The following is a 285,278-nucleotide window of genomic DNA, read 5'->3' on the forward strand; positions in this document are numbered from 1 at the left end:
GCTGAGGGAGAGGGGAGCTGCCCAAGGTGACTGGGGTGTGGGCAGCTCTTGTTGCCTGTACCCCTTTCTCTTTCCTCTCCCTCTCCCTGGGACCACTGGGGACAAGACATAGGATGCTCTGACAGCATGTCCAATTATGAAACTAATCTTAACCCTGTGCTGTCAGATCCCCTATTTCTGGAGTCACATCGGTGGGGAGGGATGTGGGCAAGTGGAGTTGAAGGGGTGGCGCTGTGGACCTGTGGGTGGGGAGGGAGGGGAGCAGGAAAGGAGGACATGTCTGTGGTGGATGAGCTAGGGAGCGAACAAGAAGCAGGCCAATAGATTGCAGTGGGGGTTGGTCAGGGCCTCTCTCTGCCTGAAATGTTACATATTAAACAGGATTTTACAGTAAATGAAGAGGTGGCTTGTGTGTTTGTCAAGTTCTTTCTCCTGCAACCTCTGACATCGCCCTGGCTGAGCTGGCCTTGGCTTTTTGCTGATCAAGAAAAGAATGGGTGAAAGAAATAGCCATTTGAGGAGCTGAGGCTGGAAATGAGGAACCGCTGCCCTCTGAGCTGTTCTCTCCTGCTTTGCTGTTGTTTTGGGTTTGTTTGCTTGGTTGGTGTTTTTTATTGGGGGGGGTTGTTTTTTCATTTTTTAATAACAGCTTTATTGGGATCTAATTCACTTACTCCCTTCCTCTGATTTTATGTATTTTTTAAATCCATTTTAAGTATACAGTTTATTGAGTTTTGGTAATTGTGTGCAGTTTTGTAAACGTGACCACAATAGATTATAAAACATTACCTCCAAAAGTTTCCTTGGGCCCCTTCCTCTGATTTAAAAAAGATTAAAATGACAACTCCCTCTGGAGAAACAGGAAATGATAGGGAAATTTCTCAAGTCCTAGGGAGTAGCACACATCCCCGCCCTACCTCTGTGAGGCCCCTCCCCGTGCACGTGCACGGTTCTTCTTCCCTTGAAATCCAGTGTTCGATGCAAACTAATGGTCTGCAAGCCACCCATCGGACCGCACGGCGACTCTCACCCCTTTCCTTCTGGGCCTAGCCCTGATTCTCCCTCCTCTCCAGTTTCCTCAGGACTCACTGCCACCCACTCCAGGGATGTATCCACCATAGGACACACAAAGCTGTGTTCCGGTCCTGGTTCTGTCACTTATTAGCAAGGCACTCCCTTCCCCAAGCCTCAGTTTCCTTGTGAGCCATCAGGCCTGGCCTCACACATCTCTAAGTGAAGCTCCCTTTAACACTCTGTGTCTCTGGGATTCTGAAAAGACTTCCCCATCTCAGAGTCACTGCCCTCACCAATGGCTCCCCAGAGGAAAAAGTTTCCCCCACAGCAAATTTCTCTCCTCAGCTTCCCTACCTCCTAAAAAGAAAAAAAAAAGATTTGACACTCCCTCTCAGAGTGTGCTGACTCCATGTGGGAAGCGTATCAGAAAGGAAGATAAAATCAGGCGTCTTCTCAGAATCGTTCTTCTCTAGAAACAGTCTTTCTCTTCCAGACAGAAGGCATGGAAGGTTCCCTCATTCAGCAATTGCTGACAGAGAGATTTCCCCTGTCTTAAAAGAGAGACATTCCTTTTCTTCAAGAAATTTCCTTTTTCCTTAGAAACCGACATCATCCCCTGTCAGAAGAGAGTTCCCCACCCCTCATAGTGGGGGAGATTCCTTTTCTTCTTGAAATCCATCCCCTCCCACCCACAACACAACACACACACACAGAGCATCTCCTCTCTGTTCAAAAGGCCATCAAGAGAAAGATTTTCTTTTGAAAATCCCATCCTGATTCCACAAAGGAACCTCATGCCTGCCCCACACTCAGAAATGCTAAATCCATCATCACCTCAGAAATCTAGTTTCTCTTCAAAAGATTCTACAAATCCCTCTTGGAAGAGGCTCCAACTCCAGATCAAGGCTTTCCTCTCCAGGGGGCAGTGGTGGGACAATAAAGCTACCCGGCTGGGTGTTACAGCCAAAGGGAGGACACTAACTCATGTGTCCTGAGAACCAGGTGGGAGCAGGCCAAAGGAAGCTCGAGGGGGTGGGGTGGCTATACACTGTCACAAGGATGGAGGAGGGTGATTCGGGCTCACCCACGACTGACTTTTTTGTTTGGGGATCTGTCACAAGAGTGTAAGGGAGAAATAGGAGTCAGGCAGGGCTTAGTAACTGCCAGCCCATAGACACTCAGTGTACTAAAGGGATCGGGGTAGTGAGGAGGGCATTGCACTCGGGAGACTGAGGTCTCCATTTGTTAGCTCTGTCCTCTTGGACACATTATACTTACGCGCTCTGAGTGGCAGTTTCCTCGTGTGCATATAGGGTTTATAATGACCTCACTACCTCTTTCACACAGCTTGTGAGAACAAGATGTGTGCAAAAGCTGGTTCCAAACTGTAAAGTCGGGTAAGATGGTAGCAGAAGCTCTAACACCACAACCTTAAGGCATGCTGGGACCTACAGCAAGCCAGGAAGGAGTGAGGCCGCTTAAGCTAGGCTGGAGCCAGTGGGAAGAACTTGCTTCCCCCAGGACAGATGGCAGTGCAAGCAATGTCCAAGAGATGTTGCAAACTTCTACGGGTCACTCCTCAAGGGATCTGATCTGGGGGCAGAAAAGGCCTAATGACAGGAGCTTTTTACATCTGTGTCGCATGGTATTGGTGCTTTCGGGGACATTTATGGTCGTTCAGAGGCATCTGTCTGCAGAGCTACCAGGAGCTGGGGGCAAAGGGACAGAGTGAACTACTGCATGAAGGGACTGGCTGAACTAGGAGAACAGTCAGGGCCCCAGCCGGTTGAGTTGGGATTTCAAAGCAGGCTGCAGTAGCCATAGAGAATTGGCATGGCAACCACGAACTGAATGAGATGCCCAATCAGATAAGCATCTGATTCCACAATACTTAGATGCCAGAGCAAAGCTATGGTAGAGAAGGGGCTACAAATACCCACCAAGCTGGGCTCCCTTTGATTCTAGGGCAGGCTGAACCTGTCAGGTGGGGAGGGGGGGTGTCATTGTAGTCAAGGAGAATCACGCAGGCCAAAAACACGCAGCTGCGTGAAAGGGCACATGTTGTCTTCACACTGCTATGGAGGATTGAAGGAGGGAAGGTGGGAAACATAAACTAGGACACTTTAGGATGGGCCTTAGAAGTCACTATCAGGGTAAGAGTGTCCTACAGGTGGTGGCTTTGAGTGGGGGGGACACTTTCACATTTGTGCTTTGGGAGCTGTATGGACAGTCGATGGGGGCACAATGACCAGTTACGGAGCTAGCTGTTCCCATAGCCGTAGTGGGGCCTGTGGGACTAGGACAGTGGCAGAAGGAACAAGAGGAGACAAATGTGAGACACTTTGGATGTGGAATCTACAACAGGACTTGATGTCTGAGTGTGGCGACATTTCCTTCCCCTGCCTTGACTGGCAGACACCTAAGCATTCGAGGCTCAGCTCCAAGGTCATGTCCTGTGTGAGGGTTTCGAGTCCATTCTCGTCACCACCACTCTCCCGAATGAGTCCCCCCTTCTGAATTCCTGCAGTGCATGTGGATTACTTCTCCTGTTTGACTCAAGGCAGGAGCGATAGGAGATACGAGCGCTGCAAAGCTGCTACATCTTGGAAGAGTAGAGTGTGATCTGCGTGACTAGAGCAGACGATGCATGAGGTTGGAGGTAGGTTGTAGTAGGAGGTGAGACTGGCAAGGTTTGTTGGGGCCACTTCATGAAGGTGTCGCATACTGAGCCCAGAAGTTGGTACAGGAGTTCCAACTCTCAGTGCTCACTCGTAGGGACCCTTGTAACTTCACAGTCAGGCCCCTAAAACACCTGGAGGCAATTCTGTTCTCATCAGGATAGCCAGACTATGGCGGTCTTGAGGAGATCCAGGTCAGGGCAGACCTTTGCACAAACAGATACGTTAAGGTTGATGGTGAACTATGGAAGGAAGGAAGGGCAGAGGGACTTGACAGCAGACTTCGGAGACAGAGGGCAGTTTACACACAATGGTGACCGACTGCTCTGCAGACTGAAGCCTCTTTGAAAACTCAGTACAACATAGTGACTAAGAGCATGCTTTGCTTCCTACCTGTGTGACTTTAGCCAAGTTACTTGGCCACTCTGTTCCTCAGTGTCCTCATCTGTCAAAGGTGATGATAGTACCCCTGTCACAGGGCTGTATTGAGCATTCCGTGCATTAATTATATGTAATGCACTGGGGGCAGTTCTATATACTATCTTTGCCATCCTCCAGCTGTTCACCAACGCTCTCAAATACTAAGCTAATCTCTTTGTCGCACCTACTTAACATGCTCTCCTGACTAATTGTCAGTCGCCGTGTGTGCACTTAAGTATGCAAGTCTGTATGTTTGCATACATATGTCGTGATATACATATGACCACATCTGTGTATATATGTCACAGGATGGCTGTGAATGGCGTCTCAATTCTTAATGTAGTTTTGACAGAAAGGATGTGTCTCAATCATGATATGGTCTGAAACTTCATTAGCAGACTTAGAAATCACTTAGGTGGATGAAAGGAAAGGACACCGGCTATGGAACATGTGGTATGGACCAGATTTGGTGCTACGTTAAGCACTTACATCCATAATCTCAGTAATGGCAAGATAGCTATTACTGTAGCCATACTTGTAGATGAGGAAATGGAGGTTCAGAGAGGGTAAGTAATATGCCCAAAGGTTGCACAGCTTAAAGCTGCAGAGCCAGAATTTAAACATAGACCTACGCTAATGCAAAATCGGTGCTGTCTCCTGTATACCAAAATAACAAGTGCATGTTGCCTTTGGAAGGGTTTCAAGACACGGGGTGGTCGGGGGGAGAAGCTCGGTATGACATAATATCCCTAAACACTAACCTGCTGGAAAACGAAGTGTGTGTCCCAAAGGTTAAGAGCGAGAAATGGTGAAAAGATGAGGAAGCATCTGCCCTGTGCTCAGACAGGGAATGGCAGTGTGGAGAGAGAGGGCTTTGCCTGGAGCAAGATCCAGAAATTGGCCATGCCCACGAAGCTAGGCAATTTGGGAAGTGTTGGGAAGATGGGGAAAGACAGTTATTCAGAACCCCTACCCTCCAAACCCCTAAATCACGGTAAGCTTTTGAAATAGGCACCATTTCTCTCCTTTCACCTTAGGGATCTCAAAGGCATGCTTGCTTTTTCCAGCCATCTCCCCTTGCCACTTGCCCTTTCTGCTCCACCTTCCCTTCAAGGGACAAAGCCTTTCATTTCACAATTAGAGATAAAAGTCTTGAAATGCAGATGCCTTGGGGAATTTATGTCTGCCAGGCACGGAACCATTTCTGTACCACTGCCTCCCTGTTCTCCTCCCCCTCCCCACAGAAAGGCTGGAATCACCTGAAAACATGAAGCATAGCCTGCCAATTCTTTGTGAAGATCCTTTAATGGCTTCCACTGCTTCGAGGATAAAGCATGTCTGTTCCGGTTTGCAGGACTGAGGGCTTTCCCAGGACTTTCACTGCTAAAACTGGGAAGGTCCTGAGCAAACCGAGATGGTTGGTTCCCCTAGCAGGGCTTGCTATGGCATTCAATGCCTTTCACAACATGACCCCTATTTTCCCAGCAACACTTCCCAGCTCTGCTCACCCTTTCTCTTCTACCCTCTCCACCTCCTCTGCAGCCCAGACACCGTTCCCTGAAGGCACTCCCTCTGTGGTCTTGATTTCCTGGGAGAGAATGAGTAACAATTACATCCTGCCCTGGTCATTCTATTGACATGTGAGTGTACCCCCGCCCAAGTCAGGACTAGGGTGAGGCAATCGAGGTACAGTGAGTACCTCCTTGTATCTTGCACCCTAGGTGCCTTCATTGCCCCACCTTAGTCTGAACCCGTGTTTTCCCTATCAGATTGGGACTTCTCAAGGACAGACCCCAAGTTCTTACTCATCTTTATATCCCTAATGACTAGCGCAAGGCTGGCCGCGGAGTAGCAATCTAGTTGAACAAATACCATTAGTCCCTTCTCTGTTCCAGCAGGGGAAGAAAAGGAGAGCCAGGTGGCTTTGGGCCCTATTGTCCATGGGAGAAGGGGAAGGCAAACTGAATAGACTTGTCTTGGCCTGGGATATGAAGACAGCTTTTCATCGGGGGTTCTACCTTTGGCATTGGGCTGATTTGGGGCTCCTCCCACTTCTCTGTTCTTCCCCTCAGCTCTCCAAGGTACCATTTTTCTGTCCTCTTCTCTCGCCATTCTACTTCCCCGAGTGATCTTGTCTACCCCCAGAGCTTCAGCTAGGAACTCTTTGCAATGAGTTCTAAATCGACACCTCATACATTATTATACATAGTGAAATAAGTCAGACAGAGAAAGACAAATACTGTGTGATCTCACTTACGTGTGGAATCTAAAGAAACTGAACTCATAGAAACAGAGTAATATGGTGGTTACCAGGAGCTGGGGGGGGTGTAGGTTAAATGGGGAGTTATTGGTCAAAGGGTACAAACTTTCAGGTACTGGATGAGTCAGTTCTGAGGACCTAACGTACAGTATGGTGACTACACTTAACGATACTGTATTAAATACTTGAAAGTTGCTACAAGAGTAGATCTTAAATGTTCTCACCATACACACAAAGAACATGGTAATTATATGAGAGCATGAAGGTGTTAGCTAACATTACGGTGGTGATCATTTTGCAACATGTTTGTATCAAATCATCATGTTGTACACTTTAAACTTAGGCAATGTTGTATTCCAATTATATCTCAATAAAGCTGGGGGAAAAATAAGATACCCATATTTCCACCTGCCTAATAGATATGGTAACATCTAGTGTCAATAGTACTCTTTCATACCCATTTTCTCATCTGACCTTCGCAAAAATTCTGTGAGAAAATCAGGGCAAAATATAAGTGCATTTTTGTAGGTGAGGCTCAGAAAGGTAGGCTTGCCCAAGTTTCAGTGGCAGGGCTATGATTAAAAACTCAAGTTGGAGTGTTCTTTCTGCGATGCCATGTCGCACAGCTCACCAAATGGATGTTTCAATGGAGTCTCGAACCCAATGTGATCAAAACCTCAACTTGTTGCCAACCTCTTCCTAGCCCCCGCCGCTCAACACCCCCCCTTTTCCAACTTTGTTAAAGGCATCTCTCCCAATCAACCTGCGATTGATGCTTCATGCCCAATTCTCCCCCCCCCCAGCCTGCAGACTTGACCTTCAAAATGTCTGAAACTCATTTGAATCCATTCCCTTTTCCTTCTCTATCCGCACCGCCCCCCCTTGAGGCCCACAGACTCTCTTAGCCACCCTCCTTCCACTGATCTCCGGATCTTTAGAGCTGCCCCTGCCCCTCCTTCACATTGTTCTAGGGACCTCCTCCCTAAAGCAACAGATCTGATCCTGTCACTCCCTGGTTGGAAAATTGCTGCCTTTGATTATGCTGATCCCCAGCCCCTCCCACTTACTCTCGGAGGCCCAGGTCAAATGCCACCTCCCTCAGAAGACTCGCACATGACCTTCCTGTAAACCTGAAATGAGTTCCTTATTCCTCTGCTCTGCCTGCTGGGGTTATGATCCTGGTCGAATTAATCTTTTTCTTCTCTGAAGTGTCTAATCTAGGTCCTTAAACATAGTAGGTCCTTAAAAGATAGCTATGGAGTTATTTTTTTCCCTTAAGTGTTTGGAAACTTGTTATAAAAAGGACCATATTCCTAGTGGATTCATTCAGTGAGGTGGCTACAAATGATTCTCAAACTGGGGTGGGACACCTCCCTTCTTCACATCTTGAGAGACCTGCCAGTTGTCCTCTATGTCCCTCCCCCCTCCAAACACTGCTCTCCCTCCCCCATAGAAGGCAAAAAACAATTTTAACTCTTTATTGAAACAAACAATTTCAGAGACAGAAGGTTAGTTGTGACAACAGCTTCTCACTACAACACAAGGGCGGGCATGGCTCACTGAAGGGACAGGCCAGGCACCTCAGAACAATATATACAATTTAAACAGTGGCTAAACTGGTGACAGTTATAAAAACACAAAAAGGCTGGGGAACAGCAAAGCCAACAGGGAAAGAACTGGGTACCCCCTTTGCCGGACGCTAACAGTTTTCTGGAACTACAAAGGCAAGATGGGGAAGAGAAAAAATGTAGGCATTAGGGGCAGGACCCATGCCCACGGCTCCTCACCTATCCTGACCACAGAGCCCATCCTGCATGACCCAGGGCCCCCACAGGCTTGGCCTGGCTCTTATGATGGGGGAAGAACAAGAGTGGGGAACCCAGCCCCAACCCAAGTCAGAAGGTAGTTTTTGCCTTGGGAACTGTGTCCATTGAACTAAAGGGAGGCAGTTACAGAAGGGGGCTAAGCATGTTGACACATGGCTCATGCCAAGATGGCAGAGAGCGACAAACACATAAACCAAGGGGGCAGGACTCTGCTCCCCAAACTTATAGTCATTCTCTGCCTTTGAGGAAATGAAAGCATTTGGAAGCTTTTTAAATTGCAGCACCCAGGGTTGGTGCTTGCAGGGGTGGGGAGGGGGAACGAGGTGGTGAGGGGATTCCAACAACCAGTTATCTTATGGGAGAGGAAGTGTGTGTAAGCTCTGTGTTTTAGGTAAATGGTCCCCTCGTTACTTTCAGATTGTTTCATACCTTCCATACAAGACCCTTGAGAGTGGTACTGGGAGACAGTAGAGAGGGGAATGGGCACAGGGCAGAGAAGGCAGCTGGGTTCTTCCCTTGGCCAAACCTAGGAACAAGGGGCTTTGCCTATGTGGGATGGGACCATCAGAGCTAGCAACACTTCACCCAGAGTGTGGCCCCAGGAGAAGGGCTTTACTCTGAAGCACAAAGAGAATGGCCTAGATGGTTTCTGCCCATCTCTGGGAGACCAGCCCCCAAGCACAGAGGACTGGGGCCCCATTGTTGTCAAGTGGTATGGAAGTTGGTAAAAGCCAGGGGTTCCTAGGGAAGGCAGGGAATGGATGAGTAGAAAAGGGCAGCCAGGGCCCTTCAGAAGGAGTAGCATTGGTTCCTGGGCCAGTCACCCTGTGGGGCGTGGCCACCGGCCACACACTGGTGCGAGAGATGGATGCGAAGAGCACGCAGGCTCAGTCCAGGTCCTCCTCTCCAGGACGACCCAGCTCCTCATAGATCTCGCGTACAGCCAGAATGCGGTTGAGCATACTCTCCAACATGCTCCGGTCCATGGGGATCACAGAGTACCAGAGAGGCGACTCAGCGATGCAAGAGCGCTCGGGTTGCAGGTAGAACACATCGTTGCGAGTCCGGAGGCTTTCAGGACTGCAATGGCAGGGGTGGGACATGTCAGTACTGAGGCAAAGTGGATCCCTGGGGCACCCACGCTAATGCCATTCCTGTCACTTCCCAACTCACCATTTTGACAGATAGAATTCATAGAACTTGACAGGGCAGCGCAGTGGGTTCATGCGGTTCTCACGCTGCTCTAAGATAGGAGCTTCGTCTTCTCTCTTCCGTTTCCCTGGACCCATGTCTGCAGAAGAGGCAAATGACGCAGACTTGGTAAAGGCACAGTCTCAACGAGCCACCTCCAAGTGCACCATGCAGGGCACAGGGGGGTGGCCTCGGGACACAGTACAGTCAGATAAAGAAATAAAGGCAGAAGAGTGGCTCAGTGTCCCCCCACCAGCCAACGTCCTGTCAGGGTGTCGCTCTGCAGCCCTCCTGGGTTTGCACGGCTAACATCTTACTTTATGACCTCCCCCAGGATGATTTCCTGAAGAGGTGATCTCAGAAGTTGTATATACAAACTGACAAAACAGACCCCACTGTGAGCTTATCCTTGCCTTCTCGGGTAGAGAAACTGTGATGGCCCAGTCCCCAGGACCCCAGTCCAGGTAGGAGCTCAGGTCCAGAGAACGGACCATGGGGACTGCACTCGGGTGTGTCCGGTTCCTGTTCTGCCCAACAGCAAAGAACCATGGGAAGCCAGTCCATCAGCCTGGCAACTGTCCCCACAGCCAAGACACCCAGCAGCTTCCCACATGTCTGCTCTTCCCCAAAGAAAGCAGGCAAGCAAGGAAACTGCCTTGAAATGAGGAAAGGCGGGAAGCCCGGTGACCATACTTGGGACTTGCTTATGCAGCAGCCACTGCCCATTGGATGGAAGGGCTGGCTGCTTTCACCTTTTGTGCAAACGCAGGAGTGGCAGGATGGGGAAGCCAGTGGCAAAGGATCGGGCCAAGCTGGCAGTTCAGGGGAGGCAGCGGAGGGGGCAGCGTCGTACCTCGCCCTTTTCTCTGGCGGACCGGGGCATAGTAGCGGATGCTGACCACCTTGGTGGTGCCCCGAGGGGTGGTGCATTTGCGGGACTGCCGCACCACGTTGGTGAAGGAGAGCTGCATGTGCTCCTCGGCCGTCTGCAGCCCAAAAAACTTAGTGTTGAAGAACATGAGGGTGTTGAGAAGGACAAAGGGCGAGTAGACCCCCAGCTGCTTACACTCCCACAGGTGTTCTTCCTCCACTCGGGAGAAAACTGTATCTGCAACGATCAAGGGGAGAGGCCGGTCAGGAGCCAGCACCCACCCAGGCCTGACCACATTTGCTCCCACATGCCCTGCTGACAGGCATCTCCATTCGGCAAGTGAGCGCTGTCCAGAAAACCCTGGCACCCCGCTACGTGACTCAGGACTGGATGGGGCATTTGGTGCTTCTCTCTCCGGCCTCACATTATCGGCAGGGAGATGTGAACCTCCAGTCCCACAAATTCTTCCTCCTTTGCAATGGCCACCGAAACCCAGCCCACCGTTTGTGGTCCCAGATAGTTCTTCAGACCTGAGTCTGGAGCCCTCCTCATGCTCAAGGACACGGGCCCTCAGCCCCGAGCCACCCAGCTCCACACTCCTGCCGCAGACCCCTCGTGATGAGTGGCAGAGCAAGGAAGCCAGGGCTTTTGGGGAACTGTAACTGCAGACTGGGAAATGGCACAGGGCTGCTAAGTCCTTGTCCCTTACTGTTGGGGAGGAGTGTGGGCTGCCAGGTACTGAGAGACTTGTTGAGTTCTTGAACGAAAGTCAGGTAGTAAAGGTCCGTGAAAATGTTCACCATTCGGTTATTTTCCAGCAAGTACTGGAGAAAGAAAAAGATACACAGGAAGCTAGACTCGAGGTCCTAGCGGAAAAGACAGCGACGATAAAGGCCCCAGGCATGACAACTGTGATAATTAGGAAATGGAGGAAAACTGCTGCCTGACTGGGTGACCCAGAGTGCTTTTCCCCAGGCATACCTCCAACTGGGGGACTGAGGCCACACTGGGGAGGAGGCAGCTTGGAGACGTCACAGGTGGTCCTTCATAAACCCAGACCTGTCCCAGTGGGAACTACACAGTACCCTAGCATCTAAGGGGCCCAGCCCTACCCATCCCCTGAGAGACACAATGGGGACGCAGGGAGCAACGATGACTGCAATGCAGCTTAGCTTTAGGAGGGGTATTCACATATGTTGTCCTGCTTGGAATAGGACAGAAAGGCTGTCTGCTCAGGGAAGCAGACAGGTGTGGAGCGGGGAGTGGGACCGAATCATTTCCAGTGGAACCCTGCCTGCTGTGTTGACAGTGACGGCAAGTCAGGTGGTGTGCAAGGGGTACCTGTTGGATGCCAAGACACAGATAGTAGATACTGTCAGGTTCGTATCGTTCACCGTTGGGTCGAGTGATTTCTCTCACAAACTGGGCCAGACCGTAGTTGAGCTCAGCAGCTGAGCAGGCCAGAATATCCTCTTTGATACGCATAGGTTTGGCTGCAGTGATGTGTAGTGGAGGTGGATGGCATTAAGAAAATGTCACATGGAGAATTTCAGTTCATCCCACCATTAACCCCTTCATCCCTTAGTCACATCCTGCTCCAGAACAGAGCACCAATGAGCACAAGAGCCCTAAGCCTTGAAACCCAGACAGCATCTCCCCATATTCCGTTACTCCTCCCCACCTCACGGAACCCCCGTAAGCGCTCACAGCCTTATGACAGCCCTGCCGCTTCTCCTCAAGCCTGTCCCCAGCCCACACTTACGGCCGAAGCGCAGTTCATCGCCCTTGCTGGTTTCTCCATTGGCATACTTCGACTGCACCCAGCACTTCCAAGCATTGACACCGTATGAATAGTTCAGCCCAGTGCAGCTGGGCTGGCTGCTCATGGAGTCCCGGGAACAGCTCTCCGAAAGCACCAGCCGCTTTTGACCCTACAGGGGAAGAGAGAGGATGGGAGTGATGGAGGTAAAGCCGAGGGCAGCATGGAAGCTAGTCAGGACAGTGTTTACCGCCAGGGGCCTGGGGGACTGATGGAAGAAGACAGCAAGCTTCCTTAGCACAGAGCCCGAGGACCAGCTCCGATGATCTTGTGAACTGGGGACAGAGCCAAGTTTGGCTGCACCTCAGTACTGCTCGGTGCTGGAGAAAGGAGGTCAGGGAAGGGCAAACTAAAGCCACTGACTTGGCTACGAAAGCACAACCCCCCCCCCACTCTCTCTCTCTCTCACACACACACACACACACACACACACACAGACACAGACACAGACACACACAGACACACACACACACACTCTTCTGTGGCTAGAGCACCCGCAGCCCTCACCTTCCTCATGGTGCGGGGAAGGTCTTGTTCAGTAGACACGTCCTCGGGCCCTACGAGGCCACAATCAAAGAGGAAGTCTACGCTGGGGTTAATGTCCAAAGGATCTGTTGGAGGGGAAAGGAAGGGAATCAATTTGTAAGATCTCAGCCATGTACCCCCCACCCGCTACTTGCCCACCTGAGTGGAGATGAGCCTCCCAGACAGCTCCCACTGTACTCGCAGGAGCCAGCACAGCTGGACCAAGAATGTGCTCAGAGGCACCAGACGCAGACTCTTAAGGAGGGAACGCTTGTAACACCACTGACCTGCACACGCGAACGTGCTTAAGATGTAAGTTTCAACTTATGTGTTTTACCACGATTAACAAAAGCAAGACTCAAGTGGAAAACTGGGCACTTGCCCCAGTATCTGTGTTCTTGCTCCCCGTCACTGGGTCACGAGCAGCACTGCTAGGGTCATGCTCAGGGTCACAGGGAACCCTCCTTTCCTGATGGCACAAATGCCACTGTACTTAGTGGGCACGCCTCGAATCCCACTCACTCTTGGGGAAGTCTGCCTCCAAATCTTGCCCAGGCTCATCCAACACGTTGGCCATCTTGACAGCCATGGCCAGGACATCATCTCGAGCCGGCCCAAACAGGTCACAGTCTTCCAGAAGTCCCTCTGCACTCTGGTTGCTCACAAGATCTGGGAGGCAGAGAAGTCAGCTGTCACTGCAACTCCTGCCTAGCGGCCTCACAGGCTTTCGGGGACTCACCTCCACTATCCCCCCATCCCGCTGGGTACCAAGGCCGCCACTGTCCACCCCCTTAGGCAGACAGACTGGTAGCACCCTGGCTCCCTCATCACCGCCGTCCCTGGCATACCACAAAGGTCAGACGAGGCTTTGTCTAACTCCTCCGCCTCTGCAATCATTTCTGCCATAGCCAGGATGTCGGCCTCCAAGGGGTTTGAAGGGATCTTCACCTTCAGCTCCTCAATGGTCTCCACGATCTTGTCTGTGCTCTCCAAGGTAGTAGGCAGGAACATGGGCACAGGCACCTGGGGACACGAATCCCAAATGAACGCCAAGGAGCACGCGAGCCCGAGAAGGCCAGCTGCTGAGAGGAAGGGCTGCCAGGGTGGTCGCCATGCTGGAAGGAAGGGAAACTCACCGGGATGGGCATTGAGAAAGGCACCGGGACTTTCTGGCAGTACAGATGCATAGGCACTGGTACAAAGATGGGCACTGGGATGGGCAGCACGATGACCTGCGGCTTCCACTCTTCTGTTGACAGGAAAGGGGTCTTCTCAGAGCCCATCAGGTAGGTCACGTCCCACCCAGGGCCTGATCTTGCCTGTTGCCCCAAAAGTGCTAACACTCGCTCATCATCGCAAAATGGCCCTTGCCTCAGAGGCTGAGCTGCCACTCTGTGATCCCAGGACGGCCATATCCAGGACACGGCCCAGGGCTGGAGGCCCAGGACTGCCGAGCACAGCCGGTGGTGTCCCGCTACCCTGGCTCACCTGTCTGACTCCCTTTGGACTTCATCTCCACCTTGCAGGAGACCCCTCGGTTCTGCATCAGTGGCTTGCACATGGCCGCTTTGTTTTTGCGGGGTGTTGCTGGGGGTGGTGGGGGTGGAGGAGGGGTGCAAGCTGTGGGAGCCGAGCGGGTCTTTGCAGGGATCTGCAGGGACAAGGGAACATCGGTGCCACCAACTGCTCGACCCTCCTCTGAGACCATCCTCCCCCACCCCCAGCTTTTGCGCTGACCTTGCCCAGATTCCCAGTTTCCTCTGGGGTCTTCACTGTATTGCTGTTCTCCACTTTGGTTTGCGAGGGTGTCTGGGACTTCGACTCAGAAGAGTGACCTACAGATGAAAACAAAGGAATGCTCCCTCTGCAGAACTTGCTGTCCGTTTTCCTCGCCCGCTCCCAGCAGCGCTTCGTTACAGGTACATCAAATGCGAATGGGAAGTCTAGAATTTCTCCTCCCCTTCACTCCAGGTGTAGTCTTCTCTAGGCCCCAGCAACAGTGGCCAAGAAGATTCTTTGCTCCTACCTGGATAGGTACTCATTCCCTAGAAATACATCCTTTCTAGAAAATCAGTGGACTCTAACTCTGGAAACCTTTCAACAAGATGCCCCCTAGTACCTGCACATTCCAGAAGCTACAAGACAGCATGGTACCAGGAGCGCTAACTAGGGCTGACAGGAAAGCAAGAGAGGAAGCAGAGAGAGGTGGGGCTTGGGTTAGCAAAGTGTGCCCCCGCCTGACTCACTGTTCAGGAGGCTCTCGGGCCCGCTCTGAGTGTCCAGGTTGGGTTGGTTCTGCTGGCTGTAGAAGCGCAGCAGACACTGTTGGTTGCAGAAATGGCGGATCTGCCCACGCCAGTGGATGGTCTCCAGCAGCTTCCCCTGGCGCTTACAAGCATGGCACCGGGCAGCCTGAGGGTGCGGACAGGAAGGTCAGACCTGAGTCCCCAAAGCATGCTGCGCCCCTCGGAGGCCCCGAGATCCGAGATCGGCCCACACCTGGTCACCACACAACAACCCGTGTTCCGTGCCGCGCTCACTTTCCCCCGTGTGCCCCCTTACCTTGCAGTACCACAGCAGGTACTTGCTTTTACAGTCCTCACTGCAGAAGTCCCAGGTGCTGCCATCCAGTTGCTCGGTGACACCGCGCTGGCAGGTCTGGGAGCAGTAAGTACAAGTGATACAGCAAAGTCCCAGCTTCTTAGTGAAGTCCTGTTTGTATAGCAGCACGCAGCCTGGAAAGAATGCAGACACACAGAGATGTCCACGCTGTGAGACCTGACCCCTTCAAGGTGCTACCCCTGCAGCCTTTCCCAAACAGCCTCTCGGGCTGCAGCCCTAGCCCCACTGACTGCCCGCTTCCAAGCCTCCTCCTTTCTGTGCCACTGGCCCGTACCCCTTTCCCTTACCTTCACTGCAGAAGCTCTTCTCCACCCCGCTGAATCGGAGCTTCTCATGCAGGAGTTTCTCCTGCCGGCAGTGCTCACACTGGGACACCACGCCCCGAAGTCGCTTGAAGTCCTCACAGCAATCACGGCAGCAGAACTGGAACACCTGGTCCTGGGATGGGGGCACAGGGCAGGGAGAGAGCTGTGCCATCTGCACCCGGCGAGAGCCAAGCGGAAGGACCCCTTCAGACAGATGTCTGGTCATGTGGCAACATATGGGCAGGGTGGGGGTCTTACCTGCCAGTCCAAGACCTCAGGCTTGCCACTGAAGAGGCTGTGGCAGTAGTGACAGCTCAGGTGAATGCCCCCCTCAGGGCTTGTGCGCTGGAGGGAAGGAAGACAAGTAAGGGAGGGGCACGGGCTGTGTGCTGTTGTGGGGAGAGGAAGTCCGGCTTGTTCCTTGCTCTGCCCAGGCCTCCCGACCCCCGTCTCACACCCTGCTCGGGTGCCACACCCCTGTCCCTGGTCCAGGGCCTGAAGTACCTGGAACTTGGTCCAGCAGCTGAGGCTGCAGAACTGGTAGACTGTGCGATCGACCTTGTTGTAGTAACAGGGCTCAGAGAGGCTGCGGCGGCAGAAGCTGCAGGGTCGGGAAGGGCCTGGGGCATAGAAAGAAAGGGGAGAGCGAGGGAAGGAGGAAGAAAGAGAGACAGAGAGAGAGAGACAGAGAGAGAGAGACAGAGCACACAGAGGTGTGAGGCGCTGCGGCGAAGGAACAGGAAGTCCGGGAAGATGTGCCTGGCTGGGCAGCAGGGATTACTTTAGAAGAGGGGAGTATGGGGTAGAAGGAAGACCAGCAGGGTCTCAGAGAAGAGGGCTTGGCACCTACCAGTGAGCCCTGCCTGCTTCACTTTGTAAGAGGTGGTACAGCAGAGGGAACAGAACAAGCTCGTCTTGCCATTACGGTCCACATGTGAGAGCATCTCAAAGTTCTTACACAGGGTCTTGCACCAGACACATGGGTACACACGTGTGTTTTTCTGTGAGGATGGGGAAGGAGAGGCTGAGGCTGGATTTGTCCCTTCACTTTTATTTTTAAAATTTTTAAAACATGAGATATTTCAAGCATACAAAAAAGTATAGATGATGATATAACAAAGACCTGTGTATCCACCAGCCAGCTTCAAAAATAAAACATAACAGATACAATTGAAACCCCCTTTATTTGCTTTATTCCTCCCAACTCTCGACCTGTCAGGCACCTTTATTTATGGCCCAAGAACCACACCCCCTTCCAAGGCCCTCTAGCACTACTCCCTCGGCCCCACCTTCTTGTACGCCCCCAAGCACGTTGTGTTGCAGAACCGCTTCTGTTGGCCCTCATGGAAGAGGAGCTCGGGGCCAGGGCTCCCAGTCTTGGTGTAGATGTAAGCGCCGCACTGGTCACAGCAGTTGGTTTTCAGTCCCTTGTTGGCCCGGAATTTGGAGAAGCACGAATCGCTGCAGAGCCGGTGGACCACGCTGCCATTGCTGACCTCGTGCAGGACCTGCCACACACACAAGCCCTGAGCTGGGGCCTGACCACCGCCACCCACCCACTGCAAGGACAGCCTGCCCCCCTCACCCTAGACCTTCACAGCAGACCGTGCGCCCAGGGACCCCCCAACCTGCGCATCAGGCTGCCGACGTGATGCTGAGGTCCCGGGAGGGAAGGAAGTCGAGCTGCACACATCCTGGAGAAGCTCTATCCTTGAATACACTCCCGCGATGGCTGCCTTTCCTCCCCAACCCCTCCTCCACAGGGCCTGGCCCCTGCAGCCCCAGGATTGCAGGGGCGGGTCAGGGCTGGCCAGGCTCTGTCACCAGCCCCTGGAGCTTCCTCACCTCTCCGGTCTTCTGGCATATGCTGCAGCGAGTGGCATCGGCGGGGTCCCCAGCCTGGGGGATGGGGCGCTGCTGCTGGGCCTCATACAGGGAGAGGCAGACGGAAGTGCAGAACTCATGGAAGGAGCCTCCTGAACCTGTCTGTGCCACAACCAAGTCCTTGGTGTTCCAGATCTCCCTGCAGGTGGGGACGGGTGTGAACATTCACTCGGTACCACCACCGCCATCTCATGCCATCAGCTTCCACCCCTCCCTGGGATTCACGGCCAAAGTGTGCTCAGACCTCCTTCCCAAACCGCCTCCCTCCCAATCCCACTCTGCTGGTTTCCTCTGCCCCATGCCTCACAGTACCACGCCCCTGGGGCCCAGGCAGGCCAGGCCAGACCAGAACGTACTTCTTGCAGAAGGTACAGGTCTTTTTGCCTGAGGGCTTCTTTGAGAAGGTGGTGAGGCAGGATGAGGAGCAGAAGAGCTGAGGCAGCCCCTTGCGCTGGTAGGCTGTTTGCCCCTTCTGCAGAGGGGTCCGGCAGTGAGCACAGGTCATCTTGGTGCCCACCGAGGAGCGGCCGGCCCTTTGCGCCACGCTGGAGCGCAGGGACATGCGTGGAGAGCGCCGGGGCCGGAATGGCACAAAGTCCTCATCGTTCGGATCATCTACCATGGCGTCAGAATCCTCGTCTGACACTGGAACTGACGGGGTGGGGGTGGGGGGTATCAGAAAAGGCTACCAGGCCAACTCTCCAGCCACCCCCCCCACCAACAGGTAGCCGGCTGCTCGTGGCATCCCCTTGGTTCTTGCCTTTACCTCCCACCCCAGCACATGGCACTGGCATTGTGGGCCAGTGGTGTCACTGTCCCTTAGTGACTCTGTCATCTCCCAGAGAGGGGGAGGGAGGGCTTCTTCAGGGACAGAGATGGCACAGCTGAAAGAGGAAACTCCATTCTCACTGCTCTTGTTTTCAGTCTCCCCCACTGCCCCTGGTTCCCATGCCAACCCAGAGCAGAGAGAGGCACTTCACACTCCGCATGGAGCCAGGAGGTCCGTGGCGCCACATCCCACTCGGTCACACTTCCTCAAGTCCTACTCACTGCTCTCAGTGGAATCCACAACCTCAGGTTTTGGAGGCTCCGCTCTCCGAACGCGCTCGCTTCTCTTCTGCACCTTGGGAACACGGGAGGGAAGGAAAGCTGACACCAAGCCAGGCTGAAGGGCCAGCGGCACTAGTGCAGGCTTGGGGGGGTGCAGAGATGGGGGGGAGGGAGAGCAGGGACCCTCGTCCCAGCCCTTCGCTGGAGGGGAGAAAAGGAAGCTGGACTTTCTCCCTAAGAAGCAGGAGATACAAGAGCTCCCTCCCTCCTCCTAACTGCTCACGCAGCCCTCCACAGAACATCTGGGAGGCAAAATGAAGGGTCTGTCCTCCCCAGAGCTATAGGGGGAACCAGACTCCTTCCAATCCCCTCCCCCTCACCCTCTCAGGCGGCTTCTCACTCGCCTTCCCAGTCAGGCCATCTCCTGCAAAGGAAGCAGAAAGCAGCCTAAATCTTGAGCCTGCCCTCACACCCCCTCCTGGCCCAACCTCCGCCTCCATTCCTGGGGAAGAACTTACTCAAAACTGAAAGGGAAAACTCGAGTGCCTGTGGCTTCTTGGGGCCCCTCTCAGGGTTACCTCGAGCTCTGCACTGAGGGGAGGGTGGTGGTGCAGCTATTGTCCGTGAAAACCCCCACCCTTCCCACCAGCTGTCGGTCCCAATCATTGGGACTTGAGGAAACACAGGTAACACACCTTTCATGGAGAATTTACAGTTTACCAACAAAAACCAATGAAATCCCCCAAAGCTAGATAGGAAGGGGAGAAGGAAGCAGTAAGGTATGGGTAGGTCCCCTGGACTCAGGTGGTTACATAACTGCTGGGACCCTGGTCACAGCCTGGAAGGGCACAGCGCTAGGCAGATCAGGGAGAAAGCAGAGCGGCTCCAAGTCTAGGCTTCCCCTCCCCTCCCAGGCACTGACTGGTAAGCCCTGCGTTTATTTCTACCATCCCCTGAACTCATGACCCTATTTATCATTCATCAAACCCAGAAACCCCACTCTCATCTAGAACAAAACAGCTGGAAAGATCGGAGAACCAACAAGCCCGGGGTCCTCCCCAAATCCTGAAGGAAGGACCCTGGCACCAAAAACCCACTGGGGTAAGAAAATGGGCATCTTTCCCACCAAATCCACTCCTCCAACCCAGCCCCTGAAACCTCAGCCCTGTGCCTCCCCCACAGCAGCTGAGCTTCTCCCACCCTCACCTTCCTTCCTCTTCCTCACCACCACCTCCATCCCTCCCTTCCAAACCCCAACTCCTCCTCCTCCTCTCCCCACCCTCTTCCTTCTCCCCTTGCTTCCTACCTTACCACACAGCTGCCCCTCCTTCCCCCCACCCCTCTCCCCAGCCTCAATTCTCCAGCTGAGTAGGCAACCTACCTGGCAAGGAGGGGTGTGCAGGGGGGCTAGGGCCCCCAGGTTTGCTCTGAGAACTGTTGATTCCATCCCCCAGAGTCTCTCCCACTGAAGGGCTGGGGGGGCCATTTGGGCTCTGTGGCCGCCCTTGGGGAAGCTCCTCCTCCTGCCCAGGGGAGCCCCTTCTCCCTGTAGCTATGGAGGTGGTCTCCTCTTCAATATGTGGGGACTGCAGGGTTATTGGAGAATCTGGAGCCAAAGGTTCTAGCAGCCCCTCGGGTGAAGAGGGGTTTGCCCCAGCCTCTGGGTCAGGTGGCACCACCTCAGGGGTCTGACCCCCTGGTCCAGGCTCTAGGGTCTGATCTCCTGCATCCCATGAAAGGGTCCCCTCAGGACCATGGTCCACCTCTGGGGGGGAGGGGGCTTTATAGAGCAGCCCCCCCAGCCCCAGCAACTCAGTGGCTCCATCCAGGACTCCGGGGTCTTTTTCCAGGCCAGCAGGGGTATCAAGCAGGTCCAGGGCTCCTGAGGATGGAGAAGGGCCAGGGGGAGCCCATCCTCGAGTTGGGGCAGTCTGGGATTCCAGTAGGTCCTCTCCAAATTCCATGTCTACTGGAAGGTCTCCAGCCAGGGGCTTCTCTGGCAGGGTCAATGGGTCAAACGGACTGGGGAAATCCCTGGGGTCCATGAGGATGACTGGATATGGGCTGTAGATCAGGGGTAGAAGAGGGGGCAGAAGAGGTGGTCTTCACCACAATTCCTTCTTATATAGGCTCTGGGACACACCCCATCATCCACTTGGACTTCTCCTGGACAGCCCCCACCGCAAACGAGAAGCATTTCCACAGGCTCTAGTCCAGTGACCACTCCCCCCACCACATACAGCGCCCCCTGTGGGGAGAGGCGTTCCCCGTCCTGGCCCTGTGCCCACACTCGCCGGGCAGTCCGTGGTTCCACCCGTCCTCCTGCCCCCTCCACCCCACTGCAATTCTCAGTTCCCCTCCCCCCTTACCTTTCGCCCCCCCCCCACTCGGGCTGAACGCCCCCTTAGAGTCTCCTAGGGCCGTTGCCACCAGGAGCCTTTCCCGCCCCCGCGATCTCAGTTTCTATCCCCCCCTCTCCTAGAGCCCCCCAGCTCCCCAGTCGTTACCCACCCTGTCTGACCCCACCCCCCCGCCCCGCGCTGCATGGTCCTCCCTCAGCCCTTCCCTCGCCCCCACAAACTGCCCTTCCTAACCCCTCCCCCCCAGTTATCTTTCAGGGTCGCCCACTTCCTCGGCCCCGTCCCCCTTTCCTATTGCTCCCCCAGTCCTCCTTCTCCTGTTGCCCACCCCCCACCTCAGGCATTTACAGGAAGACATTTTGGAGCTACGATCTCTCCTTAGACCCCCCTCCCAGCTACTGCGAGATCCCGCCAGCAGGTTCGGTTCGGCTTGATCAGGCCCGACCCCTACCTGCGGCAGGGTTAGTGTAACGGCTACAAGCCTAGAACTGCAGACAGCGACGGCCCCGCGCTCCTTCTCCACCTCCCTCCCTAGCAGCCGGGACAGGGGTCGCGGCCCCTTTAAATGGCAGCGCCGCTCACAGAGCCCAGCGCTCTGCACCAGGCGGGCGGGCGGCTCCAGTAACCAACCCCATTGGCTGGCTCCGGGAGGGGGCTCGCGAGACAGCGCCGGCCCCCGGCGCGAGACTCCCAGCCCAGCGGCCACCTGGAAATTGCGGAGTGGAGCTTAGTCGGTGGAGATGGAGCTTGAGCCCCCGCCCGGGGCCCCGTTAGTTGAGGAGGAAAAGATAGGCTCTGGAGCTTTGTAGCCCGACCCCGGGAAAGGCGGCACCCCCTTTCCACCTAAGGGCCGAGTACACTAACCCACAAAAAACAGATCTGCGCACCTGCTTCCCTCACCTGGCTCAAGAGTCTGCCCCCGCCCCGCCGTCACACCCGTGCCCGCCCTACCTCCTGGAGCCCACTCTACCCGTGATCCCCTCCTCTCATTCAAATGGTTCCCGGTCCCCTCCCCCTCCCCGTGTCTCTCTTCGCTTCCCACTCGTGTTTAACCACCCCCCTCAACAGTCCCTACCTACGCCATGCAGCAAGCGCCTGCCAAGATTACCCTCCCCCCAACCCCACCTCTCTGGGGCCCGCCCCCTGGGTGACTGTTAGGGTAGTGAGTGACAGCGGAGGGTGGGGGGAGTCAGGGACTCAGCCCTCACGTGCCCCTCCTCCCCTTGTCTGAAGCCTCGGGCCCCTCTAACCATTCTGAGAGTCATAGTTGTAGGGTGTCTTAAGCTTGGTCTCTAACCGCCCAGGGCGGGTTAAATGGCTCTGGCTCAGTGACAACGCCAATGCAGTAACCGTTACTACCTGATGACCCCAAAACCAGGTCCTGCAAAGACACCCCCCACTCCCTCAACGGTCTTTGGGTAAGTTCTGGGATCTTCTCCCCAGCTATTCCTGCAGGAGCTCCCTGCGTTATCTCTTAAGTAGTTTTCCTCACCAAGGCCGGTAGCTCTCCCTCTCTCTCTCCCCCCCTTCCCTCCCCGTCTGTCTGTCCGTCTCCCACTCCCTCCCTCCTTCTTTCTGTCCTTGCCCATCTCTTTCCTCCCCCTCCCTCTCTCTCCCTCTCTCTGGCGCGCACTCTCTCTCCCCCGGTCTCTTTTTGTCTCGGTCTCTGTCTCTGCCTCTCCAATGCAAGAGCACGCACGCGCGCGCGCACACGGCCCCCCTCCTGGATGGTCCTTAGCTTGTGGGTGTGGCTGAGGTTTGGGCTAGAGAAGTGGGGTAGGGGGAAGGGGCACTAGCATTAGGCCTACTGGCTTTAAAAAATGTGTGCCAGGACCTATTCTCAGTCCCCGTTATAGTTAGAGCATTTCACAATCCCCGCTCCCCACTTTCCCCCTCCGACCCCTAAGGGCTGGAGAGCATTTAGTATGTGAGGTACTAGAGGAGGCCCAGGCTAGAAAGGAGTCCTGCCACTGACTTAGGAACACACAGGTTTGGTGTACAGTGCCTGCTCTAGCCTGCCTCTTTGCTCTGGGCCTTTCTTCCTTCCCATACGAAGCCTCTCCTAGCCTTACAGTCCTCTGCAGTTTTGTGCTCATTTATGCTCATTATGCTTGTCTCATTCACTTTCCCAGAAACCTTATCCTTCCTGACTCCCCGCATGGCCTTGAGGTTATCTTTGCTCTCTCCTATACACAGAGATAAAACCAAGAGTTTTTCCCTTTGGATTTCCCAGACCCAGCTTTCTCTTTATCTGAGCCAGTATTCTGTGTACCCCCATCTCCCACTTTCTCCTTATTTCTCTGTACCTCCCTCCCTCTGCATTTTCAGTTTGTTTCATCTCAATTGGGACACCTGGTTCTTTTGTATTGTCTGTGCTTCTCAACACATGCTTGGATCCTTGGCCACTCTGATTGTGGAGAATGCCTTGTTTCAAGTTGCGAGGAGACAATCTAAGGGGGGTTAATGGTGTATAATTAACTCAGAGGCAGTGCTGTGGCATACAGGTGTGTGGGTTCTAGAGGCAGATAAACCAGGATTGGAATTTCAACTCTGCCCACTTTTTAGCCAATTGACTTTGGACAAGTCACTGGATCCTAGTTTTCTCACCTTTAAAACAGAGATAAGAAAACAATCTAAATGTCCAATAATAGGGAATTGGTTAAATCAATTCTGGTTATACTCACACAATGGATATAGTCATTAACAACCACTTAAAAAATACAAGCAAAAGAATGATGCAGAGCACAGATTTTTAGGGTGGTGAAAATATTCTGTATGCTACTATAATGGTGGCTACATTATATATACATTTATCGAAACTCATAGAATGTACACCACCAAAGTGAACTCTTATGTAACCAATGGGCTTTGAACAATGTAGCAATGTAGGTTCCTCAATTATAACAGTATCACTCTGTGAAGGATGTTGATAGTCAAGGCTGTGCACCTTGGGGGGATGGGCAGCATGTGGGAACTGTACTTTCAGCTCATTTTTGCTATAAACATAAAACTGCTTTTAATATAAAGTCTATTAAAAAAATTAATGACACACAAAAATGCTCCGGACATAATGTTACATTTTTACAAAGGACTTAAAACATGATATTAATTTTGTAAAGGAATCCTATATGCGTGTACACATAGAAAAAGACTGGGCAGAAATAATGGCGATAATACCTGAAAGGGATGCTATTAAGATTGTGATGTACACCTGTCTGATATATAGCAGATGTTTAATACCGTGGGGGTGCCAAAGAATGTAAACAAGTGGACACTTTGGTCAACGTTACTCAAGCAGTAGTTCACCATAATCAGAAGTATCTGAACGCTAATGGTAACCACGTTGAGCACCTCTTGTCATTGCAGATGTCAAACATGACGTATTCATCTTTTGTTATCAATATATATTGAGTATTATACTTTTAATAGTTTTTTCCTTTCTTAAAATGTGTATACATTTTTTGGCACCCTCTGTAGATACTGGTCACTATTATTATAAGAGAAATATATATGACTTCATGCAGGGTCTGGGACTTCACACCCTGGAGGCTTCATATTCTCTTTTTTTTTTAAAGGGACAGCTCCACATGATTTTATTTATTTATTTATTTATTTGTTTATTTATTTATTTATTTAATTTTTAAGGAGGGCACAGCTCACAGTGGCCCATGCAGGGATTGAACCGACAACCTTGGTGTTATTAGCACTGCGCTCTAACAAACTGAGCTAACTGGCTACCCCGATATTCTTAAAATAAATAATATTTTTGGCTTTGACTGAGCCAAGAGTGCCTACAGTTAATAGGTTTGAGTATGTATCAGCCACAGATGAAAGGCTCTAACGTAGAATGGGCTGATGGGGATGGTGATGTGGGGTAAGAGTGTGGCCTGCAATTCGACACTGTCATTTTCAGCCTTGATTGTTATTTACCACACAGTACTCAGTCCTACTGTTACTTGCTAGTTACCGCATAGTACCCTGATTCTTACTTGTTATTCACCACTTTATAAAGCACTCCTTTAAGTGCTGTAAGCACTATATAACAGGTAAAAACTCAGTCCCTGTCCTCATGAGAGCCCTTTCATTTTAGTGATACATATATATTTTTTCTGATTACAAAAATGTAAATGTTCACTGTAAAAATTCTGGAAAGCACAGGAAGTCTGAAGAAGAAAGCAATAATCACTTATATCCTACCTACTGTACTTGGAGATAACCACTGCTCTTTTTGATGTATATATTTCCAGTCCTTTTTTTTCTCTTTTTTTTGCATACATACTTTTTACAAAATTGGAATCATCTTGTACAATATGTTCTACAACATAACTGTACTGGTTGTATATCATTCCATCATTTGGATGTACCATGCTTTAACTAATTACTGCCGGATGGCAAACCTTTATTTTTTCACAACAGGCAAGGCTATATATAACTTGGTCAAACAAATGGAGGTACTATTTGGCAGTTATTGATTAGACGGAGGTTCACTCTTTAAAACTAACTCAGGAAACACGTGGATTCTTATTTAATGTTTTATACCATTCTAAAGTACCCTGGAAGGAAGAAAACGAACTCTGCATTTAGGGGGACACTGGGAAAATGCTAGCCTGTGAGCTCAACAGGAGAGACCAGTTCTACTCATCTCTATCTCCGGCATCTAGCACAGTTCGTGATAGATACTTGATGTTTATTGCATGAAATGATGGATGAATTAATAAAGGAGAAATACGCCAAAATGTTAATTTAACAGTTATTTCTGCATAGTGGGGTTATGTGTATTTTCAAATTTTTCCCTCAATAAGTATATATTACTTTTATAATCAGAAAAGACAACATAAGTTATCTTTGAAAAACCCTTCAGTGTCTCTCTGTCACCTACCATGTACAAACTTCTAAGCATGGCACAGGCCCTTAATTATTGGGCCTATGCCTATCTCTCTAGCCTAATTTCCTATCACTCAGCCTTCCCACTTCTCTTCAACCACGACAGATTACCTAAATAAAACACAGGTCATTCTGCCTCGGACCATTTGCACACTGGTCTCTGACTTCAACCTCTTGGTTAAGACCCAATTCAAAGGTACTCTTTCCTGTGAAGCCATTCCTGATCCACTCAACCAGAGCCCTGCTTCCTTTGAGTTTACACTTTACCTCAAATACGCTACTTTTATTTTGTCTCCAGTACTGCAACCGTTTATTTACATTAACATTTCTCTGCTTACCAAGCGGGTTATGACTGCCTTGAGGAGATACACAAATGTACACTTTCTCTTTTAATTTGCTCCTTTAGTTTTCTATGTAGACAGCTGTTATGATTAACAAAGTATACATTCAATAAAATGTTACTGAATCCATAGTAGCCTTTTTGTAATTTTCCCCCTCAACAGATACTAAGAACCATCATGTGGGAGTCTATAAAATACTTGATATTAAAAAGTCGTTATAGATATTTATCCATTTATGTGTAAAAAAGTATAAACATTTGTTTGACCAGGACAGTACACAGAAAATAGAAATGCAAGAAAATGGTCACAATAGCAACCATCGGAATGAGTAGAGGGAGAGACTTTTCTCCTTATATTGTTGAGTATTGCGTGTTTTCATGAGCAGGAAAAAAACACACCTGTTTTAGAACAGAGGTAAAATTTCTTTTTTTCACGATAGAGGTGTTATTTATTCTCAAAAAAGCTTGGGAACTACTGGTTTAGATGTCCAACATGGTAGTCACTAGCTACATGTGGCTATTTAAATTTTCGCTAATTAAGATGAAATAGAATTAATTCAGTTCCTCAGTTGCGCTAGTCATACTTCAAACCCTCAATGATCACATATGGCCAGTAGCTACTGTGTTGAACATGCCAGATGCAGAACATTCCTATCATCGCAGAAGGTGCTATTGGGTAGTGCAGGTCTAGTTCCCTGTGTCCCCACATAAGGTGGAGCCAGTTGGGACACCCTGAAATCCCAAATTTGAATTAATTAGTGGGAATTAACTACAAAGACCTATTAGTTGAGCCTTGTAGCCCTTGATTAACCACAGGACCAGTTAGGCACTATCGAAAACTGAAGGTGATTACCTGATTGGTGTCCTCCAGAATATAGAAAATCAGTCTGATTTGGAGGCCTACAATGTACCCATGGCAATGATGACACCTGTTGAATCTCTGTAAATCATAGGAACAATAGTGGTGTTTGCACTGCTGGGTTCCCTGGTTACCATGGAAATGAGGGTGCTGGCTACAATTCTTTCTATAATCATAACCACAACCATAACCATAAGCACAGTGGTAACGATTTCAGTTGGGCTTCACGAGCAGAGCTGGCAGCAGGAAAAGCAACTAGAAATGTGATTAAGCATGGAGTGTCAGAGTGCAAGCCCTAATGAGGAAGTGTGAAAAAAAGAAACATGGCGGGGCATTTTTTTCAGTAGGAAAAGGCTAGATCTACTTCACTGAATACAATGACATTGTTACTCTTGCTTCTTGCACAGGCGCAGTGCACGAATCCTCAGAGCACGCCTACGTGCTCTCTCTCTCTCTCCCTCTCCCTCCCCGTCTCTCGCTCTCTTTTTCCCTTTTCCTCTCTTTTCCTTTTCCCTCTCCTTTCCCCCTCCCATCACTTGAGCTTTCAGTCTTCCCGTTAGTCCGTTCGCGTCTCTCCCTCTGAGCCTCCATCCCCCCCTCTCCTCCTCCCCTTTCGGTCTAGAGCCGACAGCTAGTAGCGCGTGCGCATTAGGTACAAAGCCTCGCTCTTTGTCCCCATCTGTCTTTCACACGAACTCAGGCTTTCGCACTCGGTAGCCAATAGGGCCGTAGAAATGGCGGAAAACAGACTCCGCCTTTGGAGAGAACCTTGATTAGCAGGTCAGGTAACCAATCGAGAATGGCACTTTGTACCCCTGGGGAGGCACCGAGCTCCGTCGTCTCGTTTCCGGCCATCGCGCGCTCTTTTCTTGGGACGGTAGAGGCCGTGTGGCGTCGCCGTTACTCCGAGGAGAGAGAACAGTCGGTAGAGGGTGAGTTTGGGGACGACTTTGGTTGTCGTCTGAGAGGGGAGTAGGCTTTCTGGCGACCATCGGCGAAGGAAGAGGCTAGAGCGAGGCTAGCTTTGGAGGGAGGCTGGTCGTTCGTCCCGAGGCCTCCCGAGGCCTTGTCCCCGCTGCCCCCGGCCTCAGCCCACCCGCGGGGGCCCCGCGCTCTCGGCTGGCCTCCCGCGGGAACCGGCCTCCCGCTTCCTCTCCTGCCGCGTCTCTTTGTGCGACCTGGCCTTGCATCTTAGTCTTGTCTGGAAGCGTCCGGCCCCGGAGCCGCGCTGGGCCTGAGGGTGTGGGGTCCATCGTCCCGGAGCCCTGGAGCTGCTTTGTCGGGCCTCCTGCCCTCGGCCTGACGAGGCCGCGAGTTCCAAATGTGAAACGGCGACATTTCTTTGTCAGAACTCTTAGCTGGGAAGTTCCTGTGCTCCTCCAGACCCCGCCACTTCACTCGTCAGCTTCCTGTGTGCCCCTTTTTTAGTCTTTTTGCCTAGTTCCTCGCCCCATGTGTAGCATCACTTCTAAAAATGAAACTTCATTGGATGGATTTTCTACCGAGTGTTTTCAAACACTTGGAGAATCGATTGTCGTAAGGTGACACCTTTCTTTGTGTTCTTAACAGAAGTCAGGGTAGAGAAGGCTGGAAGGCACTTGGTATCTTCGATCAGGGTGTAGGTGTAGGGGGTAGGGTAGCCAGATCAAATCCAGGACACCCCATGAAATTTGAATTTCACATAGCGATTTTTTAAAAAAGTATACGTTGCATGGCATTTACACCAAAAAAAGATTTTTTGGGGGTTCGGAAACTTAATTTTACTATGTTGGGCATTATTTGCTAAATCTGGCAACTCCAGTGGGGAGGGGGGGCACTGGCTAGATTTGTACTGTATCTTGGTCCAACTTCCTTGTTATTAAATAAAAGGTCCTAAGAAAGTCTTAGAAAATAGAAAAGGACCTTACCGTGTCAGTGCACTCTACAGCTTTCAGGGTCGTTCAGATTCAGGCGGCCATCTCAGTCCGGGAGATTCGTACCAGATTTCCCCCACAGTTTCCACTTAAAAATTTGATCCTTATCCTGAAAAATAAAGGGACATTTGTTTATATTTCAGATATGGGTGACATACTAGTCTGTCCTGTACGTAAACATTTCTGCAGCTATCTCATGCCCAATAGCCCAGTCTTTCTAAACCAGCAATACATCCTTTCTCTCGAGCAAGCCCATCATCAGAGTTAGTCTTTAGGACAGAAATTCTTCTGCTGATCTTTGTGCTTTGTTCTCAGAGGCCCCATGGTTATGGGGCAGTGAATTTATTACTCAGATTTCTGCACATATTTCCAAATTATACTGGTGGTTATCAGAAGTGGTGATGGGGACAGTACTTGCTGAGTACATACTGAGTACTCTGGGCACTTTGGGGGTGGTTTATACAAGATTACTCAGTCTTCACCATTGAACACCTGCTTGGGAAAGAACAAAGTGAAGGGAAAGATGATAAAGATAAGCATTATGGAGACATTTATTTAAAAACACAAAGGTAGGGAATTCAGTTATAAAAAAAATGGTTTTTGCTAGAATCCAGAAGAATGGAGAAGAATGTAATTGATGACATTCGTCTAACTGCAGCACCCACCACGTGCAGAAACAAGGGTAGTGGCTGCCAGCAGGAACAAGTGTCTGCTATGGACATGGTCTCCTTTAGTCCTTAAGATAACCAGCCCTGTGAGGTACATATTGTTATCCCCATCTTAGGTGAGGAAACTGAGGCTCAGGAGTTAGGTGACGTAGCTAGTAAGTTCGTTGGATTCTATAAACTCTGAAACTGAGCTGAGTTTGATTAGAAAGCTTGTTAGTATAGTGATAAGTATGAGATTCTCTACTCCGTGCTCCATCCCATTTGTGACCTTGGATGGGCATCGTTTTTCTATCCAGAAGAATGTGAGTACTAAATGAGATAATGCAGACTTAGCACAGTGCCTGGCATATAATGGCCCATAAATCTCTTGTATTATCACCTTAACTACCAGGCTATACTTTTGTAAAATCAAATATAACCTCCCTTGAAGTAATCTTAAATTGTTTAGAATATCCCAGCGCTTATTCTCAAGGAGGTAGGTCATTTCTGGCCTTTTTGAAATGGGATGGTGAGGTGTGGTTAAGATGTAAAATAAATACAGTTTTTAATATTTCAGTTTGAATGGATCTCTATAAAGATTTCTATTAACATGTAAATATAAATTGTGGATTCCTGAATGGGAAGTAGGGTACTGAGGCTGGGGCAAAAAAGAGGTTCCTTGAATTCTAGCCAGAGGTAAGAAGACCTAGTTGAAGAAATGGCTGTGAAGATCATTCAAGTTTCTGCTATAGGCCACGTTGGGGTCAGGGTAAGGGAAGTGTTTAATACCTGGGACTCAAACAGGAGAAGATCTGATTCTAATGCCCACCTTACCCCACCCCCAACTGTTGCTGGGGTAGACTTGAAATTTTGTATGTTTTCATTTCCTACTTTTATGTATCTTATTTTAAAATCATGATTTCCTTTTTTTAAGTATCCCATTTGCTTTGAAACTGCTAGCTCTATTCATAGCATTTAAAGTTGTTACAACTTTTTGAGAAAACAATGCTGCACCATGTGGCAAGAGTCACAAAGATAGATTCAGTCATTCTATTTTTATCCTAAGGAAATAAGCAGAAAGCTATAAGCAAGAAGATACTTACTGCAGCATTGTACTAGGAAAACATTGAATGTGTCAAAGTAGGGAGTAGTTCAGTAAATTAGTGTAATCCAGATGGACTTTATGTAGCTGTTAAAAATTATAATTATGTTGACACCATATAAATGAGGAAAAGCTGAATTGTACAATGGTACATTATGATTACAATCATTGAACTGGTAATGTATCTTTTGGAAGGTAAAGCAGCAAAAATGGAAATTGTGGGAGGAATGTTTACTCAGGGCTGTGCCCCAAGATTTAGCTATGATAATTATTTATAATGGTGACAAATGAGAAACCCAGGTGTCCAATACAACAGGGCCTTGGTTGACAGCTGAATACTGTGTCCATTAACAATTAATGTAGAAGATTTAATGACATGAAAGCTGTTCGTCATGTGTCATAAAGTAGAAAAGGCAGGTTACAAAACAGTTTTTATAATATCCCATTTAGAGTACCTACAAATACATGAATCAGTGATTAGGAGAGTATACCAAAATGTTAACAGTAATTAGTTTTAAGTGGTGGGTTTTTGGATGTTTATTTTTGTTTCTATTTCTAGGAATTTTATAATAAAGATGTATTTTGTAATAGGTGCCTTATTAATGAGAAACAAAATTGATGAAGTGACATAAATGAGAAAATTCAAGTGTGGGTTTAAATGTCACCTTTCCCAGTGAGGCTTGGCTCAGCTCTATTTAAAATTGCTATCTTCCCACCTTCCACTCCCTATCCCCTTCTCCCCCCCCCCAGTCCTTTTTTTGTTTTCTTGTAACACTCAACCTCTTAAGTCTAAGTAACTGTTTTTATGTATATTGTTTTATCTCACTAGGTGGTAAGTTCCCGTAAAGGCAACAATGTTTGCTTTGTTCATTGATGCATCCTAAGCACCTAGAATAGCGTAATAGTAGGCATTCAGTGAGTATTTGTTGAATGAATTAGAACAAAACAAAAAAATTGTTAGTAACCTACAAGCAGGACAATCTTCATTTTTCCTACCTCTTGTTCCTTGTCTACCTTCATGCATTTAAAAACCCTTTCCCTCTTAGCACCTTTCATGTTTTTAGTCTTCGTAATTTATTAGTTTCAGATGTACAAAGAAACATAATAGTTAGACATTTACACCCCTCAATAACCCCTTTCCCCCAACCTACTACCCCTCTAGTCTTCATAATTTTTAACACTATATAGATGCACCATAATGTAAAAATCGTGCCCCTCATACTGGGTGCGTAAGTCATTTTTATTGTTACCATAAAGGCCACTGCAGTGAATATTTCATGGATATGATTTTTAAATGTTAAAGTTAAATTCTTAGGCTAAATTTCTAGGAATGGGATTCCTGAGTTAAAGAATATGAACATCTTGATAGCTTGTTACCTATTGTCTTATGAAACAATTTTTGGGTATAGTATATTTCATAATTGCGTAGTCGTTTCCAGTTTTGGTGGGATATGATATAAAATATATTAGTGAAGTTTTTATACACATAAAAGTATTCTCATCTGCCCATCATCCCAAATAAGTTACACCAAGCTTTTGTCAGATTGTATTCATCTAAGGAATGTAATTCGCTCTATCTTAAAGGATACATAGACTGTTAAGAATACAGTATTCATGAAAAGGTCCTTTTGACTAGAGGGGTTTGTGTTTAGGGGAATGGATTTAGAATTGACTCTGCCCTTTTATTTCATTTACTGAAGAACTGTCCTGGGATGAGGAAGGCTATCCTCAGTTTGTTAATCTGATCAGTTAGAAAATTTGCAGGTTAAAACCATCAACTTGAGTTTACTCTGGATTGTACCAGGAATTTTCATTTTGTTTTAATCTTACGTTGATTTTTAAATGACAGAATTTAACATTTTAATGTTTGTATAGTCATCTTTTTGCATTTGCTGCTGTTACCACTTTGGTAGTCATTTATCTTTCCATTGTGATCAGTAGCAGTATTCACTGAGTGCTTACTATATATGTGCCAGTACTGAACTAGTGTTTTCACATATTTATTAATCCTCATAGCCACCTTGAGAGGTAGGTATTCTTTATTATCCCCTTTACAACAGCTTGAAAAACTGATGCAGAAGTAATTTACTGAGTGGTACATAACTAGTAAGAATTAGGACCATGTACCTACAAACCTAAGTATGAAGAGCTCCACAGCCCCTACTTTTTCTGTTCATTCCACAGTGTCTACTGTAGGCCAGGACTGTGCAGGCTGCCAGAGAAGAACAAGGCTTAGTAGTTCAAAATGTGCCTTCTTACGATGGGGCCAAGTTTTAGGGGGTAGCTTCTTTTGGGAAAGTAACTTCGTATTAATGTTTAAAATTATTGAACTGGAGGATTCCTTAAGTCGAGTGCAGGCTCTTCTCGTCTGGTGCTTGTCTAGTTTCTATGTGCAACATGAGCGCTAATGCCAGGTCGTTCTGAGATTTTGGAATTGTACTCCTTTGCCATACTTGTTCAAAATAACCAATTGTTTGGATCTGGCAAAAGACAGGATGCCACAGGTGATTCATGGCATAGAAGTCATCAGGAAGGTGACTGACAGCCCGTGTTTTTTTTGTAGGGTGCAGCAATGCAGAGTAACAAAACCTTTAACTTGGAGAAGCAAAACCATGCTCCAAGGAAGCACCATCAGCATCACCACCAGCAGCACCAGCAGCAGCCACCGCCGCCACCAATACCTGCAAATGGGCAGCAAGCCAGCAGCCAAAGTGAGTGTGCGCTAGGGGAACGGGCAGAGCAACGTTTCCCTCTTGGGAATGCTTTCCTGCTTTTCAGATCAGGCTTTTGGGACTACAAAGGAATAGGTCTTTGTTCTTCTTTTCCCTAGTACCTCTTACTACTTAGGATAGAAAAAGGTTGATTCTCTGAAACCAAGGGGCGGACATGTTGTGGGAGCGCAGTTGACTACAGACAGGTTGTTTTGCTATGTTGGCACATTCTCCTGCTCAACAGATGTCTGCATGTTTTATCTCTGAGCTTGGTTTCTTAGAGGTAATCATCAGGTGACTGGTAGTCAGGAAAAATAAAGAACAAGTCTTTCAGACTTGATGGAGTAGCAGTCTGGTACTGATTATTGTCATTTTAGCCTGCGGCCTGTGCCAGCCCATGTTTAAGCGGAGTGAAAAGTCTTTAAAGGCAGGTTCCCATTCATTCAACAAACTTCGAATACCTATTGTGTACCTCTTAAGACTAGAACCTACCTCAACCCTCTTTATTTCCAGAGATTTCTACAAAGAATACTCTTTCCTAAGGCATTTCTTTTCATTCCATTACCCCAAGCCTGGAAGAATGGGAACTGTTAAGGTAATGAAGATTGGTGAGATTGGGAAAATGGCACAATTATGTTTCACATTTTAAAAAAAAATCCGATCCCTTCTCACAGAGTTCCTTGACTTGCTTAATTTTTTTCTTTGGCCAATAGTTCCTGTATTGTCTTTCTGTCTCTGACTCAGGCCAGGTTGGCTCGTGGCCCATGTAGAGCCGTGGAGAAGTGCCCCCAGATCTCGGCATAGTGCTTTCACATTCTAGGGTGCAATTGAACCATAAGTGGTTAGTGGATAGAGTGCACCGGGATGTGTGCATGGTTGGTGTGTGTCTTCCCTACAATTAGGCTTCCTAATCTAGCAGTGGTTGTAGCTCTTTGAGAATGGCTGTAAATCTCTTTCCCCAATCTACTGAATGACTCTGTGTCTTCTCTCAGATGAAGGCTTGACTATTGACCTGAAGAATTTTAGGAAACCAGGAGAGAAGACCTTCACCCAACGGAGCCGGCTCTTTGTGGGCAATCTTCCCCCTGACATCACTGAGGAGGAAATGAGGAAACTGTTTGAGAAATATGGGAAGGCAGGCGAAGTCTTCATTCATAAGGATAAGGGCTTTGGCTTTATCCGACTGGTAAGCAGCTGTAGGCGGGGAAGCTGGGGAATGATGGGTGGGGAAAATTAGGCAGTAAATAATTTTGATGGTCCGTTTGTTAAAAGCTTGTTGTAGTTGGTGGAACAGGACAAAAAAAATGCAAGTTTTATTTTGATTTCTCCTCATAGGTTTTTGTTTTGTTTCAAGGACAACATAGGTGTTTTTTTTGTTGTTGTTGGTTTTTTTTGTTTGTTTGTTTTTGTTTTGCCTAAGATACTAGGGCTAAAGTATTCCCTTTAGAACTGTGTTGTTTTAATTGGGAAATTTCAAACATAGAAGCAGACAGAATAGTATAACGAACCTGCACATACTGCCCAGCTTCAGTGATTATCAACTCATAGTTAATCCTGTTTTATCGATACTCTTCCTCTATTTACTGGCATCCATAGATATTTTAGTATGTTAGATTTTTGTCAGAAAAAAATGAAAAAAGGGTTTTATTTTAGTAATGGTCAAAGTTTATAATGTAATTTATTTCCAGAGCCCTTCCTTCCACATAAGTATTGTCTCACTTAAGACTCTTTAAAACCATGAGGGGACAGTTTTATTTGTATCTGTTTTTTAACTTAATTGTGCTAAAATGCACGTGACATAGCATTTATCATCTTAACCATTTTTAAGTGTAGATGTTTTTTAATCTGATTTGATTTAGGAAACGTATTCTAGCGTATGGAGGAAAACTTTCTAGGCATTGTCTATCTCCATAAATGAGGAACAAGATGTGGTGGTCAGAAGTAGTTTCCATTCCAGATCTACTGCCACTCACTCGAGATTGCATAGGCAAGTCACTTTCTCTGGGGCTCAGATTCCTGTCTAGTAATATGAATGGAGTCCCATCAAGGTCTGTGGTTCTAAAGAGACCTCTTAGAGGGCATAAGTGACTCTGGTTAAACATGTATGTAGCTAGCCAAAATTAAAATACTCTGCCTACTGCATTGTAAGGGTAGCTTTTAGGCCGGTCATTGTTGTCCAGATGATCTGTTAACCACTTGGGATAACGATGTATGATACTGATGACCGTGGGAGTCGTATTAATTTTGAGTATTTCCAGCTGGTTAATTGCAAGGTCACTAGAGCAACTGGGCTAACCAGAGAGTTATCTGAAATACATAATTCCATTCTTCCAGTTCTATCCATGTTTCTTTGTATGCTTCTTGGCAATGTTACTTTAGACTCGATGGCTGTGCAAGTTGGTCTGTCAAACTGAGCTAATTCTGACTTTCCTCTGCTTGTAGGAAACACGAACTCTAGCAGAGATTGCCAAAGTGGAGCTGGACAACATGCCACTCCGTGGAAAGCAGCTGCGTGTGCGCTTTGCCTGCCATAGCGCATCCCTTACGGTCCGAAACCTTCCTCAGTATGTGTCCAACGAGCTGCTGGAGGAAGCCTTTTCTGTGTTCGGCCAGGTGGAGAGGGCTGTGGTCATTGTGGACGACCGAGGAAGGCCCTCAGGAAAAGGCATTGTTGAGTTCTCAGGGAAGCCAGCTGCTCGGAAAGCTCTGGACAGATGCAGTGAAGGCTCTTTCCTGCTAACCACGTGAGTGAGGGGTCGTTTTCAGAAATAGAACTTAGATTGCTCCTTCCTGTTGTGGAAGCCTTTAGGAACCACGTTCCTGTGTTCATTTAAGGACTATCGCTACTAATTCAGCTTTCTAGTAGGGTTTTCCGTGCAATCTTCAATTGATGCAAATGGTATAAGGATTGAGAAATCAACCCTTTTCAGTCCTTCAGTAGGTCGTCATTTAATCAGAGTTAAATTGCGCCTTTGAAGTTTCGTAAGTCTGAAAAGATGTTTTGTACATGTAGCATCTTAGCATTTACCTCAAGTTGATGTCTGGAGTCCTGTAGATGCCAGATATTGAGGCTGCACTTAAGTACTATATCTACTCGTTCTGAACTTTTTTAAAAAAAATTTTTTGGGAAATATTGGGGAACAGTGTGTTTTTCCGGATCCCATCAGCTCGAAGTCAAGTTGTCCTTCAGTCTAGTTGTGGAGGGCGCAGCTCAGCTCCAAGTCCAGTCACTGTTTTCAATCTTAGTTGCAGGGGGCGCAGCCCACCATCCCATGCGGGAATTGGACCGGCAGCCTTGTTGTTACGAGCTCACTCTCTAACCAACTGAGCCATCCGGCCGCCCCTCCGGAAGCTCAGCGGCAGCACAGTCTTCAATCTAGTTCTGGAGGGCGCAGCTCACTGGCCCATGTGGGAATCGAACGGGCAACTCTGTTGTTCAGAACTCGCGCCTTAACCAACTGAGCCATCCGGCCGCCCTCGTTTTGAACATTTTTGAAAGGCTGCATTCAGACATCTGAAGCCTGGGCTTGATCCCGAGAGCCCTACATAATGCCATTAAAAGGAGTTGGTTACTTGGGACTGGGCATCAAAACCCCTTTGGAAGGTTGTTTCTTTGACCAGTTCTAACCCCTACCCAGTCCACTCTGTCGGTGGCATGTGTAGAGAGGAAGCCTGGTGTAGTGTGTAAGCAATAACACTGAGCTTCCTTTCCCAGATTTCCTCGCCCTGTGACTGTGGAGCCCATGGACCAGTTAGATGATGAAGAGGGACTCCCAGAGAAGCTGGTTATAAAGAACCAGCAATTTCACAAGTATGTATGCGTTCCTGAAAGGCTCCCTGTTAGGGGTTTGCCTGTTGTTAGGAAAGCGGTGTGGAGAAGAGGCAGGTCTGCTCTGTGCGTTCACTGGTAGCCATCGTCTTGGCCCTCGGGAGGAGTGCAGTGCTCAGTTGGGGGAATCTTGGACAGGTTTAGTAAGCCAGGAACTTGTCTTTAGGGAGCGTGAGCAGCCACCTAGATTCGCACAGCCTGGCTCCTTTGAGTACGAGTATGCCATGCGCTGGAAGGCACTCATTGAGATGGAGAAGCAGCAGCAGGACCAGGTGGACCGCAACATCAAGGAGGCCCGTGAGAAGCTGGAGATGGAGATGGAGGCCGCCCGCCATGAGCACCAGGTCATGTTAATGAGGCAGGGTGAGTAGAGGACTGTGAGCGCAAAACGAGAGGGACACAGTCAGTGTTTCCAGGACAGTCTTTGTGTCGATCAGTAGAGAAAGGCCTAAACCTCTCCTTTTATTCTCTGAAATATTTTGTTGATCTTGGTAGGCAAATGAGCTTGGAGATGTGGCAGAGAATACTGGATTCTGTGGAGAAGGAAATAATAGGTTTGGCTTCATTTTTGGAATCTGGATACCTCGGATGGCCACTCAGGGATTATATATCCCCTTTGTGTTCTGGATCTTTAATTATGGAAAACTATTGGGCCCGTATGAGGAGAATGAAGAGGACTCTCAATTGGTTGGTTCTTTTTCTAGATCTGATGCGGCGTCAAGAAGAACTTCGGAGAATGGAAGAGCTGCACAACCAAGAAGTGCAAAAACGAAAGCAGCTGGAGCTCAGGTACTCTTCCTCGAACCTTCTCTCTCCAACAGCTCTAAGATGTGCTCTCACTCCTGCTTCCTACCTCAAGCTCCGTGGCTGCTCCTCAAGTTCCCCTTTGGATGGGAGATGTTTGAGCTGCGCGCAGTTCTACGCATCACCCAGGGCCACACTAAAGAGAAAGCTGCTGGGTGCCTGTCTCATGAGGCCCCTTTGGGGAAGGAGAACCTTTTTCCCTGAAGGACACATCTAGGTTGCTTTGGGGCCCATTTCCCAGTGACTTCCGTGGCGTACTGTGAGAGATCTCTGTGGCTGAGTCCAGTATTAAACTCTTCAAGTTCTGGAATGCCTCTGCTTAAATACCTTGGTCACTCTCTGTAGGCAGGAGGAGGAGCGCAGGCGCCGTGAGGAAGAGATGCGGCGACAACAGGAAGAAATGATGCGGCGACAGCAGGAAGGATTCAAGGGAGGCTTCCCTGATGCGGTATACCTCCTTTGTGCCCATGACATAGCAGGCCAGGCCTGATAGGACAAAGCCACCATGAATTGCCCACTAGCACTATGAAACAGCAGGGTAGGATCAGTTTTTCCATCCTAAGAAACCGTTAAGAATTCATGGGAAGGAAAGTTAAGGTTGCTGGGGAGCTCTTGTTGCCCCACAGGCAGTGTAGGATGGAGAGCTGGGGCTAGTATATGCTGCTTAGACTCTGACTACAGGATGACATAGACCCGGTCCTGTAGCAGCCTTGACTGGTCCCTGGCTGTCCTCCCACTTGTACAGGTTGGAGCCCTAGAAGACATCAACTACCTTCCCCCTTTCCTTTCACCTCCTGTTCCTAATAGACTCTGACTTGTGTCCTAGTGGTTCTGACCTTGAATCACTGCACAGCTAGCGAGGAGCTGCTGCTGGTCCTCAGCTGTGGCTCAGTGCACTTGGGACGTGCCATCACTCTACCTACGGCCCCTAGTGTGTAGTTCTCAGTGGATTGCAGTAGAATGCAGTGCTGTCTTGGACTGTCTTTAGTGTTTTCTGTTTTTCAGAGAGAGCAGGAGATTCGGATGGGCCAGATGGCTATGGGAGGTAAGGACTCGGGAGGTTAATGGCTCTGATTTCCCTCTTTTGTCTCATGTCTGGTGAACTGTGGAGCTTGTCTTACCTAGTCCAGATTAAGGGACTGACAGTTCTAAGAGCTTCAGGGTTTTTCAGTGTGTGGGGGGAACATAGCTTAGCCCAGAATTCTTGTTGAAGTGTTTCCTTTGGAACAGAGAGAGACTGACAGTCTCTGTCTCCTGTACTGATCACACCTGTCTGCTTTAGGTGCTATGGGCATAAACAACAGAGGCGCCATGCCCCCTGCTCCTGTGCCAACTGGTACCCCAGCTCCTCCAGGACCTGCCACTATGATGCCAGATGGAACCTTGGGACTGGTAATACAGTGCAGGGCCTTACCGTAGCTCTAAATGCTGACAGGAGGATAAAGGACTCTGCCTTCAGTCTCCTGGGCCTGCCACAATTTTGCTACAGACACCAGTCTTTAGGACCACTGTTACCCATGAAATGTAACCTCACAATCTTTAGTTTTGAATCTTGAGCAAACACATTCTCAAAGTATATTGGGGAGTTCAGCAGATGCCTCTGATGGGCCAATCTGATTGATTGTTTAGTTGCTACACTGGGTGAAGAGGCTCTTTTTTGGAGGGAAGGCAATGAAGGCTGGACATTATCATATAAAATAGGTATGAATCCAAAAGGCTATAAAGGCTCATGCAGTCCTGGGCGGGGTCGGGGGGCGGTTCTGGTGTCACAGTGTTCAAACTGGATCAGCTTCAGGTTGTTTGAAGAGTGATGGTCTGCCCTTGTCTATTCCATGTACCTACCTAGTTCAGGAGGAAGGACGTGGCTAGAGAGCTTAGCCATCCTAGGAATTGAGTATGTAATACTGCTTAGCTAGTAAGAGGAAGGATGACGAGTTAAGGGTTGGATGGGTGGGTGGGATATCTGCTCGAGTTCTCAAGAGGCTTAGACCCCCTAGCATCAGGAATCTTGACTAACTGGGTGGGGATGGCCTCTGAGGGAGGGACTACACATGGGTGGGCAGCTTAGGACTTAGTTTCTACTGTAATGTTGCTCTCTTTCTCTTTAAGACCCCACCAACAACTGAACGCTTTGGCCAAGCTGCTGCAATGGAAGGAATTGGAGCAATTGGTGGAACCCCTCCTGCATTCAACCGTGCAGCTCCTGGAGCTGAATTCGCTCCAAACAAACGTCGCCGATACTAATAAAGTTGCAGTGTCTAGTTTCCCAACACCTTTAAAAGATGGACCCTTTTTGGACTAGCCAGAATTCTACCCTGGAAAAGTGTTAGGGATTCCTCCAATAGTTAGGTCTTCCCTGCCTGTACTACTCTAGGGAGTATGCTGAAGGCAGAGGGCAAGGGAGGGGCCGTATTTAACAAGTCAATTATGTGGTATGTTGATTAACTAATCTAAACTGTGGTGCATTCCTGAAGTCTCGTGATTATTGGGGGGTGGGGGGATCGTGGCAAAATGGATCCAGTTACAGCCCCCATTAATCTTGATCATTCCATTCTTCGTCCATCCTGTTTCTACATGGGTTCTCATTCTTTATAATCCCCCAACCTCAGAGACACTGCCACATCCACCACAAAAAACGCAACATCCCCCAATGACCTTAGTCTCATTCTCCATTCACTCCCAGGGGGGAATTCAGGCAAATGTCCGCAGAGGTCGCAGATAACACATGTACGGTTCTGTTATACCCCATATATTACCCCTCCATGTCCTAAGGAAGACATTTTCTCTTAGAGATTTTCATTTTAGTATATCTTTAAAAAATCTTGTGTTAACTTGCCTCCATCTTTTTCTTGGGTAAGGACAACCCAGGAGTGGCCCTTTTGTGTCTGCTGTTGCTGTTCATAGCTTTTCTTGATAGGCCTAGTACAATCTTGGAACAGGGTTGCTGTATTCAGAAGGTCTGACAGTAGCTCTTAGCCTTGCCTATCTTAGTAGTTATGCTGTGCATTTTTTATCGGTGTACCATGTTTGATTTGTCCCTGATGCCGTTTGGAATTTTTCTGGGAAATGAAGCGGTCATGCAGCATCAACTTATTAAAATACATTTTAAGCCTTTTAATTTTCTGTGCTATTTTTGAAGGGGAAGGGGAGGGCCCTCTGAGGACAACCTTTACAGCCTTTTGTTAAAAGAATCACGGGGAGGCTGGATGCTTACTGTGACTGAAGTGGTTGACAATGGGTGCTATTGGCCGTGCACAGGAGGAAAGCTGCTGCTTTGAAAGAAAAATGGGCTGGAGGGATTGGCGTACCCTCATTAAGCTGGGAGGGGTCTCAAAACTGGTATTTGTGAGCAGCTGCTGGTATGTCAGGCTTGGAAAGGACACTGTAAACCTAAAACTGTCGCAGCAGTGCTTCGCTGACCTCACCCAAGTTCCAAGCCCTACTCTGCCGCACGCTTTTTTCTTGAGCCTCAGAGCTAAGTTCTTTCCTATTGGCTGGGAAGGCCAACTGAAGTTCCCTTGCCCATGTTAGGAGGTGTACGCCTCCTGAACTAAAGATAGACACAGCTGGCCCTCCCAGGCAGCTAAAAGCCTTCAGATTGAGAGGTGTTCCACCACTCGCAGCCAGACTCCTTGAAATACCCTTTCAGTAATTCTACTAACACCTCCATGTCTCTACTCTGCCGTAACAAAGGCTGTGGGCAGCACTTTGACCCCAACACCAACCTTCCTGGTGAGTAATCCTGACCTTGCCAGGGGGCTCTGTGGGCGCTAGGGAGGGCTCAGTTGTGGGCAGTCTTATTAGAGAGGAGGAGAGAATGAAATTTAGTCTGCCTGCCCTCATTTAACTCGTCTGGGTGATCTACTCATTTTTGTTTGCATTACACGGAAAAACTGTAAGCATCTAAACGTGGGGAAGAGGTAAGAAGTGATACTTGGTATAGTTATCTTTCCTTCCTTGATCCTTCTACCGGTATCCACAGATTCCTGTTGCTACCACCCTGGGGTCCCAATCTTCCATGATGCACTTAAGGTGAGGTATAGGTGAGGGGGGACAGCAAGAGCATTTTCCAAGGAAATAACACCCAGGACTCTAAGCTGGGCTGGGTCTCTTGTTACCAGGGTTGGTCCTGCTGCCGGAAGCGAACTGTAGATTTCTCTGAGTTCTTAAACATCAAGGTAAATTCTTAACTTCCTTAGATTCTGCACCTAAAGGGATTCTATGTCTAATGCTTCTCTCCTTATCTGTACTAGGGCTGTTCCTTTGGACCACACTGTGCTGAGAAGCTCCCTGAGGTCCCTCAACCTGAGGGCCCCGCTACAAGCACGTCGCTACAGGAGCAGAAACCTCTGACGACCATTCCGAAGTCAGCAGAGACTTTGCGCCGGGAGAGGCCCAAGTAAAGAGCAGGAGGTCCCTGGGTTTTCCTACATTCATGGAGCTTCGTAGGGGCGACGCAAGGGTCACGGGGGCGGGAGCTAGGGAGTAGAGATGTGAGGAGGGCCAGGTGTCAGGGCCTGGCGTAGTTTGTGCCATAGGAGAGCGGTGTCCGGAGAGAATGTTCCTCGCTGTACGGTGCTAGGGGGTGATGGCGTCGCCATTTTGAGGTAATAGACCAGATGGCCCCTCATGAGGGGGATTGTTGGGAATGACTTGATTTTTTTTTTTTTTTTTTTGGAAAAGAGCTTTAAAATAAGTATGACATCAAGAGAACGATGTACATAGTAGTCTTGACAGCCAGGAGGATGCAGAGGGGAGAAATTTTGTGGAAATAGTGGGAGCAACAGAAGAAAATCCTATTAGGTTCACAATTAGAGGAAGAGGTCGTGATGCAGTTCTGCAGACAAATACAGTTAGGTTTAGAGCGGCTGAGTAGATGGGCAAGAGAAGCCCTGGGGATTTGCCCAGGCCCGGGGACTTGGGATGTCCACAGAGAAGAAAACTGGCAACGGGGTTGCTACCCAACCTCTGCAATCCCGCCCGACCTTCATCAGACTTCTTCGACTCCATTAGAACTGGCAGGGCTACTGGTTAAGGAGTCAGAACTAAATCACCCCACCCGCACCCCAGGTCAGAGCTGCCTCCAAAGCTGCTTCCGCTAAATATATCCCAAGCCCTGGAAATGGCACTGGAACAGAAGGAATTAGACCAGGGACCGGGCGCAGGTAAGTACGTCCCTAGTAGGAGAAGCTTCGCGGACTGCAATTCAGTCCAAGTGGCAATTGCGTGGAAGCAATAAATCGGTTCCTGACTGTTTCCTTTGCCCAGGACTTGACAGTAGTCTGATCCGGACTGGTTCCAGCTGCCAGAACCCAGGATGTGACGCTGTGAGTTTGTGGAGGCTCAAGCCTGTGGCTGAGGCATGACTGGGTAGGACATGAGGCTGCATGGGGGACACTTGAGAATGACCTGACTCTCCCTATCTCTTTGATCTGTTTTAGGTTTACCAAGGCCCCGAGAGCGATGCTACTCCCTGTACTTATCACCCAGGAGCACCTCGATTCCATGAGGGGTGAGGGAGGGGCCGGGGTGGGCTATGCGACAGTGTTGATTGGTCACAAGAGGGCAAGGGAAAGGCGGTCCCTGAATTACCCTCCTACTGCAGGATGAAGTCTTGGAGCTGTTGCGGCATCCAGACCCTGGATTTTGGGGCATTCCTGGCACAGCCAGGGTGCAGAGTTGGAAGACATGACTGGGGGAAGCAGGTAAGCCCCAACTTCCCTGAACTCTTGATTAGAACCCCATTCCAGAAGTCATTCTCCTCCCTGCACCCCATGGCCAGGCTCTCTATCGGGTCCATTTCGCGCTCCTTATCCCTCAACAGCCCAGAAGCTTAGCAATATGAGGTAGTGTTCATCTCTTTGAGCCTGTCTGTCTGTCTGTTCTACACCCACCGTGAGGCCTCGCCCTGGGTTGAGTTCCTTTTTACCACCCACATTTCACATCTTCTCTAGCTAGCAGCGTCCTGCCGTCACGACTGGCACCAGACCGATTCCTTAGTAGTGGTGACTGTGTATGGCCAGATTCCACTTCCTGCGTTCAACTGGGTGAAGGCTAGCCAGACCGAGGTGAGGGGTGTCTGATGCGGGACGGGAGGCTAGCGAATTGGGTGATGTTACAATGTCACATCTAACAGGCACAGCTGCTGTATGCACCTAACATGTAGGCCCCGTAGTCCCGAGGAAGGCAGGCAGAGCTCTCAGGTCACGGTTCTGTGTCGGGCTGACCTGCGGATGCAGGGGCGCGCCTATGGCCCGGCTGTGCCATGACGCATCCTGACTGCTGGGATAGTTACTCTCCCTGCGATTCTTCTCTCTCAGCTTCATGTCCACCTTGTCTTTGACGGTAACCGTGTGTTCCAAGCACAGATGAAGCTCTGGGGGGTAAGTGAAGATAAGGGGGCATGGGAGGGGGAGGCAGGTGAGGTGAAAAGGGCCAGATTGGAATGAGGAGAGGGTGTCTTGAGGGAAGGAGTTGTAGTGGGAAGACGTGGAGGTTTTCTCTTCATTTGCTTTGATAGTCTCTATCTCCCTCTCCCTCTCCCTCCCTTTTCTTCCCTCTCCCCTTTCTTTCCTCTCTCTCCTCCTTACTGTACTGTCTTTTCCTCCATCTTTTCCCCCACATTGCATTTTTTGATTTTCCTCCCTGTCATTCATCGCCTCCCCACCCTGACCCCAATCCCTTCGGTTTCCTCATTTTCTCTTTCTTCTGTGTTCCTCTGTCTTTCCCCCTTCCTCAGGTCATAAACGTGGAACAGAGCTCTGTCTCCCTGATGCCATGTCGGGTTGAAATCTCCCTGGTGAAGGCTGACCCAGGATCCTGGGCCCAGCTGGAGCACCCCAGTGCACTAGCTGAGAAGGCTAAGGCAGGGGTTGGGTTAGAGATGGATGAGGAAGAGTCTGACGATTCAGACGATGATCTGAGCTGGACAGAGGAGGAGGAAGAGGAGGAGGAAACCATGGGGGAATAGTGACGCCAGACAGGCGTGTCTAGACAGGACCCCAGTGACTCTTAGGACCTCAGAGCCCAGGATACGGTTGAGCAGCAGGAAGCTGAAGGAAGGGAGAACAAGTGTCCAAACCCTGCTGTTTTTCCCCTAATAAATCTTGTATTCTGCAGTTTCACATAGTGTCGTTCTCTCACCTCACGAAGACTATATTCACTCCCCCATCTTGTGTGTGTGTGTGTGTGTGTGTGTGTGTGTGTGTGTGTGTGTGTGAGAGAGAGAGAGAGAGAGAGAGAGAGAGAGAGAGACATGGTGTGAAAACAAGCATAGTTAATCTATCCTTCATAACCAGCAGGTATGTACTGAGGCCTCACTGTATGCCCAGTTGCGTGTTAGGCGCTTTAGAGAACCCTTCCAGTCTGCTGACAAGTCAAGGTTAATCCACAGGAAATAATCATAAATATAATATAGTTTAACTGAGGACTACATTGAGAAGTCCAGTTTTTAAGGGCTGCAGGAGTTGAGAGAATGGAGAAATCAGTGTGGACTAAAGTAGAAAGGGAAGCTCCATAGAGGAAGTACATTTTTGTACAGCTTTATTGAGATGCGATTTAGCCATTTAAAGTGTAAAATTCTGGGTTTTTTTGTGTTTTTTTTAAGTATACTCAGGGTTATGCAACCACAATCCATTTTAGAACATTTTCATCTCTCCAGAAAGAAAGCTTGGACCCATTAGCAGGCACCCCCCCATTTCCCTCCAAACGCATAGCCCCGGGCAACCACTAATCTACTTTCTGCCTCTGCATTTACCTACTCTGCACATATCCTGTGTGGTCTTTTGTGACAGGCTTCTTTCACTTAGCATGATGCTTTCAAAGTTCACGCATGTTCTAACATGTATCAGTACTTCACTCCACTTTGTGAGGGGGTGCATTGTGTTGATCCATTCATCAGCTGAGGGACATTTGGGTTGTTTCTACTTTTTGGCTATTACGAATGAACATTCATTTACAAGTTTTTATGCGGACATATGTTTTCATTTATCTTGGATATATACGTACCGTGTTTCCCCGAAAACAAGACCTAGCCAGACAATCAGCTCTAATGCGTCTTTTGGAGCAAAAATTAATGTAAGACCAGGTCTTCCAGTAATTTTTGCTCCAAAAGACGCATTAGAGCTGATTGTCTGGCTAGGTCTTATTTTCAGGGAAACCAGGTAGGAGTGGAATGGCTGGTTCAGGTACTAACTTTAACCTTTTGAGGAACTGCCAGACTGTTTCCCAAAGAGGCCGCACCAAGTTCCATACCCACCAGCTGTTCCAGTGTCTCTACAGCCGCAGTAACGCGTGTCCTTTTCCCTGTAGCCCTCTTAGGGTGTGAAGTAGGATCTCGCTGGGCTTTGATCTGTGTTTCCCTCAGGGCTAAGGACACTGGGCATGTCTGCATGTGCTTATTGGCCATTTGTGTCTATTATTTGGAAAAATGTCTATTCATCACCTTTGCCCATTTGTTTATTAGGGTATTTGTCTTTTTATTGAGTTGTGACTTTTTAAAACATTTTGGAGACAGTCTCTTGTCGGATACATGATTTGCAAATATTTCTTCCCATTGTGTGTGTTGTCGTTCCATTTCCTTGATGGTGTCTTTTGATACACAAAAGTTTTTCATTTTTATACAGTTCAGTTTGTCTATTTTTCCTTCAGTTTCTGGTGCTTTTGAGGTTGTATCCAAGAAACCATTGCCTCTTGCAAGGTTATGAAGATTTGCTCCTATGTATTCTTCCAAGAGTTTTATTTAGGTTGGTGCAAAAGTAATTGCCGTTTTTGCAATTATTTTTAACCTTTTAAGCCGCAATTTCTTTTGCACCAACCTAATAGTTTTAGCTCTTACATTTAGGACTTTGATCCATCTTGAATTAATTTTTGTATGTGACATGGTGGGGGGGGCGGTCCAACTTTACGTTTATGTATATGAATATCCAGTTGTCCCAGCACCATTTTTTGAAAAGACTCTTCTGTCCCCATTGAATGGTCTTGGCACCCTAGTTGAAAATCAATTGACCATAAATGTGAAGGGTAAGAAATACATTTTGAATGGAAATTTGAAGAATGAGAAATTTGGTATGGATGGGTATGGAAGACATGGAGAACCATGGGTTGTTTTACTTTACTTTTTGTGTTTGAATTCTAAAAATAATACATTGTCACTGTAGAAGACTCAGTGCAGAAGTATTGAGAGTGAAAATTAAGTGTTCCTCTTCAGATGCTCTCCAAGTTTAGTCCCTCTGCTGTTTGTGACCACTACTAACGTATAGGAGGGTGTGTTCAAGGGAGGGGACAAAAAAGTGCAGTGCAGATAGATTGGGAGTAGCCCGAAATTCTAGATCAACGATTTTTAACATGATTTAAAAGAGAGTTAAAAGGGCACTATAGGTCTTTTCTTTTTTTAATGTGGATTCTTAATCAGAGGAGACTCTTTTTTGAGTCTCCCTAGAGTCAAATACTCAACAGCATGGCCCAGAATCTGGGCAATTCAAACTCCAAGAAACACGGAACCAGGAAGTTCACCAAACCTCAGATGATCTCAAGTTATTTTCTAGCCCCTGTTCCTATTAGTTCAGACTCAAGGAACAGAAAGTTGCATTGGGAGGTAGGGGGAGATGGGGGTGGGAGAAGGGGCAGCGAAGGTGAGGATCATAGCATAGTGTGCCTGAGAATCTGGAGGTGGAGGTAAGATTAGGGGGTCCTAGGGGATGAGTCCAGGGATCCTTCCCAGATCAAAGGTAAAGGGACCTCCTGGACCTCCAGGAAAGTGAACAATTCTCACTCGGATCTCTGCTCTCATTCTGTGGATTTGAAGTACAAAGAAACTTTCGCCCTTGAATGGAACCCTTTCGGATGCTTTCGATGTCATTTTTCTGTGGGTGAGTTGACATCCATAGGGGCTCTGGTGGACACTGAAAGTTATGGGGACGCATAAAATGCATATAGATAAGTGCATCAAGTGCACTAATCTTAAATGTACAACTTTTTTCTGTCTTATCAAAATCAGCGGACCAGCAACTACCCAGAAATCCTGGAGAGGATGGAGGTGAGGAATCAAAAAGTTCAAGTAACCCTTGATGTATATGAACTTGATCTATACAATTTCAAATGTACAGCATTAATAGTAGTATACCGGCTCATTTTAAATAGCCCAAAGCCTAAAATGTAAGAAAGTTTCAAGCAGGGGTATAACAATAACAATAACCATAGCTACCATTTCTGATACAAACTAACCTGCCAGGCAATATGCTAAATGCTTTGCGCAAATTATATAATTTATCCCAATTTCCCACCATGAAATCTACATATTTGTTCACATGAGCACAAATCCTCTCCCTACCTCCTTTTCCACTTCTCATTTTTTCCTACTGGGCTTTGTATCCTATCCCCTCACACCTTCCCAGAAACCTTACACTATTAATTGTCCTTCCTCTTTCCTATTATTCAGTCTTTCCCTCTCAGATTTTTTTCATTGGCATTTAAATATACGCAAGTATCTTTTTCCAAAAACAGTTTCCCCCGAGTTCACATCCCTCTCTAGCTACTACTTAATTTAACTCCCTTCTCTCCTTTATAACTAAACTTCTTGAAATAACTACTCCTTTCCATTTCCTTCTTTCTCATCCCTTGACAACACACTTCAATCTGACTTCCAACCCCTCACTCTGTGGTGATAAGGTCATCACTGGCCACCGAGTCACTGAGTCCAATGGATACTTTTAGTCCTCATCTTGCTTGATCACTCAAGCCACAGTGGACACCCACGATGCTTTCTTCCTTGAACTACATTTCGTACTTCGGCTTCTATGATCCATCGCTCCTCTTGGTTGTCCTCTGACATCTCTGGTCATTCCTTTCAGTCTCCTTTCCAGGCTCCTCCTTTTCTCCCCAGCCATTCAATGATGAAATTCCTCAGGACTCAGCCCTAGGCTTGCTCTCCTTGGACATGTAACTCTCTTCTAGACACTGTCATTTATGCCCATGACTTCCAATACCACCCACATGCAGATGAAACTTAAAAACAATCTCAGAAAACTTACCACTCACACATTTTTGTCTCTAGGCCCTCTCTTTCCTTTGAGGTCCATATCTGTGTACTAGAGTAGTGACAGGTAACATGTATTTGGAACAGTGTCTGGCATAGAGTAAGTACTATGTAAGTGTTTGCTGTTGTCAGTACTCCTACTATATCTCTTCACCAAAAGCTTTCACCTCAGCCTATTAGGAAAGTTTTGTTTTTCTTTCTTAGGAGGGACACATCTCCAATATCCAATTCTATAATGCTTGAGTAAGAAATGAGGATTTTCTTGACAGTCACATTGTGCTCGTCTATAAAGTGAGCACATATTTATCCTAACATTGCATCAGCTTCGGGGATATTCACCTGCTGAGGGCAAACAGTACCATGTACCACTGGGCTAGGTGCTTTCACCCACATTATTTGACTTCATCTGCACATCTGCTCTGTGAAGTTGGTAGTTCTCCATTTTTATAGATGAGGAAACCAAGGCTCAAAGAAGGAAATAGCTTGCTGAAGGTCACATGGCTACTGATTAAAATCTTGGTCACTGCCAAGAGCCGTCCTAGAGCCATTTGAGAACATCCCAAACCTAAGGACCCCACTGGGATCTGAGAAGAGGAACTTGACACCACACCCCTCTAGCCTCGCAGAGTCCTGGTGACAAGCCTGTCTGGAAACCAGCGAGGCCCTTGGCTGATCACAATACCTCGCAGTGACAGAACGCTTTGCACACAACATGTGCCTGATCACGTCCTCTCTAACCTCAGTGAGCCTCCTGGTTACTTTACCTTTCTCTTCATCCGGATCAGTAGTTCTCCCAGTCACCAGATTCAGTGTTCCTGTCTCTGGGACCCCTGCCTCCACATCCTCTTTCTTCCTGTCTGCTCCCAGAATCCCAGAAGGAGAACCCAGCAGACCAGTATGAATTCATGCTGTCTAATTTCAACTTGGCCCTCGCAGCTGCTCAGCAACCCTTCCACTTGTCTCGTACATTCCCTGGCACTGGCCCCACGGAGGCTGTTCCACACCTTCCTCTTTCTCCTCCAACTACAAATTCCAATCTCCCTGCTTTTATTTCTACAGATGTTGGATTACGTACTTTCATCAGATTAACTGTCCCTCCTGCAACAAATCAATACTATCTTTCTCCCTTCCAGCTCTGTCCTCTGGCCATCCAGTTCCATTCCCTTCCTGGGAAAGCGATCAATGATCTCTTATTTATCCTTTCAGAAAAATTTTATGACTCTACAAGCAAAAATATGGAACAGAGGGAACTTGCACTGGTTGTGAACGATAAGTGGGACTTAGATGGGGGAGTGAAAGGAGATGACATTCCAAGAGGAGGAAATACCCTGGGCCAAAGCACAGAGGTGGGAATGAACAAGATATATTTAGAAAAGAGGGTAGAGCAAGTAAGAGTAATCCCCTGGGAAATAATCCCAGATGCTGCTCAAGTGCCACCTCTCCTTGTCCAGTTCTGACTTCGGCCCGACCGCTCCTCCCCCGCCCATCCCGCGCCACACCAGCAGAGGGGAAATCTGACACTGCATGGCCCCTCACCCGTCCTATCTCGCCTGGCCTTCTGTTACTATTTATTGAGCTTTGACCCCAACCATCTGTTTCAGTCCTGATAAAGAGGTCCTAGTTCCCTCCTGACTGACTCTCCAAGCCAGAATCCTTCCACTTCTTTGGTCCCATGGACAATTTCCTCACACCACTGAAAACAGGACAATGAAATCGAAGATGCATTGTATAGATATTATTGATTTTACCAATATATACCACAAACAGAGGTCAAGGAGACATGTAAACTATACAACGGAAATGTAATCAGCAAAACCCAGACTGTGTGAAACTACTGAAAAACAATCTGATTTCCTCAACAAAAAATTGTAAGGAAAGGAAGAGATGAAGGGGAACCTTTAGTTTTAAAGTGACATATAATACATATCCACCAATCACAATGTGTGGACTTTGGAGGCTGATTGAAACTAAAAAGCTATAAAAAAATTCTTTGGACATTTATGAAACGATGGCAAATTTAAACACTCAGACTTGGTATTTGATGATATTAAGGGATTATTGCTTGTTTATTTTATATATGCTAATGGTATTACAGCAGGCATTTTTTAATACAAAGATGCTTTTAAAGATACATACTGAAATATTAGTATGTATATTAAACCACAATACATATGTATATTAAACCAATATATTAAACCACAATTACTTTTGCACCAACCTAATATTTAGGTATGGAATGATGTCACATCTGGGATTTGCTCCAAAACAATATGGGAGGGAGAAACAGATGAAACAAGAGTACCCAAGAGATGATGCCAGTTGAAGCTGAGTGGTAAATGGGGATCCATTATACTATCCTGTCTACTTTTGTACATTTTAAGTTCCCCATAAAACAGTTTTAAAACAGTGTTACTCAGTTGCCATGCATCTGATGAAAGTATGTGTATTGGTCTGAAGGAGTGGAACAGGAGCTGGAATCTGAGAAGAGGAAGGTGTGGAACAGCCTCCGTGGGGCCAGTGCCAGGGAATGTACGAGACAAGTGGAAGGGTTGCTGAGCAGCTGCGAGGGCCAAGTTGAAATTAGACAGCATGAATTCATACTGGTCTGCTGGGTTCTCCTTCTAGCAGTGTTCTTGGGACTCTGGGAGCAGACAGGAAGAAAGAGGATGTGGAGGCAGGGGTCCCAGAGACAGGAACACTGAATCTGGTGACTGGGAGAACTACTGATCCGGATGAAGAGAAAGGTACAGTAACCAGGAGGCTCACTGAGGTTAGAGAGGACGTGATCAGGCACATGTTGTGTGCAAAGCGTTCTGTCACTGCGAGGTATTGTGATCAGCCAAGGGCCTCGCTGGTTTCCAGACAGGCTTGTCACCAGGACTCTGCGAGGCTAGAGGGGTGTGGTGTCAAGTTCCTCTTCTCAGATCCCAGTGGGGTCCTTAGGTTTGGGATGTTCTCAAATGGCTCTAGGACGGCTCTTGGCAGTGACCAAGGTTTTAGGCAGGTGGAATGCACCACTGAAACTGGAGCTTCTGCAAGAGGCATGGTGTAAGGAGTCATTAAAACATTAACAAAACTGCTCTTTATTGAGCCTTTACTATGATCCAAGCACTGTAATATATGCGCGCATATATATATAATCTGTTCTCTCAGTCTCTATTATATATATACTGGGGGTGCCAAAAAAATGTATACAAGTGGACACTGGTCAACGTTACTCAAGCTGTAGTTTGCTGTAATCAGAAGTGTCTGGATGCTGATGGGAACCACTTTGAGCACGTCTTGTAGTTGCAGAAGTCACATGTGACTTGTATTCATCTTTTGTTACTGGTATATATTATTACAATCTTAATACAGTTTTCCTTCTTAAAATGTGTATACATTTTTTTGGCGCTCTCCACACACACACGGTGCCAAAAAAACGAATACACAATGGAAAAAACTATTAATTATAATAATAGATACTGATAAGAAAAGATGGATACAAGTCACGTTTGACTTCTGCAATTACAAGAGGTGCTCAAAGTGGTTACCATCAGCGTAATTTTAATACAGTTTTTTCCTTTCTTAAAATGTTTTTAGATTTTTTTTTTGGCACCCTCTATATATCTCAAATGAGAATACATATCCTCATTTAATTTTCACAACAATATTAAAAGCATCATTATTTTTTTTAATAGATGAGGAAACTGAAGCTCAGGGAGGTCACATAATTTTCTGTAGGTCACATAGCTATCAAGTGTCAGAGCTGGGACTCAAAATCAGGGTTGACTACAAAGCCTGTGCTCTTTGATGTTCAGCAAACACTCCCCTCCATTAAATAAATCTTATTTTGCAATGACATCGGTTATAAAATTATAGATGCATTTCCACCAGAAAGAATTATCCACTGAATTGTAAGCTTTTGGTGAGTAAGGAGTTCACTGACCTGGGTGGAAGTGCTGTTTGGAGGCAGTGAGAGCAGCTGGACAACTGCAGTGGTTCAGGGGAGAAGATGAGACCCCAGACTAATTTGGGGTGGTAGTAAGAATGGAGGAGACAGTAATGGACTTCAGAGATATGTCTTAGTTCAGTCTGCTAGAACAAAGTACCATGGACTGGGTGGTTTATACACAACAGAAATTGACTTCTTACAGTTTTTGGAAGCTAAAATTCCAAGAGCTAGGCGCCAGCATGGTTGAGATCTGGTGAGGGCCCTCTGCCAGGTGGAGAGCAGAAGCAGTACACTCTGTCATGACTTATAAGGGCACTAATCCCCTTCGTGACCTCGTCTAGTCCTAATGGCCCACCAAAGGCTACACCTCCTAATACCATCACGTTGGGGGATAGGGTTTCAACATATGCATTTTAGGGGGCTACATTTAGTCTCTAACAAGACAGTTCCACAGGCAGGAGTGAAAGTAACATGGCTGTGCTGGTCTTCTGTGTTCCCTGAACTAAATGCAGCTTGCTCCTTCCTCAGTGACTCTATATTTGTTGTTTTTATTTATTTATTTTTAAGAAGGATGCAGCTCATAGTGGCCCATGCAGGGATCGAACCAGCAACCTTGGTGTTATTAGCACCACGCTCTAACCAACTGAGCTAACTGGCCGCCTCTAGTGCCTCTGTATCGATCCCCGCCTGAAATAGTCTTCCTGCAGGTCTCTGAATACCTGGCTCCTTCTTGTCATTTATTTCTCAGCTCAAACATCACCTCTCATGATAGGGAACCAAATTATTACCTTGAAAATTCAGCAAAAAGGGGAGAGAACCAAGCAAATTCCTGCCTTTTCGAGATGAACGGGGAAACAGAAGAGTAGGATGAGGGGACATGACTTTTTACAAAACTATTTCAATGAATGAAAAGATATAATAAAGTTAGAATATCACCACTTTGCAACTCTCGGTAAATAGATATAGACACTAAAGCATCAATAGCTTCTAAGATTATATAGAGAGACATCAAACATTATGTCCATCCTATGGTCATACCAAAGGGATGGAGCCCGAGTTTGATTTAGTCTTTGGATCCAGCTGCCAGTTTGCAGGAAATAACTGAGAAACCAACTGCATGACGTCTGTGCAATTAGCAAAACCCAGGGTGAGAAAATGCTTGAGTTCTTCCACAAAAAAAAAAAAAAATCACCTCTCAGAGAGGCCTTTCTTGACCATCCTTTAAATTAGTGCCTACTGCCCACGTTACTAACACAGCACCCTGTTTGGTTCTCCCAGAGCCCTTACCCTTATGTGAGGCTCTTACATAAGAAGCAACGTAGCGTGACAGTTAAGAGGACAAACTATTATAACATTGGCTGCCCAGGTTCAAATCTTGACTCCTCCACTTACTAGCTATAGATATGACCTTAAACTACTCAAGGGCTATGAGCCTCAGTTTCCCCAACTATAAAATGGGATTAAAGACAGTGCCTATATCCTAGGGTCATTCATATTAAGTGAGTTCACGTATCTGAAGAGCTTAGTATGCACCTGGTATAGGATAAACATTATGAAAGTGTTACCAATATTATTGCATAATGATTTTGACCTGTACATTATTTCTCCCTTTCACTACAATGTAAGTCCGTCTTTCTGCCCTGTTCCCAGCACCTAACACTGCCCAGCGCATTCATAATATGGGCTCAAGAAATACTTGTTGAGTGAAGGGTCTGAATTAGGGTGGCAAAGAATAGAGAGGAAACAGCCGTGTATGGTATTACTTAACAAGAAGGGAAAAACCCTTGGGCTTGCTGATTTTCCCCCACCCCGATACGGGAGGGAAGGGTGTAAGACGACTACTCCAAGGCTTCAAGCTTAAGGGACAGTACTATCTGAACATTCTGATAATGACTTTTATTTTAGATATAAGCTTGAAATGGTGGCAAAACATATGGAAATGCTACCGGGGAGTTAACTAAATGCAGAATCGAAGTTCAGGAGAAAAGTCAGCACTAAAGATAGATTTGAGTATCATCTGCATCAATATGACACTTATTCAACTCTCTGATTGAGCATCTGTCCTCTTTAAAAACCAGACACTTGTAGAAGTGAATAGAATGGAAAACAAAATATTTGAACCCTTAAATTTATTCTTCAGAGGAAGTCACTGTAAGCAGTTTGGTGTGTATCGTACACATTTTCTATGCATTTGCAAACATATTGGCATATGACATGTAGAGATATAGTAAAAGTCTGAGCGGATACCTACATACGCTCGTACACATGGAAAAGTCTGTTTTCTTTTTGGCCAATTGGAATCATTCTGTAATATTTTTTTTCTGTAACTTAATCGTTAAGCATATCACCTTATCGTCCTTGAAGACATTTCCATGTTAGTATGTATAGATCTCAAAAAAAAATGTACAGCTCTGACATTCTTTGTGCTGTACAGTACTTTATCATATGGATATGCCATAACTGATTTAATTGTTCCCCTACTGATGAACACTTAGGTTTCCAATTTTTATTACAAATTATGCAGAAATGAAAATCGCTGTATCTTTGAATATTTGTGCTAATATTTCTTGATAGAGTCAATAGAAGGGGGGGTTGCTGGAAAGAAAGGATGCATTCTTACCTATCTAAAATGTTAACAGATATTGCTCAATTTTCCTCCACAAAGGCCACTGCAATTTACATGGCAACCCAACAGTGTATGAGGTACCAGTTTACCCAATACCCTCATCAATACTTTATCAATTTAAAAACTTTTTTACCACCTACATGTGCAAATAATGGTATTTCATTTTTATTTTGCATTTCCTGATTACAGGAAAGGGTAAGATTTTTTTTTTACCAAATATTCATGTACAAACTTTCAATTAAACTCTTCTTTTCAGTCTCGTGTGTCATGCCAATCCTCTGCTGTACCTGGTATCTTGGGTCCTGGAGCTTTCCACAGTTTTAGTGGTAAAATGGCCCCTTCTCATCTGTATCCTTCTCTGCACTAGAGCAACGTTTCTCCCCAGCTACTATTTCAGCTACCATTTTCTAAGTGGCTTTCCTGCATCTAGAGAACCCCTGCAACTTTTTGTCTTTTGGGATTTATACATAATTTATGTATTATTTTCAGTGTATTTTTCATGATGTCTCAGAAGAGATTTGAAATGCTGTATTTAAATTCCCATATGTAACTGCCTCTCTATTCAATTCCATTGATCTATTTGTGTATTCTTGAACCATATCACAGCTTTACAGAATAATTTTATATCTGGTAGGCAGATCTTCCCTCATGTCTCTCTTTTAGAAGTTTCTTGGCTCTTTCTGTATATTCTTCCAGATGAAATTCAGAACCAGCTTGTCGAGTACTCCCACCCTATCCCCCAAATCCCAATGAGATTGTTACAGGAATTTATAGTTATTTGAAATTCTTTTCAATTATGAAACTTCTCATTCAGGAATATTGTACATCTATCCATTTCTCCTATCTTCATACTTGTAGCCTTTGGTAATATTTTGTATTTTAACGTAAATGCTTGTTAGGTTTATTCTAAATTGTTAGGTTTATTCCCATCTTTTTTTTTTCTTCACTACTGTGAATGGGATCTTTCTTCTCCATTTGGATAACTGGATCTTGTTTTTCTATAGAGAGTTATTGATTTAAAACCTAAACTCTTCTGTTTAATTTTCATACTCTTAGATTATCTATGTATCACATACAAACAAGGCCATTTTATGACTCTTCCCTTACAACATTTGTAACTTTTATCTTCTTTTGTCTTAATGTTTTGACTAGAACCTGCAGAGCACTGCTGAGTAAGTGCTTAAGTGTCCAATAGTTGTAAAAACAGGTGACCGTTTTTTACTTCTGACTTGAAGGTGAATGCCACTAGTAGGTCACTATTTGATGATCACAGCTGTTTTCTATATTCTCTTTAGCACGTTATAAAATTCTCTTATTCCTAGCCTACTGAGAAAATATTTTTAAGGTACTACAAACACAAGGTAAAAAATTCAAATAGTTCAAAAGGGTATGTGAAGAGTGGCCCATCTCTATTCCCCAGTTTCCAGGTTCCCTTACTGAGAGGCAATTCCTATCAACAATTTTTATGTGAACTACCATATAAGCAATGCAAATATAAGCATATATGTGAATACGTTATTTTTTATACAAATAGTATAAAATAGTATGAAGCCTGTAACCAGGCTTCAGTGATTATTAACTGATGGCCAATCTCATGTCATTTACTATACCCCTAAGCCCTGCTCCGTCACCCACACACCAAGATTATTCTGAAGCAAACATCAAACATCACAGTATTTCATTTCATTCATAAATATTTTGGTATATATCTAAAATATAAGGACTTTTTCTAAATATTACAAAACCACCACCTCTAGAAAATTATCCATTCTTTAATATCATCAAATGTACCAGTCACTGTTCAAATTTTCCTGATTGTCTCCTGTCTGTGTTTGTTTTAGTTTGCTTGAATCAGGATCCAAATAAGGACTATACACTGCAGTTGGCTGGTGTGGTTCTTAAATCTCTTACTCTAGGTGCTCCTTCCTTCCTTCCTTCCTTCCTATTGAAGAAACCTGGTTGTTTGTCCTATAGTGCTTCCCACAGAGTAGATTTTATTTAGTGCTTGCAGTCCTGTGGTGTTCCTGTACCTTGTGTTTCCCGAAGATTGATTAGATAGATCCAGAGGCCTGATTAGCTTTAGGTCCAGGTTCTATTTTTTTCCTCTTATGGGGGGCAAGGATAAATCATAGGTAGTATCTATACCAAAATATTTATGAATGAAATGAAATGCCGTGATGTTCGATATTTGCTTCTGAATAACCTTGGTGTGGGTGGGGGAGCAGGGGTAAGGGGGTACAGTACTGTTACTTCCATAAATAGACAATCTCTTGTTCCTTTTGAGATCTTCTCTTTGATGTTCTCAAGTTTCAGTACAGTGTGTCCGGATGGAGATTTCTTTGTTTTCTTTTTCCTGCTTGGGATTCCTGAATCTTGAAGACTGGCCTGTTTCATCAACTCTCAGCTGCTTTCTCTTCCAGTACCACTGCCCCACTGTTTTCTCTCTTCTTCCCCTGAACTCCAGTGAGACATCACCTGTAAGCATGAGGCCTGTACAACCAAGGCTGCAGGCCTCCAGGGATCAGATGCCGTGAGAGCACAAGTCGGCTCCAGCACTTGCCCAGTAGACTTATGGCTCTTTACTGTTTCTCTACTTTTCTGCCAGCGCATCGAGTGTGCGCGCGCGTGCACGCACACATGGATGGTGATAGGTAGATCTCCACACACACTTAAACATGTATCTTGCAGTTCATTCCATATCACTAAGTAATTGACCTTACGCCTTTTCATTTTTTAATTTATTGAGGAACAACTTACATTTATTAGGTTGGTGCAAAAGTAACTGCGGTTTAAAAGGTTAAAAGTAATTGCAAAAACTGCAATTACTATTGCACCAACCTAACAGTAAAATGCAGGACTCTTAAGTGTCCATTTTTACATATGTGTACATCTGTGACCTTCCCGTAGGTCAAAATACAGAACATTTCCGGCACCACAAAAGGCTCCTCGTGCCACCCCACTCCCAAAGATTTACCACATTCTGACTTCTAACATCATAGGTTTGTTTTGCCTGTATTTGAATTTCATATAAATGGAACTGTACAGAGTGTGTACTCTTCTGCCTCTGACTTCTTTCATTCAACACTGTCTGTGAGCTTCATCTGTGTTGTTGAAGATATCAATAGCTCTTTTACATTGCTGTATAGAATTCTAGCTTCTTAAATTTAACTTCTGTTTTATGTATATGTTATAATTTAGTTAACTAATCTGCTGTTGATGGATATTTAAATGGTTTTCAGTCTTTCGTTACTACAAACACTACTGCAGTACATATGTTTATTTTTTGTTTTAAATTACAATTGACATTCAAAATTATATTAGTTTCAGGTGTACGGCATAGTGGTTAGACATTTATATAATTTATACATTGATCCCAGGGCATATGTTTGTTTAGGCACCTTTGCCAATATACATAAGCGTACCAGTAGGATAAAAATCCTAGCTGTCTAAGTGCTACGTGCAAGATTAGATACTGCCAAATTGCCTCCCAAAGAGGGTGTATTAATTTATACACCACACACAATATATACGAAGGCCTGTTTCCCAACATTCTTGCTGACTATTAACAAATATTTTTATGTCTGACAATGTGATGTGTTAAAAATAGAAACCTATAATTAATAAATACTTTTGTTAACTAAAAATATATACACGGTAAAAAAAATTCAGGCAATATGAAAAGATATACAATGAAAGTTATATGCTACCCCTACTCCTATACCCTAGTTTCCTTGGCTCCCTTTCCAGAGACCACCACTATTGTGAGTATCTTCCAGATCTATTCTATACAAATCATGGATATGCAAGTATAAATGGGTGTGTATGTGTGTGTGCACATGTGTTTGATATCTCCATCTAGTCTGGTTTACTGATGAGAATGGAAGTTTACTTTCCTTTTTTTCATTTAAATATATTTATATCTATATATCTATCTTTTCTCCCTTTTTGTCACACATGGTAGCAGGTTGTTCACTCTGCTTTTTTCACTTACTGTATCTTTGCAACTGTGTCATGTCAATACATTTAGGAGCTGCCTTACTCTTTCTTGTGGCTACATCACAATTTATTGAACAGTCCCAGCCATTTCGGTTGTTTCCAATATCCTGTTATCACAGTCTCCTTGAACATACGTGATTGTATACACGTGCCATTGTATTTGTAGGATAAAGTATTAAAAGTACAGTTCTAGGTCGAAGTATACCATGGCTGACGGGATTCCCTGCCACCCATGCATTCCTGCCTTCCCCACTTGTAGCAGTCATAAAGTTTGAAAGGGTTGAATTGATCTCCCCCTCGGCTTTTGGCAGGATGCACCACCCGCATAACCCAATGGGGTACCCCATCCCCCATGCCTCAGTGATTGGTTTAGGCAGCCCAGGCCTCAGCCAATAATGGACACCATTGTCCTGTCAAGGGGATTGTTCAGGAATGGGCCAGTGCCCAAATTCAAGTTAATGAAACGTTAGAGGATGTGTGTTGAAGTATTTGGGGGAAGAGGGTTTTGTTTGTTTGTTTTTGTTCTTTGCTCTTTTGATAGAGACAACAGAAGCCAGCTTTGTCTCTTCTTTTGGCCAGTGTGGTGTGGCTGATGTAAAGCCCTCAAATGCTGTAGCCCTTTTGCTACCAAGAAGGGAGTCAAATTTACGATGAAGCTCATACTGGAAGGCTGAACTGACAGATGGGAGGAAATTAGGCCTTTGGTGATATTGTTGATCCATGGAATCAAACCAACTGCAAAGCCTGCTCATCCCCTGGGATTTGCAGCTGTATGAACCAATAAATCCTCTTTATTGTTTAAGCCTATTGGAGCTGGGTTTTCAGTTACTAATAAGAAAGGCATATGTACTTTTAAAAATTTTTGATAAGTTGCCTTCCAAAAGTTATACTAATTTACAATCCAACAAAAAAACATGAGACTGCCTATTTCTCCACAACCTGGCCAAAACAATGTATTATCAAAGTTTCTGATATTGCCATTTTTATAGGAAAAGAGTGGTATCTCATTATATTTTAACACAATCTTTTTATCATGTGTAAAGCTAAGCTTCTCTCTAATATGCTAAGTCCCATGTATTTCCTTGGTGTATGCGTGTGTGTACTTGTCCTTCGCCTAGTTTTCTATTTCTATTTATCTTTTTCTTATGACTTTGTAAAAGCTATTTTTAAAAAAGAATATATACATTTTATTTATTTATTTATTTATTTATTTATTTAATTTATTTATTTTGAAGGAGGGCACAGCTCACAGTGGCCCATGTGGGGATTGAACCAGCAACCTTGGTGCTACCAGCACCAAGCTCTAACCAACTGAGCCAACCGGCCACCCCTTTTAAAAGCTTTCGGTATACGAAGAAAATCAGGCCTTTATCCTATGTGTTGAGATATATTTTCTGAGTTTCTCCTTTAGCTTTTGATTTTCTTTTTGTGTTTTTAAAGGCAAAATACATATAACATAAAATTTGCCATTTTTAAGTGTAGAATTCAGTGGCATGAAATACATTCACAGTGTATAACCATCACCACTATTTATTTCCAGAACTTTTTCATCATTCCAAAGAGAAACTTTGTACCCATTAAAAATAATTCTCCATTATCCCTTCCCAACAGCCCCTGGTGACCTCTATTCTACATTCTGTCTCTGAATTTGAGTGTCCTAGATACCTTAAGAGTAGAATTACACAATATTTGAACTGTTGTGGCTGGTTTATTTTACCTAACATAGTGTTTTCGAGGTTCATATTTACTGTAGCATGGATCAGAATTTCCTTCCTTTTTAAGGCTGAGTAATACACCATATTTTATTTATCTATTCATCTGTTGATAGACACGAGTCACTTCTACCTTTTTGCTATTGTGAATACTACTGCTGTGAACATGGGTGTACAAGTATCTGTTTGAGTCCCTGCTTTCAGTTTCTTTGGATATATACCTAGGAGTGGAACTGTTGGGTCTTAGGGTAATTCTATGTTTAGCTTTCTCAGAAACAACGAAACTGTTTTCCACAGTAGATGCAAACGTTTTATATCTCTGTCAGCAATGCATAAGGGTTCTAATTACTTCACATCCTTACCAATACTTGTTATTTTCCACTTTAAAAAAACATTTTTTTAAAATTGGGGAATATTGAGGAACAGTGTGTTTTTTCCAGGACACATCAGCTCCAAGTCAAGTCGTCATCCTTCAATCTAGTTGTGGAGGGCGCAGCTCAGCTCCAAGTCCAGTTGCCATTTTGAATCTTTAGTTGCAGGGGGCGCAGCCCACCATCCCATGTGGGAATTGAACCAGCAACCTTGTTGTTAGGAGCTTGCGCTCTAACCAACTGAGCCATCCGGCTGCCCCCTCCACTTTTTTTTTTTATCATAGCTATCCTAATGAGTATGAAGTTGTAACTCATTGTGATTTTGATTTGCATTTCCCTGATGGCTAATGATGTTGAACATGTTTTTATGTGCTTCTTGGCTGTTTGTGTAGATATTTGAAGAAATACGAATTCTAGGATGGATTTTTCTATTTCTGAAAAAAAAAAGAGCAATCCATTGGGACCTTGATTGGGATTGCACTGAATCTGTAGATTACTTTGAGGAGTATTTTCCTCATAACAATATTAAATCTTTCAATCCATGAACATGGGCTGTCTTTCCATTTTTTTAAATGTCTTTTTTAGTTCAGCAATGTTTTGTGGTTTTCATTGCTAGTGTATAGAAATGCTACTGATTTTTTTGTGTTGATTTTGTATCTTACAACTTTGCTGAATTTGTTTATTAGTAAAGCAGTTTTTGTGGTATTTTTAAGGTTTTCTGCATATAAAGTCACGTCATCTGTGAACAGATACTTTTACTTCTTCCTTTCCAGCCTGGTAACCTTTTATTTTTTTCTTGTCTAATTTGCTGGCTAGAACTTCCACTATGGTGTCAAACAGAAGTGGCAAAGGTAGATATTTCTTTTTTTTTAATTTCTTTGATTGGGGAATATTGGGGAACAGTGTGTTTTTCCAGGACCCATCAGCTCCAAGTCAAGTCATTGTTTTCAATCTAGTTGTGGAGGGCACAGCTCACTGGCCGATGTGGGAATTGAACTGGCGACCTTGGTGTTATGAGCACTGTGCTCTAACCAACTGAGCCAACCAGCTGCCCTATAAAAGCAGGTATTTCTGATCTTAGGGGAAAAGCTTTAAGTCTTTCCCATTGTGTATGATGTTAGCCGTGGGTTTTTCATACATGACCTTTATCATGTTGAGAAAATGCCCTTCTATTCCTAGTTTTTAGTGTTTTTATCATAGACGAGTTTTAGATTATATCAAATGCTTTTTGTGTGCCTATTGAGATGATTGTGTGAGTTTTATCCTTTATAATGTTAATGTGGTGTATCACACTGATTGATTTGCATATGTTGAGCCACCCTTGCATCCCAGAGATAAATCCCACTTGCTCAGAGTATATGATCCTTTTAATGTGCTGTTGAAATAAGTTTGCTAGTATGTTGTTGAAGATTTTTGCATCCATGTTCATCAGGGATATTGGCCTGTAGTTTTCTTTTCTTGTGTTGTCTTTGTCTGGTATTGGTATTAGGGTGATGCTGGTTTCCTAGAATGAGTTAGGATTTCTTCCTCTTTAAATTTTTGGAAGAGTCTGAGAAGGATTGGTGTTAATTCTTTAAATTTTGGTAGAATTCACTAGTGAGGCCATCTGGTCCTGAGCTTTTCTTTACTGGGAAGTCTTTACTGATTCAATCTTGTTACTAGTTATAGGTCTTCTCAGATTTTCTATTTCTTAAAGGGTTGGTTTTGGTAGATTGTGCATGAAAGGGATATATACATGTTTCCTCTACCTACAGAACATTTCTGTATTTCCCACACCAAGCAATTCTCTAGGTCTTGGGCCACACCAACTGGGTGTTCTACAATTTAACTCAACTCTGACACTATCTACTTGGAGATAACATCAGATCCAACAAGTTAAGGGCTCAGTCCCACAAGTCTGTCCCCACTTTAGACAGCAATTGCAAGTCCAGGTTGTTATTTGTGCTTCTGACTGATCAGCTACATATTGGGGGTTCCCACAACCCATTCCTTGGGTTTGATAATTGGCTAGAATGGCTCACAGACCACAGAAAATGGTTTGCATACTAGTTTATTATAAAAGGATAAAACTCAAGACTAGCCAGATGGAAGAGACGCATGAAGGTATGGGGGCAGGAGTGCAGGGCTTCCATGCTTTCTCCAGATGTGCCACCCTCAGCACCTCTGTGTGTTCACTAACCTGGAAGCTCTCCGAACCCCTTTAATTATCATTTTTATGGAGGCTTCATTACATAGGCAGGATTGATTAAATCTCTGGCCAGTGGTGATTAAGTCCACCTCCAGCCCCTCTTTCTTCCCCAGAGGTCAAGGGATGGGGCTGAAGATTCTAGTCCTTTAATCACAAGATTAGTTCCTCTAGCTACCACCCCTTCCTGAGGCTATTCAGAAGCCCCGAGCTTCCAGGTTGGTGAACACGTGGAGGTGCTGAGGGTGGCACATCTGGAGAAAGCATGGAAGCCCCACACTTGCCCCCATACCTTCATGCGCCTTTTCCATCTGGCTATTCCTGTGTTTTATCCTTTTATAATAAACTACTGATCTAGTAAGCAAAACGTTTTTCTGAGCAAACAGTAAACAAACTGTCACCTGGTTTACTGTCTTGTTCAGGTTTTCTGTTTCTGCAGTCATTGATAGTGCATAGCGACTGAAGGCTCCAACTTCCTGTAGAACTGTCTATTTCGCCCCTCGATTCTGTTAGCTTTTGCTTCCTATATTATAGGGCTCGGTTTTTAGGTGAATATACGTTTAAAGTTATTATATGTTTTTGCTGGATCAAACCTTTTATTAATATGCAGTGTCCTCTTTTTGTTTCTTGTAACCTTTTTTTATTTAAAGCCTATTTTGTCTTACAATAATATAATCACCCCAGCTCTACTTTGGTTACTATTTGCATGGAATACCTTTTTCAACCCTTTTACTTTCAACCTCTTTGTGTCCTTATATTTAAAGTGAGATTGTTAAAGACAGCATTTTTATTTTCTTATAGACAGCATTTTAAAACTTTTTATTGTGTAAGATGTCAAACATATATAAAAGAGAGAGAACAGTATAATGAACGCCCATGTACCCATCACTCGGTTCAATAATAAATAACACTGTGTTACTATTGTTTTATCTTGCCCTCTCGCTTATTAAGATTTTGCTGGAGTATTTTAAAACATATCCTAGGCATCATGTCATTTCACTTTTAAATATTTTGGCTCTTATCTTTAAAAGATAAACACTAAAAAAATACAATCACAATATCCTTAGGACACCCAATCAAATGTGTAATTTCTTAATATCATCTAATACATAGCTAGTCTGTGTTTAGTTTTCTCTTAGTATTTCAACAAAGATTTATTTTGCAGCTGCCAACCTATGGATCTTTTTATTGACAATTTCTAAAACTCTGCTGCTCCCACTCCTTGTTTCCCTTAAGCTCTTTTTCCTTTTTGATGTTGCTGGCTATTCCCTCTAAATTTTGAAGCTATTCTAGATGTTCTTCTGTTCTAAATCCTTTTCTATTTCTTTCTTGGCTCCTCTCCTTCCTCCTACTTGCATCTTTGACAGCCAATGTTGAACTCATTTCTCTTTTTCTCTAACTTTCCTTCTTTCAGGTAACAAATACACATTATTGTTTCAACAATCGCCTTTGCTGATGACTCTAAAATCTTCATCTCCAGCCCAGGCCTCTCACCCAAATTCAAATTCTCTATTTCTAACTGCCTACAGGACATTGCTTCATGAAAACCCCATCATAAACTCAAACTGGAAATATTTAAGATTGAACTTATTATCTCCTCCCCCAAAATAACTCTTCGTTTCATCCTCTGGTAATGGCAACTTCATTCTCCCTGTTCTTAAACTTAACATCCTAGTTATTTCTAAACTGTAATTCTCTTTCATCCTCCTTATTCAGTTAGTTACCAAGTTCTACTGATTCTTCCTTTGTAGTGTCTCGAGCTTCTCTCCAGTCTCACTGTTATTCTCTGAAACCTAATCACAGACCTTCATAAGTAACTTAGCTACCATTTAGCATTAGGCTTGAAGTCTTAACCAACACAGTGAAATGAGAAATACTGGCAGGGTAAATATGGAACGGTCTGATTCGTAGTTGATAGGAAAATCTAAGAGAATGAACTTACAAGTTACTAAACACAAAAGAAAATATAAAATATACCAGAATTAGGAACTTACCTAAATATAAGCAATAACTAAGTAGAAAATGTTATAAAAAGAAATTCCATTCACAATACTAACAAAAGCTATAAAATACATAGGAATATCGACAATGACCTCGTACATAGGAAAGGACCGAAATAAGCACTAAGCATAGAAGAAAAATTTGATTGGACATCACCAAAATTAAATTTGCAATTTAAGAAAATTAAAGGCAAGCCACAGAGTGGGAGAAAATATTCACAATACAAAAGTCTAATAAAGGATTTGTATCCCTAACCTATAAAGAACTGTCACAACTCAAAATAAAACAAAAAACTGGGCTAAAGATTTGAACAGGTACTTCTCAAAGAAAGGCGTACGAATAGCCATTAAGTAAATGAAAAGCTGCTCAAATCACTAAGCATCAGGGAAATGCAAATAAAAACCACCCTGAAATACCAGTATGTACTCACTCGAGTTACTAAAATTAAAAAGATTGACAATACTAAATGGTGGTGAAGATGTAGAGCCACTGGGACTCTCATGCATTAGAGTGAAAAATGGTACAACCACTTTGGTGTACTATTTGGTATTTTCTTATTATGTTAAATATACAAAATTAAAACATACACCCACCCAAAGACACCTACACACTCCCAGGTATTCCACAAGAGACATGAAAATGTACGTCTGCAAAAAGATTTATGTACAAATATTCATAGCACCTGTATCCATTATGGCCCCAGACTGGAAACAAACTGCTATATATCCTTGCAACTGAATACTACTAAGCAATAAAAAGGAACGAACTACTGTTATGCCCAATAACATGAATAAATCTCAGAAACGTTATATTGAGCAAAAGGAATGCACACAAAAGAGTATATGATGTATGATTCTATTTGTATGAAATTCTAAAAAGACATAATTAATCTTTAGCAACACAAAGCAGAACAGTGACCCTCTGGAGCTAGGGGTGGTGGGGATTGACTGCAAAGGGGTACAAGGTAACTATTTAGGGTGATGGAAATGTTATGTCTTGATTGTGGCAGTAGTTACATAAGTGCATACATTTGTCAAAAGTCATCAAACTAAACTTAAGGTGAGTTTTTTTCATGTCATAAATTATACCTCTATAAATTGGTCTAAAGAGAAAAAATACAATTCTGTAATAAAAAGGGATGAAATACTGGTCCATGCTACAACGTGGATGTGGACGAAACTCAAAAACATTATGCTAAGTGAAAGAAGCCAGATACATTGTGGGATACCATTTATGTGAAATGGTCAGGAAAGACAGCTTTATACAGACAGTAAGTAATAAGTGGTCGCCTGGGGGTTAGGAACAGGGAGTGACTGCAGCTGGGCATGAGGGATCTTTTGGAGGTGATGCAAATTGTTCTAAAATTGGATTGTGGTAATAGTAGCACAACATTGTAAATTTACTAAATGTCATTTCACTGTATAGTTAAAATGAGTGAATTTATGGTATGTAAATGATATCTCAAGAAAACCTGTTTGAAAAAGATAATTGGCCTTATGGTTCAACAGTCATGCGCCAGGGTATTTATCCAAATGAGCTAAAAACTCATGTCCACACAAAAGCCTGTACTTGGATGTTTATGGCACTTTATTCATAATTGCCCAAACTTGTAAACAAGCAAGATGTCCTTCAGCAGGTGATGGATAAATAAACTGTAGTCCATGCAGACCATGGAATATTAGCACTAAAAAGAAACGCACTGTCAAGCCATGAAAAGACATGGAGGAACCTCAAATGCATATGACTAAGTGAAAGAAGCCACCTGAAAAGGCCACACACTGTATGGTGCCAACTATGGGACGTTCTGGAAAAGGCAAAACTGTGGAGACAGTAAAAAGATCAGTGGTTGCCAGGGGTCAGAGGGGAGGGGGAAGAATGGGTAGAGCACAGAGGAGTTTTAGGGCAGTGAAACTACTCTGTATGATACTCTAATGATGGATACCTGTCATGATGCATTTGTCCAAACCCACAGAAGGTACAACACCAAGAGTGAGCCTCATGTAAACTGTAGGCTTTGGACAATAATGATGCATTGCTGTAGGTTCATCACTTGTAACATGTGCCACTCTGGTGGTGGGACATTGAGATAGAGGGGAGGCTGTGCCTGTGTGGGGGCAGGGAGTTTACAGGAAGTCTCTGTACTTTCCGCTCAATTTTGCTGGGAACCTAAAAGTGCTTTTAAAAATAAGGTCTAGTTAAAAATGAACTGTTTAAACATAAATGGTAAGAAGATAGTGTGGGGTAAAAGTGAAATGTGTAACAATAGCACAGAGTCCAGGAAGAGAGAAATGGAAATATATTAACATAAGGTTCTTACACTCTCTGTGAAGTGGTCATTGGAAACATTTGTGCACCTACGTAATATAAGAGCTTCAAAATACATGAATGAAAAACTGATAAACTGCAAGGAGAAATAGACAAATCCACAATTCTAGTCAATTTCGGTACCCTTCTCTGAGTAACTGCTAGAAGAACTAGGGTTCCAATCAGCCAAGCTATAGTAGATGTGAACAGCGCTATCAACCAAATTGGCCTGGCTTACATTTATAGAACATTCCACCCAGTAACAGCAAAATACACGTTCTTTTCAAGTACACATGAGGTATTTACCAGGACAGACCACATTCTAGGCCACAAACAAGTCTCAATGAATTCAAAGGATTCAAGCCATACAACATATATCCTCTGAAAACAATGGAATGAAATTACGTATCAGTAACAGTAAGATCTCTGGAAAATCCTCAAATACTGGAAAACTGAATAATCCACTTCTAGATAACCCATGGGTCAAAGAAGAAATCAAAAGGGTAATTAGAAAATATTTTGAACTGAGTGAAAATAAAAGCACAACATATAATGTATGGCATTCTGCTAAAGCAGTACTTAGGGGGCAATTTTAAAGCACTAAACACCTATATTAGAACAGAAGAAAGGTCTCAAAACAATGACTTCAGCTTTCACTTCAGTAAAAAGTAGAGCAAATAAAACTTACAGTATAAAGAAATATAATGCAGATCAAAGTGGAAATTAGTAAACTAGAAAACAAAAACAACAGAGAAAATCAATAAAACCAGATTCTTGTAACCAAATGGTTACTGCGTTATTCACGCTAGTCAAAAGTTGGAAACAAACCAAATGTCCAACGCTCAATTAAATGGTAGCTAGAAAAGTCAAATTCATGGAAGCAGAAAGCAGATTAAAGATTCGTTTCAAGGGGCTGTGGGAAGGAGGCAATGAGGGGTTACTGCTTAATGGGTACAGAATTTCTGTTTGGGGTGACGACAAGGTTTTAGAAATAGACAGTGCTGATGGTTGCACAGCACTGTGGATGTCCTTAATGCCACTGAATTGTACACGTAAAAACAGTTAAAATGGCAAATTTTGTTATATATACATTTACCACAAAAAATAGTTAATATACCCAAACCCATGAATTGTACGGATTAAATGGGTGAAATTCTATGGTATGTGAATTTATGTCAATAAGGCTGTTTTAGAAAGTACATACTGAATGATTCAATTTACATAAAACTCGAGAAAATGCAAACTAGTATTTGGTGAAAGAGAGCAACCCCAATTTGCTCCTTACCTCATTTTCTTTGATCGCCTCCATTTTTCCTAACACTTTATGGGGGCTGGGAGGAGGGGTGCCTAACCTGCAGTGCAAAGGTGAGGCTTGGGATTCCCCGCCCACAGAACCAGTACTGGCGTCAGGCCCTAAGCAATCCTGTTAACGGAGGTAGGAGGTGTCCTTTAGGAGCCTGTGACATGCCGCTGGCGAGGCGGGGCCCCAGAACTCCACTTCCCAGGAGGTCTTGGGCGCCGAGCGGAGACTGCGTCGACCACGGGGTGGGACTTGGTGGCTGCCGGATGTGGCACTCAGCCCGCCAACCCTGCCCAGCCCAGTGAGACGCCGGGAGGCTGTGCCAGCGGTGGCTGAACGGCGGCGGTGGAGCACGATCGCTTTGCCCGGTAATCTATTGAGACACCCCCACCCCCACCCCCACCCCGCCCCGGCGGTACCCACCTCTGCCCTCTTCCCCGGGAAGGGCTGAGGCGTGTGCAATGGGAGGGGGAGCCAGCTCTTCCTATTGGGGCACCTCTGTGTCCCAGAATCACTCACCTTGGCTGGAGGAGGATGAGGGATGTGCCCAGCGGGCTCGTGCTGTCTACTGATGGGCCTCTCGAGTTGCCTCTGCTTAAGTTGCTGGGCACAGGGGAGCCCCCGTAGCTCCGGGCTGTCCCTGTCCACTCGGCTGCCTTTGGCCCCAGAGGGCCGAAGTCTTCTTTGCACCTGAACCAAAGAATTCAATTTTCAATGTGGAAATGTCCCTGAATTGGTGGACAACTCAGTTGCAGAAAGCACTAAATAAAAATGGGGACTTCTGCTGAATTGTTTTGCTTTCAGAAAGTTAGATTTCAAGTGGATTAGACTGAGAGCTGTGGAAAGGGTAAGCCTTGGAGAATGTGCTAGAAGACAGTAGTACTCTGAGCTGCATTCTTGTCTTGACTGTTATTGGATTTTTCATATTGTATGTCCAACCTAGGCCAAAAGGGACTGCTGTGCAGACTGGCCATGTGAAGAAGGATGCTTTGTCAGATGAGATTGGAAGATTTACAAGAAACTGTAATTCCAAGGTTAACAGTGAATGACTGACGCGGAAGGGAGCCTTCTAGGGAGCTGGTCTATGGGCTCCAGGTCTGTCCCAATTTCCAATCCTAGAGGCCTAAAGATCTCTGAGAGGCTCTGATGCCACCTGACGGCTATTGTGAGGTTTAAGTAACAAGATGGGTGGAAGTGCTTCACAGCCTGTGACAAGGCTCTCAATTTTTACTTTCCCTTTGCTTCCCCACAGCAACTTTTCCCCTCTGAGCCATGCATTACTGTGTATTAGTTTGCCGTTTCATCTAAGTCCTGCCTTTACCACAAGGTTGGAAGCTTCTAGCATTCTTTTGCTCTGTTTGTTTCTTTGAAGCCCATCTTGAGTCCCTCCTAGCAGTGCACTGCGCACAGTCGTACGCGGGAGATTGCTAGATCTCGGAGCTGTGGCGAACACAGTATTTGCCTGTCTCCTCTAACCCCCAGCCTTCTCTCAGAGCTCCCAACCCTTCAAAAAAGTATGATTTTTATTTGTAGTATTTTTAACCATTTTAAGTATACAGTATAGCAGTATTAACTATATCCACTTTGCAATGGAGAGCTAGAATTTTTTTCAAAAATATTGCAAAACTGAAACTCTATACCCATTAGAGAGCTCCCCATTCTCCCCACCTCCAGCCCCTGGCAACCACCATTCTACTTTGTTTCTGAGTTTGACTGGTCTAGATACCTTGAATAAAGGGAATCACATAGTATTTGACTTTTTGTGACTGGCTTATTTCACTTAGCATAATGTCCTCAAGGTTCATCCATGGTGTAGCATACGAAAACATTTCCTTCTTTTTAAGGCTGAGATATCTGTATCTATATCTATACATCTCACATTTTCTTTATCCATTTACCTATCGATGGACATTTAGGTTGCTTCCACCTCTTGGCTATTATGAATAGTGCTGCAGTGAACATGGGGGTGCAGAGATCTCTTTGAGACCCTGTTTTCAGTTGTTTTGGACATATTTTTTAGTATTATTTTAAAACTTTTTAACTCTGGTGAATTTCAAACATACACACAAGTAGAGAAGATAGTATAATGAACTGACTCTGAATGAGTCAGTTGTGCAAAGCAGCCCCCCCCCCCAAATACCTGGGACTTTTGCTGACCCCTCCCTTTTGTAGAGCTGACTGTGGGTGAGGATGTTTTGAGTTTTCAGACCTGAGATGTGCCAGCTGCACTCTGTCATCTGGACCCTCAGTCCTCAGTGTGACCTGAGTACCCGTCTGCAGACCATATATACCAGGAGTGCTGGTAGACAGATAGAAACAAGTATTAACAGAAATGAGTGTCGATGCCTTCTCCTAGTTATGGACACGAGGGGCTGAGTTTGGGGTGCAAAGTGGTCTTTGTGCCTACGAGTTTCGCTCTGGTTCAGCAGCCCTCACATGTACTGTTGGTGTGTCTGAAAGCAGTCACTTTGAGCAGAGATGCTGCACACTGGATGATACCTAGAGGAGGCTGGGAAGGTGAGCTGTACAGTGATGCTGTAGGAATTCAGACAAAGAAACTAATCCCGACTGAGAAAGTCAAGGAAGGAAGGCTATTCTCAGGAATGTGGTTGTGACTTTGCCCTGTTTCCACTGACCTTGTGCATTTGATCCTTATGCCTGTTCCCGGATGGGAAAAAAGCAAAGCTGATGGTCAGTGAATACGCTGGGATGGTTGCCTGCTTGTCCTGAATTAAGCTCTGGACTTTGGCTGTGGGGCCTGTGCTCACGAAGGCTGCTGGGGGAATGCCTCGTAGGTCAGAACTGGTTGTGTGGGTGGAGAGTTACCCCTAGTGGGCCTGTGTGAAGCATGCTTGGACGGCCACCTTTTCTTTACCCTGACCCAAAATGAGTTGTATTGTTTTTGTCTATATGATATGATACGGGCTTAATGTAGACCTACGCTAATAAGACAACAGGATGGAGGATGAGACTATTCCCCCAAATTCCCGAGGTGAGAAACTTAATTCAGTCTGAATTCTTTTTCTGTAATCAAATCCACATGACAATTTAGCCCCTTTCCTCCTCGTTCTGACACCTGAAGAAGTTGATGCTGTAAGGATCGGCTCTGAAATGAGAGCAGTAGTTAAGAAGCTAAAGAAATTGGGAGTGCGATGGGGCACTGCCAGGGCATTCATAGGGGCAGAAACATGGGAGCTCACAGTAAACATGCTGGGTGGGGGATCATCTGTGCTGCGCCTCTCACTCCCAAACACTTGATTCATGAAGAAATGGATGGGAGTGTGGTGCTCTTTGATCCGTAGTTTTACTCAGATATTGTGGGAAGGGATGAGACCCCTGGTCTAACGTTGTCACATCATGAACTTTTGCCTTCCCCAGCAGAATAGAAGTTATGAAGTCACAGTAGCTTCTGACACTTAAGCACTTCCTGTGTGGCAGGCACTACTAACTACTGAACATGCGATCCTTCACTTAAGCCTCAGGTTAAAAATCTGCCCAAATTCACAAAGCTTAGGAATAGAGGGGACTGGTTTTGATTCCAGGCGGTCTGACTTCGGAGCCTAGACTCTTAACCAGCTCTCTCTCGGGCTCAGTCCAACTGGCCTGCCTTTCTCTCCAATATTACGGTATTGCTGTTTTTCAGGAGCAGAGTTCCTGTGCTGAGTCTATAGCCACAGACCCAAAATGAGAGCCCCTTTCTTTTGTTTCTGCTTTGGGAACCTTTCTATACCAATTTTTTAAATTAATGACCATTTATTGAGCACCTGCTATATTTGAACACCTTTGATGCCCATCTCCAGACCTCGACAACAATAGAACATAAATACCTGTCTACATATGGTGTTTAATCTTTTTGGGCTCACAGCCCTTTTTGAGAATCTGATAATAGCTTTGGATCTTCTTTCCAGAAAAATTCACTTATGCACATACATATACGATTGTATACAACTTCAGAGGTGGCTTTTGGGACCTACTGAAGCCTGTCCTCTAGCAGTCCACGGTAAGAACTCACCCTGTACCGCCCTTCCCAGCTGACTCTTCTGTGGTGTTAAGGGGCCGGGCAGTGTGTGGGGGGGTGTCTCACCTCCTCTTTCTCCTTCAAGAGAAATGTTTATAAAGCGTAGGCTGCCTACATGAACCGAGCCTCTGTGAACATTCGTTATTTCTCTCTTGTGCACAGGACTCCGAGGGAAGAATGCAGACAATCAAATGTGTGGTCGTAGGAGATGGGGCTGTAGGTAAGACCTGTCTCCTCATCAGTTACACAACTAATGCCTTTCCTGAAGAGTATATCCCCACTGTCTTTGACAACTATAGCGCCCAGACATCTGTGGATGGTCAGCTCGTCAGCCTGAACCTGTGGGACACAGCTGGCCAAGAGGAGTATGACCGACTGCGAACACTCTCCTATCCGCTGACCAATATCTTTGTCATTTGTTTTTCCATTGGCAACCCATCCTCTTATGCCAACGTGAGGCATAAGTGGCACCCAGAGGTCTCCCATCATTGCCCCAATGTACCTGTCCTACTGGTAGGCACCAAGAGGGATTTGCGGAGTGACCTGGAGACAGTGAAGAAGCTGAAGGAACAGAGCCTAGTGCCTACAACTCCTCAGCAAGGCACTTCCTTGGCTAAGCAAGTGGGGGCTGTGAAGTATCTAGAATGTTCTGCCCTGATGCAGGATGGGGTACACGAGGTATTTTTGGAAGCTGTCCGGGCTGTCCTTTACCCTGCCACAAAGAAGAACACCAAGAAGTGTGTCCTTTTGTAGCTTTCAGGGTGCTACTTGGGGACTGAACCTGAGAATAAGGGGGGATTCCTTTGGCAGCATTCGGCAATGCCAGCATGAGCCATTTGTGTCTTCTCCTGGAAACCCTAGGCTCCAGGGTACTTGGCTTTTGGAGGAACAAAGACAGGCTAGTGTGTACATGGCTGCTTTGAAGTTTGGTCTAAACCTTTTGGAGGAAGTTCGAGTGTGTGAGTGTGGGTGTGTGTGTGGTCAGAGCGCTTAGAGGAGACACCACGAGCGCTGTTCTTTCCTGTCCTGACTGGGCAACAACTAAGCACAGCAGCCTCGTACTATTCTTTGTAGGCATTTGTCTGCTTTAAAACCGACTCTCAGCTGCCCTGGCTGAAGTTATCACTGAGCAAGTGCCTCGCAGAAGGACAGGGCTCTTCACTTTGCAAATCATTGCCTTCAACTTTCTGATATACTGATGTGCAAAAACCAGCTTAGGTGTGATTCCTGGCTGTTACCAATGTTCACATGTTCTTGTCTCATTCTTGAGGCACTTCTGTTAAATTGCCTAAGCAGCATTTCCCAAAGTTCTGAGATGGTAACAGGTGTTCCTTAAAAGGGCTCTGTGGTCAAATAAGTCAGGAAGCAGCCATTTAAATAGAACCGAACAGGTTCCTCCACTGCAGGAATTTGTAACTTTTAGTAAGTACGCAACATTTCCCAAACTTATTTCACTGAATTTTTGGGGTCCTATGCAACACCTATTAACGCCTTTGGGAACAGTGTCAGAGATGCTGGTGAACAGGGACTATAATTCCCGTGGAGGCGGCTATGGAGAAGAGCGCAGTGTGGCCCTATTCTTTCTGATGTTTCCCTCTTTGTGCCTTTGAAAGGAATGTTTGCCCGCCATGGACTTGTTACTATTCCTCTTCCATCAAAGGAGGTGGATGTGGGATGTGATGGTCAGATCCGCTATGTCTCTGAGGCTCGTCTGTGGCCCTTTTTGCCCCGTCACCTCCCATTTTAGGGAAATACCACTGAGGGTTAACCCCCTAAATAAAACCAAGCAAAATGTCCTGCCAGTCAGTCAGGGAGTTCTGTGATTCCTTGAGACGTCTCTTCTGCCGTCATTCCTGAGTCACTCTAATGGCTACCTTGCTCTCTCCCTGTTCTTCCATCCTGTGTGTGCACGTGTTCAGCCCCGTGTGCCTTTGAGGTCTTTGAGCTGCTCCAAGCAAGTGGGAGTCTGTTGGGTCTCTAGACCCCGGTGGGGAGTTTGCTGGAGCTGCTCAGCCTGCCTGGGCCCGTGGGAGTCAGGTTTCATATCCCAGTGGGCCTGCTTCTCTGCCACCCTCATATTTCTGACCTTTATTTGATATGGAAGAAAAACTTACTTGGCCACCGGGCAGATAGCGGGTGACAACTCCACCGCGCACATACACTCGTCCTGCCAAACTAGCACTGGATTTCTGAGTGTGGGCAACGGAGCTGAAGGATCACATACTTACCCCGTGATTTGTGAAGTGTGTATTTTGCTCTGTGACAATCTTGCTGTGGCTCTTTGACAAGATGTGATCAGAGTGGCCTCCCTCAGACTAACTGAACCTCCCAGATAGGGCTGTCACATAAACCAGAAATATACATGACAGAGGAGACTAGACTTGGTGGGGAGCACACAATGGGATAGACAGTATGGAATATGTAATTTGGGGGACATACTTACAAATCATTGGCAAAAGTAAATATTATTTGCTATTTATCTGAAATTCAAATTTAGTGGGGCAGCCTGTGTTTTTTATTTGCTAAGTCTGGCAGCCCTACTCTTGGAGAATCTGGAACCTGGAGGTCAAGCAGAAATCAAGTAGTGACAGAAGAGAAAAAGGTTATGTCAACTCTCCACTCTTCCTGCTTTGCTTCCCGTTTCCTTTTCCCTCACAAGGGACTCAAGTGTTTTGTTTTGCCTTCATCACCACACTCCCCCACTTCATAGAGTCCTTTGTTGTTGTTTCTACACCAGTTGCGTGTCTAAAGCCGTGGAGGACCCAGGATGGACAGCACTGCCTGGCATGTGCCTTCTGCCTCACTTGCAATGTACTGTATCTATTTTCCTGTGTGACCCAGGGCCTCCTGTGGTGGGTGGCAGGGATTCTGTAGGAGCAGTGTTAGCTGGGAGAGGGAGTGAGGGTGGCCCTCCTCAGCTCAGGCCCAGGAGCACTCTGGAAAGTGGGGCTGCTGCTGTCGTGGTGTGGTGACTAGGAGTCGGCTGTCCTTGTGGAGAGTCCCTGCGTTTCCCCACAGGCATCCAGTGTCTTCCAGTCTCAGAATAGTCTGTGGATGCTGCTGGGGTGCTCACAGGACTTCATGGTTCAATGGGGCTACAAACATGGCTGTCCCCCGTGTCTCTGGGAACTCTGTTTAGCTACTAAAAACTTTTTAAGTTGGCTTCGAATAGTGCCTCCTGCTCCCCTTTGCCTGGCCAATCCCCAAATGTAAGCCTAGGTTTGGTGTGGGCAAACTCGTGTCTTTTAGGAAATGGAGGTGTGATACACAAGTCTGAGAGGTTTTGTACTGCACTGATTTGATGGTCCCAAGCATACACTGACATCTTGATGTTTACACTTGAAAGGAATTTGTATGAAGACTAACATGCTAGTGTCCCTTTTAAATTATTCATGACGAATGGTAATAAACTTTTCTGACTTTATTGGGTCTGCTGCTTTCTAAAAATCAAAGCAATTCCTCTCTCCCCGCCCTTTGCTTTGAGTGGTTTCTAAGTGCTTCTCAACTTGCAAAGGCTAGAATTACTGTAATTGTCATACTGAACACTGCACCTACCTGTAACTACGTATTTTTCTAATCAATCAGCGTAGGGAACCATCTGCCCTGCTAACAGGGATCCTCTAGCCACCAACACCCCCCCACCTATTCATTTCCAGGATTTAGCTTCATTTCCTGGTTTTCACTAATGACAGACTACTTAGTTCCCTGTCGGGGATTTTCCTCATATATTACACTGCATTCAACAAAAAATTACCAAGCTCCTACTGTGTCACAGGCGTTACTGTATAGGGGCTGGGGTTGTAAAAATGAGACATTTACTGTCTTCTGCCTCCCCAGTTATCTCAGGAAAATTCCCTTCCTGTTTGCTATAAAAATGAATTAAACCATGGCTGGTAAGTATGCCGAGCTGCACTAGTAAGTGCACTAGCAAGGAAGAGCAAAACCACAATGTGTGTTTGCGTGTGTAAATAGCTTTATTGAGGTATCATTTACATACCATACAATCCACCGATTTCAGGATTTGTACTAAAATACTAAATTTATGGAGTCAGGTAACCATCACCCCAGGAGGGTCTTGGGTTAGTTAATTCCTGTCCCCAGCCCTAGGCAACCATTTATCTACTATGTCTTTCCTGAACTTTACATATAAAGGGAATCAAACGATAGGTGGCCTTTTGAAATGTGCTTCCTTCATTTAGCATAATGTGTTGTCAAGCTTTATCCATTTTAAAGCATACATGGGTACTTTAATTCCTTTTGTTGCTGAATACTACTCCACTGTATGGATAGACCAAACTTTATCTACTCAGAGATGAGGGGCATGGCTTGTTTCTACTTTCTAGCTCTTAGGAATGGTGCTGCTGTGAACCTTTGTGTACAAGGTTTTGTATGGACCATTTCAATTCTCTTGGGTGGACACCTAGGAGTGGAGTTGCTGGGTCATATGGGAAATCTATGCACTTTGAGTCAAGAATGGCATCTTTAATATTTGTAGTATCTTAAGTCCCTTTCCACATTCTACAAGCCTCCATCTACCTCTCATTGCATCTGCTTTTCCTCAAGCACAAGCACCCAAGAGGCAGGGTAAGGCACATTAAAACACATACTCTAGCTTACGTTTTTGCCTTAAGTATTAGTACAGCAATAGTATTCTAACTTTCATTACCAGAGTGCAGCATTTCAGCTACTATGCAGGTTTTGGCAGTCTCTTATCATCTGGCCTAGAAATACAGCTGTTAAAATGGTCCGTTAAACATCCATGTAATGAAGTACTAAGCAGCCATTAAAAAGAATGAGGGAGAGCCCTGTGAAGCAATACAGTGTGATTTCCAGGCTATACTAGTAAGTGAAAACAAGCAAAGTGAAATGAAAAGAGTATATATAGTATGTTACCTTTTGTGTAATGAAAAAGGGAAAATAAGACTATATAGACTCCTTTGCTTAATTTTGCAAAACTAAATACAGGAAGTACAGATAGTGAATCATGTTGTACACCTGAAACTAATGTTATATATGTCAATTATGCTTCAATAAAAAATAATAAACACAGGAAGGATAAACCAGAAATTAATGCAAATGGTTACTTACAGGGAGTGGGTGGGAATGGGGTAGAGGGTACAGGCATGGGAGCAAGACTTCTCTGGGAATAGCTTTTTATATAGTTTTCATCGTGTAAAGGTTTGCATATTTTAAAAATAAAATCATATAAAATAGGACAATAAAAACAAATCCTAAAGCTGAATACTAACACAAACACCTCCACGGAGGGGGAAAATAATGATTCAAGTAATTTTTAGTATGTCCCCAGTAGGATATATTCTAAGGACGAAAAACTGCAAAGAACTTCTGAGCTTTACTTTGGTTTATCATTAGTAGAGGCATCGGTCTTGTAACTTTGGAAAGGGTAAAATATATTATTGCTGTTGGGAACCAGGGTTCTCATTGTAAGAGAAGCAAGATACAAATATGAAACGGGGGGAAGTGAGGGAGAACCCTGCGGAATTGGATCTGAATTGAAGATATCTGTATAAACTCATTACAGGTATTTATTTTTATTACCGCTCTCCACTGAAAGGGCATATAAACAATAATGCCCTAGTTTCTAAACACCATCCCACTAAAAGGAACCAGGGATCCTGGAAAAACGGCTTATATCAGTGAGGTCCTGGACAGTGGATGTACGCAGTAAGCCTGGGACATCTTTCGCCAAAAAGCAAGGAAGTGCTCACAGACTAATGGATCCTGTCCAGAGGACACAGGAGCCAAAGTGAAGTGGTTCCCACTGGAAAAATCTGGGACCGTTTGAGCATCAAAAAGGATGATGATGATGCTAGATTATAACACATTAACAATGCGAGAAGGGAGGTAAGAAAAGGGGGAGTTCTTCTTTACTGAATAAGTCCAGTTAATAAATGTATAAAGAATTTAAGAATTAGAAAAATCACCCTTTTGCACTCCCCCAGTACAACTGATTCAGGCGAAGATCATCTACGGATGTTAAACCCATTGTGGGTAAAGGCGATGGGAAACAATATTCATTCACAGGATCTCTAAGCATCATCCCACAGATCATTTACTGATTACAAAAGGAAAAACGTGCCTTTGCGATGGACAGATGTGGTCGTCACTTTTTGAAGTGATCAAATTTAGCATCACCAATATTATGAGAACCTGACATTGTGCCTTCTGGCGGCCAGTAAAATATCTAACCTGAATCAATTTGAAGAAACAATCCTATGAATTCAGACTATAGAATATTTAAAGACCACTTGCCTGGATTCTTCTGAAAACGCAGTGCCACGCAATACAAAGAAAAAGGCCAATGGATTCTGGATTAAGAGACTAAAGGGAGATAACCAAATGCAACGCAAGAAACTTGAGTGGGTCCCGGATTGAAATGTAAAATGTCCAATTAGGATAATTGGGGAAATCTAAACAGGGACGGTGTATGTGATAATTGGGTTGTTAATTTTTAAATACGTGATAATGATATTGCGGTTATGGAGAAAATTGTCTTATTTTTAAGGGTGAAGAATCACGGTATCTGTAACACTTTCAAATTATTCAGGAAAAAACCCTGGCAAAATGTTTACAATCGTGAACCTAGGTGAAGGATCGGCTATTCATGTTACTTATGTTTTACTTTCACATTTCCCGAAATAAAACGGAGGGGACAATCTATTTGTTTGGGGGAAATGTCAATTCTAAACAAGTTACAAAGGTACCTCTGGCACAGGGCAATTAACGGCTGGTTTCTCTTTGGGACGCACCGGCGAATCGACGGACAGCACGGACGAGAAGGACGGGTTCGCAGCCGTCCGCGTATTGTAGCGTAGTGACCCGCACTTACGCGCTCGTGGGCCACGTGATCCAGGTCCCGCCTCCTGATTGGTGGAAGATCCGGTGCAATGGGATAGCTCGTGTGCAGATAAGCAGAAGGGGGCGGACCGAACATTTTTTTGACCAATCGCTTTCCAGACTTCCAGCCTCCTTGTCGCGTATGGTCGAATCAAATTCCGTTAGTAAAGTAGTAACACCAATTCTACTTTCTCGCAGGACGGGCGGTCCTTCCGGTTGTTTTCCTTATTCCGTTTCCGGTAGAGCCTGGTAAGGTCAAGGAGCGCTGTGAGTCACTTCTGGGCGACTGATGTTTTTATTTCCGGCCCATGGGACCCGGCCAGGATTTTATGCTACCCGCATCCGCTGTCAGTACCGCCGCCGCCATCATGTCAGACACGGACAGCGATGAAGATTCCGCTGGAGGCGGCCCATTTTCTTTAACCGGTTTTCTTTTCGGCAACATCAATGGAGCTGGACAGCTGGAGGGGGAAAGCGTCTTGGATGATGTGAGGGGGTGGGCATGGGGATAGGGCTGAGGGTGGTGTGACTAGGAGCAGGTGGAGTGAGGAGAGGAGAGGGTACTTGGGAACCGAGAGTAGAGGGCGATGTCGGCCGCCCTTTGTGAGAGGGCTCCGTGAGTCTAAGAGGGACCGACAAACGGATGCCATCCTCGGAGACCTCACGGCTCAGTTCTGGACGAAGGAGGGGAACAGAGAGGAGGCGAGCCCCCGTAGGTCAGGGGCGCTGGTGTGGGTGGCTTTAGGAAAAGCAGCAACTTAACCCGAGTGAGGTTGCTTTCAAACCGTTGCTATGAGAACCTTGGGGATTCTTGAAACTGCATTTCTGACATCGCTGCCCGGAGATGGCTCTAGAGCAGGAGGACTGGACAGAACCTGCAACAAAATCATGTGGTTCAGGCCCCAGTTCTTAGAACAGTGAATGATCCAACCATCTGGAGCAGACCCTTCTGGTCCCAGTGCACTTCTTAGGCAGTTTTCCCAGGGTTCACTGACATTCATGAAATCGTGCCCCGTACCTGACTGAAACCCACCTGCTTTCATTAAAGCTCATTTTCTGGAGAAAATATTGGCCAATATCCCTCCTCCCTGGCAACACACAACACACACACAAGGGAGCAAAGAAGTTCTCGCCTTTTTTAATCCAACGGTGACCTGTTGCCAAAGCCTTTATTCAGAGAACTACTGTTCCATTCATTTACTCTTGCTGATGGTTCTTTGAATAATCTTCTTACATTGCTTTTAAAGTATGGTGATAAAACTGGCCATGATATGTCAATAAAGATCTGATCAACTGGCAGTGGAAGATTGACAGTCTTGAATGTGATGCTCCTTTTAGCATGCTGCGGAGTCATTTTTTATATGTCCAGCTTTGTGGACCAGGGAAGTAAGCCTTGGGGTGTGGGAAGCTTAGGTTTAGTTGTTATCTGCAACTGTGGTGCTGTCCCTTTTTCCAGGAGTGTAAGAAACATTTGGCAGGCTTGGGGGCTTTGGGTCTGGGCAGCCTGATCACTGAACTGACGGCAAATGAAGAACTGACTGGGACTGATGGTGCTCTGGTAAATGATGAAGGTGAAGTCTGGGTCATGGGGAGCAGGGTGGGGGAGGAGGCTAGCCACTTACTGTACGTGTACTTCTCAATGGGAATTGCTTGTTCTTCATTGAGATCTGTTCCCCTCCCCTTTTATTTGTAGGATGGATCCGGAGTACAGAAGATGCTGTGGACTATTCAGACATCAATGAGGTAGCAGAAGATGAAAGTCGAAGATATCAGCAGACAATGGGGACTTTGCAGCCCCTTTGCCACTCAGGTGACTCTTTGGTGTCATTGACGGAACATTCTAGTGCATTTTCCTGCCGTGTAGTCCAGTTTGTTTCTGTGCATGCTTTCTGCCATTATTCCTGCTCTCTCCCTTTGTCAGCTCAGTTCTAAGAGCTGCTGTCCTCTTGTGTTCTGGGGAAATGTCACCATACGCAAGCTTTTATTCCTCATACTGGTTAGTCCCAAATTCTTGATGAATGCCAAGTAAGGATGATAATATTTTCCTCCTTGTCATCTGGTCAACTCAGTTAATTAGATGTTGATTGAGTACCCGTTATGTGCCCTAAACTGAGACAGATAGGATGGTACAAAGATAATAAAGTCCATTTTCCGATGTTGAGGAGCTCAGTCCATGTTGAGGAGCTCAGTTCCGTGGTCTAGAACCTGGAGTTTATTCCTTCCATTGCCCTACACTACCTCTAGTGGCTTGAAACTTTTACATGAAGTTCATTGTTTATTCGTTGTCCACTGCTTTGAACTAGATTTCAGGCTGCTGAGAAGTATACATAAAACCTCGATAAATATTTAAACTTGGTTTCTTCAGGGCCAGTTCATGGATTTGAGTGCTGCTTATGTAGAGAATGAACTGCATCTACATACACAAGAAGTAACCCAGAAAAATGGAAGATGTAGGCCTCACCCTCAGGGATATTAGCATTTGGGGGAGATGGGTAAACGAATGCAAAGTGTGATTATTTATCAGAAGAGCACAAACCAGCTACAAGCTCATGTTTCTGTGTAGAGTGTTGTGTTTACTTTTGAGGCGCTTGCAGAATAGCTAAGACAAATAGCATCACTGTGATTTTTGAGCACCCTGACTTAGGGTAAGGGGAAGGTGGTAAAAGCTCCGAGCTTTCTGGGATGTTGTAATTTTCAGGTTTGGGCTTACTGTCTTGGCTGGGGATGGTAAGAAGAGGATAGGTGGGGTTTCCCAGTTGGGTTTTATGAGCTGACCTGAAAGAGGAGGATGCTGCATTTGATAGAGTCTCAAGATTCTGGGATGTTCTTTTCTGAGTTCCTTATCCTCTGTGCCCTTCGCTTCCTGCTTCCCTGGCATTGGCCCCTTCACACAGCTTGATTTCCAAGGGTGCTTCTTTGGAGTAATTGGAAGTGGGTGGAGGTCATCAGAAAAGGCTTCATGGAGGTGAATTTTGAGTAAAATTTTGTAAGACAAGGTTTGATGAAGAAGGAACGGCATTTTGGTTTGGAAACATGGCTTGTCTAAAGGTTTGAAGGTAGAACTAAGTGAGTAGTGTGGGGAGAATTGATCAGCAGGTTTTCTTGAAAGGAGTGGAAAACGTATTGTCAAATAGCAAGAACCTAGGCTAGAGCGATTTGCCAGCACTTTTATGTATGTATTAGTTGAGGGGTGATGTCACAAAGGATTATAAACCAATACAAGGTTGTTAAGTAAGAGGCAGGGTGGTATAATGAAAAGAAAATGGACTTCGGAGTCAGAATGTCATAGGTTCAACTCCATATTTAGTTTGACCCTGGGAAAGTTGCTGAATCTGAGGTTTGGATTTCTCGTTTGTAACAATTCCGCAGTTTTCTTGTCTACAATAAAGGTGGTAATACCTACCTCATTCATAGGGCTTTTGTGGGAATTTAAGGTTCATTCTCACATGGTGTGAAAGGACCTGCATAATGCAGTGTCATGGTAGATCTCTGTCAGTGTTAATTGCCTTTCCTTCCCACATGAAATCAAAAGGAACACTTGTTGCTTTGGGATTTTGATTAGCAAAAGGGTAAGGGGGCAGAGTTACTTGGAGACTGTTCTTGCAGTCTAGTTGTAAAGTTACCAAGATCTACAGTAGGGTGACAATAGTGGAAAATGATAGGCGGTGTCAAACTTGAAGAGTTGCTGATAAAACATCAGTAGGATTTGGTGAGTGACGAAGTGTGTTGGAGAGAGTACAGGCTTTGTTGTTAAACCAGGCTTGAATTCTGACTTTGTCACTTAAAACTGTATGACCCTGGGTAAGTTGTCTCACTTCTATATCTCAGAATAATTCCTACGTTGCAGCATTATTGGGAGGATTATAGGTAAAATAGCTACAAATACCTGGCACATAATGGGAGCTCAATAAGTGGAAGTTGCTATGATGACTATCAGTGACTGATTGGCAAAGGTGTGTTGAGGGGTAAGAGATTGATGGAGACAGGAGACTAAAGTCAAGCTGGGAAAATGAGGATGGCGGTGGTATTGGTAGTAACAAGGGCATTGAAGAGGGGAAGGGCATTTCAGTGTACAGGGGAGGTGGCTGTTGAATGTTTGAGTGGGAAGGCTCTTCAGGCAGCAGAATGTGTTGCAGCTGTAGAGGGGGTAAGTCAGAGCAAGTCATACAGATTTGGGTTAAATCTGAAGAAAGGTGATTGTTGAGAAAAGGCAATGGAGAGTGTAGAGAGGAATCAAAGCAGAGCGTTCGGGACCAAGTACTGAGTAAGTGGTTAAAGGGCCGTGAAAACAGGCTGCAGAAGGTGGAAAAAAGATGTGTCAGGTGAGAAGAGAGAAAGCCCAGTCTTAAAGGAAACTGACAGAGAAAGAAGAATGTTAAGTCTAATTATGAGATTAGGCAGGGTGAAAATAAAAACTAAAACAGGATTTGATGGGGAGAGAGAGCAAAGCTTTTAAACCTTCTTGGGAGCTCCCGAAATCCCCGCGTGAGGTATACATAGCGTTACAGCATTTGGCAATATCATGATACCCTCTCTTTCTGAAGACAAGCTGCATCTCCTGTGTGTTCTTAAGGGGTCTGCATAGTGCTTCGTGTGGTGCTTTAAATTCTCAAGTGACCAGGGAGCTCCAGGCTGTTCTGTGACATTCTGGATATCGAGGAGATGCCCTGCTTGTTTTTGTCAGATTATGATGATGACGACTATGATGCTGATTGTGAAGACATCGACTGCAAGTTGATGCCTCCTCCACCTCCTCCCTCAGGACCATTAAAGAAGGATAAGGACCAGGATGCTATTACTGGTGGTAAGCAGAGACTGGTTACTTTTGTCTAAGGAGCAGGTTCCGTTCCCCAGCCCAGGCCTTTGGCATCTACACAGGGGGCTTTTAAAATGAAGCTACTGGCAAAGGATACAACTTCTGGAAGTGATTCATACAATTTTCAAATTTCTGTATTAAAGGGAAGTTTTACTTTTAGAACATTTGGCATCAGTATTTTAGCATGTGCTCAAGAAAAAATTGATGTCAGTGATTCTCAAATCTGGCTGCCCCTCAGAACACCACAAGTCTTTGAAAACATACAGATTTCTGCTTCTCAACCCCAGAAGGTCTGATTCAGAAGATCTGAGGTAGACCCCAGGGATTTCAAAGCGTTCCCCAAGGAATTTCTGAAGCAGCTGATCTGCATACTAGTATCTGGAAGCTCCCTGTTTAGATGACACTCTTGAAAAGAAGTGATTCAATAGTGAGGGCGCTCTAGAATGTGTATGGATCCTATCAAGCCAACTACCAGGTTCAGAGATTTCAAAGGCAGGGTGGTCAGTGATCATCTCATCCGTTCCTGTGTCTGCAACAGCAGCCAGCCTGTCCTAGGCTAGAAGATAGGGGGAGAGCAGTGTCTTTGATCCTCCTGTGTTTTGAGGCTTATGTTACCTTCAATTCCTCCTGTTAGAGTCATTTTCTTTTTAGTCTGCAGGCTAAATAGCATCAGTTAACTTTATGTCATAGAGCGTATTCATGCCAATAATTTCATTGTTTTCTTGTGGTCTTAAAAAAATTCTCCAGCTTATGGGTCCGTGAACTGGACATGATAGCCCCGACTGGTATAAAAGGGTTATAGAATTTTGCTATTGGTCACATTCCATTCACTTGACTTACCTACAGAAATCAGTAAAATGCAGTAAGTAATAGTGTCTGTTTTCTCTCATCATAACCCTAGGGTACCCGTTGCAAGGTGAGTTGGGGATGGTGGGAGATACTGAGTTTGAGTGAGTTTTCTGGGTTGTATATTACTGGTAATCTGGGTGCTTGGAACTGTATCCCCTGCCATTGGGCCCTGCATATTGCCTAGAGTGGGTGTTGGCTGAATTTGTGGAAATATGCTCACAGTTACATGCCAAAGGGGTTTCTCTTCCTTGTTGCAGTGTCTGAGGATGGAGAAGGCATCATCTTGCCCTCCATCATTGCCCCTTCCTCTTTGGCCTCAGAGAAAGTGGACTTCAGTAGTTCCTCTGACTCAGAATCTGAGATGGGACCTCAGGAAGCAACACAGGCAGAATCTGAGGATGGAAAGCTGACCCTACCATTGGCTGGGATTATGCAGCACGATGCCACCAAGCTGTTGCCGAGTGTCACAGAACTTTTCCCAGAATTTCGGCCTGGGAAGGTACTTTCTATGGAGAATATCCACATTGCAAAGCACTGACTTCTTCTAAATACTGAGTTCTGTTCAGAAGCTGAATATAGAATGGATAAGATCGAGCTTTCCTTATTCAATGACATTATATCAGGTCTTTTTTTAAAGTTGTATGTACGTTGCAGCACATGTGATTTATACAGTTCTCATTAGAAATTCTTTGTTGTCTTAAAAAAGAACCACTAAATTACTAAGGGACACTTCTTGACTTTTGGGGTAGATGTCATAAATGTGAGTTCAGCGCTCCTTGACCCCTCCTTGTCAGTTGAGTTAGACTCCTCCCTCGAGGGAGTTTCCAGACCCAGTTGCTGCTGTTTTCCTGACACTGAGTCTCTGACGGTAACGTGTTCTGTGTTCTAGGTGTTACGCTTCCTACGTCTTTTTGGACCAGGGAAGAATGTCCCATCCGTTTGGCGGAGTGCTCGGAGAAAGAGGAAAAAAAAGCACCGTGAGCTGCTACAGGAGGAGCAGATCCAGGAGGCGGAGTGCTCAGTAGAATCAGAAGTCAACCAGAAGTCTTTGTGGAACTACGACTACGCACCCCCACCTCCTCCAGAGCAGTGTCTCTCTGATGATGAAGTAGGCAAAACTGCGACCTGGGGTTAAGACCGACGAGGGGAGCAAATGCGTTCTGCCTAGCTTACGTCCAAATTGGAAATCACACCTTAGCAGGACGAGTCCTGTGCTCATTATCACTGAGTAGTCATGAGTTCAACCCCAGTGGTGGCCCTTCCCTGTTGTAAGAGAAAAGTTGGGGGCAGGCAGACGGTAATACACACACTGGTGAATAGGACAGTTTGAATGGTAGGCTCAGTGTGCCATGAGGTACCGCATTATGTATATACGACCTCCAATCCAGGCTTGTTCAGGAATCATCTTTATAGTTCCTCTGAGTTCCCTGCCTGCCTGTCGACTCCCTACAGCCTTAGGACGTGAGGGATCAGAAACTCCTTCTCCCCTTCTTTGTTCTGTTACAGATCACGATGATGGCTCCAGTGGAGTCCAAGTTTGCTCAATCAACTGGAGATACAGATAAAGTGACAGATACCAAACCGAGAGTGGCTGAGTGGCGTTACGGGCCTGCTCGACTGTGGTATGATATGCTAGGTGTTCCTGAAGATGGCAGTGGGTTTGACTATGGCTTCAAACTGAAAAAGATGGAACATGAACCTGTGATAAAATGTAGAATGATGGAGGTGAGCAACACGTCTGTCAGGATGGCGTCGGTGTGCCCGGGCCCTTTCGCTGCTACTTTACTCTTCTCAGTTGGGAAGGTAGTGGGCAGGGTTTCTCTGGTGGGAGACAGGTGGCTCGGCCTTTTGCTGGCTGTGGTGTTCACCCTGGCAATTTGGCCCATTGCTGTAGGACTGCGTTTGTGAACCGAGTGCTGTGCTAGACTAGGAGGAGGAGGAGGCAGATCTTCCTCCAGTATCAGGTTCTTCTGTCAAGTCAAGGAGCACATTTGATGTATCTGATGTGGGATTTGGGGTGCAAACTTTAACCGGTGACCCTTCGGGATTGTTGTCCCTTCCCTACACCTACAGGACTATAAGAAAGTCGAGGAAAGCAGCAGCACTGATCTTCTGGCTGATGAAAACTTCCTGATGGTGACACAGCTGCATTGGGAGGATGACATCATCTGGGATGGGGAGGATGTCAAACACAAAGGGACAAAACCTCAGCGTGCCAGCCTGGCAGGCTGGCTGCCTTCCAGCATGACTAGGAATGCCATGGCTTACAACGTTCAGCAAGGTGTGTCCGGCATGCCGTCCCCCACCTAGGGCACCCCGAGTGGGCGTGGCTGGAGTCTTGGCTGCTGCTGTGGGCCAGTGACGTGGTGTGGGTATGAACCCTGATTCTAGTCCATAATGACTTTTTTACAGTTAACAAGCTGGGATGGGACTCTGATTTCCCATTAGGAAAATGGGAAAACCGCTTTGAAGTTAAAGATCTTTCTGAACTATAACAGTGCTTTATCTGTATAGTCCACTTTTGTTTCCACAGTCCCTTTGTCTTTATCATTCTAGAACTTTTGTGTCTCCTTAAATATGAAAAAAAAAGGTATGCCAAGTGGAAAACTTTGAAAATGCAATATAGTGTCAAAAACTACTGGTAATCCTATCCAGAGGTTATCACCTATTAACTTTTTGGTGTATTTTGTTTTTGATTTTCTGTCTTCTGTGTGTGTGTATGTAGGGGAGCTCATTTCTGTAGGTATAGTTTTATATACTGTGATTTTCTCTTAATGTAAATGTTGTATGTCATTCACAGTTCTTCATAAATAATGTTTAATGACATGGGAAGCTCATTTTAAATGGAAAAAAGATATTAAGTGGCATATTTAATATCCTGCTTGTATAAATGAAAACACACTATACAAACATAGAAAGCTGGCCAAAAAGAAATATACTACAGGGGTCACAGTGGTTATTTCTGGTTTCTAAGATCACAAACTAGTTTAGTTTTCTTCTTTATACCTTACTCTATTTTCCAGTTTTTTCTCTTAACCTGGATGACTTTTATAATTTGGAGGAAAAACAAAAATGTCGTATTTTTTAACTCTAAGAAATAGTTTTTTTCTTTTCTCCCATTCTGTCCAAACACTTTATTGGTTGCATAGTATTATATGGATGTTCTTGTGATTTACCAATGATTAGTGTATTACCAATATATATTTTACCATCACGGTTAAGCATATTTTACCATGTTACTGATTACCATAATTTATTTAACCCCTAATTAAACAGTTGGTCATCCATATTTTGACTATTGCAAAAAATACTGCCATGAGCATTTTTGTGTGCAACATTTTATTAAAGTGAGAAATACACTATCTGTTAGGTTACTTTTCAGTAACGTGAGTAACTCTAATAATTTGTTCCTTGTCCCTTTGCTAGAATCATGATTGGAAGGAGCATAAATGTTTTGTCTGTTACCGAGTGTTTCTTCCTTGTGTTTTGACTAGGTTTTGCAGCCACCCTGGATGATGACAAGCCTTGGTACTCCATTTTCCCCATTGATAATGAGGAGCTGGTATATGGACGCTGGGAGGACAATATCATTTGGGATGCTCAGGCGATGCCCCGACTCTTGGAGCCTCCTGTTCTGACCCTTGATCCCAATGATGAGAACCTCATTTTAGGTATGGTACTGGCAGGGGCCAGTGTTCCTCCTCCATAATTGACAGTTAGCTTGCTGCTGATGTCAAGGGGCAGGAAGAAATCGGAAGGATTGGAAAGGTCAAGACTGGAAGCTTCTAGGTAGCAGTCTGAGAGTACATAGTTGTGGTGGTCTGTTTCTACAATTTGTGTTGTTTAGGAAAAACTCACCATGTGGGAATGTTGGAAAGTAGTACCTTTGAGATGTCAGGAGTGTAGTTTGTTGGTTCGAGTGAATCACGGAGTAGAAGTGGTCTGGCATTGGATGACAGATCTGGTTTGAACCTGCAACGGTATCAGCAGGAAAGGTGGCTCTTCAGGGATAGCAACTCCAGAGGGACTTTTGTTTCCTCCTCAGAAATTCCTGATGAGAAGGAAGAGGCCACCTCTAACTCCCCCTCCAAGGAGAGTAAAAAGGAATCATCTCTGAAGAAGAGTCGAATTCTCTTAGGGAAAACAGGGGTCATCAAGGAGGAACCACAACAGGTCTGTGAAGGGAAAGGGGACTTGGTGTTTAGAACAAAGAAAGGTACTGGAGGAGGGGAGTCTGACTAAGGTTTATTTGATGACCTGTCATTAGAACATGTCTCAGCCAGAAGTGAAAGACCCATGGAATCTCTCCAATGATGAATATTACTACCCCAAGCAGCAGGGTCTTCGAGGTACCTTTGGAGGCAATATCATCCAGGTAAAAGGAACCTTTGTTTCCTGTGGTGGATGGGAACCACCACATTGTTCTGATGGACGATGTGGGTAAGTCTTGCCGAGGCTGGAGGTGGTATTTAATTTGAACCCTTGTATTTCCTGTCTTAGCACTCAATTCCTGCTGTGGAATTACGGCAGCCTTTCTTTCCCACTCACATGGGGCCCATCAAACTGCGGCAGTTCCACCGCCCGCCTCTGAAGAAGTACTCCTTTGGGGCACTGTCTCAGCCGGGTCCGCACTCAGTCCAGCCCTTGCTAAAGCACATCAAAAAGAAGGCTAAGGTATGATGGAATCCCAGTTAGGAAAAAAAAATCTATAAAAGACATTAAAGTATAAATTGGGAAATGAACCAGATATTAGATGATACTAGGAATTACTATTTTCTCAGCTGTGGTAGAATGTTGTGGTTATTTAGGAGAATGTCCTTATTCTTAGATGCATGTGACAACACCTAAGGGCAAAGTGTCATGATGAGTGCAACTTTAGAAAATGGTTCAGCAAAATCTAGAGAGATAGTTATAGATAAAACAAATATGGCAAAAATATAAACAGTGAACTCTAGGCTATGGGACGATAAATGTTCATGTGTTTGAAAATTTTTGCAATGAAATTGAAAAACACAAGGCAAGGTTAAACTGTTCTTGGTGTCATTGTCTCAGAGTGAGCAACATCAGTGCGTACAGTTATTGTCCTGTCAGGTGCTGGACTGTATTCTCTTTGTTGTGAGCAGATGAGAGAACAAGAGAGACAAGCTTCAGGTGGTGGAGAGATGTTTTTTATGCGCACACCTCAGGACCTAACTGGCAAAGATGGAGATCTAATTCTAGCAGAATATAGTGAGGAAAATGGACCATTAATGATGCAGGTTGGCATGGCAACCAAGATAAAAAACTACTACAAGCGGGTGAGTCTCTGTTCCGAAAAATCTTTATTCATGTAGCTGTAGTGAGATCTCCAGTGATTATCTGTCACTATGTATTTTGTGTCTTTTATATGAATTTCTTGGGAGAAAGGAGTGGTATCTTTTTTTGTAGTTAGTAATATTAGTAAAATGCCATGCTCATGGAATCGCTAGTGTAGGTTTATTGATTGTATTCTGTGATAGTAACTAGTTCTGCTGTTTTCCTTGTAGAAACCTGGGAAAGACCCTGGAGCCCCAGATTGTAAATATGGGGAAACTGTTTACTGCCATACATCTCCTTTCCTGGGTTCTCTCCATCCTGGCCAATTACTGCAGGTGAGGAATTCTTCCCCAAGGAAATTGACAGATGAGGTGCAAGTCAGCCCAGCAAGAGCCAATTCTAGTTGATTGAGATACTATTCATACATCAGTTATGAGGAAGATCGATATAGTCCCCCAGTTTGTTTTGGTCTTTTTTATTCAAACTGGCTCCTAATTATTCATAAGCTAAATTTAAAATTATTTTTTCCAAGTACACATTGGCAGGAAGTCCAGAAACATGTGGGTGGCATAGGGAAGTCAACCTGGATTGATAATTTACTTCATTTTAATTTGTGTGTGTAAAATTGGTATGTTTGGTTATATCAGTTGTCATTTTGAGTATTGAACCACACCTGAACTGAGCAGTCCCCAGCTATAGTGAAATGGTTTGTTTCCCTCTTTGTTCTGATGGGTGGAGAGAGCCCCTCTGGTAACCTAGCTTTTACATATTTCATTAAGGGCAACTATGGAGGTCCACAGGTGATGTGAGGCAATCTCACTAGCACTTTCCTCCCTTTGGCCTCCACTTTATTTTTCTTAGCAATCCTAACCACTTTCCTGCTTTAATACCATTATTCCTATTATGCATTCTCCGAAAGCATCTGCGAAATCTTTTTTTCCCTTATCCTTTCCATCTATAGTCCTTTCCCACCGTATCTTGAGTATTGTTTTCATACTATTGGCATTCTTGCCCTGTAAGTTTTTTTCTACATTTCACATTTAGAAATTTCTTTTCACATCCCTATGTTGAAGTTCCTTCTTCTTTCCACTTTTCTGATTTTCTGAGAAGTCTTTTCTTAGAATCACAGGCTCCTTATGCAAGTTGATCCCTGTCTGGCTGCTACTTAAGCTGAAATGTCTCTGTCCTGTGTGTTTAATCTGTCTTCTCTAGCATGCTTTCTACTTCATGCGTTGTTTTTTGGTTTTTTATGAATTTATTTAACAAATGTTTTGATCTCACCTACATTACGTCAGGGTCTATGCTGGTGTGTAGGGTAGCTAGTGTAGTAGTTGTTAATTTTTAAAGTGATTTTCTTGTGTAATCTTCATAGCAATCCTGTGAGGTGTAGGCATTTTAAGTATGTTGATGAGGAAAATTAAGCTCAGAGATGCTATCTGATGTCATACGATGAATAACAGAGCTGCCAGTGTCAATTTGTGTCCAAATCCTTTAGCTTCCCCACTGCTGACTCTTAAAGATAGTCAGTAGGTAAAGAACTATCTGGGGCGGCCGGATGTCTCAGTTGGTTAGAGCAGGAGCTCTGAACAAGGTTGCCGGTTCAATTCCCGCATGGGATGGTGGGCTGCGCCCCCTGCAGCTAAAGATTGAAAACGGCCACTGGACTTGGAGTTGAGCTGCGCCCTCCACAACTAGACTGAAGGACAATGACTTAGAGCTGATGGGCCCTGGAAAGACACACTGTTCCTCAATATTCCCCAATAAAACTTATATTAAAAAAGGATCTAATCCCATTTGCTATTCCATATTGAAATTTGTTTATATTGCTGGGTAGATGTTAGATGGCTTAATGGGCATGAAGAGCACATAAGCTCAATTTTCCTTTGTCGTTAGTCAACTGATTTTCCTAGGGCTTCTCTGTATATAACGTCTGTGTTTTCACTTTTGCTAGGCATTTGAAAACAATCTTTTTCGTGCCCCAATTTACCTTCATAAGATGCCAGAAACTGATTTCCTCATCATTCGGACAAGACAAGGTTACTATATTCGGGAATTAGTGGATATCTTTGTGGTTGGCCAGCAGTGCCCCTTGTTCGAAGTTCCTGGGCCCAACTCCAAAAGGGCCAATACACATATTCGAGACTTTCTCCAGGTAAGAATGAGAGGATAGGGAGGGAATCAGGAAGCACCTGAAAGGCTATGTGTATTTGGTGGTACATCAGGAAAGAGCAAAACATATAAGGGCTTAGCAGGGGAAGGCGCCCTGGTGAGGGCTTGCATCCTTTACTTGCCACATGAAAGCACTTGGTTTGTCCGGCAGGTTTTTATTTACCGCCTCTTCTGGAAGAGTGCAGATCGGCCTCGGCGGATCCGAATGGAAGATATAAAAAAGGCCTTTCCTTCCCATTCAGAAAGCAGCATCCGGAAGAGACTAAAGCTCTGCGCTGACTTCAAACGCACAGGTCAGCAGCACTTGGCGGCTGATTACTCGTCCTCTCTGCCTCTTTCTAAGGAAGGAATTGGGGCTTTCAGTGAAAGGATAAGAATGCAGCTAATAAACTAGAAATAGCAATTGACAGTCATCAAAAGGAGGAGGTAGCAGATCATCTCCTGTTGGGAGCTCGGATTGCTTTTTGATTTTGCCTGCCAGGAAATTCAGCATGATTGCTGGATGTCTTATGTGGGACGCGGGAAACCTAGCAGCTGGGCTTTTCTTGGCCAGGCAAGCTAACTGTGGCTAGGCCTGGTACCTTCTAGGACATTGCCTGGTTCAGCCTTGGTTTGCTGTCCTTGTTGCTGTCAATAAAGGGCCTTTGGAATTCAGAGCGGGTCATTCTCTTTTCTAGGGATGGACTCCAATTGGTGGGTGCTGAAGTCTGATTTTCGTTTACCAACTGAAGAGGAGATCAGAGCCATGGTGTCTCCGGAGCAGTGCTGTGCGTACTACAGCATGATAGCTGCGGAGCAGCGACTGAAGGTGAGCACCTGTCTCCTAGGCATTGCCTGTACCTCTTGAGTTTTTCCAGAGAGACCAGATGAACACTGTTCTCACTGGTTGAGAAATGATGGTTACTAGATTAGTACCAGTGATTTGCAAACTCTACTCTGTGTGCACCGGTTCTGGGGGAACTACAGTGTAACTAAATACCAGTGGAAAGCTTCATGAGGGTCTTGGGGCATATTGTTTTGCCTTGAACATGGTTGCTCATCCATTTGGGTGGCAACTTTAATCTTTGCTTTATAAGACAGGTATGGAAGCAGGGAAAGTACTTCTCAGTGGTTCTCCACAGCTTGCCAGGTGGGCAAAGATGATGGCGGTGCTGCACATGTGGTTTAGAGAAGCACAGCTCCTTCTCAGGATACAATAGTCAAGGTCTGGTTATGGTGGGATAGTGCACCTCCGCCCCACTGGGTTCACGAACATCTCTATTGAGCTTCCTAGGGGACTTAACCGCCCATGTATCAGCTGGTAAAGTCCTTGAAATGTGGCGATGCATCTTCTGATACCTAAGGAAGTAGAATGGTGAGAGATACACCGAGGACTTGACAGAACCCATTCTGTATGCAACTGTGCTTTGATATTCTCTGCTTGCTGTTCAGTTAAACTTGTGCTTTGTGTTTTCCAATTCATTGCTTGACAAATGGATGGATTTGTCCTCTTCCAGGATGCTGGCTATGGCGAGAAGTCCTTTTTTGCCCCAGAAGAAGAAAATGAGGAAGATTTCCAGATGAAGATTGATGATGAGGTAAGGTTTTTTTCCAGTAACTTTTATTAATGCATCCCATTTTTCCTTTCAAAAACAGCTTATGTCGAGAGGTGACTGACATAGAATAAACAGCACATATTTAAAAGTGTATCATTTGGTATGTTTCATGTATGTTTATACCTGTAAAATTCTCATGATAAGATAAGGAGTGTATCTGTCACTCCCAAAAGTTTCTTAGTGCCCCTTTGAAATCCCTTTCTTCTCTCCACCATCCCTGTTCTTTGACAACCACTGGTCTGATTTCTGTCACTGTAGATGAGCCTGCATTCTATAGAATTTTATATAAATGGAATCATATGGTATATACTAGTTTCTTTTTTTCAATTGTGGCAAAATATGCATAATATAAAATTTACCATCTTAATCTTTCATACTTATACAGTTCAGTAGTGTTGAGTTCATTCACATTGTTATACAACCAATCTCCAAAACGCATCACCTTGTAAAACTGAAGCTTCATTAGCCATTAAACGATAATCACTAGTCCTCCTTTGCCCAGCCCCTGGCAGCCGCCCTTCTATTTTCTGTCTCAATGAATTTTACTATTCTAGGTAACTCACCTAATTGGAATCAGACAGTATTTGTTTTTATGTGACTGGTTTATTTCCTGTAGCATAATATTCTCAAGACTCATCCATGTTGTAACACGTCAGAATTTCCTTTTTCAGGCTGAATAATATTCTATTGTATGGCTAGACCACATTTTGCTTATTTATTCATCCGTTGCTGGCCATCTGGGTTGCTCCCACCTTTTAGCTACTGTGAATAGTGCTGCTGTGAACACAAGTGTGCAAATACCTGTTCAAGACCCTGCTTTCAATTCTTTTATATAACTACCCAAAAGTGGGATTACTGGATCATATGGTAGTTCTAATTTTAGGTGTTTGAGGGACATTCATACTGCTTTCCAAAGCAGCTGCACCATTTTACCCTCCTGTTCATGGTATATGAGAGTTTCAGTGATTCCACACTCTTGCAAACCCTTGTTATTTATTGGTTTTTTGATAGTAGCCATCCTAATGGGTGTGAGGCGATATCTCACTGGGGTTTTGATTTGCATTTCCCTGCTGATCAGTGACGTTGAGCATCGTTTCATGAGCTTGTTGGCCATTTGCATGTTGCCCATTTTTGAATCGGGTTATTTGTTTTTCGTTGTTGAGTTGCAGGAGTTTTTTTAATATATTCTGGATATTAACCTCTTATTAGATGTCTGATTTAGAAATATTTTCTCCCATTCCATAGGTTGCCTTTTCACTCAGTTGTGTCCTTTGAGGCAGAGACGTTTTTGATTTTGATATACTCCAATTTATCTAATTTTACTTTTGTTGCTTGTGCTTCTGGTTCTGTATCCAAGTAATCATTGCCAAATCCAGTGTCACGAAGCTTTCCCCTTATGTTTTCTTTTAAGAGTCTTATATTTTTAGTTCTTATGTTAACTTTTATATATGGTGTATGGCGAAGGTTCAACTTCGTTCTTTTAGGATATTCTGTTTCCCCAGTACCATCTGTTGAAAGTATGCATTCTTTCTTGTATTTTCTCTTTAAGTCTAGAATTATGTTGAGACTCATCCAGGTTGTGTATGTTAATAGTTTGTTACTTTTTGTTGCTGCATAGTGTCTCACAGTATGGATGTACCACAGTTTGTCTAACTAATAACCCATGGAAGGACATTTTGTTTGTTCTCGGTTAGGGGCTATTATGAATAAAGCTGTTGTGAATATTCTTGTGTAAATCTTTTTATGGACATCTGTTTTCTTTTTCTTGTGTAAATCCCTAAAAGTGGAATTGCTGTGTGCTGTGTCGTATTCTAATTCTGTGTTTAACTTTTGGAGGAACTGCCAGAGTGTTTTCTGCAGTGGCTGCACCACTTTCATTCCCACTAGAAGTAGATGAGGGTTGCAGTTGCTCCACGTCCTTGTCAATGCTTGTTATTTTCCAGTTTTTTTATGGCCCTCGTGGGTGTGAAGTGGTCTCACTGTGGTTTTCATTTGCATTTCCCTAATAGCTAAGGATGTTTAGCTTCTTTTCATGTGCTTATTGGTCATCCAGATACCTTCTTTGGTCAAGTGTTTGTTCATCCCTTTCATCCATTTTTATTTTTAATTAGTTGCTGTTTTCTTATTATTGAGTTTTGAGAGTTCTGTATGTATTCTAGGTCTGAGTCCTTTATCAGGTAAGTGATTTGCAAAGATTTTTCTCCCAGTCAGTGGCTTGTCTTTTAATTTTCTTAACAATGTCTTTTGAAGAGCAAAAGTCCAACTTATCAATCTTCTCTGCTGCTTGTGATTTTAGTGTTGTAGCTAAGAAATTTTTATCTAACTCAAGGTCACAAAGATTTTCTCTTAATGTTTTCTTCTAAAAGGTTTATTGTTTTAGATCTTATGTTTAGATCTATTTTGAGTTAATTTTTTATAGAGTGCACGCTATAGATTAAGGTTCTTTTTTTTTTTTTTTTGGCATATGAACGAATGTCCAGTTAGTCTAGCACCATTTGTTAAAAAGTTGAATGATCTTTTAAAACAAAAAGTTGATCATATCAGTCTCTTGTTGAAAGACATCCTTTGGGTCCTTATTTCTTTCAGAAAGAGGTACTTAACATGATTTACAAGGATCTATATGATTTGGGTCTTGTATATAACTCTAACCTCTCATCTCCTTTCATTGCCCATCTTGTACTCTAAGCTCCAAACACTAAAGTTCATTCAGTTCCTTAAATTTCTTTCTGTTGCCTTCCAGGATTTTGTAACTGCTATTCCCTCTGCCTAGAATATTTTCTCTCTATTTTTTTCTGACCTTCATCTGCAAGTTATATTCTCTTGGAAGCTTTCCCTGACTCTTGCCCTCACTTCTGCCCTTCATTCAGATAGGACCACCATCCTTCTCTTCTTTATGGACATGTAGCACTTCTTACTTTCCTACCATGGCAATGATCATGCAGTATTGAGTTTGGTTGGTTGGTTGTCTCTTCCTCATAACATGAGGTCCGTGAGAAAGTAGTGCTTATCTGTGGTAGATACTCAATGAATGAATGAGTGAGTGAGTGGAGTGAGTGAATGATTGTAAATGCGTTCAGGCAGAGCAAGTAAAGAAGCATCGTTGTACTATTCTTTTGAGGTTGGAGTGAAAAATGAGTGAATGTCTAAGAATTCTAGAAATTAAGTGTTCTGTTGAATGACCTTCAAGACTGAATCTTGAATAGAGAATTGGCCACTTTCTAGCTCATCGTGAATACTCTTGACTGATCCATGTGGACAAGCACATTCCCCTTGTCTTAATTCCCGGATTGTTTTGTGGGGTCAGTGAACACTGTTTAGGGTCCCTGGAGAAGACAGGCCCTTTGGACCAAACGAGTGGCGGAGGTAAATGGTCTTTGGTTCAGTGCTGTTGGGATTGAGGCCAGTGCTTTGTAAAGCATGTTTCCTGTCTACTTATGAGACTATATAAGGCATTCTAAAGAACCCATTTGAGCAATTGGACAATCAGATGCCGTCATCAGTGTAACTCACCTCTTTGAGCATCATGAGGATGGGGGCCACACTGCCTTTGACCACTCTCAGTTAAGCCCAAGGGATGGGGCGGGCTGAAGGGTGCCACTATGCACATATTTCTTCTTACACTGTCTGAGACCTTGACCTCTATTTAACAACGTGATTTAAGTAACACAGGAAAGAAGAATAGCAAGCTGAGTACTGGGCAACTCTATGTAACTGTTGATCATTGTAGACAGTTTAAGAAAGCATCAAATTGTACAGTATTGTAATTATTCCAACCTTCTGAGTATGGCTAGACATACAGCAAAGTTTCCCACAGCCCTTAGGATCTTTCTCTGTACCTCAGGTCCGCACTGCTCCTTGGAACACTACAAGGGCCTTCATTGCTGCCATGAAGGGCAAGTGTCTCTTGGAGGTGACTGGGGTGGCAGATCCCACTGGGTGTGGTGAAGGATTCTCTTATGTGAAGATTCCAAACAAACCAACACAGCAGAAGGTAAGACTGTCTGAATTTCTAGAAGGTGAAAATCAGTTCTAGAGGAAATGGAGGTTACGGAGTGGAGATGAATGGGGCGGAGGGTCTGGAAAGCAGTGACGTTGACAGGAAGAACTTAGATGCATACTCTAAGGAGTTGAACTTCATGGGATTCTCACCTGTTTTCTTTTGTTTCTGAGGTAGGATGATAAGGAGCCTCAGCCAGTGAAGAAGACAGTGACAGGAACAGATGCCGACCTCCGTCGCCTGTCTCTGAAAAACGCCAAGCAACTTCTCCGTAAATTTGGCGTGCCTGAGGAAGAGGTTGGTGTGGAAGAGGAAAACTTAGGGGCTCCTAAGGACTTTGTCTAAAGAGGGAAAAGCGGGGCGGCAGATGGAAGGAACTCGGAAGAATTTTGTGGTGTAGGTTTTACTAGACTGGACCTTGGGTACTTTTGCCGCAGTTAACTTTCCTAAAGCTTTCTGTGTAACCTGCTTTGGGTGATTTTTATTCTTGTCTACCTCTGTAACCGTGTACCTTGGTTTGTTCTTTGAGTTCCTTGAATGGTTTGTGTGTATGGGTGTTTGTCTCTCTTGTAGATTAAAAAGTTGTCGCGCTGGGAAGTGATCGATGTGGTCCGTACAATGTCAACAGAACAAGCCCGCTCCGGGGAAGGGCCCATGAGTAAATTTGCCCGTGGATCCAGGTTTTCTGTAGCTGAGCATCAAGAGCGTTACAAAGAGGAATGTCAGCGCATCTTTGATCTACAGAACAAGTATGTTTTGGTGCTACAGGAAATCCAAGCTGGAAAAGCAGGGGTGGGGGGAGTGCCAGACACTATTATAATGACTAGGAGGTCACCTAATAATGAGTAGGTGGTCAGGTATCTGAGATTCCAGGGTGGTATCTGTTCATAAGACTGCTAGACTACCTTCAAAGCAACTTGACAAAGGTTTTGAATGTCACGAGGTGCTAGGTTTGAGCTTTGGTTCTGTGACAACTTTTGTAGTCTCTTTGGGCCTGGCAGCCCAAAGAGAGTGGAGGTAGGAGATGGGTAGTGTTTTTTCTGAAGGCTTGCTGGTGAGAGGGTAGTAATGCCCTATTAAAAATGAGGAGTGTGCTGATTTGTTTCTCAGGCTTTCTCGAGGAACCCTGAATATGAAATGCTCTACTAATTACATATTTCAAACTTGCCTTGTTGACTAAATATCTAGGAGCACTTTTTACAGCTTTTCTGTTGAGGGCCGCATGTCTTAGTGGATTTTGAGTATTCCTTTTTAAGGTTGATTTCCCAATTTCCTACTCTTGCCTAAAACCATATTTCTTCAGCTCTTTCTGCACTTTAATATTTTCCCTCATCTTAATCTAACATTGCTTTATTTTTAGGGTTTTGTCATCAACTGAAGTCTTATCCACTGACACAGATAGCAGCTCAGCTGAAGACAGTGACTTTGAAGAAATGGGCAAGAATATCGAGAACATGTTGCAGAATAAGAAAACCAGCTCTCAGCTGTCACGCGAACGGGAGGAGCAGGAGCGGAAGGAACTACAGCGGATGCTACTGGGTGAGGGCAGTGGCTTCACAGACAGCCAGAGAAAAAAGAGGACCAAAAAAGTATAAATAACTTCAGACTAATAACTGAGGCAAAGCTGGAGGCAGACAAGTAGGGGATGAGTGTAGAAAAGCCTGGAGATGAGGTAGCGATGAGATTACTGAAAACTGGGCTCTGGGTTTGTCTGTGAGCACAAATTGAAGAGATGCTGCCAATCTCCTGCTGCCTCTGTCTGTGTCAGGCCTGGCCAAACCCGGGCTTATCAGTGCTGTATGTCAAGTGAACTTTCTGAGCATTCATCCGAGAGGGCAGCATTTTTAATACAGAATCTGTGGGTGAATTTGAGGGGTTGTGGTTGTTCTCCAACTTTCTGAAATCACATGTAAAATTCTGTGCAAATATTCCTTTTCTGAGGAGAAGATCCATGCTTTCAGAAGATTCTTCGAGGAGTCTTAGACCCTCAAAAGAGTTTCAAATAACCAACCAGAAATTGTAGAAGTTGAGGGTGGGGGTGATAAAGACCTGTACTAGTTTGGGATGTGGATATTGGGAAAGAAAAGAGAAAAACCCAGGCGGGCTTAATATTTATTTTACTCTGGGCTTGCTAAAAACATGGGGGTACCATTGATTAAAGTAGAAATTTCAAACAAAGAAGCGGGTTTAAGAAGGGAAGGTGTAATGTGTGGGGTTTGAGGTCCCCATGAGCCTTCCCAGAATGGGTGTCAAACAGGCCATGGAAAACTTAGATGTTGACACTGAGAGAGAGGATAAAGGCTGAAGACGAAGGTTTAAATGACTATTCTCACTCCTAATAGTCTTCGCTTTGTTTCCTTCTCTCTGAAACACTTTGTATAGTTTTTTTGTCCTGACTACTGTGTGGTCCTGGACCAGCAGTATTTACACCACATGGGCATTTGTTATAATAGACATGCAGGGTCTCACCCTCACCCCACACCTACCGAAGGAGAAGCTGTAGTTTCATGAGATCCTCAGGTGATGGCTATTTATTCAAATTAAAGTTTGAGATGCATACTCTAGGCCTTAGGACTCTGGACTTGTTTCTGTGGTGCCATTTTCCCCTTGGCTGCTTGGGTGCTTTTCTTTAATGTGCTCACCACTGCTCCCCGCTTGGATTTTCCTCTTGCACTGTTGCTCAGAGGAGTCCGTACAGCTTCTGCTCTTCTGTCCCTTGTAGCAAATACGCAGTTTTCTGAGATCCTTTCAGAACTTTTTGGACTTCTAAGAATAGGAACGTTGGCAGTGGTAAAATGAAAGCAGGAAAGGACAACTCGCTATATTTGGGGGGCTGGGGAAACTTTAATGCTTTCTGTAGAACCATAGTTTTGTGGCATGTTGAGCTTCGAGGTCTTCACTCAACCCCAAGAAAATGGCCATTGGGGTGGTAGGGCGAATGTGTGGAAATTTTTTTCTGCTTTGCAGCAGCAGGCTCAGCAGCATCAGGAAACAATCACAGAGATGATGACACAGCTTCTGTAACTAGCCTTAACTCCTCTGCCACTGGCCGTTGTCTCAAGATTTATCGCACATTTCGAGATGAAGAGGGGAAAGAGTATGTTCGCTGTGAGACGGTCCGAAAGCCAGCTGTCATAGACGCCTATGTGCGCATACGGACCACAAAAGATGAGGAGTTCATGTGAGTTTGGCTCCCCCCATCCGTGATAAGGATAAGAATGGTGGGGAGTGGGGTGAGGGTGGCTACTTGAGTTACAGTGACAGGATTCCGCACAGGTATCCCTGGAAGTCTGTTAATTGGGAACGATCGTGCCTTTTAGATCTTTGGGTTAGAACAGCACCAAATTACAAGGAGAATTCCAAATCTGATGCCAAACAAAGGCGGATTTTCAGTTCCATCTGAGTCCTCTGCATTTTGGCTGTTTGGTTGACAAAACTCTTCGGGATCACTGTCATTCTGAGAGAGGCGCCACTCTGCAAATGGAAGGCTCACGAGTGGGGGAAATGGGAGTGGCCGGTAGCATTTCATTTCAGTATGGGTGGATTACTTGAGTTGAGAGATGTTTAGCTCTTTGGACAGTGCTCTTGGTTTAGGTTTGCTTATGGTCCTGTGATATGTTTTTTCCCCTTGTTATCCAGTCGAAAATTTGCCCTTTTTGATGAACAGCATCGAGAAGAGATGCGAAAAGAACGGCGGAGGATTCAAGAGCAACTGAGGCGGCTTAAGCGGAACCAGGAAAAGGAGAAGCTTAAGGGTCCTCCTGAGAAAAAGCCAAAAAAAATGAAGGAGCGCCCTGACCTAAAAGTAAGTGTAGTGTGGCGTGATGGTAACTACCAACGCGAAGGTCCTCTTATCTTGTGGCATCCCCCCCTTACTTGAAGTGAGCACATTATCATGGAAAGCTAGTTCGAATTGATGGGACAGCTTGGGTGTCTTCAGCACTAGAGTGACTGGTACCAACAGCCCCAGACCTAACCTGAGGCCGCTGGGTGTCATTTCATACTTCATCCATTGGAAGTATTTTCTAGGAGTTGAGGTAGGGTTAGTGGATTTTTTTCCCATGTATGTTTGTGTACCTTGTACATATGTGTACATGCATATATACACATAAATGTCTTGTTTTAAAATTGTATTAAAAGAAGCAGCAGAAGCAAACATGAAATACAGGTTACTTTGCATAACTCAGGTAGGATTTCAGAGGTTACTGTGCAGCGTAGCTATAACGTGCGCCATAAAAGGAAGTACCTGTGATACAGTGGGAAGAGCCATGGACTTGCAGACAGAAGACTGGGATTCAGGGCTGGTTTGCCGTTTAATAGCTCTGTGACCTTAACTTCTCCAAACCTGTTTTATATAAAAGCATACCTGTCTCTGTGTTGTATAGTGCATAGGGAGCATTTTGTAAATTATATCCCAGCAGATACAAACTGTTGTTGACATGTACTGCGGTCATTACAGTATTTTAATGTCCCTTCTTGTATATGACCTTACCTTATATGTAAATATGTACAGTACTGACCCCATTTTGCAGGTGGAACTGGGGTCAGTTGTAAACTGAGATGGAGACTTGGTATTGAGCCTTTTCCTTGGGGCTGGGAATATGGCCGTGTTGCCGAATGCAACCATGGGCTTCAACATCCTTTCTCCTGCATATTTAATATTTTCATAGTTTGTTACTAAAACTGGGCATGGAAATCCTCTCCCTTTTCTTTCTTACTTGATTTTTTAAAAAAACATTCAGTGTCTGGATTTTCTTGAATGTGTCATTTTCACTTTTGTCCAGTGGCTTCTGGTTGAAAGGTGTATAACAGTTCTTTGAGAACAAAAGTTCTGAGCCTGCCTTTGTTTCTCTCCTGCCTTGTATGTATTTCTTCACACTACCATCGTGCAGCCTGCTTACTGATGACATATTGATACTTTTCCTTTTGCAGCTCAAATGTGGGGCTTGTGGTGCCATTGGACACATGAGGACAAACAAATTCTGCCCCCTGTATTATCAGACAAATGCCCCACCTTCCAATCCTGTTGCCATGACAGAGGAACAGGAGGAGGAGTTGGAAAAGACAGTCATTCATAATGATAATGAAGAACTTATCAAGGTTGAAGGGACCAAGATTGTGTTGGGCAAACAGCTCATTGAGAGGTAAGGGGTAGCAGGCAGGAAGTGCCGTGGGAGAGCTCTGTTGGCGGTTGGTGATACTGATGGCTGGCACAGTTGGATGTGATGTGTTCTCTGCCGTGGAACTGAGGGTAGAGGAACTTGGATGGATTGTCCTCGGTAATTGTTGCCAATAATGAAAATTACAGGCTTGCCCTTGGGCATGCTACTTGGCTTTTCTAAAGAAGTTTCCTTATTTGCCACATAAAACTGCCCTTACCAGGGTGGTTCTGAAGGTAAAACTGAGAGACTATATAAATCACAGTACCTGGTGTATAGTAGACGCTCTTCCTATTCTATGTCAGGCACCTGTAAGATTTGGAAGGTCCCTAATCTTAGAATGTTCTAGTAATGGACCATCCAGAAAGAGTAGGAGACATAAACTATGCCTCTGCCTACCTGTCTCTTGCCCTCACAGAATTTAATAGGTGATCAAATGGAGAGGTTTTTAAATTAAACAAAAATTTCCCCTAACTTTTTAGTTGGAAAATTGCAAACCTACAGAAAAGTTGAAAAAATAATACAGTATACTATTTCTCTCAATTTATCAGCTGTTAACATTTGTCACATTTGTTTCATCCTTATATATCTAAAACTTTTCTTTTGCTGAACTGTTTGGAGGTAAGTTGCAGGCATCATGACATTTCACTTATAAATCCTTTAGCACAAGGACATAGAAACACGGTACTGTTATTACACCTAAGAAAAGAAGCATTAACTCAGTAGTATCCAATATTCAGTCCTTATTCAGGTATCCTTAGTTGTCTCAGTGTCCTTTGTTGCCTCTCCCCAAATTTAGGCTCTAATCCCAGTTCAAACAGTAAGTGTTTTTGAGTCTCTCTCCAGCTAGACTGTCCTCCCGCCTTTTTTGTTTTCCATGACATTGAATTTTTTGAAGAGTCCGGGCCAATTGTCTCATAAAACATCCCACGTTCTGAATTTGTCTGGTGGTTTTCTCATTGATTGTATTCAGATTAAATGTCTTTGGCAGGATTACTACATAGGTGATACTGTGTACTTAATACACCACATCAGCAAGCACATAATGTCAGGTTTTCTTACTATTTTAATCATCTTGTTAAAGCGATGATCCCCAGATGCCTCTTTAATAAGGGTATGTTTTTCCCTTTGGAATTAATGTGTGGGTGAATATCTGTTCCCTCACAGTCATTCATTCTCTCAATAGTTTTAGCATCCCTTGATGATCATTGCCTAACTCAGTTATACACTGGGGGTTACGAACAATGTTTTCCCCCTAATTCTAGCGTTCTTTCTATGTTAACTGGCATTCTGTAAAGAAGAGCTTCCTTCCCTTTTTGAGTACTAGTATGGATTCTGCAATCTTTCCTCTATAAACTTAGTGTAATTCATTAACTTCATTATTAATCTTGACGCCCATATTGTCCCAGATTTGACCACTTCAGGCCAGATCTTGTATCCTTTTGCAGTGACTCTATAAATCCTTGAGAACCTCTTTGTTTTCTAGTCAAGATATTCTGGGCTCTTCGTAAAATTTCCCTGTCCCAGACCTAGAATCAGCCATTTCTCCAAAGGAGCCCTGGTTCCATTTACTGGGGCGTGGTAATTAGAAACCAAGATCTAGACGTTAGGCATGCTCGTTGCCACTGAAAGGTCATTGCTCTTAGGCTGTTAGTGCACAAAACTGGGAAATATACATGTATTGTAAATCACAACTTCATAGTGATACTTCCAATTCAGATTGTATCTACAGCTTCTCCCTTATCTACCCCCATTTCATATTAGCGTAGTGTCTCTGGTTTCCAGCATCAGTATATTGATTCATTTGTTCTGTCCTATGATACATACAAAAAAAGTTTGAGAATTACAATACCAATACCACTACCGACAACAAACCTATAGAGTCAGTGTGTTCGCTAGCTTGTTGTTCTTGGATTATATGCCACTGAAGTTGTACAATCGGTATTATATTCAAAATGCACTTGAATTCTTTTTTTGTGTATAATTTTTAATTTGATCCATACACAGTTCTGTTCATTTGTTTCTGTTTCTTTTAGGTTCTTGGTTCTTTTTCTGTCCTTGTTGATTTAATTTATCAATATCTGTAATAGTCATGTTTTGAAGCACATTAGAAAAGGAACATGTAATATCTCGATCCCATACAATGGAAGGGAAGAAAGTGGATGGGATTTTAATGATTGAGGGAAGCTCAAACTAGTTTTTCTTTTCAAACCAGTTTGATTTCTTCCTTGTTTCCATTCTGAAGAAGTTGTTTCCTAGCCCTTTATCCTTAGGAGAATGTTGGAGCTAGAAGGATTCTTGAAATTCCTTTAGCCTAGTTCCCTTATCTTCCAAATAGGAAACTGAGGTGAAGTTGTGGCTTGTCTAGCTTTTTATTAATTTGGAGATCCTATGAGGCCTTGCCTCATTTGAGCCTTAAAAGGTAGATGTCTGCCCTTTGGTTTGGCTTTTTCCTCCCCAGGCTCATGCTCAGGTACTTTGGACTTTTTCACTGTAGTTGCTTTTTTTCTGGGGACTAGAAATAGGAATTGCACGCTATGAAACTGTTATTGATTGCAGTGCAGATGAGGTTCGCAGAAAATCTCTGGTTCTCAAGTTCCCGAAACAGCAACTTCCTCCCAAGAAGAAACGGCGAGTTGGCACCACTGTTCACTGTGACTATTTGAATGTGAGTATTTGTGTTGCTCCTTTCTAACCAGATGGGCTTCACATTGATTCCCTTAGCCCTCTAAGCCCCGGATGCCTGTGACACAGCCTTAGATTCTCCCTTTGGCCTGGCCCCAAAAAGTATGTGTACTGTTCATTACAAGATTTCCAAAATAGGTTTGTCTAGCTTGAAAATACTGGGTTTTTTTGTTTTGTTTTGTGTGTGTGTGTGTGTGTGTGTGTGTGTGTGTGTGTTTTGAATCTATAAAGCATTCTGGTTTCCTTGTTTCTCCTTAAGAGACCTCATAAGTCCATCCACCGGCGCCGGACAGACCCCATGGTGACGTTGTCATCCATCTTGGAGTCTATCATCAATGACATGAGAGACCTTCCAAATGTGAGTTCATCACATTCATATCTACAGTAGGGGATGGGAAGGCTCTTTGTTCTGTCTGTGATTTCAGATAGAGGGCAGTATAGTTCTAGGTACCTGGCACTCCTACTTTCTTTGGGATGTAGTTTTTTGGTTGTTTTGTTTTTGTTTTTTTGTTTTTGTTTCTGTTTTTGTTTAGCAGTTTAGTAAAGGAAACAGACCTGCTCCATCTAGAAAGATTCCTTTGAGAGTTGATGGCCAGGTAGACCGGTAAGATGTGAGAGAGTCTTCAGGAACTGGCTCTTTCAAGTGTTCTTTGCTCATGGGTAGTGCTGACTCTTGTTTGCACAGACATACCCGTTCCACACTCCAGTCAATGCAAAGGTCGTAAAGGACTACTACAAAATCATCACTCGACCAATGGACTTACAAACGCTCCGTGAAAATGTGCGTAAACGCCTGTACCCATCTCGGGAAGAGTTCAGAGAGCATTTGGAGCTCATTGTGAAGAACAGTGCAACCTACAATGGTGAGAATTATCTGTTCTTTGACTGCAGAGGGCACGTTGCACATCCTTATTTATCCCTTACTCGTCATAAGCTCAGACTAGACTGGACTGAATGAAAGGACCCACAATGGATTAGTGTATTTTGGGGTTATGAAAATCAGGTGTGTACATTTTAGTCATTTAATACACATTTAACCCTTGAACTGCGGGGGTTCGTTTATGTGCAGAGTTGTCAGTTGACCCTCACAGCTCAAACCCATGTTGTTCAAGGTCAGCTGGTGGTTGGGAATCCAAGGGTGCAGAGGGCTGCGGTAAGTTATACACAGGTCTTCACCTGCAGGGGTAGTCAGCGCCCCTAAACTTGGCATTGTTCAAGGATCAACTATATATTGTTTCTTTTTTTTTTTTTTTATTAAAGGAACAGGACTTTATTGGGGAACAGTGTGTACTTCCAGGACTTTTCCAAGTCAAGTTGTTGTCCTTTCAATCTTAGTTGTGGAGGGCGCAGCTCAGCTCCAGGTCCAGTTGCCAGTTGTTAGTTGCAGGGGGCAGAGCCCACCATCCCTTGCGGGAGTCGAACTGGCAACCTTGTGGTTGAGAGCCCACTGGCCCATGTGGGAATCAAACCGGCAGCCTTCGGCGTTAGGAGCACAGAGCTCCAACCACCTGAGCCACCGGGCCTGCCCTATATTGCTTCTTTTTATTTCCACTTTTAATGTATCCTCTGGAAAATTGGGAGTCTGTTGAAATGAAACCGTTGTATGTAGAGTAGTGGGAGGAAGAAGTAGGCCTAGGAAAATAGACTGGAGAGACGTTCAGTGTGGATGTCTGTGCCTGTGACTGTATTTGCTGTGTGCGAATCTGATTTGGTCTATAAACCTATTATAGGGATGTCATATTTTGCTTAAAAAGCTGGAAAGGCAAGGAGGAAGAAATCTTTGTTAAGTCTTTAAAGGGGGAAAACAGTGCAGCTTCTGCATGTAGGGATCACATTTTCTATTTTCCACCTGTGTCCTTGAGCACACATTCATATGTAAGTGTAGGGATTTAGAGTACAGACAGGGTATGAGTCATGGCTCTGCCATTTATTAATTGAGTTGCCTTAGACAAGTTATTTAACCTCTCATAGCTTCCTCATCGTCTCATCTGTAAACATGGGACCACAGTAATACTTGGATTTGAAGACCTTTCACAAGCAGGCCTGACCCATTTATCTAGCCTCATCGCTAGTGACCGGCTCCCATACTCACTATAGACTTCTTCCATACTCAGCAGTATATCTCACGAAATATGCTACGCCATTTCTTCATTCCTTTGCATGGTCTTGGTCCTTTGTCTGGAATGCCCTTTCTCCCCTTTCAGTGGTGAATTTCCATTCATATTTCCAGACCAATCCATATCATCCCTTCATGAAGACTTATTCAGATTGCCCAAAATATCAATTATTTTATCTTCTGTGCCTTCCTCGCACAATCAAATCAAATTTTATAGCTCTTACTGTGTTATATATAATTATTTATATGTCTGATTCTCCCACCACTGTGACCTCCCAGAGACTGTATCTTACTCATCTTTGTATTCCCATGGCCTAGCAGAGTGCCACATACATACAAGGGAAGAATAAATTTGTTAGGCCCAACTGTCATTCAAGTTGCAAGGATCAAGAATTAAAACAAAAATCAGATTGGAAGGGGAATGGGAAGGTAAGAGTGGACTTTGAAAATACACACTTTGAAATACCTATGGTTCATGTAGGTGGAGATGTTAGTAGAAAAATAGAAATTTGAAAGTTCTAACTTTCTCACAACCTTACATATATGGGAGGTACCAAAAAAATACACATTTTAAGAGATGTTAACACTGTGGTCAACATTGCTCAAGCAGTTCGCCATAATCAGAAGTGTCTGGACGCTGATGGTAACCACTTGGAGCACCTCTTGTAATTGCAGAAATCAAATATGACTTGTATTCACCTTTTGTTAACGGTATATATTAATACAGTTTTTTCCTTTCTTAAAATGTGTATACATTTTTTTGGGCATCCTCTGTATATCGTGCATTGGTGTTAACTACAGTCATGTTGTACATTACATCCCTAATACTTAGTTATAACTGGAAGGTTGTAACTTGTGACCGCTTTCCTCCAATTCCCCTTCTCCCCACTCCCAACTCTGGTAACCACAAATCTGATTTTCTATGAGTTTGGGGTGTTTTCTTTTTGTTTTGGGGGTGTCTTAGTTTCCATATATAAATGAGATCCTACAGTATTTATCTTTGTTGTTGAATGTCTTTGCACGTGCTTAGAAACACCTTTCTTGAACTTTGGCGTATTTGGCACTATTGACCACTTTTTCCTTTGATACTCTCTTCTCTCTTTTTCAGGAATACTTTATTTAATCCCTTTTTAGCGTTTTCACTCTTGTGACTTAAGCTACCATAGATCTGCTGGTATTACTATCTCCGGCCAGTATCTCTGTACTCATGTTGCCCCTTACCTGCCACACATAACCCATTTTTCAGTGCCCTACCGGAAACTCTTACCTGATTGCCTTATTTAGATTGATGATACTCACATCCCTGTAGCTGTGCAGCCTAGAAATGGTAGTCATCTTTGATGCCACCCACTCTCCCCCACACTCGTAGATCAGTAAGTCCCATGATTGTACCTTCATTCTGCTGGAACACAGCCCTCCCTTTCAGTCTCCATTGCTACTGGCTTGTCATCTCTTGTTTGAGCTCTTGCAAGAGCTTCTAAACTTTTCCTCTGCTATTTGCCTTAATTCTTCACACACTGTTGACAGAGTATTTTCTTCTAAAACACAGACTTAAAAAATTATCCTCCAGCTTAAATCTTCAGTGGCTTTCTGTCACCTATGAGACCTTTGTAATGTGGCCCCTCCTGCTTTCCCAAGTTCCATTTCCTGCTTCTCCTCTACACATACCTGTATTCCAGTTGTATGAAACCACTTGCAGTTCCTCTTCTGAAAAGTGATGCTTCATGAATTTGCTTACCTCTGTGTCTTTGCACTTTTTCTTCCCTCTGGAATATCTTTCTCCTGTATCGTCTACCTGATGAACTTCTACTCTTCCTTAATGAAACTGCTCAAATGTCAGTCACAACAAGCATTTCCTATTCCTCCCCAGTATGCAGATTTAATTGTTGTAAAACAACTTACAACGTATTTCATACACAACCCCTCCATATTTTATAGCAAGTAGTATATTCCTTTATTCACACTGATACTCAGTTTTTTAAAACTTTCTTAAGGAAGTTGTCAGGCATGTTCAGAAGTGGGGAGGGGAGTAAATAAACCTCAGTGTACTTATTCATCCAGTTCAACAATTGCTAGCATATAGCTGATGTCGATTATTGTTTAGTCTGTTATTTCCAGGTATCGTACCATTTCATCCATAGATACTTCAAGCACTAATACTCGGTCTTACAGTGATTTAGTTTCGTGTCATTCTCTTGACTAAACCAAGAACTAAAGAAGGAACTGTGTCTTATTTTCCCGTTAGTCTCATCATTGAACACATGACAGTCAGTCATTCAAGACTGAATGACTAAACACATGAATGCTAAATTAGTAGAGAATAGAGCTGAGGTTTAAGCTCTGGGGAACACTTACACGAAAGAATCTACAGAAGAAGATAATCAAGCAACTAATATTAAAAGGAAGTAGTCTGAATTACTGTCTAGATGAAAAAGTTTTAACTATCCTGATGAGCTTAAATTAGAGCAGCCATAAGCAGGGAGTGTAGGAAATAGTTCGAGGATTTTCTGAAGCTCTTGTTATTGATTTAAGGCAAACTAAAGTAATAGTCTGAGGTGAGATAGAGATTCTTTTATGACAAAGGCTTTGAATTAGCCATGTATTGGGAGGACATCACAAATCATACAAACAAAAGTTGCAGTCATAAATTCTACATGCTAAGTATGGAAAGATTATAAGTAATGCATTGCTCTCCTTAAACAAATTGTCATTCCCCATCCATACTATCATTTGCAAAGTATTAAAGACAGAGTGTTAACAGTAGTACTATGTGTGGATACACACAAATAAGGGAGAGTTAAAATTAGTTTATTCATCCGTATTGTGTGTCTGCTATGTCTTAGGCACCAAAAGATGGAGATAAGACTGGTATATCTGTCCAACCCAGCAGCTGGGCTGGTGCCTGGCACATGTTCAGTGCTTAAGTAAATGTGTTAAAAGTCTCGAGAAGTGTTGGCAGCCTTGCTTCCCATTTGTAACAGTCCCATATCTTATTCTCTAATTTAGGGCCAAAGCACTCACTGACCCAGATCTCTCAATCCATGCTGGATCTCTGTGATGAGAAACTCAAAGAGGTAAGACATTGAAAATGAGCCAACAGTAGGGGAATTTGAAGGTGGAGGTAGCAGGGTTGAGAAAGTAGGGATCGTAACAGAAGGAAGAGTAGAGAAATGTGGGAGTAGCAGATCTTTAGTATGTAAGAGTCTGGAAGGGACCTTAGAAATCATGTAGTCCAATTCCTTCGTTTTGTAGATGGAAAAACTGAGGTCCATAGAAGAAAATGACTTGCCCTGGGCATCATGACTGTTAAATAGTAGAGCTGGGATTAAAGTCTAGAATCCACACAACTCTTTAGAAAAAAGGGCAAAGGAAACTGACTCCCCAGGGAGTCACCTGGAGCTCAGAGACTGTGTTTTGGCAGGGAGGAATTTTAATTTTTAAAAGATAATCTATATTCCATCTTTTTACCAAAGAAAATACGGTACCTTACAAGCTTACACAAATGCAAGTGCAATAACGATGTTAATGTTGAAGTGGACACTTCATAAAAGAGGATAGTCAAATGGCCAGAAAACATGGAAAGGTTCTCAACCTGATTGATCACTGGGGAAATGCAAATTGAAACCACAATTAGATACCACTACATACCCACCAAAAGGCTAAAATTTAAAAAGACTTAAGAAAAAGATTGACAATACTAAGTGAGTGTTGGTGAGGATATGGAGCAATTAGAATACAAACCTTTTCCTAGTATGGTCTGAAATGAGTTTATTGGGTTAGGTTTCCTTACACAAAGTCATTAATCAGCAGTGATATGTTCAGTGTTTCCAGCAATAGTTTTACAGCAAAAACAGTGTGATACTAAAACTAAACTTGGTGAAAGTGTTTTTGTTATGGAAGCTAAGGTTTGGATGCCCAGGGATGTATATTGTTGGTGATCTACAAGAATAAAATAGAGAACACCTACAGGAATGATTGGATAAAGAAGATGTGGCATATATACACAATGGAATACTATTCTGCCATAAGAAAAGATGAAATCGTGCCATTTGCAACAACATGGATAGATCTTGAGATTATTATGCTAAGCGAAATAAGTCAGACAGAAAAAGTCAAGAACCACATGACTTCACTGATATGTGGGATATAAAACTGCAAGCAACAAAGGAACAAGACAAACAAAGAATCAAAAACTCATAGACACAGACAATAGTTTCGTAGTTACCAAAGGGTAATGGGGGAGGAGGGAGAGAAGAAGGAAAAGGAGGTCAAATATATGGTGATGGAAGGAAAACTGACTAGGTGGTGAGCACACAATGGGATATAAATGATGTATTACAGAATTGTACGCTTGAAACCTATGTAATTTTACTAACCATTGTCATCCCAATAAATTTTAATTAAAAAACAAAAAAGGAATACCTAAAGGAGTGGTTGGTATATCCCCTTTACCGGAATGTCATTTATCTGGACTTTGTGCTTCGAACAAACTGAATAGTCGACAGTTCAGAATTAGACCTTTTGAGGCCAGGGCAGTAGACAACTGAACCTTAAATTATCCTTCATTTTCTATGGTGATCGCACCTCAGGGAAACCTCTGCCTTTCTTTTGTTTTGTTTCACATCAGAAAGAAGACAAACTGGCTCGTTTAGAGAAAGCTATCAACCCCTTGCTGGATGATGATGACCAAGTGGCATTTTCTTTCATTCTGGACAATATTGTCACCCAGAAAATGATGGCAGTTCCAGATGTAAGTGATCTCTGTGCTACATATTGTGAAGCTAGTAAAGGGAAAAGGAAAGAACTGTAGGGTGTGCATTTGTGTGTATGTCAGAGATTCTGGAGGGTGGTGGTTGTCAATTCAAACTGATACATAATTTTGAAAACTGAATTTTTTTAAATTAAAGTTGATAAAAACCAACTTTTTTGCTGTATGAGTGCATTATCATTGAAATCAAAGAGGCCCGGAATCTCTGGACATAGAGAGGTTCTTTCTTCCTGTTTGCATTCAGTGTTTGAACACTCCTGAACGACCCTGAAGAGAAATTAGTATGCCAGCTAATGGGGAGATTTTGGTCTAGTGGTGCTTCTTGGCAAATGACAGTTTGATAATTACTCAGTGTTTGTTGTCTTTTGTTTCTTTTTTTCTTTTCTTTTTTTTTGTCTTTGGTACTTTATGACAGGGCTACCATATTGATTCTATGTATGATTTTGTTGTACTGATTCTGCCTAGGAATTCTGAACTAAGTTTCCTGTTGTGTTGTAGGCATATGTTGTATATGTGTAATTTTATAAAACTTCTGGGTGGGACTAGGGAATAACACAATTTAATTGTGAGTGTGGAGCAGGGGTTCTTACTCTATCTGCATAGAAACCCTTAAAGGAGTCCACGAACTCCTTAAATTATATATACAGAAGTTTTGTGTGATTATGTGTGTTTCTGGCAAAAGGGTCTATCTGTAGCTTTTGTCAGAGTCTCTTAGTATTTGTGACCCATTGAAGGTTGAGAATCTCCAGTAGAAAAAATGGTTTCCATTTAATTTCTTATGCTTTCTTTCTACTAGTCTTGGCCATTTCATCACCCAGTTAATAAGAAGTTTGTTCCAGATTATTACAAAGTGATTGTCAATCCAATGGATTTAGAGACTATACGTAAGGTGAGTGATTTGATCTCAGGTGTGTTTTTGGAATCAAGTTACTTTGTACGTGTATCTGAGTTCCTGATTCTTTTAACCACAGAATATCTCCAAGCACAAGTATCAGAGCCGAGAGAGCTTTCTAGATGATGTCAACCTTATTCTGGCGAACAGTGTTAAGTACAATGGTGGGTATGCTTCCTTGTTTTTCTCTCCTTCCATTAACCCATCCATCTAACACTGGTGACCATTATTAAAATTTAAGTGCGTAACACAGCCTTGAGCAGTGATAGCAGAACCAGTCAGGCATCTTACGCTGCCTTTTTTTAAGCAGGCACATATATTAGTGTCTATGTTCTGTAACGTTTGTTAATAACTTTTAATAAAGAAAAAGAAATGTACGTTTATTTTTTAAGCTTTGGAAAGTATAGAAAATGAGATGAGAATAAAAGTCAAATGGATACTACTTTGGGCTCTGAGCCATCACTGCTTTCCATGAGATGTGAAAACTCACCTATGCCCAGGCTCTTGGATGGAGGTTAGGGAGCTGTGTAACTCGAGGCCACGGTGAGCTTCCTCAGAGGGTGGAGTTTTTGCTCGGTAAATGAGCTAATTGAATAATACATGCCAGATTCTCTGCTTGCTACTTAATCTACTGGTAGGAAGGACATAGTCACTGTCCTCGTGTAATTCACAATCCAGTTGATGGAGAACAACAGTTAAAATGCCACTTGACACAGGCTGTGTATTATTACAAGGATGTGCAGAGTGCACAGGCGAGGAAGTAGCATCTTCGCCTAGGGGCTGGGGAAGGCTTCGTAAACAAGCTAATAGACTTCACTTTTGAATGACTGACTTGTTAAGTAAACATTGATTGAACACCTACTATGTGCTGACACTGATAGATGCTACAAATATAAAATCAAATTAGATATGGTCCCTGCCCCCAAATTGATTGTAGTTTAGTTGGGGAAACAAAAAAAATTATGGAGCTTAAATATTACGCTAGATGAATGCCAGAGGAACACAGGAACAGGATAACTAAATCAGAGTGGGATTAAAGAGGCTCTCTGAAAAAGAGTTTTCTTAAGCTGAGTTCTGAAGGATCAGTGGAGTTCGCTAGGCAAAGAATGTGGAGGAGAAAACGTTCTAGGCAGAGAATAGTAATACGTAATGGCACAGAGGCCTGCAGTTGTATTATAGGCTGAAGAAGCAAGTTGTTGGGATTGCAGTTTCAGTGCCCCTGTTGCTGAATGGCTGGTTATACGTAGAGAGGTAGATCGGAGTCACTTCTCAGAGGGCTTGTGTGCATATGCCATACGTAATTAAGTGGGGAATAGACTCTACATGGACTCTGTTACTATTGATTAGAAACAGGCAGGTTCGTATCTGGCCAAACCAATAAAGTTTGAAGCAAAAGTGTTACTTTGTGTGTAGTACCTGATAGTAGGACACATCTCACGTGCACCATCAACGCCACGGCGGATGTTCTTTTAGTACAAAAGATGTCGTGTTTCATATCATATGACACTCAGCACCTAGCACTTGGGTGTCGGGTCATTAGGTAGCAAGTGGAAGATAGGGAGCACTCCATATAAAACTGCACCTGGAAGTACGCAGTACACACCAGAGGACCAGTCTTGCACTTCCATGGTGGTGATGGACTGCACCCTGTCAGTGTTCAAGCCTTTATGTCTTCCAGCTACAACATAGGTGCTGAAGCGATCCCAGAGCCTTGTTTACGTGCAAATAACATTGGAAAAGAACATTCCTCATCAGGGAACCCCCAAATTTGGGATTGGAGCTATATGTAATAGTCTCAAAAGGCACACAACATTCCATGTCAGTGAAAGAAGAGATACAGATAAAGAAATCCCTTCTGCAGAACACAGCCCAAACTTTTGCCAGCCTTAACAAAGCCATACAGTCCTAAGTAGTTGGCAGGGGCCTTGTACTTAAATGCTTGATTAAATTGGCAATAAACTGAATAGTCTGTACCAGTCGGTGATGCCGAGCTAGTCACCGTCAAATCCCTTTTCCCAAAGAAGTTCCTAGCAGGTTCCTCCTCTGGCGCTCTTCACACCGAAACCAGCTGATAAGAAGCCGTCTTCAGGGCGGATCTGGGACAGGTAGACCATGTGTCATGAGACCTGAGAGCCTAAGGCTTTAGAGTGCTCATTGGGACCCTACAATCTCAATTCCATGTGAAATACACGTACCCCCAAAGTGTCCTGGGAAGGATTTTTCTACTTTTGGTTCAGTAACTCCCAACTCTGTGAGCTCTGATCATTGTTCTGTTTATAGGACCCTTTGTGGAGTCTGGTCCTATACACATGGAACTCAGTATTCAGCCAGAGACTCAAGGGAGCCTCTGCAGATCTTGAGATATTTTCCTGTGGAACTCCCTCCTTTCCAGTTCTGCCCTGCAACTTCCAGCTGTCTGAGCCACCCCAGGCTCCAGACAGGCTCTGTAGCTGCCTTGCGTGGGTTCGGTAGAAAGCCATGAGCAGCTGGAGGGCTCACTTCCTTTATTTCCCTTCTCTGAGGGATCATAGTCCTGCACTTCTGTTGGACAATTGTTTCATGTTTTTATTTTTGTTTTGTTTCCATTTTTCTGGTTACGGTAGGAAGACTAGTCCAATAGCCGTTACTCCATCATGCCCAGAGGTCTTTTCATTTTGTTTATAGTGTTTTCTGACATGGAGAAACTTCATTTTTATGCAGTTATATTTATCAGTCTTTTCCTTTATGGTTTCTATCTTTGGTTTAGTTGTTTAAAAGACCTTCCCTACCCACAGGCTATCCAACCATATTTTCTTCTCATATATACAGTATTTTAAATACTAGAATGCTTATCAGTTTTTTAAAAATGGAATCTAATGTGTAAGGTAAATATCTAACTTCTCTTCCAAATGATTAACTGAAGTGTCCAAGTTCTATTTATGGAACAGGCTATCCTTTTGTACTAATCGAAATGTTGCCTTTATCATGTATGAAATTCTTACATATCCTTGAACCTATTTGGGGGTTTTCTATTCTGTTTTACTTACCGGTTTGTTTAATTTGTACTGTTATCACCAGATGGTATTACTGTGATCATCAGTCAGACTTTATATTTTAAATCTCTTGGCTGTCTTCATTCAATTACTCTAAATAAACTCTAGGAACATTTTTGTTAGATTCTTACCTGTCCCCAAATAAATAAATAGTATTGAAATCTATTTAACTCATGAATTAATTTGGAAAGAGTGTCTATCTTTATAATACTGCATTTCTTCATCTAGGAGCTTATGTTTCCTCATTTATTCATATTTTCTTTTATGTCCCAAGTACAGGCTTGTAGTTTTCTTTGCATAATTTCTAGGCATCTTTTTGTGTGTGTGTGTGTGTGTGTGTGTGTGTGTGTGTGTGTGTGTGTTGCCCTGTCTTTATATTCTTTCTTTTTTAATTTATTGGGGTGACAATTGTTAGTAAAACTACATAGATTTCAGGTGTACAATTCTGTATTACATCATCTATAAATCCCATTGTGTGTTCACCACCCAGAGTCAGTTCTCCTTCCATCACCATATATTTGATTCCCCTTACCCTCATCTCCCACTCCCCACCCCCCTTACCCTCTGGTAACCACTAAACTATTGTCTGTGTCTATGAGTTTTTGTTTCTCATTTGTTTGTCTTGTTCTTTTGCTGTTTTTGGTTTATATACCACATGTCAGTGAAATCATATGGTTCTCTGCTTTTTCTGTCTGACTTATTTCACTTAGCATCATACTCTCAAGATCCATCCATGTTGTCACAAATGTTCCTATATTATCTTTTCTTACCACCGAATAGTATTCCATTGTGTATATATACCACAACTTCTTTATTCATTCATCTATCGAAGGACATTTTGGTTGTTTCCACGTATTCGCCACCGTAAACAAAGCTGCGATGAACATTGGAGCACACGTGTCTTTGTGTATAAATGTTTTCAGAATTTTTGGGTAGATACCCAGGAGAGGGATTGCTGGATCATACGGTAATTCTATTCGTAAGTTTTTGAGGAACCTCCACACTGCCTTCCATAACGGCTGCACCAGTATGCATTCCCACCAACAGTGTATGAGGGTTCCTTTTTCTCCACAGCCTCTCCCACACTTGTTACTATTTGTCTTGTTGATGATAGCCATTCTGACTGGGGTGAGGTGATATCTTATCGTGGTTTTTATTTGCATTTCTCTGATGATTAGTGATGTTGAGCATTTTTTCATATGTCTATTTGCCATTTGTATGTCCGCTTTGGAGAAATGTCTCTTCAGGTCCTCTGCCCATTTTTCAATTGGGTTGTTTGTTTTTTTGTAGTTGAGTTTCATGAGCTCCTTGTATATTTTGGATATTAGCCCCTTATCGGAGGCACTGTTTGCAAAAGTCTTCTCCCATTCAGTTGGTTGCCTCTTTATTTTGTCGATGGTTTCTTTTGCTGTGCAGAAGCTTTTAAGTTTCATATAGTCCCATTCGTTTATTTTAGCTTTTACTTCCATTGCCTTTGGAGTGAAATTCATAAAATGCTCTTTGAACCCAAGATCCATAAGTTTAGTACCTATGTTTTCTTCTATGCAGTTTATTGTATCAGGTCTTATGCTTAAGTCTTTGATCCATTTTGAATTAACTTTGGTACATGGTGACAGATAGCAGTCCAGTTTCATTCTTTTGCACGTGGCTATCCAATTCTCCCAGCACCATTTATTGAAGAGGCTGTCTTTGCTCCATTGTATGTTTTTAGCTTCTTTGTCAAAAATTATCTGTCCATATTTATGTGGTTTTATTTCTGGGTTCTCAATTCTATTCCATTGGTCTATGTGTCTGTTTTTCTGCCAATACCATGCTGTTTTGATTATTGTAGCCCTGTAGTACAAGCTAAAGTCAGGGAGTGTGATACCTCCAGTATTGTGCTTTTTTCTTAAAGTTGCTCTGGCTATTCGGGGTCTTTTGTGGTTCCAAACAAATCTGATGATTCTTTGTTCTATTTCTTTAAAAAATGCCATTGGGATTTTGATGGGGATTGCATTGAATCTGTATATTGCTTTGGGTAATATGGCCATTTTAACTATGTTGATTCTTCCAATCCGTGAGCACAGAATGTCTTTCCATTTCTTTGTGTTTTCTTCAATTTCTTTCAAAAATGTCTTATAGTTTTCAGCATATAGGTCTTTCACATCCTTGGTTAAGTTTATTCCTAGGTATTTTATTCTTTTTGCTGCAATTGCAAAAGGAATTGTTTTTTGTATTTTTCTGAGATTTCATTGTTAGTATATAGGAATGCAATGGATTTTGTACGTTGATTTTTATAGCCAGCAACTTTACTGTATTCATTGATTGTTTCTAATAGCTTTTTGGTGGAGAGGGCATCTTTTGTTTAATTTATTCCTATATGTTTTATACTTTTTGTTGCTATTGAGCATCTACTTTTTTGTTGTTGAGTTTATTCCTAGGTAATTTAAAAGTGTTGCTGCTATTATACATGTGCTTTTTTCCCCTATGTGTTTATTAAATCTAAAGGTTTCAGTCAGTTTGAAGAATATGAATAGATGATTCAGTAGTGTTCATAAGTTAATATAATACTGACAGTATTTCCATATACAGTCATGCACCACTTAACAACGGCGATACGTTCTGAGAAGGGCATCATTAGGTGATCTCGTTGTGTGAACATCACATAGTACACGTATACAAACGTAGATGATGTTGCCCATTAACATAAATGTGTGTGCTGTACTCTTATAGGATGGGCAACACAGGAGGTTTGTTTACAGCAGCATCACCACAAACACATGAGTAATGCATTGCACTATGACGTCACTAGGCGATAGGAAGTTTTCAGCTCCATTATAATTTTCATGGGACCACCGTCATGTATTTGGTCCATCACTGACCAGAATGTTGTTGATGCAGCACCTGAATGTACTAGTTTCTAAGTCTGTCTTATGAGACTGTAAGTTTGGCTGTTAATAAATAATAAGATTCTTTTTTGCCGTCAGTGACTCTTGAGATTAGGGCCAAGACATAAATATTCTTATATAAAGGTTAAGTGTCTCATATCATTGAAGAGAACAAAATCTTCCTCAATCCTGCTGTAGCCTCTTGGCTGTCATCCTTTCTCTTTCTCTTCACAGCCAGACTTTTTTCTTATTGTGGCAAAATATACACAACATAAAAGTTTGCTCTTTTTACCATTTTTACATGTACAGTTCAGTGGCGTTAAGTACATTCACATTGGTGTGCAACCATCACCACTGTCCATTTTAAAAACTTTTTCATCATTCCTGACAAAAACTCTGTACCCATTAAGCAATTAAAAAAGAAAAAAAAAAAAAGCATTCTCCCAGCCCTTGGTAACCTCTGTTCTACTTTGTCTATGAATTTGCCTCTTCTAGGTACCTCATATAACTAGAATCATACAATACATAGAATATTTGTCCTTTTGTTTCTGGCTTATTTTACTTAAGATGTTTTCAAGGTTCTTTCTCTTATGAGTATGTAGCATCTCTTCCCCGCCTCTTCACCTGCCATTCATGTCTCACTTAGTTTTAATCTGGCTTCTACCCTGCCCACCATACCATGTGAACAGGATCACATAATTGCCAGATTTAGTGGACATTTTTCAGTCCTTATGTGGACCTCACCCCAGTGTTTGACATCACTGCCTATTCTTCCTTGAAACTGTAGTGTGATTGGCTTCATAACAACTTCCAGCTCTCATTTTCCTCCTACCTCTTAGGCCATTCCTTGTCAGTCTCCTTTGCGGAATGAAGTTCTGCCTGTTCCTATAACTGGAAGCACCACCCCTTTCCTGATGACTCTCAGCTCTGTCCTGGGCAAAGACCTACGTCCCAGTCACCTGCTGAACATGTCCTTTTGGGTGTCCCAGTTGGACTGCAAACGTGCCTTAAATTCACATCGTTCTTTCCTTCTCTATTCCAGTTTTCTCCCTCTGTCCTTCACTCAGCTTACTCCTTTACTATTTCCAATCTGGGTTTGCTAAGGCACTAGCGTCACCCAGTAGCTACATCTAGAAACCTCACTTATTTTTTATTCTTTCCCTTGAATGAATCCCCAACTCCCAAGACATCACTACCGCCCTCGTTGTATTTTGCCCAGATTATTATAATAGTCTCCTGGCCAATGTCCCAGCCTTCAGACTTACCTCTTCTAACCTATCATTCACATTCCTGTCAGACCTATTTTTAAGAAAATAAAAAAATTCATATTTCTTATAAGAAGGTCAAATAATATACAAACATATAAAATTAAAAACTAAAGCTTCTGCCTACCTTCCCATAGTTTCATTCCCCAGAGGGAACAGTTAGTGTATAGCCTTCCATACGTTTCTCTGCACTGATAAACATGTTTAAGAATTACAATTTTTTAAATTTATTTTTAATAAAAATTGCCATTTTTATGATTCTATAATTCTTTACTCATGAATATATCCTGATCTGCTTGTTTAAACTTGTATTTTAAAATAATTATAAAAGAAAATAATTATCATCAAAAATTATAAAATAATACAAAGATTTATTATCTTACACCTACCTTCCTCCAGTGATGACATCTTGCGTAACTGTAGTTCAAAATCAAAACCAGGGAATCAATATTGGTACATTACCATTAACTAGATTATAGACCTTATTCAGTTTGCACCTTTTAAAAAAAAATCTGCTTTCATTTGTGTGTGTGTGTGTGTGTGGTTTTATGCAGGTTATTCCATCGTGTAACCACCACCACAGTCAAGATTTAGAACTGTTTTATCACCACGAAAGAACTCCTGATGCTACTACCTCTTTGTATCTGCAGCCCCCACATGCACCCACCACTGTCTTTGTCCCCTGGCAACCACTTATCTGATTTCCATGTCTAGATTTTTATTATTTAAATATGTTAAAGAATAATACAATGTTTTTGAGATTGACTTTTCTCACTAAGCATAATTCTCTTGAGAGCCATCCAAATTGTTAACATGTATCAGTAGTTCATTTTTTAAAATTGTTGAGTACTGTTCCATTGTACCCGAGTTTGTTCAACTCCCTGAAGGACATTCAGGTTTCCAGTATTTTGCTATTACGAATAAAGCTGCTGTGAACATTCATATACAGGGTTTTGTGTGAATATAAATTTTCATTTCTCTGGAATGTATGCCCAAGAGTATGATGGTGAATGTATGTTTAGTTTTATAAGAAACTGCCGTACTTCTCTCCAGAGTGCTTGTACCATTGTACGTTCCCACCAGTAATGTATGCATGATCCGGTTTCTCTGTAGTAGGTACATCACCTCTATTTTTAAAAATTGTACCTCTTCTCTCTCACTGTGGTTTTACATTGCATCTCCCTAATAGCTGCTGACGTTAAACATCTTTTCCTGTCTTCATTTGCCATCTGTGTTTTCTTTGGTGAAGTGTCTGTTCATTTCTTGGTCCCAGTCTTGATTGTGTAGTTCTCTTATTAATAATGAGTTTTGAGGGTTCTTTTGTATATTTTAGGTACATGTCCTTTATTGGTGAAATGATTTATAAAGCTTTTTCTCTTGGTCTGTGTCTTGTCTTTTCAGTCTCTTGACGGTGTCTTTGGAATAGCAGAAATGTTTAATTTTGGTGAAGTCCAATTTATCAATTTTGTTTTATGGATTGTGCTTCTGGTGTATCTCTAAGAAGTCTTTGCTTAGGCCAAGGTCACAAAGGTTCTCATTTTCTTTTAAAACTTTATAGTTTTAGTGTTTTACGTTTAATTCCATGATCCATCTTGAATTTTTGTATACAGTATGAGGTTTAGGTTGAGGTTCTTTTTTTTTTTGTCTATGGATGTCTAGTTGTTCCATTATCATTTTTTGAGAAGAGTATTCTTACTCTATTGAATTGTTTTGAGCACCTTTGTCAAAAATCACTTGAGTGTGTGGGTCTATTTATGGGTTTATTTTGTTCCATTGATCCTACGTACCGTATCTACCCCTTTGCACATTGCCGTGATTACAATAGCTGTATAGTAAATCTCATCGTCAGGTAGAGTGAGTCCTCTCATTTTAGCCTTTTTCTAAATTGTTTTCTTATTCTTTTGCCTTTCTACATAAATTTTAGAAGAATCTTGTCTATCTAAAAAAAGTCTTGGGATGGTCGGTTAGCTCAGTTGGTTAGAGCGTGGTGCTAATAACACCAAGGTTGCCGGTTCGATCCCTGCATGGACTACTGTGAGCTGTGCCCTCCTTAAAAGTAAACATATATACGTACATACATACATAAATGCAACACTTAAAGCTGCACCCTCCACAACTAGATTGAAACAATTACTTGATTTGGAAATGATGGGTCCTGGAAAAAAACACTACAATAAATAAAAGTTTTAAAAAAATAAAATTAAGTCTTTGCCGGAATTTTGATAGGAATTAAACCTATAGATCAATTTGGGGAGAACTGACATCTTTACTAATTCTGTCTCATGTTAGTACATAGAGACACCTATCATTCTGTTTAATGTATTCCATGGTATAGATGTATGTATCATATTTAACCATTCCTCTTTTGGGCACTTAACGTATATAATGCTGGTTTGCAAGCAGCTTTTCACTAGTTTTCTGTTTCAATGATATCACTGCATGCTTGTAGGAATATTTCTATAGGAAACTTTGATAAATGTGCTGAAAGGTTTCCAAAAGGTTGTACCTGTTTATAGTAAAAATAATAGTGGAGCAGGCCTATTTTCCTAGAACCTCTCCAAACATTGGGAATTATCAGTGTTTAAAAATCTTTGCCAATCAAATTATTTCTGTAAAATTCAAGTGTATAACTTAAACCAAAATTTTCCATCATAAAAAAAATTAGTCATTTAAAATTGCTCATCATAAAAAATTGCTCATTAAAAAAAATCAAACCTTACAGAATTATATAAAGTGAAAAGGAAAAATCTCCTTGCCCTTTCCTTCTTTCCATCCCTTTCTCCAGAGTAGCCAATTTCAGGTTTGATTGTGAAGTACTTTGGACCTTTTTCTATATGTACCACATACTTTTTTAACAAAAGAAATCCTATATTTACATTCTGTTCTACATTTTTTTTTCATTTGACAGTATGTTATGGGCAATTTTTCATCCGTGTAAGTATGTGGTTTTAAGTAATACCTGTTTATATGTGACTCAAAAAAGCAAAGGAGTTAAGTGAATATCATTATGAATATTTCTGAAAAAATATCTAAATTGGATTTCTACTTTGTTTTTTAAAAAATACTGTGGCTGAAGTAGATTTTCCAAGGATTATTGTCATTTGACATTTCATTTCTATGAGAATACTGCTTTGTTGTTCAAGAATTCAGTTTCTGCTTAAATTTGATAGGGAATAGACATCTGCTGGCTCTAACTTCCCAGCCCTCTTCTCGTACGTCCTGTATTGAGCTGGTAGATAGTGACATAGCAATCGGGTGTAAGGCAGCAGCAGCTCAGTGGAAGTCCTGTACTTGTGCTGAGTGAGATAGTAGAATACGCCAGTAAACAAATACACTCCAGAAAAGACTAAGGCTACGGCAAAGTCCACATTTTAAAATTAGATTATTAGTTATTAAAAGAGAAAGGAGACACAGAAAAAATCTTTCTTTCAGCCCTGGAGTTTCTGTAATGTATTTTCAAGGCAACTGTGTGGTGCCAGGAAAAACAAAATAAAACGTGACCATGAGGGATATATATCAATGTTAACTTCCCCCGTGCTTACTCCATATAACCTATTGTAATTGGTATCATGTAGAGCTGGGCGAAGAGTACAGAAAGAAAAATAGGCACAGCTAGACTTAGTGGCCTAAATCGAGTGATTGCTGTCAGCCCACAAAGGCAGGAAGTGTGTCTGTCTGATTTCCCTAGTGCTTAGCATAATGCTTGCCACATAGTAGACGCTCAGTAAGTATCTGTTGAATGAAGTAACGACCAAAGATGGAGGTACCAGGAAAGAGTAGAGAGTGGTCTATAGGAGCCACGGGATTAGGGAGTTTCAAGGAAGAAGTAGTGAATGGCAGTTGTGAATATAACACAGGGCTTCTAAGATTGAGTCTGAAGTGTTTACTGGATTCAGCAGTTAGCTTATCACTGGGGACCTGATGAGAACAGTTTCCATGAACTGCTCTTCAACACTAGCTCATTCTCTGACACAGCTATCGCTTTCTGTGCAGTCCTGTAGGACTTTGTGCATTACTGAAATTAGGAGTCTGGGTACATATTTCTTCCATGGGACCATGAAAGGGCATCGAGGACAGGGACCTACCTGTCTCTTGGTTTTTCATTTGTTCGCTCTTGTTTTATTTTTTATTTTTGTATCACTAGAGCCTGGCACTAGACCTGGCTTATAGTAAGTGCTTAAAAATGAAGAGTCAGGCCCTATTATAAATTTTAGTCGACAGGAAAAGGTGCTTTGAAGTGTCTACATTGTTACTTTTCTGATTGTTGTAGAGGTGTGAGATGAGTGTGTTTAGCCAAGTCACTGTATATATGAGGTGTGATCAAAAGATACAGTGAATACTGCTGCCCAGTGCCATCCAGTGGAAAGGCAAGGATCTTCAGTACGGGAAGCGGCGGGTCAAACCTTAGTAACAGTGTGTGACAAGTTTCAACTTGGTGCAGTCACTCGGGTGTGAGCTACAGTTGAGAGAAGGTGTGTTTTAAAGTGTGCCGTAAATCATCCTCCATCAAGACAACACTCTGTGTCACACATCGCATCTGCTACGGCAGTGTCTTCTGTCAAATAAAAACATTACAGTGTGTCCTCATCCACCTTAATCACCAGATCTGGCACCATGCAACTTGTGGCTCTTCCCCAAAGTCAAAATGATTCAGGATATCGAGGCAGCCATGACAGCGCAACTAAAGACATTCACGAAAAAAGACTTCCAGAACTGCTAGAAAGTGGCAAGAACTAGGGGATAAGTGTGTTTGGCATGAGGGGGAGTATTCTGAGGGGGATTGGTGCCAATGTGTCTTTTACTGTAATAAATTTTTTTTCAACTTAAGCATTCACCATATTTTTTGGTCACACCACATAGTTTTCTTTCTGGTTTGTTGATATTTGGCACAGCCAGCTTGTGTGAGGATGCAGCTTTATTTTACATCTTTTGAAGAATAGATGGCCTATACTTGAGAGGTTTGAACTGAAAGAAACTTCTTTGTTCATGTAACAGCTTGTAACAATCAGTAGGCATGGCATGAAACTGTCACATGCACATGTGATATGTATTTTTTTATCTTTTACATCCTGATAAAACAGTGGGTTTAACTCAGGGAGCACCTCCTCTATGAAGCCTTTCCTGAGTCCTCTTTCCTTCTTACCTGCCAGAATTTGCCACTGCCTCTACTGAACCCTGTGTGGGTTTATTTGTTTTTACTGCATTGTATTGCCCTATCTGTTTATAGTCTGTCTCACTGTGCTAGACTATAAGCTTCTTGAGGACATAAATATGGTCTATATCTTACTCGTTTCTGTGTGTAATGCTTGGCACATAAAAGGTACTCAAAAATGTTTTAAAGAATATTAGAAAGCACTGAAGGCAGAGATGAAAAACTCAGATGCCTTCAGGAGCAGGCATCAGTGAGGTAAGCAGGCCTGGGAGGGACTCTGGTAACCTGGAGAACACAGGTCTTATCTAAAAGGGCCAGCTCCTACTCAGTTCCAGCCAGTCGGTGCCAGGTGGAAATGCTGACCCTGTGTTGCCACATCTTTAAAGTTTTTAAGAGAAGTTAGACATTTGGGTTTTTATATGAACTCTCTCGATTGTTGAATGTCAACTAATTCGGATTTTTAAAAAACTTTATTGAAGTATGATTTATACACAAAAAGTGTATATATTGTGAGTGTATAGCTCAAGCATTTTCAAAAAACTGGATTGATTTTTTTATATAGGTCCAACAAAACTGGATTGACCTGCAAGCAACCAGTTTTTACAACTTGTGTCAAAGGCCACATGGGGAACTCTATAGTTTACTTAAGAATCACCTAATAGGTAAAGTGTCTTAAAGAGACACAGCAGTCAAATGCAATGTGTGGACCTTATTTGGATTACGATTCAAAGAACTCAAACGTAAAAGAACGTTAATGAAATAATTAGGGAAATTTGAATGTTGACTGGCTGGTTTTTTTTTTCCTTTGGCTGTTTAATAATATTCAAGAATTATTGCTAACTATTTTGGATATGATATAGTTGGGGTTTTTTATAGACTTTATTTTTCAGAGCAGTTTAGAGCAAAATTGAGCTGAAGGTATAGAGAGTTCCATATACCCTGTGCCCCTCACTGCCACAGGCACAGCCTCCCCCACCATCAACATCCTGATCCGAGTGGCGTATTTGTTCCAATTAGTGAACTTACACTGACACATAGCTCTCATCCTGAGCCCATAGTTGACATGAGGGACACTCTTGGTGGTGTACATCCTATGGGTTTGGACCAATGTATAATGACACATATCTACTGTGTTACTATCATACATGCTTATTTTTTTTAAAGAGTCCTTAAAGATATTGAACAATTTGTGGTGAAGTGAAATGATACTGGAATTTGCTTCAAAGTAATTTGGGAGGAGTGTGAAACTTTAGGTTTAAATGAAACAAGATTGACCATACATTGCTAATCATTGAAGCTGGGTAGTGGATACAAGGGAGTTCATTATATTAGTATATTTTTTTTAATGTTTGAAATGTTCTCCTTCCAAAAGTAAAGCCAGAGTCCAAGTTACAGCTGAAGCGTGATTTTGGGGGTCTGGGATACTGGGGCAGCAGTGCTAGTGACAGAATGTACATCTCTGGAACTAAGTCTGCAAAGGTAGTAGCACTTTCTTTTTTCCCTAATAGGGCCTGAAAGTCAGTACACCAAGACTGCTCAGGAGATTGTGAACGTCTGTTACCAGACATTGACTGAGGTAGGTGGTAAACAGGTGGTTCCTTGGGAACTAGCTTTCTGGAATCCCTTTGTTCCCTTGGGTGAGGAGACCTTCCCTAATTATCCTATTTTAAAAATAACATCCTGTCCCCGTATCCTCGTCCTGGATTCCTTAATTCCTTCCTGGCTTTATTTTCCTACCTAGACCTGAATGTTTTTAATAAACTACATAGTATTTATTTGGATTATCACGTGTCCTGCTGCTTGAAAAGAAGCTCCATGAAGACAGGGGTTTTTGTCTGCATTGTTTACTTTTGTATCCCCAGTGCCTCAAGCACATGTTGAGTGAATTCCCTAATTTTCTTTATTTCTCAGTATGATGAGCATTTGACTCAACTTGAGAAGGATATTTGTACAGCCAAAGAAGCAGCTTTGGAGGAAGCAGAGTTAGAAAGCTTGGACCCAATGACCCCAGGGCCTTATACACCTCAGGTGAGTTTGAGGACTAGGAACCGCCTCTTAACAGTTTTCTTATTGGTTTGGGAGATGGGGAGCGTGTTAACAGATGTATTTACTGAGATACCCTTCTTCTCTGTCCTTCCTCTTCATATGCCTTTCGTGTGCTTTCTTGTCTTCTCAAAGGCTAAGGTGAGTGAGGGCCATGGGTCTTGGTGGCCTTGTTGAATCCAGAAGAGGCAGGTGCGGGATGAATGAGTGGGGTGGGGTCTCAGTTGCTTAAGCAGAATTTAGGGATACCAGATTCCTGACTAGGAGCAGAGGCATTCCGATTGAGTCTCCTGAGCTCCCTTGCCCATGAATTGGGGCTCTGGGACTTCCCTGGAGTATAGACTTCTCAGCTAGAGCCATGGCCACATTGTTCCTGTGCTTTAGTGATGCCTGATAACTCATTCCCGCAGTGGTACCTCAGTGTAGCTCAGATGTCGCCCATTTTCCCGGATCGTCTCTCTCTCCTCGTAAATGAAGACAGGTAATCTTTCTAATGTTAAATTTATATGCCAAAAGACTAGAGAGTAGGATTAATAAGACATTTGTAGTGTTTCTGTACTGACCCTTTGACATACTGAGTACATTACATCTGTACCGTACTCTTAGAGAGCTGGTGGCGTGTTTGAAGAATAGGACTTGGCAGAATAGCCGGTGCTGGGTTTCTGTATTGGAGGCACTATGGTGGAGTGGAAAGTCCATGACGCTTGGCATAAAACAAGCCTGTGTTGGGTTGGAGCTTAGCTCTGCTACTAACTAGCTCTTTGTGAACTTGGGAAGTTTTGAACCTCTCTAACTCAGTTTCCTTTACTCTAAAATGTACTTTTCAAGATTGTCATAAGCATTAAATGAGTTAATTTGCCTGGCATATAGTAGACATTCAATAAATCTTTGTTTCCTTAGCTGTATGAAAGCTGTCTACAGAGTTCGCAAAGGCCCTTTCAAATTGAACCAAATAGTTCAATGCAAAATTCTGCCTCTTCCCACTGGAAAACTTTCATTCTCCTCAGGTTTCACTCTGAACTGATAATGTAACCTATGTGACCTCTGTTGGGTTATTGCTGTCTATGTCTTATTCCTGCATTCTCCCTATCTATCTTGTACTCTTTCATCCCCAAACCTAGGTTACTGAGGGGCCAAGTATAAAGAATCCTAAAATACTTAATCCAGGCCAGAGCAAGGAAGGGCTCTTGGAGTGTGTGGGCAGATTGGGTTAACGGGGGCTTGGGTGATTGAGGCCTGTGTGTTAGCTGTCATTCCCCTGGAGAGTCTGGCCACGAGTGGTTTGCTGTAGTCTGTAACAGTGGAAGCCTAGGTGAGTCAGAGGTTCAGACCCAAAAGTCTTTCTGCCTTCGCTAGCCCTCCCACACTGTCTCAAATGGCTGAAGAACACCTGGTAATCGTTCTCCCTCGTGAGCAGGGGCTGTAGTTTGGTGCAGTTAGAAGGTCTTCTGGGGAGAGTAGGGTATAGATAGTGCCTGTTCATTACTCCACTGCATCCTCTCATCGCTGCCTTCGCTGCTATGTCCACATTTGAAACAGGAAGCCCAGTTCCTGATCTCTTAACCTGAGGAAGGTGCACGAGTGCTTGTCCTTCCTCATTGTTCCCGTCAAACCCAAATGTAATTAAGGAATGTGCGCGTACGTTTACCCTGTCATAGTACCGTTCTGGTTGTACAGAAACGTAAAAGTAACCATGCTTTGCTTCCAGCTGTAAGTGATGGTGTCCGTAATTTGTTGTCACTCAGCTCTTCCCAGCCAGCTTCTGTTGCAACATACATTCAGCTTCACACTTTCATTAAAACTGCTCACTTTGTGGTTTCCCATATAACCTTTCTTTCCTGATTTTCCCTTCTGTTCCACAATTAGTTTATCTGCTCTGGAATCCTTTGAATTCTGTTTTGCCTCTTTCTCCAAAACCCTCTTCTCAATCAGTCTCTTGCGTGTTTGATAAAAAAAAAACAACACCACAAAGTAACACATATGTTGGTTTTTTGTTGATAAAGGTAACATGTTCATTTGGCAAATATAAAGAAGAAATAAGTTAGCTAAAAATCAAGGCCACCTCTCAGAAAGAACCAACCACTGTGAACATTTGGTGTGTTTCTCTCAAATCTGTGGGGGGGGGGGCTGAGTGTGTGTTTATGGACACACTTAGAAAGTGAAACTGGTCAAGATGGTTTTGGGTCCTGTCGTTTTCACTTTATATTGTATTCTGAGCATTTTATTTCATTAAGTAGCCTTTGAAAACATGATTTTTAAATAGCTTCCTATACTATTCCTACCCTCAGCCAGCTCTTTGGAGAATGCTTTCCTATTTCTCCAGCCTGTGCTTTGGTGTGCCCTCCTGCCCTCCTGTCCCTGAATAGTCCCTGTTCTCTTCAGGAGAGGGAAGAGAAGAGGGAAGGGATCTATAAGTTACTGAATACCAGGCATTGGGTACGGAGCTAATGCATATCTCTTAAATGTCCCAACAACCTTGTGATCTAGACATTATCGTCCATGTTTTACAACTGAGGAAACCAAGGCTTAGAGAGATGAAGTAATTTCTTAAAGTTACTCAGCTAACAAGTGGTAGAGCCAGGCCTCAAACGCAGGGCAGTTTCCTCCAAAGCCCATGGTTTTTCACCACACCATTTTGCCTCGTAGCATCCTCTGATCTCATAAGCCGTTAACCCATTCCATGCTCTTGTTGGGGTTGGAATGCCTTAATCCCATTTCCTATTAGACGTCTCTACACCAGACAATCAAAATAGCAATGGTAGGAAGCCCTGGACCTAAACACAGTAAGATAAGGCTTAGAAGAAACTAGGTTATTGACCAGAAGAACTGTTAGGACGTAGAAGTGCCCCATAAGTTTGATGCTTTCCTGCTTCTGGCCTCTGATCATGTACATCAAATGCCTCTTTGCTAGGATGAGGAATATCTGTAAGATCCCCCAAAACCTTCCCCCAGAGTTGTTTCAACTTACACTTTCTCGAAATGGATTGGTCTGCATGACCTCTTTCTGCAGGGAACGCTCTAAGGGGCAGTTCTCTGTATCTCTTATTCTCTTGCCTAAATAGAAGCTAAGTTGTATGATTTGTGCCACAGCCTCCCGATTTGTATGATACCAACACATCCCTCAGTATGTCTCGAGATGCCTCTGTATTTCAAGATGAAAGCAATATGTCTGTCCTGGATATTCCCACTGCCACTCCAGAGAAGCAGGTGACACAGGTAGGATGTTCTTTTTCTCTTTGTGAGATTGGTGGTATGCTTTGGGGTGACGAGTGGAGGACTGCTGGGGTGATATATGACATGTGTTAAGCATAATTGAGCTCCTTGGCCCTGGGAAGGAAGGCTTAAGAATGTGACTTCAAGGTGGTATGGTGGCAGGTCGCATGACTGGCATTGTCTGCTGTCTGTCCCCATGGGCAGAGTCAGGCACAGCAGAATCAGGGAAGGCACGAGTATGAAAAGTGTATGAGGCATCAGAGTGACCTGACAGGTGACTGGAAAGACCAACTTCCTTCACAGACAAGAGTTGGAAATGTTTTCCCTGCTACTTTACTGTATGTATACTGTACTCTAAAGGAAAATTACATATAAACTGAGATGAAATTGGCCTTTTCTAGCGGTCGCAGAAGATACTCCTGACCTGAAGCCAGGAAGCCTGGCAGCTGATCTCAGTCAGGGTTCCCCTGGAGATGACAAAAGTCAGGAGGGCTTTTCTGTCCCAAAGAGTCCAACCCCAGCTAAGGAGAGTCTCCTTGTGATGCCACAGTAAGAATAGGCCAAGGGCCATCCTATTGTTGGGGTTTTACCCTACCTATGATTTTCAAAGAGGATATGCACATGCCCTGAGCTGTGTACACAGCCCCCACTAGCTGTGGGGTTGGCTGGGCTGTCAGGGAGGAGCCTCCGTCCTGGCTGAGAGCCCTGGTTCACTCCTGACACCCGCACGTTCCTCTATGATGTGCCGTTTGCGTTCCTCACTCAGATGCGCCAGAGCTGAGGTAGTCTGGGCAAGGAAGCCTCTGATGTGGATATTGAAGGTGGGGGAGGGGAAACCTAAGGCTCCAGCCCCAGTAAGGATGCTTACAGAAAGCTTACGGTTCCATTATACCCTGAGGTGATAGGAGCCCCCCTCCCCAGTGCAGGGCAGGCCACATCCCAGGACGTGACCAGGGTCTCCAGAGGGAGGTCCTATCTGACTTCAATCCTTGGAAGCAGATAAAACAAGTCTACCCACCAAAGTTACTAGTGTTCTTCGGAGGCAGCAAGGGGGCTGGAGGGACTTGTGGTCTTCCTTGGGCGGTTGGTAGGACTCTGACTGTCAGCTGGTCTTACTCAGGAAGGTGAAGATGCAGATGGTGACCTTGCAGATGAAGAGGAAGGAACCGTGCAGCAGCCTCAGGCCAGTGTGCTGTATGAGGATCTGCTTATGTCCGAAGGAGAAGACGATGAGGAAGATGCTGGGAGCGATGAAGAAGGAGACAATCCTTTCTCTGGTGGGTCTTGCTCCTTGCTTCTCTTCCTGTGTGGCTCACATAGCACCCTCAGGGCTGGCTAGGAAGCTCTTGGCCGCATGTGCTGTTATTGGAAACTGCTCTCTTAATGAAGTCCCATGAATCGAGCTCAGTCCTGAGCACGCACTCATAGGATGATCGAGTTCACTAGCCTTTGAGGAAGTGAAGAACTACAACACAGGAGGTGCAAAAGGTGGCGCTGGAACAGGCAGTGCCTAAGTGGCAGCTTTGATTTGAATACTTGATAAGAACCAAAAAGAAGTGATATGTGTCAGTAGGGCAGAAGAATTCAGAAAAAAGGTCCTGTTTTGAGGTATTTCCGGGATCGGTGGCAGTGACAGGAAAAGCAGAGGAGGAGATAATAGGAAAAACCCAGATAGAGTTTGGATTGAGATGGAAAAAGGCAGTGGTTATTTAGATTCAGTTTCCAAACAACAGATCTTGCCAGTGTTGACCCTAAGCCCTCCTGCGAGGTGAGGGGTCCAGGCAGGGCACCTGTGTAGATATGTGGGGTAACTAGTTTGGGAAGACCAAGCCAAAGATGTTGATTCTGTCCCGCTTATGTCAGGATCTGTCTCTTTTTTTTTCACAGCTATCCAGCTAAGTGAAAGTGGAAGTGATTCTGATGTGGGATCTGGTGGGATAAGACCCAAACAGCCCCGCATGCTTCAGGAGAACACGAGGATGGGCATGGAAAATGAAGAAAGCATGATGTCCTATGAGGGAGACGGTGGGGAGGCTTCTCGTGGTTTGGAAGATAGCAACATCAGGTAATCGGCAGCAACATGCTCCAGGGCTGTGGCATCAGTGCCCAGCAGTGATGTCAGAGGGCCCAGCATCAGATTACCTCCATCCATCAAACACCTCCTGAGCACCTCCTAGGGCCAGGCACTGTGCTAGGCCCTTGGGGATCCACAGAGGAGCAAGAAGTACCCTGGCCTTGAGGAGCTCACAGTCTAGTGGAAGAGACTGATCCAAACAAAATCACTACCAATGCAGTGTGCTAAGTGCTGTAGCGTAAGCTAAGTACCAAGTCTCAAGTCACCACTGACAAGGGAGTGTCTCCCTCTGCTTGGGAGTCATCAGGGAAAGTTTCACAGACAAGGGAACATTTGAACTGGTCCTTACAGGATGAATAGGAGTCTACTAAGCAGATAAGTGGCAGCAGGTGAGGAGATCCTTAGAGCTGGAACAATATGTTCACAGGCACAGAAATTAACCAAGTGTGTTCCACAGTGAAGGGAAATCCATTGGCAGTTGTGGCTCCAGAAGTAGCAACGGATTATATTGCAGAGGACTTTAAATGGCATGCTAAGACATTTGGATTTGGGGTAATGGGAATCATTATCTAAGGAAAAGGAAATAATGTCAAATCTGTGTATTAAATAACTAGGGCAGTGATAAGGATCTCAACTGGATCTGTTAGAAGGGGAGGGAGGGACGGACATATTCAAGAGCTATTTAGAGGGTAGATCGATTGGATGCGGGAGGTAAGGAGATCAGCTGTATAATGAATAAGAATGTCAGTGAGCTAGGAAAGAGGATGAACAGACATTAGATGGGATTGGAAAGAAGGAAAACATGAATTTGTCTTTGGACATGTTAGACTTAAGGTACAGATACATCTAGCCAGAGGTATCCAGGGAGTGGCGAGAGTCTATTTGTTCATTCAGCAAATACTTATCACAAGTACAAATGTAACTAAGATGTGGTCCCTTCCTTCAAGGAGTTCAGTCTAATGGGAAACCCAAACCAGGTAAACAGGTGATTGATTGATCATAGTGTAACATGAAAAGTGCTGTGATAAGCAACCACGGGATTTTTCTGGGACTTCGGTGGGAGTGGGTTGGGGGAGCTGGTTAAAGAAGGAAACTGAGCTGAATCAGAAATCAAAAATTTTAAAAATGTGTATTCCTTTTGGCCCCCAAATTTCAGGTCTCGGAAATTTTTCTACGGGAATAATAAAACACCTTAATCAAGATGTTTGTACAAGGATGTTTATCACAGCATTGTTTCTAATAGTGGGAAAATTGGAGACAGCTTAAATGTCTTAGTGAGTGACTGTTAAATAAATCTTGTCATGGCCATACGGTGGAATACCATGCAGCTATTGAAATGTTGCTATAGATGTATGCTTATAAAGATGTTCGTTATTAGTGAAAAAAGCAGATTCCTAAAGAGTATGTAGAGTATTCTAATTTTGTAAATTAAAAAATGTTTAAACATCTAAGTGAAGTACATAGGAAAAAAATTGGAAAGTCATATACCAAAAGATTACCTCTGGGTAGCGGAGTTATTGGTGATTTTTTTTCTTTTTTTCTGGTTGTATGTTCCAGTGTTTTGTTTTTTTAAACCAGTGAACGTGCATTACTTGTGTGATTTTTTTAAGTAAAATTAAGAATAAACAAACAAACAAAAAAATAAAGAGCACTCTGGCAGAAGTATGAAGAATTAATTGGAGGAGAGCAAGACTGGAAGCAGGGCTGATTTCAGTGGTGTAGGCCAGAGATAGGGAAGGACAAGCCAAGGGCCTGCAGGGTAGGGATGGAAGGAGGGGACTGAAAGGGCCTGTTGATTGACTAACTGAAGATGTAGATGCATGAAGCTGTGCTAGATGGAACCATGAGGCTGTCAGAGCATTTGTGGTCACGTGCCAGAAGCTGGCAGAGTGTTGTCCAGGTGTCAGGGAGTTTCTTCCAGGTTCTTGTGTATATGCAGTTGGCAAGTGGATGTTTTTGAACAGGATCATTTTTCTCTCCGGGGCCTGTAGAACAGTCGAGAAGCAGTCATTTTAGTGTCCAGGGGAGGTGAGATGGGCTGACCCCTTGGTGGCAGCAGGAATGGGACTGGTCAGCTAGCTGGTGCCCGAGCTTGAGAGATGACATGTTTCTCTTCTCAGTTATGGGAGCTATGAGGAGCCTGAGCCCAAGTCGAACACCCAAGACACAAGCTTCAGCAGCATCGGTGGGTATGAGGTTTCAGAGGAGGAAGAAGAGGAGGAGGAGGAGGAGCAGCGCTCTGGGCCGAGCGTGCTAAGCCAGGTCCACCTGTCAGAGGACGAGGAGGACAGTGAGGATTTCCACTCCATTGCTGGGGACAGTGACTTGGAGTCTGATGAATGAGGCCTCCTTTGGGCGTCCTTGGTCACCTTCCCTGGTCTGCAGCCTAGGTGATTCACCTTTCCCCAGTCTGTTATATTTGTGCGCTGTCTCATCCTGCAATCGCCACATTAACTCATACCTTAGCCTTGACAAATAGTAAGTAAATGATAACGAATTGCTTCTCTTGATCTTCCGGGGCAGTGTCACCCCTTGATTAAAACCAAGCAGACCCCCTTCCCCACTAACAAAAGTAGAGCAATCGCCTCCTTGTCCAGTGCCCTCCTCTAACTCCATTTACTGCTCTTGGTGTCATTTTCCCTGGGGAAGGAGGAGAACTTATGAAAGGACTAATCACTTTATGTCCTCTTGGTGGATTAGACATTTTCCAAGCACGATATCATGTCAGTTTTCTAATTTGCAGGCTGGAGCAGGTGCCAGCACCCCTGCTGGGACAGAGAATTGGGTTCTTTCTGGTGGACTGTGCGCCACACTGAAAACAAACCTATTGGACAAACTGCCCATTATTTTATTATTTGATTAGAAAATGCCTTGTTTCTAAGTGGATTTCAGGCAAACGGCTATATAAATCTTTGAAACAGGCTGTATGTCAGAAGTGGTATGTTGCCATGGAAATGTGTTCCGTCCCTCTACCCCCAGGGGAAATGATAGGAAAATGGTGAGTTCCTCAGGGCAAGGTTGTATCTTCTGTTCTTTTCATGCTTTAGAATACGGTTCTGTGCATAGTACATACTCAGTAAATGTTCCTAGGATCATAAAATTCTCAGCAGATGCTCCGTAATGAGCACTGTACCAGGTCCTTGAGGTGCAAAGGTCAGTAAGACACAGTCCTTTTCCCCCAAAGAGCTCACCGTTAAGCTGGGAGACGGGGAGTGGGATTCAGAACATGTCAACACATTATAGTACTGTGAGATAAGTGCAATTAATGAGCTATCAAGTACAGAGGAAAGCAGAGGAGTGGGATTATGTCTGAAAAAGTCAGGGAAGTCTTTCTAGAGATCATTTTTAAGCTGATGGATGAAGAATCAGTAGAAGCTTGCCAGCTAGGAAAGTCCAGGCAGTGTAAGAAGTGAAAAGGCCGAAGTCTAGAAATGACAGAGTGTGTTCCTAGTTTGTTTGTTTGTTTGTTTGTACCTGCCTTCTTCCACAAAGAATTGAAGATGATTTAGTTCCAGTCCTTTAATGCTGGAATGGCTAGAGATGAGACTGAAAGATGGGCAGGAAGCATATATCATGAAAAGCTTCGAATTTGATGCTAACGATCTTGTATTCTAGGAAATAAGGAGCTCTAGTGGAGTGATGTAATCGGATTTGTGTGTTAGAAATTTTCTATGTGAATGAAGGAAGAAATTGAACAATCATAGGTAACAGACAAGTGTGACCCCATTTTTGGAAAATGCAGAATTATGTATAAATTTCTATGTGTTTGTGTATACTTGTATATGCAAAGGGAAGGACCTGAAAGGATATACGCTGAACTATTCACAGTGATAGCCTCTGGGGGATGGCATTGGAGGGCAGGGGCCATGTGGGTATATGTATCCTGGCTGGTGTATTGTGCTTTTATTTCTGTATTGTTTGAATTTTTTTACAGGTATGTATTATTTTTGTAATAAAAAATGTTTTAAAAATTTAAGCAGTAGTGTGGAGAATCGTTTGGAGAGGAGCAAATCTAGATTCAAGTAAGGGGTGAAGGGACCCAAACTTGGGCTTGGCCTTAAGATGGTAGGGGAACGGTGAATATGAGAGATCTTTAGGGGGTACGGTCAAGAGGACTTGGTGACTGATTGGCATTTGGGGGTGAAGGAGGGGGTGTGGAAGGTGGCTTTTAGAATTTAGTTTGGGAGAGTGGATGGGTATGTGGTATTCATGTGTTCATTCAACATTTATCAAGCCACCTGTTTTTATCAAGCAGTCTGCTAGGTGCTGGTACAGAAGCAGGATGTAGTCTTTGATTGCAGGGAGCTTAAGGTCTAGGATAAGAGACATGTAAATAAATAAGTTTAATAAAATGTGATCATTGCAATGAATATTGACAAGGATCTGTGGTGAAAGGAAGGACTTTCTATCAACTCTGCCTGTGGAGTGAGTGGGAAGGCTTCAAGAGCAGCCCCTTGAGCTAGACCATGAAGAGTAGGCATGGAGGAGTTTGCCAGACAGTCACAGGGGAGGGGCGGGGAGCGTGCTTAGGGCCATGCAACTACATGGTTGTCAGGGAACTAGTGGTTTCGGAGGGGCAGCAGGAGTATCGGGAGCATAGGTCGTGGAGCGATTCCAAGGCTCATTTGAGAGAGACGGTTCTGGCAGCAGTGTGTCAACGGATGGACTCGGAGGGCTGATGCCAGGTGAAGGTGATGGGGTGCATTTGGTGACTGACTGGATAATGGAAAATAAAACAGGGGCACCTAAGTTTCGGACTTAGGTGACTGGGTAAATGACGGTGCCATTGGCAACAAGTTGAGTGGAAGGTAGGAGAAACAGCTGAGTTCGGTTGGAAGCATGTAAATGGAAGACTGAGGATTGGTGCACCCCTGGCAGTAGGTGAGGGCACCCAGCAGGCATGTGGGGTCAGAAGAGCACGGAGGACAGAACCCTGGTGAAGACCAGTATTTGTAAGTGGTCACAAATAGAAGGAAAACCTGAAGAGTGATGTTTTTTTCAAACCAAGGAAGGCGTTTTAAGGAGGGAAAAGACATATATACCACAGCGAGAAGTCACATGAGGCCCGAGAGACAGCCCTTGGGTTTGGCAGCGAGGAGGGCCATGGCGCCTTTAGCTAGCATAAGAATTTTAGAGTAGTGACGTTGGAAGTCGGCCAGCAGCAGGGTGAGGAGCAGATGGAAGAGGAGGAAGTGACAATAGAGATCACAGACTACTCTGTCAAGAAGCTAGGCTGCGAGGAGTAGAAGAGGGCGAGTCTTAAGATGGAAGATAAATCAGCATGCTTGCATAGGCTTAGGGGAGAAAGCAATGGAGTAGGAGAGGTTGGAGAAAAGCAAGAGAGAACAGTTATGGGAAAGACGTCTGTGAAAACAGGAGGGAATGTTACGGTAGCATAGCGAGGTAGCATAGCTAGCATTCCCTCCGTGGGGCCAGAGATCTTGCTCGAGATACAGGAAAGGATGGAGGGCACTTGCAGATCAGTGTGTAGATAAGGCAGATAGGAAGCTGAAGGAGATCACGCTTCATAGCTCCAGCTTCCTCTGGGAAATAGGGAAGATCATCCTCGCAAGAAAAGGGAAAATGGGGAGGGAGCTCAGGTACAAGTGTTGAACTACTGAGGGGGAGAAGGAAAAACTGGAAACCAGCTACGTGTCCATCAGTGGCAGAGATGTTGAATTATGGTACATCCACTCAGTGGGGAAACACGCAACTGTTAAAAACAATGAGGAAACTCTAGATGTGCTAATATGGAAAGATATTCCTTTTTTATTCAATGAGTTTCAGATGGACAACATTGTAATTCGACATCCGTATACACTACAACGTGATCACCCCAAAAAGTCTAGTTACTGTCCATCTCCATGCAGTTGGCCCCTTCACCCCTTTTGCACTCCCCCCACCCCGTCTCCTCTGGTAGCCACCGATCTGTTCTCTGTACCTGAGTTTGTTTAGTTTTGTTCATATTTTTAGATTCCTAATATGAGTGAGAAAAATCATCCTTGTTTCACTTAGTACTGTACGTTCAAAGACATTCTGGAAAAAATAAGCGATAGACTAGTAGGCAGTGTTTGGTTTCATTCATTTGGGGGACAAAGGATATCAATCCGTTTTCATATTCACAGAAAGTATTTTTGGCAAGACGCACTTGAAGCTGTTAACACCTGTGAAGCAGAGTAGGAAGAGGGTTCATTTTCACTGCAAACCCTTCTCTTAATGTTTAAGTGTTGCTTCTTTTTTTAATGGTCACTGAGGGAAATGGTGGCGGGAGCTGACTAGGGATCCGGAAAAGGATTGCTGGCTCTGGAATGCGCAAATGAGGTTAGAGAATTTTAAATGGTACCAGTTTACTTTATTGTGCGATTTTTCTCCAAAGGGTCTTAGCAACTGAGCTGTCAGGGTGTAGACGCAGAAAAGGTAAAGTGATTTGGGCTGGAGACCCGGATTTGAGAGGCAGATGGGTGGATTTCCTGTCGACCACTAGTTCCTGACCTAGCTGTACCGAGCGCTCTGCTGGTATTGTGAACGCAGTGCTGGAATGGATAAGTCCACACAAGAGCACGATAAATGACATGATAAGCGCAGTGTCCCGTAAAGGTGCTGAGGAGGACACGTATCCCCAAGTCTGGAACCAAGGGCCAGACCTTCTCAGACGTGACCAGTATGAGTTAGCCAGGCAAAGCAGGTACTGGGGGAGGGGCTGCACCATTCCAGACAGAGAAGAGAGCATGTGACTGAATGGTTCATTTGTTCGTTCCTCCGTTCCTTAGTTAGCCGGAGGGTAGAGCATGGTGCCCGTGGGAGGGGCCGGCAGGAGCTGAAACTCGTTAGCCGGGCCCAGGCCATGGAGAGCCTGGCGGGCTTTGCGAAAGAATGTGGACTCAATCCTAAAGGTTATAGGGATGCCTGGAAGGGCTTGGGTGGCTTCAGCTGCACTTTGCAGTATGGATTGTAGGAGAACAGCCCTGGAGATGGTGTGACAGTCAGTCACTTAGGCACGACATGAGTCAGCTGTAGACAGAGCCTGAGAACTTAGGAGGTGACGGATAACGCTGGGCTTTCAGTCAGCCAGCCACTATTGATGGAGCCTAGTTGGTGCCAGGCATTGTTCTAGGTCTCTGCCTGCAGCAGTGAGCACAACAGCCCCTTCCCTCACAGAGCTTAGAGTTTAGTTGGGGCAGTAGACAGTCACTAAGTAAGAGTGGGGAGTACTGTGAAGAACAGCAAAGTGAAGGGAGAGGGTGCTAATCCGATGGCCCAGGAAGCAGCCCCCCCCCCCCCCCCCCGCAGCCGTCATTGGCATGTAAAGACGCATGCATTACCTTGATACAGGTCAAATGTTTTCTAAACAATTTGAAAAGGTGAGCAATGAAAGAACCACAAAAAAATACTTTAAAAGACTGGCCAGACAAGTATGAGGAAACCAGGACACACTGTGTTAAGGAGAATTCCAAAGGAGGGAGGGAGCGGTGGGCAAAGGCGGGCACCTGCAGAAAAGTCAGCCACAAAGGGCTGAAATGGGCGTTTAGACTTGGCAGTTGGTGAGCCTCATGAGAAAACAGTGTCTTTGCAACCGGGGGTGCAGAAGCCAGATGATGAGTGTGTTGAAGAATTGAATTGAATGTGAGGAAGTAGAAACAGCTTGATTGGGTTAAATACTAGTGACCTTTCACTGTGCGAGCCTCTGTACAGAGCTCTTCCTGCCCGACCTCATTTACACCTGAGCCATTTGAGACAGGTGTTGTTGTTCCCATTTTACAGATGAGGAAGCTCGTTCAGGGGCGCACAGGGTAGAGAGATTAACCTTGGACTAGAGAAGGGCCACCTTTAAATTAAGACCAGAAAGATAGATAATGGAGGGCTCTGTGTGTGTGTGTGTGTGTGTGTGTGTGTGTGTGTGTGTGTGTGTGTGTGTGTAAGCAGCAGGAAGGGGGCAAACCCTGCTTCTGGGCATTGTAGACTCTAATAAGGAGTTTTGTCTTTATCCTAAAAATAGTGGGAAACTTCTCATTGGGAGTGGGGTGGACTTTGAGAAGGTAATCTGAGGTTTGTGTTTCCAAAATGTCGGTTCTGTACCAGTGTAAAAATAGCTAGTTTTTGTTCCTGTTGGTAGTTCGAGCTTCTTTTGCAATTCCAGGGTCTTAAGTATTATATAGTACAATATTTGCCTAAATATAGTAATCTAACTTATTTCCCCAACTTGGAAGAGAAACAGCAGGTGTGCTTGTTAAAAAATAGTGCTTCCTGGGCCCCAGTTCAGCCCCCTTGAGTGAGAATGTCTGGGGAAGAAGGCTGGTGGTCCATCTATGTTACGGAGGGCCCAAGCGATTCTTACCTGGGAAGTTTGGGAAACTGATCCAGCAACAGCCCCAAACTAATGTTACCCTCAGCTGTTCTTAAACTAGTATGTATCAAAATGGGACTAGGGCTTGCCTGTTGCAAATTTAAATTCTTGGACTTGGAACGTGCATTTTTAATATTCACACCTGTAATTCTGATGCAGATAGTCCTTAAAGTAATAAGAGCAGCCTTTGGTGAACATAAGTGCTTTAGAAGAAGTACAGAATTGTAATTTTTAAGTATCAGGTATATAATATTGCAAGGTTATCCTTTGCTTCTTGGTTCCTAATAACTTAATAGTCAAGGTTTTTTTTTTAAAAAAAATACTACCTTTAAGAATATATATCTCATCTGTTTATACATATCATACAAATTACAAATGCTGCAGGTTGCTTTAAATAGATGAAGACTTTCAAAATCATTTCTTTTAAATTTTGCCTATGTAGGTTTGGAGTGTCCACATTTTAGGAACTTGGAATCCAGTGTTTTCAGTCAACTCCCTATTACAACTTTTCAACTTTTAAAATACCCATTCATCCTGATTTACAATAAAATAAAAATGTGTATTTACATCCTGTGTTTCTCTCTCACTTATGTAGTCCAAGTAAGACTTTTTATTGACCAAAATTTGACTCAGTTATTTGTGATATATGTAACCAGGGGTCAAATCACAGAGTAAGCAAAATTAAATTACATTTTAGTAGGTATGTCATTATCAGTGTCGCAAAATTATTCACTCTTCCTGTGTGTCTTCTCATGAAATCAGGAATACTTTAAGGGGAGGAAAGGGCTACATTGGGAAACTGGGGGCAAATAAATGCTCGAAACTAGAGAAATAGTTAAATACCTGGGACGGAAAATGAATTTATAAATGAGAAATGAAAATTGCTAGGCACCAGATGTATTTTGCTTCACTTTACCAACTGTAAATATATCAGCAGAAAGTGCATCAGTAGTACGTGTATTAGATGCTGTTTATTTTAGACAAGTCACTTCCTAAATTGCTTTATCCTGAAATTGACATCCTGCCTATCTTTGAAATAATGTCAACATAGTGCTGAATACATTTTGTGGCCATGAAGGCAAGGGTTTAAATCTGCCTTTTTATTTGTTTCTTCCCCCAAGACAAAGGTTCTAGCTTCTCAAGGGCGGTACCTTTCAGATATGTGGTGGGGGGGTGGGAAGCTCACCAGAGTCCGGGAGGAGGAATTTTTTAAAGCCTCCCCAGTGATGGGAAGGCCTGCTCCCCTCTTCCCAAATCCCTGATTTAGACAATTTGGTGACGTTTTTCCAGTGTTACAATTTTTAAGTCTTGATACTTAAATTCAAAACCTGTGATTCCTTATCAGTAAGAAATGTTCAGCCTTTTTGTTCTGCTCTATCAGATAGCTCTCAAACTGTCAACAGTGGTTAACTAATGAATCTTAACCTGTGTTTTTTTTGGGGGGTGGAATTTTTTGAAAACATGGTAAAAGCTGTGAACTCTCCAGAAAAAAGATAAATACATAAAGGTTTTTTATATAATATCAGATGTTTCTTGGCCTCCTGGTTAAGAAATGAATTTAGAAAGAGGTGTAGTTTAAGGTTTAAAGTAACTTTCTCTCCAAAGGTGTCTAAATCAAACAACAGAGCATAATTTAAATATGCCTAAATCTTAAGGAAAAAATCATAAGCAAATTATAGGCTCGATTGCCAATTTACAACAGAAAGAGAAGTTCATCTTGTTCTTTTGTTGCTTTCAGTTTCATGTCCCACACATGAGTGAAGTCATTATGGTTCTCGACTCTCTGTCTGACTTATTTCACTTAGCATGCTCCTCTCAAGATCCATCCATGTTGTCGCAAATGGCAGTATTTCATCTTTTCTTATGCTCAACACACAGTGCAATAGACAGCTGATGTATTACAGAATTGTACACTTGAAACCTATATAATTTTATTAACCAGTGTCACCCTAATAAAAACAAAACAAGAAAGAGAAGTTGGGGGCAGCACATTTTCATTTTCTTGAGGTAAATTTACATTCATTTCAACCTTCTAAGTGCCAGCTGTAACCCCAGATTCTAGTAGAATCTCTCTGTGGACTATGAGGGGAAAACATTTCAACAAAACCCCACATTTCAGATTCAAATGTCTTAGAAAAGCGTAGGGGGGGGGTTCGAAATACAGGCGTGAGAGTCATATGGGGCCTACACAACTTACTAGCTGCGTGACCTTGAGCAGTTCACTAAGGTTCCAAGCTGACAGGTTTGTAGTGAGAATTAAAGGAGATAATGCACGTGGAGTGCTTAGCACAGTACCTGGCGCACAGTACACGCCCAGCAGACATTGGCTATTCTGAATGACCCTAGTGCTACCTGTAGACCAGTGCAAGGTACTCTGACTCCTGAAAGTGAAATCTAACGTGAAATTCCAAACACCGCTTAGTCTTCTTGTATCCCGACTAAGTAGAAGTTCTCAAGAGAGAAGGCTTTGTCAGAATTACCTGAGAGCCTTTTTCAAACTCCCATGGCCCCATTAATCTTCCACTATCACCCACAGTTGCGTTACCCCCTTGGCTGAAAGTCAGTGCCCTGGTGAGCTGCGTTACAGATGAAAATGGGGGGCGGGAGGGGGGCTTAAGAACCACATATCAACTTCATGTCCCATTCTGGCAGGGCCAGAAAACAGAACCTTTCCATTTACTTGACTCTCCTTTATTTAAAATAAACTCTTTATGACATAAATAAAAGTAAAACAAACACTTGAAGACTCTGGACAGCTCCATGCATGATTTACAGCTCCAAGTACTATCATACAGCCAAACTGTGTTGCAGATATGAAAAAGGCATAAGAATTTGTTCAACAGTAACTTTGTAATTTAAATATTATTTTAGCTTTTCTTCCAGGTTTCTTAATGTGTTACCAAAATTCGAGTTTAGAATACAAATTTTGGGTTTTGTAAGGTTTGCTTCTCATTTTTCTCTTCATATAATTTCATTTCATTTTACTTTAAAATCAAATTATAAACTATCACATTTACCTCTCAGATCACCAAGTATGGCTTTTCTTAACTTTGAGCAATAAATATCAGACTGGGCAGAATTTGTGACCAGAAAATGTAATGTAAATTCTTAAAAAGGTAAGATGAGGGGTAGCCGGTTAGCTCAGTTGGTTAAAGCATGGTACTAACACCAAGGTTGCCGGTTTGATCCCTGTGTGGGCCACTGTGAGCAGTGCCCTCTTTAAAAAAAAAAAGAAGAAGAAATTTCTTACAATTAAATCGGAAGTTCCCTTTAACTCCATCCTACTATGATGACTTTTTAAATCATTATTTAGAAGTAAGTTATAACATAGTAATACATCCATTCAATTAATACACATTTTACATCCCAGTTTAGTCAGCTGACTTCTAGTTTCAAAGGCTCCTCATTTTATAACATATAAATTCTGTATTTTTCCATGCAAACTTGTAATTATTAAAATTTCAAGGCCTCAAAATGCTTTGGGTGTCAGTTGGAGCTATGTAAAGAGGACTGCCTGGAGCCTTCCCTAGATGGCAGGTCTTCCCATAGATAGTACCCCAAGACTTAGAAGATAGTCTCTCAACATGTAGGTAAAAGGGCTTACGCCCCCCTGCTCCCCTGCCCCCAGTACTCATTACAAAAGTGGAACGGACTTTCCACGAACTCTTCTGTTCTCCAACATAGCTATCCTTGTTCATTTTACCTGGGACACGTTTACTTGTCCGGTCTGTAATAAGCTACTTCAGAGCCTAGAGACAGGTCAGAGATACTCATGTGCATGATTTACAAAATAATTAGACTTTTGGCATTGTTTGCAAATTAAGGTAATATGTCACAGGCCTGAGAACATGGCTTTGAAGTCAAACTCCTGTGCTCAAACTCTGGGGCTTTAGGCAAGTCCCTTGGGCCTTCATTTCCTCATCTGTAAATGTAAGATAGTAGGATCACTGTACAGATGAAATGAAATAATATATTGTGAAGTGCTCAGAATAATGTCTGCCAGATAGTAAGCACTCAGTATGTGTAAACTGGTTTATTATTACAAGTAACAATGAGTAGGAAAAGGGAGGTGGACCTCCCCTGGTTCTAATTCCACAGCTCTCCAATTCCTAAATCACATTCCACCAGTGTTGTAGTTCAAGTGCAACAGCAAGGCATTCTGGTAAACCAGTGAATGCAGAACCATTGGAAGCTAGTACATCCACTCAGGAAAGACCAGATGACCACCCAGTTAGCCAACCACAGGTAGCCTTCATCGAAGCTGTGTCCTGACCTTAAATGAAACTGATATGTAAACATTTACTAATTGATTAACCCGCAGTGAGAAGTGTAACTCGTATTTGCTCATTAGTGCGTGCCCTGCTAGTTGACAAATCTACATGAGAACACATGGTAATCAGAATGTTGCTTAGTGAGGAGAAAATCAGAATTCGGACAGTGAGTTGGACTTGACTTTGAACTTTGTACTGTGGAAAATTCCAAACGTGCTTAAAAGTAGAAGAGTATAATGAAGCCCTCATCTAACTTGAACAGTTATCAACAATTTGCCAGTCTTCTCTCATCTATCCTATCCTCTTTCTTGCAGGGGGTCTGTAGTATTTTAAAACAAATGCCAGACATCGTGTTTTGCCATTAAATTCTTCAATATGTACCTCTCATGGATAAAAAAACAAAAACAAAAAAACAACCCTCTACCTTTATCTTATACTTGACACCTAAGTGAAATCATATAAAAAGGCCTGAAGTTTTTCTTTAGGAGATTATCTCTGCTTATTTCTTCTAAGTATTGGGGCTTTCCATAAGGATGCCATTCGTTTCTATCATTCTGCTTCCATAATAATAATTTCAGTAGCTACCATTTAGTGACGTGATCTGCTAGATACTGTTTTATGTATTAGGTTGAACCCTATGAAAAACATTTTTGGAGGTCAAAAAGAGATTGAACGTTGGCAATTTCAGATGGTTCAATTTAACACATTCTCTTCTTTAATCCCCACAATGGCCCTGAGGGTAGGTGGTAGTATGCCCATTTTTACAGATGAGAAAACTGAAGCTCAGACTAACTAAGTGACTTTCCTAAAGTCCCATATTTATAAATGGTAGAGCCAGGATTTGGATGCAGGCCTATGTGTTTCTAAAAACCCATGTTTTTAAGCACAATACTGCTTTTTAAAATGTTATGATGAGGATGTGATAAAGCAGGCCCTGACACACTGTGTGTGGGAGTGTAACTCAGTACAACTTTGCCGGAAAGCTATTTGACACTGTGCATGAAGAGCCTTAAGAATTTTCATCTTAAGTAACTCCATTTCTAAAAAAATAAAGAGATGGCAAGATTTATCGTAAAGCAATCATTAAGAGAGTTTGGAATTGGCACAGGAATAGGCAGAGGTAACAAGGGAACAGAATAGAGAGCCTAGAAGACAGCGGTGACATTGCAGGTCAGTGGGGACAGTGTGGACTATCTGTGAACAGGGCAGGAACGGTTGATTATCCCTATAGGAAAACAAATGAAATGAGATCGCTGCCTCCTACTGCACACAAAAATCAGTTGTGGATGGATCAAGCTCAGATGTGCTGAGCAAAACATTTTAACTTTATAGAAGAAAATATGAGCGAATGTTTCTATAGCCTCAGTCTAGGGAAGGATTTCGTAGACAAAACATAAAAAGCACAAACCATAAAAGAAAGTTTGATATATTTGACGATGTTAAAAACAACTGCTGTTCATCAAAAGACATCATTTAAAAAGTCTTATCTGGCAAAAGATATTTGCAATTCACATAACTGATAAAAGGTAACTATCCTGTGTGTGTGTGTGTGTGTGTGTGTGTGTGTGTGTACACACATAAATACATATGCATGTATACATATATATTTTTTAAAAAACTAGTGTATGTCAATAAGAAAAACAGAAGCCACCCAATAGAAAATTGACCAAAAGACATGAACAGACATTTCACAGAAGAGGAAACAGGAGTGACCAATAAGCAATGAAAAGATGAACTACCTCATCAGTAATCAGGGAAATGCACAGTCCAACTACAATGTGCTTCATTTTATATCCATCAAACTGAAAAATACTAAAGAGTCTGCTAATACCAGTGTTGTCAGGAGGCTGTGCAATAGAAATCGTAATAGCAGAAGTGGACCATCACTTTGGATTCATTTTGACATTTAGTAAATGTGAACATGGTTACAGGCTCCTGGTTTTAGTGGGCTTCACAGATGTTGTGTCTTTTACAAATTGAAGGCCAGGGCCCGGCCCGGTGGCTCAGGTGGTTGGAGCTCCATGCTCCTAACTCCAAAGGCTGCTGGTTCGATTCCCACATGGGCCAGTGGGCTCTCAACCACAGGGATGGTGGGCTGCGCCTCCTGCAACTAGTAACGCAACTGGACCTGGTGCTGAGCTGCACCCTCCACAACTAAGACTGAAAGGGCAACAACTTGAAGCTGAACGGCACCCTCCACAACTAAGATTGAAAGGACAACAACTTGACTTGGAAAAAAGTCCTGGAAGTACACACTGTGCCCCAATAAAGTCCTATTCCCTTTCCCCAATAAAATCTTTAAAAGAAAAAAAAAGGCTTGTAAGATAAGAGCATGTTTACCGGTTTCATTCAACAAACATTTATTGAATACCAACTATATACCTGGTACTATGCCGGGCCCTGGGATACAGAGATATATTTATTCAATTAGGTAGTTACTGTTCTAAGAACCAGCAGTCATTAATTCATTCGTTCAGCAAATATTTATTGAAGGAGTGAATACCATGTGCCGGGCAGTGATCTAAGTGCTGGGAATACAGCATCAGACAATAAATAAATATATAGAAGGTGGTGATAAGTACCACGGAGAAAGCAGATGTATGGTATAGAGAGTGGGCGTGAGGGCAGGTTGCTATTTTAGATCAGGTGCTCGGGCAATAGATCATACAGCCACCTGAGGGAAGATCATTCTGGCCAGAGAGAACAGCCAGCACAAGGACTCCGGCACTGTGGGGGAGGCCATCTTGTCTGGTGCAGCGTCAGCAAGCGCAGAGTGGTAGGAGATGAGGTCATAGGGGTTTCCAGGACCAAATTCTGTAATTCCTTGTGGCAGCGGAAGCCATTCGAAGGTTTTAAGCATGGAGTGACATGATTTTATTTATGGTTTGAAAAGGATCACTTAGGCTTTGTGGTAAATACTGGGAGGTGATGATGACAGCAGGGAGACTGCTTAGTACACCATTGTAGTGATCAGGCAAGAGATGGTGGTGGCTTGGATGAGGCTGGTAGTAATGGAGCTGATGAGAATGAGTAGGGATGGATTCTGAAGGTAGAACCAACAGGAGTAGCTGATGGCTTGGATGTGAGGTATGAGGCAGAGTCAGGGATGTTGTGTAATGAAATGGAGACCATGGAGGGGAAAGAAGGTTGGGGGCAGGGGATAGAGAGTCCTGTCTTTAGGTGGAGGTGCCATTTAGACATCCATGTGGAGAATGTTGAATAAGCAATCGACTAATGAGTCTGGAGTTGAGGGGAGTGGTTGAGGCTAGGCCTAGAAATTTGGGAGTCGTCATCACGTAAGTGGTGTTTAAGACCACGGGATTAGGTGACAGCGCCGAAGACTTGAGTGCAAAGAGGAGCAGACGTTAAAGGATTGAGTCCTGGGGGTATCCGAACAAATACAGAGGCCAAGAAGATGCAGAGGACTCCTTGCAAAGGCTGAGTACAGTTCCCAGAATTCCAAAAAGGAAGTCACGATCAACAGAAAACGCTGCTGAGAGGTCCAGTACGATGATGCCTGAGAGCGGAGATCACGGTAGAAGATGCATCTGGAAAGGAGATAGGAGCCAAATCTTGATAGATACCGCATGCGCTTCCATGAAGAATGGGCTGTATCCTGAAATTGATGGGTTTGAAGTAGGAAAGTGACATGGTGATATTTGTGTGGCCGTAAGTTCCAGAGAACTTGACCTAAACGGATTTGTTATTCTCACATAAGAAATCCAGAGATAGGTGGTTGCCAGTATTGATTCAATGGCTTCGCAATGGCATCAAGAATTCAATCTCTGTCTTTATATTCAACTTTCATTAGCATGTTGGCTTTTTGCCCTCATGCTTGTTGCCTCATGGTCACAGAATGGATGCTATAGCTCCAGGAATCATATTCATGTATGGGGAAGGAAAAAGGGACAAAGTAGTGACACCAGCTCTGGCTGTCCTTTATGTCATGAAAGCAGGAGCTTTCTCCCACAATCAACACGCTGCCCTTTATCTCCTGGCCTAGGGCATATTTCTTCCCCGTGTACATCTGAGTTCTCTTAGCAAATAAGAAGTCAGGGAAACCAACGTGAAAGTTATTGTAATAATTCAGACAAGAAACAATGAGTGAGGATAAAGGACAAAGGAACGGATTAACTAGATCTTGAGGAATATTGATAACCAAATGAATAATGGGAATTAGGAGAAGGTAGAGAAAGACTCCCGTATTTATATCGTAGGAGGTGGTTATACCATTAACAAAGACAGGGAACTCCAAAAGCAAAATATATTTGGCGGGTGTGGTAGAGGGATATAATAAGATGTTTTCTTGTACTTATGAAATAAAAGTTTGTTTTACTTAGTTTTAATACATTTTATTATAAAATTTTTATAATAGGTAATACATATTTTATCAAAATGGAGGTCATACTATACATATTCTGCAACTTTCTTTTTACACTTAATATATTGTGAACGTCTCTCTCACACACACAAACACACACACACCTCATTCTTTTGTAATTGAAATTTTTACTGAGATAATTGTAAGAGATAATAAGAGGTCTCTTGTATACTTTGTCCAGTTTCTACCAATGGCAAAATTTTGCAAAACTATAGTATAATGTCACAGCCAGGATATTGATATTGATACAAGGTACCAATCTTTATTTAAATTTCCCCGTTTGCCTAATTTTTTTAAATATCTTATTAATGGACATTTAATTTTCCAATTTTTTTCTCTTAGCAATGCTTGCGTCTCCTGAACTCTATGCAGTTCTATTTAATCTTTTTGTTTATTTCTGGACCACTATAAAATTGTTTTAATTGCTATACATTTCATTATATCTGGTGGCTCAAATGACCTTATTACGCATCCTTTAAAGTATTTTCTTTGGCTACTGTGGTAGACAGGTCCCTCCAATGATGCCCACGTCCTGGTATTCTTGCCTTTGTATAATCCCTTCCTCTTGAGTGTGGACGGGACCTAGTGACCTTAAAATAGAAGACAGCACAGGGGATAGGATATTGCTTCCAAGACTAGCTTACGAAAGACCATGACTTCCACCTTGCTAGGACTTTCTTGCTCTCTCTTGCTTGCTCCTTCTGAGGAAACCAGCCACCATGTTTTGAGCTGCTCTGTGGAGAGGCCAAAATGGCAAGTACCTGAGACCCTCAGTCCAGCAGTCCACAAAAAACCAGATCCTGTTATCAAGCACAGAGTGAACGTGAAAGCACATCTTGCTCCGATTGAACCTTGAAAAGACCGCAGTCCTGGCTGATACTTCGCAGCCTTGTGAGATACTGAGCTGTAGAGCTTAGGTAAGCAGTGCCCAGTTTCCTGCCCCGTAGGAACAGTAAGATACTAAATGTATGGTTTTGCTTTAACTTTTTATTTTGAGACAGCTGTAGATTCACAGACAGTTGCAAAAAAGAAATATAAAAACCCCAATACCCAATACCCTTCACTCAGTTTCCTCCGGTGGTAACGCTGTACAACCAGGAAATTGACCTGGATGCAATTCACAGACCTTATTCCGATTTCACCAGCTTCACATACACTCTTTTGTGTGTATGTTTGTGTGTGTGTGTGTGTGTATTTAGTTATACGTGTAGATAGATTTGTGTGACCACTACCACAGTCAAAATACAGAGCACTTTCATCACTGGATGGTTCATTCTACCCTTGTATAGCTATTGAGCATAGAATCTAGGTTGGCAGTGTTTTTTCAGTATTTCAGAGATGTTGCTCCACTGACTTCTGGTTTGCATTTTTTCTGACAATAAATCGTAATCATTATCTTTATTTCTCTGTACATAATATTTCTTGTTTCCTCTGGCTGCTTTTAAGATTTTATCTTTATCACTGGTTGTAAGCAATGTAATTATGTGCTGCAGTACGTGGGTTTTCTAAAATAGTGTGTGTGTGTGTATATATATATATATATATATATATATATATATATATATATATAAAATATAAAGTTTGCCATTTTAACCAATTTTAAATGTACAGTTCACTGGCACAAATTACACAATCTTGTGCAACCATCACCACTATTTCCAATAATACCCTTTACCATTCAAAATAGAAAGTCTGTACCCATTAAGCAGTAACTCCCCGTTTTCCCCTGCCCCCAGTTCCTAGTAACCACCATTTTACCTTCTGTCTCTATGAATTTACCTGCTCTAAGTACCCCATATGAGTGGATTCTTACAGTATTTGTCCATTGGTGACTGGCTTGTTTCCCTTAGCATGATGTCCTCCAGATTTGAACGGGGATTCTTTAGGGGTTTTTTTCCCCTCTGTATAAAATCATGTCATCTTTGTGAATGGAGATGGTTTTATTTTTTTCCTGTCCACTTGAATGCCTTGTACTTCTTGCCTGATTGCTCTGTCTAGAACTCCCTGGGTTAAATAGATGTGGTGAGAGTGGACATCCTCGCCTTGTTCCAGATCTTACGGAAAAAGCTTTTAGTCTTTCACCACTGAGTGTGATGTTAGCGGTGGGTACTTCAAATACCGCATTTATCATGTTGACGAATTTCACTTCTATCCTAAGTCATTGAGTGTTGTTGTTGTTGTTTTTCGTGAAAAGGTGTTAAGAGTTTGCCAAATGCTCTTTTTGCATCAATTGACATGTGTCTTTTTCCTTCATTCCTTTAATGTGGTGTTCTACATTGATTGGTTTTCATGTGTTGAACTACTCTTGCATTCCTGGGATAAATCCCACCTAGCCAGGGTGTATACTCCTTTTCATATGCATCTGAATTTTGTTTTCAATTATTTTGTTGCAGTTTCTGCATTTATATTCATAAGGGATATTGATCTGTAGTTTTCTTGTAGTGTGTTTGTCTGGCTTTGGTGTCAGAGTGATGCTGGCTTCATAGAATGAGTTAGGAAGCATTCCCTTACTCTTCAATTTTTTCAGAGTCTGAGAAGGGTTGGTGTTAATTCTTTAAATGTTTGGTAGAATTCACTACTGAAGCATATGGCCCTGGGCTTTTCTGTGTTGAGACGTTTTGATTCCTGATTCAGTCTCCTTACTTGGGTAGTCAGGTTTTCTATTTTTTCTTGACTTAGTTTGGGTAGTTTGCGTGTTTCTAGGAATTTGTCTATTTCATCTAGGTTATCTAATTTGTTCGCATACAGTTTCATAGTAGTCTCTTATAATCCTTTTTATTTCTGGAAAGTCTGTAGTAAAGTACCCTCTTTCATTTCTGATTTTAGTAGTTTGAGTCTCCTCTCTCTCTTTTTTTTTCTTAGTCTAGCTAAAGGTTTGTCAATTTTGTTGATATTTTCAAAGAAGCAACTTTTGGTTATATGGAATCTGCATTGTTTTTCTGTTCTCTGTTTAGTTTACCTCCTCTGACCAACCTTCCTTTCTTCATTCATTCTTCCCTCTTTCCGTCCCTCCCTCCTTCCCTCCCTTCCTTCCTTCCCCAGCTTTGGGTTTGGTTTGCTTATCTTTGTGGAGTGCAATTCATTGGGATAACTTTCATCAAATTTGGAAGGATTTGTCTTTGTATTGATTGATTTTTGCTCCTCATTATGGGTCACACTTTCCTACTTCTTTACATGCCCTTTAATATTTTATTGGATGCCCGACATTGTGAATTTTACCTTCACAATGGGTGTTGGATATTTTTGTACTATTATAAATGTGCTTAAGCTTTGTTCTGGGAAGTTAAGTTACTTGGAAACAATTTGATCTTTTTGAGGCTTGTTTTTAAAGCTATTTTGAAAGCCAGAATCAAAGCAGCCTTTTAGTTTCCCCCCTAATTTTGCTCCACTAAGGAGGCAAAACCATTCTCAGTATTCTACCTAGTGTGTTGCGAATTACGAAGTTTTCTCCTGTGGCTGGTGGGAACACAAACTATCTGGTTCCTGTGTGAGCTCTGAGTATTTTTCCCTCTAATCCTTTCAGGTGGGTCTTTCCAGCTTTAGGTAGTTTCTTTACATGTATTCACTACCCAGTACTCAGCTGAAGTCTCAAGGGACATCCTCTGCATATCTCCAGAACTTTCTGTTTGTGCAGCTCTTTACTCTCCAGTGCTCTTCTGTGAACTTGAGCTACCTTGGCCTCCTTGGGCTGCCAACTCTCTCTTCTCAGCTCAGAGAGCCTGCTGGGCTCTGCCTGGATTTCACCACTCTGCACTGTGGCTTAGAATTTCTCCAGACATAGGCTAGGGCAATCGTAAGACTCATGTTGTTTGTTTCTCTTCTTTCTTACCATGTGCTGCCTGATGTTGAATACCCGAAAACTGTTGTTCCATATAGTCTGTCCATTTGTTGTTTTTTCAGGTAGGAGGATAAATTCTTCAATGCTGGCTGGCCACAAGTGGAAGTCCCCTCTGGTTTTTTCTGACACTGGGGTTTGAGATCTCAGACGTCATGTTTTTCTGGGTAATTTAGAAACCCAACATGTGGTTCTGAGAGTAGAGGCTAAAATGGAATGGAAAACAAGTTCCTGGAGTGAAGGCGGAACAGGAAATGGAAAGCTAGATGGTTAAATGAGTCACTCATATGGATGCTTAACAGGCACAGTAGGTGGGGGTGGGATGGGCACTACCTAGGAGGATGAGAACAGGCAGAGGGCCTGGAAGAATAAATTAGCAGTGGCTTTGGAGACCTGGAAAGTATTTTTCTGACATAGCCGAAGCCATGTCAGGAAATAGAGTAGACCAGTGATTATATTTGAAGGACACTGTCATGCTGAGGAATCGGGATATTTTCTTGAAGGCAATTGAGAAAGTGAAGAAATTGTGAAGCCAGGAGTCAAAGAGTCATCTAGTTACTTCTGGAGTCTTTTAGCAGATGACAGGACATGGGGTAGAAAGGAAAACTGAAAGCTAGATTCCAAAATTCTTACTGAATAAGAAGGCTGGGATGATAGTTTTAAGGTTGCAGAGACAGTTACAGAGCCAGATGTCATGAGCCTTAAAGGGACAGAAATTGTTTACCCGTAAGTGGTGGACTTGGCAACAGGGAGAAAGGAGAAAGCTTCGCTCATCCACAGTCCTCCCTGTGTGTGGTCGTCAGAGTGTGAGAGAAGAAGCCGTCTTCTCCTGGAGAGGGCTGCAGGAAAGCAGGTGTCTCAGGAGAGAGCCCCCATTCAGTTAAGGCAAGGGCTGGAAGGGCAAGTTCAGTGAAGAAAACCGGGGTGTGGGTAGTTGGTTTCTCATAGAGCATAGTGGAAAGGGCTCTGAGAAGAGCAAACAGCCGGAACAACCAGGCATTCTGTAGTAGGCCCCCTTATCTGCAGCTTTGCTTTGCGCCGTTGCAGTTCCCTGTAGTTTGAAAATATGAAATGGAAACTTACAGAAAGAAACAATTCATAAATTTGAAATTGGGCGCCATTCTGAGGAGCGTGATGAAATCTCAAGCCTGTCCCACCTGGGATATGAGTCGTCCCTTTGTCCAGCATCTCCATGCTGTATACGTTCCCTACCCATTAGTCATGTAGCCGTCTTAGTAGCCGTCTCCGTTATGTATGAGGTTGATCATCAGAGAGATCACATTCACACAACTTTTATTACAGTATATTGTTATAACTGTTCTATTTTATTGTTAGTTACTGTTGTTAATCTCTTGCCATGCCTAATTTATAAATTAAACTTTATTTTAGGTACGTATGTATAGGGAAAAAACAGTCTATATAGAGTTCGGTACTGTCCGCGGTTTCAGGCATCCACTGGGAGTCTTGGAACGTGACCCCTGGGATAAGGGGGGACTGCTGTATCGTCCTTCTTTCTTCAATGCCATTCTTCAGGTGCTCCATTACAATCAACTTTAGTTTCACTTGAACATATTTCTAACTCTTTGTTTTCTGTTTAAAATCCATAGAGTTGGGTTAGGATGTCTCCAAGTAAATAATCCCTATAGCCCTTATGAAATATGCTCTCTCTGTGGCAAAACGCTCTCATTCTAAAATCATAAGTCATGACCCAAAGGGCCGAAGTATTTTCTCTGACACTATCAAATGGCTCTGCATTCACCACTCCGTGCTTGGATAGTCCCTGCTCTTCCACAACCCCTGCTTTCAGTTGGGTGAAGAAATGGAAATGCCCCCTGTGCTCCCGAGGTCTTCAGCCCTGCCCAGGCATCGTCCCGAAGAAGTGCTTTCTTTGCAGGTTACTTGTAGAAGTGCCACTCAGCCCTGTATGAGGCACCCGGGGCAGATGGCGGTCAGCAAGCTTGGGAAGACAGCACCTCATCCCCTTTCAACACATACGGTATTTAACTTTGTATAGTGCGAACATTCAAATCTACAGAAAAGTATGTAGTAAAGAGTAAGTTTTCCTCTCTCCTCTGTCCCCCAGTTCACTTCTCACCTCCCCTCCCTAGAGGCAACCACAGCTATCAGTTTCTGGTCTCATCTTCCAGAAATACCTGATGTATTTATCAACATGTATCTATATTCCTTGGGAAATACCTCACCGATTGTAGCATGAGCTGCCCACTGCTTTGCACTTTGCTTTTTTCACGTAGCAGCGTATCCTGGAGATCTTCCCAAGTCAGGCCATATAAAGCTGCTCATTATTTTGGGGACCGTATGGCTGTACCATAGTTCATTTAATCCATTTCCTACCGCTAAACTTTTAGGTTACTCGCAAGTTTTCAATCTTGCAAGCAGTGTTTCAGGACCTGTGTTATTTCAGTATTTTTCAATTTTTTTGTACCTGTGTTATTTCAAATGTGTTTGTAGACTATATATAGAAGAAATGAATACAGAATACATCCTTTGAAGCAGAACTTCTAGGTCAAAGACTGTGGCGCTGATTTTTGATTGGCCACAAGGAGGATCTGCTGCTGCTGTCAGGGCAACTGTCCCCACTTCTTTTTGTTTCTACTTACAGAATCCCCCTCTTCTCCTGTGCATTTACGATAAAACGTCTTGTCTAGTCGCTCTGTATAAATCCTTCGCAGAGAGTGCTTTGTATGTGGTGTAAAGCATCTAGTTCATCTTGTTTTTCTTTTCACATCCTACTTCTCATCATAACCTCAGCTATGGAAACCCTCTGCCGACCTCCTGGCATCTTCCTTGTCCCGTTTCTCTTTTTCCTACACCTCTTTCTCCTTTTCCTCTTTCTCCTCTTATCCCCTCCTTATTTTCCTTTCCCTTCTCCGTTGTCTCCTCCTCCTCTCCCCTCTTTCTCCTCCTTTGTGCCAGTTGTCCGATGTGTCCCCTTGGCTAGGCTATAGTTCCATTATTAACTAACTGATCTTGGTGTTCCTGTGTAGGTATTTGTAGATGTCATTAAAGTCCATAACCAGTTGACTTTAAGTGAGGGAGATTATTCCAGATGATCTGGGTGGGCCTGACTCAGTCAGGTGAAAGCCCTTAAGAGCAGAGCTGAGGCTTCCCTGACAAAGAAGAAATTCCTCCTGTGAACAGAAGATTCATCCTGCCCTTCCTCACAGACTGCCCTATGGATTTTGGAGTTGCCTAGCCAGCCCCACAACTATGTAAGCCTATTTCTTGCAATAAATCCCTGTTATCTGTACCTTGGGGGAAAGATCATAAATACTTACAGAGAGCCATCATTGCCTCTGATAAGAAGGAAAACATTCTTAAGGTCCCAGGAAATAGTCCCCAGTGTCAGGCACCATGTGCTAGGTTGTCAAGTGAACCGCCTGATTATTATTGGTGAGTTGGTTGGTCGATGCAGGACTGCTGTTGATTGCATTAAAATAAAGGGTAAAAATGAGCATAAAAATGAGAGTGGGCAAAGTATAAAATAATGTCTGTGGCGCCATAAATAAGTGATTGATTGACTAAATAGATAAATAAATGCAAGAGACAAATCTCCCATGCAGAAGAATGCCAAATAATTTATTTAGCTACTCTTCCCTCCAGGAGGTGGAGCATTACTCTCAATTTCTTTTTTTTCTTTTTCTTTTTTAAGCAAGGAGGAAGGAAGCTCATTTGATTTTGATTTTTTTAGGAGTCAGTAGAGGCCAGGCGTGGGTCCTGGGGGCGAAGGTCAGCACAGGGTAAGGAGGCCCAGCCTGCCCTGCAACAGCCCTGGGACTCAGACCAGGTGGTGAGCCTGGCATGATTTGTTACTGGGCAGCAGGCTTGAGCCAGCGTGGGAATGTGCGAGTGAACCGGGCACGGGTTGGTGCCCTCAGCCGTCCCCACGTTGGGTGTGCACAGTGACTTCTTTCCAGAGAGGGCAGTGTGAAAGGGGGACAGAGAATGACTTCGTAGTGGAGAGGCACATGCCGCTCAGTCAGGTGATCACAGTTAGCATCAGCACTGAGATGGCATGTTGATAGTATGTATCGTACTAGGATGCAACGAAAATGGCACTTTACCTGTATGCTCTTCCTCCCTAAAATCCATAATCCCAGTCTAACCATGAGAAAAACATCAGACAAATCCCACTGATGCCCAGTCTACAAATACCTGACCAGCACTCCTCAGGACTGTCAAGGTCATCAAAAACAAGGAAAGTCTGCGAAAGCGTGACAGCCAAGAAGAGCCCAAGGAGGCATGATAACTACCTGTACTGTGGTGTCCTGGATGGGATCCTGGAACAGAAAAAGGACAGAGGTAAGAACCAAGGAAGTCAGGGGCAAGTATGGGCTTTGGCTAATAATGGTGCACAGTGTCGGTCCATTAGCTGGAATGCCTGTACCTTGGCCAACGTAAGGTATTAATAGTGGGGGAACTGGTGTGGGGTCTGTGGCAACTCTATTATCTTCTTAGTTGTCCTGCAAATATAAAACTGCTCTAAAAAGAAAGCTTACATATGGAGACAATAAAAAGACCATTGGCTCCCAGAGTTTCAGGGGGAGAAGGAGGGGAAGGTTGAAGAGGTGGAGCACAGGATTTGTAGGGCGGTGAAACTATTCCGTGATACTGTAATGGTGGGTACATGTCATTATACATTTGTCCATGCCCACAGAGTGTGCAACACAAACAGTGACCCCCTAATGTAAACCATAAGCTATTAGATTATAACTGTGTTAATAGTGGTTCATTAATTGTAACACACGTGCCACACTATTGCAAGATGTTCCTAACTGGGAAACTGTATGTGAAGGGGAAAGTGGGTGGGGTGGGTGCAGTATATAGACTTCTTTGTAATGTCTGCCCAATTCCGTAAGTCTCAAACTCTACTAAAACATTAAGTGTACTGAAACAAATGAACAAAGGACTCCAATAGACATTTCTCCCAAGAAGACATGCAAATGGCCAACAGACGTATGGAAAGGTGCTCAACATCAGGGAAATACAAATCAAAACCACCGTCAGCTACCACCTCACACCCACTAGTATGGCTATATATATGTATATATTTTTAAAGGACAATAAGTGTTGGTGAGGATATGGGGAAATGGGAACCCTCATGCATTGCTGGTGGGAACATAAAATTGAAACTGTGGAAAAGCAGTTTCATGATTCCACAAAAAGCTTTAAAAAGATAGAATTACTATATGATCTGGTAATTCCACTCCTACGGATAGGCCCAAAAGAATTGAAAACAGGTATTCGACCTAAAACTTCTGTATAAATGTTCACAGCACTGTTCCCAATAGCCAAAAAGTGGAAACAACTGAAATGTTCATGAATGGATGAACAGATAAACAAATGTGGTCTATCCATACAATGGAATTTTACTCAACCCTAAAAAGGAATGCAATACTGATACACACTCTAACATGGCTCAACCTTGAAAACAATATGCCATGTGAAAAAGACAAACACGAAAGGTCACATATTGTATGATTTCATTTTTATTAGATGTCCAGAATAGATAAATCCATAGAGACAGAAAGCAGATTAGTGGTTGCCGGATGCTAGGGGGAGGGGAGGAGTGGGAAGTGACTGCTTACTGTATGTGGAGTTTCCCACTGGAGTGATATAAATGTTAGGGAACTAGATAGAGGTGATGGTTACACAATATTGCGAATATACTATGTGCTGCCGAATTGTATATTTTAAAATGGGAAACTGTATGTTCCTAACTGGGAAACTGTATGTGAAGGGGAAAGTGGGTGGGGTGGGTGCCCCCACATAAATTTTATGTTATGTGAATTTTACCTCAGTTAGGAAAAGGAGTGTACAAAGCGTGTAGAGGATGGAACCACTAGCTGCTTTAGGAGATGTCCAGGAGATGGGAGGATGGGCAGGCTTAAAGAAATTTTCAGAGACGTGCTATTTGAATTGGTAGTGAGTTTATGAATCAGTGATCAAACATTGTGTGCATACTAAATGCCATTGAGGAGCTTTTATTTGCCCCTCAGAGAGCTCACGATTTAGGTGGGGGAGGCAGATAACATGAGTAGGCAATGGCAGCACCTTGTGACACGCACAGTGATAAATGTATGTGCAAGGTCTGATGAAACTAAGGCGATGAGGACAGGAGTCACCATCATAGCCTGGGGATGTTTGGAAAATATGCAGGAAGTGGCCAAGTGAAGGAGGAGAAAAGTCATGTTAGTCAGAGGGACCAGCACAAGCAGAGGCATGGAACCAAAGGATAGAAGTGTGTGTGTGTGTGTGTGTGTGTGCGTGCACTCGTGCGCATGCACGTGCGCGTGCACACGGAGTAATTACACGTGGTTCCATGTTGTAATAGCAAAATTTTTCAAAATAGGAAGTGGCAAGAAATGAGGTTTAAAGCAAATGAAAGACACAGTCAGCCTTGTATTTCAGAGAAGTCCCGCTAGTTAACAGCGTGGAGGCTAGGATTGGAAGGGGGCACGACTGGACGCAGGCAGACTAATAATTAGGAGGCTGTTGCAGCAGTCCGGATGAAAAATTCCAAGGGTCTGAAGCAGGGAAGTGGTAATTGGGATAAAGAGGAAGGGTCAGAATCAAGGAGTTGTCAGCGATATCGTTCATAGCACATGAGGAGGGCAGCCACAGGTCTGACTGAGGCTGATGCACTCGACTAACGCAGAGAAGGCAAGAGCCAGGAGAAGACTGAAGCTCGAGTCCACGTGTGGCAAATAAGCCTTCCCTGCCTGGGTTTCTCGGCACCGTGTGAAAAGCCCTAGCCGCCTGAGACCCAGGATGTACATATAGACAGGCAATGTTTGATTTCACTTCCCCCAGACGCATTTCACTTTTCACATACCATGACAGTGATATCTCTAGCCATTTGTCTGGTTAACTGCTGTGATCCAAGTGGATAACATAACTTATCTTCCCAAGCAATCCGAATGGTTACAGCCAGGACTAAGTCCCCAGGTGAAAGTCCCAAGGTGCCAGGAAGACTGCAGCTATATCCGTAGGTATTAGGACTTCAAAAGGGATGAGGCCCAGACCTTGGAGACTTCCCGGGGCTGTAAAAGCTGAAGATGCAGAGCTTATCTGGCCCCTGGAAAGACGTGTTAACATTACAAAGGCAGTGTAAAGACAAGGATCCTTTTCATTCTGTTCGAGGAGCTCAGGACTTTCTCTCTCCTTTCTGAAGGCAGCAGGATGGCTGTCCTGCCCTCAGAGAGAAATGCAGAAAATCCATTGTTCTCCATCCCTCAACCTGTGACTGAAACCTGCCACTCACATAGAAGATTTCCATAAGTTTTCATTTTGTCACCTGTGGGTCTGGGTGTGGGACCCAACGTGGGAGACTGCTCTGATCATTGATCTGGTTGAATTAATAAAAAACGTTTTTCCCTGATCCAGGGACCTTGTGTTTCTTTTTTTAAATTTAGCTTATATTTTAATTCACTTGTGTTTCTTTAGTATTCACGCGTATAAAGTACATAACTGTGCAAGTGGGGTAATATCTCAGTCCCTTCACAGTTTTTGACAAAAGATTGGGGAACATTGACATTTAAGTGATGGAAGGAGGAAGAGATTTAAAAAAGAGAGAGAACAAACAGGAATGGTCAGAGAAGTACAGAATAACCAAGAAACTGAATTAATTCAACGTGATAGAAACCTAGGAACAAGAACGTTTCGAGGGGGAGGCAATTATCAGCAGTGTCAAATACATAGAGAAGTCTTTTGGTGACTTTTGCCAAAAGAAACTTCAATGGAAACATTTTTCAGTAGGTTGAGGCATGAATGGATTTGAGGAAGTAGAGAGCAAATAGAGACTACTATTGGGAGAAGCTGAGAAGGTAAGGAGAGAAACTGGCACCTGATGAAGATCAGGGCAGGGGAGAGTTTTTTGTTTGTTTTGTTTTTTTTGTTGTTTGGTGGGTACAATGTTAGATTTTTTGTTTGTTTGTTTTGAAGTGAGCATTGATTATTTTTCAGTTACAATTGACATTCAGTATTATTAGTTTTCAGGTGAACAGCACGGTGGTTACATTGTATGATTAAGGAAGTGATCCCCCTAATAAATCTAGAACCTATTTCACTCGTAGTTACTACAGTGTGACTGACTGTATTCCCTGTGCTGTACTTTACATCCCTGGAACTATTTTGTAATTACCAATTTGTACTTCTTCGTAAGGGAGAGTTTTGTAAGGCTGAGGAAAAGGCACTGCAGATTGAAATCAGAGAGGAAGGATAATTGATGGATCAGGGTTCTGAAAGAGAATGAAATAGATGGCACTCAGGGCACAGGTGGATAGGTGGACCTTGAACAGGAAGACGGAATGGAGATAAGGATGGGTGTGAGTGTAATGTTCTTTGTAGAAGAGATTCAGCCGAGGCTGAAGACCATGGATTTATAGTGGCACTAATTTATGTGGTTTTGTGGATTTTCTGTAGCAAGTACAAATACCCAGGTGAAGGAGGGGAGAAGGGTGCTTCATAGTGCCAACCCAAGATGAGAGGTTTGTGTGGCTGGTTTGGCAGACAGGAATGCAAAGGGCAGAGTGGTTCAGGTGATTGAGCATGGGGTTAAGAAAGGTTGGGAAGGGAAGGAAAAGAGGCCAGGAGGGGCTGACAGACTGGGAGAAAATGGAGGGCTCAAAGGACTAAAGGGGTCTGTATAAGGTTAAACAAAACGCATGTCAAGTGGGTGAGGGCCTGAGGGAGCAGGTAGGAGAGGAGCTTGTGGTCAAAATGGAATAGTGGAGGGATAAATGCTAGAGGTGAGCAGTTCTGAGCCACAATAAAGTTCAAGGTTTTTTTTTGGGGAGGGGTGTGGGTGGCTGAAGGGTAACGGACAAGGTAATTGCGAGTCAAGACTCTGAGAGGTTGTTGGGTATAATCTCCATGGACAATGAGGCCCCTAGTATGAGCGCCAGGAACTAGGTTTGAAATCATGGACTGGTTCCAGTATCTTTACTTAAGGAGGAGTGTGAAGGATATGTAAGAATTTTCTAGGCAGACTGGCATTGGGTAGATGGCCATTCTAGATAGAAAAGATTGGGAAAAAGCATGGTTGGTCTGTGAAACAGCCATGGGGAGTTTTAAACAGAGTATTGCCTTAATTCTGATTTGTAGTTTCGATGTTCTAAGGTGGCATGTGGAAAATTAGAGTGAGGTAGGGCTAGAAAGCACTTGGAGGGCTGTTGCAATCAGTCAGGCCAGTCCCAGGGGAGTGGCACTGACTACGCAGGCGGAAGATGAATTCCAGAGCTGTTTGGATGTCACATGTGTTCTTGCTGCCCCTATACCCTTTCACCTGTTTTCAGCCTGGTAGGTTCATCCTTTCAATGTATGCTTTGATGGCCCAGCTCTTCACCCCAGAAGTGGCCGGGAGGACCTTTGAGAATAAGATTGTCATCACAGTATCTCCACGTTGCCCGCCCACTGCGTGGGGCAGGGGATGCAATGACCGAAGACTTTTGGTCTTGGATGATTTTTCTTACTTGCTTTTGTTTCCCTCGCCCAAATCGTCCACTTTATCGGAGGCAAGAATTTGATATCTGGAACAATATGGGATCAGTCTGTTTCATTCTTTTTCAGTGCCCTCTTGACTGGAGGTACACATGTGGCAAATTGAAAGGGCTCATATGGTATATGAAAGTTGAACTCAGTGTGTGAAACTGACAGGCACCAGTTAGCATTCTCTCCCTCCTTGTTCAGGTTACTCTGCCATTTGTGGTAGGCAATTCTAACATGGCCCCTAAGATTCTTGCCACCCCCCTACCCCCCAATAGACACACATCTCCCAGCTGTTTGGTCAAAATCTAATCTAGGCGCTGCTGTGAAGGGATGGTGCAGATGTAGTTAAGGCCCCAAATCAACTAACTTTAAGAAATAGAGATTTTCCTAGGCAAGCTGACCTAATGAGGTGAGCTCTCAAAAGGGAATGGTTTCTTCCTTCGTGAAAGGACAAATATGTATAAGTCCATTGATAGGAGGTATCTAAAGTAGTCATACTTATAGAAACAGAAAGTAGAACGGTGGTTAGCAGTGGTTGGAGGTGGAGACATGTGTAATGAACACAGAGTTTCACTTTTGCAAGATGAGAAAGTTCTGGAGAGTTGTTGCACAACACTGTGCATATACTTAACACTGCTGAATTATGCGCTTAAAAATGGTTAAGATGGTGACTTTCATGTGTTTTTCTTTTTAAGATTTTATTGGAGAAGGGGAACAGGACTTAATTGGGGAACAGTGTGTACTTCCAGGCCTTTTTTCCAAGTCAAGTTGTTGTCCTTTCAGTCTTAGTTGTGGAAGGCGCAGCCCAGCTCCAGGTCCAGTTGCCGTTGCTAGTTGCAGGGGGTGCAGCCCACTATGCCTTGTGGGACTCGAACCAGCAACCTTGTGGTTGAGAGCCCACTGGCCCATGTGGGAATCGAACTGGCAGCCTTCGGAGTTAGGAGCATGGAGCGCTAACCGCCTGAGCCACCAGGCCGGCCCCATGTACGGTTTTTTTTATCAAAAATTTTTAAAGAATGGGAGGGACTGAGCTCTTTCTGGTGAGATTCGAAGTATGAGAGGAATTTGATGTGAAAAAGACTCTCCATTGCTGACTTTGAAGATGGATGGGCCCATGAGGCAAGGATAGAGCTGACTGCCATGAAGGATAGTGGGAACCTCAGTCCAAGACCTCCAGGAACTAATTCCTACCATAAGCGCTTGAGTTTGGAAGAGGCCCTGAGCCTCGGAGCCTGTAGCCTACATAACACCTTCATTCTAGCCTGTGAGACCTGGAACAGACGGCCCCGTTAACCTGTGCCCGGATTCCTGATCCATGGAAACTGAGAAAATAAGTGTGTGTGTGTGTGTGTGAATTTTTACTTATACACTGTATCTAGAAGCAGATACGTAAATTCTTATACAATTTCCAGAAAGGTACAAGACATTACTCTCATTTGTTTATAAACCAAACCACATATTACAACCAATGGACTTGGGATGATTCATTCTGTAGGGTTCTAAGTACAAATGGTACACACCTGCCTTGAAACATACAGAAAAGTATAAACTACAGCAGTCTGGATTGGAAGTATTAATTTAATGACACTTCAAAATGGCTATAAAATTTCCTTAATCCAACATGTATACTTACAAAATTCTATAAGAATTTTTCGTCATCTCTAGATGTAGAATTTGTAACAGTTTTCAGAAATAGCAACTGCACATTTTGCCATGTCATGATTGAGTAATAAAAAGGATGTTTACAAAAAACTTTCTTTACAGAATTAAAAAAATATTAAAAGCAACTAAATTTGTGATTGCTAATGTACCACTTTATTTTAGAAATTTTAAAGTTATGTATGGGACTGGCAGTTGTTCCTTATTAGACTATTTAACAAAATTGTCTATTGTTGGTAGTATGATTTGATTTTCAGATTAAGAATTCACATTTGATGGTGAGCCATTAAGACTTAATATACTGGGGATGCCAGAAAAACGTATACAAGTGGACACTTTGGTCAACATTGCACAAGCAGTAGTTTGCCTTAATCAGAAGTGTCTTGGAGTGGCAGGTTAGCTCAGTTGGTTTAGAGCGTGGTGCCAATAACACCAAGGTTGCCGGTTCGATCCCCATATGGGCCACTGTGAGCTGCGCCCTCCTTAAAAACACACACACACACAAAAACCAGTGTCTGGACGCTGACGGTAACCACTTTGAGCACCTCTTGTAATTGCAGAAGTCAAACGTGATTTGTATTCATCTTTTGTTATTGGTACATACTGAATATTACAATTTTAACAGATTTTCCTCTCAAAATGTGTATACATTTTTGGCTATATGTATATTTATTTATATATTATATATTTACATATTATATATTATATTTTGAATCACTCACAAAGCAACATCTCTCATATAACATGAAATGTACAATAATTAAAATTGCCATTTCTGAAGGCATTTTAAAAAAATGTTTAGACTTGTAGCATTAGCAGAGACATTGGACATAACCTATTTAAGATTTTAGTAACACTTACCCTGTTTCAACAGTACAGGTTCAGAAGTTATAATGTGTACTTTCTAGTTTATTTCACACGGGCCAATGATTTAGCCTTTTGGCAAATGATTTTCTTCAAGAGCAAGATGGTTGCCCTGTGTAACTGGTTTCCTTAAACACTATTTTCAGTTCTAGCATCTACTGTGATAAATATTTTGACCTTCTAAAATTTCAGATTATTGCAGCAAGTCGAAAGAGAGCACTTTTTCTGAGAGAGAGAGAGAGAGAGAGAGAGAGAGAGAGAGAGAGAGAGAGAGAGAGAGAGAGAGAGAGAGAGATTTTCCAAATTCTTTGGCCACCATAGTTTGTGATGAAACATTTGACCAAAAAAGAATTGGATCCATTTACTATGGCAAACAAACACAACTTTCCTGTTTTCCTTTTTTGTTTTGAGCTCACATTTTTAGAAGCACATATTTAAAAATCAAGTGCAGGTTTTTCCATATGTCATTTAAGTCACCATTCCATAGAATCCTAAAATATAATCATAATGTACTTAGACCAAACTCGAGGATGAAGTTTTCTCTTTTTCCCCTTCCATTTTTAACCAGACTGTGTATCATACAGTTAACCTTTAACATTATGTTTGCTACCCATGTCAAATAGCTATCACTCTCTACAAAAGCAGAAAATATTGCAATACCCCTTTCTTTCTGTTTACAAATATAATTTCTTGACAAATGCTTTTATTTTTATCACTACATTATCAGAAACTAACAATTTCAGATCACATTATAACAATGTATTTCTTTAAAGGATTTTATCTCATTATAGATACACCAAGGCACATCAAAAACTGGCTTTCTGAATAGACCAGGATTAACATTTGCCCTCCAAAACAACACAAAATGGAAATTTTAAAGCATTTAGACTATAATCAGAATAATCCTAACTTGACACTAAATAGCTAGATCTTATGCACACGGCATCACATGAGGAATACGTGGGGAACATTCTGTGTATATAGGATGCAGTGGGGTCCCAAACAGTCCAGAGACCTCTGTATGCTATGCTTTCACAAATAGAATGTGTAAATGCTTCTAGAAATACAGAGAAGTCATTTCGACAGTTGTCATTAATGTACAGTGGCCCTCTGACTATGCCTGCCATCTACTATAGATGCACAAGACAGCTAAATTAAAAAGAAAAATCTTTTTTAAAAGTATGTATGGTAGGCAAGAAGACTTCCATATATCTGATAGGGTTTTAATATTTTTCTTAATGCTTCACAATTTCCACTGTTTCAACTAGAGTATTTATGAGGGCAGGGGTCAAATCTAGCACATTTTACTAGTGACTACATTAAAGAAAAATATAAATCCACTGCAAAACAGTGTTTTTTAAAATCTAAATCAGTCCAAAACTTCATATAAACTTTAATGTTGCAAGAGAATCCAACCCATTTGTGAAAATTAGTTGTACAACTAAGTTCTACCCAAGAAAATGACTAAGCTGAAGTTGAGATAAAACATTTGCCAAAGGAAAGGATAGATAACACAAAAATCTATCATAGGAATCTAAGATCATGTGATACTTCTTTAATAATAGTTCTGGTTTCATAGGCCTTTATTATGCCAATTTGTATCAGAGTTTAATGACAGAAAAGGTTGCAATTTCTCAATTGGTGACACATTTCTTTTAAGAGTTTTTTAATGTAAGTCTATTTTTAAAAAGTATACAAACCACTAGATAAAAATGAAGGCAACAGAAAAATTCAACTTTTTACAACCAAAATGTCAGCACAACCTTAAAAATAATTTAGAAAAGGGTGTTGTAAAAGACATGTCATAGCTCTGCACTGTATTAGCTAAGGTTATGTGAATTAATTCGAAATCTTTCTAAAGTAAGATAAAAAATCATTTTCAGTGTATATGTAAATTAAGCATTTTATCACATGGGTATGTATTTTCAACACTGCTTTGAAAATGGGCCACTTAAAGAGACAACTATTTTTATTCTCAAAATTGCATTCAACTGTATTTTTTTAAATTAACTTTTTATTTTTTAATTAAAGGGGTGATAATTTTTTATTGGGGTGACAATGGTTAGTAAAGTTACATAGGTTTCAGGTGTACAATTCTGTAATACATCATCTATCAACTGTACATTAAGATTGAATACACATGAAATGTGCTCTAAATGCATGAAAATCACAGTTCATAGTAGAAAAGGATTTGGGGCGGATTAAGGACAATCGGATAAAATTCACATTGTGATTATTTTGCACACGATGGAGACAATTCACACTTCCAAAACCTCAAGACTTTCCTCCTTAAAGAACCAAAAATAAACTCAAAGACGCCTTGCCCACTCATCTCCACCCCTCAACTAACTTTTCACCTAAAGCTGAAAGTTATGGCCAGCAAAAGACTTTGATAGCAATGCAAGTTTGTAAACTATACTTCCATCTCTTTTTCTTGAACCCAAAGTAAAGTTTTCTTTTATGTTTCAGTAGTGCTTCTCCTGTCAGTGAGCCTTCATTTTGTTGGGCAATGGCAGTTTGGGAAATGTCTATTCTACTGTACCAACGTACAGCACGACATGGGTTTTGCAAAGAACGCTCCTTCACGAATGGTGATACTCGATTGGTAAATTGCAGATCCAGGCAACTGAGACCTTGAAAAACAAAAGGCTCCATTTTCCGAGTCCCTGGTTGAGTGTTTCATTGGGTCAGTGAATTGTCCTTCCACATGTGATGGTTCATAAAATTGAAACCTACCGTTTGAGTGCTCAACTCTAGGGTGAAGTGTTTTGCCAGGGGAGTGAAAGCTGGAGCTTAAAAGTAATGGCCATCAGAACTATCCCAAACAAGAAAAGAACCATCTGGCACATTTACTAGGTTCCCTTCTGCCTCCCAGCATGGGATTGGTCCCTAGTACCACCGTTATTTCGCCAGATTTTTCAGCTCCTCTGTAAGGTTTGTCACAACCCCGAGACCACGACTTTCCATTGAGTCATAAACTCTTGTAACCCCAGGAGCAGAGTCAGGACCAAAATTGAAATGATAGCACATCCTTTCAGCCACATGGACATCTGTGCTGGTGTTCCTGTGGATTTAATTATTCTGTTCTGGAAGTGGCAATGGCAAGCATGGGAGGGACCTCATCGTGACTGGCTCTTGGGCTCGGTACTGCGATGCCTGTGGTGCCAATGAACGAGCCATTGACTGATGCACAAAGATTTCTGTTCTACCCAACTACGGTTTGGGGAGAGAGTTCTCTCCCACTTGAGAAGGAGCTGCAGAAACTCGCATGGGAGAAGCTGTACAGACAGCAGCAGGCAATGCTTCCCAAGGATACATGCCCTGACCTGGGGCCCAACGCTTTGACTCTCGCCTCCTCCATTTTGATACTTGTCTCCTCAGTTTGTAGATCAAGAGGCGACGGGTAGGACGCCTGCGAAGACTGCGACGGAAGTGGACCTGATTGGGCCCTGGGAGGTCCCATCTGTAGGGACTATTGGCGCCCGGAGAGGAAAGCGTGTCCCTGGGCGGCGTGGCTCCCAGAGGGTGTGCCCCCCTTGCCTGGCTGCTTTTGTTTTGCAGAAAGCGCCTTTGAAATAACCCGTTAGGCTTTTACTCTTTGATCTATTATTGTGCCTTTTTCATCCTCACTGCTGATGTCGCAGCTGGTCACATCTTTCTCAGAGCAGCCACCGAATAAGGAGTGCTGTTTCCCAAACTCACCCGCTAGGCTAGTGATGCTGGTTGTACTCCCATGAAATCCCTTTATTCTTTACTTTTATTCCGGCTCAAAGATTTCTGGGAGGTTTGAAGACCCATTTTCTTCCTTATGCCAGTTACCCAGTCCAGGGGGCTCAATCTCTCTCTGGAATGTTATCCCAAACATCTGGAGAGCCTGCGCTGCTACACGCACGTATTTTCCCAGCTTCATTTAACCTTCGGAGCCATTTTTCCAGCGGCGGCGGTATCGGCGGCGACAGCGGCCAGAGCGTGTTCCCGGCTCACTCGCTCAACCAGCGCGCCGCGACTGCTGCCAAATGTGTGCTATTTTAAGCGCTAAATCTGCGGTAATTTGTTACCAGTAACAGAAAACGAATACACCACTATGGGTGTTATTAGAGTGCCAAGGTTTGGGATTGTAAATAATAATAAAATAATTATTTCAGACGATTCTGCATTTAGAATTGCTGCAGTACAAGAGAGACCCCCCCCCAAGGAAGCTTCCCCCTACCCCCGCCCAGAAGTCAGCGTTAACGAGAACACACAAAAGTGTCTCCTTGAGTGCCCAGGCCAGGCACAGACATGTAAATGTTACTTAACTGGCCAAAGAAGGTGTGTTTTTATCCGATGAGTAAGTCCTTCAAACTAAGCCCTCCTATTAAATTGCTATTCCTGGAAGGTACCTGGAGGGGCTTATTGAGACTCCAACAGGGGCTTTTCCTTATTAAACCACTGTGAGCTCCACCATCCAGCTTTCCACAGCAGCAAAACCTAGCTGTCCTCCGATTCTTCTCTCAGGATAAGGGCCACAAGGTTAAACTACAGCATAGTTGGGCCAAATAGCCTGCCTCACTGGGAACATGACCTGGCATCTTACAACAAAAATAGTTTTACTTAATTAGCTCGATCCCACTAATCAGTAAGGCCTAAACATCTGCTAGTGGAATCCGAGAAGTTCATTCTAAAAATTGAAAAGCTGAGTTTATTCAGCACAGATGGGGGCACTTGTGTGTGTGGGGGGGGACGGTTTCACCAGTTACATCTAATTAAGCGGTAGGTGCCCAATTTCCAGGAGAGCTTGTGCAGTGGATGTGGTGGAAGAAACTATCGATATTATGAGTTTTCTGTGTTCATATCCACAATTAACAATTTGTGAACTGTCTCAAAGAAATTGACACACAAGTTAAGGACTTGTTTTTTTGTTCGTTTTTAATGTAGTAAAATGGCTAGGTAACAGAAACGTTTTGGAGAAATTCATTGACCTGCTTTCTTAGATCAGGGGCTTTTTGAAATAAAAAGGCCCTGAGAGATTCAACTTATTGCCTCCATTGGTTTATAGTAATTTCTTGCTGATGTGGCAAGCTACAAAAAAACTTTCTAGCACAAGAGATGAGGTATATATTAATACCAACGTTACAATGTATCTGCACAGTGGACTAGAAACTGCAGGTGCATTTTAAGAGCTGATTTGTCCAAGAAAGGGGAGGCAATTCAGACTGTAGAGGTGTGGTTTATGTAGACGGTGGGCAAGTGAATTCATTTGTCATTGTGGCCTTAGACTAAGTTAAATCACCGATTGTCACGATGTGCAAAGCTATTTGATGGGAATGAAGTCATAACTTAGAAAAAAAGTCATAGATTTTGACAAATAATCACCTTCAACATTTATGGCTGCCTTTGAAGTGCAAATTTTCAACATATCCGTGAATTAGGAAGCGTTTGCCCCAATGCTATGGACAGAAGTATCTTAACAGCAAAACGGTTTTGAAGTTTCGGACTACATGTCCCAAATATGAAATGTTTGGGTTCATTTGGCATTGTGAAAGGACCAGTCTTTTCGTCGAAGTGCTTAAATCAATGGCTGGAGTCAGAACTAAAACGTTGAAATTGGAACCTTCTCCCCCACCGTTTCGAACAGTTCAGTCTTTGAAATGTAACCATTTAAAATACATTTGCTCAGAACTGACCCATCAGCCTTGTAACTATGGGTTTTTGTACGGATGAAGTTGATTCAACTTTTGTAGCCGCCTTTGGCATTTATGTTAATATCTACATTCTTGGCTAGGTGATAGACACTACCACTTTAGCAAAAATGTGTCGGTCACGTGTGTGGCTTTCTTTTTAACCTTCCGCTTCACAGTTAAGAAACTTGGACGCTCCTGCTCCAGACAGTGCCCTGACCGCGAGCCGGGTTGACAGGGTTGCTCGCATGCGCTCTGGGCACAATCGTGTTTGTCGCAATGGGTTCTGCGCGGAAGGTTACCCAAGAGCCAGAGACTTTGATTATAGTCATTTTGTTGGTGGCGCTGGTTACCTCGCTCCTTCCGCGCTGGTACTCGCTTGTAACAGAAAGTAGTTCCGGCCCGTGTTGTTTCGGCGGAGGAGCCGTCGCCGCCATTTCAAGACCGTGAGAGGTAGCTGGCCAACCAGAGCTCTTAAGGTTCGAAGCCTGTACCCGCTGCCGCCACTCGAGCCTGCCAAAGTGCTGGTACAGCTGCTGCCCTCTCATTACTACCTCTAGAAACAGTCTTGCCAGTAGTGGCGGCAGCGAGACCCAATCACCCCCTTCTCGCCCATCCTCAAGAAGCTCCAGATGGCGTCTTCCGTGGGCAACGTGGCCGATAGCACAGGTACCGCTGTCCGTTCTACCTCGGCAGACGCCCCATTGGGGTCTCGCGCCGTCCTCTACCTCTCATCACTCCCTCCCTTCCCTCAAGCCATCCCCATGACATCAATGGCATCGCTGAGCCTCCCGCTGCCCACCGGCATCTGATCGGGTTTTCCACTGTCGCCCACTCCTCAAACATTTCCTCTTCTTCGCTTGCTTTTTGCTTCCTTTCTTGCTTTTGAATTTCACAAATGTCCTAGCTTTCCACTCTCTCGGGACGCTTCTGTCACATGTGCGCTCTTACAATGTCTGGGAACGGACTGCGTTGGAATCCCTGCCCTTCCACTTTCCTTCCTTGGCTCCCCTAATTCAGCTCAGCCCCCACTCCTCATCCCCTCCCCTCCAGCCCTTTCTCCATGGCCCGATTCGGTCCTCCTGTGGCCTTCGGGGCGGGGGTGCCGTTCCGATGTAATCAGAGCCTTACTTTGCATCACCCAAGGATAAGCAAAAGCACCCCGGTAACCGCGACTGGAGGGTCTACTGAGCAGCACCCCGCTGGGCAGCGCCCGCCTGCTGTTCCTTCGGTTTAGGATTTAGATGGGAAATTTCCAGCACTTCCGTTTGCCATCGCCCAGTCCCCCCCGCTGCCCCCAGCCTGGGTTTCCCACCGGCCCTCAGTCCCCTCCCGCGGGGAACCACACCCTTTCCTCGCGACGTTGCCAGCCTGCGGTCCACTTCCTACCCTTGGGCAGAAACCACCCTGGTGCCGGTGCCTTGGCGTGGACCACGCTGCCGGCCGGATTCTCGCTTTGTGTTACTTTCTCCCTGTATTCCTCCGCCGCCGCCTCTGGGTCCTCCATCCCCATTCTTGAGCTCAGTTACCTCTTTATTCACAGGGCATGCATTTTTTTAAGTTTTCATTCCTGCTTGAAGAGTTTGTAAAGCAACTGGAGTGTGGCTGCACAAGTGCAAGGCGGTTGCCCTTTAGACAATCCAGTCGAGAGCATTTGGTACTAAAAATAAGAAAACAACCAAATTCATAGGAGTGCCCTTCAGCTGCCTTTGCCTATTGAGGCTATCGGGGCGGGGCGAGGGATTGGGCTGCAGTTCTAAGGTTTCTCAGCAGGTTTTTGTTGTTGTTTCTCACTTGAGATCTGTCAAGGGTTTTATTTATTGTTTTCGGACATTGTGCAGTAAGTCGTATCTTATCCTTGATTGTGGGATGAATAATCAGCGTTCCCCTCCCTCCCAGGCATTTTTGAAGATTTCAGATTTCTGCTAGCTTGCCCTTTTCTGAATGTTATTTTGAGGAAGTTGTCATTTCAAAGGTGAAAATACATAAGACGCTTTGACAAGCAGTGTGCTAAAATGAGTTAGGAACTTCTAGAGAGTTGTCTCATGTAATTTTGAGTTTCCATTAGAGATAGATACAATGTCTCCCAGATTTGCATGCAAGTCTTTCTGCTCTTCTGTTGTGGTCAGTTGTGTATTCTGTTCAGGAAATTTACTTCACTTTTCTGAGTACACGGGTCACTTGCCAGCTCTAATGATTGTGGAGCTCGGCTTAAATTTGAGCTGGCCACTATGACCTTGCTGGCATTTAAGTAATTTGTACACTTTCCCATTCCATCCATCTGATTACATTCTCAGTAATGTATCCTCGTTTAAGTTCAAGTATTACAGTTGAGACTTAGGCAGTTTGTTGTGTCCCAGGGGAGGGGGGGGGGGCTTTAGCTGTGCCCTTTATCTGAATGAAGTCACTCAAGACACAGCACTTTATCCAATGGTTTCATATTTTAGCGTTTTCCCATTCTTTGTAAAAATCATTGCAGTTGTAGGTAACTGCTTGGTTTTATATTGGGTTGTTTGCAATGTCTTTGTCAGTCCTTTAGTCAGTGTGAGCTCTTTGCAAAATGCTAGAGTTAAACCAGCGTGGGTGGGATTTAGCTCATTCGGTCTCACTGTGAGTTTGGGGTACTAGGGGAGCAGTATAATCTTGTGTCTTTATTTAAAATGTTTGATGACACCTTTATATTGGCTCTTGACAGATGAATTCATCTTGTTTATCATCTGTTTTAAAAATAGCACCTTGACTTGTAGTTTTTTCTTCCCTTATGCTTATTACTGGTGTCCTTAGTTAAAACCAATTAAGTTGTGAAATACACAAAAACATCAAGGTAATTTTAAGAGTTAAAACACATCTGGCTTCCCCACACAAGAGATGGATTATTACCAGTAGTACCCCGCCCTCCACAAATCCAACCTAAACCATGAGACAAAGTATTACATTTCCCAGTAGGTTATTCTGACATTATCAAACCTTTGTGATGTGCAAATGACATGTTTTATATTTTGTTTTTATGTTAACTATAAAGGAATAATGTTTAGTGACTCTTTAGGATCTCTGATTTATAATTTACAAATACAAAGTTTTTCTGGTCGTAAAATGTAATCTCATTTGGAAACATTTTTATTTAGTCTGGGAAAGAAAGTTAATGGGTGAACTCTAAAAATGCCAGCTCTGCACCTGAGGTTAATTTAGGGGTATAAATAATGCGCAGAACACTCTAGTGCTTTACATAGTTTCAAGCATTTTCATCTTTAAGTTTAATAGACCATGTTTTTGCATTTTTTTGTTTGCATTTCTAACTTTTTGTTTTCCCCCCTCCTTCCCTCAAATGTTTTGATGATTCTCCAGAACCAACGAAACGTATGCTTTCCTTCCAAGGGTTAGCTGAGTTGGCACATCGGGAATATCAGGCAGGAGATTTTGAGGCAGCTGAGAGACACTGCATGCAGCTGTGGAGACAAGAGCCAGACAATACTGGTGTGCTTTTATTACTTTCATCTATCCACTTCCAGTGTCGAAGGCTGGACAGGTAGGAGACGTGGGTGCCTCTGCTGGTTGCTGCCTCTGGGTGCTGAGCTTGAAAAGTGATCCTTAAATATTTGAACTGGAAATTTTCCCAGCACTGGGTTTCAACTGAGCCACCAACGCGCATCTGCTCTCGTGTCCACTTGTGACATGCCCAGCTGCCAGTTTTTCTCCCTCCTTTTGTGTTGGTGGTTATATTATCAGTATGACTAGCGACCTGGTCTAGGTTTTTCCACCTATTTCTGCTGCTTTCTTAACTCTATTCACGTAATAAATATTAGTATACATCTGAGCATCCAGTCTCACTTTTGTAAGATGGGTCATCTTATGCGGCGGAATACTCAGAAATCATGGCTTATATGCTGTGGTAGGAGGCACCCTTATGGTTCAGGTCGCAAAGGCCATCAGTCATTAAGTCGTTTAGCTAATGAAGGGAAGAATCTTCTTAGCTTTCTAATAAATTGTCATTCTGGTTTATTTACATATTTAAAGATGGGTGCAATTAAGTCTTAACAGATGGAAAATGAGACTCACACAAGTAGCATTTTCAATCTTGGTTTCCAGTGCAGCAGTTTGGGAAGAAGACTCTAGAAAGAATTTTATCTCATAAAGAAAAAGGGTGTTCCAATTTGAAATCTGGAGTACTTCCACTTCTGAAAAACTTTGATTTCCAAATTTTTTCCAACATGCTAGTTAAAAGATGATGTTATTGTTACATAATTAGCAATAGCATAGGGTCTTCAGAAACTGTTTGAGTTGCATATGGGCCATACCTTCTTTCTCTAACATGCACACCCATCCATCAACACTTTTCGCCTTTTCCAGATCTGCTCACTTTAGCACTCTGGCAATTAAACAGAACCCTCTTCTGGCAGAAGCCTATTCGAATTTGGGGAATGTGTACAAGGAAAGAGGACAGTTGCAGGAAGCAATTGAACATTACCGGCATGCATTGCGTCTCAAACCTGATTTCATCGATGGTTATATTAACCTGGCAGCTGCGTTGGTAGCAGCAGGTGACATGGAAGGAGCAGTACAAGCTTACGTCTCTGCTCTTCAGTACAATCCTGTGAGTATAGTTTTAATGGTTATTTTGTTCTCTTCACAAAAGCCCGGAAATAATCATAGTTTGATATTTCAGGCACTAAAATAGGTTTTTGCATGGGACAAAGTCAAGAGATTAGACATGTTTGCCTACTTAAAATGGTGAAATTGCTTTGACCAGGTCTGCGTCATGTTTTTGAAAATGTGTTTTATCTAGCAACTTATGTTAGAAAGCACGAACATTATCCTTATTGCAAGAAACTATGTCTTTTCTTATAAGGCCTGTAAAAGTACAGAACACACGACATTGTTTCTTTGGGCTGGTTTCATTATACTTGGGTAAATTCTGATAGGTGTTTGCAATAGTTAGTTGATTTTCAAGGAATAGTGGATAAAGGGCCTTAATCTTATAATATAGAATAATTAAAACAAGATGCCAATATATGGATCAGTGACAGGAAAACTAGACTTCAAAATTCATTCCTCAATATCCTGCTCTCATTTTTTTCAACATAATTAGAAGTGGTAGAGTTGAAGTGATAATATATGCAGCAGGCTTTTGATTAGTTCTTAAAAACAGCTAAATTGCAGGTGTTTTCTGGGGAACAGGTGAGGCCCAGCTGGCAGACATTAAGTTCTATGTTAGGGTCTCTGAGAGATACACAAAAAGAATAAAACTTGCCCTCAGAAGTTTTGATGTAGTTAGGGAAAGAAGATAGATATAAACTTAAGACGGAAGTGGTAAAGAGGGATGGAAGGAATCTAGAAAAAAATTAAGAATACATTTCCAAGCTACACTGTCAACATTTAGTTTTGCAACAACCCTGGAAGTGGTTAATGATGAACTATTATAACTACCATTTATTGGATGTTTACTTTGTGTTCAGCCGCTGTGCCAGTTGCTTCCGACATCAGACGTTGCTCTTAATGCTCACAATGGTTGTTCAAAATATGTGTTGTTATTTTCAGTTTTACCAATTTAAAAAAAACAGCCTCAGGGGTTATGTAATTTTCTTGGGATCACACAGCCAGTAGTGGTGTTGGGGATATCAAAACCTGAGCGTGAATATCTTGAAAGCAAACATTGAGGAGAGAAGACAAAATAAGCAGGGGATGATGATGTGCCCAGAGGGTACCCACCCCTCAAGGCAGCCCTTGAGCTGTGTGAAACCCATTAATCATACCCTGCTCTGCCTTAATCTCTATTCTACAGGTTAGGGAATTGAAGCTTCGTTTAGTAGTTTGCACAAAGATCTGAATTCACTTTTTATCATGACATCTATTACCGGTTACTTTTTCAGTTAATTCGGAGAGTTTAAAATTAATTTTTTTATTCATTGCATTTTGTGTGGATACAGTGAAGTCTCCCAGCTACCCTTCTTGGAGGTAGCTAAGGAAACCAATTTCTTATGTATTCTTTCAGAGATACTCACTGCATATCGATGTAAATTCGAGTGCGTTTTTGTGATTTTTATTGTACTATCCAGTAAGTTACCCACAAAAAGTTTCAGAGACCCCTGTTGCGTGTGCTGCCACTGGGACATGCTCGGATCCTGTTCTTGCAAGGCCCAGGGCTCACTTGTGCATGTACCTAGTTGTCATAGTAAGTTCTTTCCCTTTACTAATCAGGGTTGGTTTCACCCTTCACTTGTCCATTGAGAGTAAGCTCACGTGTGCCATCTTCCAGAGCTGTGGCCCTAAACATCTTGAACTCCAATCCCCTTGGCTCAGGTTTCCAGTTACCTACATGTGTAGCAGAGCTGTTGTTGCCACTCACAGTAGACCAAACCGTAGGGGTATGATGAGAAGGGAAACCTGAAGTGGGAGACAGAACCATGCTTTTCAGTGTCTGACCTGTTAACAGGAAGCTTCTCATTCTGCCCTACCAAAGACGGAGGATACGTGTTTCCCCGGAAATAAGACCTAGCCAGACCATCAGCTCTAATGCGTCGTTTGGAGCAAAAATTCATATAAGACCCGGTCTTATTGTACTTTACTATACTATACTATCAAATAATAATTATAAATAATATAATATAATACCGGGTCTTATAGTAATTTTTGCTCCAAAAGATGCATTAGAGCTGATGGTCCGGCTAGGTCTTATTTCCGGGGAAACATGGTAGTGCTAAAATAAGTCACAGGACTGCCCGCCTTTCCCAGTAAGATGAAAAGGGGATTGTGTACACTGCCTTGATTTCACCTAAACATGTCATAGTCATCACGTTTTATTTCAGGATATCCGGTCTTAACTAGATTTCTTAGCGTCCAAAGCCTTTGTCAGTGCAGTACTGACAGAATCTTGAGTCTGTTCCTAAATTGTGCTCTTGTTGGCAGTACATTGTTGGCCCAAATCACAGATGTAGTTGACTTTCTCTGAGAAATATTGAAAGAAACTCAAGTATTTCGGTTTTGCAGCATGTTAAGGTAGTGTTCTTGGTAACATGTTTCAGCAGTGTTTATCTTTTTAGGTGAATGATGTGGCAATTTAGAAGTTGTTCTCTGACTTCATTGTAGAAATGACTTTTAAGACACATAGAGCTAGTCCATATTTTTACATTCTGGATTGTCTTTTGTCATGTTGGATGATTTCATAATGTCACTAGAATTTTAGTCCATCATATTTGAAGTTGCTATTGTAGCTGGTAACCTTCACATGATAGCTCACTAGAGTTGCCCGTACCCGCCTCTCCCTTTTATGAATTCTCTCTACAGTTGTCCTTGTCACTGGCTGTAGTCCTGAATTCTCTGAGGACCTGTTTCTGAGTCTATGGGTTATTCATAAAGTTACTGTCCCAGCCATCCTGACCAGTAACTTGTTACTGTCACAAGCCTCACGTATACAGCTACACTGTAGAAAACCACTTATTTCTATTCCTTTCAGCTCTGCTGTTTAAGTTTGCTGTGCAGATGTCACATTTAAATATTTGAGTGCTTAGTGTGTGTACAGGGCTTTGTTAGGAACTGGGGAGACGAGTTGGGGAAAAGTTGTGGGTTATGAGACAGGTACCTGACCCATGAAGGATAAAAGATGTAAGCTCCTCGCATGATTATGGTTAGAGAATACGAATCAGAAGACTTTCTTGAGTGGGTGCTTAGAACCTAAGCGTTCTGTAGGAAGGTCAATAGCAAGTAGACTTTCTTGGCTGAAGTGGTGAGTCAAGTAGTAACAAGAAGTGAAGGTAAGGGAGAGTCAATTGGGAGATTTAGAAAGAATAGAGGCTGAGGAGTTTGAATTTAATTTGAGAGGTAGTTGAGAACTGTAGGTTTTCATCAACCTGATTTTACTTCATGAGTATGTGTGTGTACAGATGGGGGGGATGGGGGGCCCCTAGGAGGAAGTACAGGAAGTAGATGCTGTCTAAGGAGGGGTGGTTATACAGGAGGTTCTTACTCATTTTCATCTCCTTTATTCATACTATTTTTCCTTGTTGACAATGCCCTCCTCCTTTGTCTATTAGAAATCCTACTTGTGCTCACTTCGGCAGCTCATGTACTAAGTTTGTAACCATACAGAGATTAGCATGGCCCCTGTGCAAGGATGACGTGCAAATTCGTGAGGCCATATTTTTGATACAGAAAACAAGCTCATGGTTACCAGATGGGGGGCTGGGTGAAAAAGGGGAAGGGATTAAGAAGTACAAATTGGTAGTCTCAAAATAGTCACAGGGATGTAAAGTACAGCACAGGGAATAGAGTCAATGATATTGTAGTAACTGTATGGTGCCAGATGGGGACTAGACTAATTGGGGGGATCACTTCGTAGATTATATAAATGTCTAACCACTACACTGTACACCTGAAACTAATGTAAAATAATATTCAATGTCACCTGGAAAAAATAAGTCCTCATCTTTTAAGGCCCAGCTTACATTTCTTTTTTGAGGTCATTCTCTAAAATTCTCTACCACCATGTGGGCATTTAATATCTATGTGTCTTGTGTTTCCACATAGATTGTAATCCCCTCTATGGTAAGGATTCTATTAATTTCTTCCCTCTACAGTTCCAAGCATATTATTGAATTGATTAAAGGTTTGCATTAAAGGTATTAACTCGGGAATGGATAGAATGGGCCAGATTTGAGAAATGTAATTCTCTTAGCAGACATGGTTTTCTTTTGATGAATGAAGCAGAATTGATGTCTTAGGTTTTGAACTTTTAGGAGAATAGAGGTATTTTTGAATTCTCTAGAAATTAGCTGTTCATGCATAAAGGATTAGGTCCCCAAGTGGGAGAATTGGATTTCACTGTTATATTTAAGATGATATGTTTTACCTTTTCCTAAAACTTCCTTATTGATTATCTTACAGTGAGCTTGAAGATAATCTCCTTTTCCTATGGTCATTGTGTTAACTTGATTTAGTGTGCTCTAATGGAACTAGATGATATAACTAAATATAGATGCGTACACTGTCAGGTCTTAGATGGCATTCATCCCAGAGTATGGAAACTAGAGGGTGAAATTATGCAACAGTTGGCTGCAATGTATAGCCCATTAGGTCATTCTTGAAGAATTATTACAGGCCTTCTGATTATTATGGCTCAGAAAAGACACAGGGGTTGGTAAAAGTCCAAAGCTATGCATAACCACAGTAATCAGGTATAGTAGAAGGAGCTTGCATGAATAGATTGGATTGTTCAGTCATGGTCCGGCAAAACAGAAGGGTAACCCTTAAAGCTTAGGGAGGAAATCATACAAAGTATAGATAGCAAGGTTATAGAATTAATTACTCCTGAGACTATGAATAGGGTTAAAAAGCGCTTCGACTCATTAGTGGAGAAGTATGTAATGAGATTAATGGGCATCTATGATGTTTGGAGAGTTAACATCAGCGTCTTGTGCCTGAGGTTGGAGATTGCCATCCTCTCCCAAATAGCAGTCGTTGCTCGATGGATAGTTACATCAGGGTTCCGTGGCAGCCTGTCGGCTGGCTGTTTGGTTCACCTGATAGATGATAATATACAGTCACAAAAGCTGTTTGTCGGTACAGTGAACTACCTGATTCTGTAAACCACAGTACAGTTGCACACAGAATAATACATATGAGATGCTTCGGCACAGTTCACAAAATTTCACTTTCTAGGCCTTAATTTAAGGCTCTCCCACCCATGTAACAGTTTGGAATGATGAGTCTACCCCTATTGCCATTGTCTCTGCTTGTGGACTGCTTTGAGTTACAAAGGCAAACAAGGACATAAAAATTTAAGCTCACTGTTCTCACGACATGTCTTTCATACTAATGAAGGGACTGGTGAGTCAGATGAGTAGCTACACAATTGTGCTGCTAATAAAAAGCAGAGTCAACTGCTTTTCATTATTCACCCACTCAACTCTAATGGCACTTAATACTAATGGGTAATCTAGTGGCAGGTGCCAGGATTGAAGCTTTGGTTGGATGGTAATCTTAATAGTGAAATGAAGTCAGGGTTTCTAAATATGTTTGAGAGTCTAAGGGTAGGTTTGCTGAGAGCTAATCATGGCTAAATCCTTTTTCCCACTATGGAAAATTTTTGGCCCTTGATAATAGGAATGATTCATCTGAACCTTGAACAAAATAGTTGAACAAATACTAGATTTTTTTTTTTTAAAGCACGACTGACATTTGGGGAGAGGAAAAGCTATACTGTGTTTTCCTGAAAATATGACCTAGCTGGACAGTGAGCTCTAATGCGTCTTTTGGAGCAAAAATTAATATAAGACGCGGTCTTATTTTACTGTAAGACTGGGTATAATACAATATAATATAAATCTTTTGTCTGAAACTGTTGGGATCAAATGCATTTCAAAATTCAGAATTTTTAGGATTTTAGAAAGATGGTAATAGCATGTATGAAACTCCCAGGTGGGTCTGGAGCAGCACCTTCTAGTAAAACACATTCACATTTCTGCAGCGAAAGGTCTGAGTATTTACACCAAGTGGGATCAACAAACTCTGTGAATAACTTTGTACCCGTTCAGGTCAGGATTAATCATCAGATGAGTTTTAGGAACTTTCTGGAATTTGGAATCGAGGGTGACAGATTGTCGTTCTGTACTTAAATTTGTCATGCAGTGTCTTCAGTTGACAGAATAAAATGATAGGAAGCTAGATGCATAAATAAGTATTTCAAGATATTTTTGGTCGAAAAAGAGTATAATTAATGACGGTATCTCTGGTTTCTAGGATTTGTACTGTGTTCGCAGTGACCTGGGGAACCTGCTCAAAGCCCTGGGTCGCTTGGAAGAAGCCAAGGTAGGTGTTTGATAGAACACATTTAAACATCAGTGTTATGAAAATGTGTACTTTTTGCCAAGTCTTCAACTCTCCATTGAGCTATCTTCACAAACCAGTCCTATGAAACCGAGGAAAACTGACGGCACGAAGCGCCTCAGACTAGAGCAGGGCCAGGCTTTGGCATATCTGTTCTAAATCTGGGGGTAAAGCATGAAGCTGAACATTTGGGAGCCTTTCTGCTGAGCTAGATCATCTCTATAACAGTGGGCTCCGACATGCTCTTATGTGGGAATAAATAACATTGCTTCAAATCTGAGGCTTGCCTGCTGGGTGACAAGCAGAGCGCCTGTGATTTGGCTCAAGACTCCTATATGATGCAGGTGCCATTGAAAGTGCTGCTCTTCTAAGTCCTTTGTGGCTTGTAAGTGGAGAAGAATTTCATCCAAATGTTACCCTGTAATACTGGCATTTAAATTCTTGTTTAACCTTCCTCCCTTCATCTTCCTCACCCTTTTTACAGTGGAAGAAAGGCTGTTAAAATGATTGCAAATTAATAATTGGAACATCCTGCCCCTTCTTGTCCCCACCCCTCCCCCAAGTTCCTTTCCCCCCTTTTCCGGTCCTAGTTGTCTACCTTCTTTTCTTTACTTCCTTCTTTTACTCCTCCCCACCCTACCTCCTTAAAAAAAAAAAGTCAGAAGGACAAAGCTGGTTTGTTTGGGAAATGGACTGATCGAAAGAAAACTTGCCAAAGTGGAAAGGTGGCTTTTAGCATTCTGTGTTTCCAAATAATGAATTTGAACACCAGGTTGGGTTATTAAAGCTTTTGGCATAATTTTAAATTAAATTTATAAATGAAATTGTCTTGTTACAAGCCACCTTACGCAACCGCGCTGCAGGGGTGAGGAGTGGGGAGAAACCAGAATGCTTCTGAAACTCCCACCTGTTGCTCTGAGCCCCACGCGCATGCTGATGCGTGGAGTGTATGCGCAGCGTAGCTGTCTGTTTGACTGCTTCACCCAGGGAGGGAGAAGGATTTTCAGCACCACGTCGTGGTAAAAGGCACTAGTTTTAAGTGCGTAGCTCATAAATTCTGCTGACACTTTGGATTAACCTTATGTAGGTTTCCATCTGATGAACTCTAATTGATTTCGATCTTAGCTGACAAATGCAATTGGTAATTTATAGAACAAATATTTGATAAGCGCCTATTAATTGTCACCCCACCAAGCGGACAGCTAACATGAATTGCACTTCACTGCAGCTTTAGAGATCGGTTTAGGCTGAGACATTGCGCCTGCCTTAGGTTGCTGACTTCTTTATTTCAGAGCTCTGGAGACACCTAGTTTGAAAAATGTTATTCTGTTTTGTGAGAACTTAGTGAAAAAGAAAATACTCTTGAGTGAAATGCAATGTATTTCTTTTGTAATCAGTGCATTTGAAAATTCAAGCCAGCATATTCCTAGTAGATGAAGCAAAATTAACTTGTCTTTGTAGAACACGCAGAGCCTTTCTTCCAGCAAAAATCCCTGCTGTATGCAATAGCCCTGATTAACCCTCTCCCTTCTGCATGTTCCCATGTTACAGACTTGAGACTGTCCTCATTCCCATATGTAATAGACATCCAAAGAATTTCAATTGCTTTGTTGAACTTTTACTAATGATCTTGTTTTTATTTTCTCTCTTGTTTTTGGTTTTTCACCATTGATATTGTATTTAGAAGGTTTCAGGTGGGTGAAACCTCCTATTCCATGCGTAAGGTGCCTCGCTGAAGGGAGCTCGAGGCCTGGATCTAGGGCAGACACACACCTCCTCCTCTTCCAGCAAGGAACGCACCGAAAAGTCACATGATGGGAAATATGGTAACGGGTTTGTAACTGCCACAGCAAAACGATTTGCCTCCATGCCTGAATCTTCTGTCTTGTGGCTTCAGAAACAGCTTAAAATAATTTTCTTTACAAGCAAGTTATGTAAGAGAATGTTTTATACTATAGCCACAATTCTGTCAAAGATAAGTAAAAGTTAATTGATATTAAAAATGATTAGAGATAATTTTCTAGTAAAAGCTTCTAACTCTTCTCGTTGTTCATTTTTTTCCTTTTTTCTTCTTTGTTTGGATTGCAGCATTCTGCTCTTCTGATGATGCGCTGTGACCCTGCAGTAGCGCAAAGGCTGCGCAGCGTTAATGCGCCATGCGTGCGAATGAGCCCCTGTGAACGGTTGACTAGATGAGTAATCTGATTGACTGGCTCCCTCAGTCCTATTCTGTAGCCTTTTTGGATAAAATTGGGTTGTAACATACCTCGAGTCCAACTAATCTCATGAAACAAATATTCTCTATGGGCCTGTCTAGTAGATTAATGGATCTGGTTGGCCGTTTGCTGCGTCTAGGGGTGTTCTATGAAGCGCAGCAGTTCGCAGCGACCGCGCAGTGCGATGCTGTTAGGTTGCGCAAGCGATGTTTGCGCTCGCATTACAGGGACCTCAACCTAGGTGCAATCCTGTCATACGAGGTTTCAGCTTCAGTTCCCAGTGGAAGATAGGGGCATTGGGAGGATGTGACTTGGAGCCTGTCTTTAAGATCTCTGACTTGGCACAAAAACGTTTCTCAGCGTAGTTTTGGTGTTAGTGAGGAATATTACTGGTTAGAGCAGCATTTCCCAAAATGTGTTGCACAGTATTCTGATCAAATGCTCTGTGAAAGAAGAGGTCCATGGTCAACTGAGGTCAGGGAACCCTGTATGTGCTAGTCAAGGCCTAGGGAAGTCCCGTAGTTTTGTTTTCCTAGTTGATTTGATCATGAACTCCTTTTTATTCCACTGATGCCTATTAACACCTCAGAGGACACTTTGGGAAAGGTGGGTGGAGGTGGTGGGAAGACTTGGCCTTAAGTGGCGCCCTCTAGCGATCACTTGAGAACATGACAAGAGCCCCTGGGTGTTGCGATAAGTCCAGCGTAGTCTTCAGGCAGCTGACTTCTCAGATGAGTCCCAGTGTAAGGGTTGGTCGTCGGTTGGCAGAACTGAACATGGTGGTTTGCACCTGGGTTCTGGTGGCGCAGGCGCAGGAGCAGCCAGCTGTGGCAGCGCATTAGTTTTGGCGCAAGCGAGCCTATGCTGCAGGGTCACTTTTGGCTGGTCAGAGAAGGAATAATGATATCACCTTCTTCCTCCCCCCCCCCAATCTTTTTTTTTCCCTTTACAAATTTTCCCCTTTCCCTTTACCTCCTTCCCCTCCCATCTTCTTTCATTAACCCCTCCTAAGGCGTGTTATTTGAAAGCAATTGAGACGCAACCGAACTTTGCAGTAGCTTGGAGTAATCTTGGCTGTGTTTTCAATGCACAAGGGGAAATTTGGCTCGCAATTCATCACTTTGAAAAGGTTAGTCATTAAATTAAAAATTGGTATTCATAAAGTGTTCATGTTTGCAGGATGTTTTTACTAGAACTAAATAACGGGCCTTCTTTACGCAGTCTCACAACACCTTTGTTTCTCTGACACTATCACAGTGTTTGTTGGGTTGTATATGATATGGCAGTTTCCACTTTTGCATTGGAAATGTACTTTAGTAAATAAAAACCCTGTTTTTAAAAATAGGCAGCTTTACTGTAAAGAAGCACGGCTTCTTGGCAAAAAGGCTGATTCCAGCTCCGGGGCAGAAAATGTACAAAATGAATCTGGAGTTTCTTGTCATACCAGAAAGCAGGGAAGCTTTGATATATTGCTTTGATTGTGTCGAAAGGACTCAGGAGGCAGCTGGAAGAGGCTCCCACTGCCTAAAAATGGGACTTGAGCTTCAGTAGGAATCGTGACTGAAGTACATTGAAACTTGTCAAATATGTTGAAATCCATGAATTCATAATTATACTCAGAAGAAATTCAGTGGTCACCTTTGGAAGATAAGGAGCAACTCATTTTGAAAACTGGTTGGAAAGGGAAGAATAAATCATATGACCCCTCCTTTGTATGAACCGGACCTCAGGGTAACCCAGTAGTCGATAAGAGGGAGGTTCTCTTTCCACAAGTTGTACAGCTACTGGATGAAGAAGGAATGACAGAATCAGAGTATCACCTCTAATAGATTTAGAAATTTACCAGTGACAGAAAAGGGACAAACAGTCTGACATTCTGTACCTTGTGGTAAACAGTTCCACCAGGGAAGTGGCCTTGAAGAAAAAGAAAAGAACCCAAATCTGATTAAGCTTGTGTCTCGACCAATTTACAGGGAATACGTGGGATAGTGGAACGTGTTAAAGGATGCCATAGGGATGCAGCAGGCAAGATCAAAGTCATGGCCAGCTGCACAGGACAGTGACTGAATTTTTTTCAGCAAATTACAGGAATAAAAATGGAGGCTTAAAGCACATTTAATTTAAAAGATGAAAAGAAACTCACAAAGACATGTTGACAAATTGTATGGGTCTTACTTGGATCCTGAATCAAAGTTGGTCAGGAATTGGACCACTGAATGGATATCTGGTAGAAGGAATTGCTGTCACTTTTTTAGGTGTTACATTGGTACTGTGGTTATGTTGGGAGGAAAAAGTATTCTGTCTAGTCCCTGAGATCCATTCTGAAATATTTTCGGGTAGACTGAGATATCTGGGATTAGCTTCAAAATGATCTGGGAAGAGAGGGAGTTAGGTTGCTAAATAAGATTTAATATGATTTATTAATTGTTGAAGTTGAATAATGGAGACCTGGGAGTTTGTTAGATTCCTCTGCTTTGGTACATGTTTGAAATTTTTCCTAATAAAGAGTTAAAACTTTGGGGGTGGACATCTGTCAATGTAGCCAATCTAAATTAAGTGCATCATGCAGTCTTTAGTATAGAGTTGCCCTCTGAGTGATGCAGAGGTGTTCTTCATGAATCTTGAATGTGTTCACAGTTAACTGCCTTTGCCTCTTCAGTGTTTGTTATTACACGAGAGCAGCACCTACCTCTCTTGCTCAGTGGTTCTCTACCTTGGTTGCACATGAACAGCTCATAAAAGATCCGCATGTCCTGGCTCCATCTTGAAAGGGTCTGATTTAACTGGCCTGTCATGGAGCCCAGGCACCTTTTAGGAGGTGAATTCTTCATATACTGCCAGGGTTGAAAATCACTGCTCTAGATATAGCTGGCCATGTTTTTAGACAACTTCAGAACTACTTGGATGAAACCATTTAATGGTTAGTATCTCCTTGAAGTAATGTACCTTACTGAGTATAGAACTCTTAATTCCATAGCTTACTGAGGTCTTACTGAGCATGCAGTTGTAGTTACTGGGGTACATATTTTTTCAGTTAGAGCTTGCTGCTGCCTCCCGCCATTATGTTGTAGAAGAATTAGGTTGATTAATCGTGAATAAAATAGGGCCAACCATCGGAAGTATTCAGCTCGATGAAATTGGAGTAGACCCAATTTAAAATATTTCCCTTCAGGACACAACTTGCTCTTATATTACATGAGACGTTATTTTGATAACATTGAGATTTGTGAATAATGAACACTGAATAGGTATTAAAATAATTGGGTTTTGAAAATGAAAGACATAAGGTTTAATTATACTAGAAAATGTAATTTGTTAGAGGTCTAAATGTATCTCAGATTAAAAAAAAAACTTTTGTAATTCAGAAGTTGATCTGAAATCCTAACTTGCTCTAAGTAATTGTTTTATAATTTTTAGGCTGTCACACTTGATCCCAATTTCCTGGATGCTTATATTAATTTAGGAAATGTCTTGAAAGAAGCACGGATTTTTGACAGGTGAGAGAATGTTCTATTTGATAGATTTTCTGTAGTCATTGTACTGACACTTGAGAGTTTAGACTGAAATTATGACAGTGGTCCATTGAAATAACATTTCCCTTTCTAGTATGTTGCTTTTCCCTGATCGTGTCTGCTGTGTTACCTTTTATTTGTAAGTATTGTTGCCTGACTTCACTGTTGGCTTTCCACAAACCCATTATCTTTCTCACTAGGAGTTCAGTTGAAATTTTCTTTCTTGTAAAAATGTCGAAATGGTTATCTTTTAGACTAACATTCCTTTGATCCCATTCAGAAAGCTAAGTAAATCCTGACTTTCAACTTTTTTTGTTGGTGTCATCGGAAAGCCTATTTCTTATGTGGGAATAGAAAACTTTTCAGTGTAAAGGTATAGTTCATAAAGGTGCAATTTTGACTTGAGGTTAAGTATAGGATAGCATGAATGAATGGTAACTAATTACGGTTGATATTCTTTGGTATAGTGTAGCATGAATTAATTGTAGCAGAGCATCCACTGGAAGTCAGTTGCATTGTGTGTGTCATTTACAGAGCTGTGGCAGCTTACCTTCGTGCCCTGAGCCTGAGCCCCAATCACGCGGTGGTGCATGGCAACCTGGCTTGTGTATACTACGAGCAGGGCCTGATCGATCTGGCGATCGACACCTACAGGCGAGCTATTGAACTGCAGCCACATTTCCCCGATGCTTACTGCAACCTCGCCAACGCTCTCAAAGAGAAGGGCAGTGTAAGGATTTTTTTCAGTCTATTTCCTTGTTACCTGGTCGGATTAAAAAAGTCTGTTTTGGTACATGTTGTGTTAAGTATTGAGGCAGTAAATTGTTTTCCTTTGGAGTTTCGGTTGAGAGGGAAAAAAGCAGAAATACTGATTTTTCTGGAATCTTACCAGCCATTAGGCTTAAGGAAGCAATTATAGAATATCAGAAAAAAAAAAAAAAAGAATAATATCAGGAGTGGTCCTGTGTTTCCTCTGTACAGGTTTTGAATAGTTCGTTTTGTGTTCTAGGTTGCCGAAGCGGAAGACTGTTACAATACAGCTCTCCGACTGTGTCCCACCCATGCGGACTCGCTGAATAACCTCGCCAATATCAAACGAGAACAGGGGAACATTGAGGAGGCAGTCCGCTTGTATCGCAAAGCATTAGAAGTATGTTGAGGGTGGTGTGGCTGGGTGTTTTGTCTGTGTGATAGCAGACGGAAGGCAGTTAAGTTCACCATGTCATCCACCTCTTGGAAAACGAGTGGTTGAATCATTCATTGAACCAATAATCGAGTACATAAGGTATGAGTGAGGTCCTGTGTGACGTTTAAGAAAATCCCTACATTGAGTTGATTATTCTATAGGTAGATAAGATCTGCACAGAAAACTTGGACCATAAGCTACACTTCAAGAGACGTTGCCAATAAGGACATCATTTCAGTGCCTGATGGCTGTCATGGTGGTTGGTAGGTGGGGCGGGAGTTCAGAAGACAGAGACTCTGGAGTGACTGGCGTCAGCTAAGATGAAGAGGGGTCTACTTCCTGTTTTGAAATGGGGAGAGGTGTGAAATTAAAATAAAGAAGAGGCAGGCTTTGGGCTCCTGGGCTTTGAAGGACGAAGAGACTTGGAGAAGGTGGAGGAGAGAAGGGTGGGGGTGTGAAGGTGTTGCAGTGAGTACCACTGCTGTTTGAGCAGCTTTTGTAAACCTCAATTTTCTGGACTCTTTCTAGGTCTTCCCAGAATTTGCTGCTGCCCATTCAAATCTAGCAAGCGTACTGCAACAGCAGGGGAAACTGCAGGAAGCGCTGATGCATTATAAGGAGGCTATTCGGTGAGAGACTCCCAGCCTTAGTTCTTTTTCTTTAAGATTTTAAATGTTTGGCATTTGCACATTTGGCTTGTGCTAAAATAAAAAGACTTGGTAACCACAGACGAAACTCCCATTGCAGGGAGTTAAGGTTTCTGTACTGGGTAAACACAACCTGTGTCCTCTCCTTTAGAATCAGCCCCACCTTTGCTGACGCCTACTCTAACATGGGGAACACTCTAAAGGAGATGCAGGATGTCCAGGGGGCCTTGCAGTGTTACACTCGTGCCATTCAGATTAACCCTGCGTTTGCAGATGCCCACAGCAATCTGGCTTCCATTCACAAGGTACTTCCGTTTACTGTAATATGCCATCTTAGTGCCTGATGTTTAATGTTAGGAAAAATTGTAACCATTCCACTCTATTTCTAGGATTCAGGGAATATTCCAGAAGCAATAGCTTCTTACCGCACTGCTCTGAAACTTAAACCTGATTTTCCTGATGCTTATTGTAACTTGGCTCATTGCCTGCAGGTAAAGAATAATAGGCCAGTAATTGGCTTTTAGTGTTGCAATCACTTTTGAATTGTTATGTACCATATTAATCAAAGGCTGCCTGGAGACAGGAGACACTGTTTTTAATAGGTTATCTGACTGACAGTACTTTAGGCCACAGACACATAAAATGTTACATCCTGGGCTGGGGCTTTCTGTATAACTTCTTTTTTTGCCTCCTCTAGATTGTCTGTGATTGGACAGACTATGATGAGCGAATGAAGAAGTTGGTCAGTATCGTGGCTGACCAGTTAGAGAAGAATAGGTTGCCCTCTGTGCATCCTCACCATAGCATGCTGTATCCTCTTTCTCATGGCTTCAGGAAGGCTATTGCTGAGAGGCATGGGAACCTCTGCTTAGATAAGGTGCGAGTCTTTTAATCTTTTTTGTTGAAAATTAAAGCACAGACAGAAACCACATGAATCAAATATATTGCTCTGTGAGTTATCATAAGGTGTGAATACCATCTAAGATGAGAAATGAAACTTGATCAGCCACCCAGAGGCCCCTTCTTCCATTGTGTCCTGTTTCAGTCAGAGCCCAGTCCATCCCATAAGGGAATTCTTAATTGAAATACTAGCGATAGACTGGTGGTGTTCTTCCTTTAATATGAAACCTAATGTTTAATAAAGTGTTTGGTATTTTATACCACTCACCTTTGAGAATCAGAGCACTACATACTTGATCAAAGGTGGGACTTTGCTCGGCAGGATATGTTGGAGTGCTAGGTGTAATTCTGTGGTTGGTTGGTTTGTCTTTTTAAATGCTTCCCTACAGAATTTTCTAAAATGCAGGGTATGTCATGCTTTGTCTACACTGCCTCCTTTCTACGAGTTTTAGATTTGCTCGGGCTATTTCTGAGGGAACATGTCAAAGTATGAAGCACAGTATATAAAATGTTAAGGTTGCATTGAACTGGCTATATGAATTAATTATATGAAGTATTCTGGGCAAACCATTGCCAACAGGTGTGAGGTACAGGTTTGGTGTGTTTTTAGTCATTTTTCCTAGATGAAAATTTACGTACAGATGCAACTTGACTAACAAGCATTGGATTCCATTGGTAGATTAATGTCCTTCATAAGCCACCATATGAACATCCAAAAGACTTGAAGCTCAGTGATGGTCGACTGCGTGTAGGATATGTGAGTTCTGACTTTGGGAATCATCCTACTTCTCACCTTATGCAGTCTATCCCCGGCATGCACAATCCTGATAAATTTGAGGTAAGACTAGTATTTCCCTAGGGTTGCTATTGGTTCATAAAACACACCAAACAAACCCACAGTGGTGGCTTTATTGTCGCCATTGGGGATTCAGCCCCATGTCTTTTTGAAAGATTTGAGCCAGGGTTAGTAAACACACTGTGTGCTGCCTTTCAGGTATTCTGTTATGCCCTGAGCCCAGATGATGGCACAAACTTCCGAGTGAAGGTGATGGCAGAAGCCAATCATTTCATCGATCTTTCTCAGGTAGGTGAAACTCTTACACTTCCAACTTTTAATTTTCAGCAAATAGTGCATAAAACTATTGGCGTATAGCTTGTGTTTTTTATGATGGGTATTTAACCTCAGCTACCACATACGGGCAGTTGCTTTGATCTTAATTCTTTGATCATTTACATTTGTAATCTGCATGGATTTTGCTGAGGTTGCAAATGAAAAAGAAATGTGGTATGTTTGGGCTTGAACATAAAACGTTTCTGGAGATTGAGCCAGGACTTGTGACAGTTGATACTTAATACTACTTGAATCAATTGAACAAAATGGTGGCTTGGAAGAAGACTTAAATAAATAGGTCATTTAAAGAAAGTAGATATACCTTCTTTAGATGACCTGTTTTCATGGGCCTTTGGTTATCTTTATTTCTATACTTGGCTCTATTGCTATTTCGTCTAGGAGTATAAGTTTTGTGGTAAATTAAAAGATTGAAACTGTGTGAGGGAATTAATTTGCTAAGGGTGTAGACTAGAGTTTTTTTATAGACTCCTTTGGCTGCTTTAGTAACTAATAGTGGTATGCAGTGTATAGTATATCTAGAAATTAATGCATGAATCATTGAAGCCCTAGCGGAAGGGTTGTGAGACTCGTCATTTAATAAATAATATGCAATAGAGCTGTTGCTTTGGAAATATACCCAACTATTTTTGATGTAGGGTTGAAGTCTCTGTGACCAAGAAGCATATCGCCATCCACTTCTGAGGTCTTTAGGGCCTCACTACTTATTGACTGAAGTCTAAACTCTTCAGCATAGCCTTCACAACTCTCTAAGTTTGACCTCAACCTTGCTTGCCAATACTTTTCTTTTTTTAAAAAAACTTTTATTTATTTAAGTGTGTTTTTCCAGGACCCATCAGCTCCAAGTCAAGCAGTTGTTTCAATCTAGTTGTGGAGGGCGCAGCTCATAGTGGCCCATGTGGGGATCAAACTGGCAACCTTGGTGTTAAGAGCACAGAGTTCTAATCAACTGAGCTAACCGGCCGCCCCCTGCCAATAGTTTTTAACCACCCATCACCCATGTATATCCTATACAGAATGGAAGTGATCTACTCACCGTTTTTTAAACCTACCATACACTTTACTCTGGTTCTGTATTTATACTGTTCTCTAACAAGATTGTATTCTGTGCAGCTCCCTCAAACTCCTGTCCATCTTTGAAGACCCATTCAGATACCAACTTCTCTATGAAGCCTTGTTACTCATTCGATGTAGAAGTAAAGTCTTCTGTACAGTTGACCCTTGAACAATGCTGGGTTAGGGGTACCGACCCCCATGTAGCCAAAAATCCACGTATAACTTTTAACTGCACAAACTTACCTACTACTAGCCTACTGACGACCAGAAGCCTTACTGATGATAGAAACAGTCGATTAACACCTATTTTATGTGTTACATGAATTATATACTGTGCTCTTACAATGAAGTAAGCTAGAGAAAATCATAAGAGAAATTACATTTACAGTACTGTATTGATACTGTAAGTTTATGTCATCTGTTTACAGGATGAATCGTCTTTCTGTCAGTACCTACATCAATATCACCTGGTACGATGCAAAACACTGGATGTTATACATATTACTAACACTAGACCTCAAAACTGAAAAGATAGTATGAGAAAATTAATATTTATTTACACGTATAACGATTCATGCATTGGTAGTGAGGAAGCAGCAATGTGATGCTTTATGGCAGCCTAGTGTCATTGATACGATTGGTTCACAGTAGCCTAGCCTGTACACTAATCAGTGACTGCTTATAAAATATTTGTGACATGCATTATTACAGTCACAGTCACAATACACTATTGGAAACATTGTTGCATTTTTTAAAAATATCAATCACCTGATACTCAGTTTTTTCAATTACGAGAGAGGCATACTGTATGGTAATGTACTTCTTTGAAAGCAAAGTTATAAAACAGTAAGGAAACTAACACCTTAATTTTATAGTACATAGCACTCACCTTGTGCCTACGTAAGGATAGGCTATCTACTTCCACTCAAATCTTGCACACGGTGTTCTACATTGATGAATACTTAGGCGACAATGACGGTGACACAGAACCATCTCATACAGTTCTTAGATTTTCACACGAAGACACCCGCACACAACAGATAAGTTTATTAACTGTACCGCATGATGATGCTTTACTGTGAAGTGGAAGTGGATCATCATAGGTCTTCATCCTCATGGTCTTCACGTTGAGTAGGCGGAGGAAGAGGAGGGGCTGGTTATGCCGCCTGGGGACAGAGGCGGGGGAGGTGGCATGGGAGGCAGCAGAGGCAGGTACCCTTGGTGTAACTCTATGGAAGGACATTTTGCTTTTTCATTTCCCTCAAAATGTTTCTATATGGTCCCACTTCTTCCACCGTTTGCTGTAGTTTCAGTGCCCGTGTCATAAAAGAAGTCAGAGGCAGTCCTGAGTAATCAGCTCCCTCCTGCCGACTATCTAATGTCAGTTGTTCTCTGGCATTGCTGTTTCTCTGTTGTCTTCTCATCGCCTGGCCCTGGTTCGGAAGCTCTCATTGCCACCAAGTCATCTGTTAATTCCTCTGGTGTCGTGGCTGTTAGCTCTTGAATTACTCCAAGATCCATATCTTGGGACACCTTACCTTTTTGCCACATCTACAGTCTCTCCCGTGATTTCCACGATTGGCTCTGTCGTGAATCCTGTGAGGTCATGCAGCATCTGGACACGGTTTTCTTCAGCAGGAATTAATATTGTTCCGGACTTCATGGCTTTCACGGCTTTTTCTGTAACAACGATGCACCTTCAGTGGTGTAATCCTTCCAGACTTCCATGATGTTCTCTCTGTCAGGTTCTCTTCCCTGGTGTTGACAGTCCTTTCCATAGAGACCGTGTGTGATGAGCCCTAACGTCCTATGACCCCGAGCTAGAGGCTGAATTAGAGACGCCATGTTTGGGGCAAGGAGGTCTCTTCAGTGCCTTTGTGTTGAAGTCATGGGGTTCTGGGCGGCCAGGGGCGCTGTCCAGCATCAAAAGGACTTAAAGGCAGTCCCTTACTGGCCAGGTACTTCCTGACCTCAGGGACAAAGCATTGATGGAACCAATCCAGGAAAAGGTTCCCATTGTCCAGGCCTTCTTGGAAAACCAAAAGCCTGGCAACTGGTGTTATCCTTTCCTTTCAAGGCTCCAGGGGAGCAGCTTACAGATCAGGGCGGTCCTGATCATTAACCCGACTGCGTTGGCACAAAACAGTGGAGTTAGCCCGGTCCTTCTTACCTTAAATCCTGTGCTCACTTCTCTTCCTTACTAAGGAATGTCCTTTGTGGCTTATTTTTCCAGAAGAGGGCACTTTCTCTGCATCAAAACCTGTTCAAGCAGATATCCTTTCTTAGTGATTTTTCCGAATGGTGTCTGGGAACTCGTCTGCTGCCTCTTGGTTGGCAGTAGGTGCTTCTCCTGTTATCCTGACATTTTTTTAAGCAAAAACTTCTTAATAAAGTTATCAAACAATACTTTGCTGGGATTGAATTCTCCAACTTGAGATCCTTCATCTGCCTTTTGCTTCGTCACATCATGATGACTTCACTTTTTCTCGAATCATATAAGTCACTAGGTATGCCTTTCTTAGAACAATCCTGCACCCACATAAAAGCTGCATTTTCAGTAGGAGATAAAAAGGTATTTCACAAAACGTGCAAGGTTTTTGAGCCTGCTGGCAAAGCTGCACTGATGACTTCACAAATTCCTTTTTTGTTTTATCATGGTCCTTATGCTGGATTCATTCATCTTGAAGTGGTGGCAACCACAGCTGCAGACCTCAATCTATGGTACATACCAAGCAATTGAACTTTTTCTTATAATGTCATGACTTCTCTGCTTGGGAGCACTGCCAGCATCACTGGTGGCACTTTGTGGGTCCCAGGTTTACAGTATTGCATTAAACACGATGAAAAATATGCGAGAACCACAAGAGATTGCTTTTCACTGTGACATGCAATTCACTGGAGAAACGAACTGCTTGCGCTGACGGGACTAGTGTCACGAGGCATTGTAAGCCGACACTTAGCAACAGTTGAGCTCATGGCACTTGCAACAGGAAGGTGGCTATGAAATTATTGCAGTAGTGTGGTGTGTCCTACAGTTAATTTTATGCAGTTATGATGTAATACTGCATCTTTGTTTGCATTTCTCTCAATTGCAGATGGAGTCATATATGGTCTGTGTGTGTGTGTGTGTGTGTGTGTAGATCAATTTTAACTTTATAGTTTGTATGTTTATGGTAGTAAATGATAAAATGGACTAATGGACTAGTATCTATATATAGTTTATGCATTCATGGCATAACTAACTTTTTCTCATTTTTTAAATAGTTCTAGGCTATATGATTTGTTTGCGAGTTTTTCAAATTGTCACAAATCTCCCCAGAATTTTCCAGCATATTTACTGAAAAAACACACACACCCATGTATAAGTGGACCCTCATGATCCAAACCTGTGTTGTTCAAGGGTCAACTATATTCTGTTTCTGTAATGCTTTGGGGCCTTTTAATGGCACTTAACCATATTTTTACCCTACACTAGTGTAATTTGTGCGCTTACTACTTTGGTATCTGGGAATGTGAGTTCTCTTTAGTTCCATTAAAACTAATTGAATCAGTCTGAGAGTATACATAGTGAGTTCTTTTTTTATTCCATAGATTCCATGCAATGGAAAAGCAGCCGATCGCATCCATCAGGATGGCATACACATCCTTGTAAATATGAATGGTTATACCAAGGGTGCTCGAAATGAACTCTTTGCTCTCAGGCCAGCTCCTATTCAGGTAAAGAAATTAATAGTAATTGCTCACAATGTGTATTGGGCTAAAAAGACAGTGATGTGCTTTCCCCCTCTGGTTACCTGTCATGGGAAGCACTAGGGAGGACATGCTTGACTAGCGGGTGGGGTGGGGAAGCATAGTTCTTGAAATGCACGGGGTCAGAGAATTGTGTAAGTAGAACACAGTGGCCACAGATACATATATATGGAGACGTGCAGGTCACAGCTGGCTATAAATAGTTGTTCTGTTTTATAAATTGCAAAAACATTTTAGCACTTAGAAGGTTAAGTCTAAAATACTATTTGATTGCTCTTGACAACTGGTCAGTCCTCCTTTTTGTCTGTCTATTTAATAAGTTTTGAACCGTTTGGATGAAGGTTCTTAGTTTTTGATCGGATTTTTTTTTTTCCTTTTAGGCAATGTGGCTGGGATACCCTGGGACTAGTGGTGCACTTTTCATGGATTATATCATCACTGATCAGGAAACTTCACCGGCTGAAGTTGCTGAGCAATATTCTGAGAAACTGGCTTATATGCCCCACACTTTCTTTATTGGTGATCATGCCAATATGTTCCCTCATCTGAAGGTAGGTAGAAAAACAGTGCTATGGGGGAATCGCAAAGAACTGTAGTCATTTATTTTCTTGCTGTTGTCCTTATGCATCCTAAAAGACATGTGTGAAATCTGTTTTTCCCTTAGAAAAAGGCAGTCATCGATTTTAAGTCCAATGGACACATTTATGACAATCGGATTGTTCTGAATGGCATCGACCTCAAAGCATTTCTTGATAGTCTACCAGATGTGAAAATTGTTAAGGTCAGACCCTGGTCAATATTGTCACTGAAATGAAGTTATCTGCATTTGGGATCTTTTCCCTAATGAGACACATTTTGTGTGATTTTCTTTTTTTTTAAAGATGAAATGTCCTGATGGAGGAGACAATGCAGACAGCAGTAGTACAGCTCTTAATATGCCAGTTATTCCTATGAATACTATAGCAGAAGCAGTTATTGAAATGATTAACAGAGGACAAATTCAGATAACAATTAATGGATTCAGTATTAGCAATGGACTGGCAACTACCCAGGTGAGAAGAGAATACTAGAACATAACAGGTACTACCAAGTGTGCATTTATCTCCTTTAAATTGCATAATAAGTCTAGGAGGTAAGCATCTTTATCCCTGTTTTATAGATGAGGAAATGAATTCACTAGAAATTAGTATCTTATATTGTTTGTGATTTTAAGTCTCCTGGATTGAGCCAGCAGTTTACTTAATGAGAATTTGTGTTAATAATCTTGTTATTCCTGGCCTGCTGCTTTACTTTTAATAATGGGGAACTTGCTTCTGTAACTAACTCATCCTCTCCTTAGTTAACTCTTACTCATCTTTAAGACGTTTAGTTTAGAGAGTTCCTCCAGGAATCCATTCCTGTCTTTATCCCCAGATTTCTTTGGGTATATTCCCAGGAGTGGAATTTCTGGGTCATATGTTAGTTCTATTCTTAATGTTTTGAGGAGCCTCCATACTATTTTCCATAGTGGCTGCACCAATTTACAGCCCCACCAACAGTGCACGAGGGTTCTCTTTTCTCCACATCCTCACCAGTACTTGTCTGTGGATTTATTGATGATACCCTTGCTGACAGGAGTGAGGTGATACCTCATTGTGGTTTTCATTTGCAATTCCCTGATGTCACTGTGTACTGTAACTTCTGTAATATTTGGGATATAGCTTTACATGCAGCATAACACATTATGATTGACTGGTTTTGTATTTGCAACTGAATTGAATTACTTCAGGGGCCTGTGTTAACCACAGTAATGTAGTATGTGCTCAATAAATACTATATATTACATACTTGAGTGACTATGTAAGTATGTCAAGATCGTAAGGCAAAGAACTCTGACCTCTTAGGAGTTAACAGTTTTAGTGTCCAACAGTTTACACAAAGGGTGCTCAAAATGAAGTCTGCTCACAAGCGAGCTCCTTAATAGGAGCTAAGGGAATTAATAATAATCGCTTCCAATGTGTGTCGGGCTGCAAAGACTGATGTGTTTTTTCCCCTCTGCTTGACTGGCATTGGAAACACAAGGGCAGACATGCTTGACTTTAAAAAAAGTATAGTTCTTGAAATGCACAGGGACAAAGGATTGTGAGTGCAGAACACAGTGGCCACGGGTATGAAAGGTCCATACACGCCTGGAATGGTTATACAGCAGTGTACGGCAGTACCCCAGTGTGTGGAAGCTGCAGGGTGAGACTACAATTGGGCACATAAGATGCTCAGAAACAGTGATCAGCGTGCAGGGACACACACAGTCTTTGTGGAGATTGTTTGGAGTGATCATTTAAGGTTAGCCTTGGAGGGTGGGTGTAATTTAGAAAAGGGCATTTCATTCGTGAAGAGAGTGAGCAAAAGCTTGCTGTTGAGTTCATAGGGCTTCGAAAAGCACTTTTTCACTAGAGAAGTTTCATAGTGCAATACCCCAAATTAAGATTATGCCGTAACTTTTTTTCTTTTTAACTTAATATGCCATGAATATTTTCTCATGACAAGACTTAATGGTTATACCATTTTAAGGGATTCTTTACTGATTAAAAAATACCGAGCTACGCTGACTTTAAATATAATCGTCACATTCTTTTCCTTATTCTAGATCAACAATAAGGCTGCCACTGGAGAGGAGGTTCCCCGTACCATTATTGTGACCACACGTTCTCAGTACGGGTTACCCGAAGATGCTATTGTGTACTGTAACTTCAATCAGTTATATAAAATTGACCCTTCTACTTTGCAGATGTGGGCAAATGTGAGTATGTGGAGATGTGTATACAGGCCATCTTGCTGAGGTTACCCCCACCCCCATTCAGGAGCTGCTGTGCTCATTGTTTTTAAATCTGTTTTCCAATTAGAGTTGACATACAATATTAGTTTCAGGCATACAACATAGTGATTAGACATGTAACTTATAAAGTGATCCCCCCATTAAGTCTAGTACCCATTTGATACCACACATAGTTATTACAATATTATCAACTATATTCCCTATCTGTATTTCACATCCCTGGGACTATTTTGTAACTACGAGTTTGTACCTCTTAATTCCTTCACCTTTCTCACCCAGCCCCCCAAACCCTCTCCCATCTGGCAACCATCAATTTGTTCTCGAGTCTGTTTCTCTTTTGTTTGCTCATTTATTGTTTATTAGATTCCACATATAAGTGAATCGTATGGTATTTGTGTTCCTCTGACTTACTTCACTTAGCATAATAAATTTCTAGGTCCATCCATGTTGTTGCAAGTGCAAAATTTCATTCTTTTTTATGGCTGAATAATACTCGATTTCTGTGTGTGTGTGTAACATCTTTATCCAATAGTCTATCAATGGACAGTTAGGTTCTTTCCATATCTTGGCTATTGTAACTAATACTGCATCCCGGGAATAAATCCCACTTGATCATGCTGTATGATCTTTTTAATGTGTTGCTGAATTCAGGTTACTAATATTTTGTTCAGTATTTGTGTATCTATGTTCATCAAGGATATCGGCCTATAGTTTTGTTTTTTTGTAACGTCTTTGTCTGGTTTTGGTATTAGGGTAATGCTGGCCTCGTAAAATGAGCTTGGGAGCCTTCCCTCTTTGAACTTCTGGGAATAGTTTGAGAAGCATAGCTGTTAATTTCTTCTTTGAACGTTAGGTACAATTCACCTTTGAAGCCATCTGGTCCAGGGTTTTTGTTTGTGAGTTACTTGATTACTGACTTGATTTCATTAGTAGTTATCAGTCTATTCAGATTTTCTCTTTCTTCCTGATTCAGTCTTGGAAGATTTATGTTTCTAGCAATTTATCCATTTCTTCCAGGTTGTCCAATTTGTTGGCATATAACTAACTGTTCATAGCATTTTCTTTATAATCCTTTGTATTTCTGTGGTGTTGCTTGTCTTCTGTTTCATTTCTAATTTTGTTTATTTGGGTCCTCTCTTTTTCTTGATCAATAAGGCTAAAGGTTTATCAATTTTGTTTATCTTCTCAAATAACCGGCTCTTGGTTTCATTGCTTTTTTTCCCTCCAAGAATCTATTTCATTTATTTCTGCTCTGATCCTTATTATTTCCTGCCTTCTACTCACTTTGGCCTTTTGTTGTTGTTCTTTTTCTAATTCCTGTAGGTGTAAAGCTAGATTGTTTTAAGTTTTCTTTTTTCTCGAGGTAGGCCTGTATTGCTATTTATTTCACTCTTAGAACTTCTTTACCTGTGTCCCATAGATTTTGGGTTGTTGTGTTTTCATTTTCATTTGACTCAAGGTATCCTTTCATTTCCTCCTTGATCCTTCCTGTTAACACATTCATTGTTTAATAGAATGTTAATTAGCCTCTACATGTTTGTATGTTTTTCACTTTTCTTCTTGTAATTGATTTCTAGTTTCAGACCATTGTGATCGGAGAAAATGTGCGGTACGATTTTAATCTCATTAAATTTATTCAGACTTGTGGCCTAACATGTGGTCCATCTTGGAAAATGTTCCATGTGCGCTTGAAAAGAATGGCTATTCTGCTGCTTTTGGGTGAAATGTAAAAATATCAGTTAAGTCCATCTACTCTAATGTGTCATTTAAGGCTGCTGTTTCCTTGTTGACTTTCTGTCTGGAAGATGTAACCTGTGATGTCAGTGGGGGTGTTAAAGTCCCCTATGATGACTGTATTACTGTTGATCTCCCTTTATGTCCATCAGATTTGCTTTATATATTTAGGTGCTCCTACCTTGCATGCATGTGTGTTTATAAGAGTTCTATCTTCTGGTTAAATTGATCGCTTTATCTTGAAATGTCCTTTGTCTCTTGTTGCAACCTTTCTTTTAAAGATTATTTTGTCTGATATAAGTATTGCTACCCAGCTATTTTATTTGTTTCCATGTTCATGGAATAGCTTTTTCCATCCCTTTCCTTTTAGTCTGTTTGTCTTGATCTGAAAGTAGGTCTCTTGTAGGCCACATATGTGTGGGTCTTGTTTTTAATTTCTTCAGCCACCCTGTGTCTTTTCATTGGAGCATTTAGTCCATTTACATTTGAAGTAATTATTGATAGGTATGTAGTTGCTATTTTATTGTTTACTGATTTTTTTTTTCAGTTTGTTTCTTATTCTCTTGCTTTCTTGTATGTTGATGACTTTCTAGTGTTATGCTTGGATTGCTTTCTCTTTATTTCTTGCATATCTCTTAGAGATTTTTGGTTTGCGGTTAGCATGTGCTTCATATATAACAAGCTGTGTTTGTAGCCGTCTATTTTAAGTTGCTGGATGCTTAAATTCAAGCACATTCTAAGTTCACTACAACTTTTACTCACCCCCTTCACGTTTTGTTTTTGTCATTTTTAATATCTTTTATGGATGTGTTTATGTGTATTCCTTAATTTATTGTTGTAATTACACATGACCTTCCTATTTTTGTTTTTTTTTTAACCTTTGTACTGCTTTATAATTGGTTGATCCGTGGCTTTTGTTGTTTGCTTTTGTCAGTGAGATTTTTTTCTTTTCTATATTTTCTTATTTATATTTTGATCTTTTGTTTTCTACTTAAAGAATTATTTTTAACATTTCTTGTAATACTCATTGAGTGATGATGAACTCCTTTAGCTTTTTCTTGTCTGGGAAGCTCTTTATCTCTCCTTCAATTCTAAATGATAGCTTTGCTGAGGAGAGTAATCGTGGTTGTAGGTCCTTGCTTTTCTTTTCTTGGAATATTTCCTGCCAATCCCTTCTTGCCTGCAAAGTTTCTGTTGAGAAATCAGCTGACAGCCTTATGGGGGCTCCCTTGTAGGTAACTAACTGCTTTTCTCTTGCTGCTTTTAAAATTCTCTTTGTCTTTAACTTTTATCATTTTAATTATGATGTGTGTTGGTGTGGGCCTCTCTGGTTTCATCTTGTTGGGACTCTGTGCTTCCTGGGCTTGTATAGGTCTATTTCCTTTGCCAGGTTAGGAAAGTTTTCAGTCATTATTTCTTCAAATAGGTTTTCAATCCCTTGCTGTCTCTCTTCTCCTTCTGGTACCACTATGATGTGAATGTTGTTAGCACTTGAGGTTATTATCCCAGAGGCCCCTTAAACTCACCTCATTTTTTGGATTCTTTTCTCTCTCTCTCTCTCTCTCTCTCTCTCTCTTTTTTTTTTTTCTATTACGATTGGGTGTTTTCTGCTACCTACTAAATCGATTCGATCCTCTGCTTCATCTAATCTACTGTTAATTCCCTCTAATGCATTCTTCATTTCAGTTATTCTTCACTTCTGACTGGTTCTTTTTTTATGTTTCCTATCTCTCTGTTGAAGTTCTCACTGAGGTCACTGAGCATCTAATAACCAGTGTTTTGAACTCTGCATCTCATGGATTGCTTGTCTCTATTTTGTTTAGTTCTTTTCTGGAGTTTTGTCTTGTTCTTTCATTTGGAACATGTTTCTTTGTCTCCCCATTTGGGCTGCCTCCCTGTGTTTGTTCTGTGTCATAGGTAGGGCTGCTAAGTCTCCCAGTCTTGGCTGTTTGGCCTTTTGTAGTTGGTCCTGTGGGGCCCTGGCAGTCTCCCTGGTCACCTGAGCCGGGTGCTCCAGCTGTGTCCCTTGTGTGCCTTCCTGCTGTAGTTGGGCCTCAGTTGCTGCTGGCACGTTAAGTGGATGGGATTGATCCTCAGGCTGACTGAGGATGTGAGGGTTGGCTGTGACGACAGCAGACAAACTGATGTGAGGGAGGCTGACCTCTCAGAAAAGGAGTCACTTTAGCAGGACTCTGGTGCCAGCCGAGTTTGTCCTTTGCGCAGGTTGAATGGTGTTAGCCAGATTTATGGAGAGCACAGACTTGGTGTGTGCCTGCACCTGGCCGGCTGGGTGCGAGGAGAGCTCCACAAAGCAGCAATGGCGCCTGCCAGCACTTCCAGCCTCAGAGAGCGTTGCTCCGACCCCTGCCCCTCCGGCCCTTGCCCCGAAGTTAGTTCAGTTCCTCCCCGTGTGTCCCTGGTGCTTTTCGAGCTGCTGCTCCTGTGCTGGAGTTTAGAGCAAGTGAGTTTGTGTGCCAGCCATTTAAGAGCAGTGTGTCCTGGTCTCCTGCAGCCCTTTGTCTCTCTGAGACAGGATTCCTGCTGGTTTTCACAGCCAGATGTTATAGGGACTCCTTTTCCTGGCACTGGTGCCCTGAGCTGAGGAGCCAGGTGTGGGACTGGGACCCCTCGCTCCGCAGAGGGACCTCCGCAACTAGACAGCCCGTTTCCCAACCACCACACGTGAGTGTGAGGCCTGCTTTGCCCATGTCTCCGCCCCTCCTACCAGTCTCGAGGTGGCTTCTTCTGCATGTCCTTAGTTATAGGACTTCTGTTCAGCTAGACTTCAGGTGGTCCTTACGAATGGTTGTTCTGTCATTTAGTTGTGATTTTGATGTGGTCCTGAGTGGAGCCAGCACAGTGTTTACCCCACGGTCTTGACTGGAAGTCCTCTTGTGCTCATTTTGACTCTCCAAAAGCGTTGTAGCTTTTTCAGCCATTTTTTAAAATTTCTCTTTCCAGTGTCTAAATATTACCTTATGAACCTTTTAAATTTGTGTGTTCAAACCCAGAGATCAGCAAACGTTTTCTTAAAGGGCCAGATGGCAGATATTTTCAGTTTTGCAGTCTATGCTCTGTTAGATCTACTCAACTCAGTCACTGTAGCAGGAAAACATCATAGACATTATATAAATGAATGCATGTATGTGTGTTCCAATAAAATTTGACTTACAGAAACTGGCAACATGCCCAATTTGGCTCACAGGCTGTAGTTTGCCAACCTGTAGTCTAAACTGATAGCAACAGCTGTCATGCACATGCGTCCGTGTTTAACTTTCTCATGATATTGGAGACTTATAACCGGGAAGGAATCAATTTATGCCATTACCTTTCTCACTTCATCAGACCTGTGTGCATAAGCAGGATCTCGGAGGGTTCTAAATGGTGCTGTCCATAGTTGCTTCTTATCCCGTAGAGCTAATAAAAGGGAGAGAACGCCTGGTTGATTAATTGTTTTTCTTAGGAGAGGAAGGTGAAGGAGAAGAGGGAGCAAATGAGTGTAGGTTTACTATCCCTTAATCTTCACTTCCCAGTGTTCAGAAAAATCTGAAAACCAAAATTGTTGCCATAAGTTTGTGGCAAATTGACTTGGCAGCCGAACTGCTTGAACTATGCTGTTTGTGGTCTTTTATTTATTTCATTTAGTGTGACTATTCCTATGTCTCAGTGCAGAGGTACTTAAGTGTTTGTTTACAGGGAGTTGCTGCTGAGGGTGTTAAATAACATATATACACTGTACAACTTTTTAAAAATCTGAAATTCATCTGTCCCCATGCCTTTTAGAGAAGGAATGATGAACTTGTATGATACATTGAGTAGATGCAGATCGAAGTTGGGGGTTGGCAAACTGGCCTGTGGGCCAGATCCACCCACTGCCTGTTTTTGTAAATAAAAAATTTTGTAAATAAACTTTATTGGGGAATATTGAGGAACAGTGTGTCTCTCCAGGGCCCATCAGCACCAAGTCATTGTCCTTCAATCTAGTTGTAGAGGGTGCAGCTCAGTTCCAAGTCCAGTTACTGTTTTCAGTCTTTAGCTGCAGGAGGTGCAGCCCACCGTCCCATGTGGGAATTGAACCGGCAACCTTGTTGAGAGCTTGCGTTCTAACCAACTGAGCCATCCAGCCGCCCCTCTGGAAGCTCAGTGGCAGCTCTTTGTCTTTAATCTAGTTGTGGAGGGCACAGCTCACGGATCCATTTTGGGAATCAAACCTGCAGCCCTGTTGTTCAGAGCTTGTGCTCTAACCAACTGAGCCATCCAGCCGCCCCGTAAATAAAATTTTATTGACACACAACCACACACCTACTTGTTTACATATTGTCTAATGACAGTGGAAAATTGAGCAGTTATGACAGAGTCTGTGGCAACAAAGCCAAACATACTTGCTCTCTGGTCTTTTACAGAGAAGCCTACTGACACCTGATCTAGATTAGGCCAGTGTGAGCTCACGCTTTGATGTGTTGTGGTAGGGGATTTAAAATAGGAAATGGAAAATTCCTGTCTGCTCAAGAAAACTACCTCGGTATTAGTTTCCATGGGGCACAGCTGCCTCAGATTTTGCCAGTTAGCTGGTTTTATGTCTTCTTTACGTCAGTCTTCTCATTCTTGTAACTTTGGGGACAGCTTAGCAGAACAGGAACCTACAATTCAGTTGATCTAATTTGTCTATGTGAAGGAAAGACTCAGTTCACAGTTGGCTGCTATCTGGATGAGAAGAATAGAGTCTGGTAGAATGTTCTGTCACAACAAACATTAAAGCAACCTTTTTATTAACTGCTTTTAAAAATGCACAGGAGTGTTCCAGCTTCTGGTTCTACAGTAATAATTCTTTCCTTGCTTTATCTCCTAGCCATCTGTTTATTAGCGATCTATAGGAATCTTTCTGGAGAAAGACAGAGCTGTTCTTAATATTTATTCTTATTTCCCTGTTTTAGATTCTGAAGCGAGTCCCTAATAGTGTGCTGTGGCTGTTGCGTTTCCCAGCCGTAGGAGAACCCAATATTCAACAGTATGCGCAAAACATGGGCCTTCCCCAGAACCGGATCATTTTTTCACCTGTTGCTCCTAAAGAGGAACATGTCAGGAGGGGCCAGCTGGCTGATGTCTGCCTGGATACCCCACTCTGTAATGGGCACACCACAGGGATGGATGTCCTCTGGGCGGGGACACCCATGGTGACCATGCCAGGTAAGTTGTTCACAAATCGTTGTAGTCTTCCTTGATCTTTTTAGAATCTCCTTTGGGGAAGGCAGTTCCAGGTGAAATTGTGTACACGAGAAGCACCATTTGGGGCAGGATGATCAAAAAAGAGACTTGTTCAAGTCTGAGCACTTGGCCCCATTCTCCCCCCCATCTGCGTTGTGTGGATACTTAATATAAATAACACTAATAACCACGTGCTATTTGCATTCTCAGTTGTGCGATTGTTCTTTCTTATTATAGGAGAGACTCTTGCTTCTCGAGTTGCGGCTTCCCAGCTCACTTGTTTAGGTTGTCTTGAGCTTATTGCTAAAAACAGACAAGAATATGAAGACATAGCTGTGAAACTGGGAACTGATCTAGAATAGTAAGTAAACTTCTCTGTGGACAAATGGTATGGCAAAGTGAAGGGGCTCAGGAAAATTTAGAGAGAATATAGGTGTTATAAAATGCAATTAAAATAGGTCAATTAGTTGTATGATCTCTGGATGGAACAAGAACTTTCTAAACTTTCATAAATGAAGTGATCAATAGATTTTACTGTGTAAAGAGTAAAAAGGCTGAATGAAAGTAAGTCAAAAAAAACTAACAGGCAAATACGAGGGGAAAAAGTCTTTGTTTTTTTATGTCAAATATTAGTAGCCTGGCTATACAAAGACATTTTCATTTTAAATCCCTTAATAGGAAAGTAAATAAGGAAATAACCACACAACCCACTGAAGTAGAACTACAAATGGTTAACAAGAGAAAGTTTCAGCCTCTGTAGTAGAAATGTAAATTAAAATGACATTGAGGCATACCCATTATTTGCCTGTAAAAACAATAGATTTCTAATATGCTACCAGTGATGAGTGAGCATTGAGTCACTGGCCTTTCATTACATTGGTGAATAAATTGGTACAACCCTTCTGCAGTTTTAAGATCCTTGAGGAAAAAAAAAAAGAGAGCATTACACTAATAATGGCCATATCTTCACTGTAGCATAAAAAAAAAGTGTAACTTAAATGCCCCCCAAATGGGTGGGAATTAAAGGGGTGATGCTTAGATACATGATGCTTTATCCATACAGTGAAGTAAGTGTTTATCTCTTAACTGAAGTTTTTCTTTGGGCGTTAAGTGTGATTTTTTTTCTTTGTGTTTTTCTGTATATTATATAGAACTTGAAGGAAGCACCCTCTTTGAGTCAGATTGTTTGAATTTCAATCCAGGCTCTCCCACCTACAAACTTTGTGACTTTGGGCAAATTAGGCTCTCTGTGCCTTGGTTTTTCCATCTGAAAAACGGGGCTAAATGATAGTACCTACCTTGCAGAGTTGAGAGGGTTAAAAAAAGATGGTCCACGTAAAACACAATAGTTATTGGTACATTGTAGGTATTCAACACATGTTAAGCATTCATTTATTTTCATAATTTTCTCCATTGATCATCATATACATCCAAGAAAAGTGAGTGAAAATTTTGACCTCAGGCATTAAAAAGACTAAGATTCATGTCCATCATCCCAGAGATAACTACAGTAAATAATTTAGTGGTTTTTTTTTTTTACTTTTTGGAGCATAGTTGATTTCATACAATACTTTATCCCAATATTTTGTTATGAAAAATATTAATTTTATACTTCCATACCTACCATCTAGAGTCTACCACTAACATTTACTATGCTTGCTTTATCAAATCATATCCATCTGTTTATTCTTCTATCCGTCTATTCATCTAGCATCCATCATCATACATTTTGAAGTAAATTGCAGGCATCAGCACTTCTCCCTAAATACTTCAGCTGGACATCATCAACTAGAGTTTAATTTTTCTTTGAGGTGGAATTTGTATACAGTGGCACATACAAGTCTTACATTACTTTTGAGAAATACCTTTATAACCCAAACCCCTAATAAGATAGAGAACATTGCCATCACGTCAGAAAGTTCCTTTATGTTCCTTCTCATTTGGTCCCCTCCGCAAGCCTCAGACAAGCACTATGTTCTGAATTTTTTCCCCCACCATAAATTAGTTTTACCTTATACAAATGGAACCACGCAGCCTGTATACTTAAAGGCTTCTGTCACTCAGCATAATGTTTTGAGATTCATCCATGTTATCACTTTTATCAGTATTCATTCCTTTTTATTGCCGAGGAGTATTTCATTGTATGGATGGACCACAGTTTAACCATTCTCCTATTGACATACAGAACTTAAAAAAAAAGAACCCAAAACGTTTTTATTTGGAAGGTAGCATTCATAATGGTCATGGTTGGGTTGAGAGCAGGTAAGATATGCACAGCCATTTTAGTAGTTCTGTCACAACAAACATTAAAGCAACTTTTTTATTGTTTTTAAAAATGCACAGAAGTGTTCCAGCTTCTGGTTCTCAAGTAATAATTCTCTCCATGTAAGAATAATCCCATGACAAATGATATATTCAGAAGGGGGGACAGAGAGAATTTTCTCCCCTCTGTTCCCAGAATTGATTTTCTTCCCGTTTCTGAACAGAACCATAGTCGTGGTGATATTAGGAGCACTTTTTTATATCTAAATGAACAGCTCTGTTCATGTACAAGTGAAAAATTATGGCAGTAGACATGCTGCATTTTCCCCTTTGAGTGATTTTCTATTTCCTCAAAATGTTCGTCAGCTGAATACTTCCTTTTATGTCTTTGCCTTAGCTATTGTAAATGGTGCTTCAGTGAACATCTTTGCAACGCCGGGAGTCTGCATCTCCAATTATTTCTTTTCGATAGACTTAAAAGTGTTATCGATGGTCAGAGTGCTATGAACATTTAAGGTTCTTAACATACCCAGTGCTAAGTCGCTTACCAAGAGGGTAAGCAGTTTACGTTTTTGCCATTGGTACATAGGCATAGACCTGTGTCATTGCCAATTCTTGTTTTTATTTTAAAGGTAGAAATGAGGTGAAATGGAGAAAGTGTGGTATCTCTTGGCTATACTTGTTCAGGAAAGAACTACATTTTTTCAGAGGGTGTGAAGGTGAACTCGATTACAAGTGTTAGCATTGTGTTAGGTGCGAGCCTCCCCTTTTCAGCATTGATGTAAAGGAGCCAGTCAGAAGAGAACGTGCTGTGCAGTTTGGTCGTCTATGTCACCCGCAAGGTCACTAGGGACTTACGGGGACTAGTTCTGAGTTTCTGCGCTGTCTGTAAACTCGGCACTCTCTTTTTGTTTTAATTACCCAGCCTGAAGAAGATTCGTGGCAAAGTCTGGAAGCAGAGAATATCTAGCCCTCTGTTCAACACCAAACAGTACACAATGGAACTGGAGCGGCTGTACCTACAGATGTGGGAGCACTATGCTGCTGGCAACAAACCTGACCATATGATTAAGCCCGTTGAAGTCACTGAGTCCGCCTAAAGAAAAGCCATGCACGAGAAAAGTACCCCTGTACCTGAGCCTCAGGCTTCTGGGGAAAGGGAACTGATGATGTACTTTTTACTTGTGTGGACAGTACCGTGTTGCAGATGGGTGACAGAATGAAAATAGAATAGCACAGCCAGACTTGCTTCCTGCATGATAGGGAGAAATGCAAGAGATGGGAAACTGCGGTTGCACAAGAATCACCATAGAATTATCAGCAGCCAGGCGATGCAGAGGTCTGGAAGGTCAGCTCTCTCTGCTCTTCCATGGGATGGTCAATACGGAGGGAGACTGAGATTGTCCAGCCGTTGTATGATTCCATGGATTGATTGAATCTTCTGAATTAATTCTTTTCTTTATATTTGGGGTATTGGAACTTTTAAAAATGTTTGGTTTCAGGTGTTTTTATTCATGTGGAGTGTATATGATTCTCTTCAGATAAGGTTTTAACCTAAAGTGTCGCTCCTTGTTTTAGTTTCTGAACTCGACCGATTAATGGGGACTTTGCTGGTGTAGTCTTTTTATAGGTTTTATAAACCACTTGAGCCTATATCAGTTATTTTAGTGTCTGACCTAATGTTTGGAGCTATCAGTGCTTTGTTGGTGATGATTCAGAATTGTTTCCTGGTCCATTTCCTTCTCTTCCCCTCCCCCTACTTTAAAAATTCTCCTGGAACTCAGCTAACAAAACCCAGTCTGATACAGAACATCCCAGAGTGTTTCTCTAAAACACATCATCTGGTGCCAAATGAAAATTCTTAGGAATGATTATTAATTATGAAGGGCACAGTTGTGGTACTGTCATTGATGATAATAGAGATTTTTTTGGCCTGGTTTTGACCTATTTCACCAGTGTTTTACCTTCAACTGCCCATCTATGCTGCTTCCAGAAGAGATAGTATGTGATAAGATTTTTACCTTCCTTTCTAAGGTTTGTTTTTTAAAGTGAGTCCTGTTCTTCCTATTTCTGTCAGCAGAAATGAAATCCCAGGTAAGTATTCAAATATTTGATCATAAGTCACAATTAGTGTGAATATATTAAGTAACTTTCATCAAAAAGCATGTTCTAGGTAAAAAGCTCTGAAGGACCAGCTATGTATATGAGTAATTTTTTCAGACCTTATAGGGTATTTTATAATAACTGTCTTCTGGACGTGGTCTTGAAGTCTATGGACTCGGCCGCAGTAGTAGCAACCTGTACTGCTGCTAGGTTTGGAGTACAAATTAGACTTGAGCCCTCCTGGAGCTTGAGTTCTTGGTATTAAAAACCATAGGAATAAAATTACTGAATTTCAGCAAAGGATTGAGGGCTTGAGGCTTAAACAGGCCAACATATGACTGTGTGTTTGTCTTGCTGTACTGCACTTATGCTATCCAGTAACAGATCATTTTTTGTCTGCTAGTAGTGTCCTAGATTATACCGTCTTTCCAAAGCACTGAGGCACTGCACCTATTCTGTAGTTGCGGCTGATGCCTGAATGTATCCTAGCTGACAAATTACTGATTAATAAGAACTTGAATTTCTGAAAGGTTCTTATTACTGTTAACCAAAACTTGAGCAAGGAGGCTCAAATGTAATTCTTAGCCAGAATTACATGGTAATGAACTGTGTAATTTTTAATGATGTAAATCATGGAACATCAGTTTAGGGATTTCTTAATTTATTTTTACCTGATTAAAATATCAATTAAAGGTTGTCAGCATGGTTGTAGGTAAACTGATGTTTGAAATTCACCAAACGACTTAATGTGGAATAGGATAATATACTTCTAGTGCCCTCAAGGCTGTGACCTTACAGCCATTTTACATAGCACATCATTCCTCCTATAGGGATGAACTTTTCCTGGCACGAGAAGTAGCCGCTCTGGATAAAGCTTTGCTTATTGTAACAGGCTTTTGTTTCCAGGTAACATGTCTGTGGAAGACTTAATTCTGAATAGAGATATAGCTATTACTGGAGACTAATTGTTTATTATACGCTGCTTTATCAAAAAAGTAAAACATTTAAATTGTGCTACAGAAATCCAGATGTTGTCTTGCGATCTTTAAACAATAAATGAATGATTTGCCCTTAATGTGGCTGATGTCGTCTGTGTTCTGTTGAGTGATGGACAGAATCATGGGGTCATCCAGTAATGAAACCTGCCTTTGGACAGCTCCAAACAGCAAAAGGACCAGATTTCCCTAGTGCAGCTGTGGTATTATGAATGATTGGGTTTTCTCAGCCTAGGGTGGCGGAGGGGTGGGGTTGTGGCATATGATCCTTTAAGGTGACCACAAAGCCTGCGTCTCGCAGCACACCCGTTCACGGTTGTTCCTGTTTTGCTTAGAACCGTGCTGGCTTCACTACCCTGTAGTTTCATTCTTTGTGCAGACTGTCCTTCCCGTTCTGTACAGTGGTTGAACTCGGCCACCTTGTTGACGGAGGGACCAAACCAAGTAGCAGTGCATCAGGGACCAGAACAGGCTCAGCTGTGTTTTTTCTCAGATATAAATGAAAATCACTTTAAATAAAATTTCAGGTAATTTACCTCCCAATTTCTGTGGGTTGTGACCTGCAAAGCCGTAACGGATTAATTTATTTCCTAAAAGATAGTGGGGGGAGAAGGGCATCCACTAGCCTGCTCATGAGAGCTCTGACCCCCACTGTCTTTATTAGGACTTCTGGTCTACTTCAGCTACTGCCTCCAGTCTGAAGGAATTGCTTGTGCACATTGAATAAATTTGTGTAATTTAAGATTGGATTCCAATCCTGCCCCACTCATTACTTGAAGCACAGAGCTCTTAACTATAGCTAACGTGCAGGTTTTTCACCTGACCCAATCTCTGAGGCTCACAGTTCCGGAATCCTGGTGTTTATACAAGGGGCTTGTAGCGGTAAACTTGCAAGTTGGTGGGGCACATAAGGTTATAATGATAAGCCCGTTTTATCCAATTCCCTGTCTACTCAAAGCACCTTTATATGTGTAGACAGTTAGGTGCCTAAGAGTAGGTTTTGGAACGAGTGCTGCTGGCGTTTGAATCCCAGTTCTGCCACTTAGCTGCGTGTATGATCGCCGTGAAGTAGCGAGAGTGCCCGCACCGCCTGTTTCAAGTGTCGTAAGGATTAAATCCACATAAAACACTTGGAATGAACAGTGCTTAGCATGAAGCAAACTGCTATTAGTATCTTTAAATGCAGGGATGTTCGATTTGTATTCTATTGGCCAAATGCTTAAGTTAGAAATTATACAGGTGTCTGGCAGACAAACGGCACGATCGAGAAAGCATGTGCTTCCCCCATTTTTTTTCTCCGTGTTTGGAGCGAGCGCCGAAAAAGGCTTGAAGTAACCAACCCCTTTTTATCTCCAAGGTTCCCGGGGATTTGGAAGCAAACATCAGTGCTGCCAGGCACTGCTGGGTTGCTGCTTTACTCTTATCTAGGGGGTCTAGGTGCCCTCCCCCTCAGCTCGGCGGACTTTGGTGGCCAGGCAAACAGAGGTTTGGGCAGTCCAAGCAAGGAACAAACCGGCCTCGCTTATCCCAAGTCCTCACAAGGAAGAAACGGAGGATTCAACTCAGTTTTCCTGTCACCCAAAAAGTTAATTTCGGGATTTCCAAACTACTGAAACAGGTTTAGGGGTGGGGGTGGGGTGTCTGAGCCCTGCACAAAATGGTGCTTTCGGGATAAAGAAATAATAACCCTTGCAAATGACGGACTTGATTCCGGAAGCAGTACGACTGGGCACGAAATTTTGAATTCAACGTGCAAAGTTTCAATTTGCCCGGTGACTGCGCTTTGATAGGTGGTCACGGAGGACTGTGATAGGTGGGTACGGGGAGAATAGCAACATGTCAGTACAGCCCACTGGCAGTTCTATAAAACGATTGCACAGGCTGCCATTCTTCCATTTGCTCGGGATCTCGGAGGCGAACGGGATCACCCACTCCAGAAGCGGCAGGAGCAGGTAGGCAACTGGGCCTGGCGTGGATTGTGAAGTGCAAAAATTCTTGAAAGCTCATCCTAGTTGAGACTTAATTTAGTTCAGGACTATCAAATGCCCTAGACACTGTCCACGAACCTTGGGACTGACATTCTGACAAAATATTTCGCCTGTTTCCAGTTTTTAAAAAGGGCTTTCAGAAGAAATGGGTTTTTTTGTTTGTGATACTGACTGCTAGGTCAAAGATGGGGATTGGGGGGGGGGGTTGGAGGAGTGGCAGCATGAGGGAATAGAGGCCTGGGAGGCGGCGTGTGGTTGTGTGTGTGTGTGTGTGGGGGGGTCTAGGCCTGAGTAGTGGAAGAACGGCTGCGGAGTGAGGCGGGTGTCTGTGGGGGAAGATGGAGGGCTAGTGGGAGTGTGGGGGTTGTCGATACCTACTCTGGAAGGCTGGCTGACTAAGGTTGGAGTGGGGGGGTGGGGGTGGCTAGGAGTTTGTATTGGGGGGTCGATGCCTGATTGATGCCTGATAGGTGCACGGTGAGGGGAGGGTGTAAGGGGGGGGTCGAGTGGTAAATTCGAGGCCTGATTGGTGCAAAACTGACCGGGGTTGAGAGGCGGGGTAAAGGGTCTCGCCCTGAGGAGGACCAGCGGGAACAGTGGGGGTGGGGGCATGGGCGGGGTGAGTGGGGAAGGCGAGTCCTGATTGGTGTAAGATTGGTGGGGGAAGGGGTCTCGGCCTGATGGTCCTATAAGACCTGAGGAGGAAAGGCGGGAACAGTGGGGGTGGGGGCATGGGCGGGGTGAGTGGGGAAGGTGAGTCCTGATTGGTGTAAAACTGGTGGGGGGAGGGGTCTTGGCCTGATGGTCCAGTAAGACAGGAGGAGGAAGGGCGGGAACAGTGGGGGTGGGGGCATGGGCGGGGTGAGTGGGGAAGGCGAGTCCTGATTGGTGTAAAACTGGTGGGGGGAGGGGTCTCGGCCTGATGGTCCAGTAAGACAGGAGGAGGATGGGCGGAGACAGGGGTGGGGGGTATAGGCGGGGTGAGTGGAGGAGTCAAGTCCTGATTGGTGCAAGACTGGTGGGGGGAGGGGGGCCTCAGCTTGATTGTCACGTAAGACCTGAGGAGGAGTGGTGGGAATGGGGGTGAGTGGTATGGGCGGGGTGAGTGGGGAAGGTGAGCCCTGATAGGTGCAAGACTGGTGGGGGGAGTAGTCTTGGCCTGATGGTCATGTAAGACTGAGGAGGGACGGTGGGAACAGTGGGGTGGGGGTCATGTGCGGGGTGAGTGGGAGATTCGAGGCCCCATTGGGGAAAGACTGGTCAGAGGGTAGGAGAGGGGTCTGGGCCTGATGCTGTAAGACCTGAGGAGGGGTGGTAGGGGATGGGCTAGGTAAGTGGAGGAGTCCAAGTTTGATTGGAGCAAGATTAGTTGGAGAAGAAGGAAGTGTGGAGGGGGAGTGGGGCGGGATTGGGGGTAGGGATTACCTGATGGGTGTAAATGCTGCAGAGACAGGATGGGGGTGGGGAGGATGGAGGTTGGATAGAGGTGTGTGTGGGGTGTGGCGGCCAGGTGTGTGTGAGACTGGTTGGGAGCAGGAGTAGGGTGTTGGAGGGTTGAGGGAGGCTAATGTGGTTGAAGCCTGATAGGTAGAAGACATCCTTGAGGTCTGAGATGAGGGTAAGGGAGGTGAAGGCGCAGGCAGAGTGGAGGGCCTGTGGTGATGTGGGCTGTAGGAATCTGCGGACAAGAGAGCATTGCGCTGGGGACTGAGTGGGGTTAGTGCATGCTAAAGCCTTACAATGTGGAGAAAATCTATCTGGCGACTCATAAATGATGGTATTCCTTGTACATCTCCGTAACATGGCGGTTGAGGTGACAACATCAGGGCCGCCATGTGCTTTGAGCTTTCCGATTGATCTGCGAAGGCTTTCTGATTGCTGGGGCAAGGAGAGGGGTGTGTTACTCCTTGTCTATGGTTTTCTCCATCCAGACAGACTGCAACAAAGAAATTGGAACATTTGCCATTTCACAGAGCCAAGTTTTGGCCTTAAATCAGGGTAAAGAAGATGCTCAAGGATAAATATCGAATGTTGAAATGTGTTATTTGTTCTGGTTTTCTTTAAAAAGTATAACTTTGTCTTGGCTACAGATGGACATTTCGAAAAAAGGGCCTGGCCAGTCGAAGGTCAAGGATGATGATTGGTGAGATTTGAAAAATCTATTTTCTATTAGTTTAGTCCTACTCTGTTTGCAAAATGACTTTCTCAAAACGTGTATGTTTATTTCATTTAGAGTCTGCAGAGTGTAAAATGAGAATTGTAAAAAGGGATCTTCGAATCATAGGAGTCCAGCCTCCTACCCAATGCATGAATCCTCTATCTAACCTCTCTGTTAGTGGTCAGTAACATACAGCTCCATTAAGCAACACAATATGTTGTTAATACGTGTACAGGGTAATTGCTAGAAAGTTCTTCATTCTGAAGAACTTCACACCTGTCATTATGTTCCTTCCACCCAGTTGTTCACAGTGCTGCCCTCTAGAAATATACAGATGTAGTATTTTTCTTCTCCATGATAAGGAGGTATTTTAAGAGAGTTGTCTTAGCTCCTCTAAGTCTTCTCTCTCCTGGAACACTGCCCTGTTTTCCTCTTTCACAGGTAAGCATATAAGTGTATGATATGGGAGAAAGAAGAAACCATAGGACACAGTCTGAAAGTAGACACAAATGCATAAGAAAATGGAGTTCATGATAAAAATGACATTTCAAATCAGTGGAGAAAAGATACATTGATCAACAAATAATTTGAACATAATTGGATGACCATTTGGGAAAAAAAATAAGAATTGTATTCTTACCTCATCACTCCTTATACCAAAAAAAATGACACATGGATAAAATATTTAGAAATAAAAAAGTGGAACCATTAAAAATATTAGAAAAACTAGGTGGACTTTATTTCCAATAATTGTGGAGTGGGGAATGCCTTTCTAAGTTTGATATTAAATGAAAGCATAAAATGACAACTAGCAAACAAAAATATTTGTAATACCTATGATAAAAGCCTATTTTCCTTATTCTACAAAGAAATTTTACATATCAATTTTAGAAAGGTAAAAAAAGGATAGAAAATGGGTAAAAAAAGATATAGAAGGTAATACTCAGGGAAAAAATATAAATGGTCCATAGACATTAAAATTTATTCAACTTTTAATCACTACTTATGTTGAAAGAAATGAAAACTTTTTAATGAGATATTGTTTTTCACATATCAGATTGGCAAAGATTAAAAAAATTTTGATCATACTCAGAGTTGGCAAATTTGTAGGGAAACCGGCAATTTCATGCAGTCATGGCGGGAATATAAATTGATTCAACCTTTTTGGAGGGCAATTTGGCAATATCAAAATTTTACATGCACATGTGCTTTGATCCAGTAGTTCTACCAGGACTTTTTATTTTATTTTTAGAACAATTTTATTTAATGTCTGTTCTACCAGGACTTTTTATTTTATTTTTAGAACAATTTTATTTAATGTCTGTATACGTATACTCACAAATGCATAAGTGCTTAAATAGTCATATTATACATGCTGTTTTTATAGTTCACTCTTATTTTTTCTAGATTCCTTCCCCCTTGGGACTTCCTTCTCCCACGTCCCTTCTCTTGGTTCCTCCTGTTCATTTAATCATTTATAAACATATACAGGCTGTTTTGTTCTTTGTCCAGTTCTGTGTAAGAAGGATGCATTATTTAATTACTAGTATACAGAGAAATGCATACAAGGATGTTCACTGCAGCATTGTTTGTAGTAGCACAAATTAGGAAGGAGCTTAAATGTCCTAAGAGTGTTGTTGAATAAATTATGGTTCATCCAAAAAATGTGGTAATAGCTATATGTGCTAGTAATGGAGAGACTGGGGTACAGAAAGAGAAAAACTGCAAGTTGCAGGACAATCGTAGGGCATAATACTATTTATTGGAAAGTGCACTTGAGGGGTGGCTGGTTAGCTCAGTTGGTTAGAGCGTGGTGCTAATAACACCAAGGTTGCCGGTTCAATCCCCACATGGGCCACTGTGAGCTGCGCCCTCCTTTGAAAAGAAGAAAGAAAGAAAGGAAAGTACACTTGAATTGTGCTGGTAAGTGCTTATGCTTAAGAACATTCTAGAAGAATAAATAAGACACACTGTTTATCTCTGGGGAGTGCGGCTGTTGGAAGAACAGGGACATATATTCCTCTTCCTCATTCTTTTCAGTGTACTTTATCTGTCACAAACTGGTAAACATTATTTTGTGACAGTCATTAAAATGGGAGGAGATTAGCAAAAGAGTGTAGCAAACAAACCTTGGAAAACACATATGCTAATTTTAAATTTATTTACCTATTAAATGTGCAAATGTACAATATTTAATCCTATTATAGCAATGCTACTGACATTGTAAACTGATATAACCCTTTGGAAACGATTAAGCAAATGTACCAAGAGCTATAAAATTGGTCACACTTTTGATTGAGTAATTTGACTTTTGGGAAACAATCTTAGGAAAATCCAGTTTGTGAAAGTAATTAAATGCACGAAGATGCTTGTTGCAACATTCAACTAAAAAATTAGTGTGTGTGTGTGATAAAAAATTCACAAGGTAGCATCCTGACTCTCTCCATGACCCTCAGTCACTTGCCCCATTTTAGGGAGTGCCCAGGGCAGATGGTTGGCATTAGTTCTCCTGAGAAGTGAACAGGCACTCTGGTTTATCAGTCAGCCCCTTGAAATTCGGTTAATGGGAGTCACTCATCTAGCACTTGAAGAACTGAGAAACCTGGGTTCCTGGACCTACAGATACAAGACCAGATCCTGAGCTTCCAGATCACGAGCTGCCCATCTCTACGCACTCCGGCTGCAAGTTGGGGCCATTACAGCTCAGGGTCTGGGCCCTGTGTTGTCATTAATGCAGATACTATTGTTAGTTTTTCGTTTGTTTTTACTTTGGACTGACTCTATACCTCAAACCTGCAAATAAGTGGGCATGTATGTATAATTTTTTAAATAGAGAAAATTATTATTTAGTGAGATGTGGTAGGCAAAATCCTTTAAAAACTGAGGTCTTATGGGCGTGTAGGTGGGAGGGTGGAAAATATTAAAAGGGGTCCTTGGAACCACCTTTTAAGATTCATTCGTTCATTCAACAAATGCTTATTGAGTACTGACTTTGTAGTGAACAATGTGAAGCAGATATCCTGCCAAATCCTTGCACAGCTTACTGCCTGGGATGGGAGACAGAAACATGTAAACAGGTAATTACAGGATAGTGTGAGCAGTGCTGTGACGGTGAGTACGTGATCCTGTCGGAGGGCAGAGCTTGTCCTGTGCCATTGGCACAGTAGCCCTATGAGATGAGTGGTTCTTTTACAACTGAGCCTCAAGAACTTGATTTACAGAAGTTTGATGAGAAGTGATGGGGGCTTAGAGGAGGGTGGTGGTAGTGGATGGACTTAGAGAGGTTTGGATGAGTGGAGGGTGTGTGGTAATATAGCAATTCTGAGACTTTTTTACATTTCAACATTTCTGAAATTGGGATCCATCATGTTTGATAGCATGTCATCATTTGAGGGTGTTTTTTTCTTTCTTAGAGGTACATATTATAATGTTGTAGATTAGATTGAAATAAACTCTAGAGTTAGAGCCCACAGGTCTTGCTCTGATGGATTGGATGTGGAGGCGAAAAAAGGGAGAAATCAAAGATGACTTGTAAGTTTTTGGTTTGCGTTACTGGGTGGATGGTAGTGCCATTGACTGAGATGGATAAGACTGGTACAGGAACAAGACGGAGTGGGGACATCAGGAGTTCTATGTTGGACATGTTATGTTTCACATGCTTAGTAATGTCCAAGATATTACACAGACAGCTGGAGTTCGGTGGAGAGTGCAAAGCTAGAAATATAAGACTGGGGGACATAGTGTCTAGGGACAGTAGAACAATTGATCCAGGAGAGAGGGGACAATAATGCAACACAGAATGGAAAATTGCACGAGTGAAATCTTTGACAAGGCTAGAGGGGGGATGAGATCCAAAGTACAAGGGAGGGCTAGGCCTTAAGTAATGGTAGGGCCACTGCGTTCATTGTTGAGGACAGAGAAGGCAGAGTCAGGTGTAGTTACAGAGGTCCGCACGTCTGTTGGTGGGAGGATGAGGGAGTTGCTGCCTGATTGCTTCTATTTTCCCAGTGACTTAAGAGACAAAGTCATTAACAGAGCGAAGGGGGTTTGGGCAATTTGAAGGCAGAAGTGCTACTGGAATACAAGGGGTATGGGACTGCTTTTCATTGATCAATCAAAGCCTAATTAGTACTTTCTGATGCCCAATGACTAGTCTTTAGCCCAAATTCTTTCTTTTGTTAATACTACCACAAGGTAGCCTTGGTGACATGCAGAAATAACATATTTTAAAAATTACCCTATTATCCTTAGGTTAAAATACATGGATCAGAAAAGCAAATGGGTCACCTAGTGGGCTGGTCATTGTACATGCTCAATAAATGTTGAATCAATGAATAAATGAACCACAGATGTGCCCATCATATAATTATAACATTTACTGAGTTTCATAAACTACCAAGGGAATGCAGGCCTGTGGTAAAAATAAAAAATACAGAAGCATCTAAAGTAAAAAGGGAAAGTCCACCCTCACACATATACACCCTCCCATTCTTCTGAAAGAATGGTTATTCATAATTCGGTGTTGTTCTTCTAGATCTTTCTCTGTAGTTATATGAAAACACACACAATGTTTATGGTTTCCAGGCCCAGTTTTAAAGGAGAGAACTTTGGATACTGTACAGTTTTTGTCTGATGTATTTTCAAAGCCTTCTAATGTGATTTATTCATCCTTTCATGATAGACTTCTGGTTAAGCCAAGTGGGTTTTCCCAGGTGTATATGTTTTCTCACAGCAGTGACAGGAGCCTGGAAACATTTTCTATGCACTTGTACTCCTGGTGGTGAATTTGACTTGGAGAAGGTATCTAACAAATTCTGCCTCCTTTTTGACTACCCAATTCTTCTTGGCGCTCTCCTCAGACCACTTTTCCTGTTGGTTACTATCCAACCTGGAATTTGGTAGTTTGTCTTTAGGGATTGCAGCGGGCTCTTTGTTGTGTAACGTTTTGTGTCATGTTTCCAATCCCTTATTCTTTTTGCCTGACTTCTAAATAAATGTGTGTATATGTGTGTAACACAAAAGTATTTAAGAAAATCGATGAAGTATACAGTTTAGTTTGTATACAGTGCTATTTATTTATTTTTTTATCTTTTTCCCCTTTCCCCCTCCCACCTCCTAACTCCGAGTCAAGCCGTTGTTCTCAGTCTAGTTGTGGAAGGCTCAGCTCACTGGCCCATGTGGGAATCGAACCGGTGTTAAGAGCACAGCACTCCAATCACCTGAGCCATCCAGCTCCCCCTACAGTGCTATTTATTGATAATAGGTTTGAAGATAACTAAGGTCACATTTTGCCTCGTATCTGGGAAACCTTACAACTAGAGAATTTTCTTTCCTGATTAAAAAACAAAATGTGAAGCCTCCTACACAATAAGTTCAGTGTACAGGGATGGATAAATGAATAAGAAATGTAATCAAGGGACTGAGCCAGCATGTGTCGTGAAAGACTGAAAAGTATGCAGGCAGCCCAGTAATCAACCTCAAGGCCAAAATAAACCGCAAGGCTCTGACTTTTCTCTGTTGATTATTTTGTGACATGTAAGCCCTCAAGCCTGACAGCAGTGTGTGAATAGCAATTTAAAGTCAGCAGTTGCAGTCCTCAAGAAGTGGTTAAGGCTGCCTTTTTATATGTCAACCCTTAGAAGTATTGTGTAAAACCTTGTAAATGCCATGTAAAACCATATAAATATGCGAATCCTTTGAGCTATCACATCTACCTTCTTTAGCGCTTTTCGTATCCTCTCTGAGCTCTGTCACAATAACCAATGAAAAGATTGCCTATGACCAGGTGCTGGGATGTAGCCAGGTTCCAGCACTGAAGGGACGCCTATCGTCACATGACTCCTCCGAGCTGGGTTTTGGGTGTGTATTGTGAATGGCGGACGATGGGCTATCCAGTCAGCTGCTGTCTGGTGAGCTGAAGGATGCTGAGCCAGAATGTGCTTTGGCATCACCTCAGGCCACAGGGAGCAGTGCTAGGGCCTCTGGCAAGTTGTGAGGCAGAGAAGCAAAGGGCCCAACACGGTTCACAGTTCATAGCAGGGAGCAGTTGCAGCTTTGAAATCACCCTCTGTTTGCTCCCCAGCAAATGGACTCCAGCATTTGTGCTTGTAGTTAGCTAGTAGGCCCTCTTCAAGCAATGAAGTCCCAAGAGATGTCCTCCTTGCCCTGTTGCCCTTTTCATTTCTAACTGTATTCTCTTCATCCTCGATTCCTCTTCCCTGTGGCCCCTTGCTCAGAATCCACTTTTCTCTCTTTAAACAGAAATAAATCACTTGGCAGAAAAACAGGGTTCTCACTGGGAGCTCATGGTACTAACATTCTTCCCCATCTTTCTGCAGTAAAAACTGAGCAAGCCCGTTGCTTCGCCTTTTTCTTCACCTCCCCACTGTGATCTTCATTTCGTTACCCTTAGGACCTTTCTGCATTTCAGAAACTCTGGTGGTTCTCTTTTGAGATTTTTGACATTTGGTTGCTTATGATGTTAGTGGCCTTCCTTTAAAACAGTATAGTATGTACTTTATTTTTTTAAACTTTTGATTTATTTAAGTGTGTTTTTCCAGGACTCATCAGCTCCATGTCAAGTAGTTGTTTCAATCTAGTTGTGGAGGGCGCAGCTCACAGTGGCCCATGTGGGGATCGAACCGGCGACCTTGTTGTTAAGAGCATTGCACTGTAACCAACTGAACTAACTGACCACCCCTGTATTTTATTTTTACAGTTGCATTATTATTTTGGACTCCAGTGATGAAGAATTTGAGCACAGTAAGTACAGTCCACTCATAGTAGTAATTTACATTCTAAAATGTAACTTAACCAAATCTTTGTAGAGATGACTGAAATGTGATTTGGGACATTTGGTGTGAGCCAGTCCTAGGTTCGTCTCACCTAGGGTTCTCTCGAGACTGATGAAATAAAGTTTGTTTCTTCACTGTTAAGAGCAGAGGAACTTCTCTGTGCTCCATTATTTTTTTCATTCTAGGTCTTCTAACTTTCATGTCCTCTCTATCTCTCATGGGAAATGTAAGAGTCCACCGTAAATTTTAAGCAGCTCTAATTTATGGACTTTGGTTTTAGGGAGTTAAAGATATGGGTAACCAGATTTGGTCATGTTTCAGATGCTTTCTGATGCCCTCTCTCTTTCTCTGATTTAGTTGAGGCTCCACCTAGCACGCAGAAAAAAGACTTTGGGTGAGTAGGAGAATTAGTGAAATTTGATGCTTTTTAAGGAACGACATTCTGGGTAAGAAAATGTACGAATAAGCATCACATTTCCTCTTGCGAACACTATGTTCAGGGTCACGATATGTGTTTGATCTCACAACCAGGTTCAAAAAAGGAGATTTTGATAAAGTCCTTGCTTTATAATAAATTTAAAAGCATCCAATTTTTAAATAGAAAAATTGGATTCTTCCTTCCAGTCCTGGGTGGCTTTCCTATACGGGATACTGAAGGAAGGGTGGATTTGGGGAGGAAGGTGAGGAGTTCAGTTTGGGGCATGTTGAAATTAAGGGGCCAGTTGGCAGGACTGATATCCAAAACAGATGCCATCAATCAACAGTTGCTAAGGCAATTCCTGTGCATGCTAACTCAAAACCGGCCCTACACACAGGCTATACAGGTAAGAAGTTGCAGCTAAGGGGCTGGAAGTCAGAAACAAAGTTGGGCTGGATAGAGTGGATTGGGCTGGTAGGTACCGTGTTTCCCTGAAAATAAGACAGCCAGACAATTAATTTTAATGTCTTTTGGAGCAAAAACTAATACAAGACCCAGTCTTATTTTACTATAAGTATTATTTTACTATAAGACTGGGTCTTTAATATAATATTATAATATAATAATATAATGTAATATAATACCCAGTCTTATTTACTATAAGACTGGGTATACTATAATATAATAAATATAATATGGTACTGGATCTTATATTAACTTTTGCTCCAAAAGATGCATTAGAGCTGATTGTCTGGCTAGGTCTTATTTTTGGGGACACACTAGGTAATGCTTACCCAATCCTGAAGAATTGATTGACTTGGTATGAAAGGGCTGTGGCTAGACTCGGGGAATGAGGTGAGGAAGAGAAGTGAGTGAGAAGGAGTGGATGGAAAGGTGAGAAGACAACTGAAACAGAGCAGCGCCCTGGAAATCCAGAAGAGAGAATTTTAAGGGTGGAATGGTCACCAGGATAGCAAAGGTCCATCAGCCTGGTAGCTTAACGTGGTGAATATGGTGGAAGTGGATGAATGGGTTTGTGTCTGTAACAGGTACAGACAAGTCCTCGAACTGTTGTAAGTTTTCTCTCTCACCTTGAAGGTAGATCAGGCTTATGGTACACTGTTTGGAAAATACAGAAAGGTGGCGAATTTCAACCTTCTGGAACCTCTGACCCAAATACCAGGGCCAGCTGACCCAGATACTGTGGGTGGCATCGGTAGTGCTGAGGTTGACTCCTGTCAGAGCAGTCTGTCCATTAGGGAGGGTGGTCCTGTGTTCAGGCACCCAGGAGAGACCTCCCTGCTCTAAGGCAGCCTCTGTCTGTGCCCTCTACCCTTCTCAGGCAGCTGGGCCTCAACATTGATAAAGAAAAATGGTAATAAACTAGATGTTTCCCAGAACAGTTCCCCACACCCAAACTGTTTGAATACATACCCTCTGACAGCCCATTTCACTCTCAGTACTTGGCAGATACCTCCCTTTGAAAGGATTGAGACGGATGGAAAGATTGTGTAGAAAGATGGAAAATCAGGAATAATGATTGAGTAGCTCCAGAGGAGGGAAACAGAGTTGTTTCAGGAAACAAACCAACAAAACACTTCAAAGTGGTCATGTTCATTGTAGAAAAGGCCACAAAAGGCGGCATGTTACATTCATGTTTCTCTGGTTTTTCCTCTCATCACTCAGCTGCGTGGTGATTGACTCGGACTCTGATGATGAACCCTTTCCTGAGGGAAAGAGAGCTAAGGTCGCCAAGACCTCTGGCGAAGGCAAGTATACCATTAACAGAGAGGGAGCAGGGCCCTGCAGGCCTTTCAGGATGAGAGGCAGTCACCGTTTGGTTGGGCGTCACTTAGTAGCGAGTGCCACCATTTCTTCCTCCTACATGCCGGATGTGGATATGGCCGGCTATGGACACCCCTGGTAAAATCTCCTAACACTGCTGCCTTAGGCCCTGGGCATTTCCCTCAATAGAGTTCTCACCTACCAAGCACTCCATCAAGGGAGCAGAGGGACAAAAGACTGAGAAGAATGGAGGCTGCTCGGCTCCTCCCCCTTCCTCTCTTTTCCTCATTCTCCGTGGACAGTGACACAGAGGAGGAGAGACTTGGGTGGGTGGTACTGGTGGGCCAGCAGGGGGTGACTTCTCAGGGGAGTCCTTGCTTTCTCTAGCTAGTTGTTCATCTTTTCCTTCTGCTACTCCCTTTATACGGTCTAGAGATTCCCGAGATTTTTCTTGTAGCCTGTTTTCCACAATAGGTCCTTGGATTTTTGGACCCAGCTCAGAACCTGCTCAGTGGATGTGAAGTGAGCAGGTTCTGAGCTGGGTCCAAATTATGGGATCGTAAGCACATGTAGGAATTATGGATCATAAGCAGTGTGGCCTTACCATTGGTGGTTTTTTAAATTTCAGCTGCAGATGGGAAATCTTTAAATTTTCTAGGAACAATGACTTTTTACCACAGGAACACCTGCTCTTTTCCCCACATTTCCAGGTGAAGGGATCTTCAAGTGAGGGCCATGACATTCCAAATGTCCCCAAGGCCTCTTAGTGCTGATATCAGGACTTAACCCCTCACTCTTACATCAGGGGTTCTGAGAGCTTTGCACTTAAGGACTAATACGAAAATTAAATTGTGGTGGCAAGCATAGAGTTGCCAATTTTGAGTTTGTCTAATGATGGAACTACATTCCAACTACCATCTACTATCAGCACAATTTCGTAAAGTAAAGAGCACCAAGAGTTTAGTGGGGACATAATCTCAAAAGAGAAAGGACAGTCCTTTAAAGGATAGAAATAGAACTTGACAGGGGAGAAAAACCTTTTATTATTGTAATGGCTTTTATCTTTTGTTGGACAGTGAAGATGCACAAGTCAGTAGACCTGTGTTTGGGGAACCAATAAGCACCCACATTGTGAAATCTGAAAATTGCCACTGGACTCAGACTGCTGTTTTGTCTGTCACTGCTCTCTCTAAAGTAAAAAAAAAAAAATCATAGAGGGAAAATAACCTAAAATAACTGATTCTTAAGTGTGATTCATAATGTCACAGTCCCTGGCCTGTTTAATTTGTGCTCAATAGTCCCTGTTGGGTGTGAGCAGGGGTCATGATTGTTCCTTAACATGATTGTCACATGTTAAGAGGAAGTCTATTTATACACAATGTGTCTCTTGAATTTCAGATGAAATTCTGGTGTTATCTGACAGTGATGAGTCTTCAGTAATTGTCATTGATGATGATGATAGTGATATGGAGAGCCCTGTGATAATAGAAGATGATTCGTGCGATGAGGTCCAAATCTCATCAATTAAAAAGGAAATAGAGGATTTTACTATCTCCAAACACAATGCATCTGATGATAATGGTGAGCAGGATGTTGGTGAAAAACTAGTAAATGATCCTGAAGCTAAGCTGCAGATTTCAGATACAAAGATGGTAACTGATGAAAAGGTTGTGGCTGTGGCGGAGCAACCAAGGAAGAGGAAGTGTAAAGGCAGAAATACATGTGTGACACCTGGTAAGTCAATTCAGCCAAGTATGCTTGTCCACCCTAGTGTGCCTAGCCCTCCAAGTGTGTTAGCCTTGCCTGCCTTGCCCTTTCCCCTGGGTATCTGTCTTGTTGGGTATGTCCTGCCTACCAGCCTTCCACCATTTCAGCAGCTGCCTAGTGGCCAAGGAGGCTTCCCTTTGGAGAGGAATGGCCGTCTTAGTATCCGCCATTGCGGCCACCTGGAGTGCTTTCTCTCTATACTTTTTGTCCCGAGGATGTCCCATTTTCCTTAGGAACCAACCCAGTTGTTATTTTCTGTAGGAATCTATAAGTCAGAGTTCTCCCTCCTGGGTTCCCATGGTTCCTAGACCCCGCCTCTACTAAAGCACTCACATGGCTGTGTTACATTCCTGAATCTGGCCCCTCAGTTACTCATTTTTCAGCGTCTCCCAGGGTCTAGCCTGGTGTTTGACACAGAACAGACACTTGATATTTTTTTACATGAAAGCATGGCACTACTGATACAGAAGTCTGGTTAGAGCTACTGGCGGTACGGGTGCCAGACAACGGTGGAAAGACTTGGCTTGCATACTGGGTGAAGGGGCTGCCTAGGTTACGAGCCACTTCCCTCAGCAAGTGTGTGAGCCATCCATACCATTCCTTATACTGCGCACACCTCAGCTGCCCACACGATAGCCTCATTAGAGGCTTATTCTGCGGGCAGCTCTGAGTCATGTGGCTAACATACTTCATGCTGACGGATGGCGCAGTATGCAGGCTTCAGACAAACGGTGTCCTTTATAGATGCTGCTCTGGGCTTGGCTGTGGGGGCTTCTCCTGGGTTTCTGCCAGTTGCTTGATGGTACCAGTTTTCAGGGTACAAATGAACTGTTATCTTTTCCTCTGTTAAAGCATTTGGGCCTTCAACTAAGAATCTCACCATAGCAAAACATGGAAACCACGAGAATGGGTACGTATCACTCGTGTTCAACTGAACAGAAATTGATTGCATGATTGCCACATGTGAAGCAGTCCACTGGGCACATGTCGGGAATACTCCAGGGGGGTGAAGGAGGCTGGTGGGGGAGGAGGACATGGTTTCCATCCTTGAACTGGGAGGCATAAGCAGGAGGTACCCTGCCACTGCCTCAGAGCTGGGCACTCTGCAAAGACCCCTGCAGTCCCCCAGGCACACTGGAGCCCTCTTGCCAGCACAGCAGCTCTGGCCTCTGGGGTTTCCTTTGCCCTGAAACTCAGGTTAAAGAATGATGTGTAGCCAAACAAGATACTCTTTTTTTCAGACTAGATACAGCCTCCGGTTTGCAATAAACCAAAGCAAATGCAGTGGAAATGGTGAGAAGGCAGACCCAACATGTTCCAATCCACTGGAGTCAGAGGGAGGGCAGTCAAGATTGTCTTCCAGATTTTTCTAGTTCTTTGGGTGGACCCATTTACTATTTGTATACATTCTTGCAAAATTTGAAAGCTTTATTAAACATTAGGGTAAAATAGATTGCTTATAGTTCCTTTATTTTTGTTTATTTATTTTTATTGGGTAACAGTGTGTTTTCTCCAGGACCCATCAGCCCCAAGTTGTTGTCCTTCAATCTAGTTGTGGAGGGCGCAGCTCAGCTCCAAGTCCAGTCGCCGTTTTCAATCTTTAGTTGCAGGGGTTGCAACCCACCATCCCATACGGGAATTGAACCAGCAACCTTGTTGAGAGCCCATGCTCTAACCAACTGAGCCATCCGGCCGCCCCTCCGGAAGCTCAGCGGCAGCTTGTTGTCTTCAATCTAGTTGTGGAGGGTGCAGCTCACTGGCCCATGTGGAACTCGAACTGGCGATCTTTGTGTTATGAGCACTGTGCTCTAACCACCTGAGCCATCCTACCACCCCTAGTTCCTTTATTTTTATTAAGCCATTTATAATTGATACTGAAAACAATATGCTATTTAAACCAAAGACATACTAATACTTAAAGCAAAAAAATTAATACATTTCTCATTCAGACTCAAGGAACTTCTCACTTTTTCCCCTTAGTAATATGATGGAGTAAGCATGAGTTTGTTTTTGCTTGCATTCAGGAGTAATATATACTTACATCTGAATTACTTTACAAGAGAAGGCATATACATGGCGTGATCAAAAAATATGGTGAGTGTTTAAATTTTTAAACAATATTACAGTAAAAGACACATTGCTATTAATCGCCCTAAAAATATTCCCCCTCGCTTTGAACAGAGCCCATTGTTCTTGCCGCTTTCTGGAGCAGTTCTGGAAGTCCTCTTTCGTGAGTGTCTTTAGTTGTGCTGTCATGGCTGCCTCGATGTCCTGAATCAATTCAAAACGTTTACCTTTCATGGTCATTTTGACTTTGGGGAAGAGCCAGAAGTCGCACGGTGCCAGATCCAGTGAATAAGGTGGATGAGGACACACCATAATGTTTTTATTTGACAGAAATTGCCATATACCGTAAGTGATGTGTGACATGGAGCCTTTCCATTGTGATCAAAAGATACGGTGAATGCTGCTGCCGAGTGCCATCCAACGGAAAGGCAGGGATCTTCAGTACAGGAAGCGGTGGATCAAACCTTAGTAACAGTGTGACAAGTTTCAACTTGTTCAGTGCAGTCAGTCAGGCGTGATCTATGTTTGAGAGAAGGTGTGTTTGAAAGTGTGCCATAATCATCCTCCATCGTGACAACGCTGTGTGTCACACATCACTTCTGGTATGTGGCAATTTCTGTCCAATAAAAACATTACGGTGTGTCCTCATCCATCTTATTCACCAGATCTGGCACCATGCGACTTCTGGCTCTTCCCCAAAGTCAAAATGATTCAGGACATCGAGGCAGCCATGACAGTGCAACTAAATACACTCAGGAAAGAGGACTTCCAGAACTGCTTCAGAAAGTGGCAAGAATGATGGGATAAGTGTGTGAGAGGGATTAATGGCAATATGTCTTTCACTGTAATATATATGTTTTAATTTAAACATTCACTGTATTGTTTGATCGCACCTCGTGTTTGGACTGTACGTTTATTTTTTTACCTGCATTTTGGGACAATGGATGCATCTTAGGGGGAGAAGAATGATGTGTGATGCACGGGGCAACAGCGACTTGGACCTGAGCACAAGGGCTCTGTTTTTGTACCCCACACTGGGTGAGGCAGCTCATAGCCATCTGGCATGTTCCCTCTTCGATGGAACCCCTTTCAGCAAAGTTTCTTCTCTAGATTCCTAGATACATATTTCAGCTGCTTTGCTTACAGGAACGTGTGTTTGGGGTAGCTCCCAGGTTGCTTGGCTAGAATATGACAAAAGAAGGAAGAAGCTGTCCCTTTCCATTGTCCTGTGCACCATCCAAAGGAGGCTAGCCTGTTTAGACGCCTCACTGTTGTCTCGGGACTTCCTGTTTCAGTCTGTAGGCTTCCTGTTGTGCTTACCTTTGTTCCTGTGTAGGCTGCTTACTGGTGTCATGGTGTCTGACGTACCCATTTGGAGTCTTGTTGACTCCTCTGATGTGGAGATGCTCCACCTGCAATGCAATGGCGCAGACATTGAAGTGAAAGTCTGCTAAGCCGCAAGGCCTGCTGGATGTGAGCACAAACACATTCTCAGCTGAGCTCTACAGATGGTTTGTGTCTTCATCTGTCACCTTTTCTGATGTAAATTTGCTTTCAGAACTAAGTAATTTGAGGCAGGAATGTTAGTCACCCATATCAGGCTTTGGGATGAATACCCTTTGGCTGGTCGGGTACTTTTTCCCTCTCCCCACCCCAGCCACCTCACATTGGGTTTATTTTGTGACATAAGGGTTAATAAGTGTCCTAGCAAGATCTCTGTTAAATCAGAAACCCACTTCCCTGTGCTCATTCCTATTTTCTCTCTCAAGCTCTGTGAGCTCATCTCTTTAGATGTGGGGATTGTTGTAGCCAAGATAAAACTGTTTCAGGTTCAATAAGTACTTATTACAAGTGTGAGTCCTATGTGTGCTCAGCATTATTCTTTGTGCATTTGAATTAGGCCTTGAAACATGGGGCAACAATAATGGTCTAATGGAAAGACCGTGAGATTTGGGTCAGAAGATTCACTGTGTGAACTTAGGGTAAGTTACAACCTCTGAGCTTCAGTTTCCTTATCTGCAAAGTGGAGATCTAAGCCTGGTGATCAAAAAAAGAAAAAAAGAAAAAGAACAAAAACAAAAAACTGAAAAAACAACAACAAAAACGTAAGACTGGTGATCATTTCTTTGGAGGGTGGTTCTGAGGATTCACTGTGATAATGCAAGAGGAAGTTCTTGGCACATGATAAAACGCTACATGGGTGGTTCTCAATGAGATGGAGATGTGGTCATTCTAGGCCACAGGCAAATAGGTTGTACCGAGGCCTGAATGAACTGTGGGAAATGACAGTTCATGCCCCGGGAATGTTCAGGTTGCCTACTTGGGGCAGAATGGGAATGACAGCTGGAAATAGAAGTCAGGACCAGCTTGACCTGGGCCTTGAACGCCAGGCCAAGAAGTACGTGAAAGGCCAGAGGGGGACATAATTGGAACATGGCCTAGGAAAATTAATCTGGAGGTATGTATGTGGGTTGCATGAGAATAAAAATAGCCTGGAGTTAAGGAACATGGACGGATGCTGTAATATCAGTGCCTGAAGGGGAGGAGAAGAACTTGGCCAGGGTGGTGACAGTGGGGTGGGAAGGACGGGCTGGATGGAAGAGGTGATGGGACGAGATAGCGGTCTGCCCTTGTGCCTAATTGAATATAGGGCAAAGGAGAAATGAGTTAAGAAATGACTCATGTTTTCAGCCTGTTAGAACAGAGGTTGGATAATTAAACACATTGAGCTGGAGACATGGTCATGTCAGTCAGTTGGAAATTTGCATCGGGCAATTGTAAACTCAGAACACCCTCTCAGGAGAGAGATGGGGATTGAAGGAAGATACGGGTGTGGGCTCACTAGAGGTTGACAGCGTGGGCTTCACATCTCAGAATATGCAAGGATTGAAGAGAAAAAGGCTATGAATGGAACCTTGGGAAATGCCCGCATAGAAGGCTGGAAGGGAGAGGGGCCAGCAAGTTTCCCAAGTCTCTGTTGACATGACTTGTATGTATGCATTTCTGCTATTTATTTCCTTAGCTATATGCAACCCAGTTGATTTTACCTTTGCAGGAATTCCAATTGCAATATACCTGGGTGTTTCTTCCGTGACATTGAAAAGTCCAAGATGTATTCTGGAAAGAATTTCAACAAAAATAAGGATGAACTAGTTCAGAGAATCTACATCCTGATGAACGAGACTGTCTTTAATAATCAGGTAGAAGCGTTTACTGGGTCCCTGCCCCGTGCTGGGTGCTGTGAGGTGTGCAGATGTACTGGCCGCGTGTTTCCTGCCCTTGACATGTGTCAGTGTAGATGGGGAGAGGAGATGTGCACGTGTGAAAGAAACAGAACATTTGTGGGTTAGAATATATGGCACAGACTGGGACTGCCACAGGAGAGCAGCAGATGGAGAAATCACCAAGAGCCTGTGCGGGTAGGAAATAGGATTCCACGGAGGAAGTGAAACTTGCCATGCCTCCTGAAGACTGGTAAGGGGAGAGCAAAACAGGGAGGGGGACAGAACATGTGTGGAGGCCTGACTATCTGCAAGAGCGGGTTCATGTTGAAGAATAATGGGAAGGACCTTGGGCAAGTTACTTAACCCCTGTTTGCCTCAGTTTGCTCATCTATAAAATGGGGGCGATGATAGTACCAACTACTTCATGGAATTGTTGTTTGGCCAAATAAGTTAACACACCCAAAGTGCTTAGAACAGGGTCTGTCACATACTCAGCAATACATGTTAGCTCATTATTTTTTGATAGTGTAGGACTACATAATGGACGGCCTTGGGAATCGGGTTGGAGGAACTTAAAATCAATAGGCATCAGGGATGTGATGTGACATGAGAAGGCTGCTGAAGAGCAGTACTCTTGTCACGTGTGGGGGTGTGGACTGGGTTGCTGAGAATCTGGAGGCAGGGACCCGCTAGTCATCAGGTTTTTCCGACTATTGTTTCTGGTGACGAAACTTTTTTCAGGGAAGTTCTTATATCTTTCTAAAGGTTCTCCATTCTTTATTACATCAGATGACTGATTAGCGGAACCATAGGTGTTTTGAGTTGCATTTTCAATTCTGCCTCACCACTGTCAGACACAGGTTATGTCAGCTGGCTTGTACTTCTCTCCTGGGCTGCCCCTGACTTTGCTTCCTTGCAAGGGAGCGCAATCCTGCACTCACAGGTTCTCAACAGGCTCCCTGTGTCCTGTTGGCCTGTTCATTGTCTCCAGGTGGCCTTCAACTGGGCTTTTATTCTCCCCAGAATGCTTAGAATTGCAAAACTTTTAAGTGAATATGTTTGGGTCTGCTTGGAACTGCTTTCTGATTCACTCTTCTTGCTTGTTCTCAGATGCCGCCAAAAATAAATGTCATCTGGAATAAAAAGATGCTGAGAACTGCTGGCATGTACCGCAGTCACGACCCAAATAATTTGAACAAGAATTTTGGTACAATTCAGATTTCTTTGAAAGTCTGCGACTCTGCAGGTGATGGCAGGAACACAGCCCTTTCCTTCTGCCCTTTCCTTTAGACACAGTGCTTGCTAAGTGACTTTCAGGCGCTGTGATTGTCCGGCAGCCTGTGTCACAGGTCTGCCTGTCATTCCTGCGTGGACAGGCCTACTGTGTGTTGCTTCGAGGACATTACTATTGGATGTGTCAGCATCCCTGAGAATCCAAGTCATCCATCTCCCGCACACCACTGTATTACCTTCCAGCCAGGAAATCAAGGGCTTGCCAGTACCGGAAGCCCAGCTCTCGAGGCCGTTGCAGCCCGCCCCTGGCCAGTCTTGGCTCTCAGTGCTCCAGTGATACTTCCTGCACACTGGCTTTAAAGAGGGACCACACACTTTCCTGGCCTCAATCTTTGCTCGCATTCTTCGTACTTAGAGCAGTTTTCCTGCTTTTGCACACTCAGTCAGTTGTTAAGGTCCCAGTTCAGGTCCCAGTTTCTCCGTGGCACTTCTGACCAAGTCCTAGGGCCATGTTCATTGCCCCCCACCCTGTCCACTTAAATCCCTGGAGGGTGGAGACCAGATCTTGGCTGGATGTATTTCTAGCAGCGTCCTGTAGAAAGATGAGCAGGCAAGTCGGAGATGCTCCGACAAGACTCAATTACCCAAGGCTCAGCCATAAACAAAATCAGGTTGATGTGGGTAGGAGTTTTCACTTTCAGAATCCCGGGATAGCATGCATGGCTGTGTGCATGTGCTTATATATAAGATGGCTTCTGTCTAGGGGGTTGAGAGTCTAGGGCTGGTCAGGTAGCAGACCAGAAAGGATTTGCTTTCAGTGCTGATAATTTCTCTTCATTCTCCCAAGACCGAGTCCGGGACACTTTGATCCATGAATTATGCCACGCAGCCACCTGGCTGCTCCATGGCATCCGTGATGCGCATGGTAAGGCATGGAAGTATTATGCCAGGAAATCGAACATGGTGCACCCGGAGCTGCCGACGGTCACCCGTTGCCACAACTATAAGATTAACTACAAGATTTACTACGAGTGTGTTCGTTGCAAATACAGGTGAGATCCTTCTCCGCAGACTCTTTCCAATTATGTTTTTTCTCCGGTCTCCCAGTGGCTCTTCAGTGATTTTATTAGGAAGTACACATACGTGGCACTCTGACTCGAGGGATAAAAGCTCTCTAGTCCTTGCCATGCCCTCTTCCTCCACATTTTGAGCCAGCCTAACCACTGCCACTACTTGGTGCCCCCCTCTCTGAGGACCCCCAAGAAGTCTGGCTTTGGGCGCAAGGCCAGACGTGGGGAGAGGAGGCTGAGTTACAGTGACTGATTCCTCTGCTGTGTGCTCTTTCCCTGTTAGGCTCGGCCGCTATACCAAGTCGCTAGACACCAACCGCTTCATGTGCGCCATGTGCAAGGGGCCTCTGTCCCTGGTGCCGCTAACTCGGAAGGACGGCACCCCCATACGGCCCCACGTGAGGCCATTTGCTAAGTTTGTGCAGCAGAATTATAGCATTGTTCAGTACCTGATACCTGGGATCAAACATAAGCAAGTGATGAGAACGCTCAGCCAGGAATTTTTTATCATGAAACAAATACAAAAGCTGTATGGGCCCAATCCGCTACTGGCAAACAGGTTTTAGAAAAATATCTTTGTTTTGTGAAGTTATGAATATTAGAATTTAAGTCTGTTTTAAAGCTTCGTGTTGTTAATATGATTGTTCTTTAGGCAATGATTCTAACGCTAAGCATTTTGTGCCCTTGGAAGCCCTTCAGATCGCCTTGGGTCTTAGACACCATAGTTTAACGTGTAGAACACAATGCAAAAGAGAAACTAAATTCTGAGAGTTGTCACTTGAGATAATGAGAGTAAGGCTGGAAAGAGAACACATGCTAAAGGCAGCAGTTCATTTAAAAGCAAGGCTGCCAGTAGGTGAAACCTGTCACACCTACCTAGAAAGAAAAGACAAACATGTATTGTTAACTTAGGTGCCTTTGACGTTGAACAAAGCCATTTGAGCCCATGTTATTGTTAATAAAAATTTAAAAAAACCAATAAAATGTTTTCTGCTCTTCACTTGTTAGCAAAGTTTCTTTATTGACAATGTGTGCCGAGAGCAGAACAAACCCTCGGGTCATTTGTCCAAGACCCTGGACGTATGACACTGTCTGGGATGTGCCTGGAAGAGTGTCCTCCGTCCTGGGTTTCTTTGATTTTTGTGACTGCTCACAAGTACTTCTGCAGCCCTTCCACCTCCATGTCTGGGAGCTATCTGAGGTGTAGACTGGAATCACGTTGCATTTGTTCCCTATGGCTGCTATAACACATTAGCACAAGCTTAGTGACTTAAAACAACACACATTTTATCTTGGAACTGTGCAGGTCACAAGTCTGCTGCAGACCTCACTGGGCTAAAATCTAGGTGTGGGTAGGGCTGCATTCCACTCGGGACGCCCTGGGGGGATCCATTTCCTTATCTTTTCCAGTTTCTTCTCCATGTCCTTAGTTCTAGGACTTCTGTTTGGCTACTCTTCAGGTGGTTCTCAGTGATGGTTGTTCTGTAGTTTAGTTGTAATTGATGTGGTTGTGGAGGAGGTGAGCACAGTTTACCCGCTCTGCCATCTTGACTGGAAGTCCCCCCAACTGTAGTATTAAATGCTGCTTGTATTAAATATGAATAATATATAAAGGTATAAAATGTCCTATGATAATAAATTATAGTTTGAGTTAGTTTCTATATTTCTGTGAATTTTAGAATATTTTATGCTCACAACAACATCTCTGACTCGCCCCTTATCACTTTTGACCCTCCCTCTTTCACTTTTCAGGACCTTGTGATGACGGTGGCCCACCTTGATAATCCAGGAGGCTCTGACTTTAAGGCCAGCTGATTGGCAACCTCAATTCCCTTCCACAGAAGGAAGCACTTCCGAATTCTGGGGATTAGAGTGTGGACGTCTCTGGGGACTTGTTCTTCAGCCTGCCACACACATCTTTACTAGTCTGACATCATTGCTAGTTTTTAGGGGCTGGATGTGTTCTGTCATTTCCCCTCCTTCCATCGTTTCTTCATTTTGCAGGTGCTGAGTGTTCTTTCAATGGCCATAAACAGAAACCTAACCAGCAGTCTAGATGGCACTGGATGTGTACACAGGGTGGTAAGAGCTTCCCCAGCTGAATCCTTGGGTCTCTCCTCTATAGTACCACCTCCAGTCAGATCTGTAGACTCAGTGAAGGCCCAGCTGGCCTGTGAAACTGGGTCATGGCACGTTGGTGATTTAATTAGGGAAACTGACAGTGCAGTGGTTCCACGTCTGCCTTAACTCAGTAGCCCTGTCACCTGTCTTTCTGGGGAGCCCCGGTCATTTCTTCCACTCAGTTCCACCCCAGCTATAGCCACGGGAAAATGCTTTTCTTCAATTGCAATAACATTTCCCTCATAAAAACCAGCGTCACCTCTGACCGCTAACCTTTGCTGGCTTCCTAATTGGTCTCTGATACCATCACCTGATCCCAAAGTCACCTTCAGTCTTATTTTCAACCATTGCCCTACCTGAACCCTTAACGTCAGCCAGTTGGGACCCCTTACAGTTCCCCCAATAAGCATTGCTATGTTTACCCATTGTACTTTTGCTTCTGCCCTCCCTTCTGCCTGGAAGTACCACCTTTCCTTCTGTCTGCCCTTGGAAACACGACTTGCCCTTTAAGGTCTGCACATCTCGGTCTTTAGGAAGCCTTCCCAGATGGCTGCAGCACCAGTGCTCCGAGCTTCAGGTTCACTGCCTGTGTCTCGTGTTTGCCTCGTGGCCTAGGCTGCTCAGTATTGTTACTTCTCAGCACCCTTCCCTGCCCACCTCAGCTTCTGGGCTGCAGGGACTATGTCTTGTTTATGGTGGAAGGTCCCTGTCCCAAAGCATGCCTACACAGTGTCCAGCCAGCCAGTTGAATCACTGCTTACCCTGAACCCATGTACCTAGGTGTTTCCTGTCAGTGACAGGAGTGCCCAGGAGGGCAGAGAGGAAGCCAAACAGATATTAGTAGGTGGCATTGGCCGGCACGGCCCCAGGGCCAGGCAAGGAGAAGCAGGAAGTGCGTCTCCGGAGCCTGGGCAGAGCTGGCTGTAATGATGCACTACTCCCACACCTTGGTCCTGATTTTCTTGTTTATTGAAAACTTTTAGGCAGAATTTTAGACATAAAAATAACAGCGAGCAAATACAAAGGTCTTGGGGTCCACAGGCAGTCACTGCTGGGCTGGAGGCCTGGGCCAAGGCCCCAGAGGGGCAGCTCCCACCATGCTGTTTGCCTTGTGCTCCCTGCCTATGGGGAAGGCCAAGGTCTAGTTACTGAATTAGGAGGCTGGTGGGACTTGTGGCCAAGGCAGCCAACTCTGAAGGGGCAGGGTGGGGCTTGGCAATGAAGGAGCAGCAATGGCAAAGTCCCAGAGCCAGGGAGGGTGGCGTCTGGGTTTTGAGGCCAAGGGCAGAGAGAGGGAGGAGCCTGGAATGTGGGGCAGTCAGGCTGCATGGCGGAACGGGAGCCCCCAGCCTACCCTCACAAGCCTGAGTAGGAGGCCTCTGTGGTCTCGGACCAGGACGAATCCCGGCGGGAAGACGGTGAGTGCCGCTGCTGCCAACTCTGGCCAGGGCAGCCCAGGCGCACGAGGAGTATCCACATGCGCTCACGGAACTTGACACCCACAAAGGCATAGAGCAGTGGGTTAAGGCAGCAGTGCATGTAGCCCAGGCCTGACGTGACCGACTTGGCCACATTCACATGGTTCTCTTGGCGGCAGTTGCGCGGCAAGACCCCCAGGTCCAACAGGATGTCCACCAGTATCACCAGGTGGTAGGGGGTCCAGCAGAGGGCAAAGGCCACCACTACCACCACCACCAGCCGCATGGCTCGCAGCCGCCTCTGGCCCCTGGAGGCCAGCAGCACCGCCAGGATGCGGGCATAGCAGTAGGCCATGACCAGCAGGGGCACCAGGAATCCAGCCACCAGCTGCAGGAGGCGCAGAGCCGAGCAGCTCACAGGTGGGAAGTTGTGTTTGCAGCGGGTACCATTGAGTTGCTCATCACGGTGGGCCGATAGGAAGATGAAGTCGGGGAGGGCGAAGAGCAGACAGAGCCCCCAGACGACCACACAAGTGAGGGCCACGCGGCCGGGGGGCCCCCGGCGGTAGAGCTGGGTAGCGTGCACGATGCTCAGGTAGCGGTCAAAGCTAATGCAGGCCAGCAGGAGGGCCCCCGCACAGAAGTTGATGTTGAATAGGGCGCCTGCCACTTTGCAGAGTGGTGACCCGAAAACCCACTGGACCGCAGCCTCCACTGCCCAGAGGGGGAGGGTCAGCACCAGCAGTGCGTCAGCCACCGCCAGGTGCAGCAGGAAGGTGTCAGTGCTGCTCAGGGCTGCGCGCTGGCTCAGCAGCACAGCAGCCACGGCACCATTGCCCAGCAGCCCCAGCACAAACACTACGCTGTAGAGGACCGGCAGGAAGGCCCGGTCAATGTTCAGGCTGAAGTCCTGGAGGCAGGGCTGCGACTCACAGCACGAGTCAGTCTCGTTTTCAGCCCCGTACTCATAGCTAGAGCTGAAGTTTTCCAGGAAGCCGAAGTCAGAGCCTGCGAACTCCTGGCGTTCACTGAACTGTGGAGGGAGGGAGGGAACGGACTGTGTAGAGGCCTTGCAATCACTGCGTCTGAGCTCAGCCTTTCCTATGAGCAGCATCTCTGTGAGGCTGGCCCTGAGGCCTGGGCCACACCATCATTGTCCCCGCTTTTCTTCCAAGGCCACACCTCCTGGGCTCTGGGATGTAACTTCCCTTCTCAAACGCTGATTTCTCTCTCCCCCTCTGGGATTGGCCCAAGGACTTTGGGCCAGAGGAAAGCTTCCCTCCTGGCGGGGAGCCCTCCTTCCCCCTCTCTTCCTCCACACCTAGTTCCACCACCCACTCACTGGCCTTTCTCTTCCCTCCTCAGCCCTTGTCTGGGGACCCCCAATTTCCTGCCCCAGTGAGGTCCCTCTATAAATCATTGTGCCCCTCCCGATGCACACTTTCTCCCCTGTTTCTCCCCCTCCCTTACACCAAGGCCTGCCACCCTCTGAGGGCTCCTCCACCAAACTCTAGCAGACATATTCCTCCCACACCCCCCACAAAGCACCCACAGCTGCAGGCCTGCACATTGCCAATTCAGTCCAGGACCAAAGAGTCAAAGTTCCAAGTCAGAGCTGAGGGGAGCACTGGAGGCCGTGCGGGGCCAGCCTCTACCTCCTACACTCCGCAGGTCAGGGCAGTGACTCACTGGTGGTCAGTGGCACAAATCAGTGGCCAAAGTGAGGTCTCAATCCACGGTCCAGTGGCCCTTCTACACAAGCCCTGCCTTCTGTACCTACTCACCCAGCCCTCTGGTAGCCCCGGCTGTGACACAGCCCTGACGCTTCCCTGCTGTCCTGGGCTTTCCACACTGAGCGGTCTGGCCTGGCTGGGCAGCAGCACTTACCTCAGGGAACATGGCTGGGCTGGTGCTCTGGTTGCCGGGCGCGTGCTGCCTGCCCTTCAGCTTTGGTGCTTGTGGTTGGGAACCTGCACAACACAGAGGAAGTGAGGTTTCACAGCTCTCAACAGCCGCTTCTTCCATGGGTTGTCTCCAAAGACCTCCCTAGGCCTGGTGCTGTGGAGCGCCCATGGTCACCATTCCCATGGCCAGGAAAGTAACCTTAGGAAGCGCAGAGGGTGGCTGGGCGGGGAGGGCTCTGAAGTATTGCAGAGCAGCTGGGAAGGGAAGGACTGCTTCTCCTGCACTGCTACCATCAAGGCTCAACAAGTGAAAAGTGCTCATCTGGCCTGCATGATTGCAGACTGGATCATTAAACGTGTTAGGTCTGTAAAGGAGATCAACCTTACAACATCAACATATTTAAAAGAAATCCATTACACTAAATCTAGTCCTTTACTATTGTCCCCCACCCACCCTGTCCCTGCTAATCCACAGGGGCAAGGAAAGGGACTTACTAGTAATGAACTTGCCATGTGCCAGATGTTGCTTTAGGGGCTTTCTCTGTCACAACTCCCTCATTAGGAGGGGTTATCCCCATGAGTAACCAGAAAGCAGAAAGGTTTTCACCAGACACAGCAAGTAAGTGTGGGTGCTAGGAATGGACCCACGGCTGTCTGACTCGCCTTTTACCGCTCATCACACTGCCTTCAGTTTTTGGGTTTTTTTTAATGGATAAACTACGATACATTCATGCAGTTAAAAACAAGTGAACCAAAGCTATATATTAACATGAGCGCATCTGGAAAATCCAATGACCACATGGTAGAGGAGGCAAGTTACAGAATAGTGTGTATAGCTTGCCACCACTTACGTAAGTTCTAAAAACCACACATACAAAAACAATACTGTATTGTTTTGGATACAGCTATTTGTTCTAGAAGTTTAAGAGAGACTGGAGATACCACAAATTCACAAGAGCAGTTGCTTCCGGGACAAGAAGAAGGGGAATAGGGTTAGGGAAGGGTACACGAGGACCTCCTGATTTGAAGAAAAAAACTGTAAATAGCATTTGTTGAGCCAATCAGTCCTTTAACGGCTGTGCACACTAACAGTTCCTGTCCCAATCTTGGCCTCAGCATTCCTCTCTGCCTCTCCCCCTCCCTAGCACCCTGTTATTATCAGCGGGGAAAAGTGGCCTCTAACTTGCCTCCCAAGCAGTCTCCTCTTTTGCTCTGTCCCCCCAGATGAAAAGGAGAGGCAGACAGAGGCAACGCTAGCCCATGGCCTTGGGGTCCAGTTTCCAGCCAGAGTGCTTCACAAGAGACTCCAGTTGAGGGCTTGGAATTCAGCTCAAACATATTGACAAGATGCGCACTTTGAAGCCCCAAGGCCCTTCTCTACCTTCTGTGGACAAAAGACGTGACTATCATTGCTCTAAACACCTTGTCACCTGCAGAGTCCAGGCCAGAAGAAACTGAGGGCCCGGAGGAGGTCAGGTTCAGTGTAAGCTGAGGGGACTGGAAGGATTCCAGAAGCAATGGCAGTTAGGATGGACTTGGCAAGTGACCGCCTGTACGATGAAGAGGGGTGGGAGCTGAGAGCACAGTTTCCTGATGCTGGTGGATGAAACTTCCATTCCCTGGGCTTCTACACGTGAGAGAAATGAGGACAACAAAAAGCTCTATTTCTTCAGTTTAAAGGAGGGTCTTGTATTCTGCAAGTTCGGCCTTCATCCCCTTTTTGGTATTAAAAGGAGGTTTTCTTTATGAGATGATGGTGGAAATCGCTGATAGTTTTAGAAGTATGTGACAACCCACTGTGGGTCCTCCACATATATGTTGGAATGTTGGCACTTCAGAGTCTAGGGACCCCTAGTCTCCTTCCTGTGCCCCAGTCTCCTCATTGGTCACATGGGGACAATGCTCCCCACCTTCCCTGCTTGCTGGGAAGGAGAAATGAGAGCACATCAGACAAGACCTTCACGCAGGTTCCGAGAGCTTTCCTGTCTGAGTCTCTGGGCCTTATCCTGATAGGGCAGCCTGGGTGTTGGGACAGACAGCTCTCACTGCCTGCTGTGGGCTGTATGGCCGTGTGGCCTGATGCGGTTGGAAGAATGCTGAACTCTGGCCCTGACTCCATCCTGTTTGAGGTGTGCGACCTTGGGCAAATGACATAAGTGGTTTGAGCTGGTCTCCTCAGCAGAGTTATTATAAAACAAACGGAGATATCCAACACTGTAGGGCCCCTGGCACAGGTCCCAGTTGAGAATCTGAGTGAGACAGGTATTGGCTACAAAGCTATAGTCACCGGGCGCATTCATGCCAGGGGAGCCCCGGCATAAAGTGTACTGCCTTGAGGGGCATGCACACATTTGTCTGGCCTGAGGGTGGCTCCCCCAGAAAGACTGCCCCTTGCCTTAGCTGGGAGGGTTTGGCCAGTCCTGGCCGAATCTCCTGGCTGCCCAGCTGCGTAATTGCAGGCAAATCATTTCACCTCTCTACCTCAGTTTCCTCATCTGAAAAGTAAGCATAAAGACAGTACACGTGTGATAGGGTTGCTCTGTGCACTGGTTGGTACATGATAGGTGCCCAGCGAGCGGCACTTTCCTTTCTTTCTAGTAACTTTTTAAACCATCCCCTCCCAGGGCTCAAAATGACAGGTCCGCGGTGGGCTTTCCCAGCCAAGATGCCTTGGCAGCTGCCTGTGTCGTGGTGCTGAGCCCAGCCTTTGTCTGGCCCTCTAATTAGCTCATCTCCTGTCCCAAGCAGCCCCCAGACCAGGTCAGAGGCAGGCCAAACCCTTGGGGACACCCCTCCAGCCAGGGGCCTGCACCCTGACTTCTGGTAGAGACTTAAGGAGGAAGTTAGTCAGAGTGAAGCTGCTCCGGGCCCCACCTGTGGTCAAGGTGTGAAATATGCACCTGGCTCTTCACTGCCACCCCTCCCCCTGTTTTTTTAATTTCTTTCACATCTCTGGGCTGTGGTTTGGGGAGATAGCAGGCTTGGAGGTCTGAGCCTTGAGCCCAGTGCCTTACAGGAAGAGGGCCTCCACAGCCAGGGAAGTGGGCCATTTCCTCCTCCTTCACAGTGTCTGCTGCGACCTTGGGCAAATGACATAAGTGGTTTGAGCTGGTCTCCTCAGCAGAGTTATTATAAAACAAACGGAGATATCCAACACTGTAAGGCCCCTGGCACAGGTCTCAGTTGAGAATCTGAGTGAGACAGGTATTGGCTACAAAGCTATAGTCACCGGGCACATTCATGCCAGGGGAGCCCCGGCATAGAGTGTACTGCCTTGAGGGGCATGCACACATTTGTCTGGCCTGAGGGTGGCTCCCCCAGAAAGACTGCCCCTTGCCTTAGTGGGAGGGTTTGGCCCTGCCTCACAGCCTCTCTTGCAGTTCCTCAGATGGGCTCTTGGAGCCCTGCTCCCAATGCTCCTGGACTCGGCCACCAGTCCCAGGCTGTCAGGGGAGCAGGCTCAGTGTGGTCTAAGCTTCTGTGGCCTAGGCTGGGGCAGAGCCTTTCTCTCATGAAAGTAACAAGAATCCCAGCCTCACGAAGGGGCATGGGTCTGCCCTAGACTGTTCTGGGGCTCTGGGGCTCCTGCTGGCTCGGAATTTCCCAAGAGAAGGAGAGCTTAAGTCACAGGGAGGCCCAGGGACCAGGGACCATCCTTCTGCCCCTCTTCCTGGCAGGTACTCCCTTTCTAAGTGCTGGGGCCAGAGTCTGCGGCCTAGGCAGGCCAGGCCCATGGGGGCGAGTTCCCAAGCTCTAGGCAGCTCATTCTTTTTGGGACCAGGGAAGGAGGCTATTGCTGCCATTTGCCAGGCAAAGGGAGACAAGGCAATTCAAGCCGCGGACACAGCAGGTGCCAAGGCAAGGAAGTGAGGAAGAGCTTGTCAGTCTATGGGCCATCAATCTTGTTGGAAAAGAAGGAATGTGCGAAAGCAGGAGGGTTGAGGGCGTTGGAGGTACTTCAAGCCCCAAGCCCCACCACCAAGCAGAATGACTTTCCCGTCATCCTGTCCCCAGAAGTGCCTGGAGTCTGTTAAATAAAAATAGCTTCCATTCAGCAAGCCCATACTTGCATACACATGATCTCTTCTGCACCTGGGGATGCAGAATGGAGGTGGAGGCTCACAGCGGTGAGGTGACTTGTCCCGGGCTAGTCAGCCAGTAGGATTTCTGTCAAGATTCCTATCCAGGCTGCTTTCTAATGTGCTAAGCCAATCGCTGGGGCTGGAGACCCTGCTCCTCCCCTTATGCAAGCATGCTGCTGCCCAAGGACTGGTTTTGGTAGGAGCCACGCTGACTCACCACACAGCCCCATAGAGGGAGCATTGGTAAACCTCAGTGCACCCCCACCGTTCTCGCTCTGCTCCTACCCACTTACCAGGGGGAAGACATGTCCGACTCTCCAGGATGAGGGGCCTGGAGGACCAAGCAGTAATCTGCCGAGCGCCAGACCCATTTTGCAACACTCCCAAGAGAGTGTATAGTGCTCCCAGAAGCCTCCATTGCATTGCAGGCCAGCTCCCGAAGGCCTGGCTTGGAAAACCCCCCACATCTGGGGTTGCTGTGCATCAGTTCCCACGCTGCCCTGTATCAGGGATGCCACCCCAGCTTGGGCCTGTCCACACTGTCCAGAGGTACAGGGAACAACACTGCACAAAAATCTGATGATGGAAGCCTGGCCTTGATGGATTCTTGAGTCCTAGTCGCTCCCACAGGGAACGGGTGGGGGCTAGTCTCCTACACTGCTCAGCTGGACCACCCCTTGCAATGAAGTCATCGGCAGGTTCACTTCTTGCATTCCCTCAGGTAGCCCCATGGCGTGAGATCAAACAGGATAATACTAACAGCTGCTGTTCATTGATTACTTAGCTATGTGCCGGGCACTGTTCTAAGACTTTTACTGGGATGAATTCATTCAATACCCACCACTACATGTACCTATGACATTGTTACTATTATCATTCTTGTCTTACAGAAACACAGAAAGTTTAAGGAACTCGCCTGAAGTCACATAGCCAGCAAGTGGCAGAGGCCTCATGCTCTTACCTGTTACACTCTGGTGCCTTTTAAGGTTAGAGGGCCTGGGATGGAAGGTGGCGTTCACCGAAGATTTCTTTGGCCTTATCTGTAATATTTTACACAGAGACTGTATTCCAGTATTTGCTTGTGATTAAAAAGCCATGAAAAAGGAAATCAAAAATAAGCTAAAAGCTGGGACAATTGGTGAAATTTGAATAGAGCTTGGGGATTACATAGAAACCTTACATCCATGCTGTTTTGCTAATTTTGACCATGTAAAAAAAAGTCTTTATTTATAGGAAATACACATTGAGGCATCTAGGGGTCAAGGGCTATCACATCTGCCACTTACTTTCATGTGACTTGGAAAACAGACATACAGAGCTCGAGAGGATGTACAAAGTATAGAGCAAATGGGGAAACGTGCCCATGGAGTTCTGTACCATTCCTGCAACTTTTCTGCAAATTTGAAATTATATCAAAATAAAAGGTCCTGAAAGAATGTCTCTGAGGCAGGATAGTTTTGGTGTCAGATGGTCCTGGTGCTATTCCCAGGACCAGCTTCACGGCCTTGTGAGAAGAAAGTGGCGGCAAGGCTGCCTGGGAATAAACACTCCCTGTCTGTGGCCTTATGCTTCGGAAGCACCGCTCCCTTCCACAGTTCAGTCCCCACCTGCCCTCCCAGTGGGCTCACTTTGCTTCCAGATGCCTGGGCTTCTTCCCTGTGCCCACTGTCTGGCGACCTCCAACCTCTCAGTCCCTCAGAGGACATAGGCTATGCCTGAGGCTCTTGGGGTGACTCCATGAGAAGGGATTGGGGCTTGTGTCCTTCAGAGGGTGTCACCAGCTGAGAGCCTGGGGTCCTTTTTCCCAGACGGAAGTGAGGCTGCCAGGAAGGTCGCTCTCCCTAAGGAGCAGGCAGTCTGGGCTGCTGGGCTCCCGTGAAGAAAAGGCACAGCCTGGAAACCCCGGTGCCCCACCCACACTGAGCAAAGGCTGCTGGGTAGTGCCCTCCACGTGTCCTCACCTTGGAGGGTACTCAGTTGTGTTTTAGGTTGCCTTCCCGGGACCCTGCATGAGGCCCCTTGATGATGGGATGTCTGGCCTCCTGGAAAATGTGTGAAGCAGCCAAATGGATTTCCTAAAATCCTACCAGCATGTGCTGTCGGCTTTGTCCCCAGGTCCTGCTTAGCTCTGCCATGGCCCAAGCGCTGCCTCCTATTGGTGTGGAGCACATATTTCTCCAACTAGGCACTAAGGCAACTGCCCAGGTGCACGTCCTCATGGGTGATGGGGTGGGAGGTCTCTTCCAGAGGCAGACCCCAGCTGGGTGGGCTGCCTACGCTGAGCTGCAGGTACAGAAGGGACTGTGCCTAAAAGCTGGACTTAGAAGGAACTCGAGGAGACACCTAATTGAAAACACCCACAAGTTCCTCACTCACAGAATCCTACATTAACGACTCAGTCAAAATGACTGTGGATGACCTGACGGATGGGCCACAAAAACAAGTCTTTGAGGTAGGTTCTAGTTCTACTCCTATTTTAAAGATGAGGAGACAGACTCAAAGAATTAGGTAACTTGCCCATGGCGAGTTAGTGACAAAGCCTGGATTTCAAATCAAGGCTCTGGCTGCAAAGTCCACACTCTTAACCACCCCGTTCTACTGTCTCACCTGTAAAAGGCCATTACGTGAAGCTAAAAGGAGCAGAGGGGCACAAAGCTGGGCCTGATGATGGGTGTGTTGCCCATTATGCAAATCCCCAAGCCAGGTTCCCGAGTGGCTGAGCCGGAAACCAAGTCAGGGCCCCTTCCTGCAACAAGCTCCTCAGGCATTCCACAGTTGGGCTGGGTGCCTAGACAGAAAATGAGCGACAGGAGTCCCGAACTAGAGAGAGTTACCATGGAAACCAACAGTGTGCTAAAGCTCAAAGCTGAGCCTGTCTGGGTTTAAAAAAAAGCAAATGAGATTTTTTAAAATTCTAGTTTGAGGAGGATAGCTTTGGTAGGAAAGCCCTCTGTGGAACTCGGAGGATGGTTTTACATATTTGCCAGTGAATAGTGGTCTTTCACATGACTACTCAAAGTATCTATAAATCACTGTAGCTTATAGTGTAGCTAGAGCTAGTGATTGCATATGAAGGGGCTCAGGGTGGGGTGGCTGAGGAGGATGGACGGGGTGGGGTTAAGGAAAGAGCTGGAAGAAGGCGGATGGTTTGGGGGCAGGTAGGTGCAGGGACACAAGTTAGAGGGAGGTTGTAAGCTGAAGTGGGGGAAGCAGGGGTGGCAGGGAGGAGAGAGAGAAGGTGATTTAGCGATGAGATCTACAGCTCTGGTTGGCCACCCCCAGCCCACTCTGCCTCTAGTGCATGTCCATCCATCTTCGCCATGAGCGTGGCATCCCCTGTGCCCTCATGTCAGGTCTGGGAAGTCTGGCATAAACGGGATCTGGTTAGCTTCGTTGAACTCCAACTTATTGACAAGGGACCTTAACTTTCTCCCATAAACCCCCTTCCTGTTACTGATATTACTATTCCAAAGCACCAGTTGTTTGCAGGACATGATTTGACACATACCAGCCCAGAGAATGGAGGCTTTCTCCTGGCCTGCCTTTAAGGTCTTCCATGATCTAGCCCCAGCCTCCTGCTTGGCCTGATTCTCTCTACTCACTAGAATATTCTATCCAAACTGGGCCACAAGCTGTTGCGAGCATACCCCAAGTTTTCACTGGCCGGTGTCTGCCCAAGTCCTACACAACCTTCAGCTCAGAGCTATGAAGGCATAAACAGTTCGTTCAGCTGGCCCCCGGGACTCTGCCCTGAGGGCCCCAGGTGATGGGGCAGGACAGAAAGGAGAGGTGAGAAGACCCAAGGGAGGAAGCAGGAAGTTTCAGTACTTTGTGCCTACCTTCCAAACATAGAAATAGGTTGAAGTCATTTTGCAGGGCAAGTCTCTGACTAGAAGTATCCTTTGCCATTTGACCTCCTGCCTGCAGCCTTCTCACCCTCGGAACCATCCATTCCACTGGGAATCACTGGACAAGTATAGAAAGGCCAAGGCAGGCTCTGCAGGATGTCAGTGCGAGTCCAACTGAGTACAGGAACCGTGTAGCATGCTGGTAGTAACTGGGCTTTGTTTGGTGTGCAACAGGCCTGGCTTGCAATCCCATGTTAGCCACTTAATAGTTGTATGATTTGGGAAAATAGCTTCACTTCTCTGAGCCTTAGGTTCCTCATCTGCAAAGTGGAGATAAAAGCTACATCTTATGACAAGGATGAAATTATTGTTGAGAGGATCATATGAGATCAGTGTAGGTAAATCACCTGGTGCAATGCCTGGCCTTCTCAGACACACACTGGAAAGTAGCCACCCCGTCCCTGTCTATCCTTTAGCTTGTTTTATCATCTTCACAGCATCTGCTATTTATTTGACTATTGGTGTATTGACGATTCCTTTGGAATATACCTTTGACAGGAGATATGATTTGGGTTTTTCATATCACTATATGCCCAATGCCTTCAATCGTTTCTTTTCTTTTTTCTTTTCTTTTTTCTTTTCTTTTCATTTCAAGTTTGTTGGGGGTGACAATTGCTAGTAAAGTTACATAGATCTTGGCTGTACAATTCTGTAACACATCATCAATATATATATTGCATTGCATGTTCACCACCCAGAGTCAGTTCTCTTTCCATCACCATATATTTGATCTCCTTTACCCTCATCTACCACTCTGTCCCCCTGCCTTAAATAGTTTCTGATACAGAGTAGGTGCTCATAAATATTTATTGAATGAGTTCATACATGAATGGATAGTAGGTTCTGAAAGGGTAGATGTAGCTCTCTGCGTCATGTGTAAATGTCTTGTGTCATAGCTGCTGGCCAGCCTGTGACCTAGCACCAGATGTGTCCTGGGGAGCACTTGTCCAGGGCCTGTGTTTAGGAAACAATGCTCATTACCATAGGAAAGATTTCAGGAAAGTTCTGCCGTAAAGACCAGAGTTACCAAACTCATTTGATGACTGTATTAGCTCCTCAAGGCTGCCATAACAAATGACTATACTGGGTGACTCACAGCAACAGAAATTTGTCACAGTTCTGAAGGTCAGAATTCCAAAATCAAGGTGTTGGCAGGGCCACACTCCCTCCAGCAGTCTAGTGAAGAATCCGTTCTTTGCCTCTCCCAGCTTTTGGCAGCTGCTGGCCAGTGTGCCTTGGCTTGTGACCATTCTAATCTCTGCCTCTGTCTTCAAATGGCCTCTCCCTCTTTTGTGTGTCCAGTCTCCTGTCTCTCTCTTATAAGGACACTTGTGATGGCATTTAGAGCCCACCCAGATAATCTAGGATAGCATCTTAATCTGAAATCTTTAACTTAATTACATCTGTAAAGACCTCCAAATAAGATAGTAGTATTCACAGGTTCTGGGGTCTGAGACTGGACAGATCTTGGGAGCCATTATCAGCCAACCACAGCCACTAACTCCCCTATTTTCTACAGCTCCCCTACGATCACTATAGAGCATACTTGGAGAAAAGGTGATTTGAAAAAAATGAGCTTTTAGAGAGAATGAGAGTGGAGATGGGAGTACAGTACAGAAAGAAACAACTTGAAAATTTAAAAGGTTACTGCAGTTGACAGGCCCTGCTCAGGCTGGAAAGGATGGGATGGATATTGACTAAACTCTCCTGCTGATTCTTTGTGTGGGTCAAGTACTGGGACCCACTGCGTACAAAGACATGGAGAGCTAATTATGCCTGCTGGAGAGCAATGACTGTGCTGTGCTTCTCATGTAATTAGGTCACAGAGCTTGTCTGGGTATGGGTGGTTTTCAAGAGCTCTCCAGGTAATTGTAATGCACAGCAAGAGTGGAAAACCACTAGGCAATAATATCGAAGCAATGAGAACTTCAAAATACAGCTGTTAATGAACATGATCTTCAGGAGTAGTAACAAGGTTCACAATGCCGACATCAATAATTAACCCTCTTGACCATCTCAGTGAGATAATAACAAATAGGGAAGTGTCAGGAGCACTGGCTACCTATGGGGAGTGGGGAGGGGGGAGCCTGGCAAGTGTTAGGTGCAGAGGGAAAGCAGCCACTGATGTTCAAGGGCCTCAGTCTCCAGATTGACACTACAGAACCAGGGCTGGGGGGACATAGGGAACCGGCAGATAACTGCCAAGAATTGCCAGGAGGAAAGGGATGATGTTGTTTATTTTTTAACTTTTTAAAATTAAATTTATTGGGGTGACATTGCTTCATAAAATGATATAGCTTACAAGTAAACAATTCTGCAATACGTCATCTGTATATCACATTGTGTGCTCACCACCCAAAGTCAAATCTCCTTCCGTCACCATATAGTTGACCCCCTTTACCCTTTTCTTCCTCTCCCTGATCCTTTTACCCTCTGGTAACCACTATACTATTGTCTGTGTCTATGAGTTTTTGTTTGTTTGTTTGTCTTGTTCATTTGTTGCTTTCTTTTTTTCCTGCTTTTTTTATTTTTATTTTTAAAATATGTTTTTATTTTTCAATTACAGTTGACATTCAATATTATATTAGTTTCAGGTGTACAGCATAGTGGTTAGACATTTATATAACTTACAAAGTGATCCTCTCAATTACTCTAGTATTCACCTGGCACTATACATAGTTTTTTTCTCTTTCCTATCCTGATTGGGTGTTTTCTGCTACCTTGTCTTCCAAATTGCTGATTCGATCCTTTGCTTCATCTAACCTACTGTTGATTCCCTCTAATGTATTCTTTATTTCAGTTATTGTAGTTTTCATTTCTGACTTTTTAATGTTTTCTATCTCCATTTTTATGTTTCCTATCTCTTTGTTGAAGTTCTCACTGAGATCATTGAGCATCCTTATAACCAGTGTTTTGAACTCTGTATCTGGTAGATTGCTTGTCTCCATTTTGTTTGGTTCTTTTTCTGGAACTTTGTTCTGTTCTTTCATCTGGGACATGTTTCTTTGTCTCCCCATTTTGTCTGCATCCCTGTGTTTGTTTCTATGTATTAGGTAGGGCTGCTATGTCTCCTGGTCATAGAAGAGTGACCTTATATAGTAGGTGTCCTGAGGGACCCAGGGGTGCAGACTCCCTGGTCACCAGAGCTGGGTGCTCCCGGTGTGTCCCTTGTGTGGGTTGTGTGTACCCTCCTGTTATAGTTGAGCCTTGGTGGTTATCTGCATGTCAAGGGGAGGGACTGACCCTCAGGCTGATTGGTTGTGGGGACTGGCTGTGACTACAGTGGAGGAGCTGTGGTGCAGGGCCTGACACTACAGAGCAGGATTTGCTTTAGCAGGGCTCTGGTGTCTGCCCAGTCTGCCCTTTGGGTGTGTCATCTGTGGAGGTGATTGGGTGGTGCTCTGGTGTGGTCTGAAGCCGGTCACCTGGTGTGTTGGTTCTGAGGCCTCTTGAGAGGGGCTCTGTTGCAGGCTAAGTGCAGCAGCTGCCTGTGCCCTGCTTGGGGCCACTTGGTATGCGCTACAAAGTGACTTGCAGATGGTTGCCACCTGCGCTGGACTTAGAGGTGCCTGGGAGAGGCTAAGTTGTGAACTGAGGTCAGCTGCCGCTAGTACTGAGCTTGGGGCTGCTTAGCAAAAGGTACAGGGCATGCCAAGGTCAGCTGCCACCCACCTGGGGTCCGCAGACCCTCCCTTGAGAGTTATCCAAGGAAGATTGCAGCACGGGCTGGGGTGGCTGCCTGCCACCGAAAGAGCCTGTGGTGATGCCTGAGTTGGGTGGGGCGGAGTCCCAGGGATTCATCAGGGTGAAGTGAGTGGAGCTGACCAGGCCAATCAGATTCAGATTTGACTGCGCGGGAGAGGGCTCAACACAGGAAAGATGGCGCCCGCCTGCTGGCCGCATAGGAGGAGAGCTCGACACAGGGACAATGGATTCTGTCCCTCCAGACCTTTCTCTGAGACCACACAACTCCGTCTCTCTGTTTGGCACCTTCCGAGCTGCTGTCTCTCCACCGAAACCCAGGGTGAGTTCCTGCGAACAAGCGAGTCTGTGTGTGTGGGCCCTTTAACGGGATGTCTGGGTTTCCTGCAGTTATCTGTATCACCTGGATGGATGGAATCCCAGTTGGTTTTCACAGCCAGTGGTTGTGGGGGCTCCTCTTTGCAGCACTGGAACCCTGGGCTGGGGAGCCCAGTGAGGGGCTGGGACCTCTCACTCCTCAGGGGAGTCCTCCGTAGCTGAGATATCCCTCCTGATTTTTAAAGGTCACACACAGGTGTGTGACCAGCCCTGTCTGCATCTCTGTCCCTCCTACCAGTTTTGCCGTGGCTTCTTCTGTATGTTGTTAGAGGTAAAACTTCTGTTCAGACTTCAAGGTGGTTCTCAATGATGGTTGTTCGTTCGTTTGGGTGTAATTTTGATGTGGTCATGAGAGGCCAGCACAGCATTTGCCTACTTGTCTTGACCGGAAGCCTCATTTGTTGCTTTCAGTTTTATATCACACATATGCGTGAAATCATATGGTTCTCAACTTTTCCTGTCTTACTTATTTTGCTTAACATGATAAGGTGTTGTTTATTAAATAAAAAAGGGGAAAGCCTTTGGTCTGGGCCCAGTGGTCAGTGGCATTTACTCCTTCTGCCCCAGCAGTATCGAGCAACCCTGCCATGACTGCTGAGGTCAGAGTGGTGGTTCCTTGGCAACTCTACTGATTCTCATAGGTAGAGAAGTTGGCCTTTAGGATGGGCCAAATCCTTTTGGAGCCAAATTATTAAATATACTTGTGAGGTTCAAGCTAACTGGTATGAGACTGCACAAAGGGTAAACTAAACCTTTTTGAGGTTGGGGCTTCCAAAAAGGAATCCTTCTTCATTTCTCTACAGGGTCTTATCCAGGGCTTATCAAGGGTCATTCCTATCCATATCTCCCTAAGCTCCCCATCTCCCTGGGGAGATAAGCCAGGCAGGCGTTATTGCTATTTTTTCTCATTTTAAAAATTGTGGTAAATATACACAACATAAAACTTACCATTTTAAACTTTTTTTTGGACAGGGAATCATAGATAAATTTTTATGATAGGTAATGTATTCTTCGTATATAGAACATCGCATTTACCTTAAAATCCCAAGTCATTTCAGCATATTGAAAGGATAAAATGGGGTGATGACTTTGAAACTGCTTTTTGTAAACTTTAAAGTTCTAGATTATTTTGAATAATTATAAAGTTCAGGAAGAATGCACTATTTATTACATTTTATGTCTGATTCTCAGCCTTCTCCCACCACAATTATGGGGGGGGGGAGTAAGAAATGTATGTCAACATGGAATCAGACTCTGTGGGGTTTTAAACATTTTTTAATTGGGGAATATTGGGGAACAGTGTGTTTTTCCAGGACACATCAGCTCCAAGTCAAGTCGTTGTCCTTCAACCTAGTTGTGGAGAGCGCAGCTCAGCTCCAAGTCCAGTCACCATTTTCAATCTTAGTTGCAGGGGGCGCAGCCCACCATCCCATCGGGAATTGAACTGGCAACCTTGTTGTTGAGAGCTCGCGCTCTAACCAACTGAGCCATCTGGCTGCCCCAGATTCTTTGTTTTGAGTTATTTAATTTAGACACTTATTATTTTAATGCAAGTGCTTTTACTTTGGTAGCTCCTTACCAATGACCCCAGTTTCCAAGCATGCTGCAAACTCCTGTCTGTGCCTCTGTGCATGCTCCTCCCTGACTCAGTGGCCTTCTCCGCCATCATGAAGTCTTCCTTTCCGAAGCTGGCCTGCAATGCAGTAGTAGTTGCTTCTGCATTGGGCTCTCAGTATGGTGTGCACCTGAATGGAACAGAAATCCTCCACTGATGAGTTTTTCGAAGGTACAGGTTATGCCTGTTATCTCCATATTGCCACCATTTTCTAAGATTCTCAATAGTTCTCTCCAAGGATGTGGTTTCAGGTACATGGGGCTCCTCTTTCTTTCCAATCGCCTCCTTTTGGTCTTGGTCACCTCAGGCTAAAGGTGCTGGATCTGGAGATTTCCTCCTGTCACTTAGGTGGCTCAACAAAAGAACACAGTATTGGACTGCATGCCTACATCTGTCACTTCTTGGGCCACCATGGGAAAATCAGTCTTGGAGCTTCTGTTTCTTCTCAGTAAAATGAGCATAATAATAATAGCTTCCCTCAGAGACTTTCGTGAGGGTACTGAGACGAAATGAAAGTGCTTTGCCAATTGTCATGTGCCACACACTAATAACCCAAAGATCTGCTCTAGTGAAAAGGGGCCCAGAAAAGAGACAGAAAACCTAGGTCCCTAATTTACGAACTTGGTTCCTACAGATGAAAGCCTTCCTATTCCTTCTCCACTTTTCAGACTAACTGCGTACTTAATTCTGCCTTCACCTATAGGACATTGGCCATCTTTTTTAGTCTATCCCCAATGATAGAAAAGCACCATCTTTCTTCCATGACGCTGTCAGCTGGGTATAGGAGTCACAGTTCTGACTTCAGATCTCAACTCTGCCATTTTATGGATGCATGACTTTGGATGGGCTGCTGAGCCTGCCAGGGCCTCTGTTTCTTCATCTTCTGCTTCCTAAGTATGTGATGAGGAATAAATGAGGCCATCTAACTGTTCCTTTCGATTTCACTAATCTCCACCTCTACTCTTATTCAGCCTCCCACACGTTTAATCACACCTAGGATGCCTTCTTCACTCAACCAAAGTTTCATTTTCAAGATTTTAAACTTGGAAATCCTCCTTTCTGAGAATAACCTCTGGTTCTTTCAGTTCTCTTCCTTCCACCAAAGTCACTGCTTTCAGCTTGGCTTCTAGGCCCTCAAACCACCGTCATTTTCCCAGACCACCTTGGTCTGGTCTCAGCCCCCCTCTCTGACATGCCAGAATCCCATAGCCAGACACGTCACTGTGCTCTTACTGCCACCTGGCCTTTCCACACTCCCTTTCTCCAGATGACCTCTGGGCCACGATAACCCGCTGCGCACTGTTTTGGTTTCCAAATGTCCAAGTTTAGACGAGAAAAAGTTGTTCCCTCCTATGCTATGGGAGCACCCTCATGACTAGAAAGTCTGCCTGCTTCTGCCTGATGTCCTCTTGCCTTGGCTGAGGAAGAATTGTCCCCTTCCTTGCACACAGTCTCCCCTGCTGGGTGTCCTGGCTCCCACTGCATAGTACCTCCTCCAGGTCATGCCTCAACAATGATCCCCAATGTCACTTGCCTCTTCAGTTGTCGTTTCTACGTCTCCTCAGCATACAATAAACTCAGATCTCCTCCATTCTAAAACCACCTTCTTCGCCCTCCACTCAGATACCACCCATTTGGCAATCCATCTGAACATAAAACTTCTTCAAAGAATATTCTACACATGGTCCCCACCCACCTATCACCTGCCTACTCACTTGTTAATTCCTTACAATATGACTTCGGCTTTCACCACTCTCTTTGATTGCAAACCTAATGACCATTAACGGTCTCCTAACTGCCGAACTCAGATGGCTTAGCTGTCTTTTGTGAAGCACTCTCCTTCCTTGATCTCCATTGCTACCTCATTATGGTTCTCCTTCTGTGTGTTCTCTTCCTGAGCCCTTAGCCATGATCCTCTTCTCTCAACACTACTCACTTGGTGAGCACTTCTACTCTCGTGGCTTCAACTGATAGTTGGCAGACTTTTTCTTACAGGTCAGAGAGTAAATATTTTCAGCTTTGTGGGCCAAGAGGCAAAATCAGGCCTACTCTGTAGCTACTTATAGAAACATTTAAAATGTTAAAAACTATTTTTAGCTCACAAGCTGTACAAAAACAGGTTGTGGGTTTGATTTGATCTCTGGGCTGTAGTGGACCCCTGGTTTCAACCAGCACCTCTAAGCAGAAAACTCCCCTATCCACACCTCCAGCTCCCATCTCTCTGGAGGGAACTCTGCTGAGTTCCACTCTTGTGCTTCCAATTGCCTCCTGGACATCTATACACGGGTGTGGTCCTCAAATTCAGTATATTCAAAATTACCTAGTACAAAAATAAGTAATTCAGGAAAAGGAAGTGATTTGCAGGGGGATGAATTTTGTTTTGAACATACTGAATTTTAGGAGCACATGGGATAGCAAAGTATAGATGTCCAGTAGGGAACTAGAAGATAATCATAATTATCTCAGTCACCGATGACTGAGATTCAAAAATCTATGACTGAGATTCAAAAATCTCAGTCACCTATGACTTTTCTCTTCTTCTCTAAACTACTGGCAGTGTTACTTCCTAACCATCTCGAAAATCTCATCTCTTCTCCATTCCATTCAATTTGTCCTGGTCCAGGCCCTTAGCATGTCTTCCCTGGACAATTGTCATAGCCTCGTCACTGGACTCCCTGTCTCCAATCTGTGCCCCCATTCAAGCCAGGCTCTATACTGCAGCCAGGGATTTTCTTTTTAGGTTATTTTTTATTGTGATATAAAAACACATAACATAAAACAAGATTTGCCATTTTAATAATTTTTAACAGTTCAGGAATGTTAAATATATTCTCATGGTTGTGAAACGGACCTCCAGAAGTTTTCATCTTGCAAATCTGAAACTTTATACCTATTAAACAACAAATTCCCTTTCTCCCTTTCCCCCAGCCTCTGATAGCCACCATTCTACTTTCTCTTTCTATGAATTTGACTTCTTTACATATCTCATATAAGTGGAATCATGCAGTATTGGTCTTTTTGTGACTGCCTTAGTTCCCTGATCATAATGTCCCCAAAGTTCACCCACGTTATAGCATGTGTCAGAACTTCCTTTTTTTAAAGGATGAATAATAGTCTACTATATGTATATACCATATTTTCTTCATTCATTCATTCATTGATGAACACTTGTATTGCTTCCACCTCTTGGCTATTGTGAATCATGCTACGATGAACACGGGTGTACAAATATATTTTTGAGACTCTGCTTTCACATCTTTTGGATATATACCCAGAAGTGGAATTACTGGCTCATATGATAGTTCTAGTTTTAATTTTTGAGGAAACTCCTTACTGTTTTTCATAGTGGTTGCACCATTTTGCAGTCCCACCAACAGTGCCCAAGAGCTCCAATTTCTCCACATTCTCACCAATGCTTCTTGCATTTTTTTAAATGGTAGCCATCCTAATGAACTGATATCTCATTGTGGTTTTGATTTGTATTTCTCTTATAATTAATGACATTGAACATCTTTTCATGTACTTTACGGCCATTTGTATATCATCTTGGAAAAATGTCTATTCAAATCCTTTACATTTTTAAATTGGGTTATTTGATTTTGTTGAATTTAGGAGTTCTTTATATATCTGGATATTAACCCCTTACCAGACACATGATTTGTAAGTATTTAAGTATTTTCTCCCATTTGGTAGGTTGCCTTTTCACTCTGTTGCTTGTGTTTTTTGATGCACACAACTTTTTAAGTTTGATGTACTTCCATATGTCTATTTTTGCTTCTGTTGACTATGCTTTTGGTGTCATAGCTAAGAAATAATTGCCAAGTCCAATGCCATGAAGCTATTCTTCTATGTTTTCTTCTAGGAGTTTTATATTTTCAGGTCTCACGTATATTTTTAGGTCTTTATTTTTTGGTTAATTTTTGATATGGTATAAGACAAGGGTTCAACTTCATTCTTTTGAATGTGGATATCCAATTTTCCCAACACAGTTTGTTGAAGAGACTGTCCTTTCTCTACTGAGTAGTTTTGGTGCCCTTGTCGAAGGTCATTTGACCCTAAGTGAGAGTTTATTTCTGAGCTTTCTACTGTATTCCATTGGTCTATTTGTATGTCAATATGTTAGTACAGCACCGCTTTGATTACTGTAGTGTTGTAATATATTTTGAAATAAGGAAGTGTGAGTCCTCCAACTTCGTTCTTTTTCAAAATTATTTTGGCTATTCAGGGTCTCTTGAGATTTCATATAAATTTTAGGATAAATGTTTCTATTTCTGCAAAAAAAAATGCCGTTGGGATTTTGACAGGGATTGTATTGAATCTGTAGATCACTTTAGGTAGGGTATTAGTCAGGGTTCTCCAGAGAAACAGAACCAATAGAATGAGTGTGTGTGTATAATATATATATTATACACACACACACACACATATATATGTGTGTGTGTATATATATATATATATATATATATATATATATATATATATATATGGCATGATAAGAAATTGCTTTATGTAATCATGGAGGCTGGTACTCCCAAGATTTGAAGGGTGAGTTGGCAAGCTGGAGACCCAGGAGAGCCAATGGTTTAATTCTAGTCCAAGTTAGAAGGCCTAAGAACCAGGAGAACCAATGTTTCAGTTCAGTCCAAAGGCAGGAAAAGAAGCTGATGTCCCAGTCCAAAAGCTTTCATGCAGGAAGAATTCTCTCTTATTCAAGGAAAGTTTAGACTTTTGTTCTATTTAGGCCTTCAACTGATTGAACAAGGCCCACGCACATTACGGATAGCAATCTGTTTTACTCAGCAGGCTGATTTACATGTTAATCTCATCAAAATACCCACACAGAAACACCCAGAATAATGTTTGACCAAATGTCTAGGCACCCTGTGGCCCAGTCAAGTTGACACATAAAACTAACCATCACAGGTAGTATGGATATTTTAACAATATTAAGTCTTCCAATCCACATACACAGATGCCTTTCCATTTATTTGTGTCTGCTTTGATTTCTTTCATCAATATTTTGTAGTTTTCAGTGTACAAGTCTTTCAACTCCTTAAGTCTATTCCTAAGTATTTTATTCTTTTTGATGCTATTTTAAATGGAATTATTTTCTTAATTTCTTTTTCATATTGTTCATTGTTAGTGTATAGAAATGCAATTCATTTTTGTTTGTTGCTTTTGTGTCGTACAACTTTCCTGGATTTGTTTATTAGTTCTAATAGTTTATTTTTTGTGGACTATTTAGGGTCTTCTACATATAAGATCATGCCATCTGCAAACAGAGACAATTTTATTTCTTTCTGATTTGGATGATTTTTATTTATTTTTCTTGCCTAATTGCTCTAGCTAGAACTTCCAGTACTGTGTTGAATGCAACTGGTGAGAGTGGGCATCCTTTCCTTGTTCCCTACCTTAGAAGAAAAAGCTTTCAGTTTTTCATTATTCAATATGATATTGGATGTGGGCTTTTTATATATGGCCTTTATTATGTTGAGTTAATTTCCTTCTCTTCCTAGTTTGTTCAGTGTTTTTTTTTGTTTTTTGGGGTTTTTTTTTAATCATGAAAGGGTGTTAAATTTTTCAAATGCTTTTTTTATGCATTGGTTGAGATGATCATATGATTTTTATCCTTCATTATGTTCGTGTGCTGTATCACATTGATTTTTTTGTGTTATCCTTGCATCCAAGGGATAAATCCATCATGGCCATGATATATGATCCTTTTAATGTGCTGTCAGATTCATTTTGCTAGTCTTTTGTTGAGGATTTTTGCATCTATAGTCATCTGGTAAACTGGCCTGTAGTTTTCTTTTCTTATGGTGTCTTTGTCTGGCTTTGGCATCAGGGTAATGCTGGCTTCATAAAATGAGTGTGGAAGTGTTCCCTCCTCTTCAATTTTTTGGAAGAGTTTGAGAAAGATTGGTATTAATTCTTCTTTATGTTTGGTAGAATTTACCAGTGAAGCCATCTGGTCCTAGACTTTTTCTGTTGTTTTTGAGAGGTTTTTGATTACTAACTTAATCTCCTGTATTTTATTAGCCTGTAAGGCTTCCTGTTTCTTCTTGATTCAGTCTTGGTAGGTTGTGTGTTTCTAGGAATTTACCCATTTCTTCTAGGTTATCTAATTACTTGGCATACAACTATTCATAGTATTTTCTTATAAGCCTTTTTATTTCTGTGGCATTGGTTGTAAGGTACCCTCTTTCATTTATGATTTGAGTCTTTTCTCTTTTTTTCTTAATGTAGCTAAGCATCTGTTAATTCTGTTGATCAGCGGGGGGGTGGGGATAAGGGGAAGGTGAGAGGTTTTGGGAACGTACAGAGGGATAGTGGATGGGGGGAGGGGGGTTCACACAGTGTGAGGGATATAAATGATAAATGTCTAAGTTTTGCTTTGTCTTGTGCACCTGAAACTAAATAAAAAAAAAAAAAAAAAAAAAAAAAAAAAAAAAAAAAAAAAAAACCAAGATAGTGTTGATTTTTTTCCCTGTAGTTTTCTCTATTTTTAATCTGTGCTTTAATCTTTATTGTTTCCTTCCTTCTGCTAGCTTTGGGTTTAGTTTGTGCTTTTTCTAGTTCCTTGAGGTGTAAAGTTACACTGTTGATTTGAGATCTTCTTTTTAATGTGCATATTTACAATTAAAACTCTTAGTATTACTTTCACTGGATCCCATAAATTTTGGAACGTTGTGTTTTTCATTTTCTTCTGTATCAGATTACCCCTGTGACTTCTTTGACCCACTGGTTGTTAAAAAGAGTGTTGTTAAATTACCACATATTTGTGGATTTTTCAGTTTTCTTTGTGCATTTGTCTTCTGGTTTCATTCCACTGTGATCAGAAAAGATACTTTGTATGATTTTAGTTTTCTTGAATTTGTTAGGACTTGTTTTGTGGCCTTACATGTGGCCTATCCTGGAGAACATTCCATATAGCATTGTCAGGTGTTCTATTTCCTTGTTGATTTATCCATCTGGTTGTTTTATCCATTATTAAAAGTGGGATATTGAAGTCTCCTACAACTATGTTGCAGCTTACTTCTCCCTTCTATTATGTCAAAGTTTTCTTCCTCTACTTAGAAGCTCCGAGGTTTAGTGCATAAATATTTATAATTGTTATATCTTCTTGGTGACACAAGGTTGAACAATTAAGTTCGCAAACTCATCCTAGAAAAAGTGCTACAGACCTCATTGCTGAATATCACTACAGTCACCTTTGAAGTACTCCCCTTGGGAAGCTATGCACCAACGCCAGTGCCTAGTCCACCCTTCAAAGCAATTTTGGAACTCTTTTTCTGGAATGGCCATCAGAGCTGTCATCGTATTAAACTTGATGTCCTGAATGTCATCAAAATGTCTTCCTTTCAATATTTCCTTTGTCTTCGGGTAAAGAAAGAAGTCACTGGGGGCCAGATCAGGTGAGTAGGGAGGGTGTTCCAATAGAGTTATCTGTTTACTGGCTAAAAACTCCCTCACAGACAGTGCCATGTGGGCTGGTGCATTGTCGTCATGCAAGAGCCATGAATGGTTGGCAAAAAGTTCAGGTTGTCTGATTTTTTCATGCAGCCTTTTCAGCACTTCCAAATAGTAAATTTGGTTAACTGTTTGTCCAGTTGGTACAAATTTGTAATGAATAATCCCTCTGAATATATATATATATATATATATATATATATATATATATATATATATATATATAAAGGTTAGCGGGGGCGGAATGGTGGCTCAGTTGGTTAGAGCACAAACTCTGGGCAACGTGCCTGCCGGTTCTATTCCCACATAGGCCAGCGAGCTGTGCCCTCCACAACTAGAATGAAGTCAATGAGCTGCTGCTCAGCTGCCGGGTGGCCAGATGGCTCAGTTGGTTGGAGCGTGGGCTCTCAACCACAAGGTTGCTGGTTCGACTCCCGCAAAGATCGTGGGCTGTGCCCCCTGCAACTAACAATGGCACTGGACCTGGAGGTGAGCTGCATCCTCCACAATTAAGATTGAAAGGAAAACAACTTGACTTGGAAAAGTCCTGGAAGTGCACACTGTTTCCCAATAAAGTCCTGTTCCCCTTCCCCAATTAAAAAAAAAAAAAAAAACAACTTAAAAAAAAAGGTTAGAAACATCGTTGCAACAAGTTTGTGAACTTTATTGTCTGATGTATAATGTTCTTGGTCTCTTATGACTTTTTTATTTAACGTTTATTTTGTCTGATTGTATGAATTAGTATAGCTACTCCTACTCTCTTTTGGTTCCATTTGCATGGAATATCTGTTTCCATTTTTTCATTTTCAGCCTTACATCTAAACTGAATCTTTGTAGACAGTGTATAGTTGGATCCTATTTTGTTTTTATCCATTCAGCAAACATATGTCTTATGTTTGGGGAGTAATTCCATTTACATTTAAAGTAATTATTGATAGGGAAGGGCTCACTATTGCCATGTTGTTGTTTTCCATGTGTCCTGTAGCTTTTTTGTCCCTCCTTTCCTCTCTAATTGCCTTCCTTTGTGTTGTTTCTTCTTTATAATTTTTATTGGGGAATATTGGGGAATAGTTTGTTTTTCCAGGGCCCATCAGCTCCAAATTGTTGTCCTTCAGTCTAGTTGTGGAGGGCGCAGCTCAGCTCCAAGTCCAGTCACCATTTTCAATCTTAGTTGCAGGGGGCGCAGCCCACCATCCCATGTGGGAATTAAACCAGCAACCTTGTTCAGAGCTCCCGCTTTAACCAACTGAGCCATCTGGCTACCTTGAGTTTCTTTTTTATAGTGATATGCTTTGATTCACTTCTCATTTTCTATTGTGTATATTCTATAGCTATTTTCCTTGTGGTTACCACTGCAATTATATGAAACATCTCAAAGTTATTACATTCTATTTTAAATTTATAAAAACAACCTCAGTTACATACAAAAACTCTGCTTCTTTGCATCTCTACCTTCTTTATATACATCTTATATATTGCATAACCATTAACATAGTTTTATATTATTTTTATGTTTTTGTCATTTAATTCTATGCACCAAAATTACCATAGTATATTTTACTATATTGGTCCACCTATTTACCTTTACCAGAGAATCTCATATTTTGACATAGCTTCATTTTGCTGTTTATCATCCTTTTGTTTCAACTTGAAGGACTCACTTAAGCACATCTTGTAGAGTAGGTCTAGTGATAATGAACTCCCTTAGCTTTTGCTTATTGGGAAAGTTTTCCAGCCTTGTTGAAGTGGGACCCAGTACCTGAGATGGCTATGTAAGGGCAGCTGTGGGGACGCAGGTAGCTTCCTTTCATTTCATCTGTCTTTGTGTGTCTCTGTCTCTCTCTTCATCTCTGTCTCCCCTGTATCCTGCTGGGTTATAAACCCTTCTATGTAGAAAAATTAAAAAGCACATACAACTTTAAAAATAACCTAACTGCCCCACCCTACAGCTTTCTTTGGCTCAGAGTCCACTTTCTAAAGTACCACAGGTGAGAATTTGACCAAATGCTTCACCGCCTCATAACTAAGGGTGACGGACAACTTTCCAGTCTGTCATGGCTGTGTGATTATGGCTGCAAGCCCAACCCTCTTTATTTAGATAATTCTAAAACTTTAGATTCTATAACTTGCAGCTCCAACTGTGAGGTAACAAATTCTAAATCAATTAGTTAGAATCTGAATTTAGCTCTAGTAACTGGGACTTGAAAATCAGTGACTTAAACAAATTAGGTTAAATTTTTTTTCCATCTAAGGAAAAGTCTGAAGATGGATAATCAAGGGCTGAAATTATGTCTTCATGATGTTTTCATAAATTCAGACTCTGTTGATGTTTCTTCTCGGCAATGTTAGAATGGTCATTTTAGCCTTCACAAGATGGCTGCCTGAGCTCCAGCCTTCGCATCTGCCTTCAAAGCAGCAGAGAGGAAGAGAAGGTAAGGGCAAAAGGAGATTGGTTAACTGATTCAGCTCTCCTGCCCATGTTTCTTTGTTATAAAATATGTTTGTATAAGCATTCAGGCACTTTTAGGTGGGAAAAATGATACTCAGATTTTCCTGCTCAGTTCAGCAGAATATAAGGTTGAAGAATGATTTATCTATCCAGTGAGGAATAAGCAGTGGCACATCAAAACACGTTACACAAAGAACACTTAAAATGCAAAGAAATTTATAATAATAACTTAAAGTTTCATGAATTAGGATTATTCCAATTTAAAACACTAAGAAATCAGACCATCACTGAAAACAAAATCAACTTCTGAGGGCATGAAAAAGAACATAAGAAAATGATCATTTCTTGAGTTGTGAATATGAGCTTTATACATACATGAAACCCCGTTTTAAGATGGACATTAATTATTATTCAATGGCAAACCTTGCAAATACAAAATAAAATCCAAATCAGTGGTCATGTAATTAAAAAATTGTCTGCAATAAAGGCAAGGCAATAGACTCAGGTTCTGGCTTGTCAAATATTTCCCACAATAACATTATCTACGGAAGCATCTGGCCAGTTTGTACCTAGTGACTCCTTATGCATGCTGAATGGGGTTCAGGTAAAATGACGCTATGTACAAACCTGTGTACAAAGCTGAAAGAACATTCTCCATCTCCTGGGGGAGTTACCAGTATACAGCAAGAGAGCTAAGGTTTCATATCTTTCTTGCCTTACCATAATTCAAATGCATTTCAGGTTGTGAATTTGATTTTGCCAAATTGAATATGTACCTTGAATATGTACCCTATGGTTACACTTAACACTAATAAAACAAAACTCTAGCTTTGAGGAACTGACACATACCACCCCAGCTATGAGACATTACCTTGTGGGACATAGTGAGGTCACCTTGCTTCCTGAGGAATTTTCCCAAAAGCTCTATGCACCAACTTCTACTTATATCTATTTCACTGGTCACTGTTTAGTCATGTGGTTATCCTTCTTTGAGGGAGCCTGGGAAATGTAGCTTTTTAGCTGGTACACGTTGCTGTCCCCAACCAAATCAGGGTTTGTTAACAAGGAAAAAGGAAAGAAAAGATGTCAGGTGGCAACTCTAACTAAGACAGAAAGGAATTTATCCCCTGCAGAATTGTTAGAAGTATTATAGAAGCAGGTCTAGGCAAAGCTCTCAGAAACACTGCTGCTTAATTGGTCTGATTAACTTCAGAAACCCTGGCTGTGCTGCCATCCATGCCAGTGAAACTGATGACTCCTGCCCAGCTCTTGCCTTTTCCCTATTCACTTCCAAATCAAAGCTTCCATGGGCACATCTTATTGGTGAAATCCAGGTCATAGGCTTGCAAGGGATGCTGGGAAATGTAGCTTAAGAAAATTCTATCCAAAGGAGGTAGGAGTCACAGGAGGGTTGAGTAAGCATATTTCATTGATTCATTTTAAGACATGAATTTTCCCCCCACATTTTCATGGCTCTGAAATCAGCATATTTTTGACAATCAGTGATGACTGTTGGCCATCTGGCAGTTTTGTGATGTGGTTGTTATTGCTTGTATGTACATGAAGTCCCCTAAGATGGAGAAAGTATCTTTATTGAATGGGTGCAGATGGGGTCTCAGTAGCTTGGAAGGAAATCCTGGAGCTGTCAGTGAAGCACTCTCTTTATAAATGCTATTTATCAAAGAATCACATAGGGTGCAAAAACAGCAACACAGACAATGCTGTGTTGCAAAGGGACTCATAAGCGTTCTATAGTAAATATAAAGAACTTCTAGAAATAACTGATTTATTTTGCTTTTTTAATGTATTCAGAAGAGGTCTACACTTCAATAAATATATGAGCTCTTTCAATAAGAACAAAACAAAAAGTCTAAATTAGTAAATCTAATTGATACAATAAAAAAGTAACATAACTATTGACCCAGTTATACCACTCTCAGAAATTTAGCCTGAGGAAAGAACTTAAAAGGAAAAAAAAATTTTTCTATGTATAAAGAAGTTTGCTCAAAGCAGTGTAATTTACAAGGGCAAAATAACCTGATAATAATTTAAATATTCAACAATGACAACAATAAGAGCTACGAATATCTGTTGAAACTTTACTATGTGCCAGGCCCTCAACATACATGATCTGATTTGATTCTCATAACAGCCACGTGAGGTAGATACTACTGTTATCCCCATTTTCTATACAAGGCACAAACATGTGCTAACTTGTCCAAGGTCAAACAGCTAGTAGGCATTGGAACCAGGATTTAAACTCTATGGGTTTATATAGATCCAAACCTGTGCTATGCCACTATTAGAAAACAAAGTATGTTGCAATAATAAATAGCCTGCACAGTTCTGAGCAGAAAAATGAAAACAAATTTGTGTATGCACTGTAATCACAACTATGTAAGATATGCATATGAAAGGTTAAAAGTTCAGGAAGTCTGCAAAATATCTAGAAACATGTTGCAGAAAAACATGAATGTCCAGGATGGGTTTCTGGGGACCAGTGGGTCCATTGGCTCTAAATCTTTTTTGGGTTACGGAAACTGTATTAGTTCAGGCTGCCAAAACAAAATACCACAGGCTGGGTGGCTTAACCAACAGAAATTTATTCTCTCACAGTTCTGGAGGCTAGAAGTCCAAGATCAAGGTGCCAGCAAATTTGATTCCTGGTGAGGGACCGAACCCCAACCCGTGCTGACTTGCAGATGGCCATGTTTTCACTGTGTCCTCACATGGCCTTTCCTCTGTGTGCACACAGAGAGACACAGATCTCTGGTGTCCTTTCCTCTTCTTATAAGGACACTGGTCATACCAGATTAGGGCCCCACCTTTATGACCTCATTTAACCTTAACTGCCTCACTAAAGGCCCCCTCTCAAAATACAGTCACATTGAGGGTTAGGGCTTCAGCATAGGAATTTTAGTGCAACACATCTCAGTCCATAACAGGACTCCTTTGAGAATCTGATGAAAGCTCTATACACCCTTCAAAGGGGACTGTATACATCACCTGGCACAACATTTTTAAAAAAGATTTTTATTAGAATATAGCTAACATTCAATATATTAGCTTCAGGTGTACACCATAGTTATTCAATATTTATAAACCTAAAGAAGCGATCACCATGATAAGTCCAGCAACCACCTGACACCATCCCATGATATCACAATATTATTGACTATATTCCCCACGCTGTATATTATATCCCCATGACTTATTTGTTTTATACCTGGAAATTTGGACCTCTTATTCCCCTTCACCTGCCCCCCCTTTAATTTGTCACTTACAATTAACATTCAGTATTATTTTATATTAATTTATAATAACATAATGGTTAGACATTTATATTGTTTAAGAAGTGATCCCCCTGACTAGTCTAATACCCACCTGGTACTATACGTAGTTATTACCATATTATTGACTATATACCCTATGCTTTACATCCCCATGACTATTTTGCAACTGCCAATTTGTACTTCTGAATCCCTTCCCCTTTTTTCACGCACCCCCCAACCCCCCTCCGGTCTGCAGCCATCAAACTGTTCTCTGTATCTATGAGTCTGTTTCTGTTTTGTTTGTTAATTTTGTTCTTTAGATTCCACATATAAGCAAAATCACATTGCACCTGTCTTTTTCTGTTTGACATACTATGCTGAGCACAACACCCTCCAGGCTCATCCATGTTGCTGCAGATGGCAAGAACCCATTCCCTGCCATGGCCGAGCAATATTCCATTGTGTATACGAAGGTCCGACAATTAAGTTCGCGAACTCATCCTAGAGAAAGTGCTACGTACCTCATTGCTGAATATCACTATGGTCACCTTGAAGTACTCCCCTTGGGAAGCTATGCACCGACGTCAGCGTGCAGTCCAATCTTCAAAACAATTTTAGAACTGTCGTCGTATTACCCTTGATGTCCTGAATGTCATCAAAATGTCTTCCTTTCAAAATTTCCTTTATCTTCGCGTAAAGCAAGAAGTCATTAGGGGCCAGATCAGGTGAGTAGGGAGGGTGTTCCAATACAGTTATTTGTTTACTGGCTAAAAACTCCCTCAGAGATAGTGCCGTGTGATGCATTGTCGTGATGCAAGAGCCATGAATTGTTCGCAAAAAGTTCAGGTTGTCTAACTTTTTCACGCAGCCTTTTCAGCATTTCAAAATGGTAAACTTGGTTAACTATTTGTCCAGTTGGTATAAATTCATAATGAATAATCCTTCTGATATCAAAAAAGGTTAGCAACATCATTGCAACAAGTTCGCAAACTTAATTGCAGGCCTCGTCCTCTTTATCCATTCATCTATTGATGGACACCCAGGCTGCTTCCACATTTTGGCCATTGTAAACTATGCTGTAATGAACATGTGGATGCACATGTTCCCTCGAAGTAGAGTTTTGTGTTTCTTCAGATAAATACCATGAAGTGGGATCACTGGGTCCTTCTTTGTCACTTGTTATGGCCTTTGTTTTGAAGTCTGTTTTGTCTGGTATAAGTATTGCTATCTCAGATTTTTGTTTGTTTGTTTCCATTTTCATGAAATATCTTTTTCCCATCCCTTTCTGTCTGTGTCTGTCTTTTGATCTGAAGTGAATCTTTTGTAGACAGCATATGTAAGGGTTTTGTTTTCTTATCCATTCAGCTACCTTATGTTTTTGATTGGAACATTTAATCCATTTACATTTAAAGTAATTGTTAGTAGATATGTAGTTATTGCTGTTTTATTATTTATATTTTTTATGTTATCCCAGAGGCTCCTTAAAGTAGCCTCATTTTTTTTCAGACTCTTTTTTCTTTTTTCTGCTCTGATTGGTGTTTTTTGCTACCTTATCTTCTAAATCACTGATTCAATACTCTGCTTCATCTAATCTACTGTTGATTCCTTCTAATGTATTCTTCATTTCAGTTATTGTAGTCTTCATTTCTGACTGGTTCTTTTTTATATTTTCTGTCTCCATTTTTATGTTTCCTATCTCTTGTTGAAGTTCTCCCTGAGATCACTGAGCATTCTTATAACCAGTGTTTGGAACTTTGCTTTTGGTAGATTGCTTGCTTCCATTTTGTTTAGTTCTTTTTCTGGAGCTTTGTCTTGTTCTTCCATTTGGGACATGATTGTCTCCTCATTTTGGCTGCCTCCCTGTGTTTGTTTCTATGTATTATGTAGAGCTGCTATGTCTTCTGGTCTTGGTAGAGTGACCTTATATAGTAGGTGTGCTGTGGGACCCAATGGTGCAGTCTCCCTGGTCACCAGAGCCAGGTGCTGCAGATGTGTCCCTTGTGTGGGTTGTGTGTACCCTCCTGTTGTAGTTGAGACCTTATTGCTGTTTGCATATCAATGGGAGGGATTGACCCTCAGGCTGATTGGTTGTGAGGACTGGCCATGACTACACTGGAGAAGCTGTGGTGCAGGGGCTGACCCTACGGGGCAGGATGCACTTTAGTGAGGCTCTGGTGCCGGCCCAGTGTTCCCTCTGGCTATGTCATCCTTGGGGGTGGCTGGGTGATGCTCCAGCCCAGTCTCAAGCTGGCCAATGGGCCTGCCATCTCTGAGGCCTCCTGGGAAGGGGACCTGGTGCAGGCCAAGTTCAGCTGCAATCTGTGCCCTGCCTGGGGCCACCTGGCATGAACCACAAAACAACCCAGAGATGGCCACTGCCTGTACTGGGCCTGGAGGTGATTTTGAGGGGCCAAGCCATGAACCAAGGCTGGCTGTCACTGGTGCCGCATTTTGGGCTGCTCAGCCAGAGGTAAGGGACATACCAAAGCCAGATGCTGCTTGCTTGGGTTTTGTGAATCTTTGAGAGATTTTAGAAAAGGCCACAGCATGAACCAGGCAGGCTGTTTATATGGAAAAGCCACTGGAAACAGCTTGGGTGGGCTTGAAAGTTGGGTCAAATGGGGTCTCATGGAATCACCAGGGTGGGGTAAATAGTCTTAGCCAGTTTGATGGAGACTCAGATATGGTGGCTGCCTGCATCTGCATGCAAGGAAGGGGGAGGGCTCAGCAAAGAAATAATGACTTCTGCCAGCTCCTCTGTTTTGGTGAAAGCTGCCCCTCCAGTCCTTCCTCTGAAACCAGACCACTCAGTTCCTCCCCCTATATCCCTGGTGCCTTTCAAGCTGCTGCCCCAGTGCTGGAGCTCAAAGCCAGTGATTCCATTGGTAAGTCTGTGCATGAGCCCTTTAAGGAAACACCTGGGACTCCAGCTGCCCTCCGTCTCACTCAGCCATAATCTCTGCTGGTTTGCACAACCAGAAATTATGGGGACTTCTCTCCCCAGCACTGGAACCCTGGGCTGGGGAGCCTGGCATGAGGCTGGGACCCCTCGTTCCTTCGGGGGGGGGCCTCAACTGCTGAGCTATCCATCCCAGTTTTTAATGGTCACACGCAGGAGTGGGACCAGCCCATTCTACGTCTCCACCTCTCCTACCAGTCTTGAGGTGGCTTCTTCTGTATGTCTTAGTTGTAGGGCTTTGGTTCAGCTAGACCTCAGGCAGTTCTCAATGATGGTTGTTCTGTAGTTTCGTTGTAATTTTGATGTGGTTGTGTGAAGAGGTGAGCACAGTGTTTACCTAGTCTGTTATCTTGACCGGAAATTCTCACCTTCCATAACTTTGCACACAATTTCAGGAAGTTCAGACTCCAGGCCACCTTCCTCTTTTTGCACATGGAGAAACAGAGGTTCAGAAAAGGCAAGTGATTTTCAGCAGGTTAGGAAAGAGCCAGGTCTCCTGATTCCTCATGCAGTGCTTGCCCTCCCTTACTTTGCATTCTATTAGGCCTGGTAGAGCAACCATCCAAGGTGACCCCAGCACACCACAGGTCCTGTGAACAGGGTGAAGGAAGACAGCCACTTCTTTACATGAGATGCTCACGTGAGTTAACAAGGCTCTAGCTGTAACTGACAGCAAATGGGATAGATTTCAGTGCTTCCAACTAGTCAGGAGGTTGGGAAGAAGCTGCACCAACTTCAACATCCATCCACAAGAGGCCTGAGTGTGAGGAGATAGGGGAGCTTCTGTTCCCACTGAAGGACAAAGGGAGGCTGAAGAGGCACAGCCTTGAACTGTTTGGTGGCCTTAACAAGGCACTGTCCTTTTAGCTCTCAGATTCCTCACTTGTACACTGCTCAAGAGTTGGCCTCTTAGGTTTCTCTGAGAGTTCTTATAGCTCTAATATTCCGTACTTCTACAATTCTGGGACAGGAGCCATGGAGAAAATATCAGTTGAGGCATTTGGGTTCTAGAATTATGGGCAAAATGTGTTTTTCCCCCCAAAACGTCTTGTAATGGTATAATAGAAGTAGCAATAAAGAAAATGTAGTTTAAAGAGATGAAAAATCCCTAAAAAGAATCTGAGAAGACCCCTCAAATACTTAAATAGTTATTTAAACAAAAGTTTCAACATAAATATTTCCTTTATTTCTGCTTCAGGCCTATCCTCAAGTAAGGGAGGTAGCTGGTAACCTAAATAATGGCATCAGGAAATGAAACAGTATTTATAATGGGAAATGCTGTTTAATTTTAGGCAGAGGGAGTGGTTCCAGAGAATCATTTTTGTTTTATTTCATCAGTCAACGCCACAAACCAGTGTGGGGCCTTCACTTGGGCCACCTTTGGGGAACACAAGAAACAAAAGCAGGGATGCTCACTGTGAGCTGGAAGCTGAAATTTCAGGAAAATTATTCTACCTTTGCTCCCCACAAACAATGAGGCCTTGAAGGGCTGCGCTGTTTCTCTGCTTGCAGGGCCCACACCTCGTCTGCTGTGTCAGTGGTCTCAGTTTCTGTCTGGGGAGAAGAAAGAGGAAGAGTTGCTGCTAGGGGAGCAGGAGTGAAAGTTGGTGTTAAGATGGAAGTGTCAAACAGGCAAGGGAGATACAGCTCATAAAAACCACCACCACCACCACCACCACCAGCAGCAACAGCAGCAGCACCTTTATTGGCACAAATAACCCCTTCAGTCCCAGTGGCTAATGGGCTAATCGCAAGCACAGGAGTAATGCCAAAGGCACAGCATCTGCCCTACTTTCCGACGAACAGCCTTAAACAGCACTGCCCTCACCTGGTCAAACACATGTATTACAACTCAGGCACATTGTTTCCCTTTTTTTGCCTTCATTCCTTTTACTTGGGTTCTTGGTCTTTCATCTCTGAGAGGAAGTGGATGGAGGGAGGAGAAATCCTCTCTGAGAAATTGTAACCATAGTGCAACACTTCTGTGGGTTTTCAGCACAAATTCATAATTCAAATCTGAATGAAAATGTTCCACCCAAATATGGAATATTTATGAAAATTGAGTTTATTATTATAATGACATAAGCATCATTCCTATTATTTTAGGTAAAATTTATGAGTTCTTGAAAATAAGGCTATTGATATACATGAAATGAGATTACTAATCTCAATGTCATCTGTTATAAATAAAGGAAATAATTTTAGTTCTACTTCTGGTTATAACATAATATGTTTATCCTGGGATGTTGTTCCCTTAGTGTTAATTTTTTCTCTGTTTATGCTGAAAGGTATCATAGATCAAGTGTCACAATATATACGTGCAGTTGAATAAATGATTATCAGTCAACCTCCATGTCAACACCTCCCCCCCACCCCCCGTCACAGAAGAGAACACTGTCAGCACTCCCAAGGCTCCTGAATTTTCTCTTCCTGATCTCAGTCCCATTACCCCCCAGAGAGGAAACACACATCCTTACTTTGGTGACCACCCCTTCCTCGCTTTTCCTCATGGTTTCATATCCTACATATGTATCCTCAAATGATATAGGTTAGTGTTGCTGTTATGTGAATGGAATCATTGAATATGTGTTGTTTCTTGCTTCTTTCATTCAACGTTCTATTTATAAGATTCATTCTTATTCTGTGTGGTGGTACTTTGTACATGTTTGCTGATGAAATAGTATTTCTTCAGATAAATATGTGAGAATGTATTGATCTAGTTCATGGAAGTGGAAATTGGTGTTGTTTCCATATTTGGAACAGAATGATAACAAAAATACTGTTCACAGGGAACAAGTTGATGGTTACCAGATGGAAGGGGGTTTGGGGGGCAGGGTATGAAAGGGGACGGGATTAAGAAGTACAAATTTGGCAGTTACAAGATAGTCATGGGGTATAAAGTAAAGCATAGGGAATATAGTCAATAATATTGTAGTGACTATGTATGGTGCCAGGTGGTAACTAGACTAGTCAGGGTAATAACTTCTTAAATAATATAAATGTTTAACCACTGTGCTGTACACCTGAAATTAATATAAAATAACATTGAATATCAACTGTAATTGAAAAATTTTTAAAGGGGGGGGAAGGAAGGGAAATAAGAGGTCCAAATTTCCAGGTATAACACATATAAGTCATGGGGATATAATGACTCATTATATAGTCAATAGTATTGTGATAGTGTGAAACAGTGTCAGATGGTTGCTGGACTTATCATGGTGATCACTTCTTTAGGTGTATAAATGTTGGATAACTATGGTGTATACCTGAAACTGATAAACTATTGTATGTTCACTATTATATATTTTTTTTTTGTCGATGGTTTCTTTTGCTGTGCAGAAGCTTTTAAGTTTCATATAGTCCCATTCATTTATTTCAGCTTTTACTTCCATTGCCTTTGGAGTCAAATTCATAAAATATTCTTTGAACCCAAGGTCCATAAGTTTAATACCTATGTTTTCTTCTATGCAGTTTATTGTGTCAGGTCTTATGCTTAAGTCTTTGATCCATTTTGAATTAATTTTGGTACATGGTGACAGATAGCAGTCCAGTTTCATTCTTTTGCACGTGGTTTACATTTTTTTATTTTTATTTTTTAACAAACATATTTTAGGGTTTCATTTATTTATGTATTTTTTAATTGGGGAAAGGGAACAGGACATTATTGCGAACAGTGTGTACTTCCAGGAATTTTTTACAAGTCAATTTGTTGTCCTTTCAATCGTAGTTGTGAAGGGCACAATTCAGCTCCAGGTCCAGTTGCTGTTGTTAGTTGCAGGGGGTGCAGCCCAACATCCCTTGTGGGAGTCGATCCCCTGGCAACTTTGTGGTTGAGAGCCTGCACTCCAACCAACTGAGCCATCCGGGAGCTCAGCGGCAGCTGAGGTGCTGTGTTCAGTCTTAGTTGCAAGTCGCGGAGCCCACCATCCCTGGTGGGACTCGAGGAGTCGAACCAGCAACCTTGTGGTTGAGAGCCCACTGGACCATGTGGGAATCGAACCAGCAGCCCTCAGAGTTAGGAGCACGGAGCTCCAACTGCCTGAGCCACCGGGCCGGCCTGTTCACTGTATTTTAATAAAAATCTTTAAACAAGAACTTTCCGGAGCACACACAAAAAAGTTGAAGGGGATTCAGGGGTGCTGAAAAATAGGTGTGAAGATGAGGAAGGTCTGTACTACCTTGTTTCCCCCAAAATAAGACCTAGATGGACCATCAGCTCTAGTGTGTCATTTGGAGCAAAAATTAATATAAGACCCAGTATTATATTGTATTATATTATATTATATTATATTATATTATATTATATTAAGACCTGGTCTTATATCATATAAGGGCCTGTTTTATATTATATTATATTAGACCTGGTCTTATATTAAAATAAGACCGGGTCTTACATTAATTTTTGCTCCAAAAGATGCATTAGAGCTGATGGTCCGGCTAGGTCTTATTTTTGGGGAAACACAATATAGTTTATTAAGTGTGCAATAACATTATGTCAAAAAATGTACATACCGTAATAAAAATACTTTATTTCTAAAAAATACTGCTCACAAACCCTTACATGATGCAACTAAAGGAGTACTTTTTTTTTTCTTTTTTTAAAGATTTTTTTTATTGGGGAAGGGGAACAGGACTTTTTTTTTTAATTGGGGAACAGTGTGTACTTCCAGGCCTTTTTTCCAAGTCAAGTTGTTGTCCTTTCAATCTTAGTTGTGGAGGGTGCTGTTCAGCTTCAAGTTGTTCTTCTTTCAGTTTTAGTTGTGGAGGGCACAGCTCAGCTCCAGGTCCAGTTGCCGTTGCTAGTTGCAGGGGGCACAGCCCACCATCCCTTGCGGGAATCGAACCGGCAACCTTGTGGTTGAGAGGATGCGCTCCAACCAACTGAGCCATCTGGGAGCTCAGCGGCAGCTCAGCTCAAGGTGCCGTGTTCAATTTTAGTTGCAGGGGGCACTGCCCACCATCCCTTACGGGAGTCGAGGAATTGAACTGGCAACCTTGTGGTTGAGAGCCCGTGGTCCAACCAACTGAGCCATCCGGGAGGCATCTCAGCTCAAGGTGCCGTGTTCAACCTTTGTTGCAGGGGGCGGAGCCCACCATCCCTTGCGGGACTCGAAGAGTTGAACTGGCAAACTTGTGGTTGAGAGCCCACTGGCCCATGTGGGAATCGAACCGGCAGCCTTCGGAGTTAGGAGCACGGAGCTCTAACTGCCTGAGCCACCGGGCTGGCCTAAAGGAGTACTTTTAAGTGCATATAATTAAGAGAGAATAGCTGAAAATTAATGAGAAAAAGGTAGAGAACAGCAACATATGAGGTTTGATAAAAGGACAGGTGTGAATGTTTAAATAAAATAAATTTATTACAGTAAAAGACACATTGCCATTAATCCTCCTCAAAATACTCCCCCTTCCTTTGAACACACTTATCCCATTGTTCTTGCCACTTTCTGAAGCAGTTCTGGAAGTTCTTTCGTGTCTTTACTTCATCCTCTATCATGACGCTTCGTGTCAAACATTGCTTCTAGTATACGGCAATTTCTTCTGTCAAATAAAAACATTACAGTGTGTCTTCATCCACCTTAATCATCAGATCTGGCACCATGCAACTTCTGGCTCTTCCCCAAAGGCAAGATGATTCAGGACATCGAGGCAGCCACGGAAGCACAATTAAAGATACTCACAAAACAGGACTTCCAGAACTGCTTCAGAAAGTGGCAAGAATGATGGCATAAGTGTGTTCGAAGTGAGGCGGGTATCTTGAGGGGGATTAATGGCAATGTGTTTTTTACTTTAATAAATTTTTTTATTTAAACATTCACTGTATTTTTTTTTATCACACCTTGTATGCTCAAGGAAGGTAGAAGGAAGTAATAAAGGTAAAAGAAATCAGTGAAAGAAGAAAAAAGCATATAATAGAAAGGATCACGAAACCACAAGTTGGTTCTTTGGAAAAAGAATAAAATTGGTGAAACTCTAATGAGATTGGTCAGAGAAACAAGGGAGAAGGCCACCAATATTAGGAAATAAAGCATAGAAATAACCCACAAAACCAAATGGTCAAATTTAACATCAAGTGGTAGGACAAACTGACAAAAGAATATCCTGATGTCATACCCCAAGGACAGCACATCATCACCTGCATAGCATTCCTGCCCAACGTATTTAACCTGAATATAATCAGAGAGAAGCAATAAAAAAAACCCAATTCCAGAAGCTTTCTGAAGAACATCTGGACTGGATCTTCAAAATGTCAATGTCATGCAAGAAGAAAAACAATCTGGGAAAATGTTCTAGTTTAAATGCCACTAAAGAGCATTGACAACTGAATGCAATGCATGGACTTTATTTGGAAACATGATTCTTAAAGGTCAGGTACAAAGAACAATATTGGGACAATAAAAAATTTTGAGTGAGGATCATATAGTAGATAATTGTATTGTTTCAAAGTGAAATTTTCTGAGTGTGATAATTGCATTAGTTGTGTAACAGACCATTCTTTTTCTTAAGAGATATATGTTGACTATTTAGGGACAATAACCTATAATGCCTTCAAGTAACTTAAATGATTGAGAGAGAGAGAGAGAGAGAGAGAGAGAGAGAGAGAGAGAGAGAGAGAGAGAGAAATGGGACAAATTTTTTTTTTTTATTAAATTTATTGGGGTGACAAAAATCTTTTTTTATTTTTTCATTTTTTTTTATTTTTTATTTTATTGGGGAAGGGGAAGAGGACTTTATTGGGGGAACAATGGTCAAATTGTTGTCCTTTCAATCTTAGTTGTAGGGGGTGCTGTTCAGCTTCAAGTTGTTGTCCTTTCAGTCTTAGTTGTGGAGGGCGCAGCTCAGCTCCAGGTCCAGTTGCCGTTGCTAGTTGCAGGGGGCACAGCCCACCATCCCTTGCGGGAGTTGAACCGGCAACCGTGTGGTTGAGAGGACAGGCTCCAACCAACTGAGCCATCCGGGAGCTCAGCGGCAGCTCAGCTCAAGGTGCCATGTTCAATCTTAGTTGCAGGGGGCAGAGCCCACCATCCCTTGCGGGACTCGAGGAATTGAACTGGCAACCTGGTTGAGAGCCCACTGGCCCATGTGGGAATCGAACCGGCAGCCTTCGGAGTTAGGAGCACGGAGCTCTAACCGCCTGAGCCACCGGGCCGGCCCCGGGTGACAAAAATCTTAATGGGTGAATCCAGATGAAGGATAATGGGTGTCATTTGCAATTCCCTTGCAATTATCGTAGTAAGGACATTTTCAAAAGTAAAACTTGGGGAGGAAGAGGATATTGTGGACCATTTTATTCTAATCAGTTTGAAAACTTAGAAAAAGTGACCAATGTCTAGAAAAACATAACTTGCCAAAACTGACTCAGGAGGAGGCCAGCCCGGTGGCTCAGGCAGGTGGTTGGAGCTCCGTGCTCTTAATGCTGAAGGCTGCCGGTTCGATTCCCACATGAGCCAGTGGGCTCTCGGCCACAGGGTTGCCAGTTTGACTCCTTGAATCCCGCAAGGGATAGTGGGCTCTGCCCCCTGCAACTAAGATTGAACACGGCACCTTGAGCTGAGCTGCCTCCCGGATGGCTCAGTTGGTTGGAGCGCATCCTCTCAACTACAAGGTTGCTGGTTCAACTCCCTCAAGGGATGATGGGCTGCACCCCCTGCATCTAGCAACGGCAACTGGACCTGGAGCTGAGCTGCACCGTCCACAACTACGATTGAAAGGACAACAACTTGACTTGGGAAAAAATCCTGGAAGTACACACTGTTCCCCAATAAAGTCCTGTTCCCCTTCCCCAATAAAAAACAAAACAAAAACAAAAAACTGACTCAGGAAGTAATAGCTAAGCTGGATTGTTCTGTAACCATAAACAGATACATCAATAGTCAAAACGCTTTTCACACACACACACACACACACACACACACACACACACACACAGAAACTGCAGGCTTCCCCCCACTGAATTCTAACAAACATCCTAGGCATAAATGTTTTCACTTTCACACAAACTCTTAGAAAACAGAAAAAGAGGGACACTCCTTAATTCATTTTGTGAGGAAGGAATAACCATAATAAATCCCATCAAGGATAGTTTGAGAAAGAAAAATAATGGGTCAACCACAAACTCACAACATAGAAGCAAGAATCAGAAACAGAATATTGGCAAACTAAATCCTACAAGATACAACAAAGAAAGTACATAATATGTCATGACTAAACTGGGTTCATCGCAGGAATACAAAATTGATCTAACTTCAGAAAATAAGGTAGTAAAATAGTACACATTAACAGATACAGGAGAAAATTATGATCCTCATATTCAGAAACAAATAATTAGTAAGTATAAATATCCATTTGTGATGTACTCTATACTTTTCTTAAGAGTTGGGACAATTGAGGTATAATTTACACAAAAGATCTAGAAATGAGTCGTTATAAATGCATACTGTTCCAGAACCACCACCAAAATCAAAATACGGCATTTTCATCACCCCCCAAATTTCTTCATGCTCTGAACCCCTCCTCTCAACCTGCCGGCCTTGGCAAGCAGCCATCAGTCCCAACAGAGTGGCTCTCTCAAGAGTGTCACAGAATGGAATCATGCAGTAGGTAGACTTTTACATTTGGCTTCCTTCACAGAAAGGGACATGTATGGGACTTCTGGAGGTGCAAGGCCCCTTTTCTTCACCTGGGTAGGGTTACATGACTTGACTGCTTCATGATTATTTGTGAAACTGTAAGGTTATGCTCTCCGCAGTGGTGTGTAGGTAGAATATGTTTTACAAATACAATTAATGTTTAATTTCATATCATTTACCTTGTAGATCTTCATAAGGGTTATATCTGAAATACCAATGGTTATCCTTTAAAATAAAGTGTATGATTATTGAAAAGTCAGGACAGCAGTTACCTCAGGAGGATTAGGGACGGGAATTGATTGGCTTGGGGCAAACGGAGGGTTCCCAACTTACTGGCATGTTCTCCATCTTCATCTGAGTGGGACACTATGGGAACACTAGTAAACACTCTCTCCTCAGACAGGCAAGAAGAAAGTAGCCAAAGAAAGGAAACCAATGAGAATAGAGCCCACCGTTCAATCAACCTTGGAGACAGAAATCCACCGTAATCAATGCCTACTCTGAAAAGAGTGGGAGCAGGGAGCAGAGCAGTGCTACAAGATCTGGGAGGAGACAGCACGCTTCTGCCCCTGAGGCAGCGGAGGAGGGGTGCACCCCAGAGCTGGGCCTCCAGGGGTGGACTGCAGACTCGCACAGCCATCAATCACCTCCGAGGGCAATAGGCGTGCAAGCCCGAGATGGCTCAAGGTCCTAAAAGAAATGCCTTTCAGCCCAGACTCAACACTGCACACACGACGCAGGACAAACCCTTCAAGAATTCCATGAGGAAATAAACCTTTATTTCAAAAATAAACTTTGATGTTGTTTGAACTTTGGCCCTGACTCCGAGCCTAGGCTGAAACTGCGAGAAAAGACCTGCACTGTTTTGAAAGAAACGATGGGAGAGTTCAGTGGAATGTGAACAGATTTTCAGCCTCTCATGCTCAGGTCCTCTGTGGATCCCCCTTCACCACCAGTCCCTCCCCCCACACCTCACCATCATGTTCTCCCTCCCTCCCCCCTCCTTAGGATGAGACTATAATTAGGAACAGTCACATGTTGCACGCAAGGGTTATGTTATTTGAACATGCTTGCTTTACTGGGGAGAAATCCTGCTGGGCCTCTCCCTGACTACCCTACTCTGGACCTAACAACCACCACCCCTGCCCTGCAAACTCCCGTCTGCCCCCAAATCCTAAAGCGGTCAGGAAAAGTCCTTAATCTTCCCGGGATGGGCTATGTCCGCCACATGGCGACATGTCCTCTCTGTGCTTGATGTTAAGGCTGGATTTAGGTAATAAGCATGCCCACGTCTACAAAATCAAAAGGGGCTTCTCAGACAGGTTAGGGCTCTGGATTAATTCGGGGGGAAAAGACTGGACCTGAATAACTGATGTCGCAGCTTTAGCGAGCACCCAACTCTGGTTAGACGTGTGGTCAGCCCTCCCACCACAGTAGGAAGTTACACAGCGGCATAGTGGTAACAGCCAGACGCAGGCTTTAGACGGACACCCACTGTTCTGAGCTCAAGTCCCCGTCTCCACTGCTGGCTGTGTGTCTTGGGCAGGTTACTCAAACTCTCTGCACCTTGGTTTCCTCACCCATAAAAAGGACGAGTTTCTTGAAAAACAGAAAATGAAAACATGAGCCACAGGTTGGGAGACACTGTTTGCAAAACACGCTTACTGTAAAGGACTTGTAGCTGAAAGAGATAAAGAACATTCAGTATGCAACAGTACAAAACCAAACAACCCAATAAGTAAGGAGCAAGACAAAACAAAACAAAACAAAACAAAACAAAACACCCAAACAGACACCGTGCTCAAGACGATCACGGACGTCCAGTAAGCTGCTGAGAAGATGTTCAACCTCACACGTCATTCCAGAAACACAAATTAAAGCCACAGTGTAATACCACAACATACCTATAAGTGCGGTTAAAATGAGAAACAAAACAAAACAAGAAACAGACAATGCTAAGTGCTGGAGAGAAGGAGGACGACTAGGACGCGCACGCATTCTTGGGGAGAATGCAAAACGGCACAGAAACTCTGGGAAACAGTTTGCACATTTCTTGTCGAGTTAAAAGTACGCTTACCAACCAACCAACCGACCGACCGACCGACCGACCGACCGACCGACCGACCGACCGACCAACCACTAGGCTTACCCTTTGCTCTGGCAAGCTAACCCCGAGACATTTACCCAAGAGAAATGAAAACTAACGTTCACCGAAAACCTGGATGCAAATGTTCCTAGCAGCTTTCTCAGCTGCTCAGGTGACTGTACGTTGCGGCTGGCTGGACGAGTACCCAGACGTTTCTAGGACTACTGGACACAGGGTCTGAGGTGGCATTGATCCCTGAGGCATCAAGTGTCACGATGGGGAGGCCTGTTCGAGGGGGGTTTGTGAGGCCCTGGTAATACAAGGAGTTGGGGATAGAGACTGGTTCACAGTGAGCCGACCAGGTCCCTGGATCAGCACAGTGGTCATTTCTCCAGTCAGCAAGTTAATAATTATAAGTGACACACTTGGCGGTTGGAGCAGTGACCCCCGTGGGGTCACTGGTCTGTGGGGCAAGAGCTAGCATGCTGGGGAAGGCCAAGTGAATCCGCCAATGCTGGCCCCACCCGGGGCCAAGATGGTGAATCAAAACCAATATCCGATCCTGGTGCGCATGGGGGGTGGGGTAGGGGTCTAGCAGAGATCAGTGACGTTATTGGAGGCCTGTAATACGCAGGGGAAGAGGAAGAGGGAGAACCCCCGGGACGAAGAGAGGGAAGAAGTTCTGGGATTCTCTCTAAGGGGGAGAGAGGGAGGTCTGGAAGGAGGGAGGAATGGAAATGGCCAGAGGGATGCTGGAGGCTTCCACTGGGTGGATGGGTAATGTTTCCTAGGATGGTGGTGGGTACAGCAGATTTTGCTGTATCCTCCGTTGTCCATTTTAGCGTGTCTGAAACAGCACACCCTGTCTTTAAAACTCAGTGGGAGAAGTGGGAGAGGGCATTGTACATGCACAGGCAGGGATGGGGGGGCACGCTTGAGGAGGAGGATGGAAGATTTAGAGTGCACCCCAATCTCTCTGCTGGGTAACCTTCTCCATCAGGCCCAGAGAAATTGGGCCTTCGGGTGCCAGCAGGCAAGAGGTGCTCGGACACCCCAGGCCTCTCTTGCAGATCAGCCAGAGTAGGGTTCAGGAGGGAGAGCAGATGGGAAGACAGAAGAGTATGAATGGGAAAGGAAGGAAGAAGGTAGGGAAGGAATGGAGGGCGGCTGGAGTAGAGATCGGGTGGCAAGCCAGGGAAATTCTAACAGTGCAGGGCCTTGTGGAAACCAAGGGAGGACCAGTCCCCAGATATCAGGACTGCTCAGCTCAGGGAAGCTGGGAAGCAGTAGTTTCGGGAAAATTTGAGGGACAGCTGGCGCCTTATCCCCCCCACCCGCTGCCCCCACCACCACTAGTAAGCGTTGGCTGTACGACCTTCCAGACGTTTGAAACAAGTCCGAACATACACGTATGTGCATTCTCAGACATTACCTCGGATTGATTGGGTTTTTTAAAACTTACGAATGTGTATCCAACTCCATCGTCCTGCGACGTGCTGTATGCGGTCACGAGGACGCCTTTGACACCTGTGAACACGGACGGCCTCATGCGTTCCTTCTGACTGCCGCATTTGCATCTACTGGACACATGTGCCACGTTGCATATATCCGGTTCCTTCCTGATGGGAATTTAGACTTTTTCGCGTCACCCACATCCTTGTGCCTGTGTCCTGCTAACGCTACACGTACCAGCGTGTATCCCGATGTAGCCGGCAGCGGACTTGCCCGGTCGTAGAGGGAATGGACGCTTTTTTCAGTTTTAAGATTTTCCGCTCAAAGCAAGGGCTCCGGGGCAGGACTGTCGGGCTTCAATCCTGCCGCTGATGGCGACAAGACGAATGGCCTTGGGCGGGTGGCTGAACCTATCAGTGCCCGTGTCGTCACCTGTGAGAGGGCGGTAATAGCCGGTACCCCAGTCCTAGGATTGTCGTGAGGATGCGTTAGTATTTAGTGCCGGACAGCTAGTACGTGTGGTGTACGTTGCTTTTCATGGATTCTGATAAATCACCCTCTCCGAAATGGGTCCTCCATGCCGCCGTCCGCAGCCGCCGCCTCCGCCCCACCCACCCCTCCCCACCAGCGGGGGGGGGGGGGGGGCAAAGCATGAGTTGGCTCCTAAACTCCCCCCCAAAAAATGGTTACGCTGGGCTCGCTCTTTGATCCTCGCAGATGCGTGTAAACATTGATTTATGGTTTTAGTTTGCATCTCCGGTATCAGTGATGGTGAGCATCTTTTGGGGCGTGCACTGGCCGTCGGGATTCCCTCTTCTTTGAATTGACTCAGAGTGGGGGCGGGGCTGAGGAAGGGGGGCAAGCCCCAGGCTGCCCGGCACAGCGGGCAGCCGGCCAAGTTCCCTGAGCACACTGCCACGGGCCGACTTGGTCACCCATCATGACGGTCATCGAGTCGCGACAGAGCTCGCACAGCCCGTAAATACGACCACATTTGCTCTCTGGCCTTTTACGATCCCTGACTGCGGCGGGCTTCCCGCGCCCATTTTCCTATCGGGTGGTAAGTCTTGCTGAGCAACAGGTTGGCCGATCCTGTCTGCGCTAGGTGCTTCACCTCAATGCTGACGTTTCATCCCCCCCGAGACAGGTGCCGCCATCTCCCCGCCTTGGACATGGGAAACCAAGGCTCAGTGCGGTGACTCTAGCCCGGGAGAAGGGGGGGCGGGGCAGGAAGTGATGGGACCAGAGCCCCGACAATCACACTCCATCATCAGACGGGCTTCCAACTGCGGCTGAGCCGACTCCCGTCGGCGCGAACCAGGGGCCCTCCACCCTATTGGCTGGGGCCTCGAGGGGCGGGCCTATGCGGGCCGCGCTGGTTGGCCGCGGACGGACCAGTGACAAGGCCGTGGCACGGGCGTCGAAGGCGCGCGGAAGCCGGCCGTTGAGGCGAGCTCGTGTGGCGCCTGTGGTGACTGAGCGTGCCTCAGACGGCCTCGGCGCTCCTTCCGCGCACCACCGCCACCCGCCACCCGCCGCCGTGCGCAGGGCGACCGTCTCCCTTGAGCCGGGGCTGCCGGGAATCGCGACATGAGTTCCTCCGATGACGAAGGGTCTGTTTGGGGAGCGGGGTTCGACCCAACGGGCGGGGAGCCGCCCGGCGGCCGCGAGGCCCGCCCCACAGCTCCGCGAGGCCCGCGACTAGGCCTTGATCTGGGGACGCCGCAGAGCAGTGAGGGCTTCGCGTCCGAGCCAGAAGGGGTGGAAGCAGAAGGGCAGGTGCTTTGGGGCCGCGAAGGCCGGCCTGGCTCCCCGGCCGACGTCCAGGGGCACGTCCTGGGCTACCTCGCTGACGAGGCGGCCACGGCCGTCCTGCAGCAGCTGACCGACCGGGATGTCCTGGGCGTCCGCAGAAATCCCTCACCAGAGAGCTGCTCCACGGAAGTGTCCACCGTGTGGGTGGACCTAGATCCGGGTCCCAGTAGGAGAGGCGTGCGGGCCCAGAGCTGGGTGGGATCGCAGCCCCTGCCATCCGCCATCGCCCCGCGCCACCCCAGGGGGCCCGAGAGAGGCCGGCCCTGGGTGAACCCGAAGAGAGGCACCAAGAATAGGTCGAACCGCACTGTGGGTCGCCATCGGCCCTCCGCGGAAGGCCTGGTCGGGCCCATTTCCGACTCCGAGTCATCGGATGAGATCGAGAAGATGCAGCTGATGAGGGTGACCGTTAGCCGCAAAGGAAGA

General features: G+C 43.5%; 9 protein-coding genes and 3 pseudogenes across 31 annotated transcripts in view; 9 read left to right on the forward strand and 3 right to left on the reverse strand.

The window, feature by feature from the left end:
- Positions 1-399, forward strand: part of GJB1 (gap junction protein beta 1) — a 6,720-nt gene extending 6,321 nt beyond the window's left edge. For all 4 annotated transcript variants that reach the window (XM_019747943.2, XM_019747940.3, XM_074323598.2 and 1 more), the window contains exon 2: positions 1-399. This exon is cut by the window's left edge and continues 976 nt beyond it. The gene's annotated coding sequence lies outside the window, so the exon portion shown is untranslated.
- A 7,435-nt stretch (positions 400-7,834) lies between these two features.
- ZMYM3 (zinc finger MYM-type containing 3) lies at positions 7,835-80,256 on the reverse strand. 8 transcript variants are annotated; one of them, XM_019747931.3, is made up of 26 exons: positions 80,122-80,256; positions 69,898-70,068; positions 28,816-28,930; positions 18,846-18,889; positions 18,466-18,532; positions 17,772-18,066; positions 17,377-17,554; positions 16,821-17,039; positions 16,382-16,532; positions 16,036-16,151; positions 15,790-15,876; positions 15,514-15,664; positions 15,167-15,339; positions 14,851-15,016; positions 14,342-14,439; positions 14,093-14,255; positions 13,741-13,853; positions 13,453-13,627; positions 13,127-13,273; positions 12,587-12,690; positions 12,023-12,191; positions 11,602-11,753; positions 10,970-11,084; positions 10,243-10,497; positions 9,372-9,489; positions 7,835-9,278 (listed from the first exon to the last, which is right to left on the reverse strand). In XM_019747931.3, exons 6-26 carry the CDS (start codon positions 18,035-18,037, stop codon positions 9,086-9,088), a joined length of 3,309 nt encoding a protein of 1,102 aa, XP_019603490.1. In that variant the 5' UTR covers positions 18,038-18,066; positions 18,466-18,532; positions 18,846-18,889; positions 28,816-28,930; positions 69,898-70,068; positions 80,122-80,256; the 3' UTR covers positions 7,835-9,085. The 8 variants fall into 8 exon arrangements, with proteins under 8 accessions (XP_019603490.1, XP_019603489.1, XP_019603486.2 ...); XM_019747930.3 differs by having other exon boundaries at positions 18,466-18,538; XM_019747927.3 differs by lacking the exons at positions 28,816-28,930; positions 69,898-70,068; positions 80,122-80,256 and adding exons at positions 19,847-20,529; positions 21,901-21,924 and having other exon boundaries at positions 18,466-18,538.
- On the forward strand, positions 22,051-41,032 carry NONO (non-POU domain containing octamer binding). 2 transcript variants are annotated; one of them, XM_074324347.2, is made up of 11 exons: positions 22,051-22,243; positions 33,134-33,281; positions 34,274-34,467; positions 35,724-36,025; positions 36,997-37,092; positions 37,277-37,473; positions 37,815-37,899; positions 38,260-38,362; positions 38,920-38,959; positions 39,197-39,306; positions 40,024-41,032. In XM_074324347.2, exons 2-11 carry the CDS (start codon positions 33,143-33,145, stop codon positions 40,156-40,158), a joined length of 1,401 nt encoding a protein of 466 aa, XP_074180448.1. In that variant the 5' UTR covers positions 22,051-22,243; positions 33,134-33,142; the 3' UTR covers positions 40,159-41,032. The 2 variants fall into 2 exon arrangements, with proteins under 2 accessions (XP_074180448.1, XP_019603494.2); XM_019747935.3 differs by lacking the exon at positions 22,051-22,243 and adding an exon at positions 27,702-27,840.
- On the forward strand, positions 41,445-45,038 carry ITGB1BP2 (integrin subunit beta 1 binding protein 2). 3 transcript variants are annotated; one of them, XM_019747936.3, is made up of 11 exons: positions 41,445-41,646; positions 41,897-41,946; positions 42,036-42,092; positions 42,168-42,313; positions 42,985-43,079; positions 43,183-43,241; positions 43,356-43,426; positions 43,520-43,619; positions 43,869-43,982; positions 44,235-44,297; positions 44,654-45,038. In XM_019747936.3, the coding sequence occupies exons 1-11, from the start codon at positions 41,583-41,585 to the stop codon at positions 44,882-44,884; spliced, it is 1,050 nt and encodes a 349-aa protein (XP_019603495.2). In that variant the 5' UTR covers positions 41,445-41,582; the 3' UTR covers positions 44,885-45,038. The 3 variants fall into 3 exon arrangements, with proteins under 3 accessions (XP_019603495.2, XP_019603496.2, XP_019603498.2); XM_019747937.3 differs by lacking the exons at positions 41,897-41,946; positions 42,036-42,092 and having other exon boundaries at positions 41,515-41,646; XM_019747939.3 differs by lacking the exons at positions 41,445-41,646; positions 41,897-41,946; positions 42,036-42,092 and having other exon boundaries at positions 42,192-42,327.
- On the forward strand, positions 69,614-76,820 carry LOC109455979 (rho-related GTP-binding protein RhoG-like). 3 transcript variants are annotated; one of them, XM_019747944.3, is made up of 3 exons: positions 69,614-69,746; positions 73,287-73,378; positions 73,559-74,297. In XM_019747944.3, the coding sequence occupies exon 3, from the start codon at positions 73,574-73,576 to the stop codon at positions 74,147-74,149; it is 576 nt and encodes a 191-aa protein (XP_019603503.2). In that variant the 5' UTR covers positions 69,614-69,746; positions 73,287-73,378; positions 73,559-73,573; the 3' UTR covers positions 74,150-74,297. The 3 variants fall into 3 exon arrangements, with proteins under 3 accessions (XP_019603503.2, XP_019603506.2, XP_019603505.2); XM_019747946.3 differs by lacking the exon at positions 69,614-69,746 and adding an exon at positions 70,339-70,473; XM_019747947.3 differs by lacking the exon at positions 73,287-73,378 and having other exon boundaries at positions 69,616-69,746; positions 73,559-76,820.
- A 222-nt stretch (positions 80,257-80,478) lies between the features above and the next one.
- TAF1 (TATA-box binding protein associated factor 1) lies at positions 80,479-159,344 on the forward strand. 7 transcript variants are annotated; one of them, XR_016020002.1, is made up of 39 exons: positions 80,480-80,742; positions 81,711-81,825; positions 81,948-82,064; positions 84,939-85,058; positions 86,177-86,418; positions 86,809-87,027; positions 87,426-87,644; positions 87,993-88,200; positions 89,414-89,590; positions 89,965-90,092; positions 90,187-90,294; positions 90,420-90,593; positions 91,043-91,216; positions 91,445-91,549; positions 93,166-93,366; positions 93,535-93,676; positions 94,061-94,191; positions 94,880-94,960; positions 98,820-98,969; positions 99,153-99,272; positions 99,549-99,724; positions 100,336-100,514; positions 101,943-102,156; positions 102,615-102,780; positions 103,908-104,119; positions 106,694-106,802; positions 107,079-107,177; positions 107,505-107,682; positions 111,942-112,009; positions 113,563-113,685; positions 114,500-114,592; positions 114,675-114,759; positions 128,420-128,487; positions 128,823-128,939; positions 132,045-132,170; positions 133,288-133,444; positions 134,055-134,232; positions 156,462-156,605; positions 156,967-157,063. XR_016020002.1 is itself a non-coding variant. In XM_074324339.2 (38 exons), the coding sequence occupies exons 1-38, from the start codon at positions 80,563-80,565 to the stop codon at positions 136,582-136,584; spliced, it is 5,679 nt and encodes a 1,892-aa protein (XP_074180440.1). In that variant the 5' UTR covers positions 80,479-80,562; the 3' UTR covers positions 136,585-136,719. The 7 variants fall into 7 exon arrangements, 6 of the variants coding, with proteins under 6 accessions (XP_074180440.1, XP_019603526.2, XP_074180441.1 ...); XM_074324339.2 differs by lacking the exons at positions 156,462-156,605; positions 156,967-157,063 and adding an exon at positions 136,362-136,719 and having other exon boundaries at positions 80,479-80,742; positions 101,946-102,156; XM_074324340.2 differs by lacking the exons at positions 156,462-156,605; positions 156,967-157,063 and adding an exon at positions 159,191-159,344.
- A 10,083-nt stretch (positions 159,345-169,427) lies between these two features.
- On the reverse strand, positions 169,428-173,310 carry LOC109455957 (suppressor of cytokine signaling 6-like; annotated as a pseudogene).
- On the forward strand, positions 173,167-213,170 carry OGT (O-linked N-acetylglucosamine (GlcNAc) transferase). Of its 2 annotated transcripts, none has more exons than XM_019747969.3 (22): positions 173,167-173,431; positions 176,138-176,288; positions 177,110-177,353; positions 183,494-183,562; positions 186,809-186,925; positions 189,214-189,293; positions 189,843-190,038; positions 190,318-190,458; positions 191,023-191,123; positions 191,293-191,446; positions 191,531-191,632; positions 191,839-192,018; positions 192,721-192,879; positions 193,036-193,125; positions 197,818-197,943; positions 198,357-198,527; positions 198,641-198,757; positions 198,858-199,028; positions 200,603-200,755; positions 207,460-207,712; positions 207,968-208,091; positions 210,918-213,170. In XM_019747969.3, the coding sequence occupies exons 1-22, from the start codon at positions 173,395-173,397 to the stop codon at positions 211,090-211,092; spliced, it is 3,111 nt and encodes a 1,036-aa protein (XP_019603528.1). In that variant the 5' UTR covers positions 173,167-173,394; the 3' UTR covers positions 211,093-213,170. The 2 variants fall into 2 exon arrangements, with proteins under 2 accessions (XP_019603528.1, XP_019603527.1); XM_019747968.3 differs by having other exon boundaries at positions 173,177-173,431; positions 176,108-176,288.
- On the forward strand, positions 180,801-180,900 carry LOC141569769 (U6 spliceosomal RNA; annotated as a pseudogene).
- A 9,938-nt stretch (positions 213,171-223,108) lies between the features above and the next one.
- GCNA (germ cell nuclear acidic peptidase) lies at positions 223,109-236,532 on the forward strand. The gene is made up of 8 exons (XM_019747921.3): positions 223,109-223,227; positions 226,135-226,217; positions 227,632-227,967; positions 228,853-228,925; positions 233,123-233,267; positions 234,402-234,537; positions 235,372-235,576; positions 235,878-236,532. The coding sequence occupies exons 1-8, from the start codon at positions 223,109-223,111 to the stop codon at positions 236,158-236,160; spliced, it is 1,380 nt and encodes a 459-aa protein (XP_019603480.2). The 3' UTR covers positions 236,161-236,532.
- Positions 236,533-238,666: 2,134 nt separating this feature from the next.
- Positions 238,667-241,117, reverse strand: CXCR3 (C-X-C motif chemokine receptor 3). Its single transcript, XM_019747920.3, has 2 exons — positions 241,021-241,117; positions 238,667-240,166 (listed from the first exon to the last, which is right to left on the reverse strand). The coding sequence occupies exons 1-2, from the start codon at positions 241,030-241,032 to the stop codon at positions 239,072-239,074; spliced, it is 1,107 nt and encodes a 368-aa protein (XP_019603479.3). The 5' UTR covers positions 241,033-241,117; the 3' UTR covers positions 238,667-239,071.
- Positions 241,118-284,627: 43,510 nt separating this feature from the next.
- LOC148754705 (uncharacterized protein CXorf49 homolog pseudogene) overlaps positions 284,628-285,278 on the forward strand; it is a 1,660-nt pseudogene continuing 1,009 nt past the window's right edge.

The sequence above is a fragment of the Rhinolophus sinicus genome, chromosome 18 (genome assembly GCF_057876585.1).
Source record: "Rhinolophus sinicus isolate RSI-liver-muscle chromosome 18, RSI-T2T, whole genome shotgun sequence".
NCBI lineage: Eukaryota > Metazoa > Chordata > Mammalia > Chiroptera > Rhinolophidae > Rhinolophus > Rhinolophus sinicus.

Bases quoted from the DNA above. Each gene is read 5' to 3' on its own strand.
- OGT (XM_019747968.3), top strand. From the start codon at position 173,395: ATGGCGTCTTCCGTGGGCAACGTGGCCGATAGCACAG. The intron at 173,432-176,107 runs GTACCGCTGTCC...ATGATTCTCCAG, and splicing joins CAACGTGGCCGATAGCACAG to AACCAACGAAACGTATGCTT. The intron at 186,926-189,213 runs GTTAGTCATTAA...TATAATTTTTAG, and splicing joins CAATTCATCACTTTGAAAAG to GCTGTCACACTTGATCCCAA.
- NONO (XM_074324347.2), top strand. From the start codon at position 33,143: ATGCAGAGTAACAAAACCTTTAACTTGGAGAAGCAAAACCATGCTCCA. The intron at 33,282-34,273 runs GTGAGTGTGCGC...GTCTTCTCTCAG, and splicing joins GCAGCAAGCCAGCAGCCAAA to ATGAAGGCTTGACTATTGAC. The intron at 37,474-37,814 runs GTGAGTAGAGGA...TTCTTTTTCTAG, and splicing joins GGTCATGTTAATGAGGCAGG to ATCTGATGCGGCGTCAAGAA.
- LOC109455979 (XM_019747944.3), top strand. From the start codon at position 73,574: ATGCAGACAATCAAATGTGTGGTCGTAGGAGATGGGGCTGTAGGTAAG.
- ITGB1BP2 (XM_019747936.3), top strand. From the start codon at position 41,583: ATGTCTCTACTCTGCCGTAACAAAGGCTGTGGGCAGCACTTTGACCCC. The intron at 43,242-43,355 runs GTGAGTTTGTGG...GATCTGTTTTAG, and splicing joins AGAACCCAGGATGTGACGCT to GTTTACCAAGGCCCCGAGAG. The intron at 44,298-44,653 runs GTAAGTGAAGAT...CCCCTTCCTCAG, and splicing joins CACAGATGAAGCTCTGGGGG to GTCATAAACGTGGAACAGAG.
- GCNA (XM_019747921.3), top strand. From the start codon at position 223,109: ATGGCGGACGATGGGCTATCCAGTCAGCTGCTGTCTGGTGAGCTGAAG. The intron at 228,926-233,122 runs GTTCAACTGAAC...TTACCTTTGCAG, and splicing joins AATGGGTACGTATCACTCGT to GAATTCCAATTGCAATATAC. The intron at 234,538-235,371 runs GTGATGGCAGGA...CATTCTCCCAAG, and splicing joins GAAAGTCTGCGACTCTGCAG to ACCGAGTCCGGGACACTTTG.
- ZMYM3 (XM_019747927.3), bottom strand. From the start codon at position 20,510: ATGGACCCCAGGGATTTCCCCAGTCCGTTTGACCCATTGACCCTGCCA. The intron at 17,555-17,771 runs GTACGTTCTGGT...CCCCACCTGCAG, and splicing joins ACCTGTACCTTCTGCAAGAA to GGAGATCTGGAACACCAAGG. The intron at 13,628-13,740 runs GTGAGTTTCCCT...TCGTGTCCCCAG, and splicing joins CTTTCTCAATGCCCATCCCG to GTGCCTGTGCCCATGTTCCT.
- TAF1 (XM_019747964.3), top strand. From the start codon at position 80,563: ATGGGACCCGGCCAGGATTTTATGCTACCCGCATCCGCTGTCAGTACC. The intron at 94,961-98,819 runs GTAAGGTTTTTT...TCTGTACCTCAG, and splicing joins AGATGAAGATTGATGATGAG to GTCCGCACTGCTCCTTGGAA. The intron at 107,683-111,941 runs GTGAGAATTATC...TCTCTAATTTAG, and splicing joins GAACAGTGCAACCTACAATG to GGCCAAAGCACTCACTGACC.